The sequence below is a fragment of the Ceratotherium simum genome, chromosome 15 (genome assembly GCF_057802395.1).
Source record: "Ceratotherium simum simum isolate JZ-2026a chromosome 15, ASM5780239v1, whole genome shotgun sequence".
Taxonomy (NCBI): domain Eukaryota; kingdom Metazoa; phylum Chordata; class Mammalia; order Perissodactyla; family Rhinocerotidae; genus Ceratotherium; species Ceratotherium simum.
The window spans coordinates 14,213,979-14,502,336 of record NC_141914.1 but is presented as its reverse complement, the minus strand read 5'-3'; the positions used below and the strand labels follow the sequence as shown (position 1 = coordinate 14,502,336).

The following is a 288,358-nucleotide window of genomic DNA, read 5'->3' as shown; positions in this document are numbered from 1 at the left end:
GCCGGCCCGCATATTTACTTTTAAACAAATACGGTGGGGTCTTTGTTCTGCTCCCGTGTGGCTCACTGGAGATGGATAGATCTTTGATGGAGGCCATTGTGGAGGCCGGTGTGGAGAGCTTTAACTAAAGGTCACCAGTTCCAACTTTCCACAGAGAGAATAGAGGCAACTGTATTCAAATGGACACAGGGATAGGATAATGTGCACTTCAGTGATGAACTGAATTTCCTAGTTAGGGTACCATCCTCTTTTCAGCCATTTCTATTCTCGTATCATCTTTGGGAGGGAAAGGCACTCCTAAGCATTTCTGAGATGCAATTTCCCTTGAGTGGAGGGTGGAGGCCTAAGCATATCTTTCTGATTCAAAAAAATAAATAAATACTAGTGTATCTGAGGGTTGAGGAGCTACTCTTATTTCTATACGTGACACTTATGGCGTCTTAAACAAAACCAGACGTTAGTTGTTACCATTAATGATGATAGTGGTGGAGAGAAGGCGGTTTTTAGAATAGTGTTGACAAATACAATTTGAGAAAATGTTACTGAAAAGAGGACTGTGGCTGGAGTAAACATGGAGACAGCTGGAGAGCATGTGGTTCTCTTCACATCTGGGAGCCATCGAAAACAATGGCAATAGAGGCATTCCATACGGTTCACCCCTCAGCCAAATGCCACAGCCCCTGCTTTGTATCCCATCTTCTGGCACCAGACCAAAGTGGGCAGGCCTTCAGCAGAGATGAGAATGGTAAAGGTTGACCAAATGCCTTGCCATTTATGGATCAGGGACCAAGGTTCATTCTGTATATTACAGCCGAGGTGGATCAAATCCAATCACTTTAGCTTTACAGAATAATTCAAGATGCAGTGAAATAGGCACTCGCACATTTTGGTGAGAATATAAGTTGTTTAATCTTTCTTGAGTGTAGATCTGGTGATATCTATGCATAACCTTAAAATGTACATTTCCTTCCCTCTCCTCACTGGAAATGAATTAATCATAATCTTGATGCATTACATACACATAGTCTTTTGTTTGTTTACTTTCTTGCTTATTTATTTGTGATAAATCCTTAGAATGCGTCACCCAAAACAATTGCTTAGATCTTGATGGTAACTGACATCTAACACTAAGGTCTCTGCATTACATCCTGTGCTTCCCTCCCATCGGAGGGAACCTGAATCTCATAGTCACCACCTCACACTTTCCCTTTTATAGAGATTTTTTTGCAGCATTTGTATTTCCAAAATTTTATTTTTTTATATATGTGCATATATTTATGTAATATATATATGTGGGTGTGTGTAAAATAAATAAATATAAATAAATAAAATATCTCTATGGACTTATTTTTTTCATTTAATAGTATATTTTAAGATATCCGTAGTGTTGCATCTTACTTTGATTCACTCATTTCAGCTGCCAAATAATATTACACTTTATATAGCATGGCTCATTTATGCCCTCTTTTGATGGGCATATGGGCTGTGTTCAGTTTTTACTGGCTTAACTCAAATATCCCAACAGAAAAAAGTCAAAATGGATGAACATGCATTTCAAAGGAGAGGAAACGTATGTGGCTAACAAAAATGTGAAATGCCACTTAACATCAACAGAGATCAGGAAGTGTAGATCATGATTATAATAAAATAGCATTTTATAACCATTTGATTGATAAACCTGAAAAAATCCAACACCACCAAGTGTCAGAGAGGCTGGATCTTCAGCATCACTTCCACATTGTTGGGGAAGTTCGAGTTCGTGCAACTGCTTTGGAAACCAGTTTGCATTATCTTGTAAAGGTGAGCATTCGTTTACCCTCTGACTAGGATGTCTGTACGTTGCCTAAACCAAAACACTTATGAGAATAAAAAGGGGTATTAATAGGATGAGTCCCTGGGTCAGCAGGAATTACCTGGACTGACCTGGGAAAACTGAGCCATATGATCATTTATCTAAGATCCGAAAATCCACTCCCAGGAGACAAACCATCATGTCTGCTCAATAGGAGTCCTATATAGGAAAGTTCAGAGCAGCCTTCTCCACATGAACAAAATCCTGGTCATAACCTTTTACTCAAAAATATCTATAAATTTATTGTAAGGAAATGATACTAGCTAAGAACAAACATTTGTCTAGAATGTTATTCATCAAAGTATTTTCATAATACTGGAAACTATCCAAATATTGACAGTTCAAGTTTGGTTAAACGATTGTGGTATATTCATAAAATGGATTGTTAGGCAGCCAGTTAAGATTATATTACAGAGGAATATTTGTGGGAAATGTTTATAATATATTAAGTGAAAAGCATATTACAAATCAGTATGCTCACTGTACCATTTAAAAAAATGATTATCTACATTAAAAAGAGACTAGGAGGATGCATTTTACAGCATTAATAGTAAATATTGGTAGATTTCTGGGAAATGTTTAATTTTTTAATTTGCTTCTCTATATTATTATGCTTCCCTACAATAATCATGCATTTTTTTACAAATAAAAAGAAGCAAACTAATGACAAACGAATTCTATCATTCCAGAGCACGGTTTGGGCTAGAAGCTGTTCTGCTACTGTTATTCTCATTATACGTCATTTTATGTCCAGAGTGCCCTGGATAGGGAGCTTTCCTTACGCTAGGCTTGCTTCACCAAACAAAAGTCTCTACGGCATCCATGACAGGACATCTCCCTCCGTCAAAACACTACTTAGGTGGCCACAAACATCAATCAGTTCCGTGTCAGAGTCTGGCTCCTTAATTGCAATCACTCAGCAACCTACTGAGAGAGTCCTACTGCCTTAAGTGCTGTGAAGAGACTACTAATTATGTGGATTAGAAACTTCTGGAAGGTAAAGACTAAACTTTTCAAGGACTTTGGAGCTTGGTTCCTTATCGGGGGAGAGACATTTACCTGAGAAGTTTGAGTAAATCTGTTTTAGTCAGAATGGAGGCATTTGGAGCCTGCCTGGAATCAAATGGCAACAGAGTAAGTCCCCATATTGCTACAATAGCAGGGGTCTCTCTCTTGGCCACTCTCTAAATGGAGAATAGCCCTTAATTCTGATAGGGGATGCTGAATAGTCAGGGCTATGCTATGAGGTCTTCAGAATTATGAAAACCCAGAGTCTGGCTAATTTCTGAGTAGGAACAAGACTTCCACCTCCTAGTAGCTGACTGAGCTGAAACACCTCTGAGGTGATGGTAAGATCCGGGGCAGTTTGAAGTCTCCTGTCCCCTTACCCCTCATTAGGCTCCTCAAGCTCATGGAGACACTATAGCAGCTATTCTGGTGATGGAACTCCATTCCAAAGTTCTCAGATGGCTTTGGCTGGATAGACTCTGACTGACCAGATCATGGACTTCACAATATGGTGGTGGTGAGAATCAGAGAGGTCGTTGTTTCCAAGATTTTTCAGGAACTCAGTTTTGCATTGTTCGGTTGGCTAAAGATAAGGGTCAAACAAAAATGCTCAAAGCACATAGCCCCAGTGACAGTAGCTTGGTCAATCCTGGCAGAGTTAGTAGTCATTGTCACAATGTTAACCACCATTTATTGACCCATTCCCTATAGCGTCAGACACTGTATGAACTAAGTGCATAATACACATTATCTCATGTAATTCTTAACAACCCTGCAAAGTGAGTTATTATCATTACCATTTTACATATGAGAAAACTGCATCTCAGAAAGGTTAAATAACTTTCCTAAGTCTACAAACCTAGTAAAGCAATTTGAAATCAGGACCACCTGCACCCACAGCTGTACTCTCCTTTGTTAGAGTACATGGCTTCCCATGTGTATATGGCACAGCATTTAATTCTTTCTCTTTTTTTATGTGTAATGTGCTTATTTGTACTTATAGCAAAACTATTTTATTCTTATAACCTCTAAAATCATCCAGATAGGAAGACACATGCTAATTTTATAACCAAATATGAATGATGTTTCCTTAATTGTTTGTTGACAAAATGACAGCCTAGTTCCCATAGAAAGTATATTATCACACCTCCTAAGGAAGAGGGCTAATAAGAAGTTCTATTGAAGACGGTAGTCTTTTCTTCAAAGGAACTCCTAATCTGATGCCAGGAATCTGAAAGAACCTTGAACTACAGGCATAATTTGTTGTTTAGCAAACCCTTTCTGGTTGTGAGGAGCATTTCTTTGTCCAGAAACTTGCAGAGTGATGACTGGGAAAGACAAAGCTCAGTCTGCAAAAGAGTCACAAAGGGATTTGACGCGTGAACTTTGACGTTCCTTTCTACAAATTTGTCTCCAACAAGGGGAAGAACCTAACGCTCATCATGACCCTTCTCTGCCCACAGTCTTGCAATGCTTTCCCTCTGCCAACAGAGGAAGAAGAATAAGATATTCCTTTATTGAGCGTCTATCATCTATCTGTCTGTTGGGTTCTTTCCCATATGTTATCCTTTTAATCTTTAAAGCATCCCTGTGTGGTAGGTTTATCCATTCCAATTCTACCTCCTCCCCTCAGTCTCTTTTCAGAGAGAAAGAATAAAAAGTAGATAGATTGGAGAAGCAAAACAAGAGAAGAATCAAATGTTTTAGAAGGGCCTTTTCCTTTAGAAAGTGTTGAATTAATGTCATTTAAAATAGTATTGACATATCTTTTCTCTTTCTGGACTTTTCTACCTTTAGAGGATGAAGGCCTTGCCATTTAATAGTGGGACCGACGCTCATGAGTTCCAGACCTACTTCTGATCTGGACCGAGTCTATCACTACTTCGGTCTTAGCTTTCTGTCAGAGGAGGATGAGCATGCAGATCTACCCCCAGTGCATTCATAAGACACAGAATAACACCTACCCACATTGCCACTTTGAAATGGCATTAAAAATAAAAAGGCATCATTCTCTCCACCCACTAGCTTCTTTGCCTGAGTTCCCTACTCTTGTTCTTTAACCACATCTAAGGCTGTAATATCCTACCAACTGTCTTCCTGGAAACTAGTGACCTGCTCAGGCCAGAATGCATGAGGCGATCATATTGGCTCAAGTGAGGAGCCTATTTGTGACTAGGAGTCTTGGCCCATTTGCCATTCATGCTACCATTCCACTCTTTGTCAGATTAGAGGATTCCTCACCATCTATTTCTAATATATTTACTGAAAAATTTACTGTTTTATTCTCAAAGGTTTATTTCGGGGGTCTACAAAGTATATATTTGTTTAAAAACTGTAGAGAAAAAGTATTGTATCTTCAACTTGATGTTTTATTTTAGAGAAATATGTAATAGGGTTGGATCCACCCCAGAGTAGTCCGGGTGGGCTGCCAGTGGCTCTACCCTGGGCTGGTCCTTTCTTCTTGACTTTGGCTGTGGAATGCATCCTCTTTCTCTCATGGTGGCCTATGTCTTCTTTGAGGTGAGGTGGACCTGAAGGGAAATGGCAGGGTCAGAGGCAAAGCCCCAGAGAACAAGGGAGACAAAGCCCAGAGTCAGCCCAAGGCCACAAGCCATGCCTTTGGAAATGAACAGAAGCAAATTGAGCACAACGATTCCAGCTTGAAAGTGCTCTGATCTGTGGCAGGTGCTCGGCCACAGTCACACATCATGAAAAGTCAGGAAGAGAGTCTATTGATGACACAGTGGAGAGAGCCCTCGCTTCCAGCCTTTGAAACCCAAGAGAAGAAAAGTATCCAAAGAGAAAGAAGAATATTTCACTTATAAGGACCATTTGATTTTAAATTAACTGCTCTTGAAAGAAATTCTGATAGCGTAGCATGCTATAGAGAATACAATAAATATCCACAAATTGTGAATTATTGAACTATTTAAACAGAGAGCACATTCACCTTGAGCAACTGGGAGTCATGAGGATAAGAATTGTAAGCTGGAGTTTTTCAGGTTATATATGGAGTAATGTACCTAAAGGCTAAGTAGCTCAGCTCTAGTAGACTATAAAGGCCAGGAAAACAGGAGAAGTAGGATATTCCTCAGGAGTGGGAGAAACACCCGTAGTGTGAAGTGTGACATCCTGATGGATTGTGTCCTTGTCTTCCCCATGCTGTGTCACATCAGATCCCTGGTTCTACCTACTGTGGATGCTATCCACTTATACCATACATCTAAGGTCTTTATTCTAGTCATAGCTTTTTTCTGGCCTCAGAAGAACTCTTTATTTCTAGTCTTTCTTTTGTTCCATTTCTGAGAACTCTCTAGGGACACCCTTAGTGCATATAGAAGCCTGGCTTGGCTTGGGAAGTTCTTTGAGATGGGAAAGCATTTGTTAAGCATCAGCTAACTATCTTCTAGGGCAGTGATTCTTGAAGTTTGGTCCCTATACCAACACCATCAGCATCACCTGGGAACTTGCTAGAAATACAAATTTTTGGGTACTCAGACCTACAGGAATCACAAACTCTGGGATGGGGGTCAGCACTCCATGTTTTAACAAGCCCTCCAGGTGGTTCTGAGACCACTATTCTGGGACATGATTTTCTCCCTTGCATACCTGGGGATGTGTTCTTATTGGAAGTCTAGTAGTGGGAGAAACAATCACACGTGTCAGGGTCCTGTTTAAATACTCTGTTCTGTCAGCTGGTGTAGTTTCTTTTCCTCTATTCTTGATCAGGTACTGCCAGGAACCTGAAACAAAAATTGGAGTTTCGTAATGTGGGAGAATCTGAGGGCTTAGTGCCGTACAAAATATAATGTGAAAATCCTTCCCCAATAGTTTACAGGCCCTAAGAGGCAGATCATATAACTATCTCTGCAAAGGCCAACTTTAGATACTAGATGAACCACTTCCCAGCATCACTTGAATCAGCACTTTGCCATTACAATCGCACACCAAAACATAGCTACTTGTTAATGGTACAGATGTCATTGGACCCTCTCCTAAAACAAAACGTGCCTTTACTGAGCAGGTTACTAAAGTGTAGAAAGGATGTCGCCTTGGGTTTTATTTATACCATACTAGGACCTCTTAGATGAGCCAGCACCATGGAAAATGTCTACAGAACGTAATTGTCAGGAGGGATTTATGGCGGTTGTTTGTGGTTTGCTTGATCGAGACTCCAGAGGCGGCTTTAATCTTAAACAGGCAGTAGTGATTGAGTCTCTGCCTTGAGCCTTGGGGGTATTGCTCAACACGTGTCTTTACAGAACTATTGGTTAGTCCTGGTGAAGTGGGTATGGTGGGCCAGTCTTTCTCCTGATTTAGAAGCATGTGCATGATGTAGAGCTGGTAGCGTCTTTAGACATCATCTAGACCTAGTGTTCATAGACATCATCTAGACCTAGTGTTCACAGACTTGGATAGAAGAGGCATGTCTCTGAACCTACGGGAGTTAAAGACTCTCAACACAATTATCACATTGTATTGGAATCATTAGTCTGCTAGGCTGTCATCACTACTAATCTGTGAGATCTTTGAGAGCACAGACTTCATCTTAATCATCTTTGAATCTCTAGTACTTACCATAGTGCCTGGTACAAAAGAGGTTCTTAAAATTTTTTGATGAATAGTGAATGTAGGAACCTTGGATTTAACCTCTGGATTTGCTTCTAGAGGCTTTCAGTCAGTTAAAGCATTGAAATGACCAAGGTTTATTAGAACAGGCATATGGGTTTTTTTGGGAAACCTGATTATATAGTTTGTTTCACCTATTTATTAAACATAGAATTATAGTACCTTGGACTTTGATGTCACCCTTAGATCATCTAGTAATGATACTTTAGTTCACTTCTCTCATTTTAGGATGACAAACTGTAGTCCAGGCAAGATAAGTGATTTGCCTAAAGTTCTACTGCAAGTTACTGGGTGGTAGGGCGTGGCTAGTGCACCAGTGCCCTCAGTTAGTGCTCCTAATGCTCTGTCTTATCCTCTTAGCGTAATCCACTTTCAGAACTCAGGCCTAAATTTATGAAAGCAACAAGGCTTATTTATTAGACCATTTTCTTGAGGCAGGTTAAACATAGTTCAGAATCATAAAGTCTTAGATTTCAGAAGAGGCCTCAGAAATCATTGGTCCAACATCCCAACCCAAGGCAAGGATCTCCTCTACAAACTTCCTGATAGAATGATGTTTAGTTATTATTTGAACTCCTTCAGTAGTGGGAATGCCAATACCTTGTTTTGGAACATATCTAATTGATAACAAATTCTTCCCTTTATTTAAGTGAAATAAGCGTTGCTGTACATGTCAATGCACCACAGGCTGACATCCTGAACTACACAGAATGAATGTAGTATGTCTTCATGGCAGTCTTGCCTAAATCCGAATATAATTTTCCTCACCAACATTAATCTCTTCTCCAAGCAAAACATTCCTTGACTTATTCCTCAAAGACAAGGTTTCCAGAACCACCACCATTCTGTTTGCCCATCTTTGACTACCCTTCAATTTGCCAATATCCCAATTTAGATGTAAAACACAGATCCAAATATTTTAGGTATGGTCTAATGAATAGAGAATGCAATAGAATTTACTTCCTTTTTTGCCCATCTAGATTTTTGTTAAAGCAGTTTAAAATTGCATTAATTTGTTTGTCTGCCTCACTGTTGCTTCTTGTATTTTAGGTCAGTTAAAAATTCTAGGTCTTTTTTTGAGGGGAGAAGAAAAGCTTCCTATTATATTCAATTTTCATAGATAAATTCCAGATGGATTAAAAATGTATACATAAAAAAAAATGAGTGCTAAAGGAAAATGTTATATTTTATTTAGAGATTTGAGAAGATATTCTAAGCACGACTTCCAAAGACATAAGTCACACAGGAAAGACTGCTATATTTGAACCAAAATTTAAAACTTCAATATGGAAAAAAAATCATAAATAATATTAGAAAATAGAAAAGTGAGAAATAGATTTGCAAAATATATAATAGGGGTTAATAGACTTAATATCTCAAGAACCCTTGTGAATCAACTAACACAGACCAAAGAAAAAGGCCATAAACAACTGAGTAACAAAGAGAGAAATAAAATGGCTCACAGACATGCAATGAAATATTCAAACAAACTAGCTACCAAAGGTGCTGGCAAATTTAGACTGGTAAACATCAAAAGAGCCAACACGCTGTGTAGAAAAGTATCTGGCTATACAGGCTTTCTCACACCCAGCTAGTGGGACTATATATTTGTATTACTTATTTTAGGATAATTTGGAAATATATGATAAAAGTCTAATAAAGCAATAACCTTTCTTCCTATTATACTACTTTTCTAAATTTATCCAAGTAAAATAGTAAAGATGTGTGTGAGGAGTGTCCTCATAGCATTAATTGTGATATAATAGGAAAAAGAAAGTTCTAAAAATAGGATTGTTTGAGTAACGCATGCAATGTCCAAGTGATGGACTGTTATTATGCAGTTATAAAATACACGTTGTAGAAATATATTTACTTCACAATATAATGAAGTGAACCAATATGTTACAAAAGGGAGTGGTGACATTTTTGTAATTTATGTGTATATGATACATATGTACTAAAAATCTGGGAATTAACACACCACAAACACATTTCTTCTTACTTCTGTGTTCAGAAATACCAATCTTATCAGTCCAAATAAGTTAGGTTTTGCTGTAGCAAGAAGTAAGCCTCAAATCTCAGTGATTTAACACAACAAAAGATTAGTTCTTGCTCATGCTACGTACCAACCTGCTCATACCCACTCCGAGACACAGACAGATGGAGGCTCCAGAAGCTTCCATTAGCACTGAGGCAGGTATAAAGGATGAGACAACTTGTGCACAGTGCATGACACTTCTGCTCTTTTGTTGAATCACAAGGCCACGTCTCACTTCAAAGGTGGTAAGGAAGTACAGTCTTACAATGCGCTTGGAAGGAGAGGTACAATTTTTGCAGACTTCTAATGACTACCACATTGACAATTTTTTCTTCTATTTGCATGTTCGTATTTTCGGATTTTTCTAAATCAACATATGGAATTCCTGATTTATAAAAATTACTGTTCAGACATGTGTCCTTAATCATAAGTTTGTGGAATGTTGGCTATTACATTTATTGCCTGTTAAAATATTTCTCAATCTTGATCTTGATTCTATTAACCAACATATTTTCCCTCCCAGTTTAGTGCTTTTGGCAGTTTTGAAATATGTCATCTAAATCCTCATCCACGTGATGCCAGGCAAGGTGAGCACTCAGACGTGCCCGGGAGACTACTCCTTCCAAAGGACATGGAGCCACTACCCAATTCACTTTAATATGTTTGCTCAATTGACTCTTAATCCACACCACTATGTTTTCATAAAGTCTTCAGTTTACCATCTTGTTCTTAATAATATGATAATAAACTTTGTCAAGAGCTTTACTGAAATCAAAATTGAATTCCTCTCTGATATTCATCTGATGTAGTGTTTTGAGTTTGACAAAACCTGATTTTAACAAAGCTCCTTTGGAACAAAGGCAAGATATTCTGACCCAATTGCCCACAAATTGGCTATTTAATGTTCAATTCTAGAATCTTGCTAAGGATCAACAGCACGTTTGTTAATCTCTAAGTCAGAAGACTACTTCCTGTCTCTGGAGTGCAGGTACGTTCATAGTTATGTGTGCTTCTCTCAGACGTGTTTCTCTTCCTGTGTGTTCCTTGACCGATCTGCAGGTTTGTTCTGAATAATCTGGACATGGAGACTTGAACACACTTAAAGGAGATGTTTGTCTTATCTCCTAACCTTGATCATGCTTCAGTTCATTCCTAGCAATGCTTGTTCTAGTCTTTCCTTTTAAAGAACTTGTCACTGCTAAGAAAAGTAGAAGTAAATTCCAAAGCAAAGTGGACATTTTAGATGCAATTGCCTGTTGAGGCTACCCAATTCAAAGAGAATGATTCTAAGCAAAGGTAATCAGGAGTTGGCTCTTCTCCTATTACCCAATAGAGGATTTGCATATATTCATTGGAGGACTCCAGGAATGTCCTTCTGAACAGTAAGGATTTTCCCATGACCTTGACGCTGAAGCCACAGACCTCAGAACTCCTGCAAGCACATTTTCTAGAAATAAACATGTAAAGCAAGAATTCTCAAAAATTTGAAGTACAGAGAGCTTTGGAATTTCAGAAAGTGCTGTCCTGGAATAGCCACTGGGGACAGAGGAGGGGAAAGTAGATAGGAACTAAGAAGAAAAACAAAAAACAAAACTGGAAGAAAGACAAAATTATATTTGACATAGTAAGCAAAGATTAATTCAAACTATGCAATAATATGAAAATATATATGTAGATAATCCTGAAAAAGAGGACATTGTGTGTAGAAGAAAATTTCTCTTCTTTCTGAATATGCTGAGAACAAAAACAAAGCTCTGTATATCATCTCATATGTGCTAGGCCCTTGTTCAAAATAGTGGGAAAGTAGAGAGGGTCATTGCCCTCCCGGATTTACCACTGATCAGAAAGACAGACAATCACTAAGCCGGAACAGAAGATCTGCCGGGATCAGTACTTGGTGCTACAGAAGCTTTAATAGAATTTCACCTAGTTTAAAGGGGAGTAGAGAGGGTCAGGGAAGGCTGTCTGGCATAAATGGTGTTTAAACTGCAACCAAAAAGATAAGCAAGAATTTGCCACGGTGGAGAGGAGGGTGGAGAGCATTCCACACTAAGGAACGATAAGAACAAAAACTTAACAAAATTAATTAACTATGAAAGCTTGAACTTGAGCTCTTGAGCTCAAAGAGTGGTCAACATTTCTGGGAGCTAGTGCAGGCACAGAGCATCTCTCAGTTTTCCCACTCTCACTTTATGTTTTGCAGCTGGAGAACATGAGCTTTGAGATTAGCTCAAGGTTTGACGCAGTTGCTGGGAACCTGGTGTCCTTTCCAACACTGACCATTTAACTTGGAATAGGAGGCTCCATATTTACCTAAAGTAATTTTCAGTAGAGATCTGGACATTCGCTATCAAGTGCAAGGGCAGTCATTGCCTGTCTCCACATTCTATTATTATTGTCATTTGGATGCTAATAGTGACTTTTAGCTTTATAGTTTGTCTCTCTCACCATATCTTGGCCTTGGCCTTGGATCCTGTCCCATTCCCAAGAGGCTAAATGAGTGAACAGAGTTTTTGCCTCAGGGAGGTAGAACTTAAGTCATTCTCTCCTTGCTTGATCAATTCAAAATAGGCAGGTGGCACCATGGCCCTTTAATAGGGCCCAAAATAGGCAGGTTGCATCCACAAACTGGGGTAATTTGGTGCTAGAAGCGATACTGCCTCTGTCTACAGCTGCCACTTCATACTTCAAATCCAGAGGACTGCACTTCATCTGCACTAAAGGGAGTATTTGGACCACTTGAGAAAAGCTTGCAAAGTTCTCTGGATTCTTTTCTAGACAGAAAAAAAAAAAAAAAAAAACCTCGAAACTTCTGTGCTTACGAATTTGAGAGGTGAGAGTGTGGGGAGCAAGGAATGTATGCGCTTAGCAGAAGGCTGGAGAAAACTAATGATCATTTCTACCATGCACATGAGCCTGATCTTTACGTGAATGTGCACAAAGGAGAGATTCAATTGTGATTTGATAAAAATACTTAGAAAGTAGAAGGAAAGAATCCTAGAAGGAGCTTTTGGGATGAGGCCATTGTTATTGGGGAGATCCTGATAAAAACCCCCAATTAAGTTCAGTACTGGGGCAAAACATGAGTATTCCAAACTCTCCTGGCAACACTGCCTTAAGAGGGCTCTTGATACAGAATTCGTTACAAAATTTGGAGGAAAGGGAGAAGGATGAGAGACATATGGGCCAGAGGTGTGGGAAAGGAGTTTTCTTGGGAGTGTCAAAGTAGATTTGGGTGTGAAGAAAGCAGGTAGAGAGAGACAAGGAGATTTTAAAGAAGTGATCACCATGGTCAATAGCTCCCCTTTCATAGTTCTTCAGAAATAAGTAAAGAAGATATATTTTGAAATTTTTTTAGCAATTAGGCTTTTCTTTAACTGTCTTTAGTTGATATCACTCAGTCACTGGGCCACAAGGATGTCAGCTTGAATCATAAAAGCTGAAAAATGACTTCAGAGCAAATTCCATGCATTATTATGGTAACAGAGATAATGTCAATGGAAAGATTCTAAGTAACTACACAAATATAAAGGATGATCACCATGTGTTCATTGATCAAATACTTACAAAGCATCTACTATGTGTATAGCTCTGCTTAGCCCAGGAGGAAAACCGAGATTTAGTGTGCTGTAAACACATCTGTAGAATAGATGATCTACTTGTGAAGACGCACAGATAATCCTTGATTAATGCTCAATTAATATACCCACATATAAAAACACTTGTCAACATCCCTTACAGATTTTGTCTCTAATTCTGATGCTATTGCTACAATTGGGTCCATGCTCTTGCCATCAAAGCTACAAGTCTGCCATAGCCCATCATGGTTTTACTTGAAGAATCTCTATGAGGTGAGAGTTCTGGGCAACCTGAGTTATAACTATGAATGTGCTTTCCCCTTAGTGGGATACTCTTCAACATGATTCTGAGATGCTGTATTTATTAATAATATGTAGTATGAAGCCAACAAATATCTGATTTATAAACAAATTTTTGACAAATATCTGACTTATAAATAAACTTTTGGCTCACATTTTGTAAACCAAACACATGTCAGAGTCCTTCACTCATGGCTCCATCTATAAAATCTAAGTAGCTAAATATAGGGCTACATAACCCAATCCTTCATTGGCCACAGCTAATTGGGCTACTTACCCTGAATATTCCAATATATAGGATGTCCAGGGACCTATGTAGCTAAGGCAAAAAAAGGATGTGGGTCAGAAATTTTTTAAGAATATAGATTTTGGGAACCTGAAAGGTTGTAGATAAGTAATCAGTGAAAACTCAAGCAGAAATGTCGTATTCTAAAACAATGGTTCTCAAAGTGGGGTCCCTAGACCAGCAGGGTCAGCATCACCTAAAAACTTGTTAGGGCCTCCCAGACCCACGGAATCAGAAACCCTGGGAGTGGGGTTCAGCAATCTGAGTTTTACATGCCCTCCAGGTGATTCTCATGCTGCTTTAGTATGAGAACCAGTCTTTTTTTTTCTCTGTTTCTCCCCAAAGCCCCAGTAGATAGTTGCATGTCATACTTGCACATCCTTTTAGTTGCTGTATGTGGGACGCCACCTCAGCATGGCTGGACAAGCAGTGTGTCAGTGCGCGGCCAGGATCTGAACCCTGGCCGCCAGTAGCGGAGCGCGCACACTTAACTGCTAAGCCACGGGGCCGCCCCCAAGAACCAGTCTTTTAAAAGTAGCCAAAGAGAGGCTGCATGAGTGGCCTAATGGACAACACGGAAGCTAAAGGGAATCACTAAAGAACTTTGTGTGAGCAAAAGAAAATTGTAGGTGGAGGAGAATGGATCAGATGACAGAAGAAGACTAGGGAGAAAGCATGATCTCCAGAGATCTCTCAGTTCCGGTTTTTGCCCAGGTATGACTACACAATTGTCATCGTTTCTTTAGGGATTCAGAATGGATGTTGGGTTTCTTAGGACCAAAATGGCCTATCTTGAGCCCTGAGTAGTAAATAGAGAGGCTTTGTACTCTAAGTACAAAGGCCGTGGACACTATAATGAGAGCTGAAGCACATTTCTCATGAGAGCATGAGTTGTCCTCCAGTTTCACTGAAACTGTGGTCAAGTGCAGTGTTCTAGAAAGGGCAGTTTCAGCCCTGAAGCTGGGTTGGACACTTGTCATATTTTCTGTAACCCTTAATACAGCCCAGTAAGGTGGATCTATAACTGTATCTATATTAGTTTGCTAAGGCTCCCATAACAAAGTACCACAAATTGGGTGGCTTAAACAACAGAAATATTGTTTCACAGTTCTGCAGGCTGTAAGTCTGAAATCAAAGTATTGCAAAGTTGGTTCCTTCTTAGGGCTATGAGGGAAAGATCTTCTCCATGCTTCTCTCTTGACTTGTAGATGGTCGTCTTCATGTTCACGTGGTGTTTTCTCTGTATTGTGTCTGTGTCTAAATTTCCCCATTCTCTGAGGACATCAATCATCTTGGCTTTGATTACCTTTGTTGAGACCTTATCTCCAAATAAGGCCATATTCGGAGGTATTGTGAATTAGGACTTCAACATATGAATTTTGGGGAGGACATAATTCAACCCATAACAGTATACCTATTTTCAAAATGAGAGGTTATATGACTCCTCCAAAAAAGTAGGTTGATTGTGTGGATGGCATGCAAGCCCGGAGCTCTCCACAAGATTCTGCTGACTCTTGTGCTTATAAAATATATTTTCTAGGGCTTGTAATGTGTGGTCTGGATTTGTCAGAAGCTAGTCCATTTACCTGGAAAAAGGGAGAGCAATGATGTAGAAGAACATCTAACATCTATATGGGGTAAAACCTATGCTTCACACTTGAAACTAGTTGAAGGATTTAGCACACAGGATTTTTGCCCAGTAGAATAGTGCCATATATTTCTTTGGGGGGGGCTCAGATGAATTCAACTGTTGTGATAGGACTCCTAATTCTTTTCTATTTTGTTAAACAGATGGCATCAAATAGCAAATTGAGAATATGATGCATATGGGCGTTACCACAAGCCAGCATCATTTTGAAGAAAATAAATATGGCATGTAATTGAAGGAAATCACATCAAGATGAACAGAGAATGAAAGAGCTGTTTCCAATAATCTGGAACCAAAGTGTCTTTGATCTTTTTGTTCTCCTAAGTATTCATATTTGAGAGAGGACTAGTCTGATTTATGATACTGTACTAAATGTCCCTTTGTTAGAAAACAAGAGAAAAGAAATACCATAAATTCTAAGCCTAAATTTTAGAGCTGAATATTAACTTCAAATTATATTTTGTGTGTTTTGGATTGTCTTATATAGAAAGAAAAGAAAGAAAGAAAGAGAAAGAAAGTATAAACTTATTTAGGAAATCATAGTGGTTTGACTTTAATAATTAATTCCTTATTATTGTATAGCTGAGAGACCTTTCACTAGCAAGAACCACTATGTTCGTAGAGGACTCATTTTCTCAGAACTTCCTGTGACATATGGTGCTGCCTTCTCATCAAAGCCCTTCTGTCTGGGCTTCCTGTGTCCTTGCATGTGACTGCCTCTTGGCTTTCCTTTTTTTTTTTTTTTTGGTGAGGAAGATTGGCCCTGAGCTAATATCTGTTGCCAATCCTCCTCTTTTTTGCTGAGGAAGATTGGCCCTGGGCTAACATCTGTGCCCATCTTCCTCTACTTTATATGTGGGACACCGGCCACAGCATGGCTTGATAAGCGGTCCGTAGGTCCACACCCGGGATCTGAACCCACAAACCCCAGGCCATGGAAGTGGAGTGCTCAAATCCAACCACTATGCCACTGGGCCGGCCTCTTGGCTTACCTTTTTATCTTCTCTTCTTTATGCTGCTTCATGGCTTTTCTTCCTTTGGCTCCTAAACTGTGCACACTTTCCAAATTTTCTTAGCTTGACCATAAGCTCCTTAAGGCTAAGATTCTATCTTCTATTTCCTTAGCAATATACTTAAATGTCTTCAGCCTAAGCATCTTTGGACAGAATGTATCTTCTCTAACTGAGAAAGAATCAAAAGGAGCAAGCATAATAATTACCAGTGGCTCCAGGGCCAGTTGCCAAATCTAAAGGAAATGCTATTGTTAAGCTTCCCCATGACTAAGGGAAGGTGAAGGTTATGTGCAGCACCAAGGGGGAACTGTGGCTGCTTTGTACTCTCATGCTGGCCTAGATTCTTTGAGTTCTGCATCCAGGTGTATGAATCATTACAAATCCCTTCCTTCTCATTTTCCAGTTTTCTAAGATAGGGTGCAGTTGATGTAGTGTTTTGGCAGGAAAAGACTTACCCTCAGGAAGCTGGACTTTCTGGGATGCTAATGGGAGATCCCAATTGGATCAGCTTGGAGGGTGAGGCATAATTGTAGGAATGTGCACTCAGATAGTAAATGAACATTTGCTTTACAAAGGAAATATCACAGCCTATAGATCATAAATATTCAGAAACGTTATAAGAGTAGAAAGGGACTTTCCGTAAATTGAAATGTTGCCCTATGCACTGTACTAAAGAAAGATTTTGCTTTTCTAACTTCCTCCCATTTCCTGCTCTCTTTCCTCCCCACTAGTCCCACTTAATTGACAGTGACTTAGAAGAGGACTCAAGACAGTTTATATAATAAAGGGGATTCTTGCCCAGATCCACTTATACTCCATTTACATAGGTAATTCCACCGTTCACATTTAAATAAGGCCTCTTCTTCAAAAGTGCCTTCTCAAATAGCAGTTTTCAGGGTTTCTCATTCTAGTTATTCATAAGCATCAGGGTGGGGGCTTGCTCTGCGTTGTTATTACACTATACTTAAGGATCTCCTGCCTTTGGCATTGCTGTGGAACTCAATATCTCTGAAAAAGACCTAATATGTTCCAAAGCTTGCACTGACTCTGAGAATTCTTCAGGGCTAATTTAATAGCAAAGCCATGAGGCACACTTAAACACCTTATTTGAGAAAAGAGTGCCCACTTCTGTAAACTCAATGCAAATTCGGAGCTCTCATTAATTTAGCAATAAGATATAAATGGGCTCCTAAACACGAAATTATAGAAAAATATAAGAATTATGCTAATTTATTTACTAGAGAAAAAGATATCTAAAATAATTATTCTCTGGGTCAAATTTCAAGCCAAAATTTCACTATATTCAGCTTTATAATTACATTTCTTGCTCGTTCTACTCAACTTTCCTTTTTATTTAGCCTTCAAAATAAACTGGATTCCATGCACATGAATTACATGACATTAAAAAAATGTACAATTAGATGGTGGTCTGGGAGAGGCTGCCAAAAATCTGGATTAGCTATCATTTAAGAGTTTCCAACGCCCTTTCTAATGCCTTTTCTGCTATCAGAGCGCTTAGGGCTATTTCAAATTCAGATCACACCTTCAGCACCCATACTCTGCATCTTCCCACTCTTACTTCTTGACTAACTAGTCTTTCTAAACTATCATCTACGTGCCCTTCTGTTCTTTTCTTCTATGCTTACTCATCTTTTTAATCTATGGGGGGAAATTGTCTTGACCAAATAGATTAGACCTGGGTTCTTGGGGTTTCTTTTCTAAGGATATGACCCCACCATGCATCTGGTAAAATGATAGGCTAAGTCATTTTCCTTTGATCTATCTGCTCCTTGGTTTCATTTGTGAATGATGATGTTGATGATAAAGTATCTACTCATAAGATTGTTCGGAGGATGATATACCTATAAAGCCACCAGAGCAGCGCCCTAAAACAGAGTCAGTGCTCAATAATTGATAGCTATGATTATCATCATTATTGGAAATTCTTATGATAAAACCCCATATTTTCTTTATATTGTATGCAACAATATTAAATATAAATCTTAATTTGGTTCCCCTGTTTCTGCAACTCATTCCTTCTGGCATGTCTCTCCCATCAGATGCAGGCTGAAGCCAATCCCTTGAGGGAGTATTTTCACGTTTCACGGCCATCGTGTTTCTTTCTCAGCAGCACGGAGGGAAGCTGAACTGGGAGTGAAACCACACCCGAGCTGTGGAGCCGATAAAAGAGCTGGATAATGAAAATATTTCTCCTAAGGCTAGGTTTGGCAAAAGCCTCTGTTTAAATTAAAAACACCAAGAAGTTTGGGCCCAGTAAATTGAGTGTTCTTTGAAATAGAAAGAAGTTAACATGACAAAAGATGTGCCAGAGTTAGGATATACACATGATTAAAATTATTTCAAGTCAGCTTTATTTCAGCTTCTTTTCCTTCTTTTAAAAGAAAAAAACAGAAAAAAAGCCATGAAAACCTCCCCCAGCCCTGGCAGCAGTGCCCTTTCCCAGGACCGTGTATTTCTTCTCACATTTCTGGTCCTGGCACTTCTGTAGTCAGCACATCTCAAACCAGATGTGCCAAGCTACTCAGCACTTTCATCCCCAGCATCTTCCTGCTGGTCTCCATCAATTTCCTGGTGATGGAGAGTTCATCAGCATCAGAGCTTACGATCAAATTTGTTTGTTTCTTTCTGACTTGATTAATCCCTAAACCGTTAAATTCTCCCTGAAGGGTCACTAGTCAGAGGGTAACTGTAGCCTAAGAGCAAGTTCAAAGAAACACCTGCTGTGAAATGCATTCCAGAGGCACGTCGTCACCCGGATGCCTCTCAGCCTCACAGAGATCTCACCTGAGAGCTCCAAGAGCCCTCAGCAGGAGGGAGGGGCAGGCAACAATGATGGGTTCTCCCAGGCCCCGGCTTTCTCTTCTCTGCTGAGTCTGTAGTCCCCGTGCTCACAGAGCAGCAATATGCAGAGGGCTGCATCCTCATAGTGCCACTGACAGGTGTCCTAGACCTTGGCGAAATGGAGAGGCCACTTTCGTGCTGAATATATACCAACTAAGCGCCATTTGCAACTTTCTCTCTAATCAGGCCAGTGTGGCTCCTTCCTGCTACCTGCTGTCAGCATGGGTTTTCCAAGGAGGAGTGAGAAGACAGTGCATAAACAAGCGTCCAACTCAAGAGACAATGGGGCAGCATTTGCGATGACGCCCTGCTGTTTGGGGGTATTAGGAATAAAGCTGAAGCTGCAACCAGGCCTCATATGAAACCCGTGTTGTAATAAGTCTCAATAGTTCACTGAGAACAAGCACAAAGCCTTTGCTATGTTCCTGAAGGGTGAAGCAGCCATGTTTATTTATTTAATCTACAAAAGTTTACTAAGCAGGCACTCTGCCAGGCAAGGGATATACAGAGACATAAAGATAATAAGCCGTTGTCTCTGCCCAAAAGGGAAATTCAGGTAAATCGATCATGATAATCCAATGGTGCGGATGACATGTGAGGTGGTGCAGAGAGCACTGAGATGTGGAGACACACTTTGCAGAAATATCGGGAGGCAAGGAAGGCGCTATCTAAAATCCAACTTTCTCTAAAGCTGGTGTGAGAAATCACTATGTCCTGGGTCCTGAAGGGACTTCTAAATACACGTTGGGATCCACGGTCATGTGACCCTTGACTGTTCTCACGTACATTCGTGTCAGGCAGTGGCTCTCATACTTAAATGCGCATTGAAGGCACCTGAGAAACTTGATAAAAATGAGATTCCTGAGTCCCACTCCAAGACTTTCTGATTATGTTGCTCTGGAGCAGAGCCTGGGAAACCTTGTTAATTTTTATTAACACGCTTTTCGGGGGTTCTGCTAAAAGACTGCACTTCGAGTAACGCTGTCGGAGCATTGAATTTCCTGCTTGTCTCCTTCCAAGGGCTTGTCTCAGATCTTTACAAGTTCAACCCTAGCAGCAAAAAGTAGTTATTTATCTATTTACTGGGGTTGTTTGCTTCTGTGCTTAAACCCAGGAAAGATATGCTGGGATTCAGAAGCGTCTGATTTGCATGTGAGTGGGAGTGGATAAAGGAGGGGTTCTCAGCCTCAAATAAGAGTTCTAATCTCTCTGTGGAAAAAACCCGAACTGCATTCCTCGTTCATCCCAGCCCTTCTCCAGGGGTGCAGGCCTGCAGGGTCTAAAGAAAGCGTGCAGGGAGGGGCTCTGTGAGGTGTTTCTCTTATGAAATCCTGTCTTTCCCTGAGGCCTGTGGACATACAAGGCAAACATGAGCTCTCAGGGTGCAGCTAAACCCTTTGATGAAGAAAGCTACCTGGGACGTTCTCTTGTGGGAACTTCTACCTGTGAACTTGAACGGAGAAATATGCTAACAAATCAAGAGGAGAGTTTAGACTTGTCCGGGTCCCTGGCACAAACTGCTTTTTAAAAAGTGTGTCATTCCTGGTGTCCAGCTAGGACGGGGCTGATCTAGTCACTTACCAGCCTAGAGACCAGAGAGCAGACAGAGCTTTAGAAAGCTCTCCAGGTTCGGGGTTAAACCTGTCACTTTTGTCACATCGACATGCTGCACACTTGCATGGGTTTACACATCTTCCCCTGTTCTTCCTTCTTCTTACTTCTCCCTCCCCTATTAAAAATCATTCTCTTATTATAGAAAGTATAAAAATGATTTATTTTTAAAAATAAATTGGAAATATAAAATTCAATCTTTTTGAAAATACAAACTGTAGAACTTTTCCAATGTCGCATTGGAAAAGACTTCCCTCTGAACAGGGTCTCATTTTGAATAATAATACTAATAATATCATAGATTTTGAGCCATTTTAAATAATTACTTGTTCTCGCTAGTGTGAATAGATGGAAGTTCATAGTTCAGGTAAGAGAGAAGTAATACTTTCTTATAATGATGGTAGCCTTCTATTTTAATAGAGCATTTATCTTTTTGGGGGGCTGGGAGTATTCTGTACAAAATCCAAAAGGTCATTTGCTAAAATGCACAAAGTAAAAAAAAAAAAGTAATGAAAAAATTTATCTTTATAGAAAAGGCAGTTACCCATTATATTTGAGGTAGGTGAAACCAAAACGTACGCTTCAAGCATGACTGTTTTGGGATTAGGAGATGCTTTTCAAGAAGAAACATACTCTTTACTGTTACAGATTGAATTATGTCCCCTAAAAGATGTTGAAGTCCTAACCACCAGTACCTGTAGAAATAGGTTATTACCATCAGGTGCTGCATAATGACATTTTGGTCAACAACGGACTGCATATATGATGGTGGTCCTATAAGATTAGCACCATATAGCCTAGGTGTGTAGCAGGCTGTACCATCTAGGGTTGTGTAAGTACCCTCGATGATGTTCACACAATAATGAAATCACCTAGCGATGCATTTCTCAGAATGTATCCCTGTAGTTCAGTGATGCATGACTGTATTTGGAAATAGGTTCTTTGCAGATGATCAAGTTAGGATGAGGTCATTAGGGTGGACCCAATCCAATATGACTCGTGTTTTTATAAAAAGGAGAAATCTGGACACAGAGACAGACACGCAGGGAGAACACCATGTGAAGACGGAGGCAGAGATTGGGGTGATGCACTGCAGGGCAAGGAACACCAAAGATTACCAGCTAACCACAAGAAACCAAGGAGAGAGATATGGAAAAGATTCTCTCTTGTAGCCCTCAGAAGGAACAAACCTGCCTACAGCCTGAGCTTGAAATTCTAGCCTCTAACTGTGAAACAATCAATTTCTGTTGTTTAAGCCACTCAGTTTATGGTACTTTGTTACAGCAGCCCTAGGACACTAATACATTTATCCAGACACAACATCTTCTTTCTCAAGGCCCAGGATTGCTGAGGTGCCAATCTGAGTGGGTTGAGCTGTACCAGAACTGCCATCAAAAAGGGGACAGCTACACACTGGTGTGTGAAGAGTCTGGGGGAGGAGGCCCTAGGCACCAGGAGGCTGTTGGGCTCCATGTCTTTTCTCACCTCCACTAAAGCCACCTCACCAGCCTCTGCTCTAGCTTACTGGATTTGCACCAATTACTGTCTTATTCTGGGGTCGCTCTTCACTGTAGGTGATCAGATCCCTTATTTAGCCCATTGGCATTAGGATTTTTATCGTCGCCACCATTTGCTCATCTTCTGAGAGGAGCCTTACAGCATTACACCTTATACTGGTGAGTTCCTGGGTTGAGAAGTCAGATTTTTACTTTTGCTTTCCAGTTCCATCTCTGTGATGTAGGAATCATATAACATTGGCAAGTCACTCCTTATCTCTGAATAAGTTTTTGCACTTGCAAAATGGGTACAGTGATATGAGCTCTCTCACAGTATTCCTGTAATACCAGAAGTTAAGGGATTTTGTATACTGTACAGCATTTTCCCAAGTGTGTTTCTATAGTTTTATAACCCGGTATTGTGGTGTGTGTGTGTGTGTGTGTGTGTGTGTGTGTGTGTCCAAGCCAAGAAAATTGTTTCTCGACAAAAAAAAATAGCATGAAAGTCACAGATTCTCAGAGGACAGCCACTTTACATTTGCATTAAAAGTAGTAACAAATAAATGTCAAACTAAATTCACAGAGCCTTACTAATTGGTAATCTCTAAGGGAAAGGGTAGACACACATGTACACACACCAGGAAATCAGGAGACAAAGTAATGAGCAAACAAAGATCTAAATACTTGCTTAGGGATGATAAATGTTTCCCCAGACAGAGTTTCTACATCCCGAGGGAGCCTGGTATCTGGAAAAATACATTGATGATGTAATGAGAACCTTTCCTAGAGGAAGCACCTTCTGCGGAGGGAAACACGGGCCCCTGGATGCAGCCAATGACTGTCAGCTGCTGGGCTCTGGCCCATCTTTCTCATTACCTCAGTTTTCCACTTATGAACTGATGATTCCACTCCTTTCTCTAAAACACTATATAGGAATATTGGAAAGTGAAGTAAATTTTGTGAAATCATATGAGAGGCTAAAAAGTAAGGAAAATCAACAATAGAGTCTATGGGTTAGTTTATCTTTATCTTCTAAACTGTAAGATACTGTGGCAATCATCAATCAAATATATCCAGCCCACCAGGGGTCTGCATCTCTGTCCATCTAAACCATACGTGTTTCATCAATTTGTGTCCATCTGCATGAACACTTACTGAACAAAGCAGCTGAAGATCATAGAGTTCAGAGACAGAACAGAGCACAGGGAGTTGGCAGACAAACGTTCTAAAGAAGCAGATTGTAGGCAGTATTGCACATTCAGAACACTAAGAGGGTGTAGTTTTTACAAGTGCATTTTTCAGCCTGGGAAACCTTGGAGATGAGACAATCCAATCCTCCAACACCCCGTTCCCTGGAGGTTGAACATGCTTAAGCATGCCATCAACACTTTAGTCCTAGGCCCTATTATTTGGGAATCTATTGATGAGACTCCAACAAAATCTTGATCTAGAGCTACAAAATGTTCAGCTTGGGGAAAGACAGATGATGAAATATTTGGTTGGCAGAGGCTTGTGAGATAAAAGAGCTTGTCATTACAATCTCTGGGATGTCAGATATGGGGAGAGGATGGTTCTGCCAGTGCTGGCGAGCAAGGGTTCTGACCTAAGTGAAGATGTTTATCTGGACATTGGGCTCCTTCCCAGACCATGAGGCCCTCATAATTTGGACTGGCTTTCTCATTCTCCTTTTGGCTGTGGTGCTTCGTAAGGAACTTGGAGGGGACAAATTCTTCTCTCTTCCATAGACCAAACCACATCGAAACACGTGGGGTTTCACGCACAAGATTGAGGTCACTTATATACTAAACTCAACTCAAGCCCACAGGATAACTGATGAGTGCTGCTCTTAGGTCACAAATAAAAGTCTTGTTAAACGTGGATCTTTACTAACAATTTCCATCTGGCAACATTCACAGCCACGTGTCTGACCAGGGGTCAGAGGTAAAAGGGAGGCAGCAGTTCACTAAAGGCATTGTTTTCATTGGCCCATAATTCAAGACTCAAGAAAGTGCTCATTGGTGGCCACAGGGCTCCTTGGGCATTTGTGAATCTCTTCTCCAGGCAAAAATGACAGTGGGAGTGGGTTGGACGGCATGTGGAAGCATTCCAGACATGAATCTAAGTATTGTCTCTGAGGACCTCTACATGTAGGCCCAGCGAGACAATGCAAAATAAGCTGGCAAGGCCCAGAAAACTCTAGGAATGTGAGTGGATTTGGGTGATGAGGGTGCGCAGGAAGATATTTAAATCCCTGGTAGTTATATGGACCTTTATTCAGCACGGGTCCATTAACATTGCTGTGGCAGTGACTCCTGTACTTGAGGACAGATCAGGGGGTGAGGGTGAGGGACTGACTGGCTAGCTGGTGGGTGGACATATGGCTCTCCAGAGCTCCCCCACTGTCCCTGAATTCTTGTGGCTGCTTAGTTCCATTGTTTTCATTCATGGGTTAGGGCTTGGAGTAAGAGCGAAAAGGGGTCCTCTTTAGCACCGTAGCTCTCACCAACTGTCCTCTTACATTTTCTTCCTCTACAAACGCACCATAACATTAGTCTGCTATTTACATAGAATAATAACTTCACTTCCATGTGAAAAACATTTGTTACAAACTTTATATATGTAGGTAACTCAGCCATTGAATGCAGGATGACTGAACAGGATTTTATGTTAAAATCTCTTAGTTCGGCCTGCCCCGTGGCTTGGCGGTTAAGTGTGCGCGCTCCGCTGCTGGCGGCCCGGGTTCGGATCCCGGGCGAGCACCGACGCACCGCTTCTCCGGCCATGCTGAGGCCGCGTCCCACATGCAGCAACTAGAATGGATGTGCAACTACGACATACAACTATCTACTGGGGCTTTGGGGGAAAAATAAATAAATAAAATCTTTAAAAAAAAAAAAAAATCTCTTAGTTCTCCTCTAAATATGTCACCACTTCCTCACTCTGCTCCAGGCAGAAATTCTATTTTATTCCTGCAATCTAGTTTTCCATCAAAATCACCCAAAACTAAATATAATAATTTGCGTGGACATTTCTCAGATTATTAACACAATTTATTTCCCTAAGCTCTTCCTAATAGGGGAAGGCACACCCATTTGCTGCTCTCTCCTCTTGCCTTTTGCTAATTTTCTTTTGGGTACTTCCAATCAGGATCAGCCATCTCCCTTTCTGATTCTCCTCTTCTAATTTAGCTTCCAAGCCTCACCCTTTAGCACATCCCACCAGCTCTTGCCAAATTCCACCTGCTTCCCCTATACAACCCAATTCATATACTACTCAATCCGGAGCTTAGAAAGTCAAGCCTAAGTCACTACAAAAGTTAACATCTCTAGAGACAAATTTCATAGTCATATTTAAAAAATGATATTTTGGAAAAAAGCAGCTACAGCAAAACATATGTCCCATTGCTGGTAAAAGCAATGGGCCTCTGACAATAGTTAAGGACATAGCCATTGAGAACGGGCTCTGTGATGGTCATAATCGTTACCATTGTTGAACTTTCTCTAAGTGCCAGGCACAGTTCTAAGCACTTCATCTGAATGATTTCATTTAATCTCACAACAACTAAATGCGGAAGTCACGATTATTATCCTCATTTTCAGATAAGCAAAATATGTTTTTTATGCTTCCCCAAACTAGAAAGTGGTGGAATGATTTAAACCCTGGATTGCAGGAATTAAAAACAACCAACAACAACGCCTTTGCTCATATGAAAATGCTTGGTTCCGATTCTGAGTTATGCTACCAGAAATCTTTGATTTGCTGGTTTAGCAGCAACAGTCTACAAGGGGCACACTTAGTGGAATGTGGAACGACAGATGTTTACAGATGCGCTTTCACTAGCAGGAGGGGTTCAGACCAGGAGACCCTAGGACTGTGAGGAGTTGTGCTTCACTCAAAGCTGAACACAGCTTCCTTCTACTTGTCTGCACCCAGATCCTTCAGAGCATGAAGTCTGGGGAAAAGAAGGGGAAAAGAAGACCTTCATAGACCTGGAAAAGTCCCTTGACCTTTTTGCACACAAATTCCCTGTCTCAAATCAGAGACGACCATACTGGCCCTCTACCTGTCCTAAGTAGCCAGACAGGGGCTTTGAGCCAGATGCCACAGTGAGGTGACCTTCTTAGTTGATGTGAAGGGACTCCTTTGCTTTAATACACCTTTTGGCTTGTTAACTCCTAAAACATAAGGATACCTGTGCCCCTGCAGCCCCCAATACCTAGTGAGGTCCCGTAAGAGTTTATCAGATAAATGCATGCCTTATCCTAGTTTATGCTAAGTTGGGAAAATACTGCATTTGTCCAGGCTGGAATATTCCACACTTGGTAAGCACTTTTAGAGCAGGTGTTAACTTGGAGTCTTCAGAGGGTCTGTGAACCCTTTTAAATTATGTGCAAAACTTCGTATCTACACGTGGGAATTTTGATGAGAGTCTTTAGCATTCATGAAATTCTTAAGAAAGTTCTTAAACCAAATTATTTAATAATCACTGCTTCATGGTTTACAAAGCAGTTAGCTTCATCATTTTGTTTGATCTATACAACAACGCTACGAGAAAGACATTATAATGACCCCTAATTTACAGAAGAAGAAAATGTGAAATTGAGAAAGATGACACAGGTATTAAACAAAAAAGCCTGGTGTTCTGACTTTAGACTTCTATTCTTCCCATTTTCCTTGTGTGTGTGTGTGTGTGTGTGTGTGTGTGTGTGTTTGCAGAGGAAGAAATGATAACAATGAAATGTTAAAGTGTATTCTGCACTACTGATCGGAGGTTGGCCTTTTTCCCACCTCAAGATTCAAAGAATGGGACCATGTCTTCCCACCCACCTTCAGTTCTCAGGGAGTGCTGGATATAAGCTGGCTCTGGTCTTCAGCTCAGGCCCTGATGCCTCCATAGATTGTCCAACCCAGCAGAGCAGTTTGAGAGCCAGGAAAAAAGACACTTCACCATTGACCTTTGAGCCTCAGCTTCTTTATCTATATGGTGTAGTTTAAAACGCCTTACTCTGACCTGAATATGTTCCTGCCTCCTTTTAAAGGCCGCTGAAAGCATGAGTGATTTCTGGATCGATCATCTTTCCTGGATGCTTTGTACTGCCTGACATCTGGGACTCATTTCCCCATCTGAAGCTGAGGGCCTTAGGACGAGATGATTTCGTGGATGGCTTTTAGCTCTAAAGTGCTCTTTGTGTGATACTGTTGTGGAAGAAGCGAGGGGGGTGGGGGGAAGGGAAAGTGTAAAGGCAAAAGAACAGCCGCCTGGTTAGGGTTCCTGGAGTCATTCCGTTCCCTTGTCTCCCTCCGCTGGTGTTTGGGTTCACCCATTTTTTTCTCACTGCACCTTGAGTGCAAACATCACGACTCTCTCCCACCTCTTTGGGAAACCCATTAGTCACACTAGGGTGCTTTAAACACAGGTGCTGGTGCAGCGAGGCCAGGGTAAAGGGTGCTTCACGTCTGCCCACGTCCCTCACCCTCCTTCCGTGAGAACAAGGTTGGTGAACTCTAACACTCCTTGGAAGCCATTGCCTGAGACTATTTTTTCCTGTTGACAAACGGCAAATGGGAACTGCCCTGACATGTTCCCCTGGGGCACTGGAGAGGGTTGGCCTGATGATCTGGGTAGGACTTTCAACTCTCAGAATCAGTGATTCTCCAATTCCTCCTCATGATTATATCACCCGGGGCTCAGCACTGTTCTCACTCAGCAAGTATGAATGAAGGCATGAAAGACAGAGTCTGACTCATGACAAAGAAGGAAGGTTAGAGTCCCGGTCTGAGAAAGTGGGCCTCATTTTTTGAGCTTTGGGATCAGAGCTGTTCTATTGCAGGATTCCAGGAGATGCCCAGTCTGTTGGATTCCCTATTAAAGGCGCCCCTTGGAGAACGCTGTTAATATAATATGACAGAAACAGTGCCCCTAGAATGAGTGATGCTTCTGCCTTGCTTGTGATGCCTCAACTACCTTCCTTCCATCACACAAAATTTATATCCTCTGGAGGTTGAATCTGAAGGTCCAGGGAGCACTTTCATCACAGTTCCCTTATGAAACCCAGCAACACCCCAGATCAACATGCACATGCTGGGACAAAAATGTGATTGATAGAGAAGAAAGGCTTGGTTGGGGGTAGGGGTGATGAGTAATTTATAAATGCAGACAGCAAACCAAGTTTAACACAAGAGGCAGAAAAATGTACAGAAGACTACGCTATTTTACCCTGCACACTTTGACTATATATATATTTTTATAAGAATCTTCGATGTTGGAATTATCTTAGTCAGTTGTGTCAAGTAGGGGGGTTGTAAGTGCTTTCAGAGGTTAATGGAATATTCGTTCCTGTGATTAGTTTGCCATAAAATAACTCCCACTCCCTGGCTGCTGACCAAGGTGCCAAGGGCTTCCCAAACCTTACTTCCCTGGATCTTCCCAGTAACCCTATGAGGTAGGTGTTATTATCTCTATTTTATAAGCAGGAAACTGGATTTCAAAGAGGTCCATAACTTGCCCAAGGTCACAGGACTTAAGTAGAAGTGTCAGAGCTCCAAAGTTGTGCCATTACCAGAACACCAGACTGGCTCCTTTCTATGTAGGCATGATGCTTTCTTGAGCAAACACAGCCATAACTGCTCCCCTACTTGCCATGGGGCAGAAGTAGTAATAATAATAGCAACACACGTGGAGATTCTTATGTGCCAGGAACTGTCCTAAACACTCCATACTCTATTAAATAACTTACTCCTGGTAAAATCTGACAACGTAGCGGGGAGCCCCATTTGTGGATGAAGAACTAAGACATGGAGAGGTTGAGAAACTGGCCCAAAGCCACACACTCAGCTAGTAAGGGGCGGAGCTGGGAGTCAGCCAGAGAGTTGGGCTCCAGGGCCTGTGCTGCCCACCACTAGGCTAGAGCAGCTGTCAGAGAGACAAGTCACTCAAGGAAAATCCATTGTACTGCTCAGACTGGTCCAGGCTCACGGTAGACACAGTCTGTGAAAAGTTGACGCTCTAAGAGAAAAGAATGCCAGTAAGTCAATGAGTCGAACCTGTAAGTCCTTGGATTCTGTTCCTGCTTGGCCAACACACCCAGTTTCAGGCAGGTTCATAAAGCTAAGAGAAGCTATGCTTTTCTGTCTTTTGGGGTGTACCTGTGGAAGTGCTAAGAATCATGCAGTGCTGAGTGAGGGGCACAGGAGGAGAAGAGGATGGGCTCTCAGAGAGAATTATCCTGCATCAAAAGGGCAGGTAGTTTTAATTTTTCCACTTCTCCTCTCATTTCTTCATCATTACTCTCCTTTTTCAGAAAAGCGAAATTAATTCTTTAGAATTCTTAGGAACCAGAGGGCTTTGAATCTGTAATGTTTATGAATCTGCTGAGAGCACTGGGAAATGAGGCTTCTTTTTTTTGCACATGTAGTCATATTTTAGCCCAAACCAAAAAATAAATAAATAAATAAATAAAACCTTGAGAGTCTGTGGGGATTAGAGCTGGGTATTGTGTTACAGAAATTTTCCATTTCAGACACAAACTACATACAGCAGTATGTGAGCCAAAAAAGGCAGAGAGAGAGTCCAGGAGGGCCTGAAGAAATAATACCTCCTCCTGTAATCTGGAGGAGCGCGGCCAGGTTCTTGGGGAGGCCGTCCAGAAGGTCTGGATCAGATCACACTGAGACGTCTGGGATTAGAATGATGACAATAGCTGCATCACAGGGCATAACTTCAGAGATCTCCCTAGGATGCCCGTGGGCAAGATACTTAACCTCTTCGTGCCTTAGTTTCCAATATCTAAAGATGAGACAAACACCTCAAAATTTGTTGAGAGTACTAAAAATGTTGTATATATTGGCTGTATCATAATGGTATGATAATGCTAGTTATATTATTATTAAACAATACTTATAGCTAGCATTTATTGAAGCCTTATTATGCATGAGCCACTGTGTTGAAGCTTTCTAAACATAATCATGTTTAATCCTCACAACCCAGTGAGATCAGTGTCATTATTTTTCTGGTTTTAGATGCGAGGAATCTGCAGTTTAGAAAAGCTAAGTGACTGACTTGAACAGGCTCATAACCTTGATGCATAGACTCAGGTCTTGAATCTAAGTCAGGTCTGGTACCAAGAACTGATACCTTATCCTGCCTCCCCGAGGACGGGCCAACCTTGACCTGCACAGCTCTTGTCCTGAGCCGAATGTGGTGGGAAAGAGAAGGGACATCACTTGTTTGACAGTGTGTTCCTTTGACCCCTCATCCTATCTTTTAGCAATGCCCCTTTCAGGTTGACATGGAAGCACCTATTTTAAAAAATGTTGGGCTGGTTTTCCAGGTAAATAAACTGGTCTTGGTCCCTTGGGCTCAATTCTGAAACCGCTATTACCTAGAGCAGTGTTTCTTATAGCTAGGTATCCCGGACCAGCAGCATCAACATCACCAGGAAACTTGTGAGAAGTGCAAATTCTCTGGCCCCACCCAGATCTACTGAATCCGGAACTCTGAGGCTGGGGCTCAGCAGTCCGTATTTTAACTAACTCTCAGCTGATTCTGATGCAGCTCAAGTTTGAGAACCACTGGCCTCTGGGGTAGATAAAGGAAAGAGTTAAATCAGGAATGGAGGTCTCTGATTTTTAACAGCTGCTAGTGACTCATTCTCCCCAGTCATTCCCTTCTGGGTTTCTGTCCTTTTTAGGATGAAGGATTTGCTCGCATCCCATCTTGTGTGATAAATTTCATCAACAGTGTCCGTTCCTTTCTGAATCCACACGCATGAAGAGACTGAACTTTCTCCACTCCCATGTGTGTGCATAGCCCACTTCTGTTTTTGGAACCGCTTGCTCTTTTCCAGTCTGGATGATTCGCTTCAAGTTACCCTTCATGCCAGAAGAGAAAAATAAGGTTTAATAAAACCGTGGTTCTAGGTTGAATCGAACAATTGCAGACTTGGGGTTAGCTCTCCAAATGAGCTTAGTTTTAAAGGTTCTGAGCTGTGCTATGCACGGGCAAGTGGCACCCTGTCTCCCCCTCCTCCCCACCCCGCCTAAAATTTATGACAGAGGATGAAGCAACTAAAGCTGGACATGGGGAAAATCATTGCTTCAGTTTGTAACGTAAGCTCTGACTCAAGCTTGACTGCCTCCCAGGCTTATGGGTCCCACATCTCTCTCAGTAGGAAAACTAAAACTGAATGCATGTTGCAGAGACAAGAAAATAGAAAAAGTTTTCTTCCCTCTACTTCCTTCTCCAGAGACCAGTGTAACATGGGTCCCCAGTCCAACACAAATCTGCCTTTTAATAACTGTGTAAAACATAACTTTCAATAAAAATTACTCCAGCTTCGCTAGTTTGTTACAAAAGCCTCTCTTGTTGTCTGAGATGCTGTTTTTCCTAATTGAAGAAGAGTAGGAAATTTTATTCAGCTTTGCCAGAGAATAGAAACTATGCTTATCAATGTGACCCATATTTAGCATCTTTGGGGGTAGAAGGACATTTTCTTTTATCTCAACAGAGATTCACTAACATTAAGTTCTGGTTTGAGGGGTCTCGGGAGTTCATCTTACATCTCCAAATAAGGTAAAATAAAAATTTAAAAAATGTAAATGTGGTTTCTGTTGCCAGAAACTGTTTTTGAGTTTCAAAAGAGTTTTGCTCAGCACTTCTTGTTGGTATCTGGTCTTACTTTATTTCACTGCAGACAGACTGAAAGACTGTAAGTCATGAGCATGGGGTAGCAACACACAAATGAAGGCAAGATGTGTTGTAAGTATTAATCCTGACCTAGTGGAAGTGGAGGCCGCCCGGCAAGGCCTTTCCTGAGACGCTTCTGCAGAAGTGTTGTGGCTACAGCCTAAATCTAATACAGGAGCATGAAGAAACTAGGACTTTACATGGCCTCCCTATTTGACAGATACCCCAAGTTCTGTGCCCCTAAAGACTCTTGTCTTACAAATTGCATGTGGTTGCTATTATGACCCAATGATAAATATTTTATCTCAACATAAAATTTTGAATAAAAATTTTGGAGAGAGCTAAACCCAAGTCCAAAATCTGGCTTTATCTCTTACTAGCTGTGTGCCCTTGGACAAGTTACTTAACCTCTCTGAGACCTGTTTCCTGACCTATAAATTGGGGATTAAAATGATCACCTAACAGGGTTACTATGAAGACTGATTTGGATCATGTCCAATCCTGGCACTTAGTAGGTGTTATTATTTTTTTGCCATCCTAAACTCAGTTAGTGCAAACAGTAAATTTACACGCTGAAATAGATATTGGCAGGGTCAGTCCTGGTGGCCTAGTGGTTAAGTTCCACCCCCTCCACTTTAGCGGCCTGGGTTCAGTTCCTGGGCGTGGACCTACACCACTCGTCTGTCAGTGGCCATGCTGTGGTGGCAGCTCACATAGAAAAAGAGGAAGATTGGCAATGGATGTTAGCTCAGGGCGAATCTTCCTCAGCAAATTATATATATGTATAACTTATAAGATGGCCTGGGCCTCACACTGATAGGAGCCATTAGCAAAGTATGGCTTGTTGCATCTGTCTCTCCCACGTCTAGTAGATTATAAAACCACTTCCATGGTTTCATCATGGTTGTTGACTACCCCACTTGCATGGATTCAATCCTATGAAAATTGTCAAGCCATGGATTCTTCAAGCTATACCCACAGCAAAAAATACATTTGGAATATTTGGTTAGAAAAGAATTTAATGGCAACTTGATGCTTCTAGTAAACTCGGATTGTGGTATTTAAAATATATATTCTCAAAAAGTCAAGAAATAAACAATGTCAAAACGTTATTATTTCTAGTTGTTTTGTCAATCAACTTTTTATTAAGATGCTTCACAAATTCAATGCTAAAACAGTGGGGAGTCTGTGAAAAAAGAGGATGGTAGGATTTCAGAATATATTAGGATACGGTACAGGCATTTCTTTTGTAAAGAAAATGCACATAGATACACACACAAAAGTTTAGATGCTCTGGCTGCCTGGAGGAATGCAGAGAAGCAGAGCATGCATGGTGGGTCTGGGGGAGGAACGCATTAGGTCATCTGCCTGCCCCCCTCCCCCCGCCACAGTGAGATTATCCACCATGTGGTAGTTTATGTTTCTGCGGTTTGCAGAGGGCTTGGGCTGGTTTTAAGTAATTTTCTTCAAGGTCCTCTAAGCCAGTTTAAAATTATTTTGTAAACTATTCATTCTATCACATGCTTTAGCAAAATCTTCTGCAATCTAATAAGCATCTGGATATGTTCTCTGAGAGGCAGCCTTCAAAGTCTCCTTTTCTTAAATTTCAGCCTTCTACCTCAAATCTCTTTACCTCCTTGGTGTTTAAATTTTCCCAGGCACTAAGTGTTTTGACTCAGTCTTGCTACATAATCCACAAGAGACTCTTTAAGATTCATGGTCTGTGTCTCCAATGAGAGGTTTTACAAAATGAATTGAACATGAGGTGGTAATAAATAGGTCATTGAATGCTTGGGGGTTGCAGCTTGCCTTGTTCTTTGCTTATTTTTAATTCAGTCCATACAAGTTATTTCTTGTGGGCCCATTACGTGAAAGACACTGGGCCACAGCTCTTTGGCCCTGAACCTCGCACAAGTTTCTCTCTCTCTCCTCTACCCCAGGGTGATTACTATTTGTGTTACAGACACACACACACACACACTCACACTCACATAAACATCTTTGTCTCCATCTGCATTTTTTTTTAATTTTCTGAGATCACAAGGTTGACTTAGAATAGTTTTTCCCAAACTTCCCATTAAAAATAATCACCTGGGCATTAAAAAATATGTTTTTTTAGTCCCTCTAAGCTCGTTTAAAATTATTTAAAATATAAATAAGAGAAGGCACATATATTCCCTGGCATATATGATTCATTGTTGCCGAGAAAGGGACCAGGCATTTTATTTTTAGGAGGTTTCTCATATGATTCTTGTCAATGGATGAATTTAGGAAACTCTGGAGTAGGAGAAGATCTCCTAGGTCACTTCCAACTTTAACACATGACACTTCAGACAATCGTGATGATTTTTCTCAGAGGTCTTAATTGATAAATTACATTAAGTCTCTTCTTTAACCTCTGGCCCTAATGTGTGCTTGCCTCCTGAAATTCCCTAGCAGCTATCTGTGCTATTCAGGAGTTCCTCATGCACTAACTTGCAGAGTTTCTTCAATGCCTCAAACTTTTATTGAAATCTTTAATTTTATTTAACATTTTGAATTTTTTTCATCCTTCCTAAGGAGACATGGTAGACTCCTTGAGAGGAGGGGCAATGTTCTAGATATTTCTTTTTAATTCTTCATTTGTGTTCACATAATGTTTTACACTCAAATGAATGAGGTTTTGTTTCTAATTTAATTTTCCCTTTAAATGTTAATATTTTGCTGGATGGATAAAGAATATATCATTTCATTCCATATACCAAGAGGTATACAATTTGGGAACCCTAGTTTTATCCTAGCTGGTGCAGCTGTTAGGTACTCATATAACCGACTAATCCTTTATAAAAACTTAATCGGACAGCTGCCTTGATAATATGCAGTTTCAATAACAGCCTCTGTTGAGGAAAAGAATATCCCATTGTAGTAGGTCTCACAGATTAATGATGTTTCTCTGCAAAGAAAGGTCTAATGGACAGGAGTTCCCTAAAGTGAGAATCAAGCTACACGTTGAAAAAAATCACCCTCAATTTCTACCGTGAGATGGAAGTGTATTCTTTGGAGTTAGCAACTGTTGGTATCTTTGTTGTATTAATGGTTTAATTAGACCGTTTCCTTGTAGCAAAACAGCTCTTTAAAGTGCTTTTAACAAGGATACTATTGTTAAAGAAAAACAGCTCTTTCATTCGAGCCGTTAAAATTATAGGAGGGAAAAATGGAAAAATACCCCTGGCAGCATATTTTTTAGTTCAGCTGTGACTTCTCTAGTCTGATCACCAAAAAGCCTCTGCAAGGCAGTTCTTGTTTACACAGCAGTTTGATCTGGATTCTCGTAAAATTAGCGTAGGTTGACAAATTAATTTAACACCACCACCCTCCAGGATGTTGTAAATGTGAAGGAGACTAAAACAAACATGGGAAATGTTCTTGTAATAGGGCAGTGTACAGTTGGATCCAATAAAACATAAAAATCTTGCTTACAAATATAATTTTGTGCAGAGTATCAACCAACGGTTGATATTACTTATTTTTTTATGTGTGCCTACATCATCCTTCGTACACCACTAAAACAGATGTCTTTGTTTCCCCACAGATTTTTTTACCAGAATTTCCCAGAGACATCTATTCGATTCTCAAATTAAGCAGGCCAGTGGTTTTGGGCTATCACAGTTTACAATCTCTTTCAAGAATTCATGAAATAAGCATCTTACATTGTTGGTGGTTAACTATGTTAGAGCATTCAGTCTCTTTGAACTTATCCTCAAAATGGATTTTTTTTTTAATGAAAAATCTCACAGGTAATCTGAAACTTATGTCCCAATAGAATTTAACAGGAAAGACTCCTCAGCCTTGTCCAAGTTAATTTAGAAGTACAAATAAGAAGACTCTAAAATTTTAAATGAGAAACTCATGTTTAAAGTCTGACTTTGAAAGACATAGGAAATATACATTATGTAAATGTAATTAATCTAACAAATATTCTCATTTGCAAACTGCTCAATTTAACAAGAAAAATGAGGTGACTATAAAGAGGGACAGCAGTTGGCTGCTCTGGTAGGGTCTCACAAGGTCACCAAGGGAAATAGATTTGTGTCATTTTTGCCTGCTCTACCTTCCTGTCAGAGAATCTCAATAAGCAGACAGAAGCCCAAAGGGCTAAATATTCCCTTTCCCAGCTCCCAGGCTTCTCAGGCACCCGGCTACATTTGCCTGAGACTTTGAGTCTTTGCTGAGGAATGCAAATGTCCCGGGTGCCTTTAGAGATTACGGCAGCATCTCGAATAGACTGTCCTGGGTGCCATCTTGGCTCTGTTTTGCCCCGAGTGTTTTCTTCCTGTGCTTCTCTCCAGCCTTCTCAGACATTCTTTGAACTATCTGACATCCTTCCAATAAATTCCTTTTCTGCTTAAAGCTCCAGAGTTATCGTCTGTTTGCAGAACCAGGAAGCCTGCAACACCAAGGTTTAATTCCAGCTCTTTAGGACCAGAAACTCCAGTGCGTCCACATGCCCACAGGTGATCGGGCTCTGGGGGCAGCACATCTCACAAGAAACTGAGGTTAGTGTCACTAATTTATCCAACAAGATAAAGAAAAATAGAGGGAAATAGGAGTAAGTAAAAATAAAGCTGTTAGAGCATGAATCAGACCGCTAAAGGTATTACTTTAGAATGAGAAATGGAACTTGTAGGCAAATGAGAACTCTCAGCTCAACTGGTCCTCACATTCTCTTCTTTGGGAAGCCAAAGCAGTCAGCGGCGTCCATGGGGAGGATGATGAATATGGAGTCTGAGCAAAGGAAACCAGGCTCTCTTCAAGGGTGGGTCACCAAGTAACAGCTCCTGGGCTCCTCTGCCCCGGCTTTGCTGCAGCTGATGAGTTCCTGCTTCTGGCTCTGCAGTGCCCTTTAAGTCTCGTCTTTTAAAATGTAAAGATATTCAGAACAGATAATACATTAAATCATTTACTTTAGTAAAGTGTTTCCCAAACTTCAGTCACTCATGTACTATCATCACAATTTTGTCATATTCCTGAACTATCCGTTCTATTTCTTTTTTATATCTAAATACCTCCAATACTGTTGTTCTAAATAATATAAACAAATGTGAAAGCTTGCTATGCTATGTATTCTTTAATACTCATGGAAATAAACTCATATATTAAAATTATTATACATTATCATCTTGCATTCCACAGAAAGTGTATCAAATGAAGTAGGATTTCGTCCTTGTTTTAAAAATCATGCATAGAAGTTAACATTTTGGAGTCCTTACCTATCAGAAAATGTCTATATTTTGCTCTAACCCTTGAGTTAGTTGGCCTCGGTATAGAATTCTAGGTTGAAATCATCCCCCTCAGGTCTTTGAAGGCATTTCCTCAACATCTAACACCAGACAGTGATGATGATAAGTCAGAAGGCAGGTTAATGAACATTCCTTGTAGGTTACTTTTTTCCCTCTCTGAAAGTTCTTGTGTTCTTTTAATCTCTGGCACTCTAAAATATCATAAGATTGCCTAGTTTGTTTTCCTTTTTAATTTATTTGGCTGGGCATGAGCCCTTTTATTGTAAGCATTGTGACTTTTGAGTGCTAAGGTTCTTTTTGATAATTTCTCCCCTTTGATTTTCTGTGCTATTTCTGAGACACCTGTTAGTTACATATGGGACTTCCTAAATTAGCTCTTAGTGTTAGGAGCCTGTATCAGTCAGAGTTTGGTTAGCAAAACGAAAGCTTTCCTGTGTGTTCCCAGTAGAAAGTGTTTTAATAGAGGAATAAGAATTGGAAGGGCTGGAGGAAGGAAAGTATCGTGAACTGTCACTGACTAGTTCAGTCTGCCATCCCAATGTGCGTGATTCCCTGGATGGTCACCTTGAAGCTGCTTCAAACCTCATGTGCACCTTCTGCCCCTGCATTTGCCTGCAACAGTCTCCATGATTCTGGAGAATAATGGCATCTTCTCTTCTACCGTCCAAATCACAGATACACACTCCAGGCTCTAACCGGAAACCATGTGGGAGGGAACTCTGGGAAATATAGTTCCTGCTTCTTTGGGATGCAGAGAAGTCCTTAGCAGGTATGGCTCAGATGCCAAGGAGACAGAGACAATCCAGCACAGAGCCTCACTGGCTGCCTGCATACCCTAAATCTACCATATACTAGCCATATGGTCTGGGAGAAATGTCTAAATTTCTTAATGCTTTAATCTCTCCAGCTGTAGAGAGGGAATAATATTACTAGCTACCTCACAGGTTTGCTGGGAAGGCTGATAGAAAGAATGCATGTAATGGATGTATTCGAGTGCTTTTAGTATATGTTGGCTATTCTAATTTTTATTATTACTATTTAATTATCTTTTTTATGACATTTCCACCAATGACATTTTGCTCTAAATTTTGAAAAGCTTCTTGAGCATTATTTTCTAGTCTATGGATTTTTTATAACAATAATAATTTTAATCACCAAGGGAACTTTTTTATTCAGACTGTTCTTTTTTAATAGTCTTCTTCTCTGTTATAAGTTTATTCTTTTTTAAAAAAATACTTTTATTTTAATAAGGTCTTGGGAAGATCAAGAGGCCAAATCTTGGGACTAGTTCGCTGTTTTGCTTGGAAGCTGACAGTATTGAACCGACAGTCAGTTATTCTGCCTTTATTTTGTGTCAGGCCGTGTGCTAAGAGCTTCACTTTCACACTCTCAGCTAACACACTCCAATCTTAAGACATGCATACTAGTATTATCCCCATTTCTAAAGATGAGATAACTGAGGCAGGCTTGCAGAGGTCAAATGACTTGCCTAAGGTCGCATAGCTAGTAACTTGTAGAGCTAAAATTTAAACACAGATCTATTGGTGACAGGGTGCAAATTCTGAACCACTACTGCTAGATGGATCTCATGATTTTGAATGGCTGCATAGGATGCTCGTGTGTGTGTGTGTGTGTGTGTGTGTATCCAATCCCTCTCTGATGAACACTTACGCTGTCTTCAAAATTTGCTGCTATAAACAAGCCTTACATAAATTTCTGTGTACTATGTGAAAATTTTAATGCACTCTTCTATTTTTGTCTAAAAATAAGTCCTAGAAGTAGATTTGCTAAGTCAAAAGTTACCCACATTAAAACATTTTTATATAGTTTGACAGACTGCCCTTACAAAAGAGGTTGCAGCATTTCACACCTCCATCACGGCAATGTGTCAAAGTGTCTGTTCACCACATGCTCACCAATACCTGGTGTTACCCAATTTTTGCCAATCTCATAGAAAGCAAATGCTTTCTCACTGTTTAAATTTGCTTTTATTTCATTGTTAGTGTGGCTAAGCAGCTCTTCATTTGATTATGGGTCATTTACCTTTCTTCTTTTGTGAATTGCCAGTTCATTTCCTGCCCAACTTTCTACTGGGGTATTGCCTCTAACTTGTACAGATTTATAAATACTCTTTAGGGATAGTAATATTTTGCTTGTTATTTATGTTGCAAATATACTTTCCTAAGTCACTGTTTCTATTTTACCTTTGCTTATAGTATTTGTAAAAGAAATTTTAAGTATTTATGTAGTCAAATCTATCCTAATTAACTTTTACATATATTTTTTATTTCAGTGGATGAAAGAATGAAGCCAACATGAAAATTGGATCATTAGGAGTTTGATTTATGATCTGAGTTTCTAAAAGAATCAGACAACTCGACAATCTCTTGGCCCAGCTTCAGAAAACAGGTGAATTGTTTAAGACGGTGTAAGTTTTCACTTACACATTCAATATTTACTGAAGCCAACTTAAGAAGGATTTCCAATGGGCTGGGTTGAAAGCTACTATGCTTGCCCTTCTGGCTTGTGTCCTGCTTAAAATGCGTGGAGTTAAAGGCAGAGCTGGATTTGGATGTTAGTGAAGGCTGTTGGGATGGGCGCTGGGTGGGTCATCCCTCTTCTTCAATGCTGAGCTTCCTAACTGGTGCCAGCTGCCGAAATCAGAAAACCTCACCACTGTTTCTCCAGTGTTGTGTTCTTTGTTTTTCATTTCTGTTTAACATTGTTCCCAGGATAAATGAAATTCAAGTCATAGCTGAGTAGAGATTTATAACAAGACTGTTCACCAGGCAAAAGTCCCCAGGGTTTGGGAGAGCACGTGAGGACTGGGGCTGCAGGGAATGATTCTAAATTAAGGCTCCACGTTCAAGGGCTGTGAATTAGGCACAGGCTCTGATTCAGGGTAAAGTTCTAGTTCTTTCTCTTCCTACCTTTTATTAGAAGAATCTCTCTGGACCCTCCTCTTACCTTCCTTCTCCAGGCAATCAAAACTTCTTCAGCCATGCCTACCACAACTCTCTCTACTTTTGTCCTTTCTCCTCAGGATATTCAGAGAAATTCCTAAAAGGAAGCAGCTTTCTCTTTAAAGTCTGAATTCTTAAAAAGGAAGGATGCAAATCCTAATTTCCTTTTCTCTGAGACAGCTCTTGGACCTCAACTCCTCTGAAAGACTCTGTGAGCATCCATCTAGAACTTTTCTGTAGTGTGTCCAGTTATCATTGCCCTTACAGCCTCCCATCTTGCTGCCTTGGCTCCTTTATTGGTTCATCTGCTCCATGAGTTGTTGGTCTTCCTCTGGACAGAACTGTGAGCTACTCATCTCCGTATCTACAGCACTTAGCACGGCATCAAACACACATTAGGCACTCTATAAGTGTCTTTTTATTGAATCTATGTTAGAACGATGGAAAATATTTGATTCCAACATGCTTTTGTGACCTTGGCTTGGGGCAAGTGGGAATTAATAGCTTCTGATATAAATACATGTGAAAAATAATAGTATCCCAGTGGGAGGCATATCAGATAGTGCAAAGAAGAACAATGGTGACCCACAGATAATCCTCTTAGGGAAACAGCCATAGATTAAGCATAACTAGACATTGTCAGAGTGCGTGTCTGCAGAATCAGAGAAAAAAATATGTTTGGAGAATGGGCTCAGTGCACAATGTAACCGAATACTGTTCAGGCCACTGTATCCAGTGATCAGTTTACTCTAATTTCATTGGCTAATCTTATTAGAAGATCATGTAAAATAAGATGTCAATGGGATATAAAATTTAGCATGCTGAGAGTTACTTGAAGACATCTGAAGTTCAGTATAATTAACTGACCCTGAGATTCATTTAGACATCTCAAAAGAATTTTTTACATGCCAAAGGTTCTTGTAATTCGCCTTTTCTAAAAATGATCAAAATATGTTGTAGCAATTTTGGAGAAAGGGGTATGCTATCAATAGAAGTCTTTAAGGCCCATAAATTGGACAGACACTTGCTAATTAATTCCAGAAATTAAATAAGTATCTAGATTTGGTGTAACTCACACCCAGGAATAGTCCAGGCAAAGAATTTTTCTTTTTACCAAATTGATCTAATGCCTTTCTCATATTAAAATTCTTTCCATGCATTGTACACAGACACACACACACACACAACTTGTAAATTACTTTGGTTCCACCACAATTACAGCAGAACAGAACACTTGGTGCCCCCAAATGCCTGAAGATTTATGGCACGAAAGTCTCCTCTGTCCAAAATGCTGCTTCCTCCTTTTGGCCTAGTGAGCAGTGAAGAACAGGATTATCTGGAACAGTCTCTGCATCTTCTGGAAAGGTCGATTGGATATGCCCCTCCTTACTTTCACTGTCTGGCAGACTCTTGGCACAGATGGGGTACTGTGGACTCCACCTCGCTTGACTATCAAGGGGCAGAGTGAGGACTCTGGGTAGGTGTACATGCAGCCAGATGGCTTTTTGAAAGTAGGAAAACAGAGTTCTGGATTGCCTCATGCTCTGAAACACTGTTTCTCCCTCTAGACAACTGGCAGGGCCAGAGAATCCAGTCCAACGTTAGGAATTCAGTTCAATTCAAGAAGCAAGGATGTGCTCACCGACACTGAAGAAAAGGCTGTGAAGGTGCCAACTGGTGCTTGTTCATTTGGCCATTAGCATTAGAGAATGTGTGAGATTGTCACATACATCAGTTGCTTGTCTGGTTTGTTTTGACTCAGTGGGAGTACATTGAGGTCTGTATCTGAGCTGAGTTTGAAATTGACAATGATTGTTGGAATCATGGGCCATTTGGTTCTCTGGCTTCATTCCGAGGTAGTACATGGTTGAATCATAAGCCGATCCTCTTCCTCTCCTGCCTTAACTGAATGTATACAGTGGTCAACACAAGGGTGATTTTTTTCTGGTTGTTTGTTTATTTTGTTGTTTCTAAAAAGTGCGTGTAGCCAATATGGTTGCGGACAGTGTCAACTAAGCATTATTTATGATGTTACCCATCCCTCTCCCCAAGAGACTACCTGAGAAGAAGTCAATTAGGTATTAGGAATAGAGTCAAAACTGAGAAGTGCAAAAACTCAGTAAGATTTGTGTTGAGTACAACAGGAAGTCAATCGAGGACACTGCCAGGAAACCAGTCTATTCTCACTGAGTTCATGGAGTTCCCCTGTCACCCAGAAAATTACCAGATATCCCTTGGTGATAATAATTAATGATGTCTTTCCCTCTGTCATCTTTAAAGACGGACAAAAATGGGCAGGAAAGTGTTGCAGCCTCTGAATGCTGCTGAGAAGTTAGACCGTTGATGCCCAGTTTCTTTCAGTGCTTTTCTTGTTGGACCAGAGGTTCTTTCCGTTACTTGTGAGAGCGGTTCTTCAGGGCCTTAGAGCTCCCTGGGCATGGGGCTGGGGTGATGAGTAAGCCAGTGTGGGCCATGACACCACACACTTCACTAGAACTCCCTGTCATGGCTTGGAGCTTGGTACAATTAGCGATTCCTTTAAACGGTACTGCCCTGGGCTGCTCTCTCTCGTGCCATATCACAATGAGCAAGCATTATTCTTTCCTTTTTATGGGAGAAGTAGAGCAGAGACAAGTGAACTAACCACAGAGGTGAAAAATAAAAACTATCAATGCTTGGAATGGAATGTCATAATTCTATCAATCATCCTGAAGACCATTAATTTCTGCAAAAAATAAGAAGGGAATCAGAGTCTCTCCAAAGAAAACTGCCCTTTCAGTTCAGGGCCTCGGGGAAAATCTTTGATGCATTCTTCTTCCTTCTTGTGCCTTCTATTCATTACGAATAGCCTTTCATGATGCTTACAAGAAGGGACATGAGCACAGGCACCCAGTTAGCAATAACCTGGGTGAGTAACCCTGGGTAGGGCTGCTGAGGTGGCTCAGGGAGGGGCTGATGGCAGGGATGCTCTCAGGATGCAAAGCAAATTTAGAGCTCTTCCACAGCCCTTAACCATTGTTTTGTGAACTTCAGAGGAGGCGTTTTGCTTATAATGTCACCCATCCCCCAACACACACACTTCCCTCTGACTCACTGCCGTGTTCTGTAACCTTGGGCAAGTCTGGTCACCTCTAATGGCCTCTGTTTATTTATAGAGTGAGGATGGTAGTCATGCCTGCCTGCTGGCTGGAGCTCGAGTTAGTGACACACAGGTGTGGCAAGGCTGAGTGTCTGGGCCAGCGTTGCAGCTGGACAAGAGAACTCTACATTTCCCGAGCTGAGTGGGCTTCTCTAGAAAAGATGGCTGCCCAGCCTTTCTGGTTTATAACCACCTCAAGGTTTTATTCCTCCCAGTGCATAAGAGATAGGAACAATGGCTCCAGAGAGATAAAAACCATTTCTGTGATTACTTTTTTAAAGAAATTTCTGATCTTAACTTTTCTAGTTTTTCATAGAAGACAGAATATTAAAACTAGAGGACATCTTAAAAAAATGATAAAACCACCCCTGTCTCCATTTTGAAAAAGAGAAAATTGGGGCCGAGAGAGCTGAAGTGACTTGCTCAGTGTTGCACGGGCAGCAGCAGCAGCAGAATCAAACAAGACTACGGCCTCCCGTCTGCTGGGCCATTCTGTCACTGGATGGCAGGACAGCAAGGAACCCTCAATGCACCAGTCCCTCTGCACCGCAGGTTAATACTTCTAGTTCTTTCTTTAGTCATGCCTGGCAATTCAGTCTTTTTGTTTTTTAAATCACTTGCTCTACTAAATTTACAGTCAGTTACCAATTCATTATCACCAGTGAGTATTTATTGAGAACTCCTAATCTTCAGGATAGTGTAAAAATAATTAAAAATACACAGAGACACACCCAAATAGGGACTCTAAGAAAGCTGTTTTGGCTCACTTGATAAGTTTAAAACTTTCAAGATTATTTAATCCTGTTTCAAAAGCAGTGTCTAACATGTTTCTGGGAAAGAGAGGGTGTCTATTGCAGAATTGAGGATGACCCATCCATAAATGTTTGTGAGTATTCACAGTGAGGATGCAGATGGTAAAGAATCGAAACTGAGTCACCACCACGAAGTTTAAAAGTTGGCACCAACCCGCCCAGCGAGACACTGTGGAGTCAGGACAGGGATGCCTGTTTTGGGTTATGTTTTACGTTCTATTTGTTGGACTGCAAGTTACCAACACAATTACATTCTGTAATGATACCTCTTATAAGGGACATTTCCATTTTGCAAAGAGAAACAAAATGAGATGAATTTTCGTAGAGAACAGTAGGTTTTGGGAAGGCTAGCCATTGATTCTTGCCTTTATTCAGGATTCCTATCTAGGAAGCAGAGCTAGATTTTGTGGAATACATATGTTTGAACTTGAAGCTACATCTCCTTAGAATTGGTAGAATCAGACTGAGATACTGATTTTCTTTGGGCACAGAGAAGTCTGCCACCTGCTTATTCACTGCAACTTCTCTGGTTTGCCTCCGGGTTTTCTCCTCTCTTGCAACCTGCTCACATACTAACCACACGTTTTCAGCTGCTTGTCTTGTGAAATCTAACGAGACCACCCCAAGCAGGCTCCACGGATGAAAGTCATCATTAACCAGAAATACACAACTCCAGCTCGAGCTCAAGGCACCATAAAAGGCTTATCTTAAATAAATCCTTGAAAACATCAGCCCAGCGATGACAAAAAAAGAATTCTGCCTAGTTAGAGTTCTCTGCAGGAAATATTTTTGATATTGTTTTGGCTTCAGAAAAAAAAAAAATACTGGGCTTTGTGGGGGTTACCTAAGTGCACAGTGAAACTGCAGATTCAAACTGTTTGAATCCCATCCTTCAAATACAGAGATCTTATGTGAAAACAATCTCATTTTTCGTTTTGCTTTCTGGGAACGCCTCCAAGGCATGGTGAGTTGCCAGCTTTTTGTGACCTTCAGTTCCTTAACTGCTCCCAAGAGAAACGACCTTGGAAATGAAGAGAGGAGGGGACAATTTTCAAGTTGGTGTGGGGCGGGAGCAGAGGTCCCATTCTCTTTGTTTGCTCATTGCCCAAAGCTTATGGGTTCTCCTGTACCAAGATCTTTAGAGCCTCTGAGGTCCCAGAAATGGTGACAAAAAGTGCAATAAAGATGCATATTAACCCCAAAGCAAGGACAATGACAACAAGAATGTCACATGGGATGGAGATTCAAGCAGCCAGCTAGGAGCAGCTCCCAGCTAGGCGCAGTTCCCTGTTCCATTTTCTTGTTCCCATTAGGAATAAGAAAACATTTAGTCCCCTCCAGAGGCACAGCAGATGCAGGGCTCCCTGACTCCTCAGAGCATTTTAGGACTGAAATGGAATTCACAGGGCACAGGAATTCTTCCTGCAACTTTAGTTGGTTTCTACAGGGATTGGGACTACACCCATGATGGTGGACTGTAGGAGGACTTCCTTAGGTTTCCTACCACTTGGCAACTGCTCGACCCATGAGCCATCCATCTGGTGATAGAGTTAACCAAGAGAGGATTTGTGTATATCAAGAGACACCATGGGGGCACCATAACCCCAGCCCACGTACACTGTCCCACAGGCGTGCAACAGATTAGAGGGCTGTGGTTTCTTACCTTTCTCCTATCAAGAATTCCTTTGATATCTTACTTTGCTCATCGGCACACGGATTTGAAAGATTATTCCTTTAAAGTAGATTTTATTAAGTAACAATTAGTGTCTTCATTTTCATTACTCAATAAAAATCTAATTAGAATAACAATATTACCACTCTGACCTGATAGAATCCCAGCCAAAAGCAAAGCAATCAATGTGTGAGTGGGTCTCTGTAGCCCAAGAACAGGTTGGGAAGCCATTTGGCACTTGTCATTTCTGAAAACAGCTTGTGTGTCCCATTCCTACCATTTGAAAGCCTTAGGAATCCAGAAAACTACAGTGTATTAGGGAAAAAAAGCACAGGATTTGGAATCCCAAGACCTATGAGACTTGTCAGTTGAGTGATGTTGAGGACACTCACCGTTATTGGATCTCAGGTTCCTTATCTGAAAGGGTATCATCTGAACATGATATTCCCCTTACAAAGCTGTTATGAAGATTCAATAAAACTGTACCAGGGGCCGGCCCCGTGGCTTAGCGGTTAAGAGTGCACGCTCCGCTACTGCTCCCAGGCCCAGGTTCGGATCCCCGGCGCGTCGGCCATGCTGAGGCCGCGTCCCACGTACAGCAACTAGAAGGATGTGCAGCTATGACATACAACTATCTACTGGGGCTTTGGGGGAAAAAAAGGAGGAGGATTGGCAATAGATTTTTAGCTCAGAGCCGGACTTCCTCAGCAAAAAGAGGAGGATCAGCACGGATGTTAGCTCAGGGCTGATCTTCCGCGCACACACACACAAAAAACCATACCGGGAAGTTTTGACATATTTAGCTTTCTCAAAGACAGAAATTTGACTGCAGAAATAAACTTTAGAAAAATCCTAGTATAATATATGAAAAATTTGTTTCTATGTTACATTAAAATCAAATAAGCAAACAAAGCAATGTTTGTGAACCAGGAGATAAGAGCAATTTTCTCTCATAGCTTCAGAAAGAGATCAAAATGCTGACCTGTGGGCACTTGTGTGTGTGTGTGTGTGTGTGTGTGTGAGTGCGTGCACACGTGTGTATGTGTGTTTTGCGGTTACTTTCCCGGAAGAGAGAAAAATCGCTGTGAAATTGAGTTTTATGTCTGTACAGGATCAAGAACACTTGGGTGTGGGGGGTGGGAGGGTCATCAATATATACTCTGAGGATCCAAGTAAATAATTTAGAAAGAACTCCTTCCTTACGAGGAAGCGATATAGATACAGTTGGTTGACAATTTTTCCCAGGGCAGAGTGCTGAAGAACATGGGTGTTGGAGTCAGACAGACCCCAACTCAAATTTCACCTCATCTTTTTGATTCTGTGACTTGGGCACGTTGCATAAGTTTGTTATAGAGATTCAATGAAAAAAATGGAGATAAAAAGGCAGCACTTCATTTCCTGGTCATAATACGCCCTGGATAAATGTGAAATGTTATTATGAGTCCTTGTATTTCAGCTTTAACTTTTTATCCTGATGTTTTGGTTAACAAAGGTGACAATATGTGAGTAGAGGTCATGCAGGGCCTGCTGTGTGAGGAAGGGTGCTGGGTGGATTGGTGATGCAATCTTGTTTGTAATGCCTTTGCTGTCACACTGTTAGGTATGTATGAGGCAGGTCGGTAAAAAGAAGAAACTCTTTGTTCAATGATATTTAGCCAGCCACATTTCATGATGGTATTTCCTTATCTCGATCTTGTAAATGCTTAGGAATTTTGGCTGCTCTGGAATTTTGGCCAGACAGCCAATGGAATTTTTAGGATGTATCCGAACAAAAGTGAAACGGGGTTGGGGGCAAAGGAAGGCTCGTTGCTGCACGTGGCTCGTCTGCTGCCTCAATGACGCCAACCAGCCTTTTGGACTCAAGCTCACATGGTTCTCTTTGGGCTGCAGGTACTGGAGTCCTTGATATGAGAGAATGTTCTGCTTCCTCTTGTGTTAAGCCTTTTTCTGCCTAAATCCCTCGGATTTAGGTAAGTGGATATTAGCTGAAGTGAAAAGGGATAGTAATTAGATTCTTGAGTTCCCAGAGAAGGACTGGGAGGTGTCATTTCTTTCCCTGGAAATAGTTCAGACGTTGTACTTTAGTTGAGGCACATGAATTTGAGTCTCTGGAGTAGAAAGGAGCAGAAAGCTAGCTCGAGAATTGCCTGGGTTACTTAGGAAATATCCAGGACAGGGAAGACCCCAGTGACTGCCGCCACTAGGCACTTCCCTTTTCTCCCCACCTGTTCCTCCCCTCACCTCCTTTCAAAGAAGGTCCAATCTAGTCAGTGGCGCCCTTTTGGTTACAGTGGTACCCAGCTGGCCTTGGCACGTCACATCCAGGGGCCAGTGGAGAACCTCTGACTATGTTAGGCAGCCTTGCTTTCCTCATGACCCCTCCCCACCCCGCAACTGATGCTCCTGCATGTGTTTAACTCCATGACAGGTTGGGAATGAGGCAGAGCTGAGTAGAATCCTGGCTCAGCCTCTGACTAACTGCATGGACTTCAGCAAATTAATTAACTTCTGGGTTCTAACTTTCTAATATGTAAAAGGAATCATGTCTATCTAGTCTAGTCAATCTCAAGAATAACCTCTCTCCTCTTAATATCCAATATACATGAAATGGGAAGAGAAGCTGGGTATACTCTCAGGGGCCACCACTGTGTTTTTGGACTTGAGCCAGATGCTGCCAGAAAGAGTGGGTGACACCTGAGTGTCTGTCTCTAAGGCAGCCTGCAGTATTGTGGGTAAATCTGGTCATGCATCTGAATGCCCGACACCCTTCTCCCTCTTTAAAACCAACTCCATCACTCGCATTATCTACAAACATACTCTGGATACCTGCCTGACACACACGACATTTTACAGGGATTAATAGCATCACAGAAATCTATCAGTTTTTCATAATTTTCCACCACATTCCTGGGAGGTAGCCACAGGCTTACTCAAAATCACACACAAGGTTTGTGTCCGGGCCACACTCTGCAATGGTTTCCACTCCTGCATCTAGTTAACTGCCTGAGCTATCAAAAATTCTGGCCACAAACCTCACCTAAGGGAATTTGCTGCAGTTCCATAAATGATTGACAAAAATAGTGTCAAACATTACCTTGTTTAATGCATGGCCCAACCCCTTCCCTAAGGGGAGTTTAGAAAAATATGGCCTCTCTATCTCCAGGTTTCTAACAATTAGAAGAGACAGGAACCATTGCATAGACCTGACAAGTGTATATGGTAACAAAATGACAACTGTTCTGCAATTAGAGGAGTTATATTCAGGTCTAAAGAAGAGTGGATCTATGTTCATTAAAAATAACATTTTCAGAATGTGTAGACTTGAAGGGGAAGAATTCCATGTTTTTTGGTGATTACTTAATAATCTCATTCTCTCTCAAGAATCACTTAATAAGTTGTTCTATTGTTAGTCTATTTCTTCCCTGTGCACCTCCAGCTGTAGGGGAAGCTTCTCCAAAGTCACAGCTCTTATGCCTGAGGTGACATCAGGTATCCAGTTTGTGCATGAGTCTTTCAGGTTTGTTTGTTATTGAGCTGGGAAGGCCCCTGGGGCATGTACTACTCTGAGCAGGATAAAAATGTGCTCTGGTTAGAAGAAAATATGGGCTATAGCTTCAGAGAAGGTTTTTCTATGTTGCGTTGTGTCTATTCTACGGAGAGACTCAGTCAGGCAAGGGCTTTCCTTAGTGGTCTTCCGTCAAAGGTAGGAAACAGCCTTGCCTCAGTAAATGATTGACCTGGCCGCCTGGGGTGATAAGCTTAGGTAAATAGGCTTGATTCTGCTCCAGAAAGTTCAAGACTTTTAACTCCTTAGGTCCCAAAGCAGAAAAACGCACTTTGCTCTTTGGGAGATCCTGTCATTTAAGGTTGACGGCTCTCTGCATTGACAGTGTGTCTGAGGAACACCTCAGAATTATATACAAATACCAATCCTCTCTGGTATATCTTGAAAACAGAAAGAATTCATGCAAGCAAAATTCTGGAACAAAGCCATATTTGCAGAGCCATGACCGATGGAAGAATTTCAATAAACTGGAAATATGATTTTTTTAATAATGAAAGATAAAAAATTTTACAAACTTTTGAAATAGGTAGAGGAACAAGAATGATTTTTGAAGGAGAGAGAAGATGGAAGAAAAATACAGCCCATTTTCCAGAACACGCTGGTGACAAATGATTGAATTCTCCCAACACGCACCCACATCCACCACATCTCCTTCAGTAGACCATCATCAGAGATGCTCTGGCTACAAGCATGTGCAAAATGCTTGTTGTGATCTTGAGAGAAGGGCCTGTGAGCGGACAGATCACCTACCTTGATTGCTGCCTGCAATCTGGATTCTTCTCTCAGCTTCCTTCCTGATTCAGCAGTGATGGCCCATGACTGTTCCAATCCTTGCTGAAGAGCTTGGGATGTTGGAAAGAAGGATCGACACAGGCTTCTACTTTTCCCCAAGTATAAAATCGAGGTGTTCCCCTCCGTTCCCTTTCCTGCTCTGTCTGGCCTCTGCAGACAGTGATCACTTGCTTGCAGCCAGGTATGTTGACAGATGTGAAGGAGGGAGCCTGCCCTGGTCTCAGCTGCCGGCTCTGACCAATCATTACACACTAGGCCAGGCTCTGAGTCCTGCTCAAACCTGACCAGAGATCTAGGTGACAAAATCAGACAGCAGTACTGTGAGGGGCGAAAAGCAGGGTCTGTTAGCTATTGACTATCCAGAAAAGCAATTACTTTGTAACTGGATCCGTGCAGTAGACAAGACAAGCATACACGGGAGGAAATCTCTTTTATTTTATTCCCTTTTATTTTAGCAATCTCAGAAGGGAATCTCGGAGGTCACTTTATTAAACCTCCATTTAATAATGAAGTTTCTTTTAGTGAATTTCTGTCTGGTGAGAATCATCTGGAAGTTTTCTGAATAAATATGGCTGTCATTTACAGAGCGTGCACTATATGTTAGGCATTTTATGTCTATTACCACAAATCCTTGTAAAATCCTTGAGATTTCATTCCTATTTTATGGATGAGGGAACAGAGGCTCGAAGGGGTAATGGTCATGCAACTAGTTGGTGCTGAAGCCAGGGTGTGAATTCAGATCTGCTGGAAAACCAGTTCCAGTGTCAATGCACTTTCTGTGATACACTCTGTTCCAGGCTGAAAAGAGCTCCCAAAGATGTCCATGTCCTAATCCCCAGAACCTGTGAATATGTCACCTTACATAGTAAAAGGGACTTTGCAGTTGTGATCAAGTTAAGGATTTTGAGATGGGAGATTATCCTGGATTATCCAGGGGGGCTCAATGTATCACAAGGGTCCTCATAAGAGGTTAGAATCAAAGAAGGAGATGTGATGACAGAAGAAGAGTCAGAGAGAGATTGTAGATACTATGCTGCTGGCTTTGAAGGTGGAAGATGGGGCTGTGACCCAAGAAAGGTGACTTCTTCTACTAGCTGAAAAGGCAAGGAAATGGATTCTCCTCTAGAGTCCAGAAGGAACATTGCCCTGCCAGCCCATTTTAGACTTCTGACTCTAGATTTGAAAGGTAATAAATTTGTGTTGTTGTAAGCCACAATATTTGTGGTAGTTTGTTATGGCAGCAACAGGAAACTCATACATTCTCTCAGAAATACTCTTTGTGATGGTGAGCTCACAATCTGACGTAGCATCCCATTACACTTAAGAATGCTCTTTATTAAGCCAAGCTCTACCTTCTTGAAATGGCAACTCATGGGACACAGGGAGGCCTGTGGAAATGATGGGAAAGGACACTTGGAAGGGACTCAGAGCTTGGATTCTAGCGCCAGCTCTGTCTTAGGCCAGTCAGTTCTCTCTGGCTTTCAGTTTTCTCTCCTGTAACATTAGCACCTGGACAAATGTTCTTTAGTCCCTTCCATGACTAAAGTAATCAGATTCTAACATCTCAGCTATGTAACAACTTGAAAATATTTTAAGATATCCCTATCCCCTTTCTCTCAATCTTTTCCAAACTCAGCATCCCCAGTCTCTCATGTGACATGATTCTGGACCCTTCACTCTCATACTGCCCTTCTCTAGGAAGGATCCAGTGTACCCATCTCCCTCTGAAATGTGGTGCTCATATCTATGCCTAGCGCCTAGCCATCTCTCTGGCTGCCATTGTGCTAAGTTTCTCTGGCTTGCCCCCCACCCTTTCTTCCCAGAGCCCATCTAACTATCCCTTAGGATCCATTGGACTTGGCTTAGTCTGTTCCTTTTTGTCTGGTTTTACCCAGTCTTACCTCTTGAAAGAGAGCACTCAGAGTGAACAAATTCATATGAGTCTTAATTTAGTTTTTTTTTCTTTTAATAGAAAGGACCAAGGCTTTCTAGTCTAGCCTAAATTAGCCATCTTTGCTTGCTTACCAACATTTAAATGATCATTCATTCTCACAGGCACGTGAAAGGCAGTGGTATAACTTCTTCGGATCATAGATTCCTTTGAAAATCCGATGAAAGCTATGGATCCTCTACAGAAAAAGTGCACGTGTATCTAAAATTTTGTGTGTCACCTCAGGGCCTTCTGACCCCACTAAAGTAGTCCCCCCACCCCTCTGATGTGTGGCAAGTTAGTTCTACGGGCACAAGGGCGTTGGTGGGGGAAGCTTTTGCAAATGCAATCTAACATCTCCTTCCAGATCCCCTACTTCACAGAGGCCCTAGAAACGAGGCTCCCCGGGCCTGGATGGAGTAAACACCCAATGAGAATCAATGCAGTTAAGTCTTTAGGCCGAAAAGCAGAGATGTTCTCAGGTTAAACAAAGAACAATTTTCAGGGCCTTCTTTTGCAACAAGAGCTCTGCTTTCCAGGGCCTTTCTCCACAGGATAAATCCTATTCTTCAGACACCAGGCCCCTTAGATTAAACCCATCTGCTTGCCTGAAGCTTCTCTCAATCACATGATGCTACTGGACAGAGGCTGACACTTCTGTGTCCCCTTTCCCCACCCACGTTATCCCAAAACACTGCCCAGCTGTGCAAACACCTTGGTCTGACTAGCACTTTTGTTCTACTGGCACTGGTCCAGGCCATCCGGGGTGAGGTTTGAGGCACATGGGCTTCGGCCACCGTCCCTCCCTTGCAACCTCCCACTCTCTCTGAGATGAAAGGTTTCAAGTCTTAAAAATAATAACACTCCTTAGTCAAAGTGAGCAGATTTGCAGAGGGGTAAACAAAGAAACATATTGCTGATCAAGAAGAATTCCTTTGGGAAAAAAACACAACAAAAATCCACAACATTCAGGCATCCTAACCTCAGGGATTCACAGAAAAGGAATCACTTTCCAAGTGGAAGAAATGGAGCTTGCTGTCTGCATTCCATGTTAACCCAACACGGCCGTCTGTGGGACAGAGTGATTCCGGCACCTTTCCCCCTCTAGTTTAAGCTGCTCTGGAGGACGACATGGAGAGAGGATGATCTGGGCACGGAATTCCACAGGAAACATGAAGAAAGTTCTCTTATGAAAAAAGAGGTGATTTTCTATCTCGAATAGCGGCTCATTTATACGCTTATTTAGTTAGTTAAGGACGTTTAAAAAGAGCCCAGCCAAACCCAATTCTCAGCAAGTGTGTGGTAGAATCAACTGCAGTTTTTCAACCTGGAAAGGATCATAAACTTGAGTCATTCCCATAGCTTCCTCACAGTGGACTCTTTAAAAAACCTAAATAAATTTATTTTGAAGGGAAATTTTATATCACTATTGAAAAACCTAGGATCACTTGCTACAAAGAGAAAGTAACCACAAAATACACACGATACAAACAAAATGGTATTAAATTTTAGCTGGATACTATTGTCTTTTTTGTTTTTGCTAGATAAACAGGGTTAGAGAGGTTTCACCACTAAGCTGAGACTTTCCTCTCAACGAATCAGAATGATTAAGTGGTTAATGATATCAACGCTATTTAAGGATGTGGCATCTTCTACCCCACATCATCTCGCATACCACCAGTGGCACGAGTCCCAAGTTCTGAGCAATGCATATTTGGTCTGGTGATTGTGCAACTTCCTCTTTCACTGTCTGAATTTATCTGCTCTATCTCTCATTAATTAGTTTCTGCTAAATCATTCACCAAAAAAACACAATGGTTATCAGTCAACCATGTTGAAGGCATTGTGCTGGGAGCTATTTGTAGGAAGTTGGTGCAGAGTCCCCACCTCTAGTACTAAGACTAATAGCTACTCTTGAGCATTAACCATGTGCCAGGCTCTGTGTTAAAATGCTTTTCATATATTTTCTTATTTAGACTTCTCAACAACCCCTCGTAGTAGGTATGATTAGTCCTATATCCTATATATTTAGAACTATTAGTTTGCCTCAGGTCACCCAGCCAGGGTGTGATAGAGTTGAAATAGAAACCCAGGTCTGTGCACGTCTGAAATGCCTGTTCTTAGCTTCTGTGCTAAATAGAATGTTTATAATGTTGTAATATGATAAATTAATTCGTAATTAGATATTAAAGAGTTCATACATAATGCAACAGCTCTATTGTTGTAGAAGCAATGTCACAACCCAATTGCGTGTTCAGAAATGGAGGCAGGTCAGCAGTGTCCTTGCAATTACACTATGTGGGTTATTCCTCCTTTACTTATGTTTGGACCCAGCCCTATCTACATCATGTCATTTTTTATTAAAATCAAATAAGAAGGACTGACAGTGGTGCTTATCAAAGCCAACCAGAGGATAGTATGGTAGATTTACTAAACAATGACTAAAAATACAGGCAGAACACTTTGACCATGACTATGTTCTTCAATTGCTATGGTAACTTAAACAGAAATATAATTATCCCTAATTACCTGTTCTAACATTCAACTATGTGAAATGAATGATTAGTTAGAATTAATTTGATCTCTGTTAAATTCATACACAGGACTTTCACCTCAACCCATTATTTTTGCAGTGGGTAGGGCAAAAGAGATAGTCACTGAAATTCAGTGGCCTCAGATATTGTATTAAAAAGCATTAGGAATGAGGAAAATATTGGAATCTTCATTGCAAACAGAAACTGCAGGCCCATTCTTACTTACTCTTTGTATGCACAAACACAGAATCTCTGCACTGTTCTATTTCCGGGCATTTGGCAATCACTCAGGGTAATGTGGGCTGGAGATGGTGGTCAGGCGAGAGTATGGATGTCAGCAGGCCCTGGCCTAAGCCAAGTAGAAATAGCTGAAGTGCTGAGGATGAAGCTTAGAAAAGCACAGGCGGCTAGACTGTGTGCACATTCATGCATGGCTCATCCTGGGGATCGCAGGCACGTGCAGCTAACTCCAATAGGTACCAGACATGGCTGGAAGGGTCTTCATCCAAGATCGTATAATAATGTATTTTATTGATGCTGAATCTATAACTTTTTAAAACAAAATTAGAAGTAGGCCAATAATAAAATGTGCATACAAACAAAGGAAAAGTACCTGCTGAAGGTTTATATTTATTATTAGGTTTAAGCCTATTTAGGTAGTTCAAATCAAATACAAGAAAAGACATCATGTTATCATATCTATTAAACTTTTTTCACAGTTAAAATGAGGTAATCTGGCATTACAATATTTTAGGTTGAATTAAACAATTTAATCCAGGTTACAAGAAAGAAGGAGAGAGAGATATTTGAACAATTATTTCCTAGGGGGAAAAAAAGCCAAGTGAAATGTGTGTGAACAAGATAGTTAAGCCACAAGATACATTTCAGAGTACCAACCAGCGTATATGCAAAATTTTAATTCTAACCTTTAAAGTGGTATAGTTTATTATTATTAATTTTTTACTTAGCAAATAACATGCACTGTAATATAAAACAAGCACAGAGGACAAAATATAAAATCTAATAGCGCATTTATCAGATTAACATATCATCTGAATTGAACAAGTCTTATTTTCACTGTGACAATCTCTGTATTTTCTAATTCTGATCAGTGAGGTTAAGTATTACAGTTGGCATATACACAATATAAACAATGCATACAAAGTCTGTATGTAATACTTATTAATATTGGGGTGTCAATTAGTACATATAATAGCAGCAAGGTACCACTGTCTCCAGAATATGTTCTAAGATTTATCATATTGATATTACAGGTCCATGACCATAGTGTTATTAGTGCTATAAACTAATAGCAAGTGTAAAACTGCAAATGTACAAAGATACCGAAGGCCTACTTGACTTTTAAAAGTGCTGTGCTTCTCATTAGGCTCGAAGCTTGTGAGCAAGCCCCTGCTATTTGAATGAAATACTGGCCCCGGGTTCCGGGAAACTCTTAGACACAGTTCTAGTGATTGGGTGGTAGTGAGGGCTGGGGGGCAAGGGGGACGGGCAGAATAATGCATTTGAGATGAGTAAGGAGCAAAAACCACAGTGATGAGAGTATGTTTGGACATCAGTGAACGTATGTGCCTTTTATTGTAAGTTTTGCCAGCATCCTGTGACTAATAATAATCAGCAGATGACAGAGGATGGCCAAGACACAAGAGGAGGAAGTGGTATTGTGTGAAGGAGATGAGAAGGAATGAGATGGAAAATGCCTCTAGACTATTGATGGGGCTGCCTTCATAGACTGTGGGATTGAATTCCCAGTAAAGAGAAGGAAAATATTTTATCCCAACTATGTGGCTTAGAAACAAGTTTGAACAGTCCTAAGAACAAGTTTTGTTGGAGAAAAAACTAGAACACTATATTAACTGCAAGATAGAAAGTGTTATCTTAGGGGCTAACGAGGTGGCGTAGCGGTTAAGTTCGCGTGCTCCGCTTCGGCAGCCCGCAGTTTGCTGGTTTGGATCCTGGGCGCGGACCACCACTCATCAAGCCATGCTAGGGTTGCGTCACACATAGAGCAACTAGAAGGATGTACAACTATGACATACAACTATCTACTGGAGCTTTGGGGAGAAAAAAAGGCAAAAAGGAGGAAGATTGGCAACAGATGTTAGCTCAGGGCCAATCTTCCTGAAAAAAACAAAACAAAACAAAAAAAGTTATCTTAGAATATTTTTATAGTATCTAAGACTGTGCTAGTTCAACAACATCAATAGGGTTTTGTACTGTATTCTTCTGAGTTAGGGTCAATTCAATGATAGAGTGCCATTAGTGTCACTATTTCTAGAAGGAAGCTGGAGAAGCCAGAGGATCAGGAGATAGTGGGTCTCTTGGGGGAAGTAAAGAATTTGGAATTAAAAGTGTGAAGTTTCCGGGTACGTCACTTATCACTCAATCAGCTCACTCCTGTGTATCCCAAGGCCACATTTGTGAGTGACAAAGCTATGATGGCAAGAACTAGGGAGCAGCCTGAGGCAGAGGGGCAAGATGTACTGGAAAGTCAGTGGGAGTTAGAGGGACAAGCAAGTTCTACGCCACACAGAACAAACTTCCTGTCCTTCTGGACATTTGATGTTATCAATCTCTCTTCCTTTCCTTTTGGCATAACATGACTATTTAGCAGGTATTTGGGAAAGCCCACCTCTCAGGAGCTCATGTACATGTAAGCAGATTTCTTTCAGCCCTACTCATTATCTGGATTACTGAAGGCGCCACTGTTGGACAAGTTCTGTCATCCCACGCCACACTTTTGAGAAATAAGCCCAAGTAGCATTTCTCTACACATGCCACACAAGGAAGAATTACCACAACTGTACAGGCCCTGAGTATACAGCATTGAACCTAATCATTAGGGACCTGATACTTTGAAGAGCCAGTCAACCAAGGTTTGCAAAACAGTGCGAAAGTAGCAGACAGCATCTTTATTCCAGATGAAAGAGCCAAGGCAAACTCAGCACAGGATCACTTACTTGCTCAGCCACGGGAGGGGACTCTCATGGCTGTGCCTCACTCATTAGCCCGCTCTGTTTCCCAGAACCCAACAGTAAAAATCTGCAGTCAGCCAATAAAGAACATTACAAAAACTTCAACTGTGGCATGAGCTAATTCTGTAAGATGGCCTGAATTTGGGTAGCCCCTTTGCTTCCCAGGAAAAGAGGCAGTTTCATTTCAGTCTTAATTTCTTCTTTTTCCCCACCTTTAGCTGAGCACTAAGCCTTCTAGCTGGGTTTTAATAATGTCTCTTTGGGGAGAATTTTATTACGGTAATATTCAGAAAAATAGAAATAGAAAATCCTGACACACCACAAAACTGCATTTAATTCCAGAATGCTCCACTACACTGTCTTCTCGAACAGAAACATCAAGTTTTTGATGTGAATACGAGGTCACAGAAGAAGAAATAGGATTCTTAAGATCAGTCATGATCTGGGCTCAGATCTTGTGCTTTTCTTTGAGTTTACATAAAATCCTGGGTTTGGACTGTGGCTTAACTGTTCTCAAGAATTCAGGGGTCTGGACTCAGTGCTAAGGAAAATAAACTTAATTACTAGACAGTCTAATACAGCAAATATATAATGTTTTTTAGTATAACCCTCTTAGATCTGCTATTAATTTAAAATTTAATCCTCAATAATATATCATTCCCTTCCATCAATTCCATCTTGACCTCTCTCCCCAATCCTAAGAATATATTCTGGACCCATGAAACCACAGTGGTACTTCCAATAGGCTCAAAGTTCAAGCCTTTAAACACTGCTCTAATCTAACTGAAATCTGTGATGGTCCCCTTTGCCACAAAGCCATGGAAATGTGGCTATGTGGGAAACGGTCCAGAGAGCTCATGAAAAACCAGTCTACGTTTCAGAATAAATATGGCCCCAAATCCTGTGAAACTAAAGTCCTCTTTGGCTCAATCAAGTAGCTTTACAGCTAATTGTAAAGTTAATTCTGAAAAAATATGAGAGCCTTGTTCGATCTGAAAGGTCCCCAGAACTTGTGAGAATAAGTGATGTAGTTGGGTCACCATGTTTATTGTTGGCAGTTGCAGAATGAGCCATGGACCTAAAGTCTATTTTCCCTCTGTCCCACCGTTGAGCTCTCCTTCTTGGCCTTAGGAGCAGGAGCATTCTTTACAAGATGTTGAGCAACTCGTTCTTAGGGCAGAGATTCTGTCAATTCAAGGGTGTTTATCAAGGGTGAATTGTAAATAATCCTCCTCCTACCTCCCAGAACTCCAGTGCAGAATTTCAAAATGGAAGCCAGGCTGGCAACCCAAAGCAGCATGAAGAAGTGAGGCCTGCACTCGCCACGCAGAGCAGGACTCCATGCACGTGACCTTGTCTCATTTTCTGTGCTTTTGTGTCATGCTTGATGACTTTTCTCTTATCATGCAAACACTGAGATGCACTTAAATGTTACAACCCAAGTGAAGTGCAACTATATATTTTACAACTAAAGGAGGAAATCAAGTAAACATTTCACTGAACAGTCAGCAGCCCTTGGGTGTCATTGGCATCCCAGGTAGATACCTGTCAACACGCCTGGCCTCATAGCACCAAGCACCTGGACAAAGCTGAGGCTCAAATAAAACAGAGCAAAGTAAGTCTCCTCTTGCCTCCTTATCTCTTTGCCAAGTAACAAAGGGTTAAAAGAGGGGACATGATCTAGGCCCTAGCAATTGACCAAGAATTAAAAACAAGACCAAAATGAAATAATAACAACACAAATAAAACCCTGAGGGTGGGCCAGGGACTTCAGAGCTTGTCACTGGAGTTTAATATCAGGACTGAAGGAAAATTGAGAAAGCGAGGGCACTCACTCTCTTACTCCTTTCCAGAGAAGGCCCTAAAGCAGCTGACAATAAAATCCCAGAATCCTCTTTGGTGAGGGGTTCAAATGCAAGAAAAGGAAAAGTTAAACCAGATTCTCCCAGAGGCATTTGTGTTGTGACCTCCTCAAGCTGTGAAAGCAAAAGCTCAGGGCTTAAATCACCCTACAGAGGGGAGAGGCTGAAAGACCAAGAGTTGGGGGTGTGCATGTGCTTTTAGTAGCTCACCTAGTACACCTCCTACTGCAGCAACATGCGAAATCCAGCTACGAGCATCCAAGAATAGGAACGGGCAGCTGCTGCGGGGTCCCACGATCTTTATAAATGCACACGTCCATCCAGGATTCCGTGTTTATCTTTCTTCCTTAAGAATCCAGAAGCTGACACTTTCTTGGAGATTCTCAGACAGTTCTGAGGAGCATCGATCGAAGTGCACACACTCCCATGCCCAGTTTGTTCTCCAGCTCCTTCCTTTTCAGCTTTCTTCTGGAGGGTCTTCCTCAAGAACTGAGAGTTCTTCATGACCCATTTCATCTTCTGCTCTAGTGCATGACTTGGTAGTGGCCTCTCAGATCTGGACACTGACACCCACACATGAACACTGTCCTGGGCATGACTGGGGGAGCCAGGACGTCTACAGCAGTCAGAGGTCACTCATGGTCCTGAGATGTGTGGTCCTGTTGAGGGGAGGAAAACCATGGCAGCATCTGGCCTGGGTGAGAAAAGTTCAGGAAGCTCCTTTGTGAGTGCTCTTAGGGTAAGAAGCACTGAGGATAATTAATCTATAAATAAATAAATAAATAAATAATAAATAAATAAATAAAATGAAACACAAGAGGGCTCTTTATAGATAACCACCTCTTATCAGTTAAAAGAAAAATGCTCTCTTGAGTTTCAAAGCCCTCATACAGTGGTAGTTAGTAGGCTCAGAACAACCTGCAGAAAGTAGAACAATCAAGACATGAACTGGAAATGTTCCAACACTGGGTATTTCTCACTTGATGACACACAAGTCATCCTAAATGTCCCCGAGGTAGTCTTGTTTTCAAGGAGTTACAGAATGGCTCCAAAGCCACTTGGAGCTCCCTCCTTAAATCCATTGCACTTCCCCACGCATCCTGCATCTGCCTCCACGGAGTCACGGACAAGGTGCCTTCCATCAGTGTTGTGTCCCACGGTGCAAACCTGAGTCCTAGGCAGACAACAACAAAATGCAGTGCCAAGATCTGGCTTGAAGATCCCACTCCAGAAAGGACTTTGCCAAAATGATGCAGGCGCCCACCTGGTAGCCATTTTGGAAAAAGCTACAAAATTAGATCAAAGAATCTGGCATGCAACAAACATGCATATCTATCTCTTGTTGGGCCCCACACCGAAAAGATGTCCCATCATTGTTCCTTTCACTTTTAAGAAGGGGCCAAAAGAAATAGAAAGGAATCAATGTTTTAAAACTGAGAAATACATTTCTGATACCAAGGGCAGTATGCACTGTTTATCTAAAGAATGAAGGTGACCAGTTACCAGGCACAATCTAAGCAAGAACAGCTTGTGGCTGAAATACCTTGGTGACAAATAAGTCTTACTTTCTCAGGGAAGAAGTGGTGACATTCAACACACATAGAGAGAATTGGTGCTTGGCCTTTTCTCCCCTCGAAGCCCAGGCTGATGTTAGAGCCACCCACAGGGCAGTCCACAGCTGCAATGAGCCACTCTTTTGACCAGGAATGCCTTTCTGATCCCACCTTCTCACTGGCTCAAACACAACATCCTGGAAGACAACAGGGAACTGGGCCAATTAGGGGACACTCAACTCCCCAATGGAACGTAGAGACTCCATTTCCATATTGCATTTAACATCATAAGCCATTGGGGAGATCCTGACCCTGATCACGTGAAACATGCTTTCTTCCCTTGGACTTGAGTTCTTTAAAAGTCTCATTTGGGAAAAATGCAATTAAAAGCCCTGTAATTTTATCCAAATGGCCCTGTCAGGAGGGAAAAGAAAATGCCCTCCTCCTCTTACTCATTTTACCATTACTGCCCAGGGGCCACCTTAACAGGAAATCCTTCAGAACTCTAGCCTGGATCAACAAACTCAACATTAAGTTAAATAAAAAATTAAATCAGCATTTCGCCAAAGCTCTATCCTCCTGCAGGAGGTCATTCAATTCAATGACAGTTGTGGCAAAGTCCACCAGGTCCACGAAGTCAGATGTGATGATGTTGACCCCCATGGCTCCAGGCTTCTGAGTTTTCACCCAGTCCAGGATGGCAGGAAGATTCCTACACAGAGGAGAGAACAGAGAGTAGAGTTTAGAAGGACCCCTCTAGAAATGGAAGTGAAACATTTCCGTTAATGTAACAAAAGTATGTCAGTAGAAGCATGAGCCCCTAGAAGTTTGTCTGTTTAAGCTCTGTATCTCTTTCAGGGATGAAGTTGATGTCTATTCCATCAGAGATTTGTACTTTCAGGATTTCTGTGCTGGAAGAGGAGATTATTGGCCTCAAGCACCAAAGAGGTGCTTGAGGTACAAAAACACCTTAGTTTTTCAAGGTGTCAACAGCACCTTGAAAAACAAAGATCAAGCGCCTAATTATTGTATTGATGAGTTCTTTAATTTTTTTATCATGAAATTTTTTAAATATTTTGTAACATTGAAAGAAATTTACAGTGAGTATATTCACCATCTAGATTCTACCACTAACTTTTTACTCTACTTACTTAGAACATATCTATCCATCAATCCATCACTCTACCCTTCCATCAATCCATCTTATATTTCCGACAGATTCCAAATGCAAATATCTAAACACATCCCCTAAATATCTCAGTATGCAAATCATTAACTAGGTTTTAATATTTGCTTTCAGTTTTTCTTTTGACCTAAAGTTGACATCCGATAAAATGCACGAATCTTAGTGTACACTAGTTGAGTTCTGACAAATGTATACCCATAACCCATACCCGTATCAAGGTATAGAACATTATCAGCACCCCAGAAGGGCCTGCATGCATCTTCCCCGCCAATCCCTCTCCCCATCCTCCCAGAGGCAACAATTATACTGATTTTTTTTCCTACTATAGATTATATTTGCTTGTTCTAGAACTTCATATAAGCCATGCAATATGTATTCTTGTATGTGAGGTTCTTTCACTCAGCGTTACGGTTTTGAAATTTATCCACATTGCTGCACACATCAGTAGTTTGTTCTTTTTATCACTGCATAGTATTCCATTGTATGAATGTACTGTTGTTTATCCATTTTCCAATTGATGGATAAATGAGCTGTTTCCAGTTTGGGGATATTACAAAGAAAACTCTTCTATTCTTATACAAGTCTTTCTGTGGACATTTATTTTCATTCCTCTTGGGTAAAGACCAAGGAGTAAAATTGTGTTATTATATGGTAGATGTACATTTAGTTTTATAAGAAACTTCCAGATCTTTCCCAAAGAGGTTGTTCCATTGTACATTTCCATCAACAAAGTATGAGAGTTCTGGTTGCTTCACATCCTCCCCCAAATTTGGTGCTATCAGTCTTTTTAATTTTAGCCATTCCAGTGGGTGTTTAAAGATATAATGTTTTAATTTGATTTTTCTGATAACTAATGATGTTGAGGAGTTTGTCACATACTTATTGGTCATTTGTGTCTGTTCTTTGGGAAGTAACTGTTCAATTCTTTTATCCATTCTTTCTTTTTCTTTTATGTTGAGTTCTAGAAGTTATTTATATTTTCTGGATACTAGTCTTTTGTAAGATATTGCTTTTTGAATATTTTATCCCTGCCTATAGCTTGCCTATTAATTTTCTCAATGGCATATTTTGGTGAGCTGAATTTGTTAATTTTGATGGAGTCTAATTTATCAATTTTTTCTTTTATAGTTTCTGTGACCTAAGAAACTTTTGCCTACTCCCAAGTCACGAAGATATTTTCCTGCTTTATTCTAAATGCTTTATGGTTTTAGCTTTTTATGTTTAGATCTATGATCCATCTCAAGTTAATATGGTATGAAGTAAGGGTCAAGGTTCATTTCTTCCTTATGGATATACAGTTGCTTCGGCACAGTGTGTGGCTTCTTAATAGACCAGTGCTTACTCAGTTGTCTTACAAACACAGTCTGTCAGTCTCATTTTATAATTTGAGGGCTTTCTATGTGATAGCCAGACTGTTTTGCCCAGAGAAGCTCACAGTTTAGTGACATAAACAAATGATGACAATTTAATGTGACACTTTCTATATTAGCAGTTAAGTATAAAATACCCTGGGTGGTATAGAGGAGGCAGCAATGAAGTGTACTCACAGTTTTGCATCACAGTAGAAATAGTGAACTAAATACTCAAGAGGCTGAGAATGCTTTAAGGAAGACACGAACTGGGACTTAACGTTTGGTTAAGTGACTGGAGATTCTTTAGGAGGGATACGCTCTAGGCCAAATTGAAAATAAGCGAAGTTTATTATCTTAATGGGTCCCTTTCTCTTCTGGTAACACTCTTCTTGGTTGTCATCTTCTCCTTTCCTTTTCTGCTTTGAAGCTGCCTTCCCTTCTTTTAGCCGACATCCTGACTTCTCAGTCTTCTCCTAGACAACCCTATCAAGGCCTTGGTACCATTCTGTCCTTCTCCTCTTATCATGATGACTATCAGCAGTCCTGGCTCTCTTCCCTCACTCAGCAGACTCTATAATCAGCAATGGGTTAAAACCCATCTCCTACATTTATTTGTATTTTTATATTAATAGCTGATTACAAATTAATAGACCACCATCACAGGCACTTCCATTTTTAACTGGGACTCCTGAAGACTTAATTACCTCAATTTGACCTCATCTTATTCAATTTCTCTGTGCCTCAGTCTCTCCTCCTGTGAAATGGGGATAATAATTATACTTAATTCATATAGATTTTTGAGGAATTAAATAAAGTAATACATATAAAGTGCGTAGAACCATGCCTGGGATTTAGTAAGCACTATGTCAGTGTTTGGCACGAGAGAAGGAATCAACGTTAGAGTGTCAGGTAGAGGTATTTGGGGGCTGGGGGTGAAAAATTTTCCTAAAGTCATCCTGCTGTTAGGTGACAAAATGTTGAGGCCTGAGAATGAAGAGCTGCAAATCCCGCCTTCCACTGGAGAAAGAGACCAGGAAAACACAGTGGCCCACATGAAGGGCCCATTCAAGTCTTCCTTTAAGGATCACTAGTCAGTGCTTAAGTATGAAATGCAGGCGCCACCTTCTGGTCATCACGGGGAAATGAGAATTAAAGGCCTGGCGGCAACTCCAGTGGGCTGACTCCAGCCAGAGCCAAACCTCCGAGGATCGCTGCAGCCTGCGCAGAGAAATGAGGGAGAGGTGTGCCCCTGCAGTCTCCGGTGACAAAGAGCTCTGTGTCAGCTTCAGGTTGCATGTGTCGACCTTCCCCAAGGCAAGGATCGAATAACCCGGATCACGTACAAAGAAAGGGAAATGTAGAACCCATTGTGAGGAGGAGCCAGCTTATTTTCTTAACTTCTGGCATTTGCCAAGATGAGAGATCGATAGAGAACGCTGAGCCAGATATTGCTGACAGGCCTGTGAGGCACCAAATGCCATGGGTTGCAGAGCAGTGGGTGAGAAACTTCCATTTAACTTTGAGGCCCATAGAGAACAAGGCTGGTGCTGCGTCTCTGGGTTTCTTTACAGACAGGGATGGCATGCGTATCCCGTGCCAGGCACTGTGGTAGCGTTTTCATGTTAAGACTCTACAACCTTGTGTGGTATTATTAACCCATTTAACTGGTGAGAAAACCACAGCTCAGAGACCTCAGGACACTTGTCAAAGGCCACCCTGTTGTCAAGGGACTGTGTTAGTTTGCTAGGGCTGCGGTAGAAAGTGCCACAGGCTGGGTGTCTTAAACAACAGAAATTAAGTTTCCCATAGTTCTGGAGGCTAGAAGTCCAACAACAAGGTGTCGGCAGGATTGGCTTTTCCTGAGGCCTCTCTCCTTGGCTTGCAGATGGCTACCTTCTCGTTGTGTCCTCACATGATCATTCCTCTGTGTTCCAGCATCCCTGGTGTCTGTCTGTCCTAATCTCCTCTTCTTATAAGGACACCAGTCAGATCAGATTAGGGCCCACCCTAAAGGCCTCATTTTAACTTCATTACCTCTTTAAAGGCTCTATCTCCACAAACAGTCACATTCTGAGGTACTGGGGGTTAGGGTTTCACTATATGAATTTTCAGGGAGCACAATTCAGCCCATAACAGGGACCAAGTCAGACTTCAATCTCAGGCTTCTGATTTCAGTCTGCGTCCCTGTCTCTGGTCCCATGGCTGCTCTGTCCTCAGGCTTAGGCAAAACTTGCTTTCATTTGATTTCAGCAGGAGGGCAAGGTTTCTAAGAATCCTACCATAGAAAGGATAACTACCATAGAAATTCAGTCACAATGGCTATGTTTTTCATGGCTTCCTTTTAGGGTGATGAACCAAAGTGAACAAGATCTCAGGTCCAAGTTCACCTAAGAGTTGGGGGAGGGAGGGTTAACTCTGCTGAGAAAACCACCGCTACATTTGTAGGAAAATAGACCTGTTTGTTTCCTCTTGGTTAGGCTGCTAACCAGTGCCCAGGACGAGTTTGACAGCACCCCTGTGTGCCTTAGTTAGGACAGACTTTCTGGGTGTTGGGACTGAGGAGAAGGCCCAGTGACAACTGCTTCTTTCCTATGCTTGTTCAATAGCCCAGAGGAAATGACAGCCACATGTCATGCATGTGTCTGGGGACAAGCTCTTGATCAAAGCTGAACTTCTTCCTTCCATTGTTGTGGAGGCCTAGGAATGCATGATGAATCTCTGTAATATTCTTGTGACCAGCAGGGGTCGAGTTGCCCAAGTATCTTTCCAGCCTCGGAGACACCTGCTCGCTAGCACTGGGCGAGGGCTCTGGCATGCTGGGATGCTGTGGCTTTGGGCATGTGCCGCCATCATTACCACTAAGTGAAAGAGCCTTGTGCTGCATTTGCAGCCAGATTAAAGTTCTAGGAATTTACAAGTATGAAAAGCATTGAGACTTTGTGGTTTCACAGTTGTAACCAGTAAGATCTGACCAGACTCAGGTATTAATAAGACAATTACAGGCCAGTGGAGCAGAAAGGAACAGGGACTGAAATATACTCTACCCAAGTCAGTGTTGAACACTGGAAAGGGCAATAGTCCAACAGCCAGAAGTCAGAGCTGAGACATATTATTGACTCTTATCAGCTATGTGGGTCTGGGTCACTGAACCTCACTAAGCCCATCTTAAATGGGGCTGATAATGTGCTCTAGACATTGTGCCCTCCTCGAGGCTGGCTGAATCTAAGAATCAAATGAAATCATCTGCAAGAACGTACTTTATATTCAGAATACAGTTTACAGATATAACTTATCCTTATTTTTAAATACTCCCTCTCCCTTATTAGCACGGCTCTTGGCACCAACTTTTATTATGGTGATTTTCACATGGCTTTATAGAAATTTACATGTTTATTTTTCCTGCTAGACTGTAAGTTCCTTGAGGGTAGACACTGTATTATTCATCTTGTGTCTTTGGACTTAGCTCCTCCTTGGTACTCAATCTTTGTTGAATGAATAAATAAATAAATAATGTTAATCTATAAATTTACCACAGGCATGAGGAAAATGGCGTGGACACACGAACATACATTATAAAAAAGAAAGTTCGTAATTCTGGATCTTTCAGAGATCTATCACTGGTTTATGAAATTCTCTTTTCTAAGTTCAGCACAAATAATTCAGTCTAGACTTAGAAGAGCCACACAGAGAGGGGTTTCTGGTCTCGTTCACGGCCAACATAATCAGGAGTCCTCACCAAGAAAGAAAAGGGCAGGTGCTCATTGTTATCCAAACTCCTGCCAGCTGAACTCCTGCTATCTGAAGTCATGCTATCCAAACTCAGAGCCAAATAGACAGGGACAGTTTTGTGGATGAGTCTTTTACTATCTGAACTCTGGTGCTCACTCCCTGGAACTCAGGAATCAAAGTGACTCCTGTAAACATCCCTTGTGACCCAAACATGTTAGCTGCCTCAGCTGGGATTGCAAGGGATGCCCTGCTAGCCACATGTATTTATAACATTCCCTTTATGCAAAGACACAGACATAGACACAGACATGTACATAGATATAAGACTTTTCCAAACGACACCTGTTCCTCGACAACACCTATCATTCATTGGTGTCCAGGATAAAGAACATCAGACAATACAAAATTTCTGGGGCTTCTCCTGCCTAATTGCACAGTCAGGCTTCATTCTGTGCTTCGAGTATTTGAAGCTCTGGCTTAGTGGGTGGCACCCCAAGCTGCTTCTGAGGATTCACGGTCGCCGTAGAAGGCAGGATGCCCCACAGCCCTGGAGGGCCATCTCTGAACTGCTTCTTAAATGACTGAGTACTTGGGCCGGCTGCGAGGGCAGAGGCAAGAACATGATGTGACCACTTTCCGGAAGCCAACAGACGGGTGTTGGCTTAAAGTACTCTGTCTTAGTATCAAAATTTAGAGTGTTTATGATATAAAATGTACATTTTAACAAAGTATTTAGAGATCCTTTGGCCACAGTTAATGCAAGCTACCCCAAATGCACAGATTTTTCAAATACAAGGTTTTTTGTTTTGTTGCTATTTCAAATCTTCAAACTATATGGTTTTACCACTGTTTATTCAGAAGAGAATCAAGATCAATGCTTTTTTTTCTTTTTTAAACCTTACTTGTGAGAGGGAAGCAAATTCTTACCTGTGAACCAGAGTGTTCTTGAGGCCACCGACCAGGCCTCGGGCGATGGTCTTCACTCTGGGGGTGAGAATGGCTTGAGAGACGTGGAAGGAGCCGCGAGGGGCCCGCTCACTCAGAGTGGTCTCCAGGAAGAGGGTTAGCTTGCTCACACTTGTCGTGTTTGCCCAGGGCGCTGGAATCTTCTTTCCGGGCCACAGGAAGGGGTATTGCTTGTAGAATGGACAGTGATAGAAAATAAGAACCTGAAACATTGGAAACAGAGGAAGGAGAGTAGTTCATGAACAAGCTCAGTTAACTCCTTGGCTTTATGCTGACTGCCAGGAGGAAAGGCAGACAAATACAAACATACACGGAAAGTCGAGAATCATTATGCACTTTTTTAGAAAAATCAATAAGCAATGATTAAAGTACTCACTACGTGTCTGACTCAAATATTCTTAAATTATTTTTGTCATGAACACCTGTGGAAGTATGGTAAAATCCTGAACTCTTTCTCAGATTGTTTAAATGAATGCATAAAATAAAAGACAGGATTACAAAGAAAATCAATGAGATGAAAATATAGCTATCGACATATTAAGTTTGTAATAAAGCAATGTATGTGCTTCACAATAAATACCTTAAATAAAAATATTGTGTTGTAAGTCTAATAAGTTCCATAATTTTGAGTTAATTATGAATATAAATGATATTTCAAAAGATATCTGTGAGAACTGAAATGTGATATGGAAATATCTGTGATTTCTATGGGGAAAAAGTCACAGTAGGGCCAATCCTGCTATCAGTCACTGCAGGCACTTACAATCAATGGGTATATTAATTTTCAGTTAAAGGTTAATGGGAATAAATATGTAGTTTTTCCCAGGCAAATTCACAGACTTCTTACATTCCACCCATACTCTCTCCCCTTGGGAATCCTTGGACCCAGGTGGAGGACCCCTGTGGCTAGTGCTGTCTGAAGTTATGACTCCTCTGCTCATGAAATGGACACAGCTCTTGGAGTTGAGATCAATACGTTGAACTGATTTGGGAGTACACAGATCTTCCACTGTGCGGGCTGACTCTGAATGAGACTGCCTTTCCCAGGAGAGCGAGAGAGTGCGCTACTTGAGGCAGGAAAGACTTTGAGGAGGTGATGGGTCTCCAGTGGGACCTCTCAGGATGGTGGTGATTTCGAAAATAATTAGCAAGCCACATCCACAGCATTAATTAGTTTATGAGAGGCAGCTGAGGGACAGGGAATTGCTAATTAAGTTTCTAGAAATAATATATTTTTTCCTTCCTGGGTACCAGTGATTCTCCCTGGAGGAATGTCTGGTGTGCATGTTTACACTCTCTGGACTGCAATCCTCAGATAGCTGGCCCCAGAGCATAATCCTCCAGGCACCCAAGATTGAGGGCTCTGAATGTGCCCTCTTGTTTCCAGTGCTCATTTAGCTTGTGACTAAGGTGACAGACTAACTGCTCCTGAAGGCCTAGAGCTAGGGAGCACCATCCTGATGCCCGAACAGGCTAATAGCTGTTCTTGTGTTTAATGGTTTTGAGTAATGTCTGACTGACTGCTATCAACGGCTGTGTGTTAATGAGGTTAATCACCGGCTCACTGTAAGCAGATTGCCTGGGAGATGGGGGAGATTTCCTGCTGGCTGTGGAACTGGCTAGTTTGGAAGGCTGGGGTCTCCAGCGTCATAAGTGAGGAAAGCTGGACTGTGAGATGGACTGTGGGAGAGGCGGAGCCTGTGTGATCCTTGACAGGCCTGTCAGACTGTTTCCTGTGTCTCCGGGGATGAGAGGACAGTGCTGTTCTTTACTCTGCCTTGGAAAAGATGCAAAAAGTACAAATTATATGAAAGGGGTTTTATGCCTTTCCTCAAGGGCCTTCTTGAGCAATCTGACCCTAAAGGTTATGGGGAGAGTTTGTGTTTACAGTAGGAGGTTGGCCTAGCATACCAACCCTTATTCTACAGACTTCTAGGGGCAGTAACTCTTGCCCCAGGGCCTATATTTTGCATCTGCTCCCCTACCTGGCTCTGCTGTATCTTTTTCTGAAATACTCTCCCTTCTAATGATCAGTTTTTCTCTTGAGACTCAGATTAAAAATCTCATTTCCTTTGAGAATTATTCCGTGACTGGCCTCCTCTTGTTCTGATCAGTCCTTTCCTGGAGGATCCTGGGATGTAGATTTGTCTATGTACTATTTTTCAATTGATTACAAAACCCCTTTCTTCACATAGTACATTTGAAGCAGTTTTATCTTCAATTGTATATCAGTTGTTTTGTATTTTACTAGTGTTATGTATTCTTACCTTTTCATTAAGACTCTAAATACTGTCAAGGTGTAGATTAAATATTCTAATTCACTGTACCCTCAAAACCCATAGCCACTAATGTACAAAGGTACACCTGTGAGCTGTGATGTAATTGCATGTTGAATAAATGAAATTTGACTAAATGGTTGTGCACTCCTTGCTGTTAAATTGTAGTAATAAAATACTCAGGGGGTTACATGCAAGGCAGCGCATTACACAATGAATACTTAAAGTTTAACCACCAGTGTGGCACTGGCCCAGCAGGGGGGAGATGCCTGAGGACTCTGTAGGAGTTCTCTTTGTTTAGCTTTTAAGAAGAGACATGGCAGGGAAACTTTGGGAAAGGACGAAGAAAAAGGAGATCCTAGAATTTATATTGACAACACTCTCTCTTTCTCTGATATGTCATCACCGTCGCTTTCCTTTATAATTTTGGGTGTATTTGTCGTTGGATGACACAGACTAGCCCATACTTAAAAACTGTGATAGATCATCTCTGTGCTGCTAGAAATTCACTGTCCGCACTATGCATTATTCCTGAAAATACCTGTTACTCCTGCAGATTTCTAAACAACTTAGCATGCAATATGGCAACCCATCCAGAATACTATGTGTGTACAAAATTATAATACTATATTTACAACAGATACCTGTTTATAAACTTAGCTGTACTGAAATTTAACTTTCCGTGAATTCCCACAGTCAAAAGCCCTCTTACAGATCTCTGTTCCTTTCTCCATTCTGCTAACCCTCTGAGACCCTGTGATACTAGTGGCTCATGAATAAGGAGAAACTGTTTTTATTGGCATCATCTACACTAGTTGTGAAAATCACCAAGATGTGTGAACTGGCTCTTGCCACTGTGGGGGATCAAAATTGGCCACCCCAAAATGTGTCTCTTTGGCTTGATTATTTTTAAAGACAAAAGATTCTGAAAGAAACTTTGACCTTCCCACTAACTGCCTAAAAGAATTTAAGACAGAAGGCCTGTTCCAGGAAGGAGCTAATACCATAAGGTAACTATAGTATAATGTAAACCAGCTGTGATAGACAGGCAGGCACTAGCAAGCCCATTTTTATCAAAGTTCTGTCTCTTGGGTCACATTGTCTATAGATGGCCCAGAAAACACTTGGTTATCAAATATTTGCATTTCCCTCTCCATGGAAATTGCCTTCCACTCTTTGAAGTCTCAAAACCACTATCCCCAACAACCTCCTTTGTCTTTAGCTGAAGATGGTATTTAAGGTGGTGGCTTTGGCCATTTTGGCGAGTTACACACTTTTCCTGGGTTTCTCTCATGTATACATGTTATTAAACTTTGATTTTCTCCTGTTATTCTGTCTCATGTCAATTTAGTTCCTAGACCAGCCAGAAGGACCTAGAGGGTAGAGGAATTGTCTTCCTCCCCTACACCACTCACTAACAATGTTCTCTGGGCAAGGCGGTTAATCTCTCCAAGCCTCCATTTCCTCATCTGTAAAATGAGGATAATAACAAAATACTGACCTCCTAGTGTCGTTCAGAGGACTATATGTGTTAATCCATGTACCTAGCACAGTGTAAAGGCTCAATAAATGTTAGTTGCTATTGTGATTGTTGTTATTATTATTATTTAATATTGCAAGAGAGATACTCTACTGGGTAAAAAAAATCTCTCCAATAGACCTGTGAGTCTGAACAGATATCAACTCAAGTTTAGAGGGAGGGATATTGTCACCCACTAATTGCCCTGAGGAACTCAAGGGTGGGTTTGGAAGCATTTAACTGTTTAAGAGATGCAATCACCAACCACCCTGAACCAGACCAAGCCTCACCACAAGAGCAATACCTATGACCTTTGCCTCATTTTTAATGCTAAGATCTTCTCAGGGGAGAGCTCAGGCCTTATTACCATAACCTGCAATGTATGTGGAAGCATGTTTTCCAACTGATGCTTCACAAGCAAATGCCCACCTCTCCCTTTTGAATATTCATTTCCCATCCGAAATAAAAGGCCCCAGCTTTCCTGTCTTTGGGAACAGACATGACTTTGGAAATGATTCCATGTGGCCTTCTATTTGCTGCAAATATACCCTACTTTGTGTGACAACTACTTCGGGTAGAGAGTCTGATTTTAACTCGCCAGGAGGCGAACCCACTTTGGTTTGGTAACAGTGTGATAAACAGTTGGCAAAATATAAAGTTTTGGTGAGAAGAAAAGGCTTAGATAACTTTTTATAGATACTAAAAGTTAACTAGTTAACTCATTAGCCTCTCTGGAGTCAAAGATATTTAGGACTTTATGGGTGTGCAAAACAACCTGGTGTTTCCAGTTAGTCAGGCCAAACCTGAGAGTCATCCTTGAATCCTCACTTTCTTTTGCACCCCAAATTCCACCCATCAGAAAAGCTTGTTTGCTCTACCTTCCCCTAGATTCCCCATCTGACCGCTTCCCACTAGTAGTCTCCTCACTGGTTTCCCCTCTTTCCTTATTCTCCTACCCCTAGCAACCACAGAGATCCCATTAAGACCTAATTCAAGTCACAGCACCCTGTGCTTGGAACCTTCCAGAACCCTCCTCAGAGTAAAAGCCAAAGTCCTTACATGATCCCCCGTTATCTCTCTGACCTGCTCCCACTGCTTTGCTCTCCAGCCCCGAGGCCCTGCTTTTCCTCAGAGGTGTCAGGCACACTCCTGCTTTGGGGCTCTGCACCGGCTGGTTCCTTTGCTAGGAAAACTCTTCCTCTAATCTCCCCACTATCTACCCTGATCAACCTATTTAAAATTTCTACCAATACTCCAATCCACAGATCGTTGGCTCCCTCTTGACTTTCTTTGTCCATTACCCTGATCACTTTCTAGCATTATATATAATGTGTTCACTATGTTTATTATCTATGATCTATCTCCCTCCAGCTGAATGAAAGGATCTATCCTCCCTCCAGGGCAAGGATCTTTATCTATGGATTTATCCCAAGCACTTAGAATGATGCTTGGCACACAGTTGATATTCAATAAATATTTGCAAGTGAATAATCTTTAATTGATTTTTAATTAAAAACTCTTCCCTAAGTTTAACAATAACTGCCTCTTTAAGATGCTTTGGTTAATGCATCTATGAGTAAGTGAGCAACTATGAACAAAAGGTACTAGTTTTTTATCCTTTTTTTTAATAAAAAGAGTCTAATTGGAGGCTGACCTTTCCTGAAGCTCCCCTCTCCCACTATCTATCATCCTTTGGGATCAGAGTGGAATATATCTGAGCCTCACTTTCTTTTTCTTGAGTGTGTCTTTCATGAATCTAGGTCTGGAGGCTTTTCTCAGCCTAAGCAATATGGGGAATGTTCTTGCAGCCTGGATCCCTTCCATGGGCTCTTCCTTGACTCTCTCGCTATGACCCAAATTCTGTAAAGATGGCCTTTTAAAATGTTAACAGCCCTGAGATGAATTGTTTCACATGCCTTTCTCAGCTAATGCTTTTACTCATCAATCAATACCTTGGCAGGGATTATCTGACATTGAGTTGAAGGCAGCATGGAATGGATTATCCCTGAGGAGAATTAGGAAGGTGAAAATAGACTCTGTGGGAGATAGATAAATGGTGTGACCAACTGGTCCAATTTCACAACTGTGCCTTGGGTTGGTTCTGTCCAGCTCATTCAAAGTTAATTTAGATGCCAAACAGGTTGCCAAACAAGTTTTAAATATTTGGTAGGTGTTAATCCCAGTTCCGCGGCGCCCCGGGAGCCCAGGAAGCTATCCTAGAGCCCGGGAACCAGCATGTGTATGTTTAATATTCCAAACAATCCTTGCCTTCTAGTCTAAGAGCCTGGAGTGAGCTCTCTTCCAGCTGGCCATACAGAAAAAGCAGAAAGAGTTCCGTTCTTGCCCTTGGAATCTCATCTCTGCTTCCTCCTACCTGGCACTTCTTCTCCCACAGGGTTTGCAGCCTCATACTCTCCACACTGCAGACTGAGCCCAGCTTGCTTCCAAAGGCCTCCTGGATCTGGAGAACCAGGCGTTTGTGATGGGCCTCCTCCATGGCGTAGAAGTGGTTGAAATCCAGGAAGACAATCTCTCTGGGGTGCTGCTTAAGAAAAGAGTCAATCTCCATCAGCCCGTCCCAGACCTTGATGCCAAAGAGCCCGTGAATGAAGTAGAGCTCCTGGTCGGCATCCCCAGGCTTGGAAGACACACGCAGATCGAAGTAGCGGATCCCAGCTTCCAGCTGTTCCCGGAATGTCAGGTTCTGAGTCACAGACCACTTCTTCATTAGCTTCTTTACCAAGGAGATCCTGGCGAGGCGTTTGATAGCTGGGGTCTGGTCAGGCCCCACCGGGGACTTTTCATCCACCCAGTAGCTGAATGAGTCATGGGAGCCTGCACAAAGCAATAAAGCCAAGGAGAGCAGTTGAGACTGGGAAAGAGCTGGGAAAAATAAGCCAACTGATAAGAAAACAAACAAAAATTAAGAACAAAATACACACAAAAAATTGTAAACGAATACTCACAAAAATTTTCAAGCTTGCTAGGAATGAGCAAGCACAAATAAAAGTAATGTAGTCTTATTACCAGCTTGTTAAGCCGGGGGTAAAACTATAATTCTCATATATTGTTAGTGTAAGGTAAATTAATACCCTTTTTGAAAGCTATTTAGAAATATGTTTGGAAAGAGGAGCTTTAAAATATTCATACCATTTGATCTAGTAATTTCATTTCAGAAAAGCTATCCTGAGGAAATAATGTTTGGAAAAATAAATATGTCTTCTGAAGAATATTCATAATAGAGACAAAGTGGAGGTTGCTGAAGTGTCTCTCATAGAAGTATGCTTGATGGTGGCATATCCACTTTATTCACGCAGTCATTGAAACAAAGGATATGAAAACTCTGCATCTGTCTCAATAATGCTGGGATGGGCATTTAAATTCTAGGAAAGGCAGAATTAAAAAAAAAAACTTGCCTTCTTTTTATGGTTTTGTATATACTACTTTACTATGGTAAAAATGAGTCAGTAGGAATGGTTTCTTGACAGATCAGATAAACATTCTGAAGAGCTCAGTACAGGTTATTTACATGTCCCTCTTTTTGAACTCATCCCTTAATGAGCCAAATCTGCTACTAAATGATCAAATGCATGTCCCATTCCTTTGCCTTAAAGAAAAGGGGGTAGGTAGGTATCCTCTTAGACACTGAGATGATCTTATTGTTATAGGCATTTCATACATAATGTAGAATTTTATACAACTCTACTGTCTTATGTTTTATTATTTCCATTTTCTTGAAAATAAATCATTCTGGGATGGCTTTACTATTTTATCCTCTCAGAAATAAAGTCAAAAAAGAAAAAAAAAAGGTGACAAGCGATGCTTTACTTTTATGTAGTCTCTAGAACATGGAGGATATTCATTAACTATTAAGAAAAAGCATATTTATTAATCCTTAGGCAAAGTCAATTTTGCAAGTGAGAAAATTACTAGTATATTTCAGGTAAAAAAAAAATGCCATGACTAATAGCAATGTGGAGCGAGTCCCCCTGGATTTTCCATATTGGTTGCCTCTGTTAATGAGACTCACTGGATACTTGCCTAATGCCCTGCTTCCCTTGGCTGTACAGAAACAGGAAACCTTTATACCTCCTCATTGAGAGATTTATTATGAATACATTATATATAGATGGTGAACAGCCAGTTCTCTCTTCTTTTTAAATTATGTTAGCAGTTCAGCTGTTCAGGATTGAGTGTGTGATGTAGTGCGAGGCATGCATCGAACTTGATTCTTCCCTGGGCATCAGGGAATAGCCATTATCTGAGCACGGAGGAGAGACGAATCCCCTCTGGTGTTCTCTTCTTGGTGCTGAGCCCAGTTCCATCTCCAGAGGGAGATGTGCTAACAACCTCCAAGCTTTTGCTCCGTGTCGGAGGATTATGCAGCAATGTGACAGTGATGGGGCTCCAGGGACCATTTCTGAAAACACAGAGATGCACGTGGTACCCAGCCCATCCCACAGAAGAGGGAGGGCATGCGCATACCCCAGGGAACATGGAGTCTCTCTTCACCTCCCTGCTCCCTTTTCCATCCCCCTTTCCTTTCTGACATCCTGTGTCCAGTGCCGCCCCCTCCCTCCCCTTGACAGGAAAGGACAGGACACCGGAGCAGGTTTGCTGAATGTTTTATGGCAGCCGTCCTACCCAGGCCTACAGCCGTGAAGGCCAGCCATCACTCATTAACCACTATCAATATTTTTGCCTTTCTATTTATTTTTTTCCAGGAAGCTTTTGCCTCATACAGAGTGAGTGAAATAATATTCAGGTACTTAAGTGCATTTAACTATTTCTTTTTCCAAAAACAGGATAAAAATGCCCTCCCCTCTCCCGCACATAGAACATTTACAAGGTATGCAATCTGCAAACAGTACTTATAAAAAGAAAATCCTAATATTTTACACCCCCAATTCATTATCAAAGTTTCCTCTTCTCCCCGCACCTGATGGAAGTTATTTTACTCTTGGAAGACTCTCTGCAGCGCGGGTTCCTTCTCCCTCTCCCCTGGGATGTATAGATTAAATTCATGCATTCCCCCAGAAGAGGAGAAAAAATCCTGCTCCATTGCTCCTCACCTTATTCCCTAAGAGAATTGCTGCGTGGGAGTTGTTAGGGACGGCAGCTCCATGAGTTCTGGTTTGTTTTATGATAAAAGAGAAAACAGTTTAGGACCTCACTCTGCTGTGATTTCTGTCATGGAAAGTGTTTTTGCTGCTACTATCCAGCAACATCTATGCGCCTTCCCTCATCCCTCTCTATGGCTCCTTTATCTCTGTCTAAAATAGACTTAAGTGGTACTCTTTATCTTAAGAACAAAACAAAGCACTTTCCCTTACATGTCTTACCCCTTCAAGCGACTGTCTTCTCTTTCTTCCTTGCTGTCAAATTCTTGAAAGTGAGGCCAGTCCTGCGGCCTTTGTCTCCTATGATCCCCTCCCTCTTTCCCATGCGGAGCTGCCTCCTATCCTTCTATTGCTACCCTTGATCCTTATAACCTTTGAATCAACAATTCCAAACGGCTTTATTCTTCTTGGCTTCTCTGAGTGTATGCTAAGTCAGCTCTTTTCTGGAAACTTCCATTCCCTTGTGCTCTGTGATGCATATTTCTAGGTGTTTCTATCCTTCTGTTACCACTCTCCTTTGGCCTACTTTGCTGGCTCCTCTGCCTCCTTCTTGTCCCAAATTTAAATGTTTTCCGAGGATCTCTATTCTCTTCCTTTCCCCCCTTCAGAGATTTTATCCACTCTCCAAGTTTACCACTGCACTGATATGCTGATGACCCCAAAAGCTTCATTTCTAGCCCAGACTCTTCCAAGTTCCAAATTTATGTTTCCAACTTCCTGCTGTGGTCTTCCACCCAATGGCCTACTCTCACAACAAATCACAGATTTTCAAAGTCTGGCTACTCACGATGTGCCTCTCACCCCCAGAAAAGGGACTTCCTGAATTTCTGCCAATAGTTCACTCAGTTATTTGAACTTGAAACCTTGGATTCTATTTAAACTCTTCCCTCTCCTTCACCCCTTTCATCCAATCAGTTACCAAAAATTTGCCTTTGACTTTTACAACATATATCAGACATGTCTCTTCCTTCAACCTTCAACTGCTACTGCTCTCATTCATACACTCATTACTTGTCATATAATCAGGACCAAAGGAACCCTAACTTGTGTCCTTTCAGTCCAGCCTCTCTCCAATTTTTCGAAACTTATTTTTCTGCAATCCTTTCATTTTCACAATTACTACTCTTGTCTCTTTCTCTTTCCTTATACAATCTACAGGCATTAAAAATGTTTCTATTTCCTCTCTTTATGTATACAAAACCCTGGATAATGTACGTGAAAGTGCTTTGTAATCTAAAGCAGTGATTCTCAACCTTGGATTGAGCACATCAGAATCCCTGGGGGAGCTTTTCAAAAACACCAGTGCCATCAACCCACCCCAGACCCAGCAAGTCAGAATCTCTCTGGGGTTAGAGTTGAGAATGGAAAACTGAAAAGCTCCCGGGTTATTCTATCAGGCACTCAGGCTTGACACCTGTGGCCATAAATGTAAGATTATCCTTTGCCAACAAGCTCTCTGACTTCTGGGGTCACCTTCTCTGGTTCGTTTCTAGCACTTTCAAATCTTCAAATAATAATCTGGTGGACGGCCTTCCCCATATCTTGGTAGAAGCTTTCTTAAGCATTCATTTTGTTCCAGGAACGCCTCCTGCCCTTTGACCAGCTGAACAACCATAGCTTGTTTGTGAAGAAGAAAAATAGTAGGAGGCCTTGCTTTCCTTCTCATGCCTTCTAGTAAGTGACTAGATGAAGCTATTTAAGGTTAATCAGCACCTTTGAGATGTGTGCTGGGTTACAGAGTTCAGAATAAAGTCATCGTGGCAGCAACATTAGGAGGAAAGAGAGATTTGAATGGGAAAAGGTTTGTTCAGTGTTCTAGTTATTTCCTCCTCGACAGCATTTGGTTAGAAGATGGTCTAAGAGACCAGGTACGAGGAAATGAGCTGGCCCTGGGAGGACCAGGGACAACCAATTTGCTCTATATCTGGAACACCAATTGCCGTTTGATTCTTTCTAAGGTTGTTATTTGAGAATTAGGAAATCTCAAGTGAGCACACAATAGTTTCTGGTTAAAGCACTTTCATTACCCATTTCTTGCAAATTGGAGTAGTAGCCATTTTTCTGAACTCACTTAATTAAAAAGAATTTAAAGCAAGCTTCTTGGGAACCTGGTCTCTAAATAAAACAAAAAGAATTCAAACCACACATCCTGAAATGATAATTTCATTACAGCACAATGGCATTTCAGATGACATGTGACCATACTTACAGCCACGGAGGGAAGAATGAGACAAGTTAAGTGACGAATATAAGAAAGAGAGAAACTTCTTTACCACATCTCTGGATGGCACCTGGGGAGGTGGTGATGGTGACCCCAGGTCAAAGAATCCCTGACCTCACATATTTAAGAAAATCTCTTTTCCCCACTCCCTTAGGTACTACCCCTGCCTTTGGAGCCCTTCTAATTTTGGAGCCCATCAGCCCCCTCCAAGCACTGGATCCCACTCCCCCACCCTGTGTTTGCTCACATCATTCAATGTATTGGTGCCTCTAGGCTATGCATTCTCAAGGGGGTGACACTGCCTCCAAGAGGACAAAAATTGGCTCTTGGGGGATGAAAAAAACTTACTCTTTTTATGTATAATGCATATATGTATGTATATACACAGTACCTAAACAGATATACAGTATATCTGTGGTACTAAAATTTCATTGCTGGGGTGGTGAGCAGCATAGAAATGGCTAAAATGACTCCTTAGTATGCCAATAAAGAAGAAAGGGCTGAGAAATATCATTCTAGGCTGAGCTCCACAGTAACCCAATGGACACTGACTCGTCTGGGCTGGATCTCTGACCCTGCACCTCTTTTTGTCCTTAAATGGCATGTCTCTCAATGCCCCCAGCAACTGTTTCCCACTAGACACCCATCCATGAGGTGACCCAGTACTGGAAGGTTCTCTTCCCATACCCTGCCCCCAGAACACTAATGGGTTGGGAACCCAACTCAATTCCCTCTTTTCCAGGTATCTTTTAAATATTCCCATTAGGCATCTCCAGGACCCACAAGTTATTTCTCTGCCTACTCAGTCCCAAAGGACCCAGACTTACAGTTTACAAGATGCCAGTTTAGCAAGAAGGGAATTTACAAATGGTGAGTCCTGAGCCCCACCTTGGTGAATTACCATAGCTCTGAATAAGCTAACTGGAGAGTTCTCACAGTGGTTCAGAGCATGGGGTCTGGTGTCAGGCTGCCTAAATTCATAGTCCTGGCTCTACTGCTTACTAGTTATGTGACTGAAATGCTCTGCCTCAGCTTCCTTACTTGTCAAATAGGGATAAGAACAGTACCAACATCAATGTTTTGTGATGAAGGTTAAATGATTAACTCAGGTAAGCACTTAGAAGAGGCTCTGGCCAAGAGAATGAGCTCAAACATATTATTACTACTATTATTTCATTATTAAGGGATTTGTGTCATCTTCTACTTGGACAATACTATCTGAGAAACAAATAATTCTGGTTTTTAAATGATGTTGTGAAATTTCATTAAGTACTTATACTTAGGGATCTGCTATAGCAGTTGACTGGAAAAAATGAAGTTTGCAGTTTAACTGATTTGCTTTAGGTTACACCCAGAATTAACATCAAAAGGAGTAAATTCAGATCACAGTATTATAGATTTTAAGTAGAAATTGGCACTAAAAGTAAAATTATAAATTATCTCTAGTCTGCTCCTACGTCAATAACTTAGGAATAAATAAATACAGTACTACACAATTTGAAAGTATAGGAGAGAAAGTTCCAAGAATATTCTTGAACTTTTTATTTCTAACATCATAGAATTAGACATCCTCAAGTGATTTCTATAGAAAAACAAATACAGAAAAACCAATCCAATCTATTGCTAAAAGCATGTTGGACACCAGATTTTTGAAGAGTGAAAACCTATAATCCTTTATTTAAAATGGAAAAAACAGTAATGCTTTCCCAACCCATCAAAAAACCCTATCAGTTTTAACAAATATCACAAAAACACTCAAAACCTATAAAACCATCCACAAAGAATCATTCCAGAATATAAAGTATTTTAAACACCAAGCACCAGAATCAAAGACACTTTCAGAAGTTTTTCTGTCTTTTCTTACACACTGAAAACATTAGTGCATAGTTCTTGGGGACACAAGCACAGCCAAGCGTGTTAGTTCGCCTCTCTCAAAATACTTTATCTCTTTCCATTTTTCTTTGCATGTGTGGGCTTTTCAGGCCTCTTGGGTTCACCTATTTTATTCACAGGCTTTTAGCTTTTTTAGAAGATGTTTTCACTCAATAATGTGGTAAGTTGAGAGCACTAATGCACAACTTGAGCCTATTGGGAGATGCAACACATTCTCCATCTTCTTGTCTGGATGTACCTGCAACTCAAAATGTTTTTGCTAGCCCACATGTGTGAATTCACTATAAAGAGATTTTTGATTCAGGCAGTGAATTCCAGACAAAACAAATCTTAAAAGTTGTTATAGCAAATGTTTAGATAGCAAGACTTCATCATAGGGATCTCTACAGAGGTGTTTGGAACTAATGTCTCTCAGTTACCAAAGCATTTATGGGCATGTCTATGTGTCTATGTTGACACTAAAACTGGTCTATCTGAAGTGAAATTCAGATAAAACTCTTACTCAGGAGAAAAACCCAAACACACTTCATCTACTTGGAAAAGTATGTTTAAAAGAACTGAAAAAAATCTAGTATTTCACAGAAGTATTTTTATTAATATCAAGAGAGCTTCTAATAGATATAATAATCATTCTGCAAAATTTCTTTTAAAGACAATTATTATTTTGAGCTTATTTTTTAAAAAGCCATGTAAACTCCAAATTTTTATCAGGACTTCATCATATTTTTTCGATCAGAACTAAGATAGTCTGGTCCACTGTAAGCTTGGTCTTAAAACATATATTAAACGTGCATGCATTTTCTATCAGGAACTGTCAGTGTCCAATTAGGGCTTGTCTATTTTACTCAGCTTGAACTTTAGGTCATATGATTCATAATTTACATATTCTTTCCCTGATTATCAGCCTATATGCCGTCAAGTGAGGCCAGAGTAATGTAGGAAGCCTGCAGGAAAACGGGTGTAGCTGTCTTGCTGGACACCCACCAGAGTTGATGCTGCATAAAATGGCATTGAATGTCAAATGTGTTTTTCTAAATTAACGTAAAATACACATACCAAAAAAATGTTCTGGGCAAATTGGCAAGATCTTAGCTGCAAAGACCCTTCCCCATCCAAAAACAACAAAAGGATATCAAAGGTGCCCAAACACAAAAGACCACAAGTCTTGCTTCCACTCTATCCTAATAAAGCCAGGTCATTCGGATGACCAGAAGGTGTCTGGGCAGGAATAAAGGCTAAGCTAGATCAAAAGACGGTCAGTGCAAACAATAGAAGAGAGAGCACTGTCATGCTTTATATAGAGAGAAAAGCTGTAAGTGTTTAAGCCAAAGAGAGACAGTAATTTTCTCCCATCTCCTAAGAGAGAACAGACCCCAGATGGAATTGGGGTCAGATACTGGGAGGCCCAGCTCAACAAAAGCTCTTCTTGATACTGTCCATCCGTCTCTGAGAGCTTTGGAGACGACAGCCCGGTGACTTGTTAAACCATTTTAAAGGATTGAATTTTTCTGAGAAAATAAGATGTTTTATGCTTTGATTTACATAGAGCCCAGAAGACTCTGTCTTAATAAAATTTTTATTAAGAAATCTTTCAACAATATTTCTTAGAAAATGAGCTAAAGAAATGAGATTTAGGCCATCAAACACATTGTCTCACTAAAAGTACTTGCATTTTAATGGACCTGCAATTTTTAAGAAACTAAAAAAATTTCAAATGTACTAAAACTGAGGCAATCAAAACATTTCCACTCAAGATCATTTGATCAAAAACTCTGGATATTTTTCTAAGGTTTGGAGAGACCACTTTTTAATTTTACATATGACTAAAAACGTATGTCTCAATATGCATATGGAACTTATCAGCAAGGTCAAGTTTCAGAACAGCCATGTAGGAACTGCTGACACCCTCAGCACCAATGTCCACTGTCAGACTCAAACACCTCTCTGGCCCTTCAGAGAGCACTGGGCCAACTGGACTCAGACCCCTACTGTTCGGCTCTGACTTCCCACGGAGGTCGTCACCAGCTCATCTCCCTCTCCGGCATCTTCTTGATCAGGACAGCCAGCTCTGGCAGGACAGCGGGCTTCCAGGGATAGCTATGTTGGGGGCACACCAGCAGAGCAGCGGCTGAAGGGACCGGTCCACAAGGGATGTGAGAGCATTGCTGGAATGAACTGCACATTTGGTGCCAGTTAATGCAGATTTTCACCAGTGACTCCTTAGAAAATGGGCAAGATGTTTAAAAAAATGCTCTCTTTGACGCACATAGTAAACTCTTTATCTTGAATATGAACATGTGATAAGAAAAAAACAGTCATTTTTAGTCCACACTGTCCTCTAAGCAGAGCGAATCCTGGTAACTGTGCTATCCTTTGTTTGCTAAGCACAACTGAAATATTCATCTTTGGCATTAACGGTTTCTGACATACTCGAAACAGTATTAAGCAGCGGGTGGGGGTGTGCAAGTTTGGAGCCAGAAGCTTGGAAAGATCTAAATTGTTCTGCTGAGAAAGGGGAGAGAGGTTGAGAGAGAGGCCAGGAAGGAAGGCTGAGAATCAGAAGGCGAAAGAAAGAACGAATCACAGGGGCTGCAGGGCTGGGGAGAGGCTTCTGGGAGAGGGGACAAACCTAATGGGACTTTTCAAAAATGTGCTATAATTTCACTTCTACAGTTCTAAGTCATGAATAACCCTGTCTGAAGCAAACATGTGTCTCGGTCCAACCCTGTTTCCAGGCCCCATCACCCCAGGGGCTCTCCTCCGCTGGACCGCCCTCCTTGCCTCATCTCACCCAATGCCTGGACCAGAAACTAACGGCAGGGGCAGACCTAGCTGGGGAGTGGAGTAGAGCCACATAAAAGAGACGGGAAGGTGGAAGAGGACAAGAGGAGGCCTCTCTCTGGTTGAGATGGACTTTAAAAAGATCATTTTATGAAAAATCTTTTTCTTGGTCTGCTGGAATTAAACTCTACCATCAAGGCTAGCAATATAAGCATCGATAATCTAGGGCATTCTAAGGAGAGAAATGATGTATAAAGAGACAAAAGCATAAAGCAGAAAATGAGATGGACACCTGGAATAGAGTGTTTCACAAATGCTATGGAGGTAATGACAGCAGCTAGAAAATTTATTGTTCAGTTAGTCTGCACACAGGAGACATCCGAGGATGAGGTAGGGAATATCTTTTTATTAGTTGACTAAAGATTTACAACCACAAAGAGAGGCGAGCTCCAGCTTCACATTGCCCAGAGTAGCCCTGCAGCGGTGTAGAATGCAGCATTCTCCAGCCGGTGTGTCATGGCTGCGTGCGTTGCTGAGCGTGGTGCACCCCTGCTGAGGCTCAGAGGCTCCAACTTTGCTCCTCCACAACCGTAGATGGGCCCGATGATAAGCCTCCCGTAAATAATAATGCCTCGGCCTCATGTGCTGCATTTGCCTTATTTAAAGGTAACAGATTCCCAGAAAGGGAGAGCGACCCCAGGCTCGAGGCTTGTGAACTCTGAGCAGCCTTCGATCTGTTCTTGCAGTGTGATGATCTACATAAATCTCGCAGGGATGGTGGTATCTAGAATTAGTGTTTAGATGACAGAGCCAGCCCAATCTTTCCTTTCCTTTCCTTTTCCTTGGTTATGTAAAAACAAAAAGAGAGAGACACAGGTGGTGTGTTCCTTTCACCCCTCTCCCTTTCCCGCTTACACTGTTGGACTATTTCCCTTGATTCTCCAAGGAGCTAGTGGAAGATACAGAATTGCCAGACTCCACACCTCCACTGACATTTAAAGGTCAAGTCTCTTTGTATTGTACGTAATGATACCTCCCTCCCACGTGTGTGAAAAGGATGGCTGTGAGAATTACTAGGAGGGAGGAGGGAACCTTTGCAAGTTCACTGGGGCAAAAGGACTTGATTTACTGCCATTCTGCTGAACACTTAAGCAGAATTGTTTCATAAAATAGAGGTAAGAAAAGTTAAAATCAAAGGAGGAATTCATCCAGACATTGTTTTCCACCTCTTTTCTGTATTGATTTTAATATGGTTACCCTCTCGATAAACAAAGACTTCTAAAAGAACTGGATTAATGCCATAAACAGGATGCGGTTTGCAAACACTTTCTTTCAGAGTAGTGGTTGCTTCTTTGGCTGCTGGACCCTTAGTGCCAGAGACCGTGTATTATCTCTGAAAGAGATCCCACGGTGGGAAAGCCATTTGGCCTAGCTCCATTTGAATTTCCCCATCTGAAGGAAGAATTTATTTTGGAGGAATCACATATTCAGTATGTATTTCTTTAAAAAGTATCTCTCCTTTCCCTCTGCCCCCAGAGCTCATGGAAACCTCTCCTCCAAGAGCTAAAAGCATCCCACAGACATTGTTTACCTCCCCAGCGCCTGCACTTCAGTTCCGTCATCATGAACTTGCTGGTGATCCCTGGCGGGGGCTCACGTCTGAAAGTAACTAACAACAACTTCACTTGATTGAATGTTCATGAGTATCAAATACCAGCCTGGGCACTTCTCTTACACGGTCTCATTTAATCTCTGCCATGATCCTGCAAGGGAGTGATTACCTGCATTTTACAGATGAGGAAACTGAGGTTCAGACCGGTTTTGCAACTAGTTTAGGGTTACAAAGATTGCAAATGGCTGCCTGGGGCAGAAACCCAGGTCTGTCAGACCTGAATCCACACACAGCTACTCGAGGGACGATATTATTGCTTCCATATCCTTACTATGCATTGCGCATTTACTTCCCGTAACATGGTGATCACAGGGTTTGTTTTTAGAGCTAAACGTCTGACCCTCACCCCGATGCAGGAAAATTGATGGAGAGATTACAGTGATTGTAAACTTTGTAAAGACATGAAGGATTTCTTTGTAGGGACACATGAGGGCACTCTAACCTTCTCTCAGTTGAGGACACATTTTCTTTGCAGTTACACAGCTCAGAGCCTGAATCCCAGCGCTGGCTCTGCTCTGATGACTTGTATGAACTTCAGCTTTTAAAGTTCATACTGGAGCTCAGTTTCTCCATTTGCAAATTTAGGAAGGTGGGTGAAATGAGCTTTAGAGTCTCTTCTGTCTTAAGCATCACGTGATTCCAATTTATTAACAGCTAATTAAAGGAATTTATGACCCTATCTTAACAAGGATTATTAATTACGGCAAAGAAATAAGATACATTTCTTTCATATTTGCTATACTTAAGCAGAAAATGTGCTTATAGATCTAACTCATCATATTTGCAAAAAGCAAATCATTTCCCAAGCCTGAGCGTGTATGGATTTATTTTTGGCCCATCTGAGAATTCCGTCAAATTTCTGGAGGAATTCTTTCCGTCACAGATTCAGCTTCTCACTTGCACGAGGACCGTCCTCCGGGGGGCCAGCGTTGGATCCGCACTACATTAATTGAACGCGTTGGCCAGTAGGTCGCTTCTTGTTTAGCATTTAGGTAACAGTTCCCTTTAGTCCAAAGGCTGGCATTTCATTGCTTTGCAGAATATTTTTATGAGATTTATCGTAGGGACTTTGAAAAAAACACCTTCATAATCACCTAGCTTGGTTGAAATTTTTCACAGGGCGAGGTGAGTTTAAGATTCATTTGACAAACTGCAGAATGATGGACATCGAGGGAAGCTCCTCAGCTAGATCCCCGGCAAGAACAAGAGGGGTTTGTTCTCTCTCCTGTAAATGAAGCACCAAGCCAAGGCCTCCGACAGAGGAAAGGGAAGAAGGAGGAGGGACAATTCAACAAGTAGCAGTCTAACTTACACGAAATGTTGGGTTTACAGGACATTTGTACGTTACACACAGCGGGGGAAGTGAAGGAAAACACCCCCAGCCTGGAAGATGAGTGTTCTGACAAGCTTACAAATCTGCTAAAAGCCTCTGCCGATCTTTCTGGACAGAGGCAGGAGGATTTTTTCTCCGCTGGAGCCTTACGGGGCGATTACTACACAGACCACTTAAACCACTGGGCTGCTTTTATTCTGAGTCAATACAAAGCCTCCTAGATGTCTGGTCTTGAAAAAAAAAAGTGACTTGTTCAGATGGAACAGGTTAGCAGGCAGTCCTTCAGACACAGCGGTCCTCGTGGGTGCTCAGGATCAGAGTCGGGCGTGGAAACAAACTCCTCGGATGAAAAGAAAGCTAGTCTGTATTACAACCAACAAAAGGAATTGAAGTTACAGCCCAACACTGGGTCAATCTCCAACTCTATCAATGTCTTTTATTTAAATGCAATTAAATGAATTTGGCAAGACCAGGGTTTTACAATTCTGGCATTGTTATCAGGATTTCTGTTGCAATTTGCTTAACTTCTCTGTACCTCGATTTCCTCATCTGTCAAACAGAGATAATAATAGTACTTACATCAGTGGGTTGTAAAGGTTAACTGGCCTTACAAAAATCAAGTACAGCAATATCAGGCACCTAGTAAGTGCTTTAGAACTGTTTTATTGTAGGCTCTTCTTCTGCCTCTTTTTCTTATTCTTATTCTTAAAGCCTTGGGACACCTTGAGAAGACATGGCAATGCAGGTATAAGATTTTGTCTTCCCCTACGCACTATTATTTTCTCTCTGTGTGTCCTAGTTTCTCCTTAAATTAACTAGAAATATCTGCTCTTTATGCTTAAATTCTTTGTAGATATTTCAAGATTCCATGTCTCTCTCCTCTTTTGCTCCCTCCCTTTTCATAAAGTACTTCTTCTGAATCAGCATACAGACACCGAGCATACAGAGATGACAACACAGAGTTGTGTACAGCAGAAACACAAGTAAACAGTCTCAACGGCACACAATGTGCCCCATGATGGAGGTGTGCACAGAAGTACCCGAGCTGTTTCTTGCGGGATGAATCATTCTCGGCCAAGTGAAGTGGGGGTATTGGGAGGGACGGTGTCGCGGCTGAGGAAAGAGCATGTTCAAAGACTGGAGTCATGAAAAGAGACAAAATATTTTCTTTTGGGGTTTTCTTTGGGCCCTAAGTTGTCACTGGCTCCCTAAAGCCCACTCGATAAAGCATAAAGTGCCCAGGACCACGTTAAAAACCTCTCTCAATCTGGCTTAAGTCTGTCTTTCCAGTCCTTTCTGTTTCTCTCTTCCGTCTCTTCTACAGTGAGTCCCTGCAGCCCTTCCCTGTTTCCTGAAGGTGCCCTTGCTTTCCCATCTCTAATCGTATTCATTTGGTTCCCTCCGTCTGGAATGCCCTTCCTCCCCACACTGAAATCTTACTCACTCCTCAGGCCAGCCCCCAGGTGCCCTCCTGGTGCAGCTGTTCCAGAACCCCTATCTGGAAGTACCTGCCCCTTTTCCAGGTCCTTAGCACAGTTTGCTTGTTTCTTTACTGTAGCACTCTCCATATTCTGCTTTTATTGGCTTTATTTGAACCTTAGGATTCTCCTACAGGATTACAAACTATACCTTGTTAATTTTGTAAAGATTTCCTATGGCATCTAGTATGATGCTAGGTGCACACTAGGTGATCAAAAAGGACTGATAATAATAGTTATATATCCAAAAGTTATTCTTGTTTTGTGCTAGACAATATTCTAAGCACATTGCATGTATTATCTTATTTAATTCTTAAACAACTTTGTTGTGTAGTGAAGAACTTAACCTTGCCCAAGGAGAGGTCTGCTCTTTGTCCTTGGCTCTGAGAGGTAATCTTAAACCCTGGGAATATCCTGGCTGATAAGAGTATCTTTGTTTACCTGGGGGTGCTTTAAGGCCACATCAAAAAGTCTAAGGATGAGATTTATGGTGGTGGCTTTAACTCACACAGGCACAGGCTTGACCTCTGGGGGGCTGGATACTGAGGTCAGCCATGCAGAGCCTCAATAGAGACTCTGGACACGAAGGCTCGGGTGAACGTCCTGGGTTAGCGATACCTTGTGTGATTGTCATACATCAACACCAGGAAAGTAGCTCTGATCATGATTCCAGGGGAGCAGACAGCTGGAAACTCCACGTTTGGAACGTTCCTGAACTCGGTCCTATGTACCTCTTCACTTGGCTGATTTTAATCGGTAGCTTTCAGCTGTAATAAACAGTAACTGTGAGTATAATAGTTTTCAGTGGTTTTGTGAGTACCTCTAGTAAATTATTGAAACTAAGGGTGATCTTGAGAACTCCCCAAACTTGCAATTAGTGTCAGAGTGAGGGCCGTCTCATGGACTGTGCTTCCTGTAACCTTGCACTTGTGAAGTAGATACTATAATTATCTCAGTTTCACAGATGAGAAAACTAAGGGACAGAAAGGTTAAATTTTTTATTCAAGGTCATGTAACTCGTAACTAGGATTTGATCATAGGTATGGTAAAACAGAACACACACTCTGAACTACTTCTCTATACTGCCTCCCATGTGAATAAAAGTTAAAGGAGATAAGATAAAAACTATTAAGAACAGACATAAAAATGAACATGTCCTTCAATGCTGAGGATGTTTAGGGCAGCTTTTGTACAAAAACATCTTGTATTACAACTCAAGTATTTAATCTCTATGAACATTGAATATTGCAATAAATTTGAAATGCATGGATTATAATTTTGCATGTGAAAATATTTCTGTGGCCTGAGGTAAGAACACAGTCATTTGCAAAGTTATGTATGAGAAGCAGGCCTTATGGTCATTGAATATAGCAAAAGATTTGTCTAGAAAAACAAGAAACTCTAAGAGTCTTTGGGAACAATCTCATTGTCCCTTGCCTTCCATTTTAATTACAGGCGTACCTTGTTTTCAGATATCGCACTTCACAGATATTGCATTTTTTACAAATTGAAGGTTTGTGGCAACCCTGCATTGAGCAAGTCAAACGGTGCCATTCTTCCAACAGCACTTGCTTACTTTGTGTCTCTGTGGCACATTTTGGTAATTCTCGCAATATTTCCAACTTTTTCATTATTATTATATTTGTTCTGGTGATCTGTGATCAGGGATCTTTGATGTCACTATTGCCATCGTTTTGGGGCCCCAGGAACTGCACCCATATAGGACGGTGAACTTAATCGATAAATATTGTGTGCGCTCTGACTGCTCCACTGACTGGCCGTTCCCCCGTCTCTCTGCCCCTCCTTGGGCCTCCCTATTCCCTGAGACACAGCAATATTGAAATTAGGCCAATTAATAACCCTACAATGGCCTCTAAGTGTTCAAGTGAAAGGAAGAGGTGCACATCTCTCACTTTAAATCAAAAGCTAGAAATGATTAAGTTGAGTGAGGAAGGCATGTCAAAAGCCTAGATAGACCGAAAGCTAGGCCTCTTGTGCCAAACAGTTAGCCAAGTGGTGAAGGCAAAGGAAAAGTTCTTGAAGGAAACTGAAAGTGCTACTCCAGTGAACACACAAATGATAAGAAAGCAAAACAACTTTATTGCTGGTACGGAGAAAGTTTTAGTGGTCTGGATAGAAGATCAAACCAGCCACAATATTCCCTTAAGACAAAGCCTAATTCAGAGCAAGGCCTTAATTCTCTTCAATTCTATGAAGACTGAGAGAGGTGAGGAAGCTGCAGAAGCAAAGTTTGAAGCTAGTAGAGGTTGGCTCATGAAATTTAAGGAAAGAAGGCATCTCCATAACATAAAAGTGCAAGGTGAAGCAGCAAGTGCTGATGTAGAAGCTGCAGCAAGTTATCCAGAAGATCTAGCTGAGATCATTCATGAAGGCGGCTACAGTAAACAACAGATTTTCAATGTAGATGAAACAGCCTTATATTGGAAGCAGGGGCCATCTAGGACTTTCATAGCTAGAGAGGAGAAGTCAATGCCTGGCTTCGAAGCTTCAAAGGACACGCTGACTCTCTTGTTAGGGGCTAATACAGCTGGTGACTTTAAGTTGAAGCCAATGCCCATGTACCATTCTGAAAATCCTAGGGCCCTTAAGAATTATGCTAAATCTACTCTGCCTGTGCTCTATAAATGGAACAACAAGGTCTGGATGACAGCATATCTGTTTACAACATGGTTTACTAAATATTTTAAGCCCACTGTTGAGACCTACTGCTCAGAAAAAAAGTTTCCTTTCAAAATATTACTGCTTATTGACAATGCCCTGGTCATCCAAGAGCTCTGATGGAGATGTACAATGAGATTAATATCATTTTTGTGCCTGCTAACACAACATCCATTCTGCAGCCCATGAATCAAGGAGTAATTTCGACTTTCAAGTCTTATTATCTAAGAAATACATTTCATAAGGCTGTAGATGCCGTAGATAGTGATTCCTCTGATGGATCTGGGCAAAGTAAATTGAAAACCTTCTGGAAAGAATTCACCATTCTAGATGCCATTAAGAACTTTCATGATTCATGGGAAAAGGTCAAAATGTCAACATTAAAAGGAGTTTGAAAGAAGTTAATTCCAACCCTCACGGATGACTTTGAACAGTTCAAGACTTCAGTGGAGGAAGTAACTGCAGATGTGGTGGAGACAGCAAGAGAACTAGAATTAGAAGTGGAGCCTGAAGATGTGACTGAATTGGTGCAATCTCATGATAAAACTTTAAAGGATGAGGAGTTGCTTCTTAAGCATGAGCAAAGAAAGTGGTTTCTTGACATGGAATCTACTCCTGGTGAAGATGCTGTGAAGACTGTTGAAATGATAATAAAGGATTTAGAACATTACATAAAAGTAGTTGATAATGCAGCGGCAGGGTTTGAGAGGACTGACTCCAATTTTAAAAGAACTTCTACTGCGGGTAAAATGCTATCAAACAGCATCGCATGCTACAGAGAAATCGTTTGTGAAAGGGTCAGTTGCTGCGACAAACTTCCTTGTTGTCTTATTTTAAGAAATTGCCACATCCCCCCCAGCCTTCAGCAACCACCACGCTGATCAGTCAGCAGCCGTCAACCTCGAGGCAGCACCCTCCACCAGCAAAAAGATTATGACTCGCTGAAGGCTCAGATGATGGTTAGCATTTTTTGGCAATAAACTATTTTTTGATTAAGGTATGCACATTGGTTTTTTAGACATAATGCTCTTGTGCAGTTAAGAGACTATAGTAGTGTAAACATAACTTTTATATACATTGGGAAACCAAAAAATTTGTGCGACTTGCTTCATTGCGATATTCGCTTTGTTGTGGTGGAGTGGAACCGACACTGCAGTATATCTGAGGTGTTCCTGTATTGATATGTGACTCAGGTCACAGTCATTTGTCTGTGAGCTCACGTGACTGCACTAAGCAGATTTAACTGCTCTTTGCCCTGTGCTTCCACAGCATTTTGTTCACATGATGCACTTGGGACATTGTAGTAATTATCTCCATATTTGTCACCGACACCTGAGTGTGAGTTTTTGAGGGTGGCGTCAGGTCTAACTCATGTGCATATCTCCATACTTTGTAAGTTTCTGGCATATAGCAAGCACTGAATACATGTGTGTAGAATAAGTGTAAGCATGATTTCTTGAATGAACAGCTGTTCAGAGAGTTGCCTATGAGAGGTAAGCCTAGGTCTCCCGGTCCTCTCCCAAACTTCTGTTTGTTCCATCCATAATTCTCTAAAGAGACAGAGTTCACTCTCCGCACCTTTTCACCTCCAGCACCATTTATCTCCATTTGTTCTTCTAGTTTGAGCTATCTGGGTCAATAAAGAGCAATGTGTCAGAAAACACAGAAGACAAAAATAAACCAGAAAGGATGACTAAAGGAGCAGCTATGATAAAATATCACACTGAACAATTTAAAAGGAAATGTCCCAGAGAGTAGATTTCCTGCAAATTATGCCCATGTAAATTATCTTCTAATAACATCTCCTTGGGGTCTCCCATCTCACACACTTGAATTAGGTCTTTGAGAAAAATGCAGCATTTGTAGAGAACTTGACTCCATACTGACAAGTGCAGAAAGTCTGAGGCATCTTTAGGATATACAAAATATAGCCCACGTGAGTCCAAGGTTCAAGACCAGGGGACTGTTCAGCAGTTTCCCAAACCAAAGAATAATATCTTTAAACTTTGCCAAACCAAAAGGATAAAATCCTCCTATCAGACTGGATTATTTTCCATGGGGCATGTGGGAGAATGTTAATAATAACCATCCAACTGTCAGCAAAATCTGAGAGGTCCATGTGGCCAATTTAATTTTTAATCAGGTGTCTATTGAATTCATAATTATTCACAGTGCAACAAAGCAACTGTATAAGGCAGAACACTTGGAACCAGAGGATATTGATCAACTTTTTTATGTGCTGAGAAGCCAAGGGGCATCCTACTGTCTGAGGACAGCCATCAGCCTGGGAATCAAGAGAGCAGGTCCTGGTCTACCCCCAACTAGCTGGATGAACTAGAGAAAGTTGGAGTAAATCAGAGGTTTTCAGGGTGCTTTCAGACCTGGAATGTTGTCAAACAAAGTATTTACATGTAAAAACAAATAGAAGTAGAGCTTCTCTGTTTAAAGGCCTGTCCCTGATAGTCCCCACTCTTGGTCTTGAAGTGTCCCGGGGGCTCCAAGAGAGCACCAAGCCACCCCAGGGCTCTGCAGGGCACTATGGGAATTCTACTGTCCTAGATATTCTCCAAATCAGTCTCAACATCCAATGAGTTGTGTGAGTCAAAGGGTTTTCAATTCCACATATGGGAGGCATTTTGAAGCCCTCTACATATGGATGGGTATCTATCTTATTTTGAAGGACTTCCTCTTCCTCCAGTGTCCAATAAACCCCAATCCTTACCCCCAAATAAGATATTGTATAAGTAATTCACTAATTAGAAATTCTTCCTCTATTTTGCTAATTATCACCCTGCTCTGTCTCTGAACAGATGGCATCGTCTTTGGTAAAGTGACACCCCACAAGGGCACTTGGTCATCCCCCCAAATGAGCTTTCTCAGTTTCCTTAACAGTCTTTCAGTTTTTAACACAAGAGAAAGAATAGTATGAAGGTTTAGGGGAAAACAGGAAAATGTTTATAGTAGGAGAAAAAGTTACATTAAATTAAATATTCTACTATAAAATTCTCCTGCTTTCATTGAGCCTCTTGGTGTAACCCTGGATGTCAGTGTGTGAAATAAATGGTATTGATGATCTGGTAAACGAAATAAAAGTTTCCATGTCACAGCTGGGTGGTGATGTAATGTACATAGCTAACCCCCACCCCCACCCCCAAGCTGTCAAGATAGTTGGGGAAATAGTTAAACAAGAAATAGTAGAATTCATGGAGAACACTAGATGAGCATTGGAGGTTGCTTAAATGGTACTGGAAGTTCAGGATAGATTTCCTGAAAGAAGTAACATTTTAGCTGAAATCTAAAAAAAATAATAAAAAAATAAAGACACTAATTTCAAACTCAAATCATCTCATATTGGATATAATAGTACCTGTGGGTGAGGGCAGTGGGTTTGGCAAATTGCAAAATGCAAGATTTAGCTTTGAAATAATTTCCACTGGGTGCCATCTATATCTTTCTCCCAACTCGGAAATGTTCCACAGGTACCTCAAACTCAGCATGCCCAAACTAAGCATATCTTCTTCCCTCCACCACCCCTAAACCGGCTCCTTCCCGTGTATCCCCATCTCTGCAAAGGCTATCACCCTCCACCCAGTTACCCAAGACAGTTGTGCCTTCTCTTTCACTGTCCAGTTCATCGCCAAGTCCAGCTGATACGTCCTCCTCTCTATCTCCTGTGTCTGTCCCTTTTCCTTCATCCACACTGTCACTCTCCTTCTCACGTCCGCACCACCTCCCACCTGGAGGACCTCATCGGCAACGAAGTGGTTACAGTACTTGGTTACAGTACTTCCTGATTCCAATCCATTTTGTGGACTGCAGCCAGAGGGATCTTCCCAAAACACATAGTTGACCTTGTCAATCACCTGCTAGCCACTCTTCCCACTCCTGGGAGGGTAAGGTTAAATCCCTTTAACACAGCTCATTAGCCTTCTCAGTGTCCTGCCACTCTCCTCCTTGGACCCTACGGTACACTGCAATGAACTTCTTTGTACAAGGGCCGTTTCCTCTCTTCAAGGTCTTCATCTGCATTGTTTGCTTTCCTAGAACACTCTTTCCCTTGTTCCTCTTATCCTGGAGGCTAATTCCTATGTATCCTTCAGATTGTAGTTAACTTCCCACCTCCTCCAGGAGGCCTCCCTGGACTCCCAAGTCTTGTAAAGTTGCCCCTACTATACGCTTCTTCCAGCAGTGACGTCTACCTCCCCAATCATTCTACATAGGACATTGTGTCATAACTGCTTGATTAAATGTCCATTTCTCCAACTAGACTGTAAGCTCTTTGGAGGCAGGAGCCATGTCTATACCAATCATCACTGAACCACCAGTGCCCAGGAGAGAGCCTGGCATATGGAAGAGAATGAACACATATGTATTAAATAGAATGAAAGAAACAATGAATTTCTCATGTTACCTACCTGTCAGCATCCTTAACAACTGATGGGCCATTTTGTTTCTCTTCACCCTTAGCCAGTTATCTGAGGGCTTTTCACCCATTCCTGACCAAGTTTCTCAGTGGCTGGTTTTTGCCTTTGGAATAACGTTTAACATTTAATCTTGGCATGACACATAAAGCTCATTAGCCCACTTTCCCAGCCTCATCTCCAAACCTTTCTTTAAATGAAATCTATGCTCTGACCACTCCAGACTGTTCCGGTTTCCTCAAGGTTCACCCTCATCTCTCGCTCCTTGGTACCTCTGCATTGTGACACTCTTCTTTCCACCTGTAACACGTGGATATTTACTACTTGCTCTTGTCAAGTAGTCCTTGTCATTCACCTGCTTGACACACTTCCCACTCCTGTTAAGGTAAAGTTAAATCACTTTAACGTGACTTTAACCCAAGGGTCATCTCCTCTTGGGAGCCCAATCTACCCAGCTTTCCTCCTCCTTCCAGTGACTAGATCGCGTGTTGGTTTTCTGAGTATTTTAGTGTCCTATGTATTCTTCTCCACAGGGTTTGAATTTTGGCTTTCTTCTAAGATCAGAAGTTCACAAAGAGCAGGGAGAATCGTCTTCATCTCCATATTCACTTCAACTAACACAGTACCTGCCACAAGGGCATTCAATAAATATCCTTTGAATAAATGATTTTCCTTGAGATGAATACATTTTTTGAATATAGGCAATGAGAATGAAAAGAAGCAAAAGCAATAATTTTTTTTTAGCCAAACTGACACAATGTGCTCACACAATTCTTACAATTCTTATGAGGATCTATCTGGGTACCTCCTGCCAGGACGGTGACCTGAACTCAAACCCAGGGAGGAGGGGGGACACTTTCTTCACCTTTATCTGTTTAGCATTTTTTCATCTGGTTTCAATTGTACCTTGAGAATATCACTTTCAGTATATAAGCCTTCAAATCATACATGTTCATAAAATATTCATCTCAGTTTGACACAGTCTAGGAATTTTTCAGTTCCCCCATTACTCCTGCACTCTAAGATATTTGCATTACCAGGTACAAATGCTTCCTATTTTTTCCTTTATTTTGCTATTGTCAGGTCTGTACAGAGAAAAAAAAATGTTGGATAGGATATTCTCTCCAAGAAGAAATAATACCTTACAGCCAATAGTTCTAGAATAATTGGAAATTAAAAAAAAAACAACCTTTTATTCTCTTAGAAAATTTCAGCTGCTTAGCAGACAATGGATCCAAGAAAGACTGCTGATGTTTCATAGATAACACAATCTAGACATCCCGCTCAGAGTAATGCAGGCCTCTGTGGCCAAACCCATTTTCTCTTGGAGCAACCTAGAGATCTACTGACGCAATCCTCCCAGGTATGTTTGATCATCATGAGTGTTCAGAGATATAATCCAAACTCCTATAGATGTGAGAAAGTGGAAGGACTCCTGCTTAACCACAGGTGTAAATACTCAAACAGATTTGGTCACAGTTGTCCTCCACCTAAATTTGGGTCCTTTTTTTTTTTTTTTTGTGAGGAAGATTGGCCCTGAGCTAACATCTGTGCCAATCTTCCTCTACTTTATATATGGGATGCCACCACAGCATGGATTGATGAGCAGTGTGTAGGTCCGCACCTGGGATCCGAGCCTGTGAACCCCTCAAACCCGTGAACCCCAGGCCGCTGAAGCGGAACATGCAAACTTAACCACTACGCTACTGGGCCAGCCCCTGAATTTGGGTCTTGACGGTGTGTTCAAATTCTTTTCACCTGTACAAACACACTCACTTATTACAACGTCTATAAATAACCCCTCCTCTGCAGGTCTGGTTTGAAACTCTCATTAGAGTTAGTTAGCATTTGCAAAGTGGTTTGCACTTTTCCCAAAGGCAAAGTTATAGGACAATGAAGCTTTCACTAACATTACCTCTAGTGTGCCTGGACTTATATGCTCTAAGAGGCTGGGGAGAGATGTGGAGCCAGCTTGTCTATGGAGTGGAGGTCAGGTCAGATCACATGCTAGAAACCAAATCCTCAGCCTCAGGAGCACATCTGACACAGCAACATGCAGGTGACAGAGCAGGCTCCGAGGATCTGAACCGTCAGTGGGCATGATTTGCAGGATCTTTATAAAGGGATCTTTATTAGAACGTGGGCGCTCTTGAGGATGAGGCTAAGGTCATAGCTCAGTGGTTGTGCACTGGTGATGGGTACTATGTGTGTGTGTGTGTGTGGGGGGGTGATGCATATGTTTGGAGGCATCATGAAGCTATTCCAATGGCTAAGGAAGGAGCTACAAACTATGTACAGAGATTTGTTCAAAGGAAAGCATTTTGTAATGTTCCTACTCTTGAGCTGGAAACAAAATGACTGGGTTAGGAGGACAAGTGATGGGGAAACGAGGAGACCAGAAGCAAAGCTAACAATACGGTCCTGTCATGGAGAGCTGAATTTTTCCCAAAGGCTTTGGATGTCTGGAAATGACAAAGTTTGACAGCTGAACATGGGACGGGAGGACAGAGTAAGTAGCTAAAGAGGATTTTCTGGCTCTCTTGATCAGCTGGCCTCACACTGCATTTAAGAGTCCCTTGGTTCGCACTTCCTGGGCAACCTTCCATGTACCCTTCCCTTAACGCTAAGTCCCCGAGGGGATGACCATTCCAGTTCCCCTGATCTGATCAGACAGAAAACACTGAGCCACACGGCTTAATTGGAAGGTTAGCTCCTTGACTAGACTGTAAATTATCCGAGGTTATGGACTGCACCTCACACTCTCTTTTGTTGTCCATTTCAGGCTCAGGCTTTCAATACATGAATGTTGTGATTAACGTAAAAAAAAGACACATAATAATAATAACAATTATTATTTTTTCTGCTTATTTTGTGACAGAAACTCTTCTAAGTATGCTATATGAATTAATTTATTTAATTCTCACACTGACTGAATGAGGTAGTACCATTATTATATCTGCTTTATAGAGGACACTGAGGCACACACAGGTTAAGTAACTTGTCCAAGGTCACAGAGTCATAAGGGGCAGAGTTGGGGTTCAAATTCATATACTGTGGTTTTAGCGTTAATACTCTAAACCAATCCACGATTCCACCTCTTACAGACATGTGTGACGCCTGAATTCCTTGTGGCTTTTGTGTGATGGGGGTGGGAGGGGGGAAATCTAGGGAAGTGATGAATCTTCTTAGAAGAGAAACCCACTAATGGGAACACCAAAGTCATAGCCTCTTTTTATTCCTCACCATGACCACTCAGAGAAAATATGTAAAACAACAACAACAATCTATTCCCACTTAAGGGAACATTTTGGCCCCGTATGATTTTTTCCTGGCTGGGTCAGACCTGGTAGATTCAACTTGGTCCTCGGTTTTCCACAACTCCAAATCCTGTAGGAGATGGGTTTGTTCTAGGGCCAACTCACAGCTCATGGTATCCTCAAAGAGGAGCCAACCTAAACTTCTTGATCCACATGTATTTTGCACCCTTTTGGGGTGCTTCCCCCAAATCTCTTTTAGATGCACCAGACCTGATCCAACTTCCACAGCACGATTTGAATAAGATCTCTTTATCCCGCCCCCGGGGTGATTTCGTCTCCATGTCACACGTGTGGGAAGTGAGTGTGGGACCACAGGAGAAGACCTATAGAAGTCACCACGTGGTCAAGGCAGAACTGCATGGGAAAGGATAGGATTCCAGAAAGGTAAAAAAGAAGAGAAGGGAATGATCATCAGCAAGATGAGAACAGAGAACCGTCCGGGAATGGGAGAGCAGTGAGGAGCGTCTGAGCAAGGGTTGACCCCGGAAAGGGAGAGGCCGGGAGACAGGCCAGGTCAAGGAAGGAAGGAAGGTGAAGAGGGGAACAAGAAACGAAAGCAGCTGAGGCTGCAGCCAGACAGGAAACATGAGAAGCTCAAATTTGACAGGGGAAGAAGGAAGGCAGAAAGGATGCAGGTGAAAGAATTATTCCTAGGACAGAAGTTCCAGGAGAGTTCTGCTTTGACTCTTCTCACCATTTTACTCTGCCTCAGAATCTTCATTTTTAATGCAGCTCAGTGACAAACCTTATCTGGAGCTACAGGAATATTACGCAAAAGTAACAAGAAATGGTTTGGAAATGTTCAGATTGCTTCATATGGCTATTTACACAGGGTGAACCTAACCAAACTATTTAGTTTAGCTGTGATCACCATTGAAAATGATGGTGTCTGCAAGCCACCTTTCCAGCATTCTTATTCTCCGGTTCCATACATTAAATTATTCACTCAACAGTCACCAATGATCCAGTCGCTACCCTGTACTGGGACTTAGGTTATAAAGAGAAATAAGTCATATTCTCTGTGTGCAAGTTGTTCATAGATGATGTGGAAGACAGACACCTGAAAATAATCTGCTGAGAAGTGCCATGATAAAGATATTAACAGCACATTACTGAGGGGCAGGAGAGGGAGTCCTCCAGCCATTTCCCAAAACACCCCCACCCCTTAGCTCATTTGGTATATTTCACCTGGAAAGCCCCCTTCCCAGCCCTGGCTCCCAAGCCACATCTCTTAAAATTTTGACCATTCTTTAAATTTCAGGTCAAATGCCATTTTTTCAACATAGTAGTTCCTAATCTTAAAAGTTGGAATTAATCTTTCCATTCTGTGTGCTTCTACAACACTTTATTTATATCTCTGTTTTAACATTTACCCAATTAGTTTTTCCAAAAATTATGTATGGTGAAGGTATATATATATACAGCAAGGTTGATGCCTGATTCATCTTTGGGTCTCCCAGGCCTGAGCATGGAGGTTTCCTAAAATGTACTCAGATCTGTTCATTTAGAAAAACTAACGTACAGTCCCTTTTTGGAGGCGAAAATGAGAAGACCCTGCTTCATTCTGGCAATTGAGAGTCCTTGTTTTCACAAGCCAAAAATAATTTCTTATTTTGAAGAGGCATAAGAGAAATGGCCTTTAGACTTAAATGATGCAATCATTCTTCCCGTCTCTTTCTACATTTACAGAAAGAACAGGTAAAAACCAAAGAAACGAACAAAAATCCCTCAAATTAATCAAAGAATTTTTAATTTGGAGAGGACTCTATATTTTATTTAATCTAACATCTTAATTACAAATGAGGAAACTAATTCCTGAGAAATTCAGATCCTTCTTCAGCATCACACAACCAGAATCAACAATATCAAATTTCAAGACCCTTAAGTTCAACGGTCTTTCCAATAGACCTTTCTAATAAAAAGAAGGGAAAAAGCATGGTTAAAAAAAAGAAATAGCACTAAAATATATAGAGAAAAAGAATTCATTGAAAAGCTGTATACATTATAGAAAAAATTTTTCCTATCAGTCCATTTGTCCATAAAGAACATTGTGCTTTCACTAACATCAGCAAAAATGTAGATTTAAAGCTTTAATTTAAAAATCTGACTTTCGCAATTTCCAGATTCTTTATCTTTAACGTCTCCAATCATTCTACACAGCTGGCAATCAGAATTGTTCTGAGGTTCTTCTCCAAGATATTTCAATGTGTTTGGGTGACAGTGGTCATTAACAGGTGGTCTTAACAGTTGTGGAAGCCAAATAATACACCAAGGCTTTGTTGAGAGGTGTATATTCACACTTGTTCTCTCCCATCACGACTTAGGCAAATGCGGCAGATGCACTCACATCTGACGTAGTTTACTCCTTCCCAGGTCTGCTACTAGTGCCAGAACTTCTGCCTTTTCCCTGCCCTTTCCCATGTCATGCTGCCCCACCCTCATCCTGACAGATCTGACCCAATCTTACAGATGTCCTAGGTCCACAATGCGAACACATATTTATGTGCACACACACACACACACACAAAATAGGTCTAAGCACTAAATTTGAATTTAAACTTACTAGGTTCCAATTCTAAATAGGGATATACATATATACACACACACACAATTGTAGAAAGGGAAATTTATATATATTTACTCAGATATATAATATGTACACATATAGGTCTATGTATGTATGTATGTATCTATCTATCTATCTCTTCACAGTGATATGTAATCACTCAGATAAAGACCACCCAGTTTTAAAAGTTCTTTCATTCGCTGCAGAGGATGGTCTGTGAAGACTGGTTTTCAGTTAGAGACTACCCCCCGCCCTCACTGCTGCTCTGCACCTTTCAAGGTCCCCTTAGGGACATAGGGACAGTGTATGGGTTTTGGAACCAGCTACATAAGGGCTTAAATATTAGTTCTGCTATTTACTATTTGTGTGATCTTGAGAAAACTACTTAACCTCTCTGGACAATAATTTCCTTATTTCCAAAATAAGGATGCTCATACCTATCTCAGAGGTGTAAGGACTTGGGATAACGTATGCCAGTGGTGCTGCACGGTTGTGCTCAGTAAATAATAGCTATTATGATGAGGGTGATGATGAGGGGGAAGAGGATGAGAGGAAGGAGGAGGAAGATGGTGGCCTCCACTTCCTGAATGACTTTTGCATTTCAGAATTTCTCTGCAAGGCATGGCAGAACTCGACGGCTAGCCTTTGGCTGGGGATATGAAGCCTGAGGTAGGGGAAAGAGAACTAGAGGAGGGGCAGGGGTGGGAGAGTGGGGGTCCATGAATGGCCAGCACTAAATATGTGGTTTTCCTGTCTTGAGCTTATATATGGGCACACTCATGTCCCCTCCGCTGCCGAGAAAAGGGCATTTGCCATAGTAAATTCAAGGTATTTTGAGCAGTCAAGGCCTTTTTTTTTTTTTCGCTTAGAAGGACTGGACTTCACAAAACAGGATGAACAATTTCTGCCTTCTCCATGATGGATAATCACAGAATTTCCAGTTACAGGAGGAGGCTCCTGCTCTTTGCAAACCCTGGCAATTCATAACTATGAGATACCCCATAGACTGCAGAATGAATGCCCAGCTCCTTTGTGGAGTCATGGAGTCAGAGTGCACAGCCAAGCCACGGGCAGAGCTGCAGCTGTGCTGTGAGCTGTCCAAAGTACAACAGGAAGGAGGAAGCCCCAACCTACCTGGACATGCCCTGAATGACAGAGCTATTCAGGGCCTGCCTAAGATGCCATTCTGTTTGCAAACACACACTCCCTGCCCTATCACCTGACAAAACAATTCCACTGGAAAGCCTGAAGACAAATGACTAATGTTAAAGAGGCCTGTGCATCATTTCAGTGATGACTCCAGAGGCATCCATTAAACACGGGAAAGACCTGTTCTGAATGTGACCATCTGGCATTTCCCAAGGAGCTGTAGTCAAAGGCTGATAAAACACAAGCGATCACAACTATAAAGAGATTTTGCAACCCTCTCCTTGCTCAAAAGCAACAAGAGCCCACGAGGACAATGAACCTGGAGGGCTTCCAAAAGAAGAAGTGAGGAAGGAAAAGGCTGCATCAGAAGCCAGCACTGCTCTTCCTCATGCATAGAAAGCAAAGACCTGGGGTCGCATGAGGTCATCTTGTCAGCCACCAAAAAGGCAGACTGCTCCTGGGATGCCTGGGAGTTTGTCTAGGAGTGAAGTCAACTGCTGTGTCTCCAGGTGAGAGGAAGGATTGGCAATAGTCCATCCCCAGCTCCTAGGAGCGCTTTCCAAGCACCAGCATCTAGGACTTTGCCCAGCACACTAGGCCAAGATCACTGTAGTCTGAAGTCCTTGCCGAGAAATTGTGCTTTAACCAGCTTTTGAGTGGAAGGAAGAGGATACATTTAACAAATCTAATGAGAGTGATGTCAAGGTATTAAACCCCCAGGAGAGAGGCAGTGGCTGGAGCAGAAGTGCTTTTCAAGGCTTTGGTTCTAGATCAGCCAGCAGACACCTGTGTATACATAGACAAAGCTTCCAACACCACCACCCCATCACACCTAATGACTGCCTGTGACCAGCGCTTGCATTCTCTATTTCTGGCTTTTCCAACAACAGAAATATGTCTTTATAGTCGGTCTGGGTCTGAACTTATTCTCGAATTCTAATCTGTTTTTTGTTTTTTTCTCCAATATGCAAGGTCAGACAAATGAGAAAGGAAATACTTTTCAGTTTGAATTTTGATCCAGGTCTAAAATTAATGACTCTCTATTCATTACCCTTGGTCTCTCCTTTTTCCTTTAAGTGATTCAAGTAAATGCACCCCTCACATACCCTGGCCCCAACAGTAAGAAGGTAATATTCTTAGAATGAGGCTATCAAGTAAAAACAAAACAAAGACACAAACAAACAAACAAAAACGGTGCTTCCATTCTCCTAAATCCCTTTGCCAATGATGCAGTGTGCTTAAATCTCCATACAGCAGCTGCTTCAGTGTTAAGTTTTTGGTTTGGAAATGAAAACAGGTTTAGTTAAGGTCACTGACAATTATTTTCTCAGTACAATAAAAAAGCAACACAACCCATTAAAAACACTAAAATGGCAGAATCACACACTGGGAGAGAAGCAGGAATAGAATACCTGGGATTGCCAGATTGGAAAGCGGGACGTTGTGGAGGTGAGGGGGGAGCGAGCCCATCCAGTCGGCATTGCAGACCTCCGATGATGTCTTTGTCCCGCTGGGGTTGGGGGAGCAGATGGTCCCCATCCTGAGTTTGCTCCTCGCCTTCCGCACCGCTAGCATCCCTGTCTGTTACTCAACAAACTGCCTAGGGTCAGCCCAGTGCCACTCACTCAGTGATCATCATTGCCCAGGCTCTCTAGGCATTTCAGGGCCACCTTTGTCACGCCAGTCTTGCCAAAAGGCCTTTTCTGCCTGGGAGACGGGACAAATAGGTGGTTCCTACCCCCCTCAGCACCCGCAGTCCCCACCCTCCCCGGCCCAGCCGCTGTTTCACTCCCTTAATCTGCTCACACCCGGCTCGGTTAAACTTCTTAGGTTCCCCTCTGGAGCCGGGGAAGGTAGGCCCCCAGGGATAAATCTTACAGGAACTGCCCGCCCGACGAGCAGCCACGCCCGGAGCCGCCACACGACAGGTGCTCACACCGCAAATAGACAAGCCGGTGGGTCTCGACACACGTGAGCGCCCGGACGCACCATCGCCGGCCTGGTTTATCTTCTGTGGATGTCACTGGGCCGGCACCTAAGCTGGCCTGCCTGCTAGCCCTCCCGGCTTCCCGGCACGGACTCCCCTGCCCCGCGGCTCCCGGAGGCGCTCAGAAGTGTAACCGGCGGCGCCCGCTCCCCGGAGGCCCCGCCCCGCACTGCCGGGCAGATTTGCCGGGCGAGGCGGCCGGTGATTGGCTGCCGGCGGAGCGCGCTCTGATTGGCCCGCGCCCTCCCGGGCCGCCCGCGCGGAGGGGCTCCCAGCGCTCGGCGGCCACCGCCTCCTCCCTCCGGTCCTCCAGCCTGTCTGTGTGTAGACAGAGCCCGCCGCAGGGGCTGCCGGCAGGGAGGCTTGCAGGCTCGGACCAGTCGACCTCAGACAGGTCTTCTTTCCTGCAGCCTGTCGCGCAGGCAGCCCTCAGATATTAGAACCGACCACAGATGTTTCTTTCCCTCCTCAACACACACACACACACACACACACACACACACACACACACACACAATGACAACTACACAGAAAGTATTGCATTCTCAATAAACCACAGAGGCAGCAGAAATACGAGAGGTAAAGTGGCTGAGAAAGGTGCTGTATCTCATCTTCGGATGACGATATCAAGGATGGTCTGTTTCAATCATTTCATAATTAAGAATCACATACACACCACTTATTCCCATTTTACAGAGGAGGAAATAATGATACTTGACATTTGTATTGCCCTGTTGTTTGGACTCTTCTTCCGAATTCTTTGTGCCAGTTTGAAATCTTCTTCCGAATTCTTTGTCCCATTTGCTCTTCACAGTACCTCCACAACGCGGGGAGGGCTGCTGGTATGATCCCCCTTCCACAGGTGAAATGGATGCCTGAGGGGGCACTCAGGGAGCAGTCCACGTGGTGGCACTATTTGGGAATCCATTTCAAATGAGACTCTCAAGCCCATTTCCCGGCTTTCGGCAGTCCCCTACTCTTCAAATGGTACTTTTCCATGGTGGTAAACTATAGGGTCTCTAATGGTAGGAGGACTTTGCACATCAATAACCACAGGAACATCTTGGCAAACAGGCAAAGGACCCTGGCCTCGATGATGGGGCCCTGGAGGCCTTCAGTCCTAGCCGCTCCTCAGGGACTCAGGAGGGGCTTAGGGAAAAGGAAACAGCAGGCTGTGCGGAGAGCAGACTGAAGGCTGCTATACAGATCTGCAGGGCAGCTGACATTTAATCACCAAACGGCCCCACCTCCTCTCCAGAGTAACTCCACAGCAGCAATGCCTGCGCCTGGGCCAACTTTCTACACACATGCCTTCTGCTGCATGTTGCCCCCTGTTGACATTTTATTAAAATGTCCTCGTCCTGGCTATTCTTAACGTTCATTTAAGTCTGCTTTTCAGCCTTTTGAGCTGTATAATGTTACTAAAAGTTTTTATTTTCCTGTAGGGGTATCCTTTGGTTAATAAAAAGAAAGTGTACACTATTTGTCATATATCTTCTGATGCTGAAAGGGCGCTTCAGTATAGCGCTCTCTTTTCAAGTACACCACAGGATATTGAGAATACGTCACCGGGCTGTTTGAGTCAGTGAAATGCCCCCCACCTCCCACTCGCAGAAATATCATGCTGTGAAGGAGGATCCCAAGATTTACTTTTGAAATGTTACCTTTCTGGGCTTCTCTTGAACTTAAAAAAAGATTTTTTAAAAAAATTCCAAGACAAAACTTTATGGAAGCTGCCTAAGGCAAACACAATGTGTTCGTTAAGCTCTACTGTGGAATGTTAATTTCAATGCCTTTTTTACCCTTATTTTTCAGCTCTTAATGGAAGGAGTGCGCATATTAACAAAGCATTAGGGGCCGGCCTCTGGCGCAGCCGGTTAAGTGCGCCCGCTCGGCTGCGGTGGCCCAGCGTTCGCGGGTTCGGATCCCGGGTGCGCACAGATTCACCGCTTGGCAAGCCATGCTGTGGCAGCGTCCTATATAAAGTGGAGGAAGATGGGCATGGATGTTAGCCCAGGGCCAGTCTTCCTCAGCAAAAAAAAAAAGACGAGGATTGGCAGATGTTAGCTCAGGGTGGATCTTCCTCCCCACTCCCCCCCAAAAAAGCATTACACTTTAGACTTAGAGACATCACTGTGTGAGAACTTGAAAACAAGAGAAGTGGAACCACTTCAGAATGAGATCTTTTGCATCTCTGGTAGCTTTTTCAATCAAAACTACTTGATTTACCCAAGAAAATAGTTCAAAAGAAGGCAACACTATTTCCATATATTCCTGAGCCAGTCCTGGAGGAAATCTTGCAGATGAAAACACAGTATCTGATACAGTACTTGGTATGTAGCAGATGCTCAATAAATATTTGTTAGAAGGACAGAGATGCTTAGTAAAACATGCTCTGCTGGGGTCTAGCTTAGAGCAGAGCTTTTCAAACTTTAGTGTGCAAATCAGTCATATTCTGATTGAGTTGGTCTGAGATGGAGATGGGATTCTGCATTTCTAACAAACTTCTAGCTGATCCTGATGCTGCTGTTTCTAAGACCACACTTTGCATAGGAGGGCCTTATAAAATAGGGTCATGTTTGACAGGTGGGAATATGAATTGCTTTTTCTCTCTCTTTTCCAAGGTTTTATAATATTTTTATATTACTTTTATAATTAAAAAATAAACTTGAATTAAAAATCCCAGCTAAGAATCTCTAAATATTAGAGAATAATTTTTCTGTCATATAATGTAATGGAAACCAAATTATGAATGGGATTTTTATACTATGCCACAGATGTTTAGGGAAAAATAATTTTAAAATGAAAAATAATATTTAGAATTTGGATAGTGAATATTTTCTTACATACTGTGTTATGAAATTTATCAAAGGGAGAAGAGACTAAATTAACAGAAGGACTGAAATTTTAAGGCAAGTCAATTTTAATTAATAATTACAACCAAATGGAGTGCCTATCACATACAAACCATTGTGATAGGTGCTAGGAATGGAAGAAAAGTTAAATAAAAGTTGGTGTCTGATGAACCTCAGATAATACATAATCCAGGAGAAAAGAGACTGAAATATGTGAATTACAAATTGCTATGTGAGGCAGCATGAAGGGATGATAGAGGTGCGTGTGGAGGACAATAAAGAGGAGTGTTTAGATGGGGGAAGAGCCAAGGGATGCACTGTTAGAGGAGGTGGCATTCAAGACAGGTCTGAAATTCCGAGAAAAATTTCTGCCCATGGAAAATGGGTGGAAGGTTTTCGCACGGGAAAGAATGTGGAGCTGAGAAAACACAAGCCTAGCTATGACAATGAATGGGAGATGTGAAAACAGAACGTACGTTAGAGTGGCAGCACGTGGAATAAGTGGGAAATATAAAATTAACTCACTCTCGTTGAACCTTCACAAAAGCCCAGTGAGTTGGCTACTATTACTATCCCCGTTTTACAAAGGACACTGGAGCTTTGAGGCTGCATAACTGCCCAGGATCTCACAGCCAGTGGGTGGCAGACCTGTGACTCCAAGTCTCGATCACTGTGTCAGTGGCTTCCCGTTATTTGTTACCTATTACTTTTATTTTTGTAAACCTGGTAAAGGCTGTTTATGACAAAAGTATATGAAAGAGTTTAGACTTTTTTTTTTCTATGGACAAAAGGGGCCGTTGCAGGTTTTTGAGAAGGGGAGTGAAATGATTCACGTTGTCCCTTGAGAAGATAACTTTGGCATAAAGTTATCTTTTGGCATAAAGTTATAACTTTGGAATGAATGGTTGGAGAAATACAGTCTTTCAGGAAAATCACTGAAATCAGTTATCTAAGCAAGAAAAAAGTGAGAAAACGTGCAGAAGCTCTGGACACAGAGATTAAATGCACAGCCTTTCTTAACTATGGGCTTGCCTCTCCATCCCTACTTCTCATCTCCAAGACTCCATAATTCTAGGGCCCAAGTGTACAGCCTGACTACTTCTGAAATTACTTTTCATCACTTGAAAGTCTCATTAAATTGTTTGTCCATTTGTATAACTAAACCCGTTTCTATGAATACATCTACAAATTTTGTTTTCTTTTCTGGAATTTTTTTCTTCATTATTTGATCAGGGACCCCACTGAATTCCTGAAGAGTTGACTGCAGTCTTTGCCCTCTCTTAGAGGTTATATTATATTTTGAAAGTGTTTAGGATGGTTCATTTCTTTGGAATTATGTCATAAATGAATAGTGAGGGTCCCAGAACAAGTGCCTAAACAGCTTGCCCTTTGGGTATGTCTGGTTGGCAGGGCAACAAGATTTTGGGATCCAGGCCTGGATTTTACTTAATTCAAGGCACCCTAAGAGCCTCAGAGGAAACATATTGACTTCATGAAACTGGGGCTGGAGCTTTCTCTGGCCCCCATATCTAAGACCCTGTGCTGCCTTCCCTTCCAATCTGTGTGCTAGATGGGAAAGGAACAGACGTCAAAGAGAATCAGAACCCTAGCACATGCATGGTCCAGGGATGTACCTGGAGGTTAGTGAGGTTATACGATGCTTGGAGTTCCACAGTGATGTCTCGCACACATTCTTTTTTCCTGGCTAGAGGGTGTGGGGCGGGTGAGGGACTGAAATGAGGAGCCAGGTAAATGAGAGACAGGATGGAGTATAAGGCTGCTTTGTTTGTGCCTCATATCAGCAGAGTTTATTTATCCCTAGTCATCCAACCTCCTTTCCCCAATTTAAGCCAAAAAACTATGTGATAAGGGTCAGAGTAGAATGAAGACATGTCACCAACATGGGTGGTGCTGGGGACATGATGACAGCAGCAGCAATTACCTCCAGGAAGAGTGACATCATTGCAGCAACTCGGACATTCAGGAGCCTCCAAGGAAAGGGAGGTGAGGAAGCACACTGCATCGTGAACACATGATGCACCGCAGGCGTTCCTGACGTCAACTGCAGAGTCAGGAGCTGGGGATCCAGTTATTTTGTGGATTAGGGCTAGAGCCAGAGACCGTGTTACTGGGACTCGTTCCCTTGTTATACCCAGGTGAGTGTCTTTGAGAAACCGAGTAAGAGAGAAGCAGCAGCTTAAACGGGAATATGTGTCATGATATGTGGTACCACCTCTCACCCTCCTGGTCTTTATGGCCCACACCTGGGATTCTGTAATGAGACAAGAGTGAACGGCAGCGGTAGCCAGACAAAAGATTGTTTCTCTCCGATTCGAAAGCTTGGTCTTCAGGAAGAGAGCCTCTGTGCCTTTTATATTTATAGGACGTAAAGTTTTTCTGGTATACTTTAAAGAAAATTTCCTTTAACACCACAGTGTTACTATAATACTTCTGAGAGAAGTGAATAACAAGTGATGATTGTAAAATTAGTTTAATATTCATTTACTCCTTCTATCACGTCATATTCCTGCACTCTCTTCCACTCTCCCTTCCTACCCACCCCTACCATCAAAAAAAAAGTAATTGAGAGAAAAAGGCCTCATCCAGCTAGTTAGCTGCCTGATTTAATATGTTATGGGGCCACCTTCTGGCACTCAAGGCACACTTCACACACACAGTAAATTTCCTTTCAGTTTCAATTATCCTAAAAATGTCTGCACTTCACCAGCACCAGTAGGAACCACTGGGAACTTATGCAAAAATACAGATTCCTCAGTCACACTCCAACCCTACTGAATCAGATCCCCTGAGGGTGGCAGCCTTTTTTCTGCCTTTTAAATAAGCTCCCCAGGGAATTTTTACATCCCAAATGCTTTAGATCAAGACTTTGAAATGTCAAACAATTTCTCTTTTTTAACAAAAAGCTAGAATAGGTAGAATGGCAGAGTAAGCAATTCTTATCCCTGTTGTGTATAAATGTATGCAATTAGAGAAGACTATTTTGGCAGAAATAATTGATCTCGGCTTAACTGGCAGGAAAGTCAACTGCTTTGTTCCACTTACTTTTTTTTTTTTTCCAGGATAGCCCACCCCAAGTTTCCTGGATTTATGAGAATGACATCAGCTAGTAGAACGTGTGTGTACTTGTGTGTATGTTAGTAATCACTTGAACTTCAGTCACTATTAGAATGACCTCTGTACATTTATTATCATTTAGTGAATTTGATCTTAAAAAGAAATGTGTTCTTGCGGCTGGCCCGGTGGCGCAAGCGGTTAGGTGCGCGCGCTCCGCTGCCGTGGCCCGGGATTCGCTGGTTCGGATCCTGGGCGCGCACCTACCCACTGCTTGTCAAGCCATGCTGTGGCGGCCTGCCATATAAAGTGGAGGAGGATGGGTGCACGGATGTTAGCCCAGGGCCAGTCTTCCTCAGCAAAAAAAGAGGAGGATTGGCAGATGCTAGCACAGGGCTGATCTCCTCATGAAAAAAAAAAAAAGAAATACGTTCTTTTTAATGACCTGACTCTGCATTTTGGGTTGCTGTGACATCAGTCGGAAATAGCACAATGCCACATCATCCATGGACTAAATATCAGGGTAACTGAGGGCAGGTATTATTCTCTCTCAGCCTTATTATTAAAATTGCAAACAACTTTAACCAACCAAACTAATTCCTTTTTTAAAACAAAGTAAATAAATTTCAATGTAAGTAAAAATAATGAATCTTTAATGTTTTTCCCTTATCAACTCTCTCTGAATGTTAGGTTAGAGTCAAAAGCCTTAGTATGTTTCTTGCCCTTTTGATGATTTGGTTTCAAACGATTTTGATCTGCTTAAGTGTCTGCAGCTAACCTCCCACTCAGCCACATGTCCTGTTCCGCCCGTCCTAAACTGCTAAAATTGGTCACAGAGGAAGTCGCAGTTTGTCTTAACAATCTATCTGTGCCTACGGCTTCCGCTTCCTTTTAGTAGAAGAAGTAAAAGAGAAAGTAAACTCTATCCCACACATCTTTCTGTTTCAGCCAAGTATAAAGAAGAATGTTCTAGAAGTCAGAGTTTAGACAATATAATGAAGTGAGGGAAGAAGTGAGTCCCTACAACTGGAAGCGTCTTAGACAAGTTTGGCAACGATGAGACAGTGATGTGGTAGTGGGTATTGAAGTGTTTGATGGAAGATTGGACTAGGTGAACTTTGTGGTGTCTCCAACTATACTCTGTTTTTTCCCTCCTCTGGCTATAGATACATTTTACCTTTGTGCAATTAAGCCTTTCCTTCCTCCCCTCTTTATTACCTTTCCCTACTCAAATCTTTGACTTCTTTTGCTGGAACTGAGGTGGTTGGAATGTCTTATATATAAATATGAACCCAATAATCTAAAATCATGCTGCTACCAGCAAAAGCTTGAGGTTGTGGTGTGGCAGTAGTTTTCTGATAAAGCCTTTATATTGGTCCCACATTCTAGCCTCTGGGACAGCTCAAAAATTTCTCTGCCTTCTCCCCGCAGTCAGTATCCAGAATGAGATGCTCTGACCTCAGGAAGCCAGTCTCAGAAAACACTTAGTGAAGTTCTCAGAGTGAAGAGTATGAAAGGCCTGGATGGCAGTCACCTTTTTGTGCTTCCAACACCCTCACAGTGGTGGGACTGGTGTGTGTGCCACCCTAGGGCAGAGCTGCTCAGCTCTCCCACCTGAGATGCCCTAACCACACAGAAGAGTAAATGCTCATTGTCCAGAGCCCCATACAGCAAGCACTGATCATGGCATTTCTTTCAAGTTGCATGGTTTGTTTTTGACAAATTCATTCAATTTTGTATATATATATATATACACATACATATAAGTAATCCTTGAATAAAATTGATGTTCTAGATGTGCTATGTTTATCCTGTGATTTTGAGTCCCTCCTGGCACACATCCATATCCCTGGACATTCATGTTCTCTAATGGGAAAGTCTCAGGTTTGAGGGAAAGGCACCAAGAATCCAGTTAGACACAGTAGAGCTCTCTTGATTCACTCAAGCTCCGACCCAGTTCAGCAGAGTAGAAGACTGCAGGTGGATTTGAGGCCAAACTTGAAATAGTGTCTATATGTCTAAATCTTAGGCAACATGGGGCAACAGCAGGTTGAGCATCAGGGATATAGGCCAAATTTCTCTTGCCATCAGAGACACGACTGTCTCCTTAAAGAGAGTAGAGGACCAAAGACTTCCTACCTATGGCTTCACTCTTTGCTCTTGACTTGATCAGGCAAACGTTTCACCTGTGGGGCCCAGACTGTCCTTCTGGCACCAAGTGTACAATAGCAGAACCTGATCAGTTCACACAAAGGAGGCAGACGACAAGAGCCCTCTGACCCTGGTCTAGATCTCCCATGGCTATTCTTTGACTTGTTGAGATCTGTTCTTGCTCTCGGAGTTTTAGACCACAGTTCCTCACCTGGCTACCTGGTGTACGCCTGTCCCCCAGTTTTATTGAGATATAATCGACATATAACATTGTGTAAGTTTAAGGTATGCAATGTGATGATTTGATACACATATATATTGGGAAATGTTCACCACAATAAGGTTAGTTAACACATCCTTGACCTCGCATAATTACCACTTTGTTGTTGTTGTTAAGGTGAGAACATTTAAGATCTATTCTTTTAGCAACTTTCAAGTATACAATACAGTATTGTTAACTACAGTCACCATGCTGTGTGTTAGGTCCCCAGAACTTACTCATCTTATAGCTGGAACTTTGTACCCTTTGACCACTATCTCCCAGTTTCCCCCATCCCCCATGGTGTTCATGTTTACTGATTCCCTGGATCTGGCCTTTTCTCTGCACCTGAGAATACCTGCCTAATTCTACCAATCTGAGTGAAACTTGAAAACTGACCCAGAGGACTGTCCAACTTAAGGCATCTGCCAATCCACCCAGATTGAGGCCCTTACCTCTCCTAGCCTGACTGACCTGCCACACTAAGAACATGTTGAAGAACATAGATTTCAAGTGGATGTGTTGATCTGTGACATGGAGTGAGTCACAAAAGTCTCAGCTCACCGTATTGAGTGAGAGACTGTCACCCGTTTTTAGCTTAATTCTCTATTCTTCAAGGCATTTTATCCCATTCCCTCATTCACCATCACCCGTCATTCCCTCACACAATACCTAATTGAGCACTAACTTGTCCCAGGCCTCGCCCTCCCTCTGGGGGTGCTGAGATGTGCATAGCAACCTCACAGTCTCGAGGACATTCCAGTCCAACAGAGGAGTTCACGGCCTGCATTTCCTTAACTGCGAGTTTAGATCTGAACCAAAGTTTTGATTACACCAAAGCAACAACAGCAAACTAAAATTTTGGTCTCAGTAAAATAGAGGTTGTCTCCAAATTAAGTATTTATCCAACAAATGCATGTTGGCCAAGATGTTTACCAAAAATTTGGGGTGATGGCACCAAAAATTTGGGGTGATGGATAAAGTTCTCTAGGAGGAGAAGGGGAAGTGATTGCTGAGCCTTCTGCCCCTGGCTCCTGCTTGGGGAGAACTCAGTAGGAAGGCTGAATAGGAGCGTGCCTCCCTACCACCCAGTGTGCGGGTCTTACCACAGGGACTGCTGTAAATGGGGAACTGTTTTCATCACTTCTACTAAGGTGTCAACAAAAAACACTGACCTAGGGTTTGAAGAGGAACTGACGTCTATCTCTTGGGTGAAGTCTGGGGAGACACAACTTAGTCTCCTTTGATACAAAAGAGTTTAATGGTGAGAGGAAAAGTTTGCCCTGGAGTTCTGGGAAAAATCAAAGGGCTCTATTCATTTCCTTAAGAAAGAAAAATAGATTGAAGTTTTGGTGGATCCCAGCCAGGACCTAAGGCAGAATAAGACTCAGAAGTGAAACAGAAACGGTGAACTTGCAGGATGAATCCTGATTTATTTTCTTTTGAACTTTCAGATTAAATAACACCCAAGAGAATAGAGAAAGAAAACTCTCCCAAATAAACAATCTTTGCATCTTGTCTTACTGTCTAAGGGCTGCAATGCTTGGAAAAATAGGCCAGTTTTGAGTCAAATTAAGCATTATTTATAAGAGTCTTACTTAAGCACTTTTTAAAAAACTTTCTATTTGGAAATAATTTAAATTTTAAAAAAAGTTTGCAAAAATAAAAACAGTAAACAAAAAAGCCCCGCACATTCCCTTTACCAAGATTCTTCTATCATTAACATCTTTATCACCTGCTTTTCTCTCCCTATGTATGTGTATTCACTTAGGCACAAATGCACTATGTATGTATGTATATGTGTGTATTACATATGCGTGCACACATACCCATTTGAGAGTAAGTTATATACATCATGGCCATTTACTCCTAAATACTGCGGTGTGTATTCCCTAAGAATAGGAATATTCTCTTACATAACCACAGCAGAGCTAGCAATACTTTTATCTAGTCATATGCCCATATTCCAATTTTGTCAGCCAACCCGACAAATGGCGGACCTGATTTGTCAGATTTCCTTTATAGCATTTTTTTCTCTCTGGTAAAGGATCCAGTCTAGAATTGAAACCATGGGCCCTCTAGGACCAGTCCAACTGACCCCATTTTATCGACAGAGTAATTAAGAGTTTTTTCAGGAACTGAGACCCCTTGTCCAGTTCAGGCTGGTAGAGACCACCAACCCATCAACTGGGACAGTGCAAATGCCTCATAAGTGACCCTATTGATGTCAAGGGGCTGAAAACTCCACCCTCAGATCATGCTAACACCATCATTTTCTGACCATCTGTCTTATGAAGCTTCACTACCCTTGTGCAGATTATCAATTACCTCACTTCTCCTCACCTCCAATCATCTATCTCCACACTTCAGACTGCCCTGCCCTTCATCCCATAAATTTTGCCCCAAGCCATGAATCAAGGAGACAGATCTGAGAGCATATGCCTCCTGTCTCCTTGCAGATGCATCTTGTAATAAAGCTGTTTTCTTTTCCCAAAAGCTGACACCATAATAATTGGCTTTTTTTCAGGCATATCAGGTAGGAGAATCCCAATTTTGTGTGGTAACAGAGTTAGATCTTGCAATTAATTTTCATGTCTTTTTAGCTTCCTATAATCCAGAATATTTTTAGAGCCTTTGTCTTCCAGGCATTTCTTATTTTGTGTTTATTTGATGTTACTTAGTGATTGGATTCAGTTTATTCATTCTTTGCCTTAACACTTGTAGGTGATATTGTGTCCTTCCCAGGGTATCACATCCAAGGAGCACAATGTCCAAGCGTCCCTCACTGGTGAAGTTAATTTTGATCACTTGGTCAAGTTGTTTTCTAATTTCTCCAATACATAATTTCTGTTTCTTTTTCCTCCCTTGTAACTACTAAGCATACTTCAGGGAGACCCTTAGAGACAGTGCAAATATCCTGATTGTCATCAAAATTTCCTCCTTAATTTAGTATCTGTTGATGAATCTAGCCTAATCCAATCTTTACTACGATGATTACAAAATGATAACTTTCCAACTCTAGCACTTCTTCCATATTTACCAGTCAGCACTTGGCATCCTACTGTAGTAAGCAAGAGCTCTTTCTTCTTCTCTCTCTCCCTTCCTTGCTTCCTTCCTCCCTCCTCCCTCCCTTCTTTCCTTTTTTCCTTCCTGCCTCCCCCTTCCTACCTATATACCTATCATCTATTATTGGTAAGGACTCATGAATTCCTACTTTTTTCCCAATGGTTTCTAATTTGTTAGTATATTAAATTATATTGCTGCTCAAATTGTCCTAGATTTGACCAGTAGGAGTCCTTTTAAGCTGGCTCCTGAGTCCTTCTGACATACCCCTGGCATTTTTTGGAATACGTTCTTATTTTCTGACATAACAAGATATTCCAATTTCATATCATATCTGCTTTGCCTTTAATCAGACATTTCTCTGAAAAGTTCTGATTTCCTTCAGCAGGAAATGATATTAGTGCCCAAGATCTGAGCGCTAGGTGTGCTCATTGCTACTGGAATATCTTTGCTTCTTGGTCCTTTCAAAAAACAGATCTGGGAAAGAGAGGCATGTATATATACTTACAATACAATACACACGATCAAAATGAACATCGCCAACGAGGAAGAGATGGACATCCTGGGCCTCCAGATGTGGTACCCTGCGAGGTACACTATCATCTATGCAAATGCACATGCATACACACATATATCGAGGCAATCATGTGTTCACGTTGATACCTCCAATTTGAATCCATCCCTGCATCCACATAGGTTCTTTCCTGTTTTCTCCTATTCCATATCTGTATGTTCCTTCTCCCAGTCAGAATCTGGGCTCCCCAAAACACCGCATTTACACATTTACTCAATCCTGTAATACATACAGAATAGTGTCAGAATTGCTTTGCTCAAATCACTACAATAATAATAAAAAAAACCTATTACAAAGCCTTCCAGGTTTGTTTTCCATTTTCCCACCTCCTATCCCCCCCATCCTACATAAGACTGAGGACATATAGTCAAATATTGTGTTCATAGCTTCTTAGATTAGTATTTTTTTCTTTCTTTTTTCTCTTTCAATGTGATTATGGTATTTATATGAAAGACAAGTAAGTTCATCTTTTTCAGTTTGCTTTCGGTTTTAACATTTTTTCTTCCTGTTCTTATTTATTATTAGTTTTTAAAATATGTAGAACATTAACATACTTTCATCAGTCAAATTATACAAAGAAGTATACTCAGAGAAGTGTCACTCTCTCCCACATCCCTTCCACTCCTTTTGGTCCTCATTCCTTGTAGCTAATCAACGTCACTGTTTCTTGGGTTATCTTTCCTGTGTTTCTTTTTTGTAAAGAAAGCCATATCTATCTATCTATTTAGATCTATCTATCTATCTATCTATCTATCTATTTAGATAGATATGGCTTTCTTTACAAAAATCTATTTAGATAGATAGATAAAATTTTTTTCTTCTTTCTTACACAGAGGTAGCATATTATATACTCCTTGCGCTTCACTTTTTTCACTTAATAATGTCTCCTGGAAATCACTCCATATTAGTCAACAGATATTTTCTTCATTATTATTTTTATAGCTGTATAGTACTCAATTTTGTGTATTTACCATAGTTTATTTGACTAATCTCCTATGTTTGGACATTTAGATAGTTTTCAATTCCGGGCAATTACAAATAACGCTTCCAAGAATAACTTTGTGCAATAGAGTTTGATATTGTTGGAGGGAGAATTTCAGGGTAAATTCCTAAAGAGGAATTGCTAAGTCAAAGGACGAATTAACATGTAGTTTTGTTTGATGTTGTCAAATTCCTCTCTGTAGTTGTTGCACCATTTTGCATTCCCTTTAGCAACATATGGGAGTGACTGTTTCCCCACAGCCTCGACAATAGAGCTTATTCTCAAACTTTCGAAATTCTTGACAAGTGAATGGGGAAGAAATGATGTCTTAGTGAAGTTTTAATTTGCATTTTTTTTTGTGTGTGTGTGTGTGAGAAAGATTAGCCCTGAGCTAACATCCGATGCCAATCCTCCTCTTTTTGCTGAGGAAGACTGGCCCTGGGCTAACATCCATGCCCATCTTCCTCTACTTTATGTGGGACGCTGCCACAGCATGGCTTGACAAGCGGTGCGACGATCTGCGCCCGGGATCCAAACCCACAAGCCTCAGGCCACCGAAGCAAAGCACGTGAACTTAACCGCTATGCCATCAGGCTGACCCCCCAAATTGTTCTTATTTTTAATTAGTCAAATTTATCCATCTTTCTTTTCACTGCATCTGGATATATATTTGCATAGTTATAGTTGTATGTAGTAATAATTACAGTATGTATATACTATAACTATAGTACATTATATATTATAGTGTATGTATATTTGTATATATATAGTTATAATATCTATACACTATAACAATAGTGTATGTACATATATATAGATATAGCTATATGTAAATAGAGACAGATAGATATGCACACACATATTATGTATATATATAGTTAAGGAAATAATCCATTTTCTCAAGAGTTTTTATTAAGAATGGGTTTTCAATTTTCAAGCATCTGTGGAGATTAATCCTATGCTTTTCCTCCTAAACTCTATTTATGTGGTGAATTATATTAAGAGATTTTCTGTTATTGAACCTTCCCTGCAATCCTGGTATAATCCTTAGGTAAGGTTTTCAAGTCCTATCACTATGTCTCAGATATCAGGGTCTCTGCTGCAGTGGCTTTGCCTCTACTGACAGCCCGCTGACTGAAACCTTTTAAAAATATTTCTCATACTGTCCCTGAAATGACATCCTCTTCTTTAGTCTTTTCTCTCCTTTGTACCTACTTTTATATCACATTGTACTGTATTTCTTTGTTTAAATGTCTAGCTCTCCCATTAAACTCTGCACTCACTGAAGGCATGGAGTGGTTCTTAGATATTTTAATGTAAGTTTCTTTAGTGTGGAATCTATAAACCCTAAACTGGCCATCCAAAAGAGATACTCAGGAGTAGAGCTTGTCATACATCCATTAACTAGCCACTGAAATTCAAATAAATTCCCATTTATAATTATGTCACAGTAAGATCTATTAGGCAACAAAACATGTCTCTTTGAATCAGTGCAACAGCTTTATGTATGAGAAAAATCCAATGCAACCCAATTACCTATAAGAGTGAAATTAGGCTGATCCCAAGCTAGTGGTATAAAAATGGTTTTACCATACGTGGATTCTCAAATCCCCATTTCTCTTCCCTTTAGCATGACAGATATTTATGTCTTGAAGGGATAAAGTGCAGAATAGAGAGGTTAACTCTTGTACATGGTTCTCAGCTAACCAGGTCCACCATCAAATTTCTCTTCACAATTGACGTGACTGTTGTTCCATCCCCTCCACCCTGACTTCCCAGCACTCTTGAGTGATAGCTGAACAGTATAATACTGTCATTGGTTTTAGTTGGTGGTCTGACTTCTTTGGACAGTAAATGGGGTGTTGTCTGACAGAACTCAGGGCACACATGCATGTGTTTCTGGCATTTACAAGGGTGGCTGCATGTGGCCCCATCCATGTTCTCTTCTTTCTGTGATCTTGGATTTGTTACACTTCCCCTTTATTCTCCTCAGTGTCCCTCCCTATAATCACAATCTCACTGAGACTTTGAGAAAACAGTAAGAGGATGAGTGAGCAGACCAGGCAAAGAATATAACAGAGGTTGGAAGGATACAAAGATGCTAGCTGGGGAGAAAAATTCCAATCCTATTATTCCCATTTCTATGTTAATTTGTACCCAACTCATGTCCAGACCCATCACAGAAGCACTAGACAAGGTTTAAGAGGAATTTCAAAGGGTTCCTTGTCCCTGACTTTGCCTAATGTCATATTCTCCTGCTCCATGGTCATGCCTTTCTGGCTGCAGCATGGAGCCCTGTTAGTAACCACAGATTCCAGAAAAAAGCCCCTTTGCAGGAGCTGGGAAAACAAAATGCCCTGTTCCCACCATCTCACCATGTGTTTCTGGCTGGAACATCAGCCCATATCTGCCAGTTAGTGTTTTCTTCTCCGAGGGTGGTGATGTTCACTCACCATTTCAGCTGTCTTGTCTGGACACTCAAGCTGCAGCTGACTGACATAGCCATGATTGCTGTTGTCAAAAACTCAGGCTATGTATGTCAGCCCTCAGAGAACAATGTTTCTGTATTTCTGCAGATTCAACCTTCAGGTTTAAGCCAAAGCCCCACTCTCCTAAACTCCAGTGCCAAGAAGGCTGTCTTCCAGAACCTCTTCTCCTGCTCAGAGCCTCTGAGACAATGTCCTTTTCAATATCTCTTGCGTTGGTCAGTTTCTCTAAACTTTCTAGTTTCTCATCTTGATTATTCTGCTTTCTCTTTTCATTATCTAGTCATTTTTTTTTCACACTTTCTTTGCCATCCCACCCTCAGGGGTCAATTATTTCTACTTTTCTGTTTTCTGTCAAAAATTTTTGGAATATAATACTTGGGCATTAAAAAAATCAATATTTACTTAAATGCACACAAAACAGCTCTTGTCTATAATAAAAGGAGATACCAAAGCAATTAAATATCATGATATAATGGAGATTGATCACACTCTGAACTGGAAATCAGAGATCTGGGTCATCATTTTGGCTCTACCACTTCTAATTATGTGACCTTGGGCAAGTCGATTTCACAGAGCCTCTAGCTTCTTATTTGTAATATGACCTCTAATGCCTATCCTGGTCAAACGTTTTATGATTTTAAAGACCTACAATGCAAAATTAATTGGTCAAGGCATCCATATGTTTTTCAGTTAAAACAAAACTTATGCTGAATCAAAGGAAAGACATTTCATCTGTTACCCTAGGCATTTGCATACAAGCTAAAATATACCTATCTCTGGACTTACGTATATAGGTTAACTACTGCTGCAATAACGCTGTGTAACAATCACACAATTTCAGTGGCATACAACAATATTTAATTTATGCAGCTTTGAAGTAGACTGGAGGCTGGCTGATCTAGATTGGGCCTGGCTTGGGTGGTTCTGCTCCGCTCCATGAGTCTCCCATCTTCTTCTCAGAGCTAACAGCCATCCTGAAAATGTTCTTTTTATGGTAATGGCAGACAACAAGAGAGTGAGTCCAATCATACAAGCACCTTTCAAGCCTTGGGTTAGTCACGCCTATGGTATTCCATTGTCCAACACAAATCACACGGCCAAACCCAAAGTCAAGGGGTGCTCACGATGCAGGTGGTCATTTGAATTAAATGGAGGAGGTCAAGATCAGGGCACTTCCTGAAAAGCATCTAGAGCCCCTCTATTTTGCAGGTCTTGAAAAATTCCTCTGAACTACTGAATGAGATCCCTCCACGGATAAGCTCATTTTATCCAAGTTGGAGATGAATTTGCAAATGCTGACCAGAACTTATTTATACAACCAAAAGAGGGTACTTCAAAGAGGAATTAATACAAGAACACGGGGTCACATGACAGATTAAAAAATTACATGACTGGGGCCGGCCTGGTGGCTTAGCGGTTAAGTGCGTGCACTCCTCTGCTGGCGGCCCGGGTTCGGATCCCGGGCGTGCACCGACGCACCGCTTCTCTGGCCATGCTGAGGCCGTGTCCCACATACAGCAACTAGAAGGATGTGCAGCTATGACATACAACTATCTACTGGGGCTTTGGGGGAAAAAAGGAGAATGATTGGCAATAGATGTTAGCTCAGAGCCGGTCTTCCTCAGCAAAAAGAGGAGGATTAGCATGGATGTTAGCTCAGGGCTGATCTTCCTCACAAAAAAATAAATAAATAAATAAAAATTTAAAAAAAAATTACATGACTTATGCTGTACTGTAAAACTGTCCATCCTTTTACTGAAACGATCTAAACATCCTCTAAATCTGCCACTTGTTATCCCAAAACCTCAGCTTATATTCACATCTCCTAAAGAAACAATAAAATAAAGCCACAGTGATTTTTATATAAATTATTGATGATTAAGTTGTATTAAATTAAAAGGACATGAAGCAACAGTTGTATATATATGAAGTTAGTCTTATTTCTTAAGAACTAATGAGGAATTGAGGGTAATTAAGGCAGGCAAACATTAGTTCATTTTCCCATTTATTGAGCTGTACTAGTTATCTATTACTATGTAACAAATTATACCCCAACTCAGCGGTGTGAAACAATAAGTATTTCTTATCTCACACAGTGTCTGTGGGTCAGGATTTCAGAAGAGGCTTAGCTGGGTGGTTCTGGCTTTCATGAGGTCCCAGTGTAAAGATCAACTGAGGTTGCAGTTATCTGAAGACTTGATTGGAGGCTGGAGGATATGCTTCACGATGGCTCACTCACATGGCTGGCTAACTGATGCCTCAGTTCCTGGACAGGATGAGCTCTCAATAGTCTTGACTGAGTGTCCTCACAGCATGGCAACTGGCTTCCCTCCAAAGCGAATGACCAAAGAGAGATCAAGGCAGAAGCTACAATGTATTTTATGACCTAGCCTTGGAAGTCACACTCAGGTCATTTCTGCAGTATCTTATTGGTTATACCAGGCCTGGGACTGGTATTCACTCTCAAGATTATGCAAATGCATGATGCTGAGTGTGAATATCTGCTTAAATTTTACACCCTCGGTGCCTCACTTGCTTTACCCTAGTCCTGGCCAGTTACACAAGTCAGCTGTATGTAGTGTTGGAGGGGACTATATAAGGGTGTGAATAGCAGAAGGCAAGAATCATGGGGGCCATCTTGGAGGCTGGGCACCACAAGAGTTAAGCACTTTGGTGCCAAGATTCTGATCAATAAGAAGGGACTCCCACTGATTCAGCAGTTCTCAACTTTGGTGGAACACTTGAATCATTGCGGAGAGCTTATGCCTGGGCCTCACTCCACAGAGATTCTGATTTAATTGGCTTAGAGTGGGACAGCCAGAGTGTTTAAAAAAAACTCTCCAAGTTATTCTCATGTGTAGTCAGGAATAAGCACAGTGCAAATGAACTAAAGGTTCCTTTTGAGACTAAAGTGCACACAGAATTTGCCTATCATATCTGTCAGCAACATCTGTTCTTCCTTTTTAAGGCAGGGGTGTGGGGAGGCTGAGGCCACAAGGGGTATCAGTAATTTATTCACTTATGAACTATTGCTGAAAACAGAGCAGGGCTTTGCTGAATACAGAGCAGGGCTGGCTGACTAGGTTTCTTCTCCATCACCTACATGCTCTGTTTGAACTGGTTTGTAAAATATTGGTAGGAGCAGGATTAATTCATCAACACTAGTCTGATTTGAGGCTCTTTTATCTGTTTCAAAATAGGCAGACTGAATGAACAGGAAAGTCCCCAGGTGAAAAAGAGAATAATGGGAATTAAATGAGTTTGATTGGGGTGAGGCTGCCTGTTTGCTTATATAACAGCTTGGTAATAGTTTGATGCACGCATGCACATGTGCACACTCATGCACACACACATACGTGTGCACAAAGGTAAAGCTGAGAATGAAACTACTCTTAGCTCATATAACTTTAGAGGCCAGCGCAGAGTTGTACCTACTAGGCTACTTGGTTGTTAGCTAGTCACCTCTGATCCCTCCTCATCCCGTGGGGGAAGAGCCTGGGTGAACATGGGAGGAAGGGTGAAGGAGGATTGGAACCAGGGTTCTTGTGCAAGGTATTCTGTTTTCCTCCGGTGAAAACAAACAACAGAATTTCAGTTGGAAGACTAATTGCATTTTCCCATTATTTGGAACTCTTGCTAGGACTTTTGCATTTTCATCTTCTTGTAATTTTCCTAGGGAAGGCAATAAACCTCAGAGATTATCATAATTTTGGCAAATAGTTTAGAACGTTGGCAGATGCCCAAAGAGAAGAGGATCTGGCGTGGACATGTGCTTGAAATCATTGTCATCACCTCAATCAGAGAATTAAAATGAAAAATAAAAACACTGCAAGTATTTTTTTAATGACAGCAGCCTAATTTGTACTTCTTACATAAGCAAGAAAATCCCTACAGATTGCACTGGGTGTGAGCATGACACATCCGCCCACTCTTGTTTAAATTTCAAGCATATGCTGATGAAAGAGGGCGAGTTGCTGGGAATACAGGTCATTCAATTCTGACACTCATTTCTGCTGCAGTAGAGACTTGGCTAGAGGGCGATTATATTAATACAGTACGATAGCTACCTTCTCAATAGGATTCTAGCAGAGTCTTGCTGTATGGCAAAGTCGCAAAGGACTAGAGTGTATCCATCTCATGACAAGGCAGATCACTTCCAATGGACTCTTGAATGCAAATGTACTTGATGGGAGGTGGCGGTGGCTTGAAAGGTGGGGGTCTTTCCATGCTAGGAACAAAGCATTGCTCTTTCAATGCTAAGAATGTGAGAGGGTGATTGAAAGATATATACAAAATATTTTTTTAAAGTAGGAAACAGAGAAAGAGAAAGAGACATGCCCCACTAGTTCTCTCAATTTTTTCCTGGCATAATCTTCTGCTTGTTAGTACTACCAGCCATTTGGACATTGTGATAATATCACTAATTAATATTTATAAGGTATTTTATAGTTAGCAAAGCATTTTTATCATAACATTATTTAATTTGTATCTAGGAATTGGATATTACTGTCACCATTTTACAGATAAAACTGAGGCTCAGAGATTTTAAGCAACTTGCTCAAGAGAACCAGACCAGCAATTCAAGTCTTGTAACCAGAACCTATACTGTCCACAGCGACTGCCTCCTAATAGAAGTGTTTCTCTTATGTGAGTTAAAACATTCCTCCAGAGACAAAATTTTAAAATTATTGGACTAAAGACTGAAGCTTTCGAAATAGTCCCTTTGCTAACCTTACTCCCAGCCTTCACCCACACACTCATTGTGCACTGTGAGGAATGGTTGAGATGGGAAGTACAGCTCTCCTGAATCCCTGAGTTGATTGGTACTGCATGGGTAATGCCAGAATCCCTGCTGTTTGAATCAGTGAACATCCTTAAAGTCATCTTTGTATAAAGTACTGTTCTTTGTTAGCACAACTCATCTCTTTGTTTGAAAGGCATCAAGCATACAGGTGAGTGAGGGATTTAGCTGTACAAATGCTCCAGCTCTCTTGATATCAGGAAACAGATAAATCTGTGAGCAGATTTGTGCCCATGACTCAAGCACCTCTACCCCTTGTCTATCAATCCATAACACCTTAATATCTGCAGATAGTGATAGAGATAGAGATAGAGAGAGAGGGAGAGTTTCCTATCTCTGTATAACACAGAAATTTGAATATAGAACAATAAAAAAATTAATTCAGATTTTCAGATTCCCATTTTCTCATTTTAATATAAAAATCTCTAATGCCTATTACCTGGTTTTCTGATGCTTTAATGGCGACTTAATATATATCCAAAGGTAGATAAAATTCTAAGAAATTTGAACTTCCCTTTCTTCAGCGAAATTGTAAATTTCTCAAGATTAATATGGTGGCCAAATTGTAGCCCTGGCACAAGAATCCAGAATTTCTGACTACTGGTTTAGTGTTTTATGCACCATGAAACACTCCCTGCACATGGTTATAGAGTCTTCAAGGATACTCTAAGGAGAGTAGAAGAAGATATCGCACAATGGTCAATGGTATCTTAGATAGCACTGTTAGACATGTGGAAGATCAGCTGCAGGTCTCCTCTGATCATGGCCTAATCGGGACTGATCCAAAATAGCCAAGACAGAAAAGTGAGGCTTAACGTTCCATGCCATTTCAGATTGCTCAGTGGAGGAGAAAGAATTTCGGAAAATATTTCCGTAAGATAAAAAAGGGTAACCCACCGCTTACTTTCTTTTCCCCTTGGGGAAAAAGGAAAAAGGCAGTAAAAGCCCATTATGCTCAAAAGCAGCTGGAAATTTCTTAAAATTACCTTTCTCACTCAATTTCACACTTGAGCCTCTAGGCCCAGCTGGGCCCAGGTAGTTCAGAGATGCATGAAAACGAAAAAATAATGACGATTAAAAGAAAAATCAGTTTCAGTTTTGAAGTGAGGTGAGGCTCAGTTCTCATTTCACGCCCCCTGACTTGTTCCATCTGATGAGCGTTACAGCCTCAACAGGCAGAGGGGGATACCAGGTCAGGAGTTGTGCGTCTAATCCCCACTGAGTGGTGCTGGGAAAGCTACATAGCCTATCTGAGCTTCTGTGAGCCTGATTTCCTCAGTTAAATAGGAGAGGAACTCCATATACAGGAAAAATATTTCAAATGATGAGTAAATATTTTGTACTGAAATGATCTCTTCCTACATATCTTAGTATTATACTCACATTTCTTTTTGGTATTGACACCATTTTCTCACTCCAAGACCAAACACTACCATGCAGGAAGCAAGCAGAACTGCTATAATCACTGGCCAGGACATCCCATCTTTGGGCTTGTTAACCACAATTCCTGAAAATGGCATAAAGAGAGACAAACTTTAATGCCAAACTTTGGCAATTGGAAAACAGGATTAATTGAACTATTTCTCCTACCTAAACCAGGTTTTCTCCAAGGGTCATGGGGTGTTCCTTGACAACAATCAGACTCTAGGATCATATCTCTGCCTTGTCCTTATTCCTGTTTTTGCATTTATGTAATTATTTTCATATATAAATGTCTTTCTTGTTAGAATGTTCCAGAACTGATCTTTTTTTTCTTTCATTTTCCCAAGGCTCTGGACAATTCCTGGTATATGGTGTCCAATGTAATGTTATTTGTAAGAATGAATAAATGAAAATGATAAGCTATAAATTTGTTTTCCAAATTTACTCCAGTAAAGAAAACTTATATGTAAAATAGTGATCTAGCTATGGATTTTCTTATTCTTTAAGGAGCCACCAAATGCTTTATGGAATATTAATATGTCAAGATGAGGAAGAAAGAGTAAAAAGCATTATAACACCCACAGCCCTGAAAGTCCAAAGCCAAGCAGGCCTGGCTAACACGTATGGAGTTGTAGTGCCCAAGAGACTATCAGCCAAGATTTCTCATCTCAGTATCACTCAAGGAATGATATCCAGAGTACCTTTTCTATTGCTTTCCCTCTTTTTCATTCTTTCTTCCCCTATCCATTTCAGCAACAAAAAGGAGAGAAGGGACAAAACAAGTAAAATTGAAACCAGTTGGTTTTGCCCTTTCTATGGCCTGCAAAGGGAGGAAGTTGAAAGAAAAGGGCTGTCTACAATTATATTGGTGGGTGATCAGTGGACTGATTTTTCTTGTCTGTGTTGACAATGCCCATATCAACTCGTTCATTATGCTTCTAGCAGTTTAACACCAAGTCAAATGGTATGAATCAAAGATTTTCAAATTTTGTGGGTTTTAGACCAGAGGAAATATAAATATCATATTTTGGACTGTTTTACTTCTTCTCTAAGACACAGGAAGAATTAAGAAAATTAACTCTCTTAGGAAATAAGATTGCCTGGTTCTACCTGGCAGGGGATGAAAGGGAATGTTTATAATTACATAATTACTTTATGTTTTTCGTTTTAAAAAATATTTTACAATCATGTTAAAAATTCAAATAGTATAGCAATATAAAACTACAATGAAAAGGAAGCTTCCTTACTACCTCAGGCACCAGTTGCTCACATTAGAGTCAATAACTTTTGACAGTTAATTATGTGTCCTACCAGAAATTATCTGTACATATATAAACAAATATAGGCACCATGAATATATATCCCTTTTATTACAAATGGGGGCATACTATACATACTGTTCTGTCCCTGGCTTCTTTCTCTTAACAAACGTTCCTCGGGGCCGGCCCCGTGGCTTAGCGGTTAAGTGCGCGCACTCCGCTACTGGTGGCCCGGGTTTAGATCCTGGGCGCTCACCAACGCACCGCTTCTCCGGTCATACTGAGGCCACATCCCACATACAGCAACTAGAAGGATGTGCAACTATGGCATACAACTATCTACTAGGGCTTTGGGGAAAAAAAAAAAACGGAGGAGGATTGGCAATAGATGTTAGCTCAGAGCCGGTCTTCCTCAGCAAAAAGAGGAGGATTGGCATGGATGTTAGCTCAGGGCTGATCTCCCTCACAAAAAAAAAAAAAAAAAAAGAAGCAACGCTTGCAGTAGAAATTGATGAACAGTCAGGATAACACCTGGCTCTGTTTGTAGCCTCTGCCCCTTTCCTCCAAATCTCTTTTCTCTGAGATGCAGCCCCTCACTTATGGTATGCCCCTCACAGGGCAGATCTTCCTCACAAAAAATTAAAAAAAACAACAAAAAAACGTTCCTGGAATACTTCCCATAGACATAGATGCATAGAGATTTACATCATTTGATTAAACGACTGGATAGTTCCCCAGTGTATGGATCTACCATAGTTATTTAATTGGTCTCTTAATGGTAGATGGCCAAATTGTTTCCACGCTTTTGTTAGTTCTAACATTCTAATTAAATTCCTATTATACATAGGCCTTCAGCTCTTTAGATTTACATAGATCATTTGGGCAAAAAGTGCATTTTTGTATCAGAATTATCTGGATTGATTTTCTTTCATTGTTTCAACTATATTATAAATCGTTTGTAGGTGGAGACTAGGTTTTTAGTTTCTTGTATTGCCTCAGATTTATTACACTGCTTTTCATATAGGCCAAAAAACTGGATTTAAAATATCAGCAACCAAATCTGTTCTATGTTTTACATAGGTTGGACTGCGGCCACATGATGTTGTCATGTTAACACTGGTTATCACTGCTGAAGGTTTTTCTTATCACTGCTGAAGGTTTTTCCTTTTATGACATATATGCCAGGATTTGAGATCTTCCTAATGCTCACTCTACCTCAGCTCTGTTAAAAAAAGACACTGAGGGTACCCCAGAAGCTCACATAGTCCTATAATACATAACCATGTGGCATATTGTTTATGTACAGGTGCCTAGAGACTTCATAGCAGTTCAAACCACTGGAGTATCATGATTATAAAAGAAACAATCATCCAGATAGTCAATTCAGGACTACACAAAGTTCTGTTTTAGTTAAGTCAAAATTTACTAGGCTCTACACTGAAAATATGGTGGGATATAACATTTTACCTCCAAAGTTTTAGAGAAATGAAAGAACAAAAGGTTTTAAATGGGTCTTACATCATTGCTTACAAATATTCTCCCAACTAAATATAGGAAATGAGATCATTGACTTCAGGAATGTCTCACTGGAGAAGTAGAGCTCCAATCTTGTCCCATCTCTAAACTTGAAGTTTAGTTCTTTAAGGCACTAATATCTTAAAGATATTGGTAGGACCTCAGTTTGCAGCTCTATTGCCATGTTGTGTGCAGGATGATGCTCCTGTGGTCTGAGGACTGTTTGACCTTCAATATGAAATAAGCTGAGTACCAGTGGAGAGTTCACCAGTCAAGTAAACACCCCCTGAAGACAAAGAGTTGATTATGCCTCTGAATTTACAATCAAGACCTGCATTGGGAGGGCCCTAACTTTATTGAATCCCTTGACCTCTTATGATATAAAACAAGGGATTACATTTAGAATTGACAACATTTTATTAGTTGAATTATAGGAATACTCTTTGTTCCAACAATCTCTTTCTTGCCTCAGACTATATTTTCACAGGACTGAAATGCTTCTCACTACTTTTTTCCTGGTTAATTCTTATTCACTTTTCAGATTTTAATTTACTTATATCCTCAGAGAGTCCTTTTCTGTTCCCCAGTTAAAATCAGATCTTTCTGTTAGACTTTGACAACACCTTATACTGTATCATAGCATTTGTCACAAATAAATTAAATTGTATGATTACTTATTTACTATGTATCATCTCTAATAGATTATAATCTTCAGGAGGCCAGTGTTTTCACTGTATACCCAACAACTGGCACAGTGCCTGGCAAATGCTATGTACTTAACAAATATTTGTTGAATGAATAAAACATAAAATTCCCCTTCCCCTCCAAAACAGTAAATGACTCACCAGTGATATGGATGTCATTATTTTTAGTAGACACATTGGCAGTTTGGGGAACTTCTGAAAATGCTCTGGTTGAGCTGATGACGACATCACCTAGGGATATAAGGGGGATATCTGAACTGATCCGAATAGCTATCTCAACCTGAGGAAGTGGTGTAAAATCATGAATGGATTTCACTTGCTATTAGGAAGAACTCAATTTGAATGGCCTAAATGCTCCTAAAATATTATGTGTAAAGTTTACTAAGGACCAATTTACTGCAAGGCTAGGATCCTAGGATCTAACAGTTACCAAAGGAGTGAAAATTCCTATTGGTTTAAAGAACAAAAGCGAAACTGTATAGCACACACAACAAAACAATATCTGCTAAAGAATCTCCATGAGAAATTTAAGCGGTTTGGGGAAAATGTCTTACGTTGCAGTCATGGAAAGATGAGGCCTATCCCTATTCTCCCAGGGTATCAGAGGTCCAGTAAATCAAAATACTGATTCTTCCCACTCTAATGTGTTTGATAAGGTCAATAAAAATTCCTTTGCAACATTCGAGTAGACAAGTCCATGTTGACTAATCATTCCATTTTCCAATGGAAAATTAAAACTTAAAATGCATTTTAATGGGTTTAATTCATCAAAAAATGCTATTATGTAGATTTAATTTTGAAATAAAATAGAGAAAAATCTAAGACTTGGTCTCTGACTATCTTCTTTGACTGACTGGGAAGAGTTTCGGTTCCATTCATTGTCATTTTCATCATCAAGATACACTTTGAAACACCTATTTGAGATTGGCTTCTTATCAGTTCTTGCTTTTCCACTTCTGCCCCCCAAAAGCAGACCGTTACCTTCCCCAGTGCTATGTCTCCCCAAAGTACTCACCATGAAGTGTTGAGCCTTCCCCTAAGGGGGATGAAGTGTACATTTCACTGGGCATCCAGGAAGCTGCTAAAGGAAGAAGATATTGGAAGAGTCAATCTATACAAGAGTAGTTATTTTTTTGTCTCTTCTTGACCTTTAATTTAATCTAATAATTATGTAAAAAGGGTATTAATGAATACTTGAAGCAAGATCATTGAACTATTCTGCAGCATCCATTAGAATGTCCCAGAATAAAGTGGGAGTTGAGGGAATGCTTGTGGTCCAGATGTCTCTAATAGGGAAGGTTTTGATCATAACCACTTAGAAGCAGGAAGAAGGAATGGAAACAAAACACTAGGAGAGGTTCTTCCAGCCACAGAGAATGTGTTGTGACTATTCTCATGTCCATCCCATAGATGAGCTACAAAGAATGGGAGAGAATGAAAGCCCAGGTGCATTACGGCGGCCTTTAGCCAAGGAAAGGTGCAATAGGACTTTGAAGACTTTAGTAGAACATGCACAAGGAAACAAAATTGTACTTGTAGGTAAGCTGACATTCTTGTTAGAAAGTGAAAACCAAACTGGGTCAACAGTGAATTATTAGACCTCTATGGTCACAGGTCTTGTTAGCTGCTGGGTGACTCCTTTTGATGATTCAGTGGCAAACCTTCCCTTTGAGTAGATAGCAGCAAACTCAGGCAGCACATATGGCTTTTGAAATAGATCTATCAACTCATTTTGGTTAGTTCCCATCTCTGGCAAGAAAGATTCACTTCTTGGCAGTCTCCACATACCTATATTTGATAACAGGCCTATAACGTGACGTAAAGTAGAATTGCTATAGCAGTACATGGCCGCAATCAGTAGAGAGACATTACGATCGTTTATTTAAAACATAAAAATACATGATTTTCCCAGTTAAGTGTTTTCTTGTGTGTCAGGACCAAAACAAACAAGCAAAGCCAAAATAAAACAAAACAAACATTAAAAAAACCCTTAGCTAGCTCTCCCCTTTCTTGGTTTCCCCCTAGATGCCAACTACAGTTACAGCTGCAGACAAAGGAATGTTCTTAGGCCCTTCAGACGAGATGTAAGTCAATGCTTTCTAGGGATTGCTCACAGGACAGTCTATCATAGCTCCACCTGGGGTCACCTCAGAGGTAAGGGTGGTTTTGTACACAGCCATTTTGACTTTGACAAGATCAGGGAGATGTTCTTACTGTCAATATAAACCTCTAATCCTACATAAGTATCATGACTATTTGTTTGTTAAAGACTGATTACCATGGTCTATAGATGATGATGGACTGAGCATTTTTTTTAATGCCCACTTTTTTTTTTTTTTTGCTGAGGAAGACTGGCTCTGAGTTAACATCTATTGCCATTCCTCCTCCTCTTTTTCCCCAAAGCTCCAGTAGATAGTTGTATGTCATAGTTGTACATCCTTCTAGTTGCTGTATGTGGGACGTAGCCTCAGCATGACCGGAGAAGTGGTGCGTCGGTGCATGCCCGGGATCCGAACCCGGGCCTCCAGTAGCAGAGCATGCACACTTAACCGCTAAGACACGGGGCCGGCCCTAATGCCCACTTTTAATGGTTAAGCTATTAAGCCAGGAATTTCGTTGACAAAGAGCAAGAACTAATTAAAAGAAATTGAGACCGGCCCTGGCTTTAGGTAAAATTATGAAGAAGGCAGTTTGTTCTGGATAACTTTACAATTTTTTTTGCCCAGTATGGTGTGTCCTTCCTTCTTTTAGGGCTTGATGCCTTTATTTCTTATCTCTTCAAAATCTGCTTGAAAGAAAGGATATGATAAATTAATTTATGCTAAAATATAAATGGTTGAACAAGTAGAGGTGGGTATTTTTTTTTGAGAACGATTTTCTATTTCATGTTTATTATCAGCAAGTCAATACAGAATATTTTGTAATGATCAGTTACATGTGGACATCAACAGTTTTTTCACCGAATACAGAGAGCCTGTCTTTTCTGGTCAATTTTCATTGTCCCCAAACAAAATAACTAAACATAACACAATTTCAGGAGATGGTGATACCATCAGTATGATCAATCCAAATTATAAAAATGGCAATACTTAAATCATGCAAATTATTTGACCATTTCATAATACTTCTTTTTACACTTGAAAAGTAGGAATTTTTCAAGTGTAAAAAAACTCCCCAAAAAATCTGTGATAAAATTAAACTACAGTGATTGGTGTGAAGATGGCAGTGTAGGCAGACTCTGAACTCACCTCCTCCCACAGACACAACAGATCTACAACTACTCTTGGAAAAATTACTCCTGAGAGAGAATCAAAAACTGGATAAGAGGAACCCCTGCAACATGCAACAGTCCTGACTGAGGTGGAAGAGGCAGAAACTCCCTTCTGGAGAGAAAAATTCCACCTTCGCAAGCCACAGTGCTTCCTGGCTGCCAGAGAGTAACCCAAAGGTATGCAGCCTTTCCTGGAGGAATGGGGAACCTGAGCTGGGGATTGTTGCCACTATAAGCATTTTTTGGACCCAGCACCACCGAGACAAGTGTCATAATATCTGCCTTTGTTGACTACTAACAACAGGAAATAACCCCAGAAAAACTATCAGACATAAGGAAAGAAAAAAGCCAGCTTTTAATGGGCCCATGTACAAATTCACCCATTTCAGAAAGCAACCTAAAATCACCAAAAAGAAAGGTGCACAGTCCTTTGGTGAAAAGAGATTCATCTGATGGGCCCTGGTTGCATCTTGGAGAGAGGCGAGACCTCTCCAGGGACTGAGACATTGGCAGCAGCCATTGTTGTGACCTGGTGCAAGAGTGCTGACACAGTCACTGGCAGATGCCATTGGAGTTCTTCCCATGGTTTTTCTGCCCAGGATCTGCCCCACCCACTAGAGCGCTGATTTAATCCGGCTCATCCAGGGCAAGCAGCCCGCCCTAGGGACTGGCCCCACCCAACAACAAGCCCTCAGGCAACTTGTGGGCCTGCATAGGCTAGGTGGCTGGATTCTCTGCAGCTGGGCAAGTGGGTCCACCTCTGCAGGGCAGGGCATACATGAGGAGCGGGTGGAGTGTGTTGGGCATTGGTGGAATGTGTGGGGCCTATGCTGTGGGGTGACTGGGTCCACTTCAGGGGGGCAGGGCACAGGCATGGGGCAGGAATGTGTCGACGATGGTGTGTGTAGCCCTGGGGGAGTGGGGCTTGTCAGCTGCAGAAGACTTGTGCTTCTCAAACAGCCACATAGGATATCGGCCCCACCTTCCAAAGCCTGAAACAATTAGGTGCTCCCCTGTCTGGGGCCAGCCCCACTCAGCTGCAATCCTGAGAGAGCTGACAAGAGGTATAGGTTGGAGGCCTACAGCAATTGTAAGCCCCTGAGCCTAACAACCAGCAACACTGGGGACCTACTCACTTAACAGAGAAACTGCAGCAGGAATACTCTATTAGACCATGCAGCCAACTGTGCTGGAGCTCTCCACACCCAATAAAGAGACTAAAGGGTCCATAACAGCCACACACAGCAGAGCATTACAACCAGTTGGCCAGGGGGACAGCTCAGTCTCCCTGGGCATTTACAGCAAGAGCAACCCTGCCACGACAAAATGGCACATGTAGCCCACACAGGGGTCGCTCCCAGAACATTTGGAACTGGTGACGAGATGGAAGCACATTGCTGGGCCTCATAAGGTATCTTACATAAGGCCACTTCTCCAAGATTGGGAGATGTAGCTGACCTCCTTAATACATAGATACAAGCACATAGAAAGAGGCAAAATGAGGAGGCAAAGGAATACATTCCAAGTAAGGGAACAGGACAAAACCCCATAAAAAGAACTAAATGAAACTGAAATGAGCAATCTACCTGACAAAGAGTTCAAACAAAAAGTCATAAGGATGCTCACTGATCTTGGGAGAAGAATGGATGAGCTCAGTGAGAACCTCAACAAAGAAATGGAAAATATAAAAAAGGACCAATCATAAATGAAGAATACAATACTGGAAATGACAAATTCATTCAAGGGACTCAAAAGCAGAGTAGAGGACACAGAAGAACGGATCAGCAAGCTGGACAAAAGACTAGAGGAAATCACCCAAGCTGAACAGATAAAAGAAAAGAGAATTAAAAAGACTGAGGACAGTCTAAGGGACCTCTGGGACAACATCAAGTGCACTAACATCCGTCCTATAGGTGTCGCAGAAGGAGGATAGAGAGAGAAAGGGGCAGAGAATCTATTTGAAGCAATAATAGCTGAAAACTTTCCTAACTTAAGGAAGGAAATAGACACCCAGGTACCAGAAGCACAGAAAGCATCAAAAAGACAAATCTGAAGAGGCCCACACCATGACACATCAAAATTAAAACATCCAGAATTAAAGATAAAGAGAGAATCCTAAAAGCCACAAGAGAAAGGCCAAGTTACATACAAAGGAAACCCCATAATGCTATCAGCTGACTTCTCACCAGAAACCTTACAGGCTAGAAGAGAATGGCACAATATATTTAAAGTGTTAAAAGGAAAAAAGCTACAGCCAAGAATACTCTCCCTGGCAAGGTTATCATTCAGAATGGAAGGAGAGAGGAAGAATTTCCTAGACAAGCAAAAATTAAAGGAGTTTACCACCAAGAAACCAGTCCTACAAGAAATGTTAAAAGGACTAATTTAAGGGGGAAACAGAAAACTACAAATAGGAAAAAGTTATCTATCCATGATAAGAGGGTAATGGATACAAGCACACAAAAAGGAGGATAGATATGATATCAAAAACATAAAATGTGGGAGGAGGGGAGTAAAAGAGTAGAGCTTTTAGGAAGAGGTAAAACTAAAGAGACCATCAACTTAATATAGATTGCTATATACCTAGGTTATTATATATGAACCTCATGGTAATCACAAACCGGAAACCTATAATAAATATGCAAAAAACTAAGAGAAAGGAACCCAAACATAGTACTAAAGAAAACCACCAAACCACAAGGGAAGAGAACAAGAGAAGAAGAAAGGAACAGAGAAGAGCTAGTAAAACACCCAGAAAAATAGTAACAAAATAGCAATCAATACATACTTCTCAATAGCTCCTTCAAATGTCAGTGGACTAAATGCTCCAGTCAAAAGGCATAAGGTGGCTGATTGGATAAAAAACCCAAGACCCATATATATGCTGCATGCAAGAGACACACTTCTGACCTAAAGACACTCACAAACTGAAAGTGAAGGGACAGAAAAAGATACTTCATGCAAATGGCAATGAAAAGAAAGCTGGGGTAGCAATACTTATGTCAGACAAAATAGACTTTAAAACAAAAACTGCAACAAGAGACAAAGAAGGGCACTACATAATGATCAAGGGAATAATCCAACAAGAGGATATAACACTTGTAAATATCTATGCACCCAACATAGGAGCACCTAAACATATAAAGCAGTTATTAACAGACATACAAAGAGGAATAGACAGTAACACAACAATAGTTGGGGACTGTAACACTCCACTTACACCAATGGATAGATCATCCAAACAGAAGATGAATAAGGAAACATTGGCCTTAAATGGCACACTAGACCAGATGGACTTAGTAGATATAAGCAGAATATTCCATCCAAAAACCAAAGAATACACATTCTTTTCAAATGCACGTGGAACATTCTCCAGGACTGATCAAATTTTAGGTCACAAAACAAGTCTCCATAAATTTAAGAAGATTGAAATAATACAAAGCATCTTTTCTGACCACAGCGGTATGAAACTAGAAATCAACTATAGGAAGAAATTCAGAAAAGCCACAAATATGTGGAGATTAAACAACATGCTACTGAACAATGATTGGGTCAATGAAGAAATCAAAGGAGAAATAAAAAAATACCTGGAGACAAATGAAAATGAAAATACGACATGCCAGAATTTATGGGATACAGCAAAAGTAGTTCTAAGAGGGAAGTTTATAGCAATGCAGGCCTATTTCAACAAACAAGAAAAATGTCAAACAATCTAACAGTGCACCTAAAGGAACTGGAAAAAGAAGAACAAACAAAGCCCCAAATCAACAGAAGGAGGGAAATAATAAAAGTCAACATAAATAAATAAAATAGAGACTAAAAAAAAATAGAAAAAATCAATGAAACCAAGAGCTGGTTCTTTGAAAAGATAAACAAAATTCACATACCTTTAGCTAGACTCACCAAGAAATAAAGAGAAAAGTCTCAAATAAATAAATTCAGAAATGAAAGAGGAGAAATTACAATGGACACCTCATAAATACTAAAGATTATAAGAGAATACTACCAAAAGCTATATGCCAACAAATTCAATAATCTAGAAGAAATGGATAAATTCTTAGGAGCATACAACCTTCCAAAACTGAATCAAGAAGAAATAGAGAATTTGAATAGACCAATCACCAGTAAGGAGAGCAAAACAGTAATCAAAAACTTCCCCAAAAATAAAAGTCCAGGACCAGATGGCTTCCCTGGTGAATTCTACCAAACATTCAAAGAAGTCTTAATACCTGTCCTTCTCAAACTCTTCCAAAAAATTAAAGATGAGGGGAAGCTTCCTAATTCATTCTATGAAGCCAACATTACCCTGAAACCAAAACCAGACAGGGACGACACAAAAAAAAGAAAATTATAGGCCAGTATCACTGATGAACATCGACGCAAAAATAGTCAACAAAATACTAGCAAATGGAATAAAACAATACATTAAAAAGGTTATATACCATGATCAGGTGGGATTTATTCGAGGGATGGAGGGATGGTTCAACATCCACAAATCAATCAACGTGATACACCATATTAACAAAATGAAGAATAAAAAATCACATGATCATCTCAATAGAGGCAGAGAAAGCATTTAACAAGATACAGCATCCATTTATGATAACTCTGAATAAAATGGTTGTAGAAGAAAAGTACTTCAACATAATAAAGGCCATATATGACAGACTCACAGCTAATATCATTCTCAATGGTGAAAAACTTGAAAGCTATCTCTCTAAGAACAGGAACCAGACAAGGATGCCCACTTTTTCCACTCCTATTTAACATATTATTGAAGTCCTAGCCAGAGCAATCAGGCAAGAAAAAGAAATAAAAGGGATCCAAATTAGAAAGGAAGAAGTGAAACTGTCACTATTTGCAGATGACGTGACTTTATATACAGAAAATCCTAAAGAATCCACCAAAAAACTTTTAGAAATAATAAACAAATACAGTAAAGTTGCAGGATACAAAATGAACATACAAAAATCAGTTGCATTTCTATACACTAACAGCAAAGTAGCAGAAAGAGAATTTAAGAATACGATCCCATTTAAAATTGCAACAAAAAGAATAAAATACCTAGGCATAAATTTAACCAAAGAGGTGAAAGATCTGTACACTGAAAACTATAGAACATTATTGAAAGATATTGAAGAAGACACAAAGAAATGGAAAGATATTCCGTGCTCTTGGATTGGAAGAATAAACTTAGATAAAATGTCCATACTTCCTAAAGCAGTATATAGATTCAACACAATCCCTATCAAAGTTCCAACATCATTTTTTACAGAAGTAGAACAAAGAATCTTAAAATTTACATGGAACAACAAAAGATCTCGAATAGCCAAAGGAATCCTGAGAAAAAAGAACAAAGCTGGAGGTACCATATTCTCTGATTTCAAAATATACCACAAAGCTATAGTAACCAAAACAGCATAGTACTGGCACAAAAACAGACATGCAGATCAATGGAACAGAATCGAGAGCCCGGAAATAAACCGACACGTCTATGGACAGCTAATTTTCGACAAGGGAGCCAAGAACATACAATGGAGAAAGGAAAGTCTCTTCAATAAATAGTGTTGGGAAAACTGGACAGCCACATGCAAAAAAATGAAAGTAGACCATCATCTTACATCATACACAAAAATTAACTCAAAGTGGATAAAGACTTGAATGTAAGACCTGAAACCATGAAACTTCTAGAAATATAGGCAGTACACTCTTTGACATTGGTCTTAGCAACATATTTTCAAGTACCATGTCTGACTGGGCAAGGGAAACAATAGAAAGAATAAACAAATGGGACTACATAAAATGAAAAAACTTCTGCACAGCAAAGGGAACCATCAACAAAATGAAAAGACAACCTAACAACTGGGAGAATATATTTGCAAACCATATATCTGATAATTGGTTAATCGCCAAAATACATAAAGAACCCATACATCTCAACAACAAAAAAACTAATAACCCAATTAAAAAACTTGCAAAAGACCTGAACAAACATTTCTCCAAAGAAGATATATAGATGGCCAACAAGCACATGAACAAAGATGTTCAACATCATTAACTATCAGGGAAATGCAAATCAAAATTACAATAAGATGTCACCTCACTCCTGTCAGAATGGCTACAATTAACATGACAGGAAACAACGAGTGTTGGCGAGGATGTGGAGGGAAGGGAACTCTCATACACAGCTGGTGGGAGTGCAAACTGGCACAGCCACTCTGGAAAACAGTGTGGAGATTCCTCAAAAAATAAAGAATAGAACTACCATATGATCCAGCTATTCCACTGCTGGGTATTTTTCCAAAGAACATGACAACACAAATGTGTAAAGAGACATGTACCCCTATGTTCATTGCAGCGTTATTCACAATAGCCAAGACTTGGAAGCAACCTAGGTGCTCATCAAGGGATGAATGGATAAAGAAGATGTGGTATATATATGTACAATGGAAAACTACTCAGCCATAAGAAATGATGAAATCTGGCCATCTGTGACAACATGGATGGACCTTGAGGACATTATGCTAAGCGAAATAAGTCAGAGGGAGAAAGTCAAACCCAAATGATCTCATTCATAAGTAGAAGATAAAAACAACAACAAACAATCACATAAAGACAGAGATTGGACTGGTGGTTACCAGGAGGAAGGGGGTAGGGAGGAGGGTGAAAGGGGTGATTAAGCACATATGTGTGGTGATGGATTCTAATTAGTCTTTGGGTGATGAATATGATGTAGTCTATACAGAAATTGAAATATAATGATGTACACCTGAAATTTATATAATGTTATAAACCAATATACTGCAATAAAAAAATTAAACTACAATATCCACTTTGGAAAAGTATCGAGTTATTTTTCTTTTTTTTTTTTTTTAATAATTTATTTATTTATTTATTTTTTCCCCCAAAGCCCCAGTAGATAGTTGTATGTCATAGCTTCACATCCTTCTAGTTGCTGTATGTGGGACACGGCCTCAGCATGGCCGGAGAAGCGGTGCGTCGGTGCGCGCCCGGGATCCAACCCGGCCGCCAGCAGCGGAGCACGCACACTTAACTGCTAAGCCACGGGGCCGGCCCCTCGAGTTACTTTTCTAATTACGGCTTTAAGATTTTGTTTTAATCTGTTAAAAAAATTAGGTTGGAAGGGTGTTGAGAGAGGTGAAGAGAAAGGAGTTTCCAGCTGATTGATTCAACATGTCTGAAAATACTTAAGTAACGTAAAGGGAAAACTTCGAGAGCAAGAATATATTAAAATTAAGTCCTTTAGTAAGCTGAAGAAATGAGCAGTTCTTGTATCAATTGCTCCCACAGGAGAGAGGTCTTCCTGAAGAACGCCTGTTTATAGAATCCTCAGTAAAATAGAGTTGGCTACCTCCAATGATTCATGCTTCACTAAAACAATACACTTCTAAAAGCTCATCCACTCCTTCATTTAGGTATCCAGTTTTCAGAATGCGTTTAACATTGGCTACTCCATCTGCCATTCTCCTGGGAGTCGCTTAGCAGAATTATGTTGCTATTGTCTTTTAACTGATTGAAATATTCTGTGTTCTTCAAGGCACCATCACATTTGTTAAATACAAGAGTTAATTTTCCTTTAAATCTTTTGAGAACACATTTTCACCAAAATCCATGAATGAACACTACTGTGATAGTTCAGTGATAAACACTAGCTTGAAGGATAACCTCCTTTAGTACATCACTATTATCAGCCAAATATATGAACATAAGATACTGTGTTGTTGGAGTTTCTCAAACTCTTATATCCTTCCTTGAGCATAACTTCGGTTTCTTCCACAATTTCTGTTTTTTTTTTTTTTTTTGTGAGGAAGATCTGCCCTGAGCTAACATCCATGCCAATCCTCCTCTTTTTGCTGAGGAAGACCAGCCTTGAGCTAACATCTATTGCCAATCCTCCTCCTTTTTTTCCCCAAAGCCCCAGTAGACAGTTGTATGTCATAGTTGCACATCTTTCTAGTTGCTGTATGTGGGACGCTGCCTCAGCATGGCCTGACAAGCAGTGTGTTTGTGCGCGCCCGGCATCCAAACCTGGGCTGCGAGTAGTGGAGCGCGTGCACTTAACTGCTAAGACACGGGGCCGGCCCCCACCATTTCTTTAAATTTAGCTTTTGGTAAAGTTTGTTCAACAAGGAAACTATATGACTTAGTATACCATTCTACCATAAAAGGGTACTCCAATTCTATGGTAAAAACAAGATCAACTTTGATAGCATAGTATTTTTTCCTTTAGTTGCAAAAATTTTTTTTGACATTCATCTGTAACCAGTTTACTGTTGTCAATAATGTTATGACATGTTAGGCATCTTTTCCCTTTGTAGGAAAATCTACTTCATGTCATATCAGTCTGTGATTATCTGAAGTTTTGCAGTCCATCTTTTGATAAAACCACAGATGATTTCTTTTACTCTTATAGGGTTCTTAATGCACACTGAACTCATCTGGAATTTTGCATCAGTTTTACATGTATACTCTTTTTCTTGGTTATCCAATTTTCCTTAGGGCATTCTGAGTTCTTCTGTCCTTAATTTTGTCCTAGAACAACAGCATAGGTGACAAGCAGTGTCCAGAGATGCAGGGCTTAGACACAGGTCTCTCAATGATCCTGGTGTTTTGCTCCGTTTTTCTCTTCAGGGTGAATATGTACTGGGTCAGCACCACCCCTTCCACCGGAAAACATACTGGCACTCGCTACCATGTCCACCATTGCCACGACCACCTCCTCCATAGATGGGACCCTCATGCTCTTCCTGACCATGAGAAGACGACACTCATGAGCTTTGGTAGTGCAGGGCTTGTGTTCTAGCCATGGAGAAACCCATGAAGCCCCCAGAAATTGTCTTTTTAATTGAAGATGGATTTTTAAATCAGAGGAATAAATCTTTAATTTGAGACTGACCTAATCAGGAATGATGTAACCGAATGGGAGGAGAACAGTGTTTTAGAGAAGAGGAAAATGAAATGAGATGGGATCTGAGACAGAGAAGATTTTAGAATTTGAGGACAAGAATGATGAGTTTAGAGAATGGGTGTCCCAGCCAACAGGGGACAGAGGGAAGGCAGATTATTAGTGGGTTTATTTCACCAGAAATCCATCCATTATCACTCCTTTCCTGCTTTGAACATTTCATAAATCCATTGAAATAAACACACTGGAAGAAAAAGAATCCCACTACCAATGCCTCTCACCAGTCTTGCCAAATGCATCATCTAATATTGGATGTCACATTACAGTCCAATCCAACGTGTAGAAACGTGTTTCAAAAACAGCTTGGGAGTGAGCAATCAATATTAACTTGTTGGACCCTAATGTGTTTTTGTGAATGATTACAAATAGAGCAACTCCTTGCAGGGAATTTTTTCTCTAAGGTTATGGATAAAAAATGGCAACTAGTTAAGATCTTCCTACTTTTGCATAAGTAAGAATGTGGGTTTTCATTGCCAGGAAAAAAAGCATTTGTTGGGTTTTAGAGTCCCTTCCTAGATTTCACAATTTCTAAGGCTATTTTTGTGGTAAGAATGATAAAGAGATATCTGAGGATAAACGAAGTTTTCAAGTGGGAAAGGACAGAAAATACCAAGGATTACAATAGCTTATTTCATTATGAAATCTACTAAAAAGACCAAGAATATACTTGTGTAAATTATAAAGCACTTTCAAGCAAGACTCTTTCGGTTTTTCAGTTTCTGGGGCAGAAAGTATCTGGGTAGGCTCTAACGCTTCACATAATATTGTGATAAATTAAAAAAAAAAAAGCAAACAAACAAAAAGTTAAAAAATTTCAATTAAGCAGATCATTGCTTTTCACTGTGTGTGTGTACATGTGTGTATGTGTGTGTTTTCTTCTTTATCCTTGACCATATGTACACATATCCTTTCAAGCATTCAACAAATATTTGCTGAGCACCTACTGAATGCCTGCTACTGTTACAGACATTAGGATACCTCAGTGAACAGACAGGAAAAGATTTAGGTCCCTGTTCTTGTGCATCTTACATTCTAGTATAATTTCAATGAACAATCAAATAAATAAAATAAACAAAGGAAAACATCAGACCCTAAGTGTTATGCTGAGAGTTAAAATATAGGATAATTCATATATAATCATAGCATAGATTTAAATTGGAGTTCAGCTTTTTCCTTTAACATTGTCCAATAAACTTTCATTCCCATTGCTGCATAATTTTTCTCCTATAACCAGAAAGTATTAATTCATTTAGCTATTCAATAATATTCATTGAGCACTAACTATATGCCAGACATTATCTTAGGCACTGGGAATACAAGTAAACAAAAAAGATTTCGTGGAACTTGTATTATAGCATCAAGAATAAAGGATGACAAACTAGCGTAGGTTAAGTAGAGTTTCAGCATAGTTTATTACAAACAATGTTATGTTAACACCATATAGGATAAATGTTAATCTATTAAGTACAGCCTTTCATCTCCAGTCTAACTAATGTTTTTATTCTCAATTTGTATCTGACTGGTAAAAATTTTCCAGCTTGTACCCTCATCTATATAATAAGATGTACCAGCTAGCTTAGTACATTATGGCTATTGTTTTGATTGCCATCATAATATTTCACTGAGTTATTATCTCATCCTATTCCACATTCTCTTATTATTGGACATGTTTTTGCTTAACACCCCTCACTGTCACTCATACACACAGATTTTTGGGTTGTCATAAATAACATTATAAATGTCTTTTCCATCTCCCATTCCTTGTATTCCCATTCAAAAGCAAATGCTGTTTTGAATATTACATTTATTATTCACTTACTTATACAATTTTAAAACTTTTATCACATATTATGTCTAAGCCATATGGTATTTGGTCATACTTGTTTTTAAATTTTATTAAAAAAATATCATGCCACACATTGTCATCTGGCATTTAGTTTTTTGACTCAACACAACGTTGTTAAGATTCATTCACATTGTTGTATGCAGCTGTCACTCCCTCATTTTTCATTGCTCTGTAATAGTTCATTATATGACTATACTACAATTTATTTATCTATTCTCCCTATACTACAATTTATTTATCTATTCTCCCTAGTATGGCTAGTTAGATTATTTACAGTTTTTGCTATTATGTATAGTGATTTTGCCCCAACAGATGTTTACATATCTCCTGGATACATGTCCTAATTTGTGTGTGTGTGTGTGTTGCATGGGGCGGTATATACCTAGGAGTAGAATTGCTGGGTTGCAGGAGACGAAAATGTTAAATTTTAAAACACAGTGCCAAAGTGGTGGAAAGTGATGGTGCCGATTTATACTCTCACCAGAAACATATAAGAACTCACATCAATCTACATCCTGTATAACATTTGGCAATTCCAGACTTCTTGATTTTTGCCAGTTGATCATGTGTAAAATGCTTATCTGATTCTAGGCTTCGTTTGCATTTCCTGATTGCTAGAGAGGCTGGGCATCTCTTTGAATGGTTTTTAGCCCCTTGTGTTTCATGTTTTGTGATGTGCTCATTTGTTCATTTTCTGATGCTTTTTGTCTTTTTCTAAATTGATTTGTAGGCATTCTTCATACAGTCTTCATATAAAGTTTTGATCCTTTGTCAACTATAAGTTCTTGATCCTTTTTGCAATTACATGTGTGGCAAATATCTTCTGGATTATATCTTGCCTTTTTTACTTTCTTTAAGGTGCCTTTTGATGAAAAGAATTTTCTTGATTTTATTGTATTCTATTTTTGCAAACTTTTTTATGGTTAGTGCTTTATGTCTCTTCTTTAAGCTCTTCCCTACCCGAAAGCCAGGAAGAAATTCATCTTTATTTTATTACATATTTTAATGTTTTGCTTTTGACACAAAAAAATCTCAAACTATATGGAGTTTATTTTTGTGTAATGTGTGTGGTAGGGTTACATTTTAATGCTTTTCTTCTTATAAATAATCAATGTTTCTAAGTCCACTTGCTGAACAGTCTCTTCTTTTCACAATAATCTGCCAAGCCACCTTTGACATACATCCAGGTTCCCCTCATTTGTGGATCTCTGTGTGTGCTCTCTCTTCTGATACCAAGAACTTGTCAGTTCTTGTAGTTGGGCACTGAGTTCACAGGTGTCTATTATATTATTAATATATTTCTTAAAAGACACATATTAAATTGTATTATAGAGGGTCATTCACAGACTAATGATGAAAGTGTGTTGTGAATTAAAGATTATGACTAATCCAAATGTGTGAAGGTCCATAAAAGAGAGAAAATCAATAAATAATGCTGCAAAGAACAATATTACATGTTCCTTTTCTCTATTTCCTAAGGACAAGTTCCCAGCCGTAAGATGACGGAGCCAGTGGGTTTAAGACTTTTAGATGTTTTTGATGTACAACTTAAATGCTTTCCAAAAGGGATGCACACATTTACTCTTGGTGGCGAAGGGCCTTGAGGTTAAGTTCAGAGTTCTGCACCTGTGGCATCCGGAGTCTTCTCTTTTCTGTGCTTCAGCCACATCCCTTGCCACTTCCCACCACACTGACCTTGTCTCACACCACTATGAGGCAGCATATTTCCTCATCAGACCCTGGCAAGACCTGTTCAAGCAGCATCAGCAGACACTGCTGCTAGTTGGCCAGATTAAGACTAACAAACCATTTCTGTGCCTCACACTGGGCTCCCTCTTTTCATTTTTATTAGTGTTTTCCATATTCTCGCTAGTTCATCTTTCCTCAGATACATTCATAGTTCCCTCTTTCATCTATATTAGTTATATCTTTACTCAGATGTCACCTTCCTCAGGAAGGCCTTTCAAGACCACCCTATCTAACATGGCGACCCACCCTCACTCTTGATTATCACTGTCTCCCTTCATTGCTTTATTTTTTCTATGACTGTTACTTATCACCATTTGTCTGACTCTCTTCCACCAGAATTTGGAACTTAGATCTGTTTTGTTCACAGATTTATCTCCAGCAACTATAACAATGCTTTCAACATGGTAGATGCTTTGTAAGCATTTGTTAATATGATTATGAACAAAGTGCATAGTAGTTGTACAATAGATGCACTGGATGACTGAATGAGGCCCGGAGGACTCCAAGGTTCTCACAGTTATACTTACGGTTTTTCGGGTCTTTCTCACTGGAGGTCCAGGAGTAGTTGAAGCTTTGGGTAGTCACATTGGAATTGCTGGCTGAAAGACAAATTTTCACAATCCAACCTTTCTAAAAAGCCATAATTTAGCTTTACCTTGATGTGCTGAATTTCTAGTCTATGTGGCTTCAGGGAAATGTGAAATTTAAAATATGCTTCCCTATGCAGGAACGCTAGCTGGTATACTAAGCAAAAGCTCTTATGTTTCATGCCAACTTGTCACTGATTTGCTTTCTTTTTCTGTTTTGTCACCAACTCAGATCACTGGGAGTATTGTCAAGATTACTTTAATATTAGCTTAAAATCCCACGACAAATGAAAGATAGAGTATAATAACAAGTCACCAACCCTTATTTTTAAGATTACAGTGTTTGTCACATCAATATATAGTCACCAGATTACAAATTGCCGCAGAGTAACTCAAAACCAAAATATCACCATCAAAATGAAAAAAATATAGCCTTTTGCCCAAACCTCAACATTATCGTAGCTGTAGTAAAACCTGTGAGTGTGTTGTCTCTTTGGAGTTGTATGAGGACAGCCTTGCCATACTCACCTTGTGGGCTGGTGTTTGGAGCCGACGAACTCTCATCTACAAGGGCTATTGAAGACGTAGCTGGATATCCTATTTTGAAAACAAAATTCTCAAATTTTTTAGGTATTTACATTCACACGTTTAACTACGCCACCACAATTAACAAGGGTGGCATGCAGAGGATGGAATATTAGAGTTGGAAAGATTATTGGTGAATACATAGTCTAATGCCTTCATCTTATAAATTATGAAACGGAGTCCAAAAGTACATGCCTGATATTCAACATCATTTATTTGATATTAACCCAGTTCTCCTAACTCCAAGTGTATTATAGTCATATTTTCAAAATATATTGTTTTAATGTCTACTGCATGCCAGACTCCATTCTACATGAAATGAACAGTGAAGACAACGTTCTCACCCTCACGGAACTTATCTTATAGTGAATTTTCACAATTGTCTATAATACTTGCACACTCTATATATGGTTTCATATTTTACTCAATTTTTAGCTTTCAAAATCACCTCCATCTTTATAATCCATCATTTCCCATTCTCTTCTTTCTTCTCTCCCCCCCCTCAAATGAAAGACTAGTTCATGTTCATTAGAAAATATCTCTGGGGATGAAGCAAGGTAGATTGAAGAATAAAAATATCCAACCACAGTCCACTGAAAACATGCTTATGTCTCTTGGGAAAACAAATTTTTAATATATTTTATTTATGTGTATTTCCCCTTTGTTCCAAAAATATATTTAAGGTGGCTTACATAAATATGCAATGCAAGATGATAAAAACAATGGATAGAAAGGAATAATAAGGGCAAGAAAAATATAATTAGAAAAAGTATGTTGAGTCCTATTGAAATTGAGTGGGGATAGTACACAAAATGCTTTTTTGATGTCGTGTACTCTTAGTAGATGTGGACCCAACATTTGGTCAGAACTTTCTAGTAACAATGCAAAGAAATAAAGAGTATATGTTATGCCATTGATGGCCATCACAGGATAAAAACAGTCAATTGCCAAGAGAAACACAGCTATTATTTTCATTGTGATTAAAAAGAAATTTCTCCCCAATATTTATAAAAAGCATACTGTATAATATGTACAATATTCTCAACAATATCTTTATAGTATGACATCTAATATGCTCATTCACCCTCAAGCTTTAGGAGTGAATGATGTCCCAGCTTCCCAGGTACCTCAGTTTTGGGAAAGAGCGTGCCTCAATAGAAAACACGAGTAACCAAACCTCTGAAATATATATATATAGGATAAATAAATAAATTGGCACTGTGATTTATGCATCTTTAAGTAGTTCTGTGGTGTAAGCCCTGACGGTTGTTTTTTTTAAATTTTTGGTAATGCAAGTGCCTGATTTAAGCTTTGATTGTCACGGCATCCACTTCAAAGAGGCATCCACTTCAACGATGGCTGTCTCAAATAAACACATTGCCAGGCACAGGACTGGATAAAGAACCAGGCTGCCTCCCTGCACTGAGGCTCCTTTGTTGTAGAGATCTTGGTTGATTTCAGTAACTGACCATTTGGAACACTTTCCTTTTTTCTCTCCTCGTACTTTTAATTCCTGCTCTTATGCTTTAAATTCACCAACAAAGAGTGAGACTGCGAAACTCTAAGCGCCCACCCTCAACCCCAATAAAAGCAGAAACAGGCCTGCACACGCTCTCTCTCTACCCGTGACCTTGCTGTGTGGCCCCAGGTGTGCTGTAATTTCCAGGTCCTGTAAGTAATAAAACTTTATTTTTTCAAAGTTTCCTAATGGCTATTGTTGAAGGGCATCTTGCAATCATAATAAAAATCACAAGGGCCAGCTCAACCACAGCATTGGTGATTGATAGGCTGAGACGGGCACAAAACAAGTTCACATTCAGAGATGATCAACAACAATTGTTTTGCAGTGAAGCCTACCAACGGACACCAAAGACATACCACACCCAGCTCCATGAATATAGTCAGATAGGGGGAGATGTGTTAGTGGCTGCCTCATATGATGCCGTCAGGAACTAAAATGGGCAGCCAGCATCAGGATGGGCAGAAAAAATGTTTTAAAGACAGGATATGCACAGCTTCATTTACACAATAAATACTTACTGAACACTCCGTGTGTACTAGAATTGCGGATGAAGTGAAGAGAAAGAGAAATTTCGACCTGCCCTCGTGGATTATACAGTTTAATGACAATAAAGGTCAGTGTGGCAGACTACTGGCTGATGACTCAATCCAGTCCTCTTCTTTCTGACCCAAACTATTTCTTAACCTCCTATGAAGTTAGGTATATGGCCACGTACTGAGTCCCAGTGAACGGAATGTGAGTGGGAGTGATTTCATTTCATTTCATTTAAAGGCCTGGCCTGTACAACCTCTCATGTATGATCCTCCATGATAGTGTGTACTATCCAGATATTATGATGCAGGGCGACTTAGAAGTCACAACTTAAAGGTGACAGAACTACCACCAGCCGGGGTCCTTGAATGACTGTGGAACAGAGCACCCAGCCACTGGCTTGGCCTCTCATTGGCTCTTTATGTAAGGATAAATGAACTCATACTATGTCAAGCATATATGACCAAAGTGAAATTTTGGAGTTTGTTGTTACTGCAGTTAGTTTCCCTTCCCTTAAAAACAGTAAAAACATAACTGCAGTACCAGATGCTAAGTGCTACACAGTGGACTGTAGGATTCTAGAGGAGGGAGATATAACCAAGACATGGGAGCTCAGGGAAGGCTTTCCAGAGGAAGCGACACAACAACTAGGCCTGAAGGATGATAGGAATTAGTAAGACAAGGTTGGAGTGGGAGGAAGGAAGAGGGGGAGCAAGGAGAAGAGTGCTCCAAGCAGTGTGAACAGAAAAGGTGCGAGAGGATAGAAGTCCGTTTAGAATGTTGGGTACTCGGTGCAAAGCAAAGGGATGAGGATGGAGAAGTAAGAAGGAGCCATATCCCAAAGACCGCATGGAGGAAATGACGTTCCACTGGTCCTTACAGGACGTGACAACACAGGGGTAGGTCAGTGGTGGCCCGGACTATACAGTGGAGGCTGTGGGACGAAAAGAAGTGGACAGGTTGAAAATGTGGACTTAACAGGGCTTGGTGAATGATCAGATGTAGGAAATAAGGAAGAAAGAGAAGTCAAAATAACTCCTAGTTTTCTGCTTGGGCAGCTTTTTGGATCATAGTATCGTTAACTGAGAAAATAAACAGAGAAGCAGTTTTGAAAGTGGTCAGAGGCACGAAGATGATTTAAATTCTGGATAGATTGATTCTGAGTGCACATGAGACATTCAATTCCAGCAGAGGGTTGACCATGTGAGTTTGAATTTTAGGAGTGAAACTGGCTGCAAAAACATATTTGTGAGACATGAGCATGTAGACAACGATTGGAGTAAGTGAGAGTACCAAGGAGGGTGGGTCCAGGGAGAAGAGAAGTGGATCTAGAAAGGGACAATGAGGAGTTCTTCCATATAAGAGACTGGCAGAAGTAAAGGAGATTGAAAAGGAGGAGCCAGAGAGGCAGGAAGAAAGCCAGGGACGTATGGTGTTAGAGGATCCAAGGCGACTGAGGGTTTCCAGAAGCAGAGCAAGTCAGTCCAATTCAGCAAACATTTGTTGGTGAACACTGTGTGCCAGATGCTGGGTCAGTGAAGTCAAATGCTGCCAAGAAGACAGATTTCCATATAGCTGTTGACTGCTAGGAAGCCATTGCATTAGACTCATCAACCTACATAAAGAGTCTAGGAGACGGATTTGCAAACGACTTGAAGATTTACAAAAGCAGTATAGATTAGCCATTAATGGCATAGATTCCAGAGCCAGACTCCTTGGGTTGAGTCTTGGCTTAGTTCTAAGTTACATGTAAGATCTTGGGAAAGTCAATTGACCTGTTTCTCTTCCTCAAATTCCTCACCTGTAAAATAACAGCACTTTTCTAGTGGGGTGATTGCAAAGATTGTGAGTCATACATACGAAGTGCTTAGAAGAGCGCCTGGCATAAGGTAAGTGATAGAAAGTAATCTTAGAAGCTATAAAATAGGTCAGTTCAGGTGTTGAAATACAAGCATATTCTAGCAACAGGCGATTTGCATCGCCCAACGAGTTCTACAATTGCCCCATTTCCTTTGGTCTTTCTAGAAGGAGGTTGATTGGAGGTAACCAATCCCTACTTCTCCAGGCTGGCCCAAATCAAGAACTACATTCCAAAATGCTCCACCAGAAAAGGGCTAATTGTCAGGAGTGAAGAGAGCGGCAGCTTGCTGAGGTATTAACTTTATGATGGGATAGTAATTTCTACTGGCAGAGTCATCTACAGTTCTCCTCTTTCACCTCCCTGAGCGACCAGTAGTTCAGATTCTTGCCCAGTAACTAACTTCTAACTCACTGCCTCCCACCACTCGTTAGAGACTCTAGTGATAGAAAAAAAATGCACAAAAAGACTCCCTAAAGAATGTGTGAAGCATTTGTAGATTAAGCCCAGATTGCCTCAAACTGAGTATTGGGATCACATTCCTGGTCATCCCAGCACTGCTCTTAGGCATTGAGCACTGGCATTTTCCCCCTGGCCCATCCTGGTGGGCAGTCTAAGCAGGGCTGCTGGGAGAAGTCAGCTAATTGTTCACTTGCTGTGAGAATGTTGCTGGGCTGTGCTCCACCACGCCCTCCACCACACAGGAAGTCTCTGCATCAAGAGCAGCTATGCTTCTCTTGGGCAACTGGTTCATCATAATTTTATGAACTTATGGATCACAGAGGGAATATGAATTTTATTTTTTTCCTTGAAATGGCTTTATCTTTGTCCCTACCTGCAGCAATTTCTTCAGTTACCTATTTTTAAATTTTTTGTATTGTTATGTATTTTTTAAGTTACCTCACATTCTTTTCGAAACAAAGCAAGGTAAAAAAAAAATACATAGAAGAAAACAAAAGACTAGCCATCTCATAGTTCTGTGAGATGCTATGAGATATGATGTGCTCTTTCTAATGAATAGAAGAAGAAAAGCTGAAGGAAGAAGCGAGAAGGGGAGGGGAAAAAGAAGAAAGATTCTATCCATGTTTTAAATGACTCTCAGAAGGATGAAAAGAATGGTCCCTTTGCTCTGGGACTCATTTCTCATGTAGGAGGAAGTGAGGCTTTCATTGTCAGTCAGCAATCTCTTATCTCTCCTCCTACAGACCAGCATCATTCATTCATTCATTCATTCATTCATTCTTCCTCCTCTCCTCCCCTCTCTTCCTCTCACTCTGAGAACTGGACTCCACAGTATTCACTGAGTGACTTAGTAAGTGAAAGCAGAAAGGACTGGTTTTAACAGAGGTGAGATGCTAACAATGGTGATGATGATGATGAAGAAAAAGAACAAGGAGGTAATCAGCAGAGAGCTTTGTATTTATTTGTAAGCTACGCTACCATCACCTAGAAATCTCAGGCTAATAAGCAACTGCCAGCAACCTTTTAAAATACCTCTTACTTACAAGCAACAGACATTTTCCCTAGCCAGTCCTATCGCCCCCACTGGGTGCTGGTGCTGGGTATTAGCTCCATGTGATGTGATTCTGGCAGGAATCACTGGAATCCTGATGACGTATGATAATGTGACTGGGAATTTCATTTGTATTAAAATGACTGATTGTTCTTTTCTGGAGTTCAGAAAATAATGTGACATAAATCCTTGCTTACTGCAGGTTTACTGCAGGAGAAGGAGAATTCATTCACTTGATTCCATCTAATGCGTGTTGTTCGTGGACCACATACGTGGGAGGAGGAACCCCAGGTCAGGCACGCATGCTGCCTTGGTCTTTGCGTTATGGTGTCTCTTGCCTGGATTAGATATCAGTGCTGCTCTATGCTTCCTCTCACCGGCAGGTCTGTGGAGTTTGTCAAGGGCTGAATTCGTGCTAATAAGCTTCTGGGAACAAAAGGATCAATGACACCCTGTCACTATCCCAAGGGAGCTGAAGGTCCTATCAGCCTTATTGGTCTCCAGCTGAATTTTGTTTGATTCTTGTCCTGAGGGTCTGTACCAGGTTGTATAGGTTATTGAAAGAATGATCCCTTTACCATGGGGTCTTGTTCATCAAGTAGAAGTCAGAGCTGAAGCCATTTAGAGAACTATCTAGTTCTCTAGATAAAATTCCACCCACTCCTCTTGGCTTTACATCACCGTTCAAGGTTAAGGCCCATTGGCATTCCATGATCCAGCCTCTAAAACATCTCTACATTGTCATCTCTTGCTACTCCCTGCCCACATTCTTTCATTTATTCACCCAGCAGGTGGGCACCTCCATCTTCCAGGCATTGTGCTTGGCATTGAGGATACAATGATCGGCTCCCCTGGAGTTTACTTTCGTGGAGAGTATGGACATCGACCAGAGAACTGCATAAACCAATCCAAATATGAGAACACATGAAAGAGGGAATAGCCTAGTCAGAGTCCCAGGAAAGCTTCCCTGACAAATGTAGTGGGGGAGTGGGGGCAGGCAAGGGGTGGTGGGAGCTTTCGGGGAGAGGACACAGCAAGTGCAAAGGCCTTGTGGATGGTCCCACACACCATGGTTTAGTAATAGCAATGTGTGGTACCTGTCTGTTCCAGGGCTGGGCCTTCACAAGCCCTCAAGGAGTGTTTGTTCTGTGTGTTGAACTGAACTGAGTGTGAGACTGTGGGGCGTTACCTGTCACAGTGCACACCCATGGCCTCAGCAGCAGCAGGACAGTGATCAAACTGTGGCACGCTGGTGGCAACAACACTGCTTGTTTCTCAGGGGTTTTTTGTTTTGTTTTTAAAAGAATCTCTTCCTAGACCCTGACTTGAAGATTCTCTAACTATAAGGGGACATACCTGACTATCCCTTGACATTAAGTAGAGCATTTTAAAAGAACTGTATTTACATTTTTCTTAGCCAAGTCTTTAAAAAAAATCATATTGATCATATATTTCACCATGTAAATAAGACAGCTTGCTTTTTATCTTTTCTGTTTCAAGGTCATGTTTAAACTCACACCACAGCAAACCCTCTTCAACATTCAATAGTTTGGTCTATATGACGACATACTATGTAGGCATACTATGTATGCTTTTTGTTGTTAAACCATGCAAGTGTCCAGAGACACATCATAATGACCTTGTTTCCAAGAAAGAAGAAGGGGTTTAGAAGAAAACACTACTTTGTACAAAACATCTTGCTTATATTAATTCATAAACTGCTATGAGATTAGATGAGAAGGTCTGAAATCTTCCTAGCCCATTTCTATTTCAATATTTAAAACATTTAATTTTTCACTAAAATTAAAAATTATCCCTTTATATTATCACTAGAAGTTCAATTAAGTCAGAAGACAGCTCTATTCAATTCTGAGTTGAATAGAGGAGACAGAAAAATGTTCTGTAAGAGCTAATTCTGGTTGGCTCCTCCTGACATTATGAAGCAGAACCGAATCTCAGCCTGGACTCCTGCCACATTCCCAGTGACTGTCCCTCTCACTGACGGAGAAGGGAAAGGCAGAGAAGTGTTAGAGGCCCCAGGGCGGGTTAATTTTGGGGAAATATCGAAATAGTCTCCTAATAATTTAAATTTTAAGGATCATTATTTTGGCCCTACTATGTGCCAAATAAAAGAGAAGTTGAGATGTGAGATAAGTGGAAGACAAAGGATAAAATGGTAACAAAAAAAAAATATTGATTTGGTAATTGCTTCCTCCTTCAAGGAATTAAAAAACACTTAAACGTATTGATTTATTTTGAGATTAATTTTGTTTGCTGGACTCTTCTTTTGATCACAGTGTTCTTCTCAGACTGCACCATGTGGGTCTTAGCTTTATAGCTGCTCTTTTTGCATTTTCACAGTTGATACTCATTAATAACCATATGAACTTGATAATATTACTCCTGCTTTTTAAGATAAGGAAACAGTAATAGAAAGGTGAAATGACTTGCCATGGGTTACAGAGTCAGTAGATGGCAGAGACAAGAGTTGAACACAAGCCTGTCTGACACCAAAGACTGTATTTGTTCCACCCTGGTAGCCTTATAAAGTGTAGCTAGCCTTGCTGCAGCATGCACCATCAGAACCAGGGCTTAGCTATGCATGAGCTCAATCATGGTTCCTAGCACACCACCACCCAGAAGAGAAGGCCTTTTATAGCTCATCATCATCTCTCAGCTTCCTGTCATAAGAACCCAGCCTTCAAGCCCTGACCGGGTGCCTTTTTCTTAACTCTTCCTTTGTTAATCTCTTCCTCCTTTGTACTTTTTAAAATATCCTTCACCCAAAAAGTATGTATTGAGTTATCAATACTCACTGTTAGCCACGTGTTATCACTGTTCTAGATGATGAAGACACATCAGCAGACAAAGCAGACAAAAATCCCTGCCCTCAAGGATTTACTTTCTTGTGGGGTGAAGCCAGACAAGGAAGTTACACAGGATGTTAAAAGATGCTATGGAGAAAAAGAAAGTGGGGAAAGGAGACGGGAAGTGAGATAAAGGGGGCTGCAGTTTTAAATGAGGTGGTCATGGAAAGCCTCATTGAGAAGGTGATATTTGAACAAAGATTGGGAGAAGATGAGGGTGTGAGCCATGTGGAATTCTGGGGGAACAATTTTCTAGGTAGGATAATTTGAAAAGGACCTGAAGTGGAGGAAACCCTGGAATGTTGGAGGAACAGCAAGGAAGCTAATTTGGGTGAAGCAAAGTGAGTAGTGGGGATATAATAAATTGGATATATCATGTGGCCTTTCAGACTAACTTTGGGAAAATGTCTATTAGGCCCTTTGCCCATTTTTTAATCAGATTGTTCATTGTTTTGCTATTGAGTTGAATGAGTTTCTTATATATTTAGAATTTTAACCCTTAACAGATAGATGGTTTGCAAACATTTTCTCCCAATCTGTAGGTTACCTTTTCATTTTGTTGATTGTTTCCTTTGCTGTACAGAAGTTTTTTAGTTTGATGTAGTACACTTGCTTATTTTTGCTTTTATTTCCTGAGCTTTTGGTGTAATATCCAAAAAAGCATTGCCAAGGCCAATGCCAAGGAGCTTTTTCCTCTATGTTTTCTTCGAAGAGTTTTATGATTTCAGGTCTTATGTTTAAATTTTTAATTTATTTTGAGGTGATTTTTGTGTATGGTGTAAGATAAGGGTCCAATTTCATTCTTTTGCATGTGGATATCCAGTTTCCCAGCACCATTTATTGAAGAGATTATTCTTCCTCATTGTGTATTCTTGGCGCCCCTGTTCAAATTGAGTTGATTGTATATGCTTGGGTTTATTTCCGGGCATGCTATTCTGTTCCATTGGTCTATGTGTCTATTTTTATGCCAATACCATACTGTTTTGATTACTATAGCTTTGTAATATAATTTGAAATCAGGAAGTGTGATGTCTCCAACTCTGTTTTTTCCCAAGATTGCTTTGGCTATTTGGTATCTCTTGTGGTTCCATATGAAATTTAGGATTGTATTTTCTATTTTTGTGAAAAATACCATTATAATTTTGATAGAGACTGCATTGAATCTGTATATTGCTTTGGGTAGTATGGACATTTTAACAATATTAATTCTTGCAGTCCATAAACATGGGATATCTTTCCATTGATTTGTATCTTCTTCAATTTCTCACATCAACATTTTATAGTTTTTGGTGTACAGATCTTTTACCTCCTTGGTTAAATTTATTCCTAAATATTTTATTCCTTTTGATGCTACTGTAAATGGAATTTTTTTCTTGATTTCCTTTTTGGATAGATCATTGTTCGTGTCACTGAATTTCTTTTAAAAGCTGCATTTAATGGATAATGCAGAACAGAATTTTCAAATGGAACCTCTTTTACCTCCATTTCAGATGAGTTCTCAAAGGCTAAAAAGATATTACAGGGAAAGTCATCTTCACTTCTAAGGCAGAGTTCTAGACCACCTATGAAGAACATGTGATGGCAGAGTGGAGTGGGTTCTGTCGGCTCTGGTCCATCATCAACACCGAGGCTCTGTAAGGGGGTGGAAGCATCTCGGGTGAGGGTTTCTTTGGAGAGAACTGTCAGGGGTCTGGGTGTCAGGCTCCTTCTCATGGGAGAGAGAAAGAAGATTCTGCCCTTTTACCTTAGCCCAAGTGAGGTGTAGTTTTAAGAGAATCATTCAGGGCTTTGTCTGGAGTTTGGGACAAAGGGGACCAGTGTCTGACTCAGGCTGAAGAGGCTACTTTGGGATCCTGTGCTTGGTTAACACTGCTGAATGAGCATAGAGGAGGGAGATCCTGGGGAAGAGGAGCACTTCTCCCAAACAGAAGGCCAAGGTGCATGTTTTCCCAGACAAAACATGATGCCATGAAAAGATATCTCACCCAGAAAGAACACCTAGAGGAAGAAAGCAGACTCCAAGTGGGACAGACCTCTAGAAGCTCACAGACTGCAGTTGGAGTAAGCAGAAGGGAGGAGAGGTGTGGCCTGCACCAGGGGGCCAGCAGCCACAAGCTGGGAAATCTGCCAAAGTGCCCCATGAAGTCAAGATGGCAATTTTTATTCTCCCCATACAAAGGGCACCTAAATCAGATTACTGCCAGCCTGACAAGGAAGGTCTTTCCTCACCTACCCTCTTTTCCCATCTGTGACCCCCTAAGAGAGATCCAAGCCAACAACTAGGAGTGGAGGAGAAGATGGGGCCAGGAAATCACAAGGACGTCTTCCACATCTCTCCTCCACCCCCCACAAACATAAAACATACAACCACACATCCCAGGCTTCTGCAACTGAAGTGGACCCATGCTCAGGGAGGGAGGAGGGGGAGAAGTTCTGGATTGAATTAACTTTTGCAAGTTTTGACATTACATCTGACAAGCCTTTTTAATTATTGACACAAGTCTGTTCTCGTGGCCAAAAGGGGCCAGACAACATTTATTATGTGAAAAAGCCAAGGAATCTGCCTCAAATTCCTTTCAGAGGCCAGAAAGAAATTATTCAATAGAGCTCATTTGGACAGAGAATGATGGGAAAAAGAAAATTATTTTTTGCTAACCTACCCAGTCCAGCTTATTTACTCAACCAAATACAAAGGTAAAAGTTATTTGTAAGTTCAAGCTGGTGCTGTCTGAGTGATCTGGTTAATCAAGCTCAATTATGCAAGAATTTGCCTTATTCCTATGTAAAATTGAACCTGAAAATTTAACTTATTTTCTCAAATAGTGATATTTTCACTTGACCTTGCAGTCTATTGACACAGCATCTATCGGCATAGCTATATGTAATTGTCTCCTCAACAAACATGTAATTGTACCCCATCAATTCACCTACAGAACAAAAAGCCTTTAAAACCATAGCAACTCTAAGTAGCGAACTGCACTTATAAGAATATAGGCCATGAACTGCATCTAAAGACATCTGAGTCAGCCTCATCAACCCCGATGTCTGGATAAGGTAGATATTGATCTTCGGGCCAGCGTAAAGGAGACTTGTGGTGTGAGGTCCTAATCTCTGCCGCAGACTCTGTTTCCCATGGGAGGCAGATTGTTTGGGGAGCATGTGCTTCCTGAATGGCTAAAGGCAGTGTGCGTTGCTGGATGACTGGTCTAGAAAGGGTTTTCAGGACTCCCTTGGGGGAAGATGACAGTAAGCAGGACCGAGCTCATTACACACCATGTGAAGCATTTGTAGACACTCAATAAGTATGAAATGAACTGAAAAAATAAGTCATCCAAAAGCTTTTCCCCAGAGATACCTCGCCTCAAAGGGGGAAAACTGAATAAACAAATACCCAATGTAAACCAGTCACCAAGAAGGCTACCTTTGACTTATGGGTGACAGGTGTGGAAAAAAATGAGACACTCTTTGACAACCTGCATGTGTGCCCCAGGTGAAAGGTGGTGAGGAAGAGGCAATGACCAGAAGGTCCTAGGATTCAAGGGAGAGCACCCTGACGTGGGGGATCTTGAGGCTGACTCAAATGTGTTTAAGTGTAGCTGATGGCCTATATTCTTCCGTGATTCCACCTCCCCATCCCCCAGCACTCACTCACTTCTTTTACTTTTTGGTGCCTGGATATGTATGATAAAGGAAGAAGCTATCAGACAGCAAAGGAGCTGTTCTGACACTTGAAGACAGGCATGGCATGACCAGCAAAGGTGTCAGAAGTTGCTGTCACAAACAAATCACAAGTCTTCTCACTGCCTTGCAGACTTTCTCTGGGATTCCCCTCTTAACTTTAGAACCTAATATCCAGGCCTACAACTCATCTTCTGATCTGCTTGCTCATGTGATGTGTATTTTATAATCTCATCCAATGCCATGTCTTCCAGGTTGATCCCTCACTCGTTTCTGATGTGCTTCCTCATAAGTCAGTAGTTTCGTTGCATCCCCAGGGCAGCTGCTCCCTTCAGTCTGTACCCTTCAGTGTCTGATCCCCCACTCGCCAAGGATCAGGTGTGCTCACCTGGGGAACTGGCCAATGGTTAGAGTCAGACTGGGCCTGGTATTTTACTCCAAGTGTCCAGGAGTAGAAAGATCCAGACTGTCAGGACCAGCTCAGTTTTTAGAGAGGGCCAAATATCAAAATCAATGTCATCAAGTCCAAGGGTCATGCACAGACATAAAAACAGGAGGCAGAGCCAAAGGGTCCGTGGACAGTGAAATGGGAGGCATTTGGGTCCTGCTAGATCGTAGGCTCTGTGCGACTGGGGCCCTGCCTATCTTGTTCATCACTGTATCCCAGCACCTCAAACATTCCTGGCACATGGTAGGCACTCGATGTTTATTTGTTGAATAAATGAATGTTTTGGATGATTGCCACAATCGAGGCTGGCATTTCTGAGGCCTGCTCTTTCAGGCTACATAACCTGTAGCCAATTCCTAGCCAGTGAGTTAGAAGGCACAGGGCGTTCCTGCTCCTCAGGGCAGTGGAAGCCCCTGAATTATGCCAGTATTGCCCCACCCTAGATTCGTCAGTTGTCTCTGATTGTTCCACGTGGGCTTGTCTCATCTTGTCACTTAGCTTGTCAGCCTCATGTCTTTTCCTAGGACAGTCTGCAAATGCAGCTGGGACTCAGCAAACAGCAATTAGTTCAGGTTGAATTGAGTTGGGCTTCCCTGGGTAACTCCTGCAGTTTGTTATGAGTCTACTCATATGAGTATGAGTCTACTCCTCTACTCAAAGAGTACTGTTTTCATTATCTTCTACATTTGTTTAAAAAATATCCTTTCGCTGAGGAAAAAAAGAATGTGAATTGGATGTTTGCAGCAAGATATGTAGGTTAATAATTATGACTGAATTACATAGTTCATTACATCTTAGAGTTTGGAAGGAAACCATAGACTTTTTCTAGAAGTTGGTTTTCATACATGTCCCATCTAGTTTTCTTTCTTAAAAGAACACAAGGGTGAATCTTACCAGATTCTGAGGGAGCCAGTCATCATGTGATTTCACAATTACTCTCCAGAATGCCAAGACAAAATATGGATTTTTCAGTAGTAATCCAGTGATTATTCTAAGAAGATAAGTTCTTTTTTTAAGATATAATCAGCCATTGATTAGACATGTTTTTTGATCTCTAAAAATCAGACTGAAAATTGTTCCATATATAACCTACTGTTACTATCTTGACAGAGGTCCAGATTTTGTAAAGTGAGAAATAGCTACTCTTAGTATACCTGCACCTTGATCAAAAACTGGGTTTCTCAACCTTGGCACTGTTGACATTTTAGACTAGATAATTCTTTGTGGCGGAGGCCATCCTGTCCTGTTTTGTGTAATGTTGAGCAGCATCCTTGGCCTCTACATACTAGATGCTAGTGGCACACCCCTCCTCCCATGTAGGAACCAAAAATGTCCCCAGGCACTGCCAAATGTCCCTAAGAGGGAAGGGGGCAGATTCACCCTGGTGAGAATAGCCAATCTAAAACAGTCCTGAGGTCCAATGTGGTCAGAATTCATTGTAAGGGGATCTTTTGATTCTCCAGAAATGTCCCAACTATATCACCTTAGTGAGATAATAGATCAGGTAGCATTTTTTCTGCTTTTTAACAAATACATTTATTGGACTATGCTCTCTTTTCCTCTCTAATACTAGAGCTATATTAGATTGTAGGCTCCTTAAGGGTGACAACTGTCCTTTCCTTCTCCTTGAATTTCTTCACAGAAATAAGAGTGGCGTTTGGTCTGAGGGAAGCACTTAATGTAGATCAACTAACCCCACAGACAACTCTGCTAGTAGAAATACAGATCAATTGGCAGAGTGTATATGTCATGATGGTGTGATCTTTTTCTTTTTTCTTCACTGTTATATTCCCAGCACCTAGAAGAGCATCTGGTACATAATAAATACTCACTAAATATTTGGTAAATGAATTATGTCACTTCCTTTCTAAAAAACATGTTTAATGTGGTCCCTGCCCCATTTCCTAAGGGATAACATTTAGAATCCTTAGGCTAGAACTTAAGGCTCTCTTTACTCTGCATTTCCCAACTTTCGTCGCCGCTTCTCTGCTACCCAATCCCACCCCTCTGACCCAAGCTTAGCTACTAATATCTTCTCAAATTCCCATGAACATCTTTGTCAATGCACAACTGCTCACTTTGTCCTCTTTGTTTAGAATGTTTTTCAAGCTCTCACCTGAATCAAATAAAGACAACACACACTTCAAGGATCAGCTTATTTCATCTCTTTTAGGTCACATCTGACTCCACGAACCCACAGGGACCTTTCCTAACTCTTAAGCCTAAGACTTACTGGTCTGTCCTTCTCCCTGAGCATTTTAATTCTATAAGATACAGCACCTTTCACCCTATGATTTTGAATTATCATTTTCATGAGTGCATGTCATCTCTCTCCAAGTACACTGCAACCTTTTTGAAGGCAAGACAAATTACCATCTTTTTTCTTTAACAGCATAGAATCTATTAAATGACATCTACATAGTGAAGGAACATTATTCTCATTAAATCTTTTATTCATTCACTTATTCAACTAATATTTTTTTGCTTGTCTACTCTGTGCTGGACATGTGCTAGGAGGCAAAACAAATATGCTCTCTGTCCTCATGAAGTGTTTAGATCATTTGGAGAAAGCACGGTATCTAATGTGGTAAGGGCTAGATTTAGGGTCAGAAGACATTTGTGTGAGTACTAAGTTTGCCACTTAGTAGCTGTGTGATCATTTAAGCTCTCAGCATCTCAGTGTCCCCATTTAGAAAATGGGAATGATAACACTTGCTCTGTTTAGCTCTCATAATAATGAAGATTAAACCACGTTGAATTTTAGGTGCAAATATTTTCTAAGTGACAAGATATGGTAGTTTTAATTTGTTCACAAATTCTTTGATACTCTTCCCTTCAGGAAGTGGAGCCTAATTCTCCTCCTCTTGAGTATGAGCTGGGCTTAGTGACTCGCTTCTGACAGAGAGAATAAAGCAAAAGTAGTGGTGTGCAATTTTGGAGACAAGGTCATAAAAAGGTAATGTGGCTTTTGTCTTGAATTACTTGGTCTGGGGGAAGCAGCTGCAATATTGTGAGCAGCCCTACGGTGGGGCTAATGTGTGAGGAACTGAGGCCTCCTGCCAACACGCTGCAGGTTGGAAGCAGAACCCTCAGCCCCAGTCAAGCCTTCAGATGACTGAAGCCCCAGTCAACAGCTTGACTACAACCTCATGAAAGAACCTGAGCCACACCAGCCAGCTAAGCTGCTCCTGGATTTCTCACAGCTAGAAGCCATGTGAGACAATATATGTTCAATAAATTGCCAAGTTTTGGGGTAATTTGTTATGTAGTAGTAGACAACTAATAGAGTACTATAGAAATTGAAGATATTATTTTTGAATGTTAATATTTGTTGAATAAAGAATATCATAATCTACTGTGGTTTATTGCTGAATAATGAATTAGAAGTAGGAAAAAAACAAGCTTAAAAAAATACAAAAGTACAAAACCTTAAGAACTAGGAAAAATCAGATGGATGTAAAACTACTTCTGGGGGATTTGCAGGCATTCCTCACTCTGCCACACGCTTCATTTTCTGAGAGGTATCAACCTGTGACAGTGACTGCAGGCTATATGCTAAAGGCTGGAGGCTAAAGGAATCGTGAATTCCTGCTGACTGCTTTTGTGTTACTCCATTTTCAGTTCTCATTCTGAGCTGAAATTGACAGTTTTAATTAAATAAAAAATGAAAACTGTCCTTCTACTCTATCTAGAATATACATTTTTTGAATTTGAGAAAGTCGCCATGGTTCTTTGTTAAACACAATGGCCATGGACCTGGGAATTTGTGATTTGTTTGCATCAATACCAACTTCTGAAAGTCACTGCTATCCCTTCGCCATAGGAACACTCACCCAGCCTGACCTCCATTACTAACAATGCCACTTGGAGGCTGAATTCGTGCTCCCCACCAGTCAACTTTGTCAAAATTAATTTGAACCAGAACAAATTTAAAACTGTCTACCTACCTCTGGTCCACAGGATCCCCATTTACAATCAATTTCTTAAACACCCCATTGAGAACACGGCTGTGGAGAGGGACTATCAATTTATTAACCTATTTAATAATAAATACAGAATTTAAATTTCTCACTGAATGTTTATTGACCCTGATTTTGCCAGGGCTTCAAGCGAAGGACTTTGGAAGCTGGTTAACTCTTGGAATCCATGAGAATAGTACTTAATATGTTTATCTAAAATGTCATGGAGTAGAAAAGGGCATGAATCATACAATATTTTCTGAAATTTTTTTAAATCAATTTACTTGGTTAAAGGATTAATAGCTCATGGAAAGTAAAACAGCGTGCAAACATTCTTACTTGTAGGAGATGCACTGTTGGCTGGAGAAGGTTGGGCGCCAAGGGTAGATTTTGTAAGATGGAGTGGAGGATCTGTCGGAGGGGTCACTGAGCCTGAAAGGGTGAAACAGACATTTATAATAAGCAAAGTATTGTAACAGAAAAATAAAGTATTGTCTTAGTTTCTCCTCCCCGAAAATTTTATTTATTCATCTAATAAATCAATATTGAGGGCCTTTTATGGGCAAGGCAATGGGATATAATGGTAAATGACGAAGACATGGGGCTGTCATTAAGGAGCAAATAGCCTGGAAAACAGACAGGTAGCTAGGCACTGCATTGAAGTGCTGTGATAGTGTAAGTGCAGGGGGCCACGGAAATGCAAAGGAGGGGCACCAACCAACATTGGGAAATCAGGGAGAGCTTCCTGGAGAAAGTGACATTTAATCAAACCTGGTAAAACAAGTATAGTAGCTAACATTTTGTAGTATTTGAAAAGTAACCACACAGTTTACAAATCTGTAAACCCACAAATCTTTTTTTATCTGCAAGAGTAGAAATAATGATACAACTATCCAATCGGATGTAACATCAATGAACCTAAGATTGACGGTATTGTTATTAGTCTAAAATGTCTATTTTTGTCATACATTTATTTGGCTACAACTTTTCTCTGTGTGTGTGGGGGTGAGGGTGGGAATGAAGGAGAGTCTAGAATACATTGTTTTACTTATCATACTATACATTCATGTCAATTCCTTAAAGCCTCCACTATTGTACTGTAAAATAGTCCTATTAGCAGTATAAAACAACTTACAAATTCCAGAAGGACCTATTGACTTGAGGAACATGTGGGTTAAGTATAGTTAAATGATTTTGAGGCTGGAGGATTTTGTGATTTTCTGGATATAATGACATTGGATATAGTGTCACATGTTTGATGAGCTGCGTCAATTATTTGGATATTTAGTTACAAATTTTGCTATTGGTTTTATTCTGTAATTTACTTTAAGAGAAAAGCACATATTATTTAAGTTATGTCACTTGACAGCACATAGCACATTGGAAGGAATTTGTTTTTGTAGTCTAAAGGCATCTATGTTGTAGTCTCATTGGTAGTAGTGTTGTTATTGCTGTTGGCTGTAGGTGGCGCTCACAGCTGGCTCTGACTTATATAAATGGTTCCTTGCTATTAGTGTCTGAGGAGGTGGCAGGTAGTTATACATAAAGTATATGAATAGGTCGGCAGAATGACCATCTTCTTCCCCTCATGCCATCCCAAACAAGTTTGAACTCTTCAGCATGACATACAAATCCAGTCATGATTTGGCCCCCTCTTATACACCCGACTTCATTTCCTGATGCAGCCTGTCATCCTATACATACCTGTCAAATCACACCCTCAGTCCAACAGGGGGTATTTCAACCCAATTTCCCAAACACAATATGCTCTCCATGACTTCTTGGTCTTTGTGCATGCTATTTCCTGACACCTTCCCATCCTAAACCTCCTGGTAGGTATGCACCTCCTCAAACTTGGAGAAGTCTAGGGATCTTTGTGATGTGTTCATAGCCCTCAATGTTTACTCTAGCAAAGGCCTTATTTCTCATTGGGTATGCCTCTCAAGAGGAGTAATTGTTTTGTTCCTCACTGTATATCTGGTTCCTGGCAAATGAAAGTGGATGAATGAATACATACAAATTCATTCTTTACTGTGGAAGACAGAAGACTAACTTTACATATCTGATTGCTGGTGCATCCTAAGCATCATCTTACAAAGTAGTAACCTGAATAAGGTGGAGTGTGGGCCTAGAAAAATAAATACCGCTTAGGTGTTTTTCTCTGTAGATTGATTAGAACAGAAGTTGACAAAGTATGGCCCACGGGTCAAATCCCACCCATTGCCTATGTTTGTAAACGAAATTTTGTTGGAACACAGCCATGCCAGTTTGTTTATATATTGTTTGTGGCTGCTTTTGTAATACAATGGTAAGGCTGAGTAATTGTGATAGAGACCACAAGGTCCACAAACCATAGAATATTTACTATCTGGCAGATAAAAACAGAAAAAGTTTGCCAACTCCTGAAACAGAAAATGTTGATAGGTTATGCTCAATCCTGGATTTCCATAATAGAAGCATTTATTTTTCATTTATTGAATATTTCTATTTTAGGATGTTATTCTGCCATATTTCAATATCAAATAGCTTTGTAAGCTTAGGGGTTCTCGGTACACACAGCTTCACATTGGAAAGTTGTTACTGCAAGATTTGCATTTTGAGATGAACTCTTTGCCCTGTGACGAAAAGGGCGCATAGCTGTCAACATGATACCTGAGGCCACGAAGAGTCCTTCTCGTTTCTGATTGGCCTGTGAATAGAAACTCTGCTTGGTCTAAACAAAACTCAGCGGGTGTAAAAAGGAGTGGTTAAAACTTAACATGGAAAAATTATTTCCCAAAACTCAAGGGCAGAAGTTAGCAGGAACGTGTCAACCAGTTTCAGCCCATTACATTTAGTATAATGCTGTAAGGGGTTGAGCTGCTGGCCTAAAGCAACTTCATCCATTTCTGAGTGTGTTTGCTCTGCAGCAGGCCTGGCAGGTCTCCCAGGAGCCCCCTCCTGGGCAGCAGTGGCCATGTGTCTGTCCCACAAGGGCAGCTGGGTCAATTCTAGGGTTTCCTCAGAGCTTGAATCAACCCTTAGCTGGTCTGCCTAGAAATTAACCAAACCCCAGGGCTTGCTTCTCAGAATGTCGTCCATGGCGTCTCTTAGGGACTTGTTAAAAATGCAGAATCTTGTAACTGTCAACCCTCCAGGACCAGTTCAACTGACCCCATGTCTTATCAACAGACTGATTAAGAATTGCCTTTCAGAAAATCTGCAAACTCACGTAGCCAGGGCATGTGCAAAAGAAGAAATCATGACCTGAAACAATCTTGGAACCAAAGATCCTCCTTCCCACAGAACCCAAGGACCGGGACACGATCGGAACTTGAAAGTTGGAGTCTTATCAGAAGCGAGGGGTCCCTCATTCAGGAAGATCTGGTGTTAAAACTCCGTCCCCACCTCATCAAAAATGTTTAGAACCCCATCATAAATGTTTAGAACCCTGTCATAAATGTTTAAAACCTTACCACAAATGCTTGAAGCCCACCAACCAAAACCTGTCCCACTAGCATTTCTGCATGCCAGCCTGTTCTCCCTAACCTCTTAAATTTCACCCCAAATCCTGATTCGGGGAGACAGATCTGAGGGCACACATACCCTGTCTCCCTGCAAATGGATCTTGCAGAAGAAAAGCTGATTTCTCCCCCAAAGGCTGATACCATAATTAATTGGCTTATTTATGTGCATAGAGCAGAGAACCCCAATTTTGTGCGGTAACAATCTCAGGCCCTGCCCTCCCCATCACAACTTACTGAATCGAATCTGCATTTTAACAAGATCTTTGGGCGATTAGTATGCATGTCAGAGTCCTTTATTGATACTCCCAGGATCCCCAGGATCAGTCATGGGTGTGAAGGAAATCATGAAATAAGAAGTATTTACTGGCATATCCCACCTCAAGATTCAGTGCTTCTCTCATCCCACTATTGGTAAATCCCTTTTTAATCCTGTCTCCATATCCTAAAATACACATGAACACTCACACACACACACACAACTCATCAACCCTTAACTCTTTCTTCCTATCCCAAATGTCTTGATCTCAACAGTTACAGTCGAACATTCATTTAACAAATCTCCATCAAGGCTGCTGGCAGCCAGGATATTACACACCCTAGGGGGGAGTTGTACTCAACTTTTGAATTAAAACAAAACAAAACATCCCCTCCACCTCAAAAACAAACAAACAAACAAAACCCCCCAACGTTTTGAATATGTCCAAAATTTGACTCTGCAGCGCTACAATTTTAGACATTCTGATTAGTTAGGCTAGCAGGGCAGGATATTTTTAGAAAGGGCTTTTAAAAAAATTTACTGTTGAATCACAGGAATCTGCAGGCACTGGGACTCAAATAGCTGCTTGATGGGCCACTGATCACCCCACCCTGATCCCTTCTCCTTTCTGAGTTTTCTAGAATGAGAATTGCTAAGCACTGAAATTCCTGGGAGTCTGGGAGCTGGTGGGAAAGGAGTCAACTCAGAGGGCTGTTACTTGCTGCCTTCCAACATTATTACTCTTCTGTGAGAACAAAACAGAGCAAAAACTCCTCCTCTTTTCTCACTATATCTACTTTCTGCTCTGTAATAGTCTCAGAATTTCTCGACTTTAACACTCAGAGGAGACAGATTTTCTTCTGAATTTTCATCTCAATATCTGTTAACAAGAATAGCTTGATAGGGCAATGACTCTTGTACAAGGCATCAGAATTATACTCCAGAGTTCATAAGGCACCCAGCATTTCTACCACAGGCAGAAAGAATGTTTGGAAGTTAATGTTTAAGAACTTTTAACAAATAGGGAAATATGATACAGTGATGACATTGCTTTACAGAGCCCCCACTGCATCTTCTGAATCATTCACAAAGATATATGTCAGAATGTGATCAGAATGTAAGCTATAACTTTGGGAAACTGAACTCTTCAAGATTAATTACCTTTAATATTTGATAATAAAGGATAAGAACTCATTTGATGATTTATAATTAACCATCCGCTCAGAGTCTAAAGTTATACTAGATCAAGAGCTGTCCAATAAAATTCAAATTATAGTGGGCTTTGGGTATCAGAATCAGTGCTCTTCCTAATTACCCTAAAAATATTCATTATTTTCTGATCTTAAAACCAAGCACAGTTCAAGAGAATGAGAAGACAAGCCACAGACTGGGATGAAAATATTTGCAAAAGAAACTTCTGATAAAGGACTAATATCCAAATAAGACAAGGAACTCTTAAAACTCAACAATAAGAAAACAAACAACTCGATTAAAAACTGGTTGAAAGACTTTAACAGACACCTCACCAAAGAAGATATACAGATGGCAAATAAGCGTATGAAAAGATGCTCCACATCATATGTCATCAGAGAAACACAAATTAAAACAACAATGAGGTACCACTAAACGCTTATGAGAATGGCCAAAATCTAGAGCACTGACAACAGAAAATGCTGGTAAGGATGTGGAGCAACAGGCACTCTCATTCACTGTTGGTGGGAATGCAAAATGGTACAGACACTTTGAAGGCAGTTTGGCGGTTTCTATCAAAAGTAAACATACTCTTACCATATGATCTAGCCCTCACGCTCCTGGATATTTACTTGAAGGAGATGAAAACTCATATCCACACAAAACCTTCACATGGCTGTTTATAGCCACTTTATTCACAATTGTCAAAACTTGGAAGCAACCAAGATATCCTTCAGTAGGTGAATGGATAAATAAACTGTGGTACATCCAGACAATGGAATATTATTCAGTGCTTAAAAGATATGAGCTGTCAAGTCACGAGATGACATAGAAGAACCTGAAATGCATATTACTAAGTGAGAGAAGCCAATTTGAAAAGACTACATACTGTATGATTCCAACTATATGACATTCTGGAAAAAACAAAACTCTAGAGACAGTAAAAAGATCAATGGTTCCCAGAGGTTAAACTGGCAATAAGGGAGGGTGGGCAGAGCATGATGAATAGGAAGACCACAGAGGATTTTTAAGATAGTGAAAATACTTTGTAGGATACTATAATGATGGGTACATGTCATTATGCATTTGTCCAAATCCATAGAATGTACAATACCAAGAGTGAATCCTGAGGTAAACCATGGACTTTGGGTTCATGTGTCAGTGTAGGTTCATCAACGGTAACAAATGCACCTTTCTGGTAAGGATGTTGATGATGGGAGAGGTTATGCATATGTGGGGGCAGGATATGTGGGAAATCTCTGTGCCTTCTTCTTAATTTTGCTGTGAACCTAAAACTGCTCTAAAAAAATGAAGTCATAATAAAAAAAACCAAGCACAATTTTCACATCAGAAAATATTGATTTTTCAAACGTGATTCTGTCTACAATGAAAATAAGATTCTCCCGAGGAATTTGGGGTTGTTCAGTCTTTAGCTTGTGTCTTTAGATTCCGCAAAAGCTACTGGCAAATCTATGTGAGAAGCAGTTACCTTCACAGTGTTCCCAGACGGCAGTCCTCATCATGTGCAGCCTTCTAGGAAGGAGGTGCACTTATTTCTGAGGGAATTAGGCAAAGTTGAGTATGGACGTTTCACTGTAAACCCATGACCCTTTCTGAATGGTTAACTCAAATTTCACAGGACGATGTGTTCCCTCATATAAATGTACACACATGCAGGATTACAGAGATGATGCCACTGTCCCCATATGAGAATGCTACCTGCTTCTGAGTAGTGGGGATGGATTAGCCCTGAGCCATATACCCTTCTCCACCCAAGGCTCCCAGTAACCAAGCACTTGTATTTGTGACATGGCTGAGCAGGACCCGAGATGCAGATTGTGGCCTTGGAACAAAGAGGAACTCTTTCCCTCATACTCTGGTTTTTATGAGTATACTATAGACTACAGCATCTCCGAAAATAAGAAGGTGGTAAAAGATGTTAATGGTCCTGCAGAGTTTAAATAATGACTTGCCAATCTGTTTAAATTTTATAGGTATTACTTTACTGTTACATATGCATATTTGACAGTTGTCATCACAAACTTCTGTTTTTTTAATAGGCAATCTGTTGTCACTGTATGTGTTGAGACATTTGTTCACATCTTTTATGTAGTAAAATCTCCATTATTATTTTTTGTGTGTGTGAGGAAGATTAGCCCTGAGCTAACATCTGTTGCCAATCCTCCTCTTTTTGTTGAGGAAGGTTGGCCCTGGGCTAACACCCATGCCCATCTTCCTCTACTTTATATGGGATCCCGCCACAGCATGGCTTGATAAATGGTGCATTGGTCTGCACCCAGGATCCGAATCTGTGAACCGCAGGCCGCTGAAGCGGTGCGCATGAACTTAACCGCTATGCCACTGGGCCGGTCCTAAAACCTCCGTTATTTGATCTGGTTCAGAGCAGTAAATATTCTGCTTAATCAAATGTTGTAAAAAGTAGAATGATTCTACACATCAATTTTCAAGTCATAAAAGTCATCTATGTGCCAAATACTGTGCTTCAAACTATGGGTACCAAAATCATTAAGATACAGTCCCTATTCTTAATGTATTTATATCTCATACGTGGTTTAACCATTCCTAAGTATTAAAATTATATATGCTATATATAATTGAATGTTTTGGTGACTTGGAAGAATTTTAGGATTTAAAAAAAATCTCTCTTGATCATTAATATATTAGCATTAATTTTCATTATATGGTAGATTAACAAAAATGCTAGTTAATTAAGAGTTATTATTAATGTAATTTGAACCAAAAATTTGCTATATTCACCAGAAATAATTCTTAGAAACAAGAATCAGCTACTTTTCATTTGAAGAAATTCTTTTCAGCACAATCTCATTTGTTAAAAAACGTTTGCTAATTTGAAATTTAATAATTTTGAGTCACGTAGAGAGAGTTTTCTGAGATTAAGATATCATGTAAATAATAAGTATTCTATTTGTTCCAATTAGAAATGTTCTGAATTTAGAGCAGTCTTGGCCCACCACTTGTTTACCTCATTAAATAGACAACTCACCCAAGGAAAAAGGGATCTTTTCAGACGAGATGTTCCACACTTGATTTCCAGGGCCTGGAGACAGAGCCTTACACCAGATGCTCAGGTTGTTCATTTGGGCTGGTTTATCACCATACACCATTGTCAAAACAGACTTCAGTTCCAAAAATCCTCCTTTGCCTTTTATCTCCTCATTAGTGATGTGTATTTCTACGAGACAGATAAGAACAAGGTTAGTCACCAACGTGTTCTGTATGAGCCATCCATTGCTGTCAGGCATGGCTGGAGGCGGTTTGATTTATGGTAATGTGGTGTCTAAAGTGGTCAGACCGCAGCTTCTGTGCAGTGAGGGTTTGTTCCAGCAGGCCTGGAATTAGCCTGAACTGTTCTGCTCAAGCTCGTGCATGGCATTAATCCATGGTCAAGGTATGGAATGTATTGATCAATAGTGTTGCTTTGTCTGTGACTATGGGTCCAAGGGGTTTGGGGCAGGTTGTCCCAGCTCTCCAGCATTGTTCATTGATAATGGTGAGACTGATGATTTGTACCTGGTCTGGGTGAGAACCTGGGAGGGCTCTGCTGTCGAGTCTGGGAACATAGCAGGACTGTGCCCAAGAGACCAGTGAAATATAACACAACCTTGGCCAAGACTCCATTTGGGCTCTCCACTTCTGAGGCGTTCTGTGCCATATCGATGGCTCCCCCTTACACAGGTCCCCCTCACAGAGGGAGGACAAAGGAGCCCATGCCTGACTTTGCAGGACTCCTTCCTCTAAATGCACATGGTGATGCATATCCTCACTTTAATGGTGTTACTATATTGCATCTTGTTCCTGAAATAAGCTGTAGATTTATAACCATTGTCATTTTGGGCCTTGTAAGTCTTCTTTAGAAATAGAATGCTGTTTAACTGCCCCTGTTAGTACAACCTCCAAATAGCATGCATGACAGCAGGAAATTAATGTAAAACCATCTGTCACCATAGGCCAGAACTTGCTGAACTCTCACAGCTTCTTTACAGTAAAGGTTCCAAATGCTAGTTCTGGTGTTATTACTTGCCAAAGTAATAACTAAATGTAGTTGTATGCTGGTAGAACTCAGACCACACTGTCTGGCCTCATGGTTGGGAGGGTAATGGTTACACCAAGTCTCAGGGCTTATTTAACAGGGGAGCCTATCTATAATGACCTTGAACACATATTTTCAGGATTGCATCCAGTCATTATTGTGGGAGAATTCTTTTTAAAGTGAACTAATAACAAAACCAATAATAGTCTCAAAATGAATCAAGTGGATCAATGCAATCATTCATCAACATCAACTTTTAATTTCATCAATTAAAAATAATAGTGCAGCAAGAGCCATGTGACGCAGTTACTGTTAAAAATATATTGAGCTTTGGGGAAAAATGACTCAGGAGAAAAGAGAGGGGCTGTTGTCCCAGGCAGGGGACAACTGGGATTGTTCTGGCAAAGGCTGCCATGTTTACCGCCCATGAAGAATGTGGCTTTGTGCATTCTCACCTGGGCTTGTCTCAGTGTATGTTCTTGCTCCAGGAACTTTTAATCCTCCTGGTGAACAAGTTCCTCGTCATGGAGCCAAGTCCTTTATGTACACTTCCTCTAGTCCCCCCCATCTCCGCCCCACCCGGATCCTTACCAAAAAAAGTAAAAATTATTTGTTTATTGATTTAAAGCAGTGGTGCCAAGTTAACTGAACTCAATGAAATTATTAATAAATGTATGTTGCATTAAACTTTTTTGCCCTCTTATAAGAGATCTGCTTTTACGAACAGTTAAATAAAACACTACTGTTTATACGTGAGTTGACAAAGTCAACTGTATTCCTTACATTCTGAGAAATGTCTCCCCCGCCCATCCCCTTGGAGGAGCCAGATGAGGTGTCAGAAAATGGCATTTGGTAGGCAAGATGATGTTTTTCTTGGAGTGAGAATTGTTCTTAAATGCCAAGATCAGCTTGGGCAATGGCACTTTCTATTGTTCTTTGTTTTTTTTCTTTCTTTGTCAAACCCATTTCCATTGGCTGATTTCCTTACCTTCTCTTTCATCTTGAGGAAAGGTTCCATCTATAAACCATGTGAGATTTGCTGTGGGAAATACATTCCTCAGTGAGCAGGTAAATGTTCTCTGGGGGTAAAGACAGAACACAGAAAGGATTATTTGCAAATTCAGAAGAAGTTGGTGCCTCTCACATCTCCACCAACCCTCACACAAGGCAAATTGGCAGGAAACCATTTTCTCCACTTTTAGCAAGGCAGTGTTTACCTTTAAGAGCTTGTGTGAAAAGGTAAACTATACAGAGGCTATCTCCTATAGAGATGTATAAATTAGTGGCTGCAATCTTAGGTGAACTTAAGAAGAATGTAGGACCATACTAACATTGTGATTCTGCGTTCTGGAAAAGGAAAATCACAACTTCATATAGGCAGAATAAAATAGTACTAAATGGAAACCAAAGGATGGAAGGAAGAAGCTCTAACAGGCAGAGACCAGAGAAGAATGTTCTGTTAGACTAAAAGTTAAAAAAGATCCACACTTTGGTTGTTTCCATTCCCAAAATAACGTAAAGTACTGTCTGCAGCAACAACCACAGAAACCATTTAATATAATTATCTTACTTTTGACGTGCAAAGAGTTTTCCTAATTAATTTTTCATTTTATCATCTTACTAATCCTAAAGGGTAGATAGGATATGCCTTATTATTGCCATTTGACAGACGGGGAAACCAAGACACAGAACCACAAAATGGTTAAAGGGAGTGGAATATAGGCGATGGCATAATTGGGAACGATGTTACCTCAATCCCAGACCAAAATACTTCCTGGCAAAACACACTGTATTGAAATAAGAAAGAAACAGAAGAACAGGTAGCTTACGTAACAAAACAAGAGAGCTCCGAGGTAGGGTTAGTCAGGTTTTACTTCCAACACTGTGTTTGCGCTTTGTGAGACAGTGGTTTCTTCAACAGCCTGGTGAAGATATCCAATAAGACTTATTGGATCCTCATTACTTTATCTGAGACACTGCGAAATTATAATCCCATTTATAGTTACTTGTCTTCTCATCAAGAGATGTGTGTATTTTACATGTGACTTGCCCTAGTTCTTAGTCCTCGAATATTTTCCACAATTAATGATTAGTTAACTAGTAAAGAACAATTAACTGTGTGTAACTCTTGGTGTACCAGTGTCCCCACAGACTAGTTATGCCCAAAGAGTCTGGTCCTGAGCAGGACTGGGAAACCCAACTTAAGGATACTAAGTAACATTTTTCTGGGGAGATCCTACTGAGGTGCAGTTTAACATCCCTCAGTATGTCACTACAAAAACGCCAAGGAAATCACAAGACTTTGCGAGGAGGCTATCTATCGTATCTCAGATTATGGTGGCAAACACTGAAGCTCCCAGTTTTCCCACCTGTTCAGCACTCAACAACTGGGCTGTATGCATGTGACAGGAATGCAGATCCATGCAGTTATGTCACTCTCTGTCCTAGAAAATCAAAAGTAAAACCAGGTCCCCTAAAATATATTCTTATTAAGTAAAGGAAAGAGAATTCAGTTTACTTAATCCAGCAAAATGCCAAAGACGGATGTTTATCTCCAGGTAGTCCATGAAGGGATGTAAGAGCTATAGAAAATAAAATGTTAAAAAAAAGAAAGTTGTGAAGTTTTGCATTAATGTCAATACTTTTAACCACTCTCGTGATTCATTTCCTCCATGCTCAGTTGACCCATCAAGAGATGATGATACAGTAATATCAGGAACAAGTGGGGGTTCCATTACTTTACAAAGGCAACTGGCTCACTGAAGAAATCTCTTGTCAAATTAATAAAAATGTTAAAAAGATTTAACTCTTGTGGATTCTCTGAATTCAGATTTTATGGAATGATTCAGATTTCAAATATTCTATACCAAGACTGTGTTCCAAGATTTTGTTTAGGAATACGGTTCTTGTCCTGAAATTCCTTCCAGTCTTTCTAAAATTGAAAAGCCACAGAATATACTAGTTTAAATTGATGTCAAATATGTTATGAAACATCAAGCATATATGGTTTGCTGAGCAAGCAGAGCTGTCTTCATTTTGGAACTTACAAATGAGTAAGAAAAACATGCTAAATTTGAAAAAGAAATGAAGTAAATATGCACAAGACTGTATGTGCACACACACACATACACGTATTCCTCTGCTGAGAAGTCAAAATCATTTACTCACTCATTGTGTGCCTGTTACATCCACGAGACAAGCCAAATAACTGGTTTCCCCAACATATTATTCTAAGCATACATGGAAAAAGTGAGCAATAATAGCAGAAAGAATTATGTAGTAAGTGCCCAAAAGTATGTGGACAGTTCTGTAGGAGTGCAGAGAAGGGTGAAATCTGGGAATAACTTAGAGAACAGGGTTACATTTTGTGGACAGGGAAGAGAAAGGCCTGGATTCTACAGGTGGTCTGTGGTGGAAAGCAGTGGGGATTCACAGAGATGGACTGATGGGCTTGGTTCATAGGCCTAGGTGTGAGTCGGGGACATTGTCCTGGAAACAGAGAGAAGCCAGTGGACAGCTGGAGCATGATGAGATTGATGATTCATGAAAAATAAATCCAAATCTGGCTGTAAGACTGATCATTTCCGTATTGCCACAGCTGAAATACTGAAATGGTGACCATTTGTAAGTTAGCCCATAGTCAGTTTGCCTAAGTTTGACAGAACCTTTTCCATAAGGCTTTTCATAGAATCATTTTGAAAACTTTTACCTTTTTAGTCTAAAAAGAGAAATCTTAAAAGAAAAATTTCCCTATGTATTTACCAACTCTTCATTTCTATTTGGAGTCTTCTCCCTCCCTTGTGGTTTTTTGTTTTTTTTTTTTTCATTTAAAATGTAACTTTCAGTCTCTATGTGCTTTCTACTCTGCCACTTCTATCTTTTCTCCTGTAACTCAAGGTTTTCTCTTCCATAAACACATTCTTTTTTTTTTTTTTTTTTTGGTGAGGAAGATCAGCCCTGAGCTAACATCCGTTGTCAATCCTCCTCTTTTTGCTGAGGAAGATTGGCCCTGGGCTAACATCCGTTCCCATCTTTCTCCACTTTATATGGGACGCCACCACAGCATGGCTTGACAAGTGGTGCATCGGTGCACGCCCAGGATCTGAACCTACGAACCCTGGGCCGCCTAAGAGAAGCACACACATTTAACCGCTGCGCCACTGGGCTGACCCCCACAGACACCTTCTTTAAAATGTTCCTGTCTCCTCTTGGTAAGTTTTACTTCCTCAATTTCAATACATATATAATAAATTTGTTGTATGTATGTACGTATATATTTTTTGTTTCAGTTATAATTATCCTTTTATTTCACTCCAACTGAGAGTAGAAGCCAATAGCATTTCAACTTTTCCAACTCCATTACATAATATAATAAAAAGCAACCCCAAATCTGTTTCTCAATTTGCCATATGTCTTTGAATTTGTGGGTTTCCTTTCACTTATCTTCTCTTTTCTGCGAATTCTTTGGCTTTCTATTGACTGTATTTACAACATCCAGAGTTTCCAAACCAAAAATCGAGATTCATGGACAAAGTATTTGAAACCACAGATGTCCTTGAGGCGTGTGGTTTCTCTGCCCATATTTCACCCTTTTCCTCTCATAAATCTCTTTGCTGGAAAGGGCAGATGATCTAGTCATCGGGAAACAGAACTAAGACTTGTAGGTGCTTGATTTACTGTTTTACTTGTGGCATTTGCCAGGAACACTTTCTTTAGGTGGTGGTGGTGGTGGGGCGGAGATAAAGTTTGCATTTGTGTCTGTGTTGCAGAAAACCCTACAGGAAGGGACACACCCACTTGGAAAGGAGGCTTCCCTGGACGTGGGAGGAGACAGGAACTGCAGGTGCCCTCCTCCTGGGGGCAGGAGTCGGCTAATAGCTCTCTGAGCTTGCAGGAGCACTCACCCTGCACCAGAGCCATCAGAGACGAGTCCAGAGGCTTCCTACCTGTAAGTACCCACTTGTAGCTGGGGAGGGTTTCCCAACTGTTTGGGGTTGCAAAGCTTGACCAATGAGGCTCTCAGTCACTTAAGAAATGACCCAAGAAAGGAGAGAGAAGTCAGGCTGTTTTAAAAATGTAGTGTAATTTTCCATTGATATATTTATCCTTAAAATGGGGTAAATAAGCCAGACATCTGGAGTAAGCTGCTGTCAGGAAGGTCTTATCAGCTGTTGGCTTTGCAGGGGATGGTGCCAGGGAAGGTGGAGTGTGGTGAGCTGCTTGCCAAGGACGACCAGCCGACACCAAAACTGTGGAGACATGCTCTCCCACTTTCTTCTCCTGCTGAAAGCAGCTAAGCCTGCTGTTTGGATTTCTTAGAATCCCAGCCCCCCAGGGACCTCTCTAGAGACAAACTGACCTCACACCGAGACCCTGGCACGTTTCATAGCTTCTGGACTGCATGTTGCAACAGTTCTTGGGAAGCACGCGTCTCTCCTACATCAGCATCTGTCCGTGCTTACTTCTACCTACACGGAGGAAGACCCGGTGAGGCCCCAGCTCTGGTGGTCCCGAACAGCCTGAACCCTGAGGCTGCTCCTCCTGCCTCCAAACATTTTATAGGTACCCAGGAGCACAGAAACAGTGGAAGCCGCCAGGAGGAGAATCAAGAGAAAACCTAAGATTTTCAATATTCAAAAGCACCCGCGGTGGTGGTTGATGTCGAGAACACTGAGTTCACTGTAGAGCTTTGTAACTGCTGGGCTAATTCTTTTGTCTTTCTGGCTCAGCCAAGGAGGGATCAGTACGTACCTGGGACTGGGAGGGAATGTACACGAGAACCTCCGAGGCCGTTTGGCTTGGCTCTGACTCACCCTGACTCTCCAGTGAAGCAGAAAGGAGAAAACATCACACCACCCAGGTGTGGTCAGACTTTGACCATTATTGTGAATCCCCAAGAGTTACCACGGTCCCTTTCTAAGTCCTCATTTAGCCTTAGTTGTGGTTACACTAAGACTCTCGGCTCAGGGAAGCTGTAGAAGAGGAGACAGGATGAGGCGGGAAGAGGAGGAAGAGGAGGGAACTAGGATGAAGGCAAAAGGGGACTTAGAGATGAAGGAAGAGGAGGACATCAGTGAGACAGGAGAACTGGTCGGCCCTTTTGCAAGTGCGCCACCCACCCCAATACCCCACAACAGGGGGACCCGGTTCTCTGAGGCATGGGAGTATTTCCACCTGGCCCCTGCTCGGGCTGGGCACCACCCCAACCAATACGCCACCTGCCGCCTGTGTGGCAGGCTGGTGAGCCGTGGCCCTGGGGTTAACGTGGGCACCACGGCCCTGTGGAAGCACCTGAAAAGCATGCACAGAGAGGAGCTAGAGAAGAGTGGCCACAGTCAGGCAGGGCCGCGCCAGGACGCAAAGCCCCCAGGGCCTCAGCTCCCCATGGGCATCGAGGGCGACTGGGCCAGGTTCCTGGAGCAGGTGGGGGCCCTGGCTTTATGGGCCAGCCAAAAGGAAAAGGAGGTACTTAGGAGGGAGAGGGCAGTGGAACGGCGGGAGAGGGCCGTGGAAAGGAGAGAGCAAGCCCTGGAGGAGGTGGAAAGGGCCATCCTGGAGATGAAGTGGAAGGTGAGGGCTGAGAAGGAGGCCTGCCAGAGGGAGAAAGACCTGCCTACAGCAGCTCATCCCTTTCATTTTGTTTAACTCGGGCTTGGGGGAATCTTTTCCGAAAACACTGACTTTAGACTCATAGCAAAGAGCTTAAGTATAAAGCAAAGTAGTTTAGCTAGATTTTCTTTTTAGGAGAAAGAGTGCATAGTATGGGTTTATTTCAGCAAGTCTGCATTGACCAAATGCTTATCGACAGGGTTCCCAGAGCTGTGCTGACCCTTGGCCAAAACTTAAAAATGTACTAATTAAAGATAAATGTGTTGTTGCCACCATGGGTCTGTGAATTGTTTTGGAGCAGAATGTACCAGCCTATCAACACTGATGAGTGAAAATAATGGGATTTACGCCTAGCACTTGGTTTTGGTGGAGTTGAAAGTTTTGATGGTTTAGGCTGGTTGGGTAGCTGGAATGTGCCTACGTGACCAGCTCACTCTGAGACCCTGCCATGAGCAGAGGGTAGGTTTCCTGGGACCGTGGCGTTTGCACTTGTTCTGGTGGTGATTCGAGAACTGGATACAAAGCCTGTTCTTTGGGCCCACAGTGGAAGGACAAAGAAGCTTGAGCCTGTGATCTCCGGGCCCCTCCAATGCATATCTTTCTCCTATTGTTACAGTGTTGTATCACCTGCTTATATTAAAGCTGTGTCATCAGTATAACTTGCCTGAATCCTATAAGTCTTTTCAATACTCTAACACTCAATGTAGTTAATGTGTAATCAGAACAGAGAGGCTTAAAGATTTTTCAACTAGCATTAAACATTAAGAATAGAGGATATAAAAATTGATTCATAAATATTTAAAAATATAATCTAATTTCATATTGAGGTTTGTTGAAAGGGAGTTAGGAAGAGATGAAAGAAACCCAGAAAGAAAAAGAAAAAAGTGGAGAGATGGGGTAACTGAGGAGAAATAAAGAACAGAGGCAGAAAAGTGAGAAAGAAAGAAAAAGGGATAGAGAAGAAACAGGAGAAGACAGACAGCTGCTGAGAAACAATTCACCATGGAAAGATAAAAAAGATCATGACTATCCGGGAGCGTGAAGGGCAGACACCATTTTCAGATTCTAACGTCTATTTTAATGAGTCAAATGCTTTTGTTTTGTCCCCATAGACCACTGCTCATTCATCTGAGCTGCAAGTTTTGGATTTTATTCCTGCCTCTGAACTTCTAACTGCATGCCAATCCATTGTCCTCTGATTTTTTTAACCGTTCATCTTCAAATACTCATAGATGCTTTGAAAAAAGGGAGCCTAAGAGTCCATAGGGAGAGAAGAGTTCCGTGGGCTGCTGAGGATGTGCCTAAAACGTTAACTCAGGAATAAAATAAAACCAAAGTGAAAACTATTCTGGCCTTCACGCTGGAGCTGACTTTGGTTTTGGATGATTCCTCTAGAACCTGTTATCTTTTTTTAACTGAATTGGGAGTGGGGAAGGGGCATGGTGAGAGCTGGGGAAGACAAGAGGAGATAGAGACAGTATCTCACCCTCTTGTAGATAGCCTAAGTACTTTATGGGCACTGACTCCGTGAAAGTGGACAAGACCCTGGTGTAATCACGGCATCTTGCCTCGTTTGGTCCTCACCTATGTGGCTCCCTCTTACTGCTTCTTAGACTCGTCAGCAACTCTAGCAGCCAGATCTGTCTTCCCTGGGAGCTGTTTGTGGAACAAACACAAGTCCAAACTCTAAGCTTATGGAAAACCCAGGCTGCACTGCAGTTCTGTGATCCCCTTTATTCTAGAAATCTGCCTGATATTAAAGATTTCACTTCCCATGTGGTTTCCCCACAGGGGTGTGGTGCCCCACTAGGGTCCTCTCCATCCATAAAAGCTCAGGGGGTCACCACCACAAATGATGGTGGCGGCTGGGAGTCACATGGCTGGACATTTGGACTTAGAGCCTTGTTGTGCCACAAAAGACGCTAGGAAAAAAAAAACAGAAAGAAAGACAAGAGGCTGCAATCCTTAATCTTAAACACACACACACACACACACACACACACACACATTTGGAATGGAGCTTGAAAACGTCAAGAAATCCACAAAGATTCAGGCTTGCAAAACTGAAATTAAATAAACAGAAACAACTAAATTCTGCAAACGGCTACTGGAGATATCCTGCTAAACTCTGATGTGTGTTTTTAGATTTTGGTGTCTGTTTTACGTGGTTCTTATTATTTTAGCTTGTCTTCCTTTTCAGTCCTTTTAACCCCAACTGCTTTTGTTTCCTATGTTTCATGTTAGGTGGTTTTCTTTATATTTTTTCCTTAAGTTTTGTCAAACATAATAAAGGTAGAGAGTAACAAGGAACTCATGGAGATGACGGACTTAAAGTGTAAAGCACAGGCATAAAAGAGAGACACTGCTTGTGGAAAGACTGAAATGTTGAGTACACTCTGGAATTTTCATGCATCTCTCTTGTGCCTTCTTTTGCTGCTTCATTAGAGTGGAGTATGGAGGGCAGGGCCTGGAAGCTGAGGGGCTCTTTGGCCCAGCACCTCTTGCTCTACTGCAAAAATCCACTACATGGAGGGCCCTGAGGATTAAGCTAAAGACTCCTTTCCTCTCAGTTGCATGCCATGTTGGAACCCTAACGAAGCTTTGCCCTTAGGAACACACAAAAAGATGACATCCACAGGTGTGGCACTCTCCTTGGACATCCCCGGCATGTCTAAGCCTGAGAGCCGTCATTGTTAGAATAATTTGGGTAATTTTCTATTTTATAGGAAGACTAAATTAACCATAAACTTTATAAATTTAACTAGTAACACTGGAAAACACAACTCACAACTGACCAAATCCCTATTGTTCTAACACCAAGGGCTGCTGGTGTAGTGAATATGTAGCACATAGTAGGCATCCAATACGAGTGTGTTGACTTAGTTAGTTTCTAAGGAATGAAGGGAAGTGGGTAGAAAATTACCATTACCCAACACTTATGGTTGCCAGATGGTAGATACTTTGCACACGTTCTCTCATTGATCCTTATATCACACTTGTGAGTTGGGATCATTGTCCCTGTTCACTGATGAGGAAGCTAAGGAACTGAGGTCCCAGGAGCCAGAGTTCATAAATGATGGAGGAGGATTGAGACCAAGTTCCATCAGATTCCACAATCTATGTTCTGGTTTTTCATCATCCCACACTGGCTCCTAGAATCAATCACAGAGTAGATTTATGAATATACATGCAGAGGAAGAAATGAGTGAAAGAGAGTGGGTGAATGATAAATAGCAGGGAATAAAGAGATATTCCTGAGATATCTGCTACGTGCCATGTACTCTATTACTGTGCGTAAATTTAATTCACCTAAGAACCCTGTGAAATATTTATTATGATCCAAGTTTTAGAGATGAGTTAGTTGAGACTCATGCAAGTCAATTACTTGATGAGGATATATAGCTAGTAACTGGTCAAATCAGGATTTGACATGAGTTCTCTCTGCCCTTAAAGCATGATCTCCCTTCATGATACCACCCTTCCTGACAGGAGCACGCTAAATTCTTGTCCCAGCTCTGCCCTTTATTAGTGACGCAGCCAGTCATTTAGACTCTTCGGACCCCAATTTTTCACTTGTAAAATGACAGATGCCCTACCTATTTCAGAGGCTCCTTGGGAGCATCACATGATAAAAGCATGTGAAAGGGCTTTGAAGAGTTAATAAGTTGTTAAAAATACAATGGGGATTATAAGAATATTAGAGTAAGGAATTACTAATATTTGGCAAGATCTTAAAAGATCCATAGGCAAGCTGTGTCTTGTAGCTGGTTACGTGGAGATTGTGAAAGATTATTCACTAATTCTCTAGAAAGGAAGGTTCTTTGCTTTTCCTAGTCAGCACCTAGGCAAGCATGGGTACAGAAGAGGGAATTTGAAAACATGTAAGACAAAGACCTGTTTTTTAAAAACTGGAATTCTTGGATCCAATCTTATGGTTCTATATCTGGACTGAATCCATATTACCTGTAAACATTGGCACCAAGAACCTACAAGAAATCCTTATAAGAATCAAAAACACCTACCAAACATTGTACCATTGGATTATTTGTTTTATTTAAACTATTGAAATAAAGTCCACTAATAAAATTGGAAATTAATTTTGGCAGAACAAAAAATTTAAAATCTTTTTCTGTATACTCAGGACAAGAATAGCAATTATCTAAGAGACTAATATATAAAATCAACAAAAGACACAAATGCTTGGATAATGCATATATACGCTCATCTAAAACCATCCCACAGAATCTGAGTGATGACTTGTAGGCAGCTATCAAATTAAATGACTGATATTCAGCAGGACCAGAAATCATAAGTTATTTAATGTCCCTGGGGCTAGAAGTAACTAGACTATGAGTATAATTTTCTCTCATCCCAGGTACCAAGGAAATGTATGAGACTTAATAAGAATATTTATTTTACTTGATTTTTGGAAAGCTTGAATGAAGTCATAATGCCACAAGACAGCTGATTAACACACATAATAGTAATAACAACAACAACAAGAACAATATTTATTGAGTTCTTCATATATGCCACACAATACACTAAGAAATTTTCATACATTATCTCATTTAATTCTTAAAAACAACAATGTGCAGATAATCTTTTTATCCCCTTCATATAGATGGGAAAGTTGACTACAAAGACATGAAGCAATTTGCCCAAGGTCACAGCCAGTGAAAGGAAGAGCTGGCAAGTGAGCCCAGACCCCAATGACTAGAGGCTGGGAACTACCTACAACAAATTGAAGTCAGAGAGCCCTACTCACTTTTCCTTTTCTCCTGCCCTTTCTCCTACTGTCTAAGAAGTAGCTAGGGTTCTGAAGGGGTAGAGAAGGCCACATCTCCTCTTGCTACTTCAAAATAAAAACAATGAGAAAGCTGGTACAGAAAATGGATTAGAACAAATTAAATGTCAACTAAACAAAAACCTTATTTTTACGCCAGGATTCATGCTGCTTTCTGCCCTACTTTTCCTTCAATATCTATTTCAATTTTTATCAAAGAGAAATTTAAACCATTGAGACAATTTTTCTAGAAAATTTAAGGCTAAGAATCACATGTTCTGAGAGCCCTAAGTTGGAAAGTAAGGATTCCCATTTGTTTTCTAGAATCAACTCAGTTTCCTTTCTTCCTCATTAGAAATCAATTGGCTGAGGTTCAAGGACCAAGGTTCTTTGAGAAAACATTCTGGACAATGATGCAACCTGACACACCTTGGCATATTACACTACAGATTTTCAGAGGCTTTAATGTGACTCACCTCTCCCAAGACATCCATGGAGTTGTTTTCCACAATCATGGGGATTTCTGGCTTAGCTTAAAGGCAAATAAAACACAATTAGTGGCACTGAATGCCATCCTACCTGGCCTACTTTTGTGTGTGTGTGTTTGTGTAAGATTCATAGTTCATCAGATATTTATCAAACACCAACTGTGTGCCCAGCACTATGCTAGATGCCTAGGAAACAAAGGTGAACAGATCACCTTCACTGTCCTCAAGAAATTTACATTTTCATGGAAAATGCAGCTACATAAACTAGAAATTAGAACACACTGAGATAAGTTCCATAACTGAGGACATGTAGGATTTGAAGAAGGCTTTTAAGAGGAAATTCTAGCCCAGCCTTAGAGGATAAGACGAGGCTTTGGAAGATGCAACATCTAACTGATACTTGAATGATGATTATCGGTGAGTCAAGCGAAATGGGGAATGTGGAGGAGGGGAGGGAGAAGTGGTAGAGAGAGAGAAGAGATGAGTATTCTACGTGTCTAAAGGCCTAGAAATAAAATATGGTTTACAGGTCCCTGAGGGGGACAGGAAAAACACTGGATACTTGTTTAGTTTCTTGATACTAGAAACTATCAGGGACTATTTCAGTGATATTGGTGTCCTGCTAGATTGTAAGTGCCTTGAAGCCAGACTGCTTTATTCATCTCTCCATCTCTAGCACTTAACAGTGCCCAGCACGAAGTCAACACTGAGTACATCATGTTGAACTGAAGTGGCTTCAAGTAGGTTCTTGAGCATAGCAGGCAAAACCCTCTATGAACCAGTGGGGAAAATACTGAGGCCCCTTGTCACAGGTATAGTCAGAGCTGCTACGTCCATTTGGCGTTGCCTCTACTTACTGAAGGCCTCTTGCTGGGCATGGCTATGACTCTCTCCCAAGGATTTATTGGGGTTATGGGAGCACACTTAGTCCACAAGTAGAGCAAACTGGAAGTCCTAGAGAGTTAACGATGATAACACGGGGAGCTGGTGGATAACACCCCAGCTTCCTTGCCAATAAATTAATTTAACTCAAATTCTTGTCTCAATGTTTTCTTTCAGGGGAACCCAAACCAAGATACAACCCTAAAACACTGATGGGAGGAGGGGTATTTCTGACCTCCTACTAGCAATAAATACCAGTAGAATGAAGGACCTGAAATAAGGAACAAGTACTAAAAGTTGCAGGGGTGGTAGAGACATATTCTTTCTGAGACCCAGGACAATCAGGTTTAGCGCTTAGGAGTGGAGGAGAGCAAATTTGTGACGGCAGGTGATGCCCGCTAAGGGAAGTAATGTTAAAGGAGATACAGGACATGGTTTAAATGCTAAGGCAATTAGATCAACTTATGGTGCAAAAACCCTTAGTCCAGTGGGGCACAGTTTGCCTAACTTAGAATTGATATTTCTTTTCACATCCTGGATGGCTGCCTTCATTGATTTGTCAATAGTGAGGTCAGATGAGTCAATTTCATGTTTGTACTAAGAAAGTCACACTCCATAAATGAAAGAATGGTCATAATCGATAAAACAGATGAACAGTCTTTTCCAGCTCTTCACAGGGCATTGTTCAGGCTCCATAAGGAACCTGCTCATGGGGGGCAATTGATTTTTTCCTAGCCCATTCCTGAGGAGAGATGAAGAGAGAGGGAGGAAAGGAGGGCGTGAATGAGGGCAGGAGGAAGAGGGCAAGAGCCAGAGAGAGAGACATAGGAAAAGCTATAAGCCAGAGACTTCAAACTAAATAAATCTTGGCTGTAACTACTCCCATCTTTGTGAACTACAAGTTTTGCATTTCCTCCAAAATTCCAAATTGTGCGACCTCTAATAATGCAATAAGATTCTAAGTAAAAACAAAGATTTTTCACTTCTCCTCTCATTCAGAGAACTGAGGGAAAATCCTAGCAGCCCATGCTCTTAGGTTTTGTGAAGTGATTTTCTCTTTGTTTACCTCATTTTCGAGTGAAAATTTACCATTTACCACATTGCTCATCCACATCGTTGCTTTTTTTCTTCACCTTCATTTGAGAATGAAGTTTTAGAAAACACAATTCTTGGTCACAAAGATGAAAAAATATCCAAAGCTAGGGGTTTCTGCTTATTAACATTTCCGTGCATCACTGAGCAAAATAGAATTTTCACATTTTCTCCCAAATTTGCACCCTGCAGAGTCTCTGCAGTTTGAGTGAGGCCACAGTGGCTATTTCAGGTCAGCTCCACACTTCTGTGAATGCAGGCTCAGAGGGCCATCCTGCAGGCTCTTTTGCTGGAGGAGCTAGACAGTCTCTCCCCACAACTGGCCTTGGTGGGTGGGTGGGGGTGGGGGCAACTCTTGCAGAGTTTCTCTGGAGCAGTGTTTATCATCTTCCTTTTCTCACACTGGCCTCATTCCCTCTGGTTCCAGCAAGCAACTAAGACAATTAGACAACTAAGCAATTAGACTTTGGCAGTTATAATTAAAGAGATTTCCAATATTCTGTCAGAAACATTCAAGTTGTAAATAAGATAGTGGTCACCAGGAAATTGACCCATCTATGGCTCTCTGTGTGATTTTATTCTATTAACTGAGTCATCATTCTTTAACTTACTACCCTCAATGTGAGGGGCAAACAGAACTCCAGAACAGCTATCCTTGCCTGGCTGCTCTCCAGCTCACAGGGCGCTTCCTCTCTAGGGGAGAGCAAGGCAGGAGAAATTGACAGGAGGGTAGCAGAGAGTCCAGGGAACAAAAACTCTTACCAAAAACCTTGACCGTGGTGGAGCTCCTCAAGATTTTGCCAGGCCTGACCACAATGTGGCAAGAGAACTTCCGGTGGTCGTCGTGGATTTGGACTGGAGAGAGGTGGAGTCCATGGTCTGTACCTAGCCTGACTCTGTCTTTAAATAACGTGGAATTGCTGATGGGGTGATCTTGGGTGATAAGTGTTTCCTGAGTACCATTATCCTCCTGGTAAGAAAAATAGTTACCAGTTATTGAGCCCTCAACTGTCCCACAGGTTACAGGACTAGGTGTTCCACATGAATTAATTCATTTATGTCTTGTAAAAATAGAGATGACAAATGAAGAATTGAAATTAAGAGATACTTAAAATGTCACTAGAGCAAGTATCATTACATTTGACTTTCAATTAAAAACTACTGTCACTCTCTTCCAACATGAATGAAATCTGCTGCTCTTCTGGCTAGAACTTCCCCTACATAACCTTCCATAAGCTGCATATCCGGGGTGGGATTTGGGCGGTGCAGCACTGGGGGCTAATGGCAGATTGTAATTCTCATTTCAAGTTCTGAAATCTTAATGCTAAGATGTGTTGAGGAGGCTGTATCTGTTTCGCTATTAAATCTTCTCCTGAACTGGATGATTATGGTCGTCCTTTCTTCCCAGCATTCCTTTAGAAAAGGTCTTATTTTAGCTCATTTTACCTCAGAGTCAGGACTAGTCTGAGGTAAAGAGGCTCCTAGGGCCCATATTTAAGGAGGTTTCATTCTCAGGATCTTGTAAGTATAGGGTTGGCACCTGAGAGTGAGTGCCTCCTTGAATTTTGCGCCCTAGACACCTCCTTACCTCAGCCTAGTCATAGTCCTTGCTCCTCTGCCCCTATTTCTGTGTGTGTGCTGCCTTCAAAGGGGACACATGAGGCGTGGGCTGTAAATGTTCACCTGAATTCTGGAGATCAGAGTTTACTTGGCTCCTCTAGTCCGTATAAATGGCCCAGTGTTGATCAATGTCAGTAAATCTGCTGACTAAGGGCCCAGTTAGGAGGGGCATCTTGAAGGGCACGAGGGTAGAGGAAGAGTTATGCCCTTACACCCTTCAGTATAGCTGAATATTCTCAGCTGAGTTGCTTTGAAAATATTCTGATGCACAAACTTCTTCTCTGGAGATTCTAACTCAGTTATTCGGGGGTGAAACTTGGGCTGGGTCTTTTTTTTTTTTAAAGGTCCTTGGGGGAGCCAGGGCTGAGAACCACTGGTCTGACTCTAAACAACAGATGAATCACTATGCGCAGGGGTCAGAGGAAATGGAGGGAACTGAAAAGGAGAAGGGTGATCAGTAATGCATTCAATGAGGAAGAAGTCACGAAACAATACAAACGAAGATCTGTGATTTGGAGTCTCTGGTTTAAAAAATGAGACAGATTCAGAGTGGAAGAAATGGAAGCCAGGTGAGGGAGAGAATTCAAGTACGGGCAGAGAGCAGAAACAGTGGAAACACTAAGGCAGACTTCTTAAATAGTTTATATAGATGTTTCCAGAATATGCTTAGTAGAAACTCTTATGTATGACACAGTTCTTTAGGTGAGTATGGTTGGGACTCGTATCAGCCTTACATACAGGTTACAGATGGTACTGCCTGCAGAGAATCATCCTCTGCTTAAGACTCACTCCTGCGGCAACGCACATACCTTCACACACACGTAAAGAAGGCCCTAAGAGTCTGGCTGCTGTCTTCCTAATGAGGAAGGGTACCGAAAATGAAAGGGAGAGAGCTTATATTCTGGAGACAGGGGTCCCAAAAGGAACCCTAAGTATTGGATGTTGACAGCAGAAGAAAGTAAGGGAAGGCATCACGCAGCATCTGCTGGTCGGGAGGCCGATAATTAAGGCTGCAGGCTCCCCCTGCAGGTCCTTCAGCAAACAAACCAAGCTGAGTTTCACAGCCCTTGCTTTACGCACAGGGACAGATTTTGTGATGATTTTGGAGTTCAAAATGCTTCTTGGTCATTTAGTCAATGACTCGTCAATTGGAATATTTCCATCTGTCACCTCTTTGTGGGAAGAAGGGCAGTCAGAGGCTGAGGCTGGATTCTGGCGAGAGAAACTGCTTTTTCCTTTATTGTGTAGCTGAGTGTGACTGGCCAGAGCTGTTTAATTGACGGAGGAAAGATATACCCGAAAAAAACAATTTATGCGAAGTTTTGCTTTTCTTTTCTTTTCTGAGCGATTAACTGTTATAGAGGAGGGGTTTATTCCTTCCTTGGGAAAGGTGGTTTCAGTTGCAAAGTGTGTCCTGTAACCAGCAACATCAGGAGAGCCTAAGAGATTCTAGAGTCCCCAGTTATGAAGGGGCCAAGGCAAGAACCTGCATGTGAGTGGCTGCCTACGGAGCAAATGGGAGAAGGAGAGGTGGAAAAAACCAGTGCAAACAACGAAATGTCTAGAGCTGGAAGAGGGAGAAAGAATGCTAATATAATGCTGTGACCACTACTAAAATTTTATATTTTTATTAGCTTAAATTAAATTAGCACCTACTATATCTTAGGCACTATGTGAACTTCTTTCAAGTCTTATCTTATTTACCGCTTTGGACAATCTGGAATAAACTGAGGTTAAGTAACTTGCTCAAAGGTCACACAACGTAAGAAGGTACGTAAGTCACAGCATCAAAAACCAGGGCTGCCCAGGACCAGGGATAACAGGGATAGCAAGGGACATAGGCTACAGAGACAACACATGCTAATAAAAACCAAACCATCACAAGACAAATAAAAAAAACTTTCTGGAGTATCTAGAATGAAAAATATAAAAGAAATTCCAGGAAGCCAGAGGCCTTTATATAAGTTATAGATTACAGAGGTGTGGGCAATATGCTGACTGAAGACACCTTGGTGATAGGGGTCCCAGAGTGTACTTCAACTCCTACCAGATAATGATGCTCTTAGGTAACTTGTCTGTAGGAAACAGACTGGTAGGGGGTCTTATACAGAGCCTTTATTCTTGCCTGTTTTTCTTTTCTTGTTCTTAAAGCAAAATTTTTGACAAATTTTTTTTAATATTAATAAATATTTCTAAAACTTCATGGGATTCTCAACCTGGTGGACCCTTACGATTTAAAGGGGAATATAGACTGAACTAGCTAATGTGTATGATACACCTACACTGACACTCAGTAGATGTTCAATTAATACAAAGGCTTTGTCCTCCAGCCTCACTGATGATCACCCAGCTAATTCATGAGCATGTATTCACGATCTGCCTTATTAAATTGAAGAATTATGGAGAGTCATAAAACTAACCACTTAGAGATTAATTTTTAACACATGCTGGGTACAGGTACTATGCTGAGTTATTTAGTTGCATTACCTTATTCACACCTCACAACACCATGAGGTCATACTATAATGATCTCCTTTTATAGGTGAGGCAGCTAAAATTTAGATTAGGCAACATATCCAAGGTCACACTGAATTCTGAGACAAAAGGAGAAATGTGTGCCCCTATGTGCACTTATCAAAATATCCTCCTATATTTTCACCAGGTGGAAAAAGTTAATAAAAACTCTACAATTAAAAAATCTTTTAAAAAGGAATGCATAAAGGTGTGCATTGCTCCATCTGTTCTACTCTGTCAACCCTCACGCATGCACCCACGGGGATCACGATGCCAGGAAGGCCCAGGAACCACAGGCTGATTGGAAAATGCTGTTCCTTGAACAGCATGGCAGGGTCTCAAAAAACCACAACCTGACTTTATTTAAAATTTTGATATTTTGCTCATAATGGATTTTCCCTAAATGTTGATTTTTAAAAAACATTTTATTAAAATTTGTATCTTGATTACTGATTTTTTTGGCACTCTCTTAAATTTTGTACCCAAGGCGAGGGCCTTACCCACCTCACCCTAATCCCAGCTCTTAGGTCACACAGCCAGTAAATGGTAGACCCAGCACTTGAAAACAACAGTTTTCCTCCAAAAGTCATGCTGTTGATGACTTTGCTATCTACAGCCTCACAAAAGCAGTAGAATGAACAGACCTTGTCTTTTCTGCTTATAGTCTATCTGAGGAGAAGAACAAATTCACAAGAAAAACAAATTACAAAATCAGGACCCAGAGAAGAGAAATAAATGCATAAGTAAGTCATGTACAGGATTTGCATAAAATAATCAGCATGGTGAGGGCTGGGTAGGGTCATATTGAATAATGGAATACTGCTGTATGTCCTTTTATCACTTGACAGACCCTAAAATAGTTTGCAGAGCCTTTCCTACTTTTGTATTAGAATCAGAATTTTCCATCCAGGAAAGGGACCTTGGTACTGTTTGATTTAATGGCTTTATCTTGTCTCTGAGGTCCGTGCCAGGGTTGGCTGTGTTGACCATAGCACATGGCAGGTGTTGAGTGTATGGAGCTCATTCAATAAATTCTGCTAACTGTATTGATTGCTACTTCTTTATCTCCAAACTGCTTCCTGTCTTCACGTTTCCTCCATTTAGTCTCCATCCAGTCGGTGCTGTCAAGGCAGCTGCTTGCAAAGCTCCCCATGGCCACTTGACAGAGCACCGGACAATATTTTTCCAATCATCACAATTGGTTGTCAACACTTTGTAGGTTGGCCAGCACTTCATTTTTGATTATGGTGAAGACAATTAGGGTCAGTTGCCATCCGGGAGAAGGTGACAGTTTTGTATTCTACTAGCTAGGCTTCCCATAGGCGTGGGAAACCAACATTATTTATAGTACCATTTTGCCTTTTGTTTAAATACAAAACATCACCAATATTAAAGAAGAGTATAATGAAAAGATACATTTATAAATAAAAGTTTAAAGAAATAGAAGCATCTAGGTTTTAGTTATGTGCCTTTATCACTAATATTGAACTATTTGAATCTGAAATATTCCTCTCCTTCTTTTCACGATTTTAAAGAGAAAAATCATGGGTTTCTCTTTATCCACCAACTTTGGGAACAAATATTCCCTCAACATCTCCCCCTGCCCCCACTGCCAACTTGTACTCATGAGTACCAGGGTCTTGGTGTAGTCCATGTCTGTCGCTTTCTGGCCCACTGTTCTTTAATTATCCAGCTCTAACATAACCTAAGAAGCTTTTCCAGGTCCATCTAGTCAGAATCAAACTATTTTACCTCTATGCTGCCATTTTTCACATTTTTATTAAAGTTGTGTTTCTTGGTAGGAAATATGTCCAATATACTTTTGTACCCCTGCAGGACCTAGCACTCAAAATAGATTCATGTATGTTTATTGGATCAAATTGCAATTTATACTGTGGGAAATCAGGATGATAATTTGGAATGAAAACAGAATACTGGAGTGTATTTAGAAGCTCCTATAGTAAGCCTGCAGAATTTCCCTGATGACTGTATGCTTGTGCCCCAGGACACAAATTGGGAAAAATTTCATTTGTCCTTCGTCTATTGCATCCCACACACACTCGATACATCTTATACATCACCCCACCATTCATATAGACCCTCAGTGTCCACTGCAGGGTTACCCCTTTATGTTTATTTATCACCTCTCATGCTGGGTCAATGTTGGATACAATGTGTATTTGCACCTGGTGCCTGTCTACCTCAGTGTAGTCACAATCCTGGAATGAAACTTCCCCCAATGCAAAGGATCCACTCCATGAACACATTTAACAGCCTTGGCATGGGATCAGGTACACATAGCAAATAATTTTTTTTTAATAATAACTGAGTATCCCAATAATAACCTTTCCTATGAAGGTCATAACTGAATTAATTAAATTTTATAAAATTCCACATATAAGAAGACATGACTTTTCCAGGCTGTTTTCCAGTGACCTCAATTAGAATCATTTTAGTTTGTTAAATTGTTTCCAGGGTTCAACGCAGCACTTGCAGTGGGAGCACGTTGCAGCTTCCTGGAGTTTCTTAGTTTGGTACAACAGGTTTCTACCCTCCTGAGCTCATCTTCACCATCTCTACTTTTTAACCTTTTTCTAAAAGCCACATTATATCGTGTTCATAAGAACAACTGGTGTAACGTTATGAGTTTTATTGCTAGTTTAACAAGAGATTGCAGAACTAAAAAATGGATTGGAGGGGATATTTATGTCCTCTTCAGACCTATAACAGTCAGGACCTGAAGAGCTGCAGTTTATTCCCCAATATGGGGACACTGGATGATTTCATATCAGACTTGCTGAATCCCACAGCCACGGACAGTGTGGAGCACGGATGTAAATCAGAGAAGCAAATAGATTTTGACATTTTAAAAGGGAATTCACAGTAGGTATTTAATCAGCACATTTGCCAATACAATGTTGCCTTTGAAGAGAAGTTTCTTTCAGAAAGATTCCTCAAGTTGTCCCTATCATGATGCATCCTTTAAAGTGACAGCATGGCTTGAGGTTCTAGAAGAAGTTTAGGACTCTCTCACCCTGTGACCTGAGGTGCACTTTCTCTGTCCCTCATTTATCCTAAAGGTCCTGCCAGGATCTAAAGATAATGTCTATACAGCCTTCTTAGTTTCTTTGAAGAAAACTACTAGATAAAGGATGCCTTATCAGTTATCTAGTCGTTAATACTTAGTGAGCTGCTGCTCATTAACCAGCCAGCCATCAAACAGCCAGCATGAATTTAGTGACTATCAATTTAATATGCAGACAATGAATGGGATATGGGGGAATGGCACAAAGAGAAACAGATCCATTTAATTATTTATTAATTATTTATTGAGTGTCTATGTTCTAGGCACTATACTGGATGCCAGGGATTTTTGAAGTGAGTGATGTAGCTTTTTGCTCTGGAGAAACTCAGAGTCACACAAAAGACACAGGCTGACTGAAGGCTTTACATTTGCTTAGAAAAACAGATCACACACTCTTGAGATAAGAACACTCCAGATCAATTTACTAGCCAGCAAAAATCTCTGTAGTAAAGCTTTATTAAACTTATTAAATTTTATTATTATTTATTCTTATTAAACTTTATTATTCCCCTTGATAGTGAATTCGTGATCATTAGGATGGAGACTTTTTGCCTATTGGTAGAAAATATTAGTAACATAAGCAAGGTATAGAGTGCATGCCCATCACTGTAGAGTTTGGTTTAGGAGGTTTCTGCCCCCTTGAGATCATCTCTACTTTTTAACCTTTTTCTAAGAACCTCATTGTATCATGTTTGTTATGGAAAATTGACTTATACTAATGATAGGCACAATGTCCGGGAAGCCTTACATTTTGGAAACCAAACCCCATAAAGGGAAAGAAGTATTTTCTGACAGATGACAAAGAGACATCGTAGATTTTAGAACAGTTTGAGACAGTTATTTTAGAACATTTTTTTTCTTCTTATTCTACCGACTATCCAAAAAATATCTAGATAGTGAAAAAGTATCAGTAGTTTGTATTTTTAGGCCTACTTGCAGGCCAGTTATTTTGGATTTGGCACATCTCCAGAGAAATTTTTTTAAATGAAGTGTCTAGTTTCCAAAACAGTCCACAAAAATCTAGATAACTTGTAATATGAATGATAAATCATGTGAATACAGTATTTTGCAAACTGTATCAGTTGTTACATTCATGGAGATCTACGAGTCCTATAAGAATTTTTAAATTTTGTGTTTTTATTGTTATGGCAATCTAAAAATTAATGCAATCATATTTTGAATCATCTAAATAAACACCGTCTTACGTGATTCTCAAAATTGTGTTTATGGTTATCTTTATAACTGTGTCAGTCTTGCGTTATCGGATTTAATAGTATTAGAGGTCTATTATATACATTGGTTAATAGCTGGCTGTCATTTGGTTGGCTTGCCTTGGAAAAGTTCCCATAAAAATTCAGATTCTTGGCTTTTATTTTTTTAAGTCAGAAAACATGGTAAGTCTAGACCTGCAGCTCCCTGTGGCAATAATAGGGCTGAGCAGTGGCTGTCTCTTACAGAGGTCCTGCTTCTCTTATGTACATTTTCTATCCATATTTTATAAGCATTAGAGTTTGTGTTTCCCCATCTAAAGCAATGTTATCTATTTCCCAGGATGCAGTAGTATAGATTCTGGGAAAAGAAGGTCTATCCCTCTGCATATGTTGTTGGTAAAGCACATATTTGTGAGTAGGGACTTCTGCTGGATGTGGCTCTTCTCCAGGGCACCTTCACACTCTTTCCTCTCTGTAATCATGGTTTGGTATGTAGCACAAAATAGAAACTAACCTTTAGGAACTAATTTCTAAATTACTGCATTCATGGACCTGGACCCTTGCTGAGTTAGATGGAATGCGAATGCTCCCCTGCTTTCTCTCCGGCCATTCCCCAACCTTCCACACAATGCCCCTCTCTCATCCAGTATGTTTCCTTCCCTATTTTAATTTGTTATTCACCTTTACTTAATCAATATTTAAAGATCATTGCAGTTATTCACTGAAAAGGGCAACACTTACCACCAACCATGCAAAGGTGAACTCAGACGAGATTTCCGAGGAGATATTTTGAAAGCATGGTATTTCTAGAGTCCGATTTATCTCTATTTCCATTGTATGGTTGCTTCTCCATTCATCCTGAGCAACTGTAACAAAACATAAGGTGGAAAAGACATGCATCTGCGATTGGTTTGTGAAGTGCTTTTTATCAAAGAAAGGAGAATAATTTTAGTACAGAGACTCATCTCTCCTCAGCTGCACCTATGAAGGAAAAAGGAAAAACCCCACTAGAGTCCTCATTGTATAAATGGCAAAACGGAGCCATTGAGAAGTACCGAGTTGCTTATCATTGAAAAATTACAGGGAAACCACGCTAAGAGAATCCAGCTCACAATTTGGCATGTTCCTCTGCTTTAACTCAAAATTGACACTTCAGTCTTCAGATCATGTTTCTTTGCTCATATAGAATATGTAACTTTATAACCTAGCCTCTAATTGTCTTTTGTAAAATTTTAGTAGACAGTTTTTTTTTTAAAGAGCAGTTTAGGTTCACAGTAAAATTAAGTGGAAAGTACAGAGGGCCCATATACCTCCCGTCCCCATGCGTGCATGACCTCCCCCACTATTAGGATCCCAGAGCACAGTGGTACATTTGTTACAATTGATGGACCTACATTGACACATCATTATCACCAATGAGAGTTCACATCAGGGTTTACGTTAGAGTTCACTCCTGGTGCTGTGCATTCTATGGGTTTGGACAAATGTATAATGACATGTGTCCACCATTGTGGTGTCATACAGAATAATTTCATTACCCTAAAAATCCTCTGTTCTTCACCTATTCATCCCTCCCTCCCACCAACCTTCTGACAACCTCTGATCTTTTTACTGTCTTCATATCTAGTTGTCTTTACAGAGCTTATAAACATTCCTCCAAAGAAGGAATGATATATAAAAATATATGAGAAAACTCTGAGGAAGCATCATTAATGAATTATTTTCTTTTTTTTGTGTGTGAGGAAGATCAGTCCTGAGCTAACATCCATGCTAAGCCTCCTCTTTTTGCTGAGGAAGACTGGCCCTGAGCTAACATCTATTGCCAATCCTCCTCCTTTTTTTTCCCAAAGCCCCAGTAGATAGTTGTATGTCATAGTTGCACATCCTTCTAGTTGCTGTATGTGGGACGCGGCCTCAGTATGGCCAGAGAAGAGGTGCATCGGCGCGTGCCCAAGATCTGAACTCGGGCCACCAGTAGCAGAGCGCGCGCACTTAACCGCTAAGCCATGGGGCCGGCCTGAATTACTTTCATTTTTAAGGTGATATGAGATAAATATCTGTTTTATAGTCTTTTTTTGGGGGGGGGGAAGTTATATACACATACATATCCATTTGTGACTAGACTACAATAACATCAAAGAACAATTTATAAATGAAAACAATCCTATCATCCTAATATCCTGAAAATCTTTTTTCTTTTTTTCTATACCTATACAAATTTTGTTTATATGCATGTGTTTTCTCATACTTTGTAATCCTATTAACCAACAAACGTTACCTATATTTTTACTTAAAAATGTGTTGTGTGATTCTTAAACTATTTGTGGTTGAAATTTTTAGAGGCTTTGTGCCATTCCCTCAGATACACCCATCATCATTTGTTTAGTCATTTCCAACTCGTGAATCATTATGCTCTTTCGGTTTGAGTTTTCACTTTATTTGCGAATAAACTATTGCAATCTCTATAGCAAGGATCATCCTTATACTAATAGCCTTCTTCTGACCATTCAGCTACTTAAGATGAAGTCCCAAATGTATGATTAATGAATCATGGGGTATAAACATTCTCATTATTATCAACAGTATAGTTTTTTTTAAAAAGTGGAATATTTCTCACTTTGAGAGTGTTATATCTAGCCTTTAGAATTTTGCTATATTTCAATATCTCATCAGTGTCAGCTATCCTCTTTACTGGTAACTCTTTCCTCCTCCATCCCTTAATTGAAACCATGACTTTTCATTAGGGGGCATCTTCCCTGCCACATTCTCAAATAGTGCTTGTTTATTTTCTCGTATCCTGATTTCCTCAAGACCAGGAAGAGGGATAGGTGCCTTCCTTGCTCTCTGTTGCTGCTTCTAATTATTACTTCAATCCTGTAATTAAAAAAAAAAAAAGTCCTGCCCTTTATGGTTACAGGCATTTAACTATAATAGTACTTCCGAATGGGGTTATTTGTGTACCACCATCAAAATTTTTTGCCATATTTGCATACCACCATTACTACTATTAAATTTTATTCTTGGAATTATTGTAATTGTTTTACTTACATAAATTTATTTTAAGCAGAGACTGATCTAGGCACTAATATTTGTGAGGTCCACGAAATCCACTTGATATATTAATTATATTTTAATATACGGTACCCAAATACATAAACATTAAATTTTTATAAAGTTTGTCCAGATTCTGAGAAGTTGGCAGCACAAATGGTATAACTTTTTGAATATCCCTGAAACTCCCTATAAAGACAGAGTAACTAGAATAGTAAAACTACTACTAGTAGTAGAGAGGCGCTATTACAGGAGCACTGAGTAACAATATATCCACATTAACAGGTGGGGACAAACCCTCAGGCCGCTGTGGTATCAGCAACTGTGCAGAAAGAAACAGGGAAATTGACTGGGCTTCTGATGGCCCTTAGAACTGGAGAAATTCCCCCCCAAAACAACAGGTGATCGCTGGAAAGATACGCAGACTAATCTGAGAACAGCAGCAGAAGTGAAGAAAGGCGTTTGAGGCACCAAATTACCAGTGCCTTCAAGGGAAACAAGAAAAGGCTTGTTGTTGCTGAACCGGAGGAGACTTTTTCGACGTATCCCATACTGAGAAGAAACTTCAGGGAGTAGAATCCAAATGAAGCAGGACAGATCCAATAGGAGAAAGCAAAGAAGCAATTTAGATAAAAGGGAAGGATAGGAGGAAAGGAAGTACATCTCAGAAAGTACAATGGCGTATTATTAATCTCGAAAATAACAGAAGACTCGAAAATAACACTGAAGACTCTAGAAAAGCTAGCCTGGCCCACTCTTCCATGATAAAAATAAAAGTGCATTTAACTTAAACATGAGCAAAAGAAAAGGAATGGGGTAGAATCACATATAAAGATACAATAGGAGGGGCCAGCCTGTTGGGGTAGTGGTTAAGTTCCTGCACTCTGCTTCGGCAGCCTGGGGTTCACAGGTTTGGATCGTGGGCGCAGACTTATGCACCACTCATTAAGTCATGCTGTGGCAGCATCCCATATACAAAATAGAGGAAAATGGACACAGATGTTAACTCAGTGCTAATCTTCCTCAGCAAAAAGAGGAAGAGTGGCAACAGATGTTAGCTTAGGGCCGATCTTCCTCACCAAAAAAAAAAAAGATACAATAGGAAAAAAAAGAGAATAGAGAACAAGACAACATCCTTACAACAATGACAGCATATTAGAAAGACATGACTACAAAATAAATAAGAACTATATCCTCATAATTCAAAATGAGCTGAAAGAAATAAAGAAAATAAGACAAGCTGTAAAAAATTTTAGAAAGTCTGGTAAATGAATCAATTGGAGAGAAGAAAGCTTACAAAAGATAGGTGACAGAATTCAGGAAAGTGTTGGAAATAATAATTTTTGAAAATCACGCCAGAAATGAAGAGCACACTAGAACAAAAACAAAAACCTATAAACCCAAAAGCTATTGCATTAAGAGAAATGAAAAATAGGATGAGGGAAATTTTAAAATAAGTTAATAAATAACAAAATTTTAAAATAAAAAAAAAGATGAAAGAAATTCAAAGAAAACGATAGGCAAAGAAGATAAAAAATATGTATAACAGAAGACACTGAAGGAAATAAAGCAACAGACAGAAACAATACTAGAAATTATAATTCAAGTAAAATTTCTTAAAATAAAAAATGAATAGAAAATACATATTAAGAGATAATACTGTAGTAGCAAAATAGAACGGACAACATTTGTATATTCTTATAAAAGTAATGAACAAAGTCAGTGATGGGGAAAGAAAATCGGATTCTTTTCAGCTTTTTGACAGCAATTATGCTAGAAAATAATGTAGTAACATATTTAATGTACTCAAGGAAAGAAAATGTGAACTAAGGATTTTATAGTCAGCAAAATTAAACTCTTAATATAAAGACTACATAAAACCTGTTAGAATAATGTAAGAACTCAGGGAACATTTCTCCCACGTGCACTTCCTGAAGATTCTCCAAAAGAATACACTTCAGACTGGAAGGCATTCACATAAAGACTGGTGGTGGTGAGTGTTGAATATATATTTACATTTATCACTAAGAATGATTTAATTGTTATAAGGAATAGAGTAGTAATTAATATATGTTTTTCAATAAAGATACAATAGGTATCAAAAATGGGGAGGGCAATTGAAGGACTTTTGGCTATGGGGCATGAAGAGGTCAGTAGGAAAAAAACACATATAAAGCAGAGAAAATGTGTTAAAAACAACTGTTTCAGGGCCCTGGAAATTGACCAAAGGCGAGCATTTAGTTGAGAAGCATTTCTTCCTGATAAACCACTGGAGCTTCAGTGAGAAGCAGCAGAATCTATAGACTTCTTGCCTAGGGACCTTCCATTCCCTTCTCTAGCTTGGTTGGTGAGAAATGTAGTTTTACCATCTTGGAGCTGGCTGCAAAAACCAGCAGCTTTTCTTCCAGGAGAGGCAGACGTACATTAGCTCTGAGGGTGGAAATCCTACGCTTTGTCAGCTAGCAGGGACAAACTTGAAAGAATCAAATAAGGGAAAACTGCAGGTTGGTTAGCTTGGGTTTGCAGTCCTACTTGGGGTGAGTGGCAGACCATGTAGACATTTAACATGAAGATGTTGGAAATCAGAGAGCCATAAAAAAGCAGAGAGTTGTTGTCTACACATCCTGGGCTGACTGGGAAATTACACACATGAGTTGGGGGACATCTGAGAAAACCTGGTGAAAAAGAAAAGCTAGGGGAGTCTGGCTGCAACTTTGAATGCACTCCTTAACACACACACACACACACACACACACACATCTGTGTGTGGAGAGTGGAAGCCTAACGGGCTTGAGGCATTTGAGCACAACTTGTGCCAAACTCATTGGTTGACCAACAAAGGGGCTTTGCCAACGCAGGGCAAAGCCAAATTGAAAACATAAGAATTAGAATAAAAAGCTGAACAGAGAAATCAATGGCCACACACTATGAGGGAGATAGATTTTGCAACTTAAGTATGGGTTACTAAAATGAAAAAAAAAAGCTGAGGGCAAGCCCTGGGGGCCTAGTGGTTAAGTTGGGCGTGTTCCGCTTTGGCAGCCCAGGTTCGGTTCCCGGGTGCAGACATACACCACTTGTCTGTCAGTGGCCACGCTGTGGTGGTGGTTCACATACAAAAAAAAGATGAAGATCTGCAGCAGATGTTAGTTCAGGGCAAATCTTCCTCAGAAAAACAAAACAAAATGGAAAAAAAATACCCCACAGAATCTAGAATTGTCACATTATGGTTTTTTATAAATGTCCAGTTTTCAACAAAAATTATGAGACATGAAGGAAATAGGAAAATGTTATCTGTACCGAGGAAAAAATTAGTTAATTGAACGTGACTCTAAGTAGATCCAGATTTTGGATTTAACAGAATTTGAAGCAGCCGTTATAAGTAGGTTCAAAGGATTAAAGCAAAATATGATGACAATGAGGATGACATCAATAGGGAATATATGACAACAATAGGGAACCTTAGTGAAGAAATAGCAAACTATAAAATGAACTAAATGATTGTTCTAGAGTTGAAAAGTCAATAACACAAATCAAAAATTCACTAGATATTCTCAACAAATTTGATACGGCAGAAGAAAGAATCAGTGTATTTTATTATTGATCAACATAAATTATCTAATCTGAAGAACCAGGAGAAAAATGTTTGAAGGAAAATGAACAGAGCTTCGGAGCTATATAGGACAATATTAAGTGTCCTAACACATACGTAATGGGAGTCATAGGAGAGGTGAAAGAGAGGGAGATGAAACAAATATTTGAAGAAACAATGGCCAGAAACTTCACATCTTTGATTTTTTTAAACTTTCCCCAAAATTAATCTACACATCCAAGAATGTTAAAACCCAAAAAAGATAAGCACAAAGAGACACTAAGGCATATTATAATCAAACTGCTGAAAGCCAAAAACAAAGAGAAAATTATGACAGCAGCAGTTGTCATAATTTTGCAGTTGGAATCAGCAAGGAAAAACAACAACAACAAAACTCATCACTCACAGGGGACCAATAACACAATTAATGGCTCACTTCTCACCAGAAACAACGGCGATCAGAAGACTTATTCAAAATGCTCAAAGAAAAAACAGCCCACTAAGAATTCCACATTCAGCTAAATTATCCTTCAAAAATAAAAATGAAAAAAACTGAGAGAACTTGTTGCAAGTAGATTTGTCCTGTGTGAAATCCTGAAGTAAGTCCTTCAGACAAATTGTGTCAGTCATACAATAGATTCTAACCAGCAATAAAAAGAAAGGAGCTACTGATACATGCGTAAATTTCAAAACCATCATGCTAAGTGAAAGAAGTCAAGCTTAAAGATCACACACTATGTGATTACATTTATACGAAATTCTAAAAAAGGCAAAACTATAGTGACAGAAAATCAATGATTGCTTGAGGCTTTGGGTGGAGGGAAAGAATTGACTGCAAATGGACATAGAGTTCTTTTGGGAGTGATGGAGATATACCATATTCTGACTGTGGTGATATTTACATAATTATACATTTGTCAAAACTCATTGAACTGTACATTTAAATGGATATATTTTATTGTATGTAAATTATACTTTAAAAAACCAGATAAAAAGGAAAAACAAAAAGGTAAATCCTTCAGTCTGAAAGGAAATGACACCAAAGAGTAACTTCAATCCATGGGCTAGAATGAAGAGCACAGGAAATGGTAAATATATGGGTACACATAAAAGGCTCTCTATATATTTCTTCTCTTTTCTTCTCTTAATTTCTTTAAAGAACATGAAATTCTTTAAACTATTAATTGTTGCACTGTACTGTTGGGTTTCTTATACATACATATAATCATATATGTGTGCAGTTTATTATATATATTATACATATTACATATATAAATAATATATATGCAATATACTTGACGATAATAATAAAAGGAGGAGATATACTGGAGCAAGTTAAAAAAAAACAAAGTCAAAAAATGGACATAGAAACAGACACATAAATGATCCTGACGTTAGAGTTATCCAACAAGGACGTTAAAATAACTCCTTTTAATATATTCAAGAACATAGAGAAGAAGATAAAGGAAGTAAATGAAAAGATGGACAATCTCATCAAAGAATTAAGAATCTATCAGAAACAATAACTTAAAAATATAATATCAGAAATTAAGAGCTAATTGTTGGGGTTGAAAACTTACTGGAAGTCATAAAAAATAGAATTTGTGGTTTGGATAAAAGGTCAATAGAAAATTCCCAAACTGAACCACAGAAAGGAAAAAATGTAGAAAATATAGAAAAAAGTAGTAAGGATATATAAAAATATAAATTTAGGCACATCATTTTCACACTAGCAACCTAACATCACAAATTTTAATGCTAATAAAAAAACATGCAAGTATTAGAAGTAATGAGTGAATTTCTACAGAATCTGAGAAAGGGGAAAACTTTTCTTAATTATGACTCAAAATTAAGACCAATAATGAAAAACAGCGATAGATTTTATTTCATAAAAGTAAGAATTATACTGCATTGGAAACAATGTCATAAGAAAGTAAGGATAGACGACAAACTGGGAAAATATTTGCAGCTTACAGCACAAGGGATTAATAGCTTTTATAATAGGACATTTTCAGCATAATAAGGATAATAACTATAAAGAATTGAAACTCATTGGTTGTTTAAATCCAAAAGAATTCATGATATTTAACACAAAACACTTATTGGTCACCTTCTAAGAATGTTAGTGAATCAATTCATTTTTAAAACTGGTAAATGAAGAGAAAGAATTAAGTATCTTTTCTGCTTTTCTTATACAAATTGCACATCTAATAAATGGTGATGAAAAGAAGTTTCTCTTTATAGGAATACTTCAGACAATAAATGAAGGAATGATAGAATTAGAACATCACTATTTGGCAACCCATAATGAATCAATGGGTCTAGGCAATACTCGTCAGTGGCTTTTAACATCACACAACCAGAATTATGTGCTTCTGATGTAACTATACAACGTCATCTATGAAGTACTCTTTCCAAAAAAACAAAGAAGGTAAACAAAAACCTTAATGCGATCAAACCTCTATATCTAAATACAAGGTGAAAGAGGAACATGGCAATACCACAGGGATGTGAGAGCAAAATCCAGCCTGTGGGTAATTCTATAGGACAAATCATTAAATTTACTCAACAAATACATTGCAAAGGAAAAACAGGAAATATAAGATAGCTTTCAGTTTAAAAGAGACTTATCAAATGATCACAATGCATTGAGTTTATTTGAATCCTAGTTTAAACATGAACAAAATGTAAAAATAAAAATTATGAAGCTGATTGGATATTTGATGATATGAAGGACTTACCAGTTCTTTTAGTTCTGGTAGTGGCATTATGGCTATATTTTTTACAATATTCTTATCTTTTAAAGATTTATTCTAAAATGAATGGGATATCTTGGATTTTCCTCAAAGTAATCTGGGAGGCGGGCACTTGATAAGGGTTTAAATGAAACAAGATTGCCTATGAGTTGAAAATTGTTGAAGTTGTATGTTCAGTACATGAGAGCTCATGATACTATTCTATATAATTTTGCATATGCTTGAAATTTTCCACAATTAGAGGTTTTTAATTTTTTCATGAATCACCTAAAATCATCTCCAGTTCTGCCAACTATATGTAGTACACTTTGAGAAAAACCAAACATTCTCTCTCTTCCTAAATTTACCGTTCATATCCTCTAACCCAGGGGTTGTAAAACTATGGCCTGTGGGCCTAATCTGGCGTGCTGCCTAATTTTGTAAATAAAGTTCTATTGGATCACAGTCAGGCCCATTGACTTACTATTGTCTATAGGTACTTTCATGCTACAATGGCAGAGTTGAGTAGTTGTGACTGAGACTGTACAGACCACAAAGTCTAAAGATATTTGCTGTCTGGCCCTTCAAAGAAAAAGTTGACTCCTGCTCTAATCTCCCAATCATCATCCATTATGCTTTGAAGATGGTGGTATCTGTATTGTAAATCTCTTATCCTGCCTAAACTCTGATGCAACCCTGGGTGAATTCAGTGACCATGCAGATGACCTATCCAATATCTCCCTCTCAGTTCCTCCCACTGTCATCTCTGCTGTCTCCACTCCATTTCAGCCCTCTACCCTCACAATCTCATCTGGGCCATTATCACCACACATATTTGCTCCATCTACAAAATCACTAATTCAAACTTATAAACACCTCTTCTTCCAGTTTTTTTGTGCAACTAGTCCTGTCTCAGCTGCTCTCTGTCCTCATTGGGTCTTTTAATGAGTTGATCTTTCTACTTTCTCTCAATACATCAGCTTTCTTTCTTTGCTTCCTTCTTTATCTAGCTAAAGTTCCAGAGTCCACCATTTCAATAACATTCTTGCTAATACCCCAAATCCCTTGGCTCTTTTTTTTTTTCCCATCAATCTAAAGAGAATCCAATTGTGGTGGACTCCAACTACCTACATTTTAATGCCCAGGCCCAAGCAGCCAAGCACTGCTGGAGAAAGCCACAGTGCAAATTGTTTCCACCACAATTTCATACTGTACTCAAAAGGATGTTCAACACTAACCAAAACCGAGGCACTGCTTGTCCGGCCGTGCTGTGGTGGCGTCCCACATACAGCAACTAGCAGGATGTGCAACTACGACATACAACTGTCTACTGGGGCTTTGGGGAGAAAAAGGGAAAAAGGAGGATTGGCAATAGATGTTAGCTCAGGGCCGGTCTTCCTCACAAAAAAAAAAAAAAAACAGCTCCTGTTAAGGTGATCAATAACTTCCGTGTTCCTAAGTACAATCCAATAGCCATTTTATCCTCTCAGAAACATCAGAATCAATGGCTACTCTGTTTATGAAATACTATCTAGGTTTTTCTGACCCAACTCTCCCCCGGTTTACTCCTGCCTCTTTAGTTACTCCTCTGTATCTTTTGAAGATTCATCTTTCTCCATCCATCACCATGGACTCTGTTGAAGAGCCACATTGTGTTTCTCACTTGATTTTTTCTCCCTAATTTCTTTCACTCCCACACTCAGCACCCACACTCAGATGGCTCACCAATTTGCGTCTTCAGCTTAAACCTCTCTCCTAGATCAGGAATTGTATATCTAGCTGTTTACCTGACATCTCCTGTATGTCTCAACTTCATGTCTAACTCAACATGTACAAAATCAAACTCAAAGTAATCCCTGCATGATCTGATCATCTTCTAGTGTTCTCTAACCCAATGAGTAATTCCTCCAATTTTTCTGTTCCACATATTTGAAGGCGGAACATCATCCTTGACACTGCTTTTCATTCCTTACTCCACATATGCAATCCACCACCAAATCCTGTAGGGTGAATCGCCTAAACATGTTTCTAATCTGAACATTTCTCTCCATCTACCTCATTGCCACCCTACTCAATGTTACCGGCATCTCTCACCTAGATTTCTGCCATTGTCTCCTAACTGATCCTCGTTACCCTTTCTGCTCCTCTTCAATTCATTCTCTACACTTTGGCCATAAAGAGTTTTATAAAATGCAAAACAAACAAATCAAAACAGCCAGCTTTCAATTAGTTTCCGCAGCTCTTAGGATAAAGACAAAACTTTTCCAGACTAATCAATCTCTCTAGACTCATCTTCAACTGATTCCCTTTCAATCCCTCTGCTCCAGCAGTAATGGCTTTTAAAGTCCCCACAGCTATCGTTTCTCCTTCCTACCACAGAGCCTTTGTACATCCTGTTCTTTGTAAAACTGTGTTCCCCACATGCACATGATTAACATCTGCTCCAGCATCACTTCCCCAGGAAACCTTTCTTGATTTTTCTATTATACTCTCTCATAACACTGTCCACTTTCCCACTGCAAGAGCACTTCTCACTGTTGCAATTTGATATTTGTTTGCTTTTTTGCTTAACGCTTGTCTCCTTTCATTGGACTTCATGATTCCAGAGGGCAAAGTCATGTCTGTATTGTACACCACTGCATCCTTGGTGTCTAGCACAGTAAGCACCCAAAAATATTTGCTGGATAAAGATTAAATACAAGAATTTAAGGAGAGCCAGCATTCAAGTTTAAGAACAAACTATGCTGTAAAAACAGACACATAAATCAACGGAGCAGAATAGAGAGCACAGAAATAAACCCACACATATATGATCAATAAATTTAAGACAAAGGAGCCAAGAATATTCAATAGGGAAAGGATGGTCTCTTAAATAAATGGTGTTGGGGAAACTGGACAGCCACATGAAAAAGAAAGAAACTAGACCTGTACCTTACACTATACACAAAAATCAACTCAAAATGGATTACAAAGTTGAACCTAATTCCTGAAACCATAAAACTCCTAGAAAAAAATATAGAGGGTAATCTCCTTGACATTGGTGTTGCTAATGATTTTTTGGATTTGACATCAAAAGCAAAGGCAACAAAAGCAAAAATAAAGTGGGACTACATCAAACCAAAATCTTCTGCACAGCAAAGGCAACCATCAACAAAATGAAAAGGCAACCTACTAAAAGGGAGAAAATATTTGCAAATCATATATCTGATAAGGGGTCGATATCCAAAATATAAAGAACTCATACTACTCTATAACAAAAAAATAAAAATCCAATTAAGAAATAGGCAGAAGAACTGAGTAGACATTTTTCCAAAGAAGACCTCCAAATGGCCAACAATGTTGAGGATATGAAAAGATCCTCAACATCACTAATCATCAGGGAAATGCAAATCAAAACCACAATGAGATAGCACCTCACACCAGTTAGAATGGCTATTAACAAAAAGACAAAAAATAAGTGCTGGTGAGGATTCAAAGAAAGGAATCCTCATACATGTTTGGTGTAAATTGGTGCAGCTACTATGAAAAACAGTATAGAGATTTCTCAAAAAATTAAAAATAGAACTATCATACAATCCAGCAATCCCACTTCTGTGCATATATTTGACAGAAATGGAATCACTATTTAGAAAAGATATTTGCACCCCCATGTTCATTGCAGCATTATTTACAATATCCAAGACACGGAAAAAAACCTAAGTTTCCATCAATGGATCAGTGGATAAAGAAAATATTCCAATATACAGTGGAATATTATTCAGTCATAAAAAAGAAGGAAACCTTCCCTTTGTGACAATGTAGATGGACCTTGAGGGCATTACGCTAAGTGAAATAGACAGAGAATGACAAATTCTGTATTATCTCACTTACATGTGCAATCTAAAAGACAAAACTAAACTAAATTCTTAGATACAGAGAACAGATGGGTGGTTGCCAGAGGCAGGGCGTGGGGGCAAAATAGCTGAAGGTGGTAAAAAGGTACAAATTTCCAGTTATAAGAGAAATAAATCCTGAGGATGTAATGCACAGCATGATGACTATAGTTGATAATACTGTATTGTATATTTGAAAGTTGCTAAGAGGGTAGATCTTAAAAGTTCTCATCACAAGAAAAAAATTTGTAACTGTGAGGTGATGGATGTTAACTTATTGTGATAATCATTTTGCAATATATACATATATGAAATCATCATGTTGCACACTTAAAACTAATACAATGTTATATGTCAATTATATCTCAATAAAACTGAAAAAAAAAGTCAAAGAACAAACTATGCCTCTAGGCAGGGTAATAGCATGTAGTTAGACTGAACTTATCACAATTATATTATCAAGATTATATTGCTACTGTTACTACCACTTCTATTATTATATTACTCTTCTTATTATTCGTATTACCCCCCTCCTCCTTCTGTTACAGTTACCCATCCTCCTCCTCTTCCTACTTTCAATAACAATATTAACAGCCCCCAGAGTCTTTTGTTATCATCTGGAAATTATAGCCACATTGTACTCTTATAACTACAGATTTTTAAATGCATCAAAATCTTACAATCTGAAGCATCATGGGATCCAGTAGCATTCAAGTTAAGGAAGGCTCAATTACAATAACCCAAGGCTTTACTCAGAGAATTGGGTTTCCTGGAATGACCGGAAGCTCCTAATCTAGGAGGAAACCCTGTCAAGTGAAAACGAAAAAGGAGCAAATGCCAAACTGTGTGTTACATTCCCGCCCTCAGCACTAACCCACACAGGAAGAAAATACCGTGAAAAGAGAACAGAATCCCTCTCAGCTGGGCCCACGGGGAACATGGGCACAGGGTTTAGACATGGTTTTGTGAGCAGACTGGGGAGGGGAGAAACTCAGATGACAGCAGAAAGGAAAGAGGAAGAGGTGTCAACCGCCTCTGGTCGCTCAGCATTTGCACATTTAGATTCTTCTACACGACTTCAATTTGCACTTGATTCTGCGCTTCATAAGTGTTTGTACTTTGTTTGTGCTTTGCTTACCCAATTGGCCTGTAAACTTGAAGATCTCACAGGGATATAAGAGAAAAATGGCACAAGTGAGAGAAGATCAAAAGAAGAAAGAGGAAAAACTGTGTCATTGGGTGAGGAGTCGGCAGGGCTTTCCAGTGGCAGCTGCCTTGTCTGAGTTCAGCGTCTACCCTTTAGCTCTACACCAGGCTTACACTTTCGGCCACTCCATGGTAAAGAACTTTTTTCCTTTTCTGTTTTGCTTCCTTTGTACACAAATACACAATACCAGAACTATTTCTCTAATACTGAGGCCATTTAGTTTTTTTAATCTTGTCCAGCTGACCAGCAGCAAAGTTATAATCAGAAGACTAGGAATTTTCCAACCCCACAGGGTGTAGACACGGCTTCTGCCTCTCCAGTGACTTGCCATTTTTAGTAGCTACAAGCGTGGCTCCCTTGGGTTGCCCATTATTTTAAGAAATATGCTTTCCTTAAAGGCAACACCACTCTCCTGTCTAGATAATATATTGTCTCTTCTCCATTGCTGTTTTCATGTTGAGCCATCCTATATCCTATTTCCTATAGGCTACATCAATCCATGTTGCCAATTCTCGATGGAGCAGACATTAAGAGACGCAATAGTATAGTTTACAGATTTAGGCAGAAGGTACGAAATCTATGTCTAAAGCCAAGGTCAATGTGTACTTGTGCTAATGTATGGCGAATGTCTCGTTGGCCTCCCAATTAGGCAAATACAAAGAGAGGGAGGAGGACTCATTTTTGATAAGAACTAAAAGATAGAGTTCACTCATTACTATTATTACTATTCTTGGTGAAAACTACCATTTACCAAACCCTTACCATTTGGCAGGAACTATGCTAAGTGCTTTACACAGATTATCTCATTTAATCACCAAAATAATAGTACTTATGAAGGAGGTACTATAATTATCCGTATTTCTTATATAAGGAAACAAAAGGTTAGAGACTTGAAACAACTTGCCAAAGATGATATATATAGTAAAAGACAAGCCAACATTCAAATCCAGGCTACCTGACCCAAAATTGTGTAGCTAAACATTGTTCTATACAGGTCTCCTTATTTCCCTTTACTCAACCTCACCTTATCCCCAATTGAACTCAAATACTTTTTTCCTCTTCTTGGAAAACAGCAATGTAAACAGGGCATTGTAAGGTCATGGAGGAGGAGGCCCTGGTCTATAGGTGAACTGTTTCAATACCATTGTCTTATCTCTTGATATGAAATGGAGAGGAGATAATAAATCCACACCTTCTGCTCATCATGAATCAGCTCCGTGCCTCCTCTAACATAGACTTCATGAGTTAATTTTTGTTGGTTTTCTTCTATTACCAGGCTACTTTGCCCCTGAGTTAAAAATATTCCATTTCCAGTGCATTTTCTATTTGTTGGCTTTCGTCTTCATTTTTTTCCATTAGTAGAAATGGAAATCATTTATTTTAGGACCAAGCAATTTAGGGTAGGCATTATTATCATCATTTTCCAGATGGGCTCAGAGAAGTTACATGACAGGCCCCAGGTGAAATTCATTTCTAGCCAGAAAGTAGCTAGAACTTAAACCTAGGATTCCTGCCTCCAAATGCAGGCCTCTAAAACAGGGATGTGTGACTGCTACATGTCCAGCAGCCTCCTTGGCACTTTACACACCTTATGCTAAATATATCCACAGCCACTTTCATAAATTCTCCCACAAACCTGCCCAGCTTCCTTTCCCTCCCATCTTAGTGAATGGCACTACCATTCAGATATGTGTGCCAGACACCAGGTGTCGTCTTCAATTTTTCTCTCTCCTTCACTCATACTGCAATTGTCCTATATCCACTCTATTACCAATTCATATCTGTCTTATGCCCAACTCATAAAATTTAACATTTTCTTTCTATATCTACCCAAACTACCGCTCTGTCTCCTCTGGGCTACTGGGCTTGTCTCCTAACACATCTCTGCCTTTTCCTTCCTGTCTACCTTCACTCCATTCTCATACTGAAACCAGCATGACGTTCTTATAACACAAATACAGTCAGGCCATAAATGTCATGCCATCTTTTTGTTGAAAATATTTCAATGTCTTCCCATGGCTCTTAGATAAAAATTAAAACCTTGAACACGGCTGACAAGGCCTGGCATGATTTGGTTTTTACCATATCTCCCAGTTCATCCCTTAATCTCTGCACTGCAGTCCCAGTGGTATTTTTCCATTTCCTCAAACTCTACAAAGCCCTCACACAAGCTGTTCCCTCTCTCTGGACCACTTACACATCTCCCACCTCCTAAATGATGTTAATGTCTCCTCATTCTTCAGGCCTCAGCTCAGGTGTTGCTTTCTCAGGGTCAGTTTCCCTGGCCTTTATTACATGCTCTCTCACAAGATGGTTGTCGTCCTTATGACTTATCACTGTTGCAATTTTACATTTACTTATGGAATTATTTGATCAATTTCTGTCCTCCTTTCCAGGCAATACCTCTTTCTGTTCAACTTTTGTGTATTTAACACCATGCCTAGCACATGGTTGGCTCATAATGCATATTTGTTGAATGGATGAGAACTGAATGAAAGCATGTGATTCCTTCCCTCTACACAGTTACGCTTACCATTTGTCTGGATGAGTAGGTTGTAGATTTTAGTCCAGATGCCCTCTGGATACAGAGTAAAGCTACATTCGTACTTCCCAGTGAGTGAGGAGGACGTGTTCCTTAAGTGCAAAGTCCACTGCAACACATTCCCGGGAATTTCTCTGGAAGTCACCATTGACTCACAAGAACTCTCATTGGCACAGTAGGAGCCATACTGGGGATGATAAAGGGCAATCAGGTCCAAATTATCAGTGACCTTGGACCATTGCATCTGCACCAAGAAGCCTTTCTTCTGTATTTGGCAGGTCAGGTTGACATCAGAGCCAGGTAAAGCATAAATGTCTTCATTGAACCTTTCTTCCCATACCCCTGAAAAGGAAGGACATGTGCCATCAGTTTGTGTCCTTCGCATGAAGTGACTCAATTAAAAACCTTGGTCACTTTGATGAGGTGAGGGAGCAACTGAGGAATTTTCTCCCTAGCTGCCTTAGTGGTAGGAGAGAGCTTGTACATGATCCAGATAGAGAAGCATGATTCTCCATGTAAATGAGGAGGCATTTGCTTAAGGACACTAGAGGAACTTGTTGACTTCTGAATATCCATCTCTTTGTCTGTTGGTCTGTCAAAAAAATAATTTAAGGTCTCTGACTACCTGTGAACAGACTTAAGACTATTTAAAAACTGAAGTCCATCAGCAAACTTATGACAGCTATTCTTACAATGAGTATAATGGCTTTTTTGGTTATGAATCAATAGATCTATATAACACACAAACAGTATTTTCTGAAACTGAGAAAATAACTATGTATATAACATAGGCTTTTGCATAGACTATCTTTTTTAATCCTCACACACCAAAGAGTGATGTTGCTAGTATTCTTCATCAAAGAGGACACTGAGGCACAGAGAGACTAATTGATTTGCTTATAGTCACATCTCAGTAAAAAACCATGAATTCAGTTGCCTAGAGTCCATGCTCTTTCTATAACCGTCATAACCTCCAAACTGCCTCCCAAATTGGTTGGGAAGAGTAAGAAACTTGACATTCAATATATGAGGATAAAAAAGGCCTTTCGCTTCCATGTAGTTAGGGTTCCTCAGGAAAAGAGGGGAGAAAATACCTCAGGCGGAATTTCCATGAAAGATAAACCTTTGGTCAGCATCATCTATAATCAACACTTTGAAATACTAGACATAAAAGAAGATTCTCTCCTATCAGTTCTCTGACCAAATGGTACAGGGCACTTAAAATATGTTGAGCATTGAGCCTTTGACGTGCCTTCAATAGTGTAGCCTCAGTTTTAGAATTAACATGGAATACTGTTACAGGAATGATATATTATTGTGACAAGTACCACTGAAGCTCACAAAGGGAAAAGATAAAAAGATGACAAGCAACTGAGAAGAAACAAGGCTCTCAAGGTACTTGACAAATGGGAATTATTACACTTTTATGGATACAAAACTTTGGGTAGGCAGAGGTTAGTACAGATTAATGTAGCTCCCTGTGAGTTCTCCTTGGCCTGATAATGTGCCTCTGATCCTATCCACAGTATTATATTCCAAAGTCTCCTTTGATTTAGAAATTCTCCTTAAAACCTTCGTATCTCTATCTGAAAAGCACAGTTAATTCTTAAGACACTCAGGCTCACTATAATGCCCCCAGGCAATGGAGAGCAGAACTAATCTTTCCTCCTGCTATTTTTAAATAGGCCCTTTAGGCACTGGTTCCCACTGTCTTGAGGACACAGTTTGTCTCTTAGGTCCATACCTACAGATGCCTCGTTAAAATTCAATGTATGTTCAACTCCCAAAGACATTAGCATTTGGAGGAGAAATGCTTGTTATATCCAAAACAAAAAGGATACCTGAGAGAGAGAAAAAGTTGAGCAAGGATCTCTGAGCATTGAAGGCTGTGTGATTTTTTTAGTATTCCGGAGTTTTTCTGACTACCATTTGGAGAGCATTTCATTTCCAAGAAGCACAATTTCCCAGTGACTCCAGAGATCCTCTTAGGAAGGAAATGGGTGAAAATGTCTCAGAGCAGTGGCACAAAACACTCATTGCCTTCTTGTTTTTAGTGTTCGTTAGTAATCATTTCTAGACTCTAACATCTCTCCAGTATCTGCCACTTTTAAATACATAACTGAAAACCTTGGTAACGATCTGCCTTTGGTGATCAATTTTGGCAGCAGTCACAGACATTTCAAAAGAACAGAGGCCCCATTTGCCCCTAAAGCAGCCAATCTGACAACAGAGGACAACAGGAAGGCTTACCCCTGATAAGATGTATCTGGATGATGGCGTAGACAGCACAGTATGTCCATCTCTTCTCCATCGTTTCCCGAAGGCCTTACATCAGCATTTCCATAATGATCGCAGAAGCCAATTGATGCTTTTAACGAAGCAAACTCCAGCCACCCTATTCATGCTGAAAAACCCCAAATCTACCACATGCCTGGGTCTGTTTATCACTTGGCAAGACCCCAGGAAATGAAACGTAGACAGGAAAGTAGTGTGGTTCAGAGCTAAGTATAACCTTCAACAGAACAATGTTGAAATTGTTCTCTGAAATCTTGTGTATCACCTTCGTTAAAAGGTTTTTCAGTACCCAAAGATTCTCTCCTTCAGGATCTCTGTGTCAGTCAAGCTGCTTCTAAAATCCAAACAAAGGAAATCATGCAGAGCAGTTCATAATGTGCTTTTTATACATTTCTTTTCAAGAGTACAGAGTCATTTAACAAATGTGAGCTTAGTGTCTTTCATAATAGTTTTTCTGTTCAATTTTACAATATGTTTCCTTTCCAGAATTGCTCCAGGGTGAAAGAACAAAGAATTAACACAGTTAATTTTAATAAAGTCTGACAAGTAACAGAGGGTAGCATCAGCTATCAAACTGCATTTTACTGTCTCCCCTCTTGCAGGGAAACCCACCTTTCCTTCACGTGGAGAAGGGAGGGCTCCTTTTCCTCCCTTCTCTGGGACAGGCTAGAGCTCAGGTGGGGATGTCTCCCACCCTGCTGGCTGGAGGCGTTTTTTGCTGACAGCAGAAGAGCTTGTCTGTGCCTCAGCCAAAAACCATATAGAGCAAGGCCAAAGCAATCGGAATCCAAAGGCAGAGAATCTCCTAGCTCAGCCAGCCACCAGGCCTGCAACATCTGGCCAGTCACTTCCATTGACAGAGGACTCAGCATAGGGTTCAGGGAAGTGACTCCTAGCACGTGATGACTGTTCCCTGCCAGATACCAATGTACTGGTTTTCCAGCTTGCGATAAAATAGGCCATCTTCACCTTCCAACATTAAGAAGACAAGCATTAGGCTGAGGACTACAGCGTCAGTTCACGTACAAAGAATAAAAGCGAATAAATATATGTGTCTGCATACTGCCGTATGAGAGATTGGTGAGATATTCTGTGACTCTCATCTTCACTACAACAATGTAGGTATTGCCAGCAAGCCTGAAGACGAACGAGAAGGCTGAGCTGTGTTTCCAGGTTCCAAGGCGGTTACCCTTTTGAGGTCAGAGGGAGATAAATCTGGCCAGGTTGTCACCATGTATCACGTCATCGTGTGTCATGACATCATGTCATGTCATCTTGGATATACTGATGTGTCCCTATGCAAGGACCTGGCAGGAATATGGATGATGCTGAGACATAAAGCATCGCCCTTGCCATTCAGGAGATTAGAATTTAGCTGGGAGAACAGAGAATTGCATATGGCGAAACAAGGGCTACTGTCTTCCTGGATGTCCAAGCTACCCTCTACAACACCCCTGCAAATACTTGCCATGACAATTGTCATACTTACACATTACTACTCAGCTAATGATGTTTCCTGCAAAGGCCAGAAGATGGAGTTACTTGTTCATAGTCCAGGGCTTCCCAAAGCTTTATTCCCACCCCCACCCCCACCTCCTCACTAAGTTTCAGATCACTAGAGGTGTTGGGTCAGGCGACGCTGACAGGGATGTTTTCAGGGAGGGCTGGGAAGTTCAAAGTCTTTGATTAAAAGGCAGGAGGAGACGTCATTGCCCTCAGTGTCTTCATCTCTTCCCTTTTCCCACTGGAAATTCCAGTAATTCACAGTGATGGAGTATAGTGGCAAAAACAGGCTAAGAGATCTACTGGGATGATCTTGATCTGTACGTTGGTGTTCCGATTAAACTGGGACACATTACAGGCCTGGGGAAGGATTTCAGTTACCTCACTCCACCTGTAATAGAAAGAGGAATTTACCCAAGTGGACATCAATAAAAATCTAAATTTATTAAGTTCTCTAAGAACAGTACCTCCCCTTGAAGCATTTAGAGGTCTCCCATCTCTTATTACTTTAAAGTAAAGCAACTCTTCACACACAAAAAATTCCCTCAAATTCAGAAAAAAGGGAAACTGTCATTTATTTTCCAGAGCTACAGAATCAATTTTAGTGGAATTCTTGCCTCTCATTGGGGTTCGGGTGCGCAAGGCACCTGTTCATTGGCCACTGGGCAAATCTGCCCTCTCTGGGTATTATTCAGAGCTTGGTTCATGGTTTTTATACCTAGAAACCTCTGTGGCCTGGAGTCATCAGATTTGACTGGTTTTCCTTTGGGACTTACCCAGGCTCTAGGAGAAGAAAAATTTCAGATGCCCACAGAATATTAATTGAACGCACCTGGTGTCCGGCAGCTGCATAACCCAGGAGACAGCCCCTCCATGGCTGTTTGCATGCAGCAGGTGGCAGCAAAACCCTGCAGACCTGCGCTGCTGTCCCAGGTGGTGGGAATTGCCTCCATGGCTTTTCAATCCTGATAATACTTTCTAAAGGCCCTTTCAGCGTGGGGATAGGCATTCTCTATACTTAAAAATAACTCTTCTGTGGAAGTCATGAAAATCTCTTCTATTATTCTCCCTGTTCACCAAATCCCAATTGCACAGCATTTCTTCTGCCTTAGATCAGAGTCTCCTGCATAAAAAGAGAAAACAGAAGCAGCCAGTTTCACACACAAAAAGAAATCTTGAACTTCTTGAACTTCAGAGGCAAATTCAATTATTTACAAAGAGAAGCGGGGGTGCACATTATTTCTGCTAGAGGCAAGCCATAATTGTGTGTTTTGGGCACACTTTTTAAGTGCTCCATCTAAACAGTTACCCTCAACGAGAAAAGAACATTTTCAGAAATAGGAAGTTGAGCAAAACGTAAACTTACTTCTGTGGTTTTCATAGAGGTTAACTCAAATATTAAGGCTAACTATCATAAAAAAATAAAATAAAAATGTGGAGTGTTATACCTTTGCACGTTTCTCTCCCAAAATACTTAGAAAACGTGATACTTAATCTTTCAGTTAATCAAAACATCTTTATTGAGTGCCAACTCATGGGATTACTGAAGAGGCATAGTTCTAGGCAATTTTAAAATATAAATGATAAAACACAGCCCTTGCTCTTAAAGCACTTACTGTTTGGCTGGGGAGAAGCATCCACATACACCAAAAGAGTCAAGAAACGTAAAGTACAGAACCGAATGAGTAGGCAGCACGGGACTTTAGAAAAGGAGGTGATTGCTTAGGAATCGAGTGAGCTGGGAACATCTCAAGTGTGGAACCTGCGCTTGGCTTCATATTATAGAAGTGAGTCTGGTGGAAACCAGGAGGTAAGTCATTCCGGATGGGGGAAAAAGTAAAAGCCAACACTTGGAAGTGTTGAAGTTCAAGGCTAATTCATTGAATCAGCTGTTATTGTGGAGCAGAGGCTTTATTGGGGAGTTTGGGGGCAAATAAAGCCATCCAAGGGATGAGCTTAGATTACGGAGGCTTTGAATTTTGGGCTATAGACTTTTTTCTTCATGTCAAAGAGGTTATAAGTTTTTCAGCAAAAGAATAACATATTTAAAGTAACATTTTAGAAGGATGAATTTGGTAGACATGTGTAGATTGAATAAAAGAAGGGAGAAAAGGGAGGCAGAAGACCTGTTAGGAGTCATATTTCTTTAGACACCTGAGGATGAGAGCCTGATGGTGGCAGTGGTTATGGCAAAGCATGATGGGGGCATGGACATTACAAAGAAAGAGGAGGTAAGTCTTGGTGTTCAACTGGACATGGAATCAAAATCTCCTCTGAAGTTTCATGCAGGAGAATAAGGAGAAAAGAAAAACTGTAATAGAGCTGGATTCCTGCGGGAAGAGCCACACTACCCAAGGAGCAATCGTCAAGGGATCATTGGACTTTGGACAAGAAGTGAGGAATAACCTGTTAGGGTCAGGTAGAGGCCCTGCCTCCATGAGAATCGAGTTCCTCCTTTTGGTTTTCTACTCAAATTTTATAAACTTTAAGAATTACTATCTAACGGAAAAGAAAGAATTTCATGAGACTTTCAGCATAGCAACCTGTTTTATCACCATCATTTCCACCATGCTGAATTCCATCCATTAAAGACTAATTTTAATTTAATACATTTTTCCAATGACAACATCAATATGTTTCATTATCAGAAAACATTTTAAAAGGATAACAAAGAAAATAAAAATCAGCCAGAAGCTTAACCATCCAAAGACAACCAGTACTTTTATTTTGCCTTATATCTTTCTAAACTTTTACATTAATATGCACAGTCATGGGTCGATTAATGATGGGGATACGTTCTGCTGTTTTAAGAATTGCGTTGTTAGGCGATTTCGTTGTTGTGGAAACATCATAGAGTGTACTTACACAAACCTAGAAGGTATAGCCTACTCACACCTAGGCTGTGTGGTACTAATCTTATGGGACCACCATCATACACGCAGTCTGTTGTTGAATGAAACATTAGGTGGCTCATGACTGTATATTATGAAGAAAATTGATTTTTACTATTTTTACCACAAGGACACTAAGCTGCACTTTTTTTCACTTCATAATATATTGTAGACATAAGCACATGTTATAGAACAAAGATAAACTTCTTTCTTTTAAAATAGTTGCGTAATATTTTATTGCATGGATGTACAGAAAAATAATTTTTAAGTAAGATAAATATAAAATTTCTGCTGGATATTTTACTTTGAAAAATAGAATTTAAAAATTCAATTGAATAATTATAGTTAGTAATCTTTGAATATTTCTTTTCAGTGGTAAGCTGAAATAAGGAGGGAGAGAGGGAAAGAGGGAGATTGAGAGAGAGAGAGAGAGAGAGAGAAAGAACGAGAGACGTTGATTTTGCCAAAGCCCTGGCAAAGCTAATGTTGACTCACTAATAACACAATAATGTTGACTTTTGCAGAAATGCATTTTAAAAACCATTAATATTTCTAGGGCTAAGTTAACATAGCCAGAATTAGAAGAAATAGTTTAAATTCTACATTTTACCTGGTTTCAAAACATTGAAAATTTATTTAAAATGTCTCTTCACATTCAGTGGAGAAAAAAGAACACCTTGAAAAACTGAGAAGCGTTGTAATTGATTTTAGAGCTTAAAGACGCTATGGAGCCAAATCACAAACTGTGATCCTTTTGTAGACTGCTACGAAAATAGTCTTAACCACATTTATTTTTACAACTATAGATTCACATAGAGAGGTTGTGTTTCTATACTTAGTGGAAACAATAGGCTGGCGAAGTCAACCAAGGACTGGATCTGACTTTTTGCCAGTAATCCCCTCCCTTTTTTCCCAGTAATTTCGTTTTAAATGGAGTTCTGATTTTGAGAGCGAGAGCAAGAGTGAGAGCCAGAGGGGGAGAGACAGACCACTCTGGTAGTTGTTGCTTTTATAATGGTGACGCTCCATACAACCTCAACTAAGTAATGTTATCAGGAAATAGGAGGTTGTGGTTAATAGCATTTCCCAGGTAACTGAGAGCTAAACCAAATTCTTTTCTTGGGCTGGGAAGGACTGTAATGGGGAGGGGAAATGAGTGGGATAGAAAGTGAGTCCTTGTTGCTGAACATCTTTTTAAAAGTATTGCTTCACACTGCTGGTCAGTGAACACCTTGTAATGAACATTATTCCATTTTATTTGGTGATTGAGGATGTCACAGAGATCACGGACATTGTTCTGAACTTCAGACCCCTGAGTGGACCATAAGAATACAAAGGAGAGTTGTGAAAAAACATACTCCCTTCCTCCAGAAAAGAAGTCTAACTCTTGAAAGAATTGCCTACTTTGTGGAAGAGTCAAAAACAGAGGCATGAGCTTGCTGTCACAAGAAGGTGGTCTATTTTCCGTCAAGGTCTATAGAATATTGGAGCTAGAAGGAACTATACTGATCATCTGGTATAGAGAGAGCCCTTCATTTTACAAATGGAGACACTGAGGCCCCAGAGGTAAAAGTGCCTTGCCCAAGATCGAAGAGTTTGTTATAAAGAATCCTGTACTACTCGTTACAGTGAGTCTTATCTTACACTATTAAACTATTCACCTTAACATATTAGACAGTTGAAACCAACCATTCTTCAAGTTAAAATGCACATTGCCTCCAATATCTTGAAAAGTAAGAAACAATCAAGAAATCATTCATTTTTATTTTTTTATTGATGTTTTAATAGTTTTTAACATTGTGAAATTTTGGGTTGTACGTTTTTGTTTGTCCATCACCATATATATGTCTCCCTTCACTCCTTGTGCCCACCCCCCACCCCCATTGCCCCTGGTAACCACAATACTGTTTTCTCTGCCCATGTGTTGGTTTATATTCCACATATGAGTGAGATCACACAGTGTTTGTCTTTCTCTTTCTGGCTTACTTCACTTAACATAATACCCTCCAGGCCCATCCTTGTTGTTGCAAATGGGAAGATTTTGTCTTTTTTTTATGGCTGAGTAGTAGTCCATTGTATATATTTCTTGATCCAGTTGTCAGTTGAGGGACATTTAGGTTGCTTCCACTTCTTGGCTATAGTGAATAATGCTGCAATGAACATAAGGGTGCATAAGCCTCTTCGCATTGCTGATTTCAAGTTTGTTAGATAGACTCCCAGTAGTGGGATAGCTGGATCATAGGGCATCTCTATTTTTAATTCTTTGAGGAATCTCCATACCGTTTTCCATAGAGGCTGCACCGGTTTGCATTCCCACCAACTGTGTATGAGGGTTCCTGTTTCTCCACATCCTCTCCAACACTTGTTGTTTTTTGTCTTGTTGTTTATAGCCATTCTAACAGGCATGAGGTGACATCATAGTGTTGTTTTGATTTGCATTTCCCTGATGATTAGTGATGTTGAACATCTTTTCATGTGCAAGAAATCATTCTTTTTTTTATTCCCATGGCATTTTTCTTTACTAACCTGCACTTATATGTCACAGAGGAAACAATAGTGAGTGATTTATGTATTATTTGTATATGTATATGTGTATATATACACACACACACATATTTGTTTGAGAAGTTTCTGTTTGTATATTTGTTCACTTGCTTGCTTTTCAATTTAATTTCCTTGAGGAATTCTGACCAACTCTCTGGGTGAAACCAGGCATGCTATTTTTAAATCGAAGGTATTGAATTAACCTCACCCTGGTGTTATGTAACTCAGCATCAATTCTATTTTCACTATTCTTTAGCCATTTATTATGTATTTTTCCCTTTTGTTTTGGTCAGAGAAGGCACTATAGGTCTCCTATTTGCATCTCCCAACAATTCTCTTTTTGTTTATAGCCTCTTCTCCACCCTCAATACACACAACTGGTGGAATGGGGAAGTTGCTCTACTTACCCAGCACCTCACTGGGAAGGCCAGATTCTAGGAGAACTGGATGATGATGCAAACAAATGAACAAGAAAAATGGAGAGTATGGAGAGTCCTCTTAAGAAAGCTGAAGATCCTCAAAGCTTTTTCGTCCTAAAACAGAAACATGCCTTGTCACTTTTGAGAAAGGGAGAGAAGCTTTTTTTTTTTCTAAAACAAGATCATGCCTTGTTGCTTTCGAGAATGTTAGAATCTACTTAGAATTAGGAGTATTTGTATCAGTTTCACTCTCTAATCATAATTACAGAACCACAGAACTTCAGAAGAATCAACCTCCTTATTTCATAAATGAGGAATCTGGTGCCCAGTGAAGGGAAATGATGAATCTGAAGTCACAGGGTTATTTATACCATAAATATTGAACTGAAGGGTTTGGGTTTACCTTGGACCACTTTTTTTCCCCACACAGAAACAAAGATTAATCATACCACTAGTGTTTCTATTTACATGACCATGAGTAAAGGACAAGAAAACCAGGCTGAAATGGGGTGCTGGGATGTCAACTAAGCTCATTCCCCAGCAAAGTGATTCACCCCACACACCAGCCTCACAACACATGTAACTCAAATGTGTGCTTCTGTGACATAAAATTGCCCAGAACCACATATCAGAGACCCTGTCAGTTACATCCTGACAGAGGTGCAAACCTCAAATGCCAGCTCTGTAAATGTCAAGGTCCTCTTTTCATACATCTCTAGATGTAAGCATGCTTGAGAGGAACCCAGCACCTCACCACACGACCTGCATGACCTGGTCAGCCCCTGGCTCCCTCCTGCCTCCCCAAACCCTCACTCACCACAGTCCCTCCCCCTCTTTCCTTTCTTTCCCTGGGGCTCTCCATGTTCATTAAACCCCAGGGTCCCTGCATTTGCTGTTTTCTCTCCTCAGAAAACTCTTCAGCAGCCTTGTTATACGGCTGGATTCTCTCGTTCTGGTGTTGTTCCAATGACCCCACCTCTGCAAGGTCTTTCCTGACTCCTGTGACTGTCTAAGGGAGCCTTGCCTGGGTCTCTGTCACATCAACAACTGGATTTCCTTCATGGTGCTTAACACTATGAGAAATTAGGTTGTTTATTTTTTTGTTGGTATATTGTCACTTTCCATTAGAACATAAGCTCTGTGAGCACAGGGGCTTTGTGTGAGTCACCTCTTATGCCTCACCAAACATCCTCTCCACTGTCTTTTCACTCCAGCTGTTGTGGAGGCCACCAGCTGCTCACGTGGACAACCTCAAAGCACATCTCACCAGCTGCCCTGAATGTCTTGCACTGACCCAGGCATCCCTGGATCAAAGACCTAGTGCTGTATCCATCTGACACATGCACAACTGTGAAAGTGCAAAAGAGTTAACACCCCATGGGGAAACATGTGCACAACGGGGAGCAGGACCTGGTGCACAAATCCCTCCTCTTCTGACGTTCAGGCGGATGATTCTACACGGCTCCTCAGAGGGCGCCCAGAGGGACCCAGTCACATTATCCATTGTGTCACCGGCTTAATAACGCACCCTTGGATTGGCTTTCCCTCCTTCCCTGCTTTACTCTTTTTAGTCTCCCTTTCCTGTTCCAGAGAATAATATCCCAAAGTCACTGTAGGCAGGCTCTTATCTCAGGCTGTGCTTTTGGGAGAAGGCATGCTAAGTCTGTATCCTTACTCACAGTTCTATCTCCAGGCCCCAGAATGGTATTGGGCACAAAATAGTCACTATATGAATATTTTTTGATGAGACTCTCTTGGCTAAGTAATACTATTTCCCATCAATGGAAACAGTATAGCATACTTATCTCACAAAGTCCACAAAATTGAAATAAGCTAGTCAAATAGTTTTAAAAATAAGACATACCCTTCATTCTGATGAGTTTCTCAACAAATATTGAGCTCCAACTATATGTCAGGCACTAGGATTAATCTACAGAGACAAAGATAAAGGGCCTCTCCTCTCGGCTGATGTCATTTCAGCATGATCAAGGAGAGGAACGATCACTGTGAGTATGAGAGGTTCAAGACCCCCGTTGGATCCACCACCAATTATGACCTTTAGGTCCACCGTGAAGAACATAAGACTAAGAAAATTAGCAGTTCCTAAAAGAGCAGACAACATGTACCTTGACAAAGTGAATATAAATTTAAAGACATTTCATGGCTGACTTGCCAAATGTTCAAATCAACTGTAGAAAATAAAGAAATTCTTGTCCCATGAGCCATGGAATTCAACAGCAGTACTTACAATAGAAATAAGAGTGACAAACCCACCTCTACCGATGACAACATTCTTTTCTTTGATGGGCAGAGAGCTACAGGGTATAATGCTTTAACTGTGGGGAAATGAACGTGACAAAATCTAGGTCTCTTACACAGAGGCATATAATACGAAAAAATATCAGAGAAGCCACAATGCAACTTTTGCTGTTACTCGTGGCTTAGCATTCACTGAAGTTATTGCTCCCTGAATGCTGCATTACTCCACAGTTGGTAGATCAATCACATCCCAGCAGAAAACAGAAGGCACAGTCAAAAGTGATAATTGAGTAGAGTTTAACATAGGGTTTATTTATAAAGGTGTGATAGGGTGTAGGAGAAACAAGAGCAATGGCATAGTTCTCAGGGCTAGCAACACTGGGAAGCCATTCCCTTCCCCAGGACTTAAGGGAAATGGGAGAGGGTCACCGGAGAGAGTAGCTGTAGGGAAAGAGCCTCTTGACAGGAATTGTAGCCTTCAGGATAGAAACGCAGCCACGCCATGGCAACCCCTCAGGTAGAGAGCTGGGGATATAAACATCTCGCCCTCACTTTTCTTCCTCCCTCTAAAATAGGGGACCTGCTGAAGCAGAGGTCAAGAAAGCTTATTTATATAGTCCACACAGCTCAGCCTCTCAGGATGATGAACATGATGGATCCAGAGGGGCAAACAGGTAATATCCAGCATACCAGCTGTGTGGTCCTCGGTTATTATAACAGGAAAGGCTGAAGGATTTCCTTGCTGGTCCACTTGTACCAGGGCAGGTCTCACTGTCAAGTGCCCAGCCTACTGGTGAGGAGGCACCTCAGAAGCCACCAGTCAGAGAATGTGCAGCAGGGTGATGGATGAAAGCCAGTAGAGGATCATTTTCCTTCTTCAAGAAGGGCTTAAAAAGATGCCGCTTCCTTCAGTCATGTCCGTTATGTTGTGTGTCCTGTCATGGGAAAGAGCTCCCCCTGTTGGCAATTCCTGCAAGAGGATCTCAGATCTCAGGGAAGAAAATGGTTGAAATTAGGGGAGTGTGTCATTATGTTCTGCATTATAGAGTGACTAAGACATTCTTTAAGACTCTAACCATTGTGGAATAGCATTTAGTTCTTGCTTTTAAAGACAGGCAAAGGATCAGCACCCTTCAGTTTCATCACCGCTGTCACCCCCTGTATGTCAAGAGCATTCCCTGGAGAGACCAGGGGTTAACAGTTAATAGACTTCCTCTTTTCATTTGGTCTTAACATTCCAGGTAGGACCAAAGTTCCCCTCACAGGGAAAGAGTGAGCACAGGTATCAACTTGACACCTTTATTTAGGAAAACCCTGGGATTTTTCCAACTGATTCTTTACCTTTATAATGTGGGAATGAAGCTTGATATGAGGCATGAAATATCAGAGGCCAGAAACATATTCCCATGACCTGTTAGGATGGGAAATGAATACTTGAGAATAAGAAAACCAGAAATTGGCCACTTTCAAAGTGGGTAGCAGGACCCAGCTACAACACTATGAACTAAGACTCTTTTTCATGAATGTCTGTCAAGGCATTCTACACCACCATAGGATGGTAAGTGGTGAGTGTTCACGCAGTCCTGGATCCTGACAGGTTGTTGTCACGATTGCGCTAAATCCATTGGACAGAGGTGTTGGAGACTATTGGTTTTAAAAATATAATTTCTTATATAGGGATTTAATGGTATAACTTGTTGTATTAGTTTTCTAGGGCTGCTGGAACAAATTGCCACAAATTTGATGGCTTAAAACAACAGAAACAATTCTGGAGACAGGAAGTCCAAAATCGAGGTGTCAACAGGGTCACGCTCCCTCTGAAGGTTCTAGGAGACAATCTGTTCGTTGGCTCTTCAGCTTCTGGGATCTGTCAGCATCACTCCAATCTGCTTTAGTCTTCCCACGGCCTTCTCCTTTCCCTGTGTCATCTCCTCTTCTGTTTCTCATAAGGATATTAGTCATTAGGTTTAGGGCCCACCCTGTTAATCCCAGATGATCTCATCTCCTGATCTCTAATTTAATTACGTTTGGAAAGACTCTTTTTTCAAATTAGGTCACATTCACAGGTACTGGGGGTTAGGACTTGCACATCTCTTTTTGGGGCCACCATTCAAACTACTAAAGAAATCTTGAAGCAAAATCATCTCAGGAAATCAAGCATCTGATCAGCACTGAGAACACTGGAGTGGATGCTGTGGTGTGCTGACCAACACCCCATGCTGGACTGAAGCACTTGTTTCCTCGCTGCTGGGAGTGTTGCCTGCTAATGGCTCACAGCTGAGTCACTCTCCAAGCATTTCCATCATTGAATAGAGTTGCCTCCCTGGGAATAGCCCATATGTAAGGAGAGGATAATGAGAGGGAGGTACAAAGGCCTGGCCCCTTGCCTCAATCCTGGACAACTTTTAAGGGTCATCCCAGCTCCAGAGCTGCCCTGTGGGATGGGCTGAGGCCTCTGTTGCAATTTTATTACAAGTTAGCTTCTCCTTCTGCCTCATCTCACTTCCCTCACTCCCTTGTAGTGTTGTTCCCAACATCAGTCTCCAATAAACCTTCTTTAGGCAAATCTCAACAGTGTCTGTTTCCCAGGGAGACTGACCTAAGACACACCCTGACATGAGATAAACTATAGATATTCTACATAGCTCAGAGGGAGTCTTTTTGGAGAACCATCCTCCCAACGGGTTGGGAGAGCCATTTGGATTATCAGAGGAGAGCTTGGGTGAAAGAAGTCCTTACCCTCCATTGTGTGGGCTCTCTGCTCTATTAACATCCCTGAGACTTGAAATATGAGGTAAGTTTAACACACGAGGAGGAGAAGGATGAAAAATTATAAAAATAGAAGCATTATTTTTCAAAGATTAGAAGGCTAAGCAGATGATTAGTAGGTATTGAGTATTAGTAAGAGAACTTAAACCAAAATCTTATCATATTGAAAAAGATTAGAGAATATATTTTTAAATAGAAAATGAAAACAAAAAGTCCTGGATGTTGAGAACAGAGAATAAGAAAAAAAAATCTAAGCTTGGAAAGAGAAAAAGGAAAATGAGCTAGAAGTCATCTGAGTCCCTAACAATCTTGGGATGGAACCAGTTTCCCACACTGTTGGGTCCTCTGCTGTGGCAGTGGAGACCCGCAGGGTAGAGTCTTCCTCCCCTGTGGTTAAACCACCAACAGCCAACCATTCAAAGGGTGTGGCTTCCTAATACTGACCTCTGTGGGGGAAGACTAAGTTGCACCCAGCCTGGCCTCCAGAAACTTCTTGTCTACACTGCCAGAGAAAGTATTTGGTAGAAATGTGTCAGAAACCTTTCCACTGGGAACTGGTTTGCCATGTTAGAATCTGAAACCCTGTATGAAAACCACATCTAAACTTGTACACAGATACAAAGAAAAATATCTGTATTAATTTGGGGCAATCAAATGTAGAACACAGGCCCTATGTTTAGTCAGATCTACTTTAGTTCTTGGATCTGGCATTTTCTAGCATTATGACCTTAAACAAGATGCTTAACCTCTCCAAGCCACTATGTCCTATAATCTGTAAAATAGGGTGGGTGTGAGGATTGATGACATGTAAAGTACCTGGCACCAAAGTAAACCCACTGCAAAACTAGCAATCATTAACACGAAACATACAGTATGATTTTTATTGTTTTTTGTAACGATAACAATAACCTTTTGACAAAATTTTAGTTTGCATTTATTGCCTAATTCTTTCCTTGATGAAAACAAGTTGAATTTACTTTTCTCCACTTGTGCCAGCTACAGATTCAAAGAGCTGGAGAAAAGTGATCTGTGCTCTGGTTAGCGCCATCCGCCATTCACTGAAGTTCCCAGCCACGTTTTGAATCCCTAACTTGGACATGATATATGGAGCAGAAGCTGGTAAAAGAGAGTGATTTTCAGACAGGGGTTTGAGCTCAGAGCATAAGCAATTTGGAAAATCACATTTTGCCTTAAGAAAGACATTGGGGAAATGAGAAACGCGCTAGAGAACATTGCAATGTCATCTTTCTAGGCAATGGTATGTGTAAGATACGGTTAGGAACTTAGAGTGTCAATTGAAACAAACTTTAGTTTAAAATCTGGGATTCACTAGCTATTAGTTAAAGGACCGTGGTCAAGTAACTTAACTTCTTTGAGCCTCAGTTTTCTTACGTACAAAATGAGGATTTGACAGTACCTATCCTCCAGGGCTGCTGTGAGTATTCAATGAGATGGCATTGTGAAGCACTTGGTACAGAGTTTGGGCCATAGTATAGCTAATGAAGCCACAATAATGTCAATAAAAATAAGATGCAAAGAAGAGGAGTCAGGAAAGGAAGACAGTTTTTAGATATAGCTCTTCCCCAACTCTGTGATGTTGGACAGATAGCTCATTAAGTTTCCTAGGCTTGTGTTTCCTTATTAGTAAACTAGCAAACTGCTAAAGATTACAAAAATGAAAATGGCCTTCTAGTTCATTGATTCAAGATGAGTTTAACAGTATCACTAAATGACTTTTAGAGATCTTGACATTATAGTGGTCTGCCTTTAGAGTATAAGTTATCCAGGAAATATACAGAAGATGATAGATATACAAAACATAGAAAATTATAGTAAATTATATGGATGAATACCTTAGTTCTGGCAGATGCAGCCTGCAATCCCTTAATGCTTTTTCCCCCCAATTAAGGATGCTTTTCCTCTGATCCTTAAAAATCAATGTTATAGTAAATTAATTATAGCCTGCTGTAGTGATTGGATTAATGGGATCACCTTGCTAGAGTTTACATAAAAAACTAAAGTAAACAGCCACCCAATGTACAGATGTACTGGATAGAGCATAGAGACACTATAAAAGACATTCAAAATTGAATCAATAAATCTATCTACATTAAAAAAATACCCTACTAAACTGGAAGAGACAGAGATCTCAGATTCTCTATTCTTTTATCTTAGCAATTTTGTTCAAATCAAATTAAAATTGTGAAACTGTAGGTTGTTAACATTGTAGATTCTATGGGAGTCACAGGCAAGTTAACCAATGTACCTGCCCCATTGCTTCCTGGAGTGGTGTTGGTTCTAGGCTATTTAATCTAGATCAGATGAATGTCTACATTTTCATCAAATTCATTTGTGAATTTAAATTAGCCCCAGGTCATTCAACAATTGAGTCTTTTAAGCTAACCCTGAGGAAGTCTTTTAAGCTTCCTCAGCAGAAGAAGGTTGTAACACTGTGATAGAAACAAAAAGATAGCTAAGAAACAGTCTCCACAAATTTACATGGTTCAAAATGTCTGGCATAAAAGTTCAGGGAAGGATGGGTCAATATGTACTCAGAGGTGCCCATAATGTTCTGATTTATCATGTTTCACTTTCTCCACAAAGCAGGTGACAAAATGGGAATAAAGCAAAATGAATCTATTCTTATTAGATTGGGGCCACAATCTCATACTGGGTTTAGTTATTGGATTTCCTGACAGCTTCCAGTATTGTCTGCTTATTGCTTTCAAGGGAGCCAGCAATGGCCTGGGATAAGTGTGTTTGGGATGTGAGACGTCGTAAATGGATGACGCAATTTCCCTGGGCTCTGCTGGCAGCGGAGTTCCCTAAGCAAGTTAGTGTTTATGTGTCAGCAATGTTTGGGGGCTCAGTGGAAACCAAACAGGAATGATCCTTGCCTAGAATGATGATACCATAAAAGAAAGTGGGAACACAAAGATGAATATTCTCACTGATGACATTTACTCAGGTTCAGAATTATCTACCTGAGTGAGGAGCTTTCTTTTCTTTTGGCTGAGAAAGACTCAAGGGTTCTTTCTACACTGGTTTCCTCTCTCATTCCTTTGAGGTTGTTATTAAGTACACTTGCCTCTGACATTTCCCTTATACTCAATTGTGGGATATTTCTCTCTTTCCCACATCAAATATGACATATGCCCCCAAATCCACATGTTGTAGAGTTGGTCTTTTAATATTTTCTGACATAAACTGGATCTGTCTGGCTCAAGGCCTCAGTGTGACAAAACAATAAGCAGTCTTTTCTCTTTGAATTATACTCGTCTTGATCTGACTTTTCTTTGTATAAATGTAAGTTTGATGATAAGTCCTGAAGTTTGCCAAGAACATTTTCCATTAATTCAAATAAAAAAGACATCATCTGGCACTGAGAAAAGAGTAGACAAGCTTAAATCAGAACAAAATCTGGAAATTAGTAATGCTTGGTTAAAACTGAAGTTCTTGGTGCTAGAAGGTGTGGGTGGATGGGTGGGTGGGCGGGGAGAGGTGTGGGGGCACCATACCACCTAACCAGAAGATGCCTTCATCTGCTGCTAGCTCCATCCAGGTTTGAGCATCACCAGCTGACTGACCCCTCTGCCCAGCAGCATCTCGCAGAAGGATTGAGGTCAGCCCCATACCAGCTGCACTGGGACTCCACTGCTATGTCCCAGCAACTCGCCGTGAACTGACTGGGTTAAGGGTTCACCTGGCTAGTATGGAACATTGGCTCTTACCTATCCTGACTCCCATTGCTCAGAGGATGGGGTTCCTGTGAAACATGTTCTGGCTTCTGTGGGCAGGTCCAGGGAAGTGCTCTCTGCTCCCATCTCCCAGCCCTATACACACTTCTGTGGTTGGCCCTTCTCCATTTTCTTTGTAGTTCATTTGACCTTCCACTCCATAATATTAGTCTTCCTGAAGTTCTGTTTCCTTTCTTCTTTTCTTCTCTATCTACCCTCTTTGCTCTGTTTCTCACTAGTAAGTTCAAGTAGCCAGTGGCAGAGGAATAGTGTGCACAGAAGCTGAACTTCAAGTTGGGAGGCAGAGAGAGTAGAGGATTCTTTTGAGAAAAAAAGGACAGTTAAAAGTAGCAGGAGGGGGAAGCAGTTGAATATTTTTAGGATAGGATTTTTGGTAATATAGCATTGGTTTTAGGCTGAGAGGAAGCAGAGAGTGAAGAGAAAGAGACTAATAATTCAAGAAAGGGGGACAAGTTCACAAGAAAATGTCTGGGAGAAGATTAAGAGGGCTGAGATCCAGGGCACAGAGGAGTGATTAGACTGCAAAGAAAAAGGGAAGTCCTTCTCTTTGACAGGGAGGATAAGAAAAACTTGGTAAAATCGGGATGTGGAGAGTAAGAAAGTTCAAGAAATTCAGATATGAGCCCTCAACTTTGTATGTCACTAGAAGAGAAGGTGGGTTATTTGCTGAAAATCGGTGAAAGAAGAGTCCTGAGGAAAGTGGAACAAGGAGTTTCGAACTATCAACTGGGAGGATGATGACTGGATAGCAGAAGAAATAAAGAAAAGGATTCCTGAGCAGAGGCGAGAACATGGTTAAAGATGATGGGTTGACTTTGGACTGGAATCAACAATGCTTGGTGTCAGGGAGCAGGAGAGGAGAATGTGTGACAGGAGGTTGCAGCTTGGCGAGGTGGTGATGTCAGGAAGTTTGGAGGCCCAGGTACAACGGGAAGAGAGAAGACAACCAAACTGGATGACTATGGGGTATATAGGAAGAAATGGAGACTGAAAAGGTAGCTGAAGAATGAGGAGAACAGGAGGGCTGGAGGGGAGAAAAGAGGTAAAGATGGGGAAGGCCAACTTTCCCTCAATACTTATATAATGTTCTCCATTCCCATTGCTTTATAATTTTGGCCCCAATTTCACTGGTAAATTAAAAATAACAAGGACTTGTGTGAATAATATTCAATTTAAAATTTAGTTACTCTTTAGCCCGACAGCTGCTTGGTGTACCTGCTAACACCAATATATATGGGAGAATGGACTTTGTTAGAGGGATGCTATATGCTGCAGCCTTCCTGAGTGGGGTGAGGAGAAAAAGGGTCATGTCTGCAGCCTAAGAGCAGCAAATTGGGAAACACAGGTCTTGGATTTTGGGGCTACGGACTGAGGGATGATTCTTAGAGGAAGCAGAATGCCAAGGAATAACCTTTGCCTACACTATTTTTTACCCTGTTGTGTCTTACAGGTATCTGGCATTGAGATAAAGAAATAATTATGAATTTCTGTCTAACCTCTGACCCGGGATCATGCTAGTGCTCAATTAGGAGCCAAACACTGGGATTTGGTGGAGATGTGGGAAGCAAATTGCCCAATTAGATCAAGACAGTTCTTCACATCCAAATACAAATGATGCCAGCCCTCGATTGTCTCTTTGTCTTTGGGGCAGCTGCCAAGTTTCATCCCAGGAGGTCTTTATTTTCTTTCAAGAGACCAAAAAATCAATCACTTAATTCTTGGTGAGGTTAAGGTGGAAGATTAGAGTGGATTAGAGTCGATTATAAACACAGTCCCTTCTGCTGTGCTTCCTGGGGACCAATAGAAGCTCATCAAACCCCTCATTAAAGCAATTATTCTCACAAGCCAGAGATACTGTGTCTACTTTATCTATTGGCCATACCTGAAGTCTGTATTGAAACCAAACCAGAGAAACAAAGAGAACAAAATAGGAAATAAAATACCTGAAAAATCTCACAGACCCAGACTGAAATGACTCTGTTTACAATCAAGATAGATAGATAGATAGATAGATAGATAGATAGATAGATAGATAGATAGATATAGATAGATACAGATATGTTTATTTTGGGTCAGGACTGGCAAGGACTATTAGCTTCTGGTATTGACCAATTTAGATATTAATATTAAAGCAACACTTTCTAAGCTAGAAGAAATAGAAACAATGGTGGTAGTGGTGGGAGATGAGAGAAAATTGAACACTAAGTAAATGATAGAATGTCGGGGGCCAAGGAGACAGCTGAGCCTGGAAAATATTACTGTGCCTCCTCCACACCACTTGAACATGCTTGGCCTCCATGTTGTGGTGAACGGCACATCCGCTCAGCTGACTCCTCTGCCAGAGCAGGTTACACAGGAGGCATTTCTATTACTCAAAAGAATGGCTAAGTGGTTCACAGACGTGTTGTTTAAATGTTCGCCAGGTGCCGTGTGAACTGGGGTGTGACAACCTAAAGTCCCCACTGTGTGACCCCATCTTTTCTGAATGCTAATTGAGCCAGTAACACCTTTATGTATTTCTTTTTAATATTTCAGGTCTTTATAATGATGCTTCATTTTTTTGAAAATGTTTCATAAAATGGGAGAGAATGATGGCTAAAATTAATGCAGTCTCAAAATCGGTATTTGAATCACACAGAAAGGCAGAAAATGTAAAGTCATGGCTCCCTGTGCTGCTGCAATCCAATGTCCTAGTAAACACATAAAATTTTTCATTAGCATGTATGGCATTAATTCCTTCCTCTGCCAATACAATGGGCTCAGCTATGTTTGCCTTGGGATTTTAAACTTGAAATTTTTGCTGTCATTGACATGATTAAAAACATAGCATTAATTTTGCCTTAATACTTAGCTCTGTTTTATTTTGGTTATCCCTCTCTAAGAAAGAAGAGTTAGTGAAAGCAGAAAGGGGACAGAGACATTCATTTGGTAACTCAGGCAGAGACTGAGTTGCTAATGTCAGTGTGATGGAGGACCCTGAAGGAAAGCATGAAATGAAGGGCAAACAGCAGAGCTCTCACGTGGTGTTATCCACAGTCATTCTCCACTGGAGCGGACCAGCCAGTTAATTTACAGGGAAGGGCCTCTTCCACCTGCAGGATTATAAGACAATTGGAGTTATCAACAGCCCCGGATTTAGAATCACAAAACCTGAACCCTAATTCTATCATTTACTAGCTCTGTGAACTTTTAGTCAAGTGATTTTACTCTCTGAGTCTGGTTTCTTATCTGAAATGGGAATTTTCCAGAGTATTCTAACTGGAACAGGAATTTTCCTGGGTTTTTAGAGGCACTAGATGAACTCACAAAAGAAGAAGCGCCCAAGACAATGCCTGGTGCATGGTAGAAATTGAGTAAATTTAGGCTATTTTCTTCTTTCCCTTTTTAATTAATAAAAGATAGGTTTTGAAAAATTGTTTCTGGAAGTCACATTTCTAATAACTTAGAGCATTGGCAGAGACAATATCTACATAAATCACTTTATAACAATTTTCAATGCACTATCAATCTTGTACTACCCCAGGGAAAAGGGGTCTGACCTTGGCAATCTTTTGGTTCAGTTCTCTCATTTTATAGACAAGGAAATTGATGCAGAGAGGTTAAGGTCACACAGATATGTGGTAGCACAGTTAGGACTTGAAGCCAGGTCTCTGCCCTCAAGTCCAGAATTTCCCCCTGTGACCACGTTTATACTACTGTGGCTAGGCAGAAGAAGAGCATGGGGTCAGGGTGCCCATGAAGTCTGAAGGTTCAGGGATGTTGCAAGTTTTCTGTCAGCTCATTGGTTTGAGCAAGTGGCTGAACCTGGCATGTACTCAAATCACAACAGAAAAAGGAGCACTCAATCTGACCAAAAAATAAATGCTTCCAGGAATTTATAGAGAGGCAGAGAGCTAACCTTGAAGCCAACCTAGATCTGGCCTCATACACTTATCCCCACAGCCCACAGTGGTCTGATTGACTGTGTCCTAAATAGCCCTACCCGATGTTGGTAAATGAGTCTAGACATGACGGATGGGATCAAAATAGACTTGGGGGACTTCCAAGTTTAGCATATACCATCTTTCCCCAGGCGTATCTTCTTCAGATTGGGCTCACAGCCGAATCTTTAAAAGCAGATCATGTCATATGGCACACTTCAGGGAATCCTCACCCTGCCCCATTGATGGGTTGTACGGGATTTTGGTTGAGGCCACTTGGGGAGAACCTTTAGAGCAATGGTTTTCAGAGGCCAGTCTGAAGACTCGTGCCGGCTATCCGGCTGTACCGCTAGGGAATCCTCTGGAGAGAAAGCTTTAAGAAATAGAGATCCCCAGGCCCCTCCCCTGGAGATCCTCTTTCAGTCAGTCTGTGGTGGGGCTTGGACAACTCTTTTCCAAAAGTGCTTTATATTCTTTGATATGTAACCATCACACTAACTCAGGGTGGGGTGGCTGTGGGCAGATAGCAGAGACTTGTATAAAGAGCAGGTGTGAGGGCTTCTAAGCCAGTGCCTCCCCTCGTGGCAAAGCTGTGCTGATGTGAAAGATGATGGCTTAGTGTCCTCACCTCACTCCACTCTGCCATAAGCTACTCCTCCCTCCACAGTCAAACTTAATTGCCCACCCACCAGAATTTATTTTTTTTTTTTTATTTTTTTTTTTTTAAAGATTTTATTTATTTTTTGCCCCCAAAGCCCCAGTAGATAGTTGTATGTCACAGCTGCACACCCTTCTAGTTGCTGTATGTGGGACTTGGCCTCAGGATGGACAGAGAAGTGGTGCCTCGATGCGCACCCGGGATCCGAACCCGGGCCGCCAGCATCGCAGCGCACGCACTTAACCACCAAGCCACAGGGCCGGCCCCCCAGAATTTAAATATACACCTTGAATACATCTCTACTCAGTATTTCACACTGTCTTGTGGGGGTACCTGTCTGCTCCCTTAGTAGGCAATGAGCTCCTTGAGTTGAGAATGAAGATAATGCGTATCTGTCGGTGACCTCTGTACTTAGCACCGGGCCTGGCACATGGAGGTAACAAACATTGAAAACATGAATTAAATACAGCCTCCTTGCTATCAGGACATAGTATCATCTCTGCTTTGGCTTTAGGAGAAAAGGGCATTGACATGTTTGGGGAAAACCTCATGCCACTTAGAATTCTGAGATTTATTTTTCCAGGGAACTGGTAGACTCAATCCTTGAGCTCAATTTCCATGAGACAAATCCTAACCTGATGAGTGATGTAAACACCCACAGTGCCACTTCAGGAGATGAGCCATGTGGCCCCTGGGCCCTCCACATGGCTTCCATGATTCTCACGGTGATTCAGCTGGTGGCCGTTAAACAAACACAGATGCTGATCTGGGAAGCAAGATGAAGTTAAAAGCTGGTGAGCCCACAAGTCTACAATAAATCAGATCTTAAATCAACTGGGATACTCTGGGAAGCGTGAAGTCTTCTGAAGCAGATTCATCTTCAGCTGCTCTGAATTAATTTGAGGATTTATAAAACTGGAATGTAGGAATGAGAAAACAATGAAAGTGTCAGCTTATGCTGGCACCCAAAGAATTCAAGTGCATGAGCAAGAGTTACTTGCCATGATCCCAGAGATAATTCTGCTTTTTATTGAAAGTGAAGATAGTGGGGTCGCAGTTGAGCCTAAGGTCTGTTTCTTTTTGGCTGTGGCTCAGGCAGGTCTGGACAACTCTGGCTGGCTACCTGGATCTACCAGAAGTTCATGGGACTAAGAGCAGTCTTGGTGAGATTTATCTCAGGGGAGGAGAAAGACAGTATAGCTTGGCTTTGTAGTGAAGCCTCAGCCTCAAGAGACGTAGGGAATTCTGCGTACATCTTGGTGTCTTTCATTCATATTTGTCTCCTGACCTAGTCCCTGTGAACTCATGTCTTAGTCTGTGGAGGAGAGAGGAATAGGGTGGCGACAGGGAGGTGTGCAGTACGTAACTACAGAAATAACTGCATAGTGTATATATAAAGCTGCACCCAGTCCTGGATGAAATGTAAGACGTTACTTTTTTATTTTTCGAGCATTACGTGAGTAGAGAAACTTAGCCCACAGGTATTCAAATGAAAACTTCCTGTCCTCTCCAAATTCTTGAGCATCCCCAGATTCCTGGAAATCTCTCATCTTGCATCCTAACAGAATTCTCCCATTTACACAGTCTTGTCCTCATCATCCTGGTCCCTCAGCCTCCCCTCTCCTCAGCGCAGAGCATTCGCCATATGCATCTGACGTGGCATGTTCCTCTACCGTATGCCCCAACCCCCCAAACCTGGGGATGTGCTCCTTTTTCCTTGATTGCTTTTCTCAAACAATCGAAAAAACCTAGATTCTGTCCTTCATCTCCTCCGAGAGGAGGGAGAAAAGACGCTAAATGGGAAAAAAAAGGAAGGGAAAAAGCTGTGAACATCTTTATGTTAATTTTATCTCATCACAGCTGTTTCAATAAAAACTCTGTAGAGCTTGAGACCCAAACAGCCCGTTTTTGATATCTCACTAAAGGGAAGAACACAAGGTGGAGAGAAGGGATCTTTACAGTTCTCCACAGAGCTCCATACAGCTTTGGCCAGGGTTCCCTGAGGGTTCCTATGCAAGAGCAGCCCCAATCCAGGTGATCGTAGCCAGAGTAAGTGGTGGCGGTGTGTTGAGACAATAGGGGCATATTGTGGCAGCAGCACCTGACAGCACTTTTTGAAAGAAGCAGTACCAGAGAGAGGCAGCGGGCACGCCAGGGGCAGCATCAGTGCCCTGTGGGGGTGATGGGGACACCCACGAAAGCAGCAGTGCACTGTGAGAGAGGGAATCACTGTGGGCTCTGCCAGTTTGTGCAGGGCACCTTCACACAGGCTCACGTGCACTGCAGGCTTTGGCAGCAGGCCTCCCTGTGTGAGTCTGGAGCAGAAGAACAAGCAAAGGACACGTGCCTTTTGGTCACTAAAGGAATTAGTTGAAGCACGTGTAGGATACCACTTAAGAGCTGGGGATTGGTGTGGGAGCTGGTGAGGCTATAATATAAGATGGCAGTAAGAGCCAGTGAAATCAGATTGTTAATGTCACTGTAATTCTCTTGTTTTATGCTCTTCTAGAGAGTGACACAAGACTAGGCATGAGGATGTAAGCTTGAAGACACACAGATTACTTATGGCAAAAAGTGGCATCAGTATGTAATTCAACCTTACATACTGATATCCAGGTTTTCATAGCAAAATCCAAGCAAGAATTTCCTCTTTTTTAATATGAATTATTTTTTGAAGTCCTCAGGAATCTGTGATCAGAAGCCCTATATTATGTGTATGTCCACTATCTCGTTCAGCGTTCTCTTAAATGTAGGATCTAGTAGATACACCCTCCATATAGATCCTTAAAGACATGATTCTAGTCTTAAGACTGAGTGCTTGGGAATTAGATGGGTTTATTACAGTATTTGTGCTGTAAAAATATAATCAAGAATAGGCTTCTGGTATTAACCTACACTTCCTTAGCTAAAGATGGATGGAAGGATAGATAAATGGATGGATAGATGGATGGAAGGAAGGATGGAAAGATGTAAGAATGGGGACTAATTTGTTTTAACACTCCATAGGAGCTTGAAAGTAGCTAACCACATTATAGAGTTTAGTTAGCCACTGGAAAGATGTTTCCTCACTTTTCATTCTTTAAGCATTACTGACATTATTGGACAAAAATAAAAGAATATTGGACTAGAAATCAATGGATCTATGTTTGTAAATTACCACGAGCCCTCAGACACGTCTCTTCACTTCTTTCGAACCCAATTTTCTCACCCATTTAACAACGAGTTGGATTAAATTTTCACTTAAATCCCTTTTAACTCTAAATTTCTGTGATTCTGCTTTTCCTTTGTTGTTCTAAATTGGGTAGACCAATGGTTTTCCAATTTTTTAAACCTGTGGTGTCCTTAATCCATGTGGTATATGGATTCACTTCAACATACAAAACAAATAAAGGCGGAAGTTCTGTGGATGAATTGTGGGTGGGAGGTAGATTCTCAATTCCTTGGTATTCTCTTCATTCCTCCTGCTGGCCCCTCGAGTGTTCCACAGATACCAATTTATAAACCACTGTACTAGGGAAGTGGTCACTAAAGCATGGAAACCAACTAGGTGCATTTAAAATGATGAATTAAAAGCCAAATCTTGAATGCACTACAAGATTCTGCCAGTAGTTCTGGTTAATCAAGGAGTCAGCTAGGAAGAACATCAGTTTCAGAGAGAGGCCCTGTAGGCGAGGGAACTGAGTCCATAAAATACCAATTTTCTTTCCTCTATGATTTCAAGGCCAAATTCTGTAAAAGTTTTATGTCAACTTCACACTCCTTGAAAAATGAAAACCCAAAGAGGGGAGCATCCCTGGAGGAGTTTTGGGCAGACAACCGTAATTCAGACTAGGGAAAGAAAAATGCATTTTAAATTTTATCAAATAGCATGATGCAATGACACATCAATAACTAGTGCCTGTGGCCACATGTTTAAACGATGGCTTGGAATTTATCCCCATTGCCCTTCTTCCTCCCTTTCAAAATAAATGGCAAATAAGGTTGAGTGAGAAATGTCATCTATGCTTTTTCCATTCAATTCAGAAATTAAAATGATGCTGATGTTTTATTTTGGTTATCTTTTGTTAGAATTCTAACTGCAATCCATCATGCTCTCTAAAAATAATAATAATTCCATTTGACCTAGTAGAAGACAGTGAGTTTCAAATTGACTCGCTGATGGGGGTAAGTGATAGACTATGGTACTTTCCAGCTATTTTAGGTAAAGCTTGTTCTTGACATAACTCTGATGGATGGTAGTAAAACACACAATGGGCAGCAGGAAAAAGGAGGCAATGAGAAAAAGTAATCATATTTCCCCGCCTTCCTCTCATCTACCTCGCCACAAGGGAATGTTGTGTCAGAGAGACCTTCACTATGAAATTTATAATTGTTCCTTTATTTAGCACAGCTCAAGGCTGTAACTGACTGTATCATCAGGGTCTCCACAGGAAAACTTGTTGAAATAGTCATTGAAAGTAGAGAATAAAAAACAGAAAAAGCAAAACTTTTCCAGAGTGATGTCATTTCCTGCAAATGAGAGTTACCATCCCTTTATTCCTCATCTAGCCTTAGTTTATTCCATCTCACCTTCAGCTTTGTTTAAATAGAGTAAGACTGTATCAACTTAGATTTTAGGCATAAATTTCTCCTTAGTGAAAAATAAAAATCAAAGATTTCTCTGTATAATTTTTCACAATATTTTTTCCTTCTATTTATTTATCCAAACATTAAGAATTTATGGGGTTCCTGTATGCTAAGCACTATTAAGTGGTGAAGAGAAAAAAGTGAGTGAGACGTGGTTCCTCCCCTCAAGAAACTCATGGTTTGATGTTTCTGCATTGAAATCATTGCCTGGGTGCAGACAAAGAAGTCTCTAAACAAAATGTGTTGTTCTTAACAAGGAGCTTAAAGTAAAACCAAACTAAGCTGGGACGACTAGCAGGAATACAGGGAGAAAAGATCAGCTAATTCTTATTATTCTATTATAGCTCAGTACTTATCATTATATCCTCTCATTCTCTCTATCTCATCTAAATTGGAGGCGCAATGCTATTGTGCCAGGCTATAGCCTCCCGTCTAATACTAATAGTAGACATGAGCAGAACCTGGAGTAGAAGCAGCTCACTGGTCCTTCCTCTCTGAACCTAATCGTATGTGAGACGTAAATCTGAAATTTGAAAGGAAAACCAATTCTAAAAGGCAAACAGCTCTTTCAAGTCCCTTGCAAATTTCTCTATCCCATTTTTACATAAGACTATGTAGTGGGAATCATTTTTACATCTATCTAATTAATTTAATCCTGTCAATGTCACTGTGAGGGAGGCATTATTAATATTGAGATTCAAACAATTGGGTAATTTAAGAAAATAATTTTTAGGGCCGGCCCCGTGGCTTAGCGGTTAAGTGCTCGCGCTCCGCTGCTGGCGGCCCGGGTTCGGATCCCGGGCGAGCACCAACGCACCGCTTCTCCGGCCATGCTGAGGCCGCGTCCCACATACAGCAACTAGAATGGATGTGCAACTACGACATACAACTATCTACTGGGGCTTTGGGGGAAAAATAAATAAATAAATAAAAAAAAATAAAAGAAAAAAATTCATTAAAACCAAAAAAAAAAAAAAAAGAAAATAATTTTTTTTAACTCTGAAAAAATCACTTTTTATTTTGAATAGTGCTTTTAACTTCATTTTATTGTGGAAAGAAAACTGAATGTGAAATCTACCCTCTTAGCAAAGTTTTAACTGTATAATACAGTGTAGTTGACTCTAGGTACAATGAAGTACAGCAGATCTCTAGAATTTATTCATCTTGCTTAATTGAAGCTTCATGCCCACTGATTAGTAATTCCCCTTTTTCCCTCTCCCTCCAGCCCTTGGAAACTGCCATTCTACTCTTTGCTTCTATGAATTTGACCATTTTTGGTGCAGAATAAGTGGAATCATGCAGTATTTATCTTCCTGTGACTGGCTTATTTCACTTAGCATAATGTCCTCAAGATTCATCCGTGTTGTCACATATTGCAGAATCTCCTTCATTTTTAAAGCTGAATAACATGCTATTGTATGTATGAACCACATTTTTATCCATTCATCTATCAATGGATATTTAGGTTGTTTCCACATATTGGCTATTATGACTAGTGCTGCAATGAACACGGAAGTACTAATATCTCTTTCAGATCCTGATTTCAATTCCTTTGGATAAATGCCCAGAAGTAGGAATGCTAGATCATACGGTAGTTGTTTTTTATTTTATTTTTTGAGGAACCTCCACACTGGTTTCCATAGCAGCTGCATCATTTTGCATTCCCACCAACAGTGCACAAGTGGTCCCTTTTCTCCACACCCTCACCAACACTTGTTATCTGTTGTCTTTTTGAAGATGTGAGGTGATATTTCATTGTAGTTTTGGTTTGCATTTCCCTATAATAAGTGACATTAAATATTTTTTCATATGCCTGTTCGGTATTTGTACGTCTTCTTTGGAAACATGTCTATGCAAATCTTTAGCCTTTTTTTTTTTTTTTTTTGCTGAGGAAGATTGGCCCTGGGCTAATATCTGTGCCCATCTTCCTCTGCTTTATATGGGATGCTGCCACAGCACGGCTTGATAAGCAGTGCGTAGGTCCACGCCTGGGATCCAAATCCACGAACCCTGAGCCATGGAAGCGGAGCACGTGAACTTAACCACTACGCCCCTAGGCTGGCCCAATTTAGCCCATTTTTTAATCACGTTATTAGTTTTTTTGCTATTGAGTTGTAGGAGTTCCTTACATATTTTGGAGATTGTCTCCATACATGGTTTGCAAATATTTTCTCTCATTCCTTAGCTTGCCTTTTCACTCTCCTGATTGTTTCCTTCGCTGTGCAGGAAATTTTTAGTTTGTTGTAGTCCCACTTGTTTATTTTTGCTTTTGTTGCCTATACTTTTGGTGTCATATATGAGAAATCATTACCAAGACCAATGTCAAGAAGCTTTCCCCTTCTGTTTCCTTCCAGGAGTTTTATGGTTTCAGATCTAACGTTCAAGTTAGACTCTTAAAATTTACTCTGTTTCAAAACCTATTTCCCCCACATCATTTCTTATTTTATACGTATGTGCTCTCATCTCTTTTTCTGGGTTAGATTAGCTAGTGGATTGTCTATTTTGTTAATTTTCCCCATGAATGAGCATTTTGATTTATTCGTTTTACCATTTTTCTGCTTCCTATTTCATTGATTTCTACTTCTATATTGTAAAATTTTTTCCCTTTTGCTTTTTTCCCCTCCTTTTCTGAGTTGAGAACTTAAATCATTTATTTTCGGTTTTTAATTTTTGTTTATCTAAGTATCATAAGTGTGTAGAGCTATGCATTTTCCTCTGATCTCTGCTTTAATTGTATCTCAGAAATTTCTTAGGAAGAGTTCATGAATAGAGTATTTACTGAGTTTTTCTCTGTATCAAGCTATTTTTTTTACAGGATACTTAAAAGATAGCTTGTCTACATACAAAATTCTTGGCTCACATTTTCTTTTTTTGAGTTTCTTAAAATTGTTTTTCCATTGTTTTTTTTGCTTTATGATCTTATTTCCTTTCAAGTGACTTGGCCTTTTTACATGGATGCCCAGAAGATTGCTTCTATATATTTAATGTCTAATAGATTTATTAGTACATCTTTCAGTCAACCATTCTGGGTCATTTTTCTCATATACACAGTGGGTCCTTTCAATTCATAGATCCATATTTTGTTTGATTTGCACAAATTTTTCTTGAACTGCAGTTTAAATATTAGTTCTCTTGTCACTCATTCTGTTTCTCTTTTTCAAAAATCTGGTTATTCATATGTCTAATCTTCTTGCATATTTTCTATATTACTTTATGATACTTTTTATCTTTTAATATGTTTCCATTTTCTTGAAATTTTTCACTTATTTTCTTAATTCCCCTTGTATTTTCAGGGAAATCCATTTTTTCTCAAGGTCTTTGAAATTACTCTTCCTATATAATATGATTTTGCCTTTTTCTTCAATTTCTCTCCTAGATTTTATTTATTCCTCATCATATCTTACTTTATTTGTTCACTGAATTCTGCTTTTCCGATTTAATTTTTTTTCTTCCTGTAAACGCTTGTTTAAAGATATTTAATTCAGGGTGAGGAATTGTGTTATAGATCTCTTCTGCTTTGTAATTAGCTTTTTTGGAAAAATTTTTCATCAGTAGAAATGTTTCTGTTTTTATTATTTTTTCCTTGTAGCACTTTTGTATGGATACTGTCAGACAGTTTTGCTCATTCTGACATGTCTTATTTTTTTCTGACCAGCCATAACATGAAAGGGTGAAGGGTTTGAAGGGTTTACTAGGTTTCTTGCTTCAAAAGGGATTTCTTCTGTTGGTATAGCGATGCAAAAGTTTTTAAATTAATGACACATTTTTGGGGTAGAGGATGGGCTGATGTGTTTTCAAATTTGGGGATCCTCTTATTTCTGTAGGAGTCAATTTCCATCTCTGGCTTCCTTCTTTCTCTCCATCTCCAAACCTCCGAGAAATGCCTTTCCTTTCCAAGTTGCCTGCTCACCCTTAGAAATTACATCTTACCAAGGTTGCCAGAATTATCCTTCACCCTTTATGGTATTCCTTCTTGTTCCCCAGTGGCTGTGCTCTGATCCATCTGGCCTCAGACCTGTACGAAGTATTTCAGGATGGGTTTTCTTTTTTATGGGCAGTGATTTATCTGTGTTCTACCATGTTGGTTTCTCATTTATATTGTTTTTCCATGTACTCTCTATTATGGCATGGCTCTAGAGATGGCTTTGGAATATTTTGCAATATTTATTCCCCATGTACACATATAATTTGATGCATTAAATACTGTCTTCTAGTTTTACTGTAAGAATGAGTGGTGGGTGGTTTTATTTACTCTTCGTGTGGATCTGTCTGTTTTTTGACAATGTCCGGAGAGATTTGGATTAAGAAACTGCAACTGACCTATAGGACCCCAAAAGTCTATAATTGTATCCTTGATTTCCTCTTCGATCCAGTGGTTTTATAGATTATTTTCTTCCATTTCCAGTTGTAGGAAGTATTTTTTTCTTTATTTAAATTTTTATTTATTGCCATAAGATGTTTATTAAGTAAATTTGCAGATGAAAATTTGGCATCAAACTTACATTATATATGTAATTGATTTCAGTGTTAATGATAATCTTCTCATACCTTTATTTTCCACATTCTTTAATTCTTTATTTCATTTACTTCAGTTAGTTAAAATATCTTGAAATTTTACTCAGGCACAGTAGTTAGGTGGTATGTTTTCTGAGCCACTGAATCTCTAAAAGATTGTTTTTCTGTTGCCTTCACACCTAAATGACCACATTTTCTGACTCAAATTCTTGGGTTACAACATTTTCCACTGTTTTGTGGTTGGCTGGTGTTCGGTGTCAAAGAAGTTTAACGTTCGTCTGTTTCTTTTCCTTTATAAATAACTCTTGTTTTGTTTTCATTTTGTTGCCTGGGGTTTAGGTATCAATGTTATACTCACTTTGTAAAAAGAATTTAGTAGATTTCCTTTTTATTCTATCTTAGAGAACATTTTAAACAGCATTGAAGTTATCCTTTCCTTAGAGCTTGAGTAGAATTCCTTGTGATACCATCTGGGGACTAATGTATTTTTTTAAGATTAGCTGTTTGACATCTTTCTGTGTTTTCTCCATGATAATTGATCTGTTTAGATTTTCTCTTTTTTAGGTCAATGTTGAGTATTTATGATTTCCTAGAAAATCAACCATTTCATCCAAGTCCTAAAATATATTCTCTTTAAGCTGATAAAATCATCCTTGTAGTTACTATAATTATTTTATGAATTTGTACGACCCTCATTTTTCTTAACTTGGTTTTCTATCAATTTATATATTTTATTACTATGGTTTTCATTATTATCAATGAATCTGCTCTTAGATTTAGTTGTTCTACCAATTTCTGTTTTCTAACTCATTCATTCCTAATCATTTCCTTAGAGTTATTAGTATTATTTTTTGCAATTCCTTTTTCTGAATTATTGATTAGATTCTTAATTTCTATATTGTCTGGGCTTACATGCTCTATATTTTGTTCTCTAATCACTATCCCCATGTTTGCATTAGTTTCAGATTTATAGCTAACTGAATCAAATGCTCACTGCCAGACGTTTTTCTGCAAGGTCTGTATTTATATCTTGGTTGGTTCGCGTTTTCTTTGTGTCTTCAACGGTCTTCAGGACAGGCTCAAGGGATCTTACACTTGGCATGTTTCAAACTATTTATGTTACCCTTATATCTTAATGATGTACTAGCTAGGTATAAATCCTTGGGTCACACTCTCTTACTCTGAGGATTTTATAACGCTTTTAGATTTAGAAGTTGCTGTGGAAAAGTCTGAAACAAATCTTATTTTTTCTCCCATAGTAGACGACTAGCTTTCAATGGTCAAAATCTTATTTTCTTATCTTTGAAGATGATTATTTTACCAGAATGTATTCCTTAGTGTTGATGATTGTGTAAACATTTTTCCCACGGTGTAGTGCACCCTTACAGTCTATAGATTAAAGGCTTTTAAAATTTTTTTAGCAATATTATAAATATTTTTAAATATTTACTGTCTCATTATTTCAGATCTCTTTTCTATGGGGGTGTGCAGAGGGAGATAAAAATTATACTTATGTTAGACTTCCTATGTCTGTTTTCCATATAGATAATCTTTCTAGTACTTTTCATTTTACTTGTTTTTATTTCATTTCTCTCTTTTTCCTCAGGCCTATCATTTGTCTCACTTACTTAAAACTGTTTTCAGCAGTTTCTAATATTCTTCTTCTCATGTGTCCCTGATTTCTGTTATGGTTTTAAACATTTTTTGTTTACTTCTTGCTTGGTGAAGGCTCAAATTTTATCTCCTTCTGTTGCCTTCTCATGTCTTTCCTCTTATTTTAGAGACAAAGTCTTTAAAAGCAGTTTAGAGACAATTAAGCTTCTGATTTTTTTTTGTGTGTGTGTGAGGACGGTCAGCCCTGTGCTAACATCTGCCAATCCTCCTCTTTTTTTGCTGAGGAAGACTGGCCCTGGGCTAACATCCGTGCCCATCTTCCTCTCCTTTATATGGGACGCCACCACAGCATGGCTTGCCAAGCAGTGTGTCAGTGCGCGCCCAGGATCCGAACTGGCAAACCCCGGGCCGCCACAGTGGAGGGCACGCACTTAACCTCTTGTGCCACTGGGCTGGCCCCAAGCTTCTGATTTTTAATTTTTATTTTTATGGGAGTACATTTGCCCACAATTGTTATTTGCTCCATCAAACATTTTTAGAATGAGTATATTTTATCTATAAGCTCTTTCTATATTCTTTTCATCTGTTTATTTGTAATATCTTTGTAATGATCCTATGTTACTTCTTTTGATTTTATTATCTATTCATATAATTCATATTAGTACTTCCTAGACTTTGAAGCTTCCTATGGGTTAAGGACCAAGACTGTGTTTCAAGCTTATAGAAATTCTCCTTATGACACAGAAGTGTGTCTGTGTGTGTGTGTGTGTGTGTGTGTGTGTGTGTGTGTGTGGCTTCTTTTTGCCTTTACTTTCCCCAACCCACTGGGGTCAACCTGGCAGGTGGCTCACTATATGCAAAGTCTCCTATCCCCTGCCTTACTCACAGACATCTTCCAGTAAATACGGTTTCTCTGTGTGATTTCTTACTTACCCTTGATTTCCCTGTTGCTTGAGATATTGTAGCAAAGTAAGTCCGGAGAAGTGATGACTACCACATAATATTCGCATTTTCATTATTCAAAACCAGAGCTCACTGGTTAGGGATGCCAATTATTTTGGAGATCTGTGCTCTGAGAGCTCTGTCTGACATTTACAGATATGAGCATGTGTTCTAGATTTCTTCCAAAATGCTGTTAGACCTTTACTAAATTCTGTAGTTCTTTTTCAGAAATTTTAGAAAGTTATAGCTATCTCCTTGTTTTGTTGAAAATGGAAATATTACTCCTGTTGCTCGTTTTCTTTGAGTTTTGTGTGACATCTAAGAGTGGAAAGGAGAAACCACTATCTTTTACTGCCATTTTAAAACTGAAAATACTCTCCTTTCACAAAACTTTGAAGAGTCAAAGCAGAGGCTTCTAAAACTTTCATTGATTTATTACGGAAAATCATGTCAAGAATTTTTTCCTTATAAATCTTCATAACAATGCTCTCTTTATTGCTGCATTTTTTTAATGGGCCTAATGTTGGTCTTTTTTATGATTTGCTATCACGGAAGATGTAAATTAAGTTTTAGAATTTGCTATCAGAAAGGACTGGTGATATATTCTAGGTCTCTACCACTATCTCCTGGGGTCTGGAAAACTGTTTTTCTTAAATATAAACTTCAAATTTTGTCCTTACTCAATTTATCATTGTTATAAGGCAGGAATTTAGTGCAAGTTTTCTGGATATTTCCTTGCTCTGTCATATTCTTTCATTAAACAAGAGGATATAACACAATTTATATTTTGAACTGGATTTACATGAAAGACCACAGCTTCCAGCCTGCACTTCTAACATTTTTCTTATCTCTGGTTTAGGGGACAAAACATCCTATGTTTTATGAAGTCTCTTTTCATCCCTATGTACTTCCTTCTGTGACATGTTCTGGGAATTACCATCTTGAAATGGTGGTAATAAAAAGAATATAATAGGGATAAATGTGGAGGAAGTGAGACCTTGGATCTCTCTGGCTACAAAATTAATTCTTCTGGAGTTGGAGAATTGCCACTTGGTTTTCTAGTCAGTGCATCTTCACTGTTTCAGAATGAATCACTTACAGAGAAGGTGATTTAAAGACTTTTTTTAACCTTACTAGATCCATCGGGCCTGTCCTGGTTCAGAGATGAGAGCATGTTGTGTAGTTCAAGAATGTACTTCTTGAATTTACCCCCATGGTTGATGCAATTAGTTGAAATTCCATCCGGATTGGCATACGGTCTTCTCTTATCTTGACTTTATAGTGCTGTTGCCAGCTTTTTTTTTTTTTTTAACTTTTTCGTATTTTTATGGATATTTTAATGGGAAGTTGGGAGAGCTGTTATAAACATTTCAAGCCTGCCACCATATTAACTTCCATATTCGCACAATGAAGCCACACACACTTTAAGTGCCTTGAGAGCAAGGACTCATATATCATCTCCAGGGGTCTTTATTGAATAAGTGCCAATAAACATGTTTTGATTTAGAACTGAATAAAATCAAAGTTAAGCTGTCCTTGGTTTTTACTTTAATATGCTAATTGTGAAGTTTATTTATCATAGTTCTGGATACTATGAGAATATGAAAGTGATAAAACTCATGTTTAAAAAATACGTCTATACTTCAGATTTTTGTTAACTTGTACAAATCTTAATCTAGTTGAAATTCCGTATTTCTTTTTAAAAGAAAACTTAACTTGTAAATAAATGAGACTTTGAAAAGACTTGGGAATTTTGCTCTTGTTACCTACAAATAAGATTTCCTTTAATTCACTCTACTAAATTGCTCACAACATATAAGCTGAAACATTCAGCTTGGTCGTATTATTAAATAGTCAGTTAATTACAAAATTTCCACTTGTCGAGAGACATACAGAGTTAACGGGAACCCCAAATTGTACGGTCTCCTCCGTACAATTATTTACTTTACCTATCAGTATCTTTGGTTCTTAGAGCCATGATGACAATTAGTATCAGGGGTCTATTTTAGACCATCATACATATTCTGTAATATCATCAAGATGCAATACCTATTGACCTAGATTGTAAGTCCTCTTCCACTTATATCATAATTACCTAAGGCAAGGACTATCTTTTTTTTTTTTTGGCAATGACTACTAGGCACAGAATGGTGCTGTAGGTCCAATCTAGAAGCATCCTTTAATGGATGGAGTATGGAATTTAGAGTCACAGGACCTGAATGTGACTTTCTTGCTTTGCCATTTATGATCTGTATGACTTGGGGCATGCCATTTACTGTCTCTCTCTCTCTTTTGCTCAGAAGGGTGTGTAAATGAAGAAATGTCTTTGAATAAGCTTGAAAAACTATAAATATGCTACAAAGCAGTAAACTGCACTGACTGTGTGTAGTTATTCTTCAGATGGATGGTATCCAGCTGTGATCAGAGCCAGGTCGAGTGGCCAGTTGACTGGAGCATTAAAATGTTACATAGAATGCAAAAAGGGGGACAAAAGCTTATTTACCAGGAGTCCTGAATGGGAAGAGATAGGCAGTGGGTCTGCATGTGTTTGGGAGGATTATTTTGATAAGCCACTTAGTGTGAAGGAGTAAACCCTCAAGGAATATACATCAACAGATGGTACCTAAACTGCTTTCTAAGGAGGATCAAGCAAGTTAACTCCAGCCTTCTGGTTTGCTGAGTGGAGTACAGAATTGGGGCTGCCCAACGGGACCCTCTTTCCCTTTCCTTCCTTCACACACCTGAGCTATCCCTATAAATCAATACTGAACTATGATTTAGGAAAATATCAGTTTTAAGAGTTACCACAATAATGTCTGTCTGGGAAATGCACAAGATGTGATCAGTTCTTCATCATGGTAATGTTCAAATTGCATAGTAACATGGGAGCTGCAGTAAATGAGAGCCAAGTGTTTTCAATGTTAGGTTCTCTAAATTCTCCACCTCCTGGCATTGCTGGTTCTGACTTAGATCTCTGTGGTTCTGCCTCTACCACACTGATCAAACTGCCTTCAGGTTTCTTATGAAGTTACAGCTCTTGAAATATCCAATGGTGGCTTCCTGCTTTATTCACTATCGATGAGGTTTTTCACAGCCTCTCTGTGTGAGGGCCAAGTGTCTATGTTTGTAGCCTGGACAGCTACTAGGAATTACTCATCTTCTGCCTTCAGGGATAGGTTGCCTGGGATGCTGATTATTTTGTCTTATGGGTCAACCCTGGTACTTGTAGTTAGAAGTATAGACTACTGTAGATGCCACTATTTGGGTCTAAGCATTGCTTTTTTATTATTACAATCCAAGAGATAATTTATAAGAGCTGACAATATTATTTTAGTTTCCCTGAAAGTTGTTTTGATTCTCTGGGCCTCAGAGCAAGCCCTTTTTAGAACAGAAACTATTTGTTTATACAGTCAGGCTTTGAGGATGATTTATTATATATTCATCTGAGAAAACTGCAACTCAGGAAATTCAGGACTTTTAACTTTTTTTTTTTTAAACCTCTGACAGCACTGGGATATGTTTCCAGACAAAAGCAATGTCACTTGATGAACAATCCACTCGTTATTTATCTTTCTGCTTTTGTGAGACAATGCTAGGTCAGCCAAGGACATCTCCAAAAGGATACTATTATTAATAGAAATTAAATAGTGTACAACACAGAATGTTTTATTCAATTATATTCTAGAATGAGATGGAAAATGGTTCAATAACCCTTGAGCTGATACCTAATTTAAAATATTTTTTTCTGCATATAATTTAATTTAATCTTTGTCTTGTATAAAGTTTACAAATTATCAAGAAGATATAAACATAAATGCTGGAATTAATTTGCTGGATGAAAGATGAACTTTTTTGGCTTTGCTTATAGTCTGAGAAGCCCCTCAGCACTTTAACCTCTTTGTGTCCGTGTCTTTAGGTCTGTTGGGAGCATACACGTGGTACACAGAAGGGAGAAGCCATAAAATGTAATACAAACTATATAAATGTGATTCTGTTACTCGCTTGGTTAAAATCACTTTAAGGTGCATTCAAGTCTTCAAGGCAGAATCTAAATGCCTTAATACAGCATACAGACCCTCCATGACGAGACCCTTGATCACTTTCTTAAATTGATCACTGACCACTCCTTCTTAACATCCCCTCCAAGATACATGGATACGCACGCATGTGAGCACACACACCTCCCTAACTGTAGTTACAATTTCCCTGTGTAATTTGTCTGGATCTTTATGTTACTTACACCAGGCCCAGGCAGCCCAACCCATGGCACTGTCTCTAAGCCTGCAAAGTTAAGAAGCAGGAAGCAACTTGGTAGGAGACAGTCTTGAAATCTTTAGAGGAAAGATGGTTAATTTACATTGAAATAGAATTTGCTATTAAGTGATATGTGATGGGAGAGTTAAAAAAGGGATGGTTAATGTATAGCCTACTGATGATTAGAGATTGAATTTGGGTTGTAACTTAAGCATTTCAGAGATATGTGATCTTGGCCAATGAAACCTCTCAGCTTCAGTATCCTTGTCTAGAAAATGGACTCAGCTAGAATATTGGACAACCAGGAAGCACTAGGGTTTATTTCCCACTGACCTAATGGGTTAAGGAGAGAACTACCTGGGCAGTGGGTGGAGTGGGGTCGGGGTGTGGCTGGTGGTGAAAAGCATGAAGAATTAGATGAGTGACTTCAAGTGTTTGGAGGACTTGGAGACGGGCTGTGCACCCATAAGCATTTTAAAAAGTTCAAAGAGTAGAGGCAGGTCAGAAAATGGAAGTCAGAGCCAAGGGTCGAGGACCAAGTCAGGCCTTAACTTGATGGAAGGGAACAGGGTCAGGATCACGTGGAAGTGGGTGACAGCTGAGGACAAAGCAGAAGGGACCGTGACTTGCTACAGATCAGCTCAGACAATCAAAACGTGTTAACTCACAGGGTGATTGTAAGCATACGCTACTAAAAGTCATGTAATCTGAAGCATTTGCAAAACTGTGAAGCCCTAACAGATATCACTATTTTTATCTTGTGGTATCATAAAGATGAAACAACTGCAAAAACGCTTGTCAAGATTAACCCCATCAGGGAGCAACCCAACAGCTGTCCTCCCTTTTACCCAGGGGGACACTCGCTTGGCATTCACGGAAAACTTTCCTTTGCTTCTCCTCACGTGTCTGATATGCTATCAGACTCAGGGCATTCACCTTCTGCTTTGATCTCTGGGTGCTTTTAGCGAATCCTCCAGTTCCCAACCAGAAAGGCTAATGCGATAGCAGGACTTCAGGCATTTTTCATCAAGAAATCGCTCAACTCCTGCTACCAAAAGTTAAAACATGGATTTCGGAAGGGCAAAGTTATTTTTTTCCTACTCTCCTACTTGCTGAGTACTTTGTCCTGATGAGCTGACGTGCTTGCATTCCATTACCATAAATTCCATTGTTGGAGAATTTGTTCTCAATTTTTTTGCCCTCTGGATCCGAAGCTACGTTTAGAATGGGTTGTCTCCAGCAAGTTGCTTGCTTTCCTTTTGTGGATGAGCTCTCTGAACTTCTCACTGTCTGATTCCATTATTCCTTTTTAGTAGCTTTTCATCTTCTCAGATATTACAAGTCACTTTACTGTCCAGTGGATATTTTTCTACCAACAGGCAGACATTTAACTATCAACCATGGAGGAACTGGTGTGCTGGAGATGCTTCTGTATGTGTTAATTCAAAAGATCAACTTGTCATTGTCTTTCTTATTCAATGATCTCTGTCCTCGTTGGTCCTTGTTTCTTTCCCCTCATTCTCGAAAGCTGCACATATTCCCAGGCAGACAGTTTATGCTGCCCCTTTCTGATAATATTCATCCAACATTCAGGCTGCTCCACTAAGGTGCCTCAGTTCAGAAACACAAAGTAAAATGCTCATTTCCATCTCAGTTTTAAGAGCAGTTACTGCTCTGTGCACTGCAGTCACAGAAGGGTATTGAGGCAGCCAACCAAATGTATCTCCTCTGTATAGAATGTTAAATTCACAACTTAATGTGGCCATAAACCTAGTGTGATGAAGACAGCCTTGAATTAGAGGTGAGGCAACCTGACTCATAATTTCTGCTCTGGATCAAAAAGTCTTTATTCATTGGTCATCTTACCGTGACTGTATTTCTTGGATCCTTTACTTTGTAAAACTAGAACTTTTATTAATTGATCTCTAAGGTTTCTGACAACATTAGAACTCTATGTTTTCACAATTTCTTTTAGTCCTCTACAAACACACCCTCCCCGCAGAGGAAAAGGAACGAATGATCAGAGAAGTCTCACGGAGTGGATGTTCGAGCTGAGCCTTGAAAGATGAGTGCAACACTTCTAGATAGATGAAGGAAGAAAAGTAGAAAGTAGAGAAAATAGCAGGCACAAAGTCACAGAGAGGTAAATTAGCGGGGAGAATTTGAACTTCAGTTAAATATCTAGCTTTGAACTCAAGGGGAACTCAAGCCCAGGATGAGAGCACTAGGCTTGTCAAATTTATACTATCACATCACACCACTAACTTTGAATAGGCATGGAATTTCTTAAAGAATTGACCTTAATTAACACCTGTACACAGGCTAACAAGGAGCCAGTGGAGTAAATGGGTTTTCCCAGTTCTCAAGGAGAAGGAGCTTCACAATGGAGGCTCTAGTTCCAGGGCCAGCAGCCATGATCTCCAGGATGTACCTGCAACTTTCCTTCTGGTCGGGAGGCCAGACCAGTGAAGGGTTCCTGGAGCTTGAGTGGGATACAGGATTGGAGGAGATTGGTCCTTAGTCTGATCGCCCATGGTGCAGCCAGAATGAAGAGCCAAAGTCAGTCTAGTTTCTGGACAAAGAGGCAGAATCTAGATATGAAGCTCTGGGAAAGCAAACTCCCGGATGGAAGGCTGCAGGTGCAGCTTGAGGATCACAGCAATGATGCTCCCTTCTGCACAGACATTTTGTGGTGATTAAATTGACTAAGGTGGTTAAAGAGTTTACCGTAGTTTCTGACCCATAACAGGCCTTCAATAAATGGTAGGATTGTCGTTTAAGGCACTGAAATTTAAACACTGAAGGCCTTACTTGAGGCTTGATTGGCTTCTAATATAAAGAGATGAGATAAAAAAAAAAAAAAAGGTCAAATGTTCCCCAAGCCCTGGGGATTTTCCTATTCTTCCTGAACCCCCACCTCCATGGGATCTCCCCGGCAGCCTTCCCTGGGCTTTTGCATTCATTCGTTAGGAGACCCAGGTCCTGGTCCACCCCCATGCAGTGTATGGGGTTACAATACATAGAGTTTTACATGGTGCTGCCATGACTTTGAAATAGAAGTTCCGCTCACCTCCCACTTAGGGGATCAAGTGGTAGTTTTGTGAACTATAGTCTGATAGCACCAGGGTGGGAGGCAGGAGATCTGGGCTTTCTTTGAAGTTCTATCCTTAGCAAAGTGGGCGTCCTGAGCAAGTAACTCACTCTGTCTTGGTCTGAGTTTTTATCTGAGAAAAGAGATGATTGAACAGGATGGCATGCAAGGATTCTCCAACTCCAGTAGTATGAAACCTTGGTAGCACCTAGAGAAGCTGCCATTATTATCAAAGTTGCCAAAAAGGCTCAACACATCATCTTGGGCATCAAATTAGCATCAGCTGCATAATGCCAGAAAATGAGCTTTTACTAGAAGGAAAATGACAGAGAGAAGTAATACTTACAATACTCTAAAATCATTCTTTTAGCCAAGAAGATGCTATCGTCAATAGCCACGAGTTTGAATAAAAAAGTCATCTAAGGGGTAAAGCGGCCACTTTTGGATACCTCAATAATTTGGTAACTACAAACTATTTGATCCTTTTATTATAAGTCAACTTGAGCAGCACACTTTCATTGGGTGCCTACTGTGTAGGTGTACTAGTCAGGGCCTCTCTGTACTGGATGTGTTAATACTTAACAAATAAATACTTTCTTTAAAACATATTCTATCACTTGGTAGGTTCTCTTTAGAGTGAAAAAAATTGTATTTTCATTCTAAATAACATAGGGTCTAATGTGTAAACTGATATCTGGTTCCATTAGTTTACTCTTTCCTGATAAGGGGAATTTAACTTGGGCAACCACCGCTTTGCATAACAGTTGCCTTCCATTATTATCCACAGATAAATTTTTGCCAAGAATCCCTGTGCTGATGTGGTTTCAAGGAGAACTTTCCAATGGTGTTTTTCCCCCGCAAAGTTTTAATTTTCTTTGTTTTACGAAGTTAATGTTGTCATTTTGCAGAGCAATAATCAGTAAAATTAAGAAAAATTTAAAAATTAGGTCTTTTTTGATACATTTAATATGTTTGACTATCAAAAGTCTGCTTAAATGAAGTCTTCATGTTTAACATTTAAAGACAAAGACATTATCGTAGGAGAACAGTCTATTTGTAAAAAGCAATATTTCAGCTTCAGTGAAGGAGCAGAGAAAGGACTTTCTTGAAAAAAAAGGTTAGTAGTGTGTGAATCAGAAGATTTTTTTTGTGTGTCAGCTCCAAGAACAGATTCTCCCAAATCATATCTCCTTAAGTTGAAGAATGTTCCCTCGAGATAGGAAGATGCACAAACAAGAATATATGTATTTTCTTCTATCCTATTTCTCAGTAGAAAGGGCATAAACTGCAGCACAAGTGATTCAAGCTAGACACTAGGAGAAATATCGTGGTAGTTAACAATGATAAACCATGGAACAGGTTACAGAGGAAAGAATTCCCTATCTTTTTGTGGAGACTTTAAAAGCAGGAGAGAACATTTGTCTGAGTGAGGTTGGACAAGTTAGTAACTCTCAACTTCATTTTATCATTTGTAAAGTGGAGGAATCTCTGGGGTTCCTTCTAACTTTGAAAACTGATACTTCCTCATCTTAAACGTATCTTTGGCTGAAGTTGGTGCTGTTGGAATGGAGGAGTTTAGGTGAACTTGGCTACTTCATGATCTCTGTCACCATAGCACCTCTCATGTTCTGTCTAGAGCATCTCTCCTTGGGCTCTTCACCTAATTAATAAAACCGGAAACAGTAACAGCAACTATGACGTTTTTATATCATTATGTTTAAGCCATTGTTATGTTTCTGTTCTTCAGTGCAGTTGATGCCATCCCACTAATCCCCCATTGTATTTGTGTACCTTTCATTTTGTACTTTGTATTTGTAGTCTGGTATCTCTGACTAAATGCGCTTTCTGGAGGTCTTCTGCGACAAAGGAGAGCTATCTTTACTGGACGTCCTCAGGCTGCTGGGATGTGTAAAGAAGACCTGGCGATACATCCTTACTTGATCCTCTGGTCCTGCTATTAGTGAAAGCAATTAGGTGTTTGAAATGACACCCAAGAGTCAATGTCTGGGCAAAATTGATAGGAATATCAAGAGGTGGAGCATAAGAAGGCATTTTGTAATAGTGTAAAACCTGGTGACATTATTATCGTGGACTACATTTCCTCCTCTCTCTGTTTTGCTTGTCTCCATGGAGCTAAAGACATTGTGAATGATGACGCAGAATGGAAACTTGACCGATGTAGCCCATTTAGACTACACAGGAAATGAGTTATCAGAAATTTCTTTCAATAATGCAAAAGCAGAAACGTTGAAAAAAGGTTTTGATGAATTAGTTTTTAAGGCCAGACTGGTTCTCTAGGTTTAAACATAAACATGAATTAGTTCCTTCCTCAACAACTTTTTACTATTATATATGTCTAGTTTGTGCCTCCTAGTAGTATACTGGCCACTAAAATTAAGAAACATGACAATGAAATTACTGACTTTTGACTATTACCAAAGCAACTTATCATTAAAGTGAACATATTAGAGCACTAAGTCAAATAAACGTTGCATCATGGAGATTATAAGGTTATTATGAAAAAGATTTTTTCCTAATTTTTAATATTAAGATGTTGTGCTATGAGATATTTTGACATGGGAGTTAGAGAAGCAAATTCAACTTATCTAGGAAGGTCGCAGTAATATTTTAAAGAAAGAAGTGGATTAAACAAAGGAAGATTTCAGGAAAAATGTGGTCTCCTGAAAACACCGCTACAGTATGTCTTTTTCCACGTTGACAATCTACTTTTCGTCCTTTTTGTATTCCTAAGACCGGAGAAGTGGCAGTGAATTGCTGCTGGTTGTGCCTGGATTGTGTGTAGTATATTTTAGAGACACACCTACTTTCCTCCTGATCTCAGCAAAGGATTTTAAATCTATCAGCAGAGTGATTCCCAGAACATATGGCTCATGGGGAAAATAGCTTGTATTTAGCTCTGGCCAGCTGTCCAGAGCTCAACGACGTTGGTAACATATTTTAGAACAGATAAATTAGGAAATATATTTAGAAAGCACAAGCTAAGAAATTTAAGCTAATCTTCTCTGCTAGATTCAAAAACATAAATTGCCATCGCACTATTTCTTAGAGCCGAATTTAATTAAATTATTCCTGGTCGCCAAAGACCTGATTTAAAGGGAATAATATTCACCAGTCAGACCTTGTGTAGATGGCATTCATCTGGTTAAAACCATAACAATAAGCTCTCTGATAGCTGATAAGTTCTTCAATTTCGTGTCAGATATGATTTCCAACACTATAAAAGTTAAAAGAACAAGGGAAGATCCATATGCATAAGATGGACCATCTGCAAATTTGCATCAGCCTTCAGACACTTAAGTGAAAATAAACCTTAGTTTAAGATTCTGAGTTCATGAATAAAAAATTAGTTAGTTAACAGGGTTCCTTGGAGATGTGCTAATTCTTGGGCTGGGGCTGGGAAAATAAAGATAGGCCTGGAGGATGTTGTAGTGCCAGATAGAAAGTGTTTAAAAAGAAAGAGAGAGAACAACAACAAAACAGAAAAAAAGAAAGAAAAAGGAACAAAGATGGACACTGTCAGAAGGACACAGGAACCAACCTAATAGAGCCCCCAATGGCCAAAATTGGAACCATTTGAGCAACAAAATAAATAACTATAGTAGTTATTAAAATCCAATGAATCAAACAAACATCCATGTTTCCATACTAATGTAAATAAATGATTGGGTAAGAAATAAATGAGGGAGAAGAGACAAATCCTCCTTAGATAAGAATTCTAAGGAATACATGTGGCTACTCCCCCTCCAGGAAGCAGAGCTTAATTCCCCTCCCCTTGAGTGCAGGTTGAACTTAGTAATTCACTTCCAAAGAATAGAGTATGAAAAGGAAAAATTGTAACTTAGAGTGAAGAAACATGACAGACATCACCTTAACCAAGTGATCCAAGTTGACGCGACCAGTGATAAGTCATGTTGATAATATGCACCTGATATGATATGATGCAATGAAAAGTCATTTCACCTCTTTGGTATGTTTCTCCCAAACCCATAACCACAGTCTAATCATGAGAAAACATCAGACAAAACCAATTGAGGGACATTCTACAAAATATCTGACCAGTGCTCTTCAAAATTCTCAATACATAAAAAACAAGGAAAGATTGAGACACTATCACAGACCAGAGGAGGCCAAGGTGACATGACGACTAAATGCAATGTAGTGTCCTGGATCAAATCCTTCAGCAGAAAATGGACAGTGGTTGAAAAACTGGTGAAATACAAATATAGTCTGGAGTTTTGTTAATAGTGTTGTAACAAGATTAATTTCTTAGTTTTGACAAAATTACCATAGTTATTTAAGATGTCAACTTTAGGAGAAGCTAGATGAAGGTATAATATCAAGTTTGAATTTTTAAAAATAACATATTTAAACTCGGTTTTTAACTTTGCACATTCAAAATAAAGCTAAACCCTCAATTAGGGGTGTTAAAATGAATGCAAAATACTTTGTAAGGAGAGCATTGGTTCTCTCCACAGGTGTTCTTCTTGACAACCTCTGAGGGAGAGGGGATGGCCATCTATTCTTGCATCTGTCCTTGTTGAGATCATTAAATTTTTATAAAAGAGTATTCATTCTTTCACTATCTTAATTTATTAAAGAAAATATGTCTACATATTAACTAATCTCACCAGATTATTGCATTTTCAAGGCTTGCCAAGATGAAGAAGAATAGATTCATTATTGCTTATTTATTAAAAGTTTGAATGAAAGAAACAATATTTGTGTAAAATTGCTTGAAGGATCTGCAGAATATCCATTTCTCTAGGCACTCTAAAGTCTAGGTCTGGGGAGAGAAGTCAAGATGGCAGCATAGGCAGACTCTGAACTCACCTCTTCTTGCAGACACAGCCAGTTTACAACTACTCTTGGAAAAAGTACCCCTGAGAGAGAACTGAAAACTGGATAAGAGGAACTCCTACCAACAAATGACAATCCTAATTGAGGTGGAAGAGGCAGAAAGTCCCTTCTGGAGAGGAAAAATGCCACCTTCATGAGCCACAGCGCTTCAAGGCTGCCCAGAGCTGCCCAAAGGTACACAGCCGTCCCTGGAGGAGAGGGGCCCTGAGCCAGGGAGCGCTCCTGCTGTAGGCATTTTTTGGACCCAGCACAATCGAGACAAGTGGCATAATATCTGACTTTGCTTGCTGCTAAAACATTGGGGACTACCCCTAGAAAAGCTGGTTCACAAAGAAATTAAAACTGGCTCTTAAAGGGCCCATACAAAAACTCACCCATTTCAGAAAGGAACCTAAAGTTAGCAGAAAGAAAGGTGCACAGCCCTTTGGGGAAAAGAGACTCAGCTGATAGGCTCTGAGTGCATCTCGGTGAGAAGTGAGACCTCTCCAGGGACTGGGACATTGTCGGCGGCCATTGTTGTGGCCTGGTGTGGGCGTGCTGACACAGACGCTGGCAGACACCATTGGAGTTCTCCCTGGGGCCTGCTAGCCCAGGGTCTGCCCCACCCACTAAAGCACCAATTTAATCCAGCTCAGCTAGGGCAAGCAGCCCACCCTAGGGACTGGCCCCAACCAACAACGAGTCCTTGGACAACATGTGGGCCTGCTAAGGGAGCTGCCTGGATTCTCCACAGCCTGGTGACTGGGTCGGCCTCTGTAGGGCAGGGTGTGTGCAAGGAGCTGGTGGAGAGAGTGGAGCAGTGGTGGAGAGTGTGGGGCTCCCGCCTTGGAGAGACTGGGTCCACTTCAGGAGGTCGGGGCTCGTGCATGGGGCGGGACTGTGTTGACGGCCTATGTGGACCTGTAGGCGGTGGGGCTTCTCAGCTGCAGAAGACTTGTGCTTCTCAAAGAGTGACATAGGGGGTTAGCCCCACCTTCCAAAACCTGAAATAATTGGGTGCTCCCGTGCCTGAGGCCAGCCCCACGCATCTGCAATCCTCAGAGAGTTGACAAGGGATCTAAAGGCTACAGGCTTATAGTAATTGTAAGCCCTAGAGCCTAACAACCTGCCATGCTGGGGGCCTACTCACTTAACAGAAATACAGCAAGAGGAATGAGCTATTAGATCTTGTAGCCAACTGTGCTGGGACAGCCCCCACCCGATAAAGAGACTGAAGGGCCCACAACAACTACACGCAGCTGAGCATTACAACAGCTGGCCAGGGGCATAGCTCAGCCTCCCTGGGCACCTACAGGAAGAAGAACCCCGCCACAAAAGAAAGACACACGTAGCCCACACAGGGGTCACTCCTGGAACATTTGCAACTGGAGAGGAGAGGGAAGCACACTGCAAGGTTTCCTAAGGTATCACTTATATAAGGTCCCCTCTGCGAGAGCAGGGGAAATAGCTGACCTACCTAATACATAGACACAAGCACAGGGAAAGAGGCAAAATGAGGAGGCAAAGGAACACGTTCCAAGTAAGAGAACAGGACAAAACCCCAGAAAAGGAACTAAGTGAAACAGAAATGAGCAACCTACCCGACAGAGAGTTCAAACAAAAAGTTTTAAGGGTGCTCATTGATCTTGGGAGAAGAATGGAGGAACTCAGTGAGAATGTCAACAAAGAAATGGAAAATATAAAAAAGAACCAATCAGAAATGAAGAATACAATATTGGAAATGAAAAATTCACTAGAGGGACTCAAAAGCAGAGGAGAGGATACAGAAGAACAGATCTGTGAGCTGGATGAAAGACTAGAAGAAATCACCCAAGCTGAACGGTAAAAGAAAAATAATTAAAAAGAGTGAAGACAGTCTAAAGGACCTCTGGGACAACAGCAAGCACACTAATATCCGTGTTATAGGTGTCCCAGAAGGAGAAGAGCAAGATAAAGGGACAGAGAATCTATTTGAAGAAATAATAGATGAAAACTTCCCTAACCTAAGGAAGGAAACAGACATCCAGGTACAGGAAGCACAGAGAGCCCCAAACAAGATAAACCCAAAGAGGCCCACACCAAGACACATCATAATTAAAATGTCCAGAATTAAAGATAAAGAGAGAATCCTAAAAGCTGCAAGAGAAAGAAAAGTTACATACAAAGGAAAACCCATAAGGCTATCAGCCTGACTTCTCAGCAGAAACTTTATAGGCTAGAAGAGAGTGGCATGATATATTTAAAGTGCTAAAAAGAAAAAACCTACAGCCAGGAATACTCTACCAAGCAAGATTATCATTCAAATTGGAAGGAGAGATAAAAAGTTTCCCAGACATGGAAAAATTAAAGGACTTTGTCATCAAGAAACCAGTACTACAAGAAATGCTAAGGGGACTTATTTAAGGGGAAAAGAGAAGAACACAAATAGGAAAAATTATCTATTTCCATGATAAGAGGGTAATGGATACAAATGCACAAATAAGAGGTTAGATATGGTATCAAAAACATAAAATGTGGGAGGAGGGAGTTAAAGAGTATAGCTTTCAGACAAAGGTCAAATTAAAGAGAATATCAACTTAATATAGACTGCTATATATGTAGGTTACTATATGTGAACCACATGGTAATCACAAACCAGAAACCTATAATAAATACACAAAAAAACTAAGAGAAAGGAACCTAAACATAATACTAAAGAAAGCCATCAAACGACAAGGGAAGAGAACAAGAGAAGAAGAAAGAAACAGAGAAGAACTACTAAACACCAAGGAAAAAAAGTTAAAAAATGGCAGTAAGTACATACTTATCAATAGCTACTTTAAATGTTAATGGACTAAATGCTCCAATTAAAAGGCATAGGGTGGCTGATTGGATTAAAAAACAAGACCCATATATATGCTGCATACAAGAGACACATTTCAGACCTAAAGACACTCACAAACTGAAAGTAAAGGGATGGAAAAAGATACTGCATGCTAATGGCCATGAAAAGAAAGCTGGGGTAGCAATACTCATATCAGACAAAATAGACTTTAAAACAAAAAATGTAAAAAGAGACAAAGAGATTGGATTGGTGGTTGCCAGGGGGAGGGGGGAGGGAGGGGGGTGAAGGGGATGGTTCGGTACATGTGTGTGGTGATGGGTTTTAGTTGGTGTTTTGGTGGTGAACATGATGTAATCTGTGCAGAAGTGGAGGTGTAGTGATGTACACCTGAAATTTTTACAATGTTGTAAACCAATGTTACTGCAATAAACAAAAAATTAAAAAAAAAAAAAAGAGACAAAGAAGGGCACTACATAATGATCAAGGGAACAATCCAACAAGAGGATGTAACACTTGAAAATATCTATGCACACAACGTCGGAACACCTAAAAATATAAAGCAATTATTAACAGACATAAAAAGAGAAATAGACAGTAACACAATAATAGTAGGGGACTTTAACACTCCACATACACCAACGGATAGATCATCCAAACAGAAGATCAATAAGGAAACATTGGCCTTAAATGACACACTACAACAGATGCTCCTAGTAGATATATACAGAACATTACATCCAAAAACTGAAAAATACACATTCTTTTCAATTGCACATGGAACATTCTCCAGGATTGATCACATAAGGCCACAAAACAAGTCTACATAAATTTAAGAAGACCGAAATAATACCAAGCATCTTTTCTGACCACAACGGTATGAAACTAGAAATCAACTATAGGAAGAAAATCAGAAAAGGCCCAAATATGTGGAGATTAAACAAAATGCTACTGAGCAACAATTGGGTCAATGAAAAAATCAAAAGAGAAATCAAAAAATATCTGGAGACAAATGAAAATGAAAATACGACATGCTAGAATTTATGGGATACAACAAAAGCGGTTCTATGAGGGAAGTTTATGGCAATACAGGCCTATCTCAACAAACAAGAAAAATCTCAAATAAACAATCTAACAATGCATCTAAAGGAACGGGAAAAAGAAGAACAAACGAAGCCCAAAATCAGTAGAAGAAAGGAAATAATGAAAATCAGAGCAGAAATAAATGAAGTAGAGACTGAAAAATAAATAAAAAAAATTAATAAAACCAAGAGCTGGTTCTTTGAAAAGACAAACAAAATTGACAAACTTTTAGCTAGACTCACCAAGAGAAAAAGAGAGAAGGCTCAAATAAGTAAAACCAGAAATGAAAGAGGAGAAATTACAATGGACACCTCAGAAATACAAAAGATTATAAGAGAATACTATAAAAAACTATATGCCAACAAATTTGACAATCTGGAAGAAATGGATAAATTCTTAGAATCATACAACCTTCCAAAACTGAACCAAGAAGAAATAGAGAATTTGAATAGGCCAATCACCAGTAAGGAGATCGAAACGGTAATCACAAACCTCCCCAAAAATAAAAGTCCAGGACCAGACGGCTTCCCTGGTGAATTCTACCAAACATTCAAAGAAGACTTAATACCTATCCTTCTCAAACTCATTCCAAAAAATTGAGGAGGGGGGAAGCTCCCTAACTCATTCTATGAAGCTGATATTACCCTGATACCAAAACCAGACAAGGACAACACAAAAAAAAGAAAATTACAGGCCAATATCACTGATGAACATCAATGCAAAAATCCTCAACAAAATACTAGCAAATCGCATACAACAATATATTAAAAAGATTGTATGCCATGATCAGGTGGGATTTATTCCAGGGATGCAGGGATGGTCCAACATTCACAAATCAATCAACCTGATACACCACTTTAATAAAATGAAGAATAAAAATCACATGATCATCTCAAGAGATGCAGAGAAAGCATTTGACAAGATACAGCATCTATTTATGATAAAAACTCTGAATAAAATGAGCATAGAAGGAAAGTACCTCAACATAATAAAGGCCATACATGACAAACCCACAGATAATATCATCCTCAATGGTGAAAAACTGAAAGCTTTCCTTCTAAGAACAGGAACCAGACAAGGATGCCCACTCTAACCACTCCTATTTATTTACTATTTACTATTTACATTATGTTATATTATATATATATTATGTTATATATATATACACATATATAACATAATATACATATATTATATTATATATACATTATGTTATATTATATATATATTATATGTTAAATATAATACTATTTAACATAGTATTGTAAGTCCTAGCCAGAGCAATCAGGCAAGAAAAACAAATAAAAGGAATCCAAATTGGAAAGGAAGAAGTGAAACTGTCACTATTTGCAGATGACATGATTTTATATATAGAAAACCCTAAAGAATCCACCAAAAAACTTTTAGAAGTGATAAACGAATATGGTAAAGTTGCTGGATACCAAATCAACATATGAAAATCAGTTGCGTTTCTATACACTAACAACAAAGTAGCAAAAAGAGGGATTAAGACTACAACCCCATTTACAATTGCAACAAAAAGAATAAAATACCTAGGAATAAACTTAACCAAAGAGGTGAAAGATCTGTACACTGAAAACTTTAAAACATTGCTGAAAGAAATTGAAGAAAACACAAAGAAATGGAAAGATATTCTGTGCTCTTGGATTGGAAGAATTAACATAATTAAGATGTCCATACTTCCGAAAGCAATCTATAGACTCAATGCAATTCCTATCAAAGTTCCAACAACATTTTTCACAGAAATAGAGCAAAGAATCCTAAAATTTATATGGAACAAAAAAAGACCCTGAATAGCTAAAGGAATCCTGAGAAAAAAGAACAAAGCTGGATGTATCACACTCCCTGACTTCAAAATATACTACAAAGCTATAGTAACCAAAACAGCATGGTACTGGCACAAAAACAGGCACACAGATCAATGGAATAGAATCAAATCCCAGAAATAAACCCACACATCTATGGACAGCTAATCTTTGACAAAGGAGCCAAGAACATACAATGGAGAAAGGAAAGTCTCTTCAACAAGTGGTGTTGGGAAAACTGGACAGGCACACACAAAAAAATGAAAATAGACCCTTACCTTACACCATACACAAAAATTAACTCCAAATGGATTAAAGACTTGAATGTAAGACCTGAAACTATGAAACTTCTAGACGAAAATATAGGCAGTACACTCTTCGACATCGGTCTTAGCAACATATATTCAAGCACCATGTCTGACCTGGAAAGAGAAACGATAGCAAAAATAAGCAAATGGGACTACATCAAACTAAAAAGCTTCTGCACAGCAAAGGAAACCATCAACAAAACGAAAAGACAACCTAACAATTGGGAGAAGATATTTGTAATCCGTACATCTGATAAGGGGTTAATCTCAAAGATATATATAGAACACATGCATCTCAACAAGAAAAAAAACTAACAACCCAATTGAAAAATGGGAAAAAGACCTGAACAGACATTTCTCCAAAGAAGATATACAGATGGCCAACAGGCACATGAAAAGATGTTCACCATCATTAACTATCAGGGAAATGCAAATCAAAACTACAATGAGATATCACCTCACGCCCGTCAGAATGGCTATAATTCACAAGACAGGAAACAACATGTATTGGAGAGGATGTGGAGAGAAGGGAACTCTCATACACTGCTGGTGGGAGTGCAAACAGGTGCAGTCACTATGGAAAACAGTATGGAGATTCCTCAAAAAATCAAGGATAGAACTACCATACGATCCAGCTATACCACCACTGGGTATTTATCCAAAGAATGTGAAAACACCAATGCATAAAGATACATGCAACCCTGTGTTCATTGCAGCATCATTCACCATAGCCAAGACTTGGAAGCAATCTAAGTGCCCATCAAGGGAAGAATGGATAAAGAAGATGTGGTATTTATTTACTTATTTATTGTGAGGAAGATCAGCCCTGAGCTAACATCCATGCTAATCTTCCTCTTTTTGCTGAGGAAGACCGGCTCTGAGCTAACATCTATTGCCAATCCTCCTCCTTTTTTTTTTTCCCCAAAGCCCCAGTAGATAGTTGTATGTCAGAGCTGCACATCCTTCTAGTTGCTGAATGTGGGACACAGCCTCAGCATGGCCAGAGAAGCGGTGTGGCAGTGCGTGCCTGGGATCCGAACCCGGTCAGCCAGTAGCGGAGCGCGTGCACTTAACCACTAAGCCACAGGGCCGGCCCAGAAGATGTGGTATTTATATACAATGGAATACTACTCAGCCATAAGAAACGATGAAATCTAGCCATTTGTGACAACATGGATGGACATTGAGGGTATTATGCAAAGTGAAATAAGTCAAAGCGAGAAGGTCAAATACCGTATGATCTCACTCATTAAGTAGTAGATAATAACAACAAACAAACACATAGAAACCGAGATTGGATTGGTGGTTACCAGAGGGGAAGGGGGGAGGAAGAAGGGGGAAAGAGACTATTAGGCACATATGTGTGGTGATGGATTGTAATTAGTATTTGGGTGGTGAACATGAGAACAGGATGTAATCGATGCAGAGATAGAAGTATAATGATGTACACCTGAAATTTATACAATGTTATAAACCAATGTTACCACAATAAACCAAAATAAATAAATAAATAAATAAAATCTAGGTCTGGAAGGAGCCAACTCATCAGATTTGTCCAATACATTATGGGTATCTTGTTGACTTCCTAGACAATTGCTTTACACTGAATTATTCTTTGGTAAAATGTCATTAGTCTGAATTGAGAGATACACATACCATTCCATGAAATTCATTGCTGTGCTTTCTAGAAGAATGCTGTTGGAGTTACTATTTCTCGCATTACACAGTGTGATCCAGGTAGAGGATGTTTCTTAAGTACCAGCAAGAGGATTACGTGTGCCCTTCTTGAGAAATGGTTGGGTTTTTAACCTCATGCATCATCTGGACTATGGAATTGGTTATTTCCCATTTTGAATTGGATGCTAGAAAGCTTGTTAAATTTGTGGCTGGCATCTCACAGGTGTATATAATGTCAGAGCATGCATTCCAAACACTGACCTCACTTTGGACTTCATTTTAAGTTATTGCTCCTTTATTTTAACCTTTATATGTATTATTTACATTATATTGTTGATATATCTTCATTGTTGAGAAATTTAGAGAATGCAGAATGACAATATTTTTCAAAGAAAATTAGGGGCCAGCCCAGTGGCATAGTGGTTAAGTTTGCACGCTCTGCTTCGGTGGTCCAGTGTTCACAGGTTCAGATCCCAGGCGCGGTCCTCTACACTGCTCATCAAGCCATGCTGTGGTGGCTTGAAAAATAGAGGAAGATTGGCACAGATGTTAGCTCAGGGACAATCTTCCTCACCAAAAAAAAATAGACAAAAGAAAATTAAAGATTATCCCATCACTCAGATAATCATTATTAACATATTGAAGTATGAGCATATGAACATCTAGACTTATTTTATCATGCTGTATTTTATTAGGTTTATTAGGTTGCTTTGAGGTTTTTTTGGAGGTCAAGTATATAACATAAGATATAAATAAATAAACTGAAAAAATATTAAAGAAACACATTTAAGTCCTTGATCTTGTTTCCACTGGGGTAGATCTTACTTATCACTTTGTAGGTGGACTAAATTCTATGTCTGTGTCTTCATATATGCATTGAGAATCTTTACATTTAGGTACATTTCAGAATATACCTATAGTCACCAATTTATCTTTAAGTCACACTGAAGATAACGAAAATATTTTGCCTGATGCATTATAATAAAGTGACAAATCAGTCATTGATTCCTTCATTAATAAACCTCTAGAGCATGAAAATTGTATTTATTTTGCTCCTATTTGAAACTTGGAACCAATTCACCCTTTCCCTCTTAACTGAAGAATGGCAACATTCATTGGGTGACTCTTGAAATAAAAGCTTATCTCGGGGCCTCTGTAGAGTCCTGCTAATCTCTCTAGCAAGAATCTAACTAAATGAGATATTAGAAGTAGAATCATTTTCACATATAAGGCATTGTAGCAGCATCACTGCTGTAATAATGATAATGGTATTAAAAATGATACCTATATCTTTTAAAAATAATGAAGAGATACCAAAATAAGAAGAAGGAGCCAGGCCGGCCCCGTGGCTTGGCAGTTAAGTGCACGTGCTCTGCTACCGGCAGCCTGGTGTTGGGACCCCAGGCGCGCTCTGACGCACTGCTTCTCCGGCCATGCTGAGGCCGTGTCCCACATACAGCAACTAGAAGGATGTGCAACTATGACATACAACTATCTACTGGGGCTTTGGGGAAAAAAAGGAGGAGGATTGGCAATAGATGTTAGCTCAGAGCCGGTCTTCCTCAGCAAAAAGAGGAAGATTAGCATGGATGTTAGCTCAGGGCTGATCTTCCTCACAAAAAAAAAAAAAAAAAAGAAGAAGAAGGAGCCATGCCTGGTGTTGTAGTGGCTAAGTGTGCATGCTCAGCTTTGGCCACCTGGAGTTTGCGGGTTTGGATCCCAGGTGTGGACTTATGTACCACTTATCAAGCCATGCTGTGGCAGATGTCACACATATAAAGTAGAGAAAGATGGGCACAGATATTAGCTCAGGGCCAATCTTCCTCAGCAAAAAGAGGAAGATTGGTAATGGATGTTAGCTCAGAGCTAATATTCCTCACAAAAAAAAAAAAAGAGCTATGGAAGAGAAGAAGGAAATAGGAAACAGGTTGTATAAGTAATTTCTTTTAGAGAAAGCGTGGTCTTAACCTTTTATAGCATGTGTTGTTGAAGAAGAATGTCAAGAAGAAGGAGGAGGAGGGGGAAGAGGATGAGATTTTTAAATAAAGAAGAAAATGGTTGGAGAAAGACAGGACAATTTTCATGGATAAGAGTAAAGAGGAAGAAAAGGGTCTTGTTCAACAAGGATGTTAAAGTTTTTCTAAGACCATAGAAAACGCTCATTGGTTTCTGGTTGTGGATTGTTGGGACTGGGAGGATATCTTTTAAGCACATCTCCTTTAATCTCTCTCTGTCTCTCCATCTCTCTCTCTTTCCCTCTCTCCCTTCCTCTTTCTCCCCATCCCCACTCCTTAATAGATGAGGGAATTGAGATCCAAAAAGATGATACAATCTGCTCCAAATTACACAGCTGGGCAGCAGAGATAAGGTTAAAAATCTAGACTTAATGATTTCTAGCTCAATTTCCCTTTCACTTCACCGGATGGGCACAAAAAAATATACAGCAGTGCCATGATAAAGTCATCTCAGAGATAAACCATGGTTAACTAAACTACTGCTGAGATTAATTAGCTAAAAAGAGCCAGCCTTTTTGATGTGTGTCTAAATTGGGATTACACAGTTAATGATTTTAGCAATTATGTCTATTTCTCTGAATAAATATAGTCTATAGTAATCTACTGGATTATTGCTGAATTTCTATCCGGACTCGATGTTTTGGTCAGTCCTTTGATGGTGGAGTCACTATGGCCCCCAATCCCTTTGCCTCATTGGACTTCTTTCCCATTCTCCACGCTAGTCCTCAATCCGAGTTTACCCCATGTCCCAGGCCTAGAAAACTGCTAGAGAAGGTCACACACTGAGTACACTTCATCTTCTAGCCCAATAGCCCTTGATAGATTCAGACAGTTGCTCCTAATTAATGTTCAGAAGTTCTTTTTTCCCCTAATTAATTCTCTGGAAAATTCCACATTGCAGTTGTTGCCATGCTTTTCTTCTATCCTTAGGACAGTTCCATCCTCTGAGAAGATGACCCCATCTATTATTTCACTGAGAAGATTGAGGCCATTTTCCTTTTTCTCTCCCAGGAAATATCTATGTGCATACATTGAGCACGTTCCTATGTACATTTCCGCACTCATCCTCATTCCTAGATTAACTCCTACACCTGCCTCCTGGTCCTATAGCTCCCTCTCAATTTCCAAACTTCCCACTTTCCCCGCCTCTTCAGATTTTTCTTTATCAATAATTCCTTACATCTAGTTTGCTCAAAAAAAATTTTTTTTTTGGCTCTCTGTCTTCAAAAATGTTCAGATCTCCACCCTCTTGAGGAAAGCATCCTTGAACTTCTTGCTCATTTGACTGGCACTGGCCCTTGGAAAGTGCATTAACTCTCAATAATTGAGTTATTACTATTGTTCAGATCTTTTGCAGACCTGTATCTACAACCTGTACCATTCTCCTAAGCTATAGCTAAATTCTATTCAAGACCATTCCAATTTAGTTCATTCAGTTTAAGAAAATCTGATTTCACATTTGTCACCACCTTTCATTTGTCTGTTTCTGACTTGTTATGCCTTGATTTCATTTTCCTTGGTTCTCTGACCTCCTTTTATATTTAAAACTACTCCTATATTCTTTCTCTCCTCACATACTGCTATGCTGTAGTCACATACTATTATGGCTCAGACTGGCATTGCCATATAACAGATACTATTCTTCTATTTCTGCTTCGACATCACAGACCAGGTATAAAACGCCCCATGCACATGGAATTAACTGACTTATTTCCTACTCAGACTCTTCTCCAGAAGCTGGTGATTGGGTAACTGGCTGGCCAGTCCCTCATTACCTTACATCCCAATAATTACAACAGCCTTCACACAAGATTCTCAGACAGTAGATAGGGAACAAAGATGGGAAATTAAACTTTCCCCAAACCCATTGCTTGTTCACATCATCCTTCTCTCCAAAATTTATTGTTTTCCCACGGTATACTCTATACAGTAAAGCCCAAGTTCCTCAGCCTAGAATTCAAGTTCTCCACTCAAGTCTGTTTCTCTAATTTCTCTCTGTTCACATCTTTCCACAGCATGAATCCACCTCTTCAACCAAATTTGTCTACTCAGACATGCCATGTGCATTTCCACTTCTACACTTTTGTTTATGCCATTCTTCCCACTTTTAAGTCAAACAACTCTATCTTATCTACATCATACCCATCCAATGCCAAAAAAATTTAACAAAATTCAACGTCCATTACTGCTTAAAACATTAGTTACCTAGGACAAGGCAGATCCTTCCCTAAATTGAAGGACTATCATCTTAAACCAATAGTCAATATTATGTTTAATAGTGAAGTTCTAAAATATTTCTATTAAAATCAAGAATGAGAAGAGGATGCTAGCTATTACCAATATTATTTAATGCTGTAGTGGAATTTAAGAGATATCTATCTTGGCAAAGAGGAGCCAAATATATCTTAATTTGAAGATGACATTATTATTGCCTACTCAGAATCAAACGAAAAAGTAGTAGAACTAAGTGGAGAGCTCACCAAGGTTGTAGATTATAAAATAAATATCCCGCAAATCAATAGATTTCCCATACCAGCAATGACCAAATGGAAAAAGTACAATGAAAAAATGATACCATTCACAATAACTCAGAAGTATATAATAATAAAAATAAACTTAACAAGAAATGTGCACGATTTATACGAATGAATATGCCAAACTTTAATGAGGGCTATATGTCATATCCGCCATTCAGTGTGAGCTGTGAACTCAGCTCAATCCTGCCACCTCCAAAAAGCTTTCCAAAACGAAGCTCAAAATATTCTCTCATCTGAACTCTTGTCGTTTTTATTGTGGATAACAGTCAATTGATTCTTAGTCACATAGCGCTTTAGACTGTGAGACTCTCAAGAATGAAGACAGTGCTGTTTGTATAGTGGTTATGATGTAACTGGTCACCTCAGTCTCTTTAGCCTCTGTATTCTGATCTGTGAAATGGGAATTGTAAGAGTATGTATGTTACCAGGTTACTATGTAGATTACATTAATAATTTATAATTAATAATATAACATAGTAAATTTAACTTATAGTAAATAATATTTAATAACTATTAAAATAATATATCAAATAATAATGTAAATTACTATTACATTATCACTAATTTAAATTTGTAATTCCCTGTAACTTGGCACATAATAAGCCCTCAATAAATGGTAGCCATTAGTTGGTATGAAGTTACACATGGTAGGCCAAGGTGTTGACAAATGTCAAAAACAAATGACCACTTTAATTCTACGGATGGCAACACAGGAAGAAATACAGACAAAACACAGCATCTGTAACTCAGAACGAAAGGGAGTCAGAAACTAGAAGTAAAACGTGGTCAAGGTCTGGGAATCAGAAGCCTGGTGTTGCTTTAGAGAGCAGTTGCTGGGAATGAAGAGAGCCAACGGATGCTCCAGGGAAAAGAAACTACATATAGTCAGGGAAAGCCCCCACCTGGTTTGAAAAGAACACTGCACTTATACTAGTAGGAAGATGAATGTATCTAGAGAGGTGATGGGTTTGGTTTGCTGACATTCTAAGTGCTAATCCCACAGAAAGATCAAAGAGAGTTTTCAAATCAATGGGAAGGTGAGTGTGGTGGCAGCAGCCAAACCATATATGGAAACATCATACCCATGCCCATAGTAGATGCACAGTAAATATGCTTTGAATAAATGCCATGCCGTTTCAGAATAATTGAGATCACCTACAGTGATCTTGATTTAAGGTATTATGAAACAGTTGCTTATTATCAACTGGTTCAAAAGCCAAGTTCCAATTAGAGAATATTCATTCCACATGAGCTACAAAAAGCCAAAAGCTGTTCTGAATCAGGCTTATGTTAGCTGGTTTGACTTCAAGAGAAATTAATTTTTTAAATTATTATTTACTCATCTTGCTTCAAAAAGCATTTAAGGCAGTAGAAATCCATATTTTCATTCTAATCTTGTTATCTTGTTAAATGTTATCAAACCCCATTGCAAGAACATATGAGAAACTTCATATAATTTGTGTTCTGTAATATTTTTTGCTACTAAGTTTGTTATAATCATGAGTAAGTTTTCAGACACATTTGTGCTGTTATTTTAGCAAAGCTCTTTCTAATGTTAACACAGTCTCTACAATGGTGACCTTCTAGACATGGTCAAGTTGGAAAGACTCAAGAGAACCTCTACAATGTTTAGGATTTCATCTGCCAATCTATTTTCTCCTTCCGCTTCTCTATTGCATAGGGCTCAGGTGAGCATGTTGTGTATGCTGTCATATTGCATAAAGGCTTCTTCTGTTGGGCTAGTCTAATATAATTTTTTAAATGAGTCAAAGGTAAACAGAGGAAGACCACCATCTTTATCACACTAAGTTCATCTGAGAATTTTGCTGTATGGCTATATTAAAAAAACAAACAACTTTCAACATAGGTTTAAGTCTTTTTCACAGGTAATCATAAGCATAATTATCATCTAAGAAGTCCTAGAAGACTTTGATAGGTCACAAAGAAGTGCTGTAATGAGCTACAGTGAGTATTTTTGACATGGAAAATTGAGGATACTCCAACTAGCTGAAAGGCTCAGCCAGGACTCTCCAGTGTTGTGTCAATAACTATATATAAGAGATCTACAAACACACAATATGGAGGGATGAGATGAAAAGACTTTAAAAGTCAAGTAAAAATGTGAATACCCTTTCAAAGCAACGCTAAAGTAATGGCACCATAGTATTGAGAAAGGACGGTGGACTTTTCTGCTGAAGACCTGGGTTAAAATCCCAACCCTGCTGCCTCCTAGCTCTGCTACTAGGGTGAGTTATTTACCCCTAAAACGTCATTTTCCTCATCTATACATTATCTGAGAGTAATCTCTACCTCCTGAGTTGTTTGAGGATTGAGTGAAATGATTCATGCAGAAAATGTTTAGTAAATTTTACTAATTAATACTATGAAAATAATATAAAAACTAAAAACTGTGTGTGCGTGTGTGTTTCAATGCCAGAAGAAGGCACACTTTATTGCCTTGTGTCTTTTTACCAGGACAAAATAAATTCAAGGAATGCAGAGACAGACGTTAACATCTGTCTAGTATAAAGCAAAAACATTGTCATTCAGCTGATGAGTGTTTAGAATGAAGAGTAAACAAGATGACATGGATCTAGCCTGGTGTATTTCCACTCAGAGAAACTCTTCAAGTCATCTTCTCTGTTTCTTAGTAATCTCATTGCTTTCAGAGATAGTCATGTAAATCAGCTGACACTTATCAGGAAGATACAGAAGCGGACTGATAAGCTACACACCCAGCGAAGACCTAATCACACACCTTTGAAGATTTATGAGATTTCTCCCCGGGAGAGGGTTGATCCACAAGAATCGGCAGGACAAAGGAAATGTGGCTGGTGGTATTACTCAGCTTATAACTGCACCTCCCTTTTCCCCTCTTGAAGGGCAGTTTTAGAAGTCACTCAGAGCCTTTGCAGTGTGGACTGTTTTGTATTGGACCCTGTAGGAAAGTAAAAGGAAACAAGAAAAAAAAAAGTGACTCTTCAAGGCACTTATTATTTAATGAAGACAAGTGTGAAAGAGAAATATATAAATCCCTTACAAAAACTAGAGACAGTGTGGGACAGAGGGTAAGAGTACAAACTTCAGAGTCAGACCTCTCATGGCTGGAATCCTGGCTCCACCACTTACTAAGTGACCATATTAAAGTAACTCTAACTTTCTATTCTATGCCTCGGTTCCCATGGGGGTGACGGTATCTCACAGGGTGACATGAGTGTTCGGTGCAATGACACATGTCATCCACTTGGTGAAAGTTTTCAGTCATGATAGCTACTATGTTTATGTTGAGGGAAATGATCTCAGTCTTGGAAATGTAAGCACTCTTTCCCCTGCTTCAAAGTCAATTAACGATAATTGTGCTTTTCTTTAATTTTTCAAATGCCTGAACGTTGTGAGTTGAATTGTTCGGGGTTGAGAGAATAGATGAACCAGAGATAAAAGAGACACAGACGACCCATTGCTGGAGCTGTTTTTCATTTTCTGGTTAAGCCTTGACTGAAAGTAACTGAGTAGCTTGGTGTGAACTGACTGCCAGTGTGGATCTGGAGCCAGACGACCAGGTTCTCGTGCTACCTGCTACACACTACCCTTGTTACCCTGGGCAAGTTCTTACCTCCCAGCCCTTAGTGTCCACCTGGTAAAATGAGAACGGCAGTACTGCCTAACACAGAGAGTCATTGGGAGCTCGAATGAAGTTAGTGTACAAAATGTTTAGCATAATGCCTGGTGATCTAAGCATTCAGTCAAATTTAGATAATGGTGATAATGATACTAATAAGTGGGTCACCTTGCAATACCAATCTGAAAGTCTAATGTTCCTGTAGAATTCCTCATAAGAAGTTAAAACAGTGAATTTGAACTAAAATCATGTATTATTGGCACTACATATTTTATAAATAGGGTAAAAATTGATACTAATTTGGGCAAAGGTTTGTAAAAACCTTAGACAGTATGCTCCTATTTGATGTCTGTTTCCCCCAAACTTCTCCATTATTTTTCTCAAACCCCCACTAGTATTTGGTTAATTTTTTCCTCCTGATCATTATCATGAGACACTTGTCAAATATTTTACACTTAACTAAGTGCCATCACATAAAATATCTTTTACCTCCAAATAACTTCAAATTCCAGTCTGAAACTAAATATGAAACCCCTGGGAAGTCTGGAATGTCTAGCAATGTTACTTCAAGTCACAAGGACACTTTGGCTGCACAAACCTTAAGCTGTAATTAAAAAGAGGCTGCCACTCATACAGCACCTTCTAATATTAGGTTCTATGCTAGGCTCTTTACATATTTCAATTAAAATTGAAAATCAATTAAAATTTTCAATTTTAATTGAACCTTCATAACAAAGCTGAAAGGTGAATGCTCTCATGCTCACACTTGAAAAGCAGACCTTGAGATGTGAACCAGTTTGCTTAAGATCAGAGTTAAGAAATGGCAGAGTCGAGGCTAGACTCTAAGTCCATCTGACTTCAAAGTCTTTCCTTTTTCTTAAGCCTCACTGCCTCTCCCCAGGGAATTGGGCACACACTCAAGCCAGTCAGTAGGGACCACAGAAACCTGCTGCTGACCACAGGGCCCAGCCCCCTTGCAGGAATCCGGAGCCCACCAGAGGGTGGTGCTGAGAATCTCCCTGACCCAGACAGGACTGGCAGAGGCACCCGCGGGCCTGGCCTGCAGGTGAGGCACGTGGAGAATCCAGCTTCAGCGAGCTGGAAAGACAAACGCAGCGGGGCAGGTCGAGCCCGGCACAGAGAGCTTCACAACGAACATATTTGGTCCAGCAGCTTTCAAATGTTATCTCTGCTCACAGTGGCGTTTTGTCTTGGTTTGCTGTTTACAGTGGCACTGTCTTTTCAAATGAACTCTTATGTGCTACCCCTTTATAAATGAACACATAAATAAAAGCTCAGATGTTCTGATGTGGGATCAAGGGACAGAGAACTAGGTCCTCTGGGCTCTTTCCTGGCTTCTGGTGGGTGGCTCCAGAGACACATCTGTGGCTCCATAAGGCTCTCAGGAGCAGTTTGAAAATCACTACATTACTTATTAAGAGAGTTTTGGGGGAAAAAAAACGAATATTGCAGAACCACATCACACAGTGAGCTTTTCTCTAGCAGTGTTTCTCAGAGTGTGCACAAGAATCAAATTAACCATTTGTACAAATGCAGATCCCTGTTTCCGGTCCAGGCCTGCTACTTGGGGGAATTCTTAGCCAAAGATCTGAAAGGCTCTCATTCCTTGCCATACCCCAAATAATTCATAGGGTCTTTTTATAGAACTGTGGCTTGAAAGTTTCAGAACTCAGAGTTACATCACTCAAAAGGTTTTTTTCAATAAAGCTCACGACTTGGTTACAATCTACCCTTGTCGAGGTGACCTGCTCCCTGGACATGATCCCAAGATGATTGACAATGATATCATCCAATGACAACTTTTCCTTACTTATGTGAGTGACAGGTTTCCTTCAGGATCTAATAAAAATGTGAAAAAGTACAAGCATGCAAAAATTGTCACAATATAGAGAAAGGTAAAAAGATTTTGAAAAATCCAACATGTCTTTTTTTCTCCCTTAATTATAACTTTCATAGAATATTTCATAGAAATAAAAAAAATCTCAAGCTTTGTATTTCCAGACTGTCCTAAAAAGAGTTTATTAGACTCTCTGGTGGGTGGAATTCAGGAATCTGCATTTTTATTAGCTCTCCAGGTGATTCTCAGGCATACTAAAACTTGAAAACTAGCAGTCTAAGACTCTGCTGCTTAAAATGTGGCCTGCAGAGCTGTAGTGTAGCCATTCTCTGGAAACTTGATGGAAATGCAGAATCTTGGGGCCCCACTTCAGACCTGCTGAATCAGAATGTGTCCTCTGACAAGATTTCCAGGTGATTCCAATGTGCAGCAAAGTCCGGAAACCGTTGGTCCACAATCTTGCTTCTCAACATGTGGTCCTGGGTGCTTGTTAGACTTGCAGAATCTTGGGCCCTACCCCATACCTGCTGAATCAGAATCCGTATCTTAACGACATCCCCTGGTGGTTTATAGGCACATTAAAGTTCAGGAAGCGCTGGTCTAGAAGAGGCAAGGGAGACCCCTCAATCTGTAGCCGGAAGGAGGAAAAGAATAGGGATCTGGAAGCACATTCTCAGCGGCACACCTGGCACGAGTGAGCTCAGATACGGGGCTGCACACAGCTGCCTTTCCACCGCTCCACTGTCCTTGCTTTTTGCTGGCCTGGTCTCTCATCCCATCAGGGACTGCTAACAGGGTGAGTGCAGAACAATTCTTCCTTTGTCTCTTTGAGCAAGAATGTTGACATTCACTCTTGATTAAAAACCATTTATTATGCCTGTGCGTTCCAGGCAGTGGACGGAAGACACTGTCTCTGCTCTCCAGGCCTCACCTATTTCCACATCAGTAGGCCTGCCCTGTACCCCTCACCTGCCTCTGCCTCCCCCTCCTGCTCCTCGAGCCCATTTTGAATGCAGATAGTGAGCCTTTCGTGGCCACTTTGGTGAAGCTGTCCTTAATGAGCTGGAGCTTGGCTGTGCCACACCTCACAGTGCCCTCAAGGACATGTCACCAGTTGATTTATGACATTTCTCTTCACCTGGCATTGAGGTTGGCTCAGCAGCAGCTTCCTTGGGTGCAACCTGTGGCTCAGGAGGTGAGGGAGCAGGAGGACCTGAATGTGGGGTCGCCCTCAGACTGCTCACGCCCATGACCCCCACCACAGACCCTCAGAAATGCTCTGATCCCTGCGGCTCTTGGAAGACAGCTTCTGGTGTCTGTGTTGCCTTGGGGTTAAAAGGGAAGGTGGGGTCCTAGATCCTCAATGGATTTTTGACCATCCTGATCAGAAAGAGGTTCAGTTCCTCACCACAGCAATGCTGTGGTGCTGACAGCCAGTCTTCACACTGCTCGGCAACCCCCAGGACACGCTCCTTCTATTCAGGATTCAGTCAGGCAGAGAAGCACGTGTCTCCCTCCCACTACACGTGTCCTTTCCTGGCAGGTTGGGGTGAAGGTGTCTTTGGGTGACACTGAGCTCATTTTTACAGCCATCTGTGGAGACTGGACATTGCGGCAGGAGCTCCTCCGGAGGGCTTCCATCAGCACAGTGTTGAAATCACCAAGTCGAGCCACGCTTTGCATTACACATGTAAATTTGACCTTCTTCACTGGGGCAAGGAAAGTTGGGGTTTCTGCATTTTGTGTTGTTGCCACAGTGGCTGATTCAAGAGAAAACTTGAAGCACCCTGCATGACTCTTACACCTCTACACCTTTCCCACTCTCATCCCCACACCTCCCCTTAGTGCCACATCACAGCGGTGTGCCCGCAATGTGGACAGACAGTGATTTGCTCCACTCTTATCTAGTCACTTTCCAAAAAGAGGCTTCAAAAAGTGTGGATAATCCATCTCTGGGCTAACGGTGGACTGGCTAATTGTACTCTGGGAAGAGTCTAAACTGGTTTTTTTGTTGAAACAGACTCACCATTTTCTGTAGACAACCATGACTTTGAACGTCACAAAAGTCACCAAACCCCTATGGATGCCACGTATATAAACGCAAACATCCCTGCATGAAGGCTAGAGGCTACACAAGGTGATTTTCTCAACTCCTTTCCAGCACCGAGACCTATGAATCTGTGAACTTCTTCTCTCCTCTTGCCTGATCTCATCCCCTTTTCAGCAAGGCCTTCCGTGAAGACTCTCCATTCTCAGAGGAGTATGGGGATTGTAGCCTCTACTGTGGTTTACTGTGAGGTTTCTCCCACTCAGTTCAGAAGACTAGGCACAAGAGGTCCTGCAGGTGGAATGTTTATTCTTTCTCAGTGAAAGAGATCTCTGTATCTCACTGCATATGTATTCTGTTTCTTGTCCTCCCCATCTTCTACCAACTGGTTCTTCTCAACCATCTCCTGACATGTGACTTTATGTCCTTTTTGTTCTTTTATTCATTTATGCACTCATTCTTTCAACAAATGTTCACGGAACGTCTTCATGTGCCAGGCACGGTGCTAGGTACTATGGATTCAAAGGTGAGGTAGTCTCATGGAGCTAACAGTGTAGAGGGGTAGGTAAGCATCCATCAGAAAACTCACACAATGCGTAACCACAGACTGGAATAAGAGCCCTGAAGGAAAGGAACACCGTTCCAGGTGAGCCTGTAACTACAGAACCTGACTGTGCCAGTGTGTGTGATGTCAAGCTCCACAAGGAAAGTCAAGCTCTGAGAGATTCATTGACACAATTGGACAAACCAGACAAAACTCCTCATCAAAATCTTGTCTGAAAGCCCTTGTATTCTGTCACATCGTGGAGCCTTCTCCAAGCAGAATAGTTAATCAGTGCTTGGTGAAGACAGGTGAACTCACATGCTAGCAAGCAGCCAGCATCTTCTTCCCAGTCTCTTTGCAGGCATATTAATTAATTGTATTGTCATTGTATCAAATTTTGCCTGACAGCTGTCAAGATATGGTGAACTATAGGAACAAAGTAACGTGACAGATAGCTTAGAGGCACTACAGAAGAAAGTCCCAAAAGAGAATGATCTCATACAAATACAATTCCTGTACCACTCCTCATTTCAGGTGGCTCAGGCAGGTCTCAAAATCACTCAATCAAGGGTAGCTCAGACTTAGAACAGATTGCAAAGAGAGGCTTTTCCAAACTAAATTACCCTTTAGCACCTTAATAAACATGCTAAAGGCAAGGCAACTTGCTAGAGAGATATGATATAAATGACAAGGGCAAGGACTGTACAACAGGGTAGTGCTGCCTCTTCCTTCCCATAGATGCATTTGGCCAGGTGGATCTGGGTATTCATCATGCATCTTTCAGTTGTAAGTACTGAAGCCCAGTTCAAATTTGCTATTTCAAAATGATAATTTATTGGCACACGTATTAGAAAAGTCCAGGAGTGGGTCTAGTCCCAATTAAAGGCCGAAATGATGTAAGTTAGACCTAGTTTCTAGTTTTCTTCTCCCTTTTTTATCTCTGCCATCCTCTGTGTTGGCCTCACTCATAGGCAGGCTCCATCCACACGGTGGCATCCAGCAGATGGCGACTTAGAACTTCTAAGGGTAAAGAGAGTTTCTTTTCCTGAATAATTTCAGAAAATCCTGGTGAAGGGTTCTCATTGACTCAGTTGGTCATGTTCCCATCCCTAAACTAATCAAAGTGGACAAGGTTTTAACCAGTTTTGCTTAGATTATATGATCTTTGCTGGAGCCTGTGGTTGGTGCCAGACCCACTATATTCCATGGCTGAGAGTGATGTGGAGAGATACTCAGAAGGAAAGCCAGAGAGCTATTAACAAAAAAGGGAATGGAGCTGGATGACCAAAAACAGCATACGTCTCTACTATGTGCTAATGTTAGGGCTTACAATAGAACGGAGGGTTTTGCAGGTAAGATCAAGAGGGTTTTCCAAGTGGGTGAAAAAAGACTCAGGCTACTCATTTGGAAAAACAAAAAGTTCTCTGGCAAAATTCACAACTTAGGATAAGACAGTCTATAAAACTATAAGTGACAAGGTCCTGGAGGAAATATTGGGGAAGACAAATAACATTATTCTTAAATGGAGGACAAATGTGATGACCTCATCAGATTTTTCCAATTCTTATTTCACAAGGACTCATACTCAGTAGACACTCAACAAATATTTTTATTTGATTTCTGTGATTTGATACTCAGAGTGAAAATTAATCTCCACGTAATTATAAGAGAACTAATTAAGGCAACAGAGTTATTGCTAAGATGCCTAATCAATAAAACCTGCAGGTGTCCTTTCAATTAGATTAGAAAATTAATGAATACACATTTTTCCCTCAATTTACTGTGCCAACATAAAATTTCTGCCAGACTTTAAATTATTTTATTTTTTTTTAGAAAGGAAAAGATTACAGACATTTTAAGGTCTTACCGGGACTTATCCCCTGTTTCTAAGTAGGCTCGCATCTAAAATCATTCTCAAAACATATGATTATGATCAGGATTGGATGACATGAACAAATTCCCCATAGTCAAGTTTTCTCCCCACAAAATTAATCTACCTAAGCATACGTACAAATTCAACTGGCTCAGCCATACTGGATCCTATCACATTTCCTAGCATCCATAGGTATAAGTAAACATTTACTTAATTGAGAGATTAAACAATAATGGCTGAAAAGGCCGATCTGACTATTCCAAAGCCCAAGACCATTCCAAGGCCCAGTCCTTTAACGATGGATTCCTGAGATGCATGATGGGTGACGAGTGAAAAAATGAGGTTTTTAGGTCCAATGAGTTTTGGATTAAAATACCATCATCTGTATCACTTTGGGGCAATTGGTTAATCTCTCTGGCTTTCAAATCTTTCATCAGTAAAATGGAGACAACAATACCTACCCCATAGAGTTATTACAAGGATTTGATGAGACTCTATATAGAAAGCAGCTGAAACAGAGCACAACCTTAAAAATGGTTGCCATATTTATATTTATATTTTCAACCTTTTTATAAAGTTTGGTATTGATAAACACTTTCAGTGTCTCCAAACTCACCCATGAATCAAGATATTACATCTATAATCCTCTAGGTCAAAAATATTTTGAGTATTTCTCTATACAGTCATGTGCTGCATAATGAAGTTTCAGTCAATGACAGACTGCATATACAATGGTGGTCCCGTTAGATTAGTACCATATAGCCTAGGTGTGTAGTAGGCTATACCATCTGGGTTTATGTAAGTACTGTAGGGGAAGAAGAAATTTTCCTCTACTATTCTAGGTTCTTCTGGCTGGTCTAAGAATTAAATTCACATGAGACAGATTAACAGGAGAAAAACAAACACAAGTTTAATAACATACATACATGGGAGAAACCCAAGAAAAACAAATAACTTGCCAAAATGGCTGAGGCCCTCACCTTAAATGCCATCCTCAGCTAAAGACAAAAGAAGATGTCGGGGGTGAGGATAGTCAGGGACTTCAAAGGGAAGGAAGGCAATTCACAAGTAGGTGGAAAGGAGCTAATGTTTAGGAAACAAGTGTTTGGCCACACAGAAACAGAAGAACACAGAGGGAAGCCCAGCAAACAGACTTTTCGAGGTTCTTCCTTGTCTACCACAGGGTTATGCTAAAGTGATAGCCCACTTCCTGAGACAGGTTTTTTGTGTGTGTGTGTGAGGAAGATCAGCCCTGAGCTAACATCCATGCCAATCCTCCTCTTTTTGCTGAGGAAGACCGGCTCTGAGCTAACATCTATTGCCAATCCTCCTCCTTTTTTTCCCCAGAGCCCCAGGAGGTAGTTGTACGTCATAGTTGCACATCCTTCTAGTTGCTGTATGTGGGACGCAGCCTCAGCATGGCCAGAGAAGCGCTGAGTCGGTGTGTGCCCGGGGTCCGCACCCAGGCCGCCAGTAGCAGAGCGCGTGCACTTAACCCCTAAGCCACGGGGCCGGCCCCTGAGACAGGTTTTTTGATTTGAATTCTTTTCGGCAGTTAAGGGAGAGGTAACAAGAATAATTTTCTCAGTCTTTTGTTTCTTAAAAATAATCAGGCTAAAATAATCCTCATGTTAAATGGACACATTTTGGGGCAGCAAATTTTGTTTCCCTTCAGTAGACTCCATGATGTTTGCACAACGATGAAATCACCTAATGATGCATTTCTTAGAATGTATCCCCATCTTTAAGTGATGTATGACAGTATATAAAAAAAAGGACTTGATTAAATGAAAGTCTTAGTTGTCAAGTAGAATTAGGTATATCACTGAAGATTTCTAACCACTTTTTAAAAGAAGACATTGTATAAGTATATATATATATATATATATATATATATGCACACACATATATATACATATATGTGTATTGAGGTCTTATATCACATTACTAGTAATGAATGCAAATTTATTTCATTTACTCTTATCTGTTTGTAATAAGAAGGGAAAATAAATAAATTGAAACACACATACGCAAAATCACTGACATTTGCTCTGGAAAGGGGGAGAATGACTCTTCATTGGCCCTAACCTATCATTTTTATTTAAAATTCAGTATAGGCAAGCAAAAGAAGCAGAGAATTTGATCTTGAGCACCACCTAGAAATTTAATATGGAATTTGTAGATTCATTAAGGAAAACCTGTGATTTCAAAGCTTCTGGCTGTTCTCTGTGGTCCCAAATGTGAGCTATTCTGTTAAGGAGAACACATTAATAAATATTATTGTTATTTAAGGCAAGACACAGTACTTAGACTAGAGTGGAGACTCTGAGATAAAGCCATAAATAACAGGAAGTCTCCACTTTTACTTTGATGTTCTGAATTTGGGACTTGGGGAGCTTCCTTGGACTCAGAGAAAAGAGAGGATGAAGGCAAAAGAGATTAAGTACAGAGAAAGTAGGATCTGGCAACGTGGATGCAGCTATATGAAAGGAGAGAGAAGGCCAGTCAAAGCCCGCTGTGGTGGGCACTGTGATGCTCCATCAGATCCTCTTTTAGGAATCAAAGACTTATTCTCCCAGCTGCTAGGAGTGCTGCCTAGAAAGCACTCAGCTGTCACTCCTCTTTGAAAATAGCCTAGACTGAAGAGCATCACCTCACTCAATGGCATCCTTCTGAAGCAACTCACCTCCAATGACACAGCCGTATAAAGCCCTGTCCTTTTTGCCCCAACTTGAGACTACTTTGAAGGGCCATCCCAGGTTCAGAGTTCTCCATGGTGTCATCTGAAGCCTTGGTTGAGATGCATTGAAGCCCAATTCCTCCCTCTGCCTACTCCTGCGTCTTTGCCTTCCCTTCCACAGGGTTTGATCCCAAGAACACTTCCATTCTGCATGCCAATCATTGTCTTAGATTCTGCTTCCTTAGGAACTCCATCTGCGACATCTTCCTGTGATGGGGTTGGATGAATGATTTAAAGAACACTGATAATGATATTTGATTTTTAAATGATTTCTTTACTATAATTTCAATCCATTATTCCCAATTCTTCAGTAAAACCATTATATACAGGATCTTTGTGATCGTCTCATGATTGGGGAACAAAGAACAGGAGTGTCTCTCCTTACTTGGGCCAAAAAATGTAACTATTGAAGCACCAGTGGTGACCTGAAATTTGGGCTGAGAAGAGGAGTTCAGAGAAAAAAGTGACAGGCTGTTGACCCCTGGCAGAATATAAGCATATCCCACATTGCTCTCCTGGGGGAAATCACTAGACTTCCCAAGGCTAGGTGGCATGGAGGATTGAATTACTCTATGTAGATATTAAAGAAAATGGTGGCCCCAGGGGAGTAAAGAGATGCTATCCTTTGTAAATGAAGGTGCATTATTGATCCTTACAGGTGGGTCTACAGCAAGCTGATTTTCCAGCCATTCTTACTGGTTTGTATTCTCATTCCTACTTGGCTCAGGAACACAACTTTGGGATATTGTCTGAGAGTCTTCCATGGTAACAACACCCAGAATTGGGGTTCCATTAACATAAACTGATAACCAAGTTGAATAATACCATTTTGCTTATTTCTAAACCACTAAGACAATAATTTCTTGACATGTAGATTTAGTGCAATAAAGACTTCCCGGATTGTTTTTCCCTCAGCTTCTCCCCTCACCTCAAAAAAAGGTGCTTCCAGTCTTAAGACATTTGGAAAATTAGCTCTAGAGAAGCTCCAGGCCTAAATATTTTTTATTCAGCCTCCTCTTTTTTTTAATAGAAATTGTAGATTGGTTTGCCTCAAATCGCATCTACATTATTCACATCTTGGAGGCTGAAAAAAATTGGGAAAATAGTATTGATATCAGGAATTTCAATGAATGCTTGTGGTGACATCTTCTAAGCTCTTCTTATATGTTTAATTTATAATCAAATTTGTTCATTTTTGTTTCCTCGAAGCTGACAAAAAGTAAATTCTGGTAGGTATAGGCAATTTCTGCCTTTGTAACTCTGATAAATCCTGGGATCTCACCCAGCAAATGTCTGCATGGGGTCATAGTCAAAGCTGACTTTGGGTGTATTGGAGAATAACGAAAGTATTTTCTGTAAATTTCTTCTAAGGGCTAGTTTAGGGGTTTTACACAGTATACCACACAGAAATGTTCCCAGAAATCAATTTTAAGTTACACAATCCTAGCTACTGCTAAAAGTCAGTCCTTTCTCTATTATCCATGCTTTTCTCCCTTTGCTGTGCATCCGTCAGTGTCTGTCCCTGAGCTAATAGCTCAGGGTGTTACTTCTCCAGCTGGGGCACCTTAAGTGACCGCCACATCTAGTTATCAGGGAAACCTCTTCCTCTTTGGTCTTCTCTCTCTTCTAACCTCACAGCCCATTATTTTTTTAACCCCATTGCTTCCCAGCCCTCCTTCATATCTGTCCTGCCCTCACACTCAGCCTGCACCCAGGTTGTAAGTAGGGGGATGGTGGGGAGGGCTGGGAAAAGGTTCACTATGGTCTAATCTAACCTCAGGATGAAATACCTAAGACAAGAACTGCCCCACCGCCAAGATGTGTCTTTCCTTTGTGCTAACCCTAGTTCTGTTATTAAATAGTGTCTCCATCTCTGGCTTGAGTTACACTACCAAAGGCCCATTTCAGTTAACCTAGCTAAATGTATGCCGGGCTCAGGAGAAGAAAAAAGAAAGTCCATCCCACCACATGAAGAGAACATGTTTTAAAGGGCTCTAGGCTACAGATTTATGAAGTCTGCTACACAATTTATAATATAGTTTCAATGGGAAAAATGCAACCACAGTACAAAACAATTGATTTATACACAAACTTTTGAAATTTAAGCCTGTGAAGTACCTGTAGCTCTAACCAAATCTTTGTCATTGCTCCGGAAAACCACCCCCTTGACTATGTTTTGTAGATGAAGGAAGTAAAACAAAACATTTAGTAGGGTAAGCTGCCAAGTCTTCTCAGTGATAGGAAGGGAGGGATGTAGCAAATAAAAAGAAAAACTTCACAAAAGCAGTAAATGTGCTTGGTTGAGTGACAGATTGCACAGTGCTAGAGACCCATTCCATAAATCAAATCAGAAATTGAACTGGTTCTTTCAGTACAAATAAATCATCTGTTGATGGGTTAATATTCACTGCTTTAAGATTCTTATTTTTGAGATACTCTGTAAACAGCAGGAAAATGCTATTCTATTTCAGTTTTTATATTTTTATTTATTTTTGCTCTAGATAGATGATAGATAAATGGGTAGATAGATAATAGATAGATAGATGATAGATAGATAGATGACAGACAGACATATATCTTGGTGCTGGTGATGGGGATTACATCCAGGCTCCCCAAGGCAGCCTGTGGTTTAGCTCTACTCCTGCCCTGAGGCTGCTCTCAGCACTTTGCTACAACCTGGCTCCCAAGTCCTTCCTCCCCAAACCCCACAAATCCAATTCTGTGAGCCCAAAGTCAAAAGTAGCTATTACAGAAGTTCTTGCAGGAAGTGGAAGGGAAGATTCCAATTCTGCTTTCTTCCCACCCTGCTGCTTTCTCTCCATCTCTTTTAACTCTCTTCTCCAACCCTCCACAGCATAGCCAGCCCCACATGGCCTCAATTTTCTTCACTCCTGGAGGCCCCCCCCGCAAGCCACCACTACCACCACCAACACTGCATTTCCACCCAACCTGAGCAATTTACACTCTCTGGCTTATTCAAATTGCATTCTCACATATTACCTTGTTTAGCAAAATAAAGGAGCATCTGTGGGTGGTATGTGCTTGCCATCGAAGGCAGCTGTGGGTTGTAAATAACAGTTCTTCTTAAAATGCGAGTAAAATCCATATAGAAGGACTAACACTGGGAAGTAAGATGACCCCCATAGCAATTTATGGGCCAGGCAGGGTATTTTTAGACAGACACAATTTAAGATAAGAAGCTCTGCTGCTGGGACACGAAAGGTGTTAGAAACGGCTTTCCCTCTGCACTGCCCTCCAAATGCACCAGGGACAGAAAATCACTAGAACTCTTTAAAAGTCTTAGGGAGTGTGGACAGCATCGTTTTCCAAATTCTAAGGCAAACATTAATACTGTAAAGCAGCTACAGATAATTACTAAGCTCCATTGTGATTTACTAAAACAAAATGACCTTGACAAGGGATAACCTTCTATTTTGACCTCCCGGCTATATTAAGGATGTAAAAATGTCATTATTATCTTGCATAAATATCATGGCTGAATGACACTCTCACAACCTTCATCTAAGTATAAAAAAATCGTCATTATTCCAGCAGTTCTTCAGGTTATCTGGACTGGTCTTCTACACATATATCTATTCATGTTTTCCCTTTTCCCATGATTTTTTCACCTTAAAATTAGGAAAATAGAGATTATGAATCCAACTCTGCTACTCATTTTGGCTTACAACAAGGGAAGTTCTGCACTGGAAGTGCCTATGTGCATGAATGAGTTTGTGCCTGAGATAAATAGGTAGGTAGGTCAGTAGATAGATGTAGATAGATTTCCTAGAAATTAAAAAGCAGCAATTATTTATAGGATTATTTCCCCCTTTTGAGTGCAGGAGAGATTTAGCACGTTTTGGTCTAGGAGAAGAAGGACAAGGCAACACTTAAGCCCTGATTGGGGTTCCAGTGTCTTTGGGCAAGGCTGGAAGTGACATTTTTCCTCACCACCACAGCAATGATAGAGCTCCACAGCTCAGTCAACCAGAGTGGAAGAAGGGAAATAGCTGGAAAAGAAGCGAAGAAAAATACAACTGAACAAGAGTAGAGAAGTGAATTCTGATTCTCCCTCCTTTTAACACAGCCAGAGGCTACAAGGATTCTGCTTTTTGTTAAGAAATGCTCCCCAAGGGAAGTGTTTTGCCTCCAACTGTGAAGCCGATTGATGTTCTTAAACCCTTGAGGAATCTCGTCTGGCCCTAAAGTTGCTGTTACAGAGCAGGGGGAAAGGTATCTAGAAAGGGGAATTTTTAAAGAAAACATTTTTCTTGATTTTCTTTTCAAAGGGCAGGGGAGTCAGAACACATAAGGCAGGAAACATAAGCGAACAATCTATCTGCACATTTCATTTACAAAGAGTATGTGTGTGTGATGGGGAGATCCAGATTCTTCAAAAGAACCTGTAGGCAATCTGAAATGTTGATCCAAGTCAATTTTGTGCTCCAGGTCACAGCATCGTTAGTGTTGGCGCTGTATCCATCACATCCAGTGTACAACTCCTCTCCCCGCCTCCTCCTCCCCCAACGTTGGAAACTGTAGGAATAGGTATTCTTTCAAGAGTCTGGCCAAATATTGTGGCCTTCATAAAAGTGAACACAAAACACTAAAATGTCAACTCATAGATGATTTTTCTGTGAAGATGGGCAGCTATGCTAATATAGTGAATCTGCATAGTTTTCTGGTGATTTTCCATGGTATAGAGGTGATGAAACAAAGACATTACTGAAGTGTGGAGGCTCACAATTTTTCCTCAACCTCCCCACCACCCTCACCCCACTCCTCCCACTTCCCCACCCACTCCCCAAAGAAAATGACCTGGTATTGCCTGCTTAGCCTCCATCTCCCTTCTCTATACTCCAAGTGGACAAAGAACAAAATCCACAAGCAATCCAG

The 288,358-nt window shown here is 40.4% G+C and overlaps 3 protein-coding genes and 1 pseudogene across 4 annotated transcripts; 1 reads left to right on the top strand and 3 right to left on the bottom strand.

Moving 5' to 3' along the window:
• Positions 1-55,302: 55,302 nt before the first annotated feature.
• On the bottom strand, positions 55,303-104,868 carry PLCXD2 (phosphatidylinositol specific phospholipase C X domain containing 2). The gene is made up of 4 exons (XM_014792256.2): positions 104,171-104,868; positions 74,503-74,963; positions 68,295-68,536; positions 55,303-61,812 (listed from the first exon to the last, which is right to left on the bottom strand). The coding sequence occupies exons 1-4, from the start codon at positions 104,331-104,333 to the stop codon at positions 61,653-61,655; spliced, it is 1,026 nt and encodes a 341-aa protein (XP_014647742.1). The 5' UTR covers positions 104,334-104,868; the 3' UTR covers positions 55,303-61,652.
• Positions 104,869-122,194: 17,326 nt separating this feature from the next.
• Positions 122,195-214,112, bottom strand: CD96 (CD96 molecule). 2 transcript variants are annotated; one of them, XM_087439576.1, is made up of 14 exons: positions 213,850-214,111; positions 211,591-211,941; positions 195,345-195,469; positions 186,936-187,143; positions 184,188-184,243; positions 173,305-173,395; positions 171,270-171,458; positions 163,631-163,723; positions 146,859-146,927; positions 146,271-146,342; positions 130,907-130,972; positions 130,033-130,122; positions 126,375-126,498; positions 122,195-124,418 (listed from the first exon to the last, which is right to left on the bottom strand). In XM_087439576.1, the coding sequence occupies exons 1-14, from the start codon at positions 213,908-213,910 to the stop codon at positions 124,310-124,312; spliced, it is 1,704 nt and encodes a 567-aa protein (XP_087295702.1). In that variant the 5' UTR covers positions 213,911-214,111; the 3' UTR covers positions 122,195-124,309. The 2 variants fall into 2 exon arrangements, with proteins under 2 accessions (XP_087295702.1, XP_087295703.1); XM_087439577.1 differs by lacking the exon at positions 211,591-211,941 and having other exon boundaries at positions 213,850-214,112.
• On the bottom strand, positions 140,502-141,908 carry LOC101395442 (cytosolic 5'-nucleotidase 3A-like; annotated as a pseudogene).
• On the top strand, positions 177,210-179,692 carry ZBED2 (zinc finger BED-type containing 2). The gene is made up of 2 exons (XM_014792257.2): positions 177,210-177,264; positions 177,500-179,692. Exon 2 carries the CDS (start codon positions 178,308-178,310, stop codon positions 178,959-178,961), a length of 654 nt encoding a protein of 217 aa, XP_014647743.1. The 5' UTR covers positions 177,210-177,264; positions 177,500-178,307; the 3' UTR covers positions 178,962-179,692.
• Positions 214,113-288,358: the final 74,246 nt, after the last annotated feature.

Bases quoted from the DNA above. Each gene is read 5' to 3' on its own strand.
- ZBED2 (XM_014792257.2), top strand. From the start codon at position 178,308: ATGAGGCGGGAAGAGGAGGAAGAGGAGGGAACTAGGATGAAGGCAAAA.
- CD96 (XM_087439576.1), bottom strand. From the start codon at position 213,910: ATGGAGAAGAGATGGACATACTGTGCTGTCTACGCCATCATCCAGATA. The intron at 187,144-195,344 runs GTAAGTGTTGCC...TTTTCTTACCAG, and splicing joins TCACCTTTGCATGGTTGGTG to GAGGATAATGGTACTCAGGA. The intron at 146,343-146,858 runs GTGAGTATGGCA...TTTGTCTTTCAG, and splicing joins TCCAAACACCAGCCCACAAG to CCAGCAATTCCAATGTGACT.
- PLCXD2 (XM_014792256.2), bottom strand. From the start codon at position 104,333: ATGCTAGCGGTGCGGAAGGCGAGGAGCAAACTCAGGATGGGGACCATC. The intron at 74,964-104,170 runs GTATTCTATTCC...TGCTTTGTGCAG, and splicing joins TTCCAATCTGGCAATCCCAG to GCTCCCATGACTCATTCAGC. The intron at 68,537-74,502 runs GTAGGAGGAAGC...CCAATGTTTCAG, and splicing joins TGTGGGAGAAGAAGTGCCAG to GTTCTTATTTTCTATCACTG.